Source organism: Eleutherodactylus coqui, chromosome 4 (assembly GCF_035609145.1).
Source record: "Eleutherodactylus coqui strain aEleCoq1 chromosome 4, aEleCoq1.hap1, whole genome shotgun sequence".
In the NCBI taxonomy this organism is placed as follows: Eukaryota; Metazoa; Chordata; class Amphibia; order Anura; family Eleutherodactylidae; genus Eleutherodactylus; species Eleutherodactylus coqui.
In genome coordinates, this window is record NC_089840.1 from 110,279,040 (window position 1) to 110,555,329 (window position 276,290).

Consider the following 276,290-nt stretch of genomic DNA (forward strand, 5'->3'; position numbering starts at 1 on the left):
GGTTTCTGTGGGTTGGCTCTTTAACCCCTTCCCGCTATAGGACGTACAGTTACATCCTGCAGCGTTGGGGTATGTATGAAGAGAGATTGCGGGGCAACCTCTCTTCATACAGCGCAGGCTTCAGCTGTTTATTACAACTGACATCCGTGGGCAATAGCTGTAATCAGCCGTGCGGCTGATTGGCACTATTAACACCTCAAATGCCGCTGTCAATTTTGATAGTGGCATTTAAATCCCCCAAACATTGAGATCGGGGAAGCCGCGCAGGTGTCATGGCAACTAGAGAGGCCCCAGGGCGGTTTTAGCAGACTGCCTATCAAACCATTCCTGTGGGGTGGCTTGATAGACTGCCTGCCCGATGGCAGTGTGATGCAATACTATGGCATTACATCATACTGCAGGAGCGATCAAAGCATCACAAGTTGTGGTCCTCTAGGAAGACTAAAAAAGAAAGTATATGTGTGTGTGTGTATGTATATATATACACTACCGTTCAAAAGTTTGGGGTCACCCAAACAATTTTGTGTTTTCCATGAAAAGTCACACTTATTCACCACCATGCGTTGTGAAATGAATAGAAAATAGAGTCAAGACATTGACAAGGTTAGAAATAATGATTTGTATTTGAAATAACATTGTTTTTACATCAAACTTTGCTTTCGTCAAAGAATCCTCCTTTTGCAGCAATTACAGCATTGCACACCTTTGACATTCTAGCTGTTAATTTGTTGAGGTAAGCTTGAGAAATTGCACCCCACGCTTCTAGAAGCATCTCCCACAAGTTGGATTGGTTGGATGGGCACTTCTGGCGTACCATACGGTCAAGCTGCTCCCACAACAGCTCAATGGGGTTCAGATCTGGTGACTGCGCTGGCCACTCCATTACCGATAGAATACCAGCTGCCTGCTTCTGCTGTAAATAGTTCTAGCACAATTTGGAGGTGTGTTTAGGGTCATTGTCCTGTTGTAGGATGAAATTGGTTCCAATCAAGCGCTGTCCACTGGGTATGGCATGGCGTTGCAAAATGGAGTGATAGCCTTCCTTATTCAGAATCCCTTTTACCCTGTACAAATCTCCCACCTTACCAGCACCAAAGCAACCCCAGACCATCACATTACCTCCACCATGCTTAACAGATGGCGTCAGGCATTCTTCCAGCATCTTTTCATTTGTTCTGCGTCTCACAAACGTTCTTCTTTGTGATCCAAACACCTCAAACTTGGATTCATCCGTCCACAACACTTTTTTCCAGTCTTCCTCTGTCCAATGTCTGTGTTCTTTTGCCCATCTTAATCTTTTTCTTTTATTGGCCAGTCTCAGATATGGCTTTTTCTTTGCCACTCTGCCCTGAACCCCAAAATCCCGCAGCCGCCTCTTCACTGTAGATGTTGACACTGGTGTTTTGCGGGTACTATTTAATGAAGATGCCAGTTGGGTACCTGTGAGGCGTCTGTTTCTCAAACTAGAGACTCTAATGTGCTTATCTTCTTGCTTAGTTGTGCAACGCGGCCTCCCACTTCTTTTTCTACTCTGGTTAGAGCCTGTTTGTGCTGTCCTCTGAAGGGAGTAGTACACACCGTTGTAGGAAATCTTCAATTTCTTAGCAATTTCTCGCATGGAATAGCCTTCATTTCTAAGAACAAGAATAGACTGTCGAGTTTCAGATGAAAGTTCTCTTTTTCTGGCCATTTTGAGCGTTTAATTGACCCCACAAATGTGATGCTCCAGAAACTCAATCTGCTCACAGGAAGGTCAGTTTTGTAGCTTCTGTAACGAGCTAGACTGTTTTCAGATGTGTGAACATGATTGCACAAGGGTTTTCTAATCATCAATTAGCCTTCTGAGCCAATGAGCAAACACATTGTACCATTAGAACACTGGAGTGATAGTTGCTGGAAATGGGCCTCTATACACCTTAATAGATATTGCACAAAAAACCAGACATTTGCAGCTAGAATAGTCATTTACCACATTAGCAATGTATAGAGTGCATTTGTTTAAAGTTAGGACTAGTTTAAAGTTATCTTCATTGAAAAGTACAGTGCTTTTCCTTCAAAAATAAGGACATTTCAATGTGACCCCAAACTTTTGAACGGTAGTGTGTATATATATATATATATATATATATATATATATATATATATATATATATATATATATAAGAATCTAAATCATAAAAGAAAAATACACATTTGGCATCGCCGCTTACGTAAAAGTCTGATCTATCAAAGTAACGCATTATTTACGCTGCACGGTGAACATCATCCCAAAAAAAAAAACCATCAGAAATGCACTTTTTCAGTCACTCTGTCTCCTAGAAAAAATGCAATAAAAAGCGATCAAAAAGTCATATATATTCAAAAATGGTACCAACGTAAACTGCAGGGTGTACCGCGAAAAATGAGCCCTCTTATAACTACCGGTTTTCCCCAAAAGTAAGACCTTCACCAAAAGTAAACTCTACCCCGGGTTTAGGGGAAGGCTTGAAATATAAGCCCTCCCCCAAAAATTAGCCCTAGCTAAAGTACATGGGGAAAAAAAACCTCACCTTGCCTGCGGCATCTGAGTTCCTCGCGATGGCCCCCGACTCTGCGGCAAGCTGCTGTGTCCTCCGCACAGAGATATCCTCTTCTTTCTGCTGATGAAGCTTTGAATACTCCGCCTCCAGCAAAGCAAGTGCTGTGCTTGGATTGAGCACCAGCCAATCAGACCGTGCACTCAATCATTCACATCCATTCAGTGAATTACATCACTGACTGGCTGTGATTGGTTCATTGAGCGCTGGCACTGATTAGCTGGTGCTCGTCCCAATCACAGCACTCACTTTGCTGGAGCCGGGGTACTCAAAGCCCCGTCACCAGAAAGAAGAGGATATCTCAGCGTGGAGGACACTGCAGACTGCTGCACCTCCGCCATAGACTGGCAGCGCGAGGCACGGGATGCCGCGGGCCAGGTATAAGCTTACCCCGAAAATAAGACCCTGTGCCTCTTTTGGGGCAAAAATTAATATAAGGCAGTGTCTTATTTTTGAGGAAACACGGTATGTCGATGGAAAAATAAAAACGTTATTGCGCGCAGAAGATGGTGGCAGAAAATAATTTAAAAAATTAAATGTCTTTGAAAAAAACTAAAAGTAGTACAGTGAAAAAAATAAACTACTGTATTTTCCGGCATATAAGACGACTTTTTAACCCAGGAAAATCTTCTCCAAAGTCTGCAGTCGTCTTATACACCGGGAATACGCTGTAGAAAAAAAAAATCAATACCCACCTCCCGTGGCGCTGCTGCAGGCTATCGCTCCCTCCTCCACGCCAACAGAGCATTGCTTTCTGGAGGCGGGGCTTGACTGCCCCGCCTCCAGAAAGCTAATGCTCTGATTGGCTAAGTCAGTGTGGCATCAGTGTATTCCCAGTGTATAAGTCGACAGTTGGGGGTTGTCTTATACGACAGAAAATACAGTATTGTAGTAAACCCATAGAATATAGTTATCATGTCATTTTTGTTGCAGTATGTGCGCCGTAGAAACAAGACGCACCGAAAGATGGCGGAATGTTGTTTATTTTTTCATTTTACTCCACTTTGAATTTTTTAAAAGTTTTTCAGTACCTTATATGGTACATTAACTCGTACCATTGAAAACTACAAATCGTCACGCAAAAAATAAGCCCTCATACAGCTACAGCGATGGATAAATAATAGAGATGAGCGAACGCGTTCGTCCGAGCTTGATATTCGTGCGAATATTAGGGTGTTCGGGATGTTCGTTATTCGTAACGAACACCATGCGGTGTTCTGGTTACTTTCACTTCCTTCCCTGAGACGTTAGCGCGCTTTTCTGGCCAATTGAAAGACAGGGAAGGCATTACAACTTCCCCCTGCAACATTTAAGCCCTATACCACCCCCCTGCTGTGAGTGGCTGGCGAGATCAGGTGTTCGCCTAATATAAAAGTCGGCCCCTCCCGCGGCTCGCCTCAGATGCGGTGTGAGTTAGATGAGGGACAGTGCTGTTTATACCGGAGCTGCTGTAGGGAAAGAATTGGTAGTTAGTGTAGGCTTCAAGACCCCCCAAAGGTCCTTATTAGGGCCACTGATAGCTGTGTGTTGGCTGCTGTTAGTAGTGGCATTTTTTTTTTCTCAAAATCGGCTCTGCAGAGCGTTGCACCTGGCATTAGGACAGAAGTGCTGCATAGGCAGGGAGAGTGTTAGGAGTGACTGTAGCCTTCAAGAACCTCAACGGTCCTTTCTAGGGCCATATTTATCCGTGTGCTGTACTGTCCAGGCTGCTGTTAGCTGTGCTGCATTTTTTTTGGGCTTCTCAAAATCGCCTCTGCAGAGCATTCCACCCTCCATTGATACTGCAGGGAAAGAATTGTATAGGCAGGGCCACAACACAGTTATTATTCATAGAATATACGCAGTGCTGCCTTTTGGTGGAAAAACAAGTGAAAACAAATCTATTTGTCCAGCCTCTGTCCGTCCTTACGGGCGGTGGACACATGTGAGCTGCGTGAAAAACATTGCTAAATCATACGCACCCAGCTACGCTTTACTGCTGGCTTCGCCATTTGCTTTCCTTAATTGGGAAAAAAAATACCTGCTCTGCCAGAGTTATAATAACTCTGCTACCCTCACGTTCTGTGACACATTAGCAGGGACACAGCACAGTTATTAAACTTCTCATGTTCATTGAATATACGCAGTGCTGCCTTTTGGTGGAAAAACAAGTGAAAACAAATCTATTTGTCCAGCCTCTGTCCGTCCTTACGGGCGGTGGACACGTGTGAGCTGCGTGAAAAACATTGCTAAATCATACGCACCCAGCTACGCTTTACTGCTGGCTTCGCCATTTGCTTTCCTTAATTGGGAAAAAAAATACCTGCTCTGCCAGAGTTATAATAACTCTGCTACCCTCACGTTCTGTGACACATTAGCAGGGACACAGCACAGTTATTAAACTTAGATTATTCATTCACTAGAGGCAGTGGGGCCTTTCGTTTTCCAAAAAGGGAAAAAATTATATTTGGCCTGCAGTCTTGCGCCAATTTATTTCCTGCCTGTGAAATCAAATCACTGGTAATACAGCATGCTGAGGGGTAGGGGTAGGCCTAGAGGACGTGGACGCGGCCGAGGACGCGGAGGGCCAAGTCAGGGTGTGGGCACAGGCCGAGCTCCTGATCCCGGTGTGTCGCAGCCGACTGCTGCGCGCGATTAGGAGAGAGGCACGTTTCTGGCGTCCCCACATTCATCGCCCAATTAATGGGTCCACGCGGGAGACGGTTATTAGAAAATGAGCAGTGTGAGCAGGTCCTGTCCTGGATGGCAGAAAGTGCTTCGAGCAACCTATCGTCAACACGCAGTTCTGCGCCGTCCACTGCTGCAAATCCGAATCCTCTGTCTGCTGCTCCTCCTTCCTCCCAGCCTCCTCACTCCACTACAATGACACCTGCTCAGGAGCGGGAACACTCCCAGGAACTGTTCTCGGGCCCCTGCTTAGATTGGGCAGCAGCGGTTCCTCTCCCACCAGAGGAGTTTATCGTCACTGATGCCCAACCATTCGAAAGTTCCCGGGGTCCGAGGGAAGAGGCTGGGGACTTCCGCCAACTGTCTCAACAACTTTCTGTGGGTGAGGAGGACGATGACGATCAGACACAGTTGTCTTGCAGTGAGGTAGTAGTAAGGGCAGTAAGTCCAAGGGAGCAGCGCACAGAGGATTCGGAGGAAGAGCAGCAGGACGATGAGGTGACTGACCCCACCTGGTGTGCAACGCTTACTCAGGAGGACAGGTCTTCAGAGGGGGAGTCAAGGGCATCAGCAGGGCAGGTTGCAAGAGGCAGTGCGGTGGCCAGGGCCAGGGGTAGAGGCAGGGCCAGACCGAATAATCCACCAAGTGTTCCCCAAAGCGCCCCCTCGCGCCATGCCACCCTGCAGAGGCCGAGGTGCTCTAAGGTCTGGCAGTTTTTCACAGAGACGCCTGACGACCGACGAACAGTGGTGTGCAACCTTTGTTGCGCAAAGCTCAGCCGGGGAGCCAACACCAACAGCCTCACCACCACCACCATGCGCAGACATATGATGGCCAAGCACCCCACAAGGTGGGACGAAGGCCGTTCACCGCCTCCGGTTTGCACCCCTGCCTCTCCCCCTGTGCCCCAACCTGCCACTGAGATGCAACCCCCCTCTCAGGACACAGGCACTACCGCCTCATGGCCTGCACCCACACCCTCATCTCCGCTGTCCTCGGCCCCATCCAGCAGTGTAGTTCAGCGCACCGTTCAGCCGTCGCTTGCGCAAGTGTTCGAGCGCAAGCGCAAGTACGCCGCCACGCACCCGCACGCTCAAACGTTAACCGTCCGCATAGCAAAATTCATCAGCCTTCAGATGCTGCCGTATAGGGTTGTGGAAACTGAGTCCTTCAAAAGTATCATGGAGGCGGCGGCCCCGCGCTACTCAGTTCCCAGTCACCACTACTTTTCCCGATGTGCCGTCCCAGCCCTGCACGACCACGTCTCCCGCAACATTGTGCGCACCCTCACCAACGCGGTTACTGCCACGGTCCACTTAACTACGGACACGTGGACAAGCACAGGCGGGCAGGGCCACTACATCTCCCTGACGGCACATTGGGTGAATTTAGTGGAGGCTGGGACAGAGTCAGAGCCCGGGACCGCTCACGTCCTACCCACCCCCAGAATTGCGGGCCCCAGCTCGGTGGTGGTATCTGCGGAGGTGTATGCTTCCTCCACTAAAGCACCCTCCTCCTCCTCCTCCTCTGTTTCGCAATCAAGATGTGTTAGCAGCAGCATGTCGCCAGCAGTCGGTGTCGCGCGGTGTGGCAGCACAGCGGTGGGCAAGCGTCAGCAGGCCGTGCTGAAACTACTCAGCTTAGGCGATAAGAGGCACACGGCCCACGAACTGCTGCAGGGTCTGACACAGCAGACCGACCGCTGGCTTGCGCCGCTGAGCCTCCAACCGGGCATGGTCGTGTGTGACAACGGCCGTAACCTGGTGGCGGCTCTGCAGCTCGGCAGCCTCACGCACATGCCATGCCTGGCCCACGTCTTTAATTTGGTGGTTCAGCGCTTTCTGAAAAGCTACCCACGCTTGTCAGACCTGCTCGTAAAGGCGCGCCGGCTCTGCGCACATTTCCGCAAGTCCCACACGGACGCTGCCACCCTGCGCACCCTGCAACATCACTTTAAGCTGCCAGTGCACCGACTGCTGTGCGACGTGCCCACACGGTGGAACTCTACGCTCCACATGTTGGCCAGGCTCTATGAACAACGTAGAGCTATAGTCGAATACCAACTCCAACATGGGCGGCGCAGTGGGAGTCAGCCTCCTCAATTCCTTTCAGAAGAGTGGGCCTGGTTGGCAGACTTCTGCCATGTCCTTGGTAATTTTGAGGAGTCTACCCAGGTGGTGAGCGGCGATGCTACAATCATTAGCGTCACCATTCCTCTGCTATGCATCTTGAGAAATTCCCTGCAAACCATAAAGGCAGCTGCTTTGCGCTTGGAAACGGGGGCGGGGGAAGACAGTATGCCGCTGGATAGTCAGGGCACCCTCCTGTCTATTTCTCAGCGCGTACAGGAGGAGGAGGAGGAGCATGAGGAGGATGAGGAGGAGGGGGAAGAGACAGCTTGGGCCGCTGCTGACGGTACACCGACTGATTGCCTGTCATCCTTTCAGCGTGTATGGCCTGAGGAGGAGGAGGAGGAGGAGGAGGATCCTGAAAGTGATCTTCCTAGTGAAGACAGCCATGTGTTGCGTACAGGTACCCTGGCACACATGGCTGACTTCATGTTAGGATGCCTTTCTCGTGACCCTCGCGTTGCACGCATTCTGGCCACGACGGATTACTGGGTGTACACACTGCTCGATCCACGGTATAAGGAGAACCTGCCCACTCTGATTCCCGAAGAGGAAAGGGGTTCGAGAGTGTTGCTATACCACAGGACCCTTGCGGACAAGCTGATGGTAAAATTCCCAGCCGACAGCGCTAGTGGCAGAAGGCGCAGTACCGAGGGCAAGGTAGCAGGGGATGTGCGTAGATCGAGCAGCATGTACATCCCAGGCAGTGCAACAGTCTTTAAGGGCCTGGCCAGCTTTATGGCTCCCCACCAAGACTGTGTCACCGCTCCCCAGTCACGGCTGAGTCGGCGGGAGCACTGTAAAAGGATGGTGAGGGAGTACGTAGCGGATCGCACGACCATCCTTGGTGACGCCTCTGCCCCCTACAACTACTGGGTGTCGAAGCTGGACATGTGGCCTGAACTAGCGCTGTATGCCCTGGAGGTGCTTGCTTGTCCTGCGGCTAGCGTGTTGTCGGAGAGGGTGTTTAGTGCGGCTGGGGGAATCATCACAGATAAGCGTAGCCGCTTGTCAACCGACAGTGCCGACAGGCTAACACTCATCAAGATGAACAAAGGCTGGATTTCCCCAGACTTCTGTTCTCCACCAGCGGACAGCAGCGATACGTAAGCAATACGTAGGCTGCACCCGCGGATGGAAGCTACGTTCTCTCTCACCATCCAAAACGGGGACATTTCTGCTTCATCAATCTGTGTCTAATATTCCTCCTCCTCCTCCTCCTGCTCCTCCTCCTGAAACCTCACGTAATCACGCTGAACGGGCAATTTTTCTTAGGGCCACAAGGCTCACTCAAATAATTTTTCAGAACAATTTTTATAAGTTTCAATGCGCTTAAAAGCATTGGAACTTTAACTTGAACCAATTTTTCGTTACACTGGGCTGCCTCCAGGCCTAGTTACCACTTAAGCCACATTAACCAAAGCGATTAATGGGTTTCACCTGCCCTCTTGGCTGGCCATGGCCAATTTTTGGGATGTACATTAGTACTGTTGATACAGCAATTTTTGTGGGCCCTCGCCTACAGTGTAATCAAATTAATTTTTAGGCCACCTGCATTACAGCTGACGTTACCTCAGCTGTGTTGGGCAATGCAATGGGATATTTTTGTGTACCGCCGGTGGGTTCCAGGGAGCCACCCATGCTGTAGGTGCACACTGAGTTTTTAATACATCTGTACACTTCTAAAGAACCCGTCTGACTGGGGCATGCAGTGTGGGCCGAAGCCCACCTGTATTACGCACGACATTACTACCTCAGCTGTGTTGGGCAATGCAATGGGATATTTTTGTGTACCGCCGGTGGGTTCCAGGGAGCCACCCATGCTGTAGGTGCACACTGAGTTTTTAATACATCTGTACACTTCTAAAGAACCCGTCTGACTGGGGCATGCAGTGTGGGCTGAAGCCCACCTGTATTACGCACGACATTACTACCTCAGCTGTGTTGGGCAATGCAATGGGATATTTCTATGTACCGCCGGTGGCTTCCTGGCACCCACCCAGGCAGTGGGTCCACAGGGAGTTTAACCTACATGTGTCCACTTGTAAAGAACCCCAGTCTGACTGGGGCATGCAGTGTGGGCCGAAACCCACCTGCATTAACCCTTTCCAGTCCACTGTGTGACCTGTGAAGACATTAGGGTTTAAGGCTGTACAGCTCCATTGTTGGTAGACGTCCGTCGGGGTTCTCTTACTGTATATTGCCAGCCTCTCTGCTGTCGGAGCCTATCCTACGTGTCAGCTCATGCAGTACTGGCTTTAGCCAGCATATAGCGCCGTTGTATAACAGCAGAAAAAGAGTAAGCCCCCTAGGAAAACCATATACAAATTGGATTGGAAAGGGTTAAGCACAACATTACTACCTCAGCTGTGTTGGGCAATGCAATGGGATATTTCTATGTACCGCCGGTGGCTTCCTGGCACCCACCCATGCTGTAGGTGCACACGGAGTTTTTACTACATCTGTACACTTATAAAGAACCCCAGTCAGACTGGGGCATGCAGTGTGGGCCGAAGCCCACCTGCATTAAGCACGACATTACTACCTCAGCTGTGTTGGGCAATGCAATGGGATATTTCTGTGTACCGCCGGTGGGTTCCAGGGAGCCACCCATGCTGTGGGTCGACAGGGACTTCACAATAGGGAGTTGTACCTGCCTGTGTCTATGAATTAAAAAGCCCGGTCTGACTGGGGCATGCAGACACCTTGACAGAATGAATAGTGTGTGGCACATAGGTTCCCCATTGCTATGCCCACGTGTGCAGCTCCTGATGGCGGTGGCACAGGATTCTATTTCTCATTGCTTCTGTACAGCATTGTGGGCTATCGCTCCGCCACTTTTAAAGAGGGTCGCTGCCTAGCCGTGCCAACCTCTGCAGTGTGTGCCTGCGGTCCCTCGTCATGGCAGACGCAATTCTAAATAGACATGAGCGTGGTGTGGCATGAGGGCAGCTGAAGGCTGCCCAGGGACACTTTGGTGTGCGCTGTGGGGGGGGGGAGGGGGGGCGGTTGGGCAGCATGTAACCCAGGAGAAGTGTCAGTGGAGTGTCATGCAGGCAGTGATTGTGCTTTGTTGGAGGTAGTGTGGTGCTTAGCAAAGGTATGCCATGCTAATGAGGGCTTTTCAGAAGTAAAAGTTGTTGGGAGGGGGGGGGGCCCACTCTTGCCGGTATTGTGGCTTAATAGTGGGACCTGTGAACTTGAGATGCAGCCCAACACGTAGCCCCTCGCCTGCCCTATCCGTCACTGTGTCATTCCCATCACTTTCCTGAATTGCCCAGATTTTCACACATGAAAACCTTAGCGAGCATCGGCGAAATACAAAAATGTTCTGGTCGCCCATTGACTTCAATGGGGTTCGTTGTTCGAAACGAACCCTCGAGCATCACGGGAAGTTCGTTCCGAATAACGAACACCCGAACGTTTTGGTGTTCGCTCATCTCTAATAAATAAAGGAGTTACGATTTTTTTAAAACAGGGGAGGAAAAAATAAAAATGGGGGAAAAAAAGGGCCGCGTTTTTAAGGGGTAATGACATCATTTGGGACACCTTTTTTAATGTGCATGAAAACCAAATGGAAATCGATTGTGAAAATCACAAAACATGATTGCATGAAATATCTGATTTTTTCACGGATCGCAATTGCCTGTGTGCATACAGCTTTATGCCAAAGGCACATAGCTATATTTTGAAGGCTGCTGCTGTCTGTGTATTCCATGGCGCTATTATAGCCTCTGCAGCTATACCAGCATGATTTTCTTCATTCCCAATGGCCTATTTAAAAAAGAGTGTGGCAAGTTCTATTTTTGTCTGTTTTCACAGATGAGAACAGGACAAACCATGCCTGTGAACATTAGACAGGGTAAGTATCACCCAGTCTGTTTCGGTTTGTGCTCTGCCCATCTGTCACAAGGTTCCGAAAGCAATGTTCAAATGAGACCACAACCAAACAATTGACTTTAATGAGGCAAACAGAGACCTAGGGCACAGTGTAGTTGACGTGACCCCTCAGTGACCAAGCCTGTTTGCGCCTTAATGACCAGGCCAAATTTTGGAAATCTGTCATGTGTCACTTTAACATGGAATAACTCTGTAAAGGTTTTGCATATCCAAGTGATTCTGACAATGTTTTTTCGCCACATATTGTACTTCATTTAGGTGGTAAAAATAGTCCGATATAATTTGTGTATATTTATTAAAAGCACCAAAATTTGTAACATTTTGAAAAATGTATTACTTTAACATTTTCAACTGCAATATCTCAAATATGTGCAAACATACTGTATACATTTTGATTAGATATATATCTCTTACTTTAATCTGGAAACATGTTGGAAGCACTTCAGTTTTTTTAATCATTTAGGAGATGTACAAATTTAACATTGATTATACATATTGAGGAACATTTTGTTTTCCTGCACCAAGCCAAGATTGCAAAGGCTCATAGGTGTCAGAATAATAGATACCCCAACAAATGACCCCATTTAAAAAAAATACATATTTTAATATATTCACTGAGGGGTGTCAGGAGTATTTTGACTCCACAGTTTCTTTACAGGAATTAATGCAATTCAGAGGAGAAAAAATACAATTTCATACTTTTGAAAATATGTCATTTTAAAGATAAGATTATTTTCTATAGTGCACATGGAAATGAGGATTTGCACCCCAAAATGGATCCCCGTTTCTCCTGTGTTCAGCAACATATATGTTGTGGCCCTAATCTTATGTTTGTATGCACAACGGGGCCCATAACGAAAGAAGCAGCCAATACCTTTCAGAAAAGATATTTTGCTTGAAGGCGTTTCTGGCCCCATTGCTCACTTGTAGAGCCCTTGAGTGGCCAAAACGATCAGGAAGCCCAACGAATGACCCTATTTTTAAAACTAGACCCCTTAACAAATTCATCTAGGGGTGTACTGCGCATTTTGGCCTCCCATTTTTGACTGAATCTAAGCAAAGCAGAATGAAAAAATTACGCTTTTTATTTTTTGAGCAATTATGTCATTTTAAAAACACTTTTTTGTACAGCACACTAATGAATGAAGACTTTTACCCCAAAATTGATACTGCAGTTTGTCCTGTGTTCAGAAACATACCCATTGTGGCCCTAATCTTATGTCCGTATGCACAACGGGGCCCAAACCGAAAGGAGCATTAAACTTTAACAGTTTTTTAACTTTTACAAGATCATCATTATTCATTGGCTCTCTGCCCCCCCCCCCCCTGATTACGGAGCAGCCTCTTCGCCTGGCTACCAACAATCTTGTGGATATGTAAGTCCCTATATATGTTTGTGTGTTGTTAGTGTTGTGATATGAGCTTGAAAAAGGAACATTTTACCGTAACGCGTTGCTCGCTTATTGTTATATATATTTAATAAAAAAGGACGTGTACGTAGTCCAAAGTAACTCTGATCCTTTGAGCGCGGATTTTTATTTTTCTATCATGCATTATTCATTGGCTAACGGCGATCACATGACCGGGGACCACTCACTGAGGTGCGCTTGCGTCTGCTATTTTACTGACGGGAGCATGTACCGAAGCTGGGGAGAGGTCCGCAGATAAGGATCCCATTGTGGGACATTGCTGGAGGCCTTAGGTAAGTAATTTCACCTCCCCTCACAATTTGGATACGTGACAGAAGGTCAAACTCTATAGCTTTTTTTTACTTTTACGATCATGTGAACAGGCACCGCGGCCCCCCCATGAAATCTCCAGGCTCTCAGCTACATTTGGTAGCCAGGAGCTGTGAGATTTTAAATAACCCCAGCAATTTGAAGCTTTTGCACATGTGCTGCCACTTTGGCGACAGATGTGTGCGCAGAAGCTGGGGTAAGGTCCGCAGATAAATCAGGGGGTGTTATGTATGTAATTTCATCACCCCTTAACAGATATAATCCGTGAGGGGAGATGAAACAAACTTTTTTTTCTACTTTTACACTTTTTGTTTTACATGATCTCTGTTATCCATTGGATAACGGCAATCATGTGACCAGGAACCGTATACAGAGGTTTCTGGTGACATCTCTCTGCTCTTGGCTACTCTCACTAGGCAGGAGTAGAGAAATTTTAAATTTGTGACATTCTCATCACTGCTGCAAAATCATCAAATTTACGTTAGGTATATTGAGTTACTGTTACCATGAAGCGGTTGCTGGTCCTCCTGGGGCAGCGGTGTGCGGGGTCCCGTGGTCTGGGCGCATCCCTCCCCTCCCCTCCTGGCTTGTTGTCTGGCTGGCGTGGTGCGAGTGGCGCATGGCGACGTGCGCCTGTGCACCTGTGAGTGCAGCTGCCGTACACGAGCTCTCTTTTTTTATTATGTTCTGTTGGGAGTTGACTGTCTCCCTCTCTCCGCCCCTGGGCGGATGCTTTTGTATAAAGGTCAGGCAGAGACTTGCAATCACTGCCAGTTTAATGGTTTTCCTTGGTGTGCTAGCTAGTCTGCCTCTGTTGGTCTCCTGCCTCTCTGTCAGCTTGTCAGCTATTCTTTGCTGTTATCAGCCAAGTTTTTCCATCTGCCTCTGCTCTGCTTAGCATTGTTTGTGTTGGTAATTCCATCTGCCTTTCCTGTCAGTATTCTACCCTTCCCATCTAGTTACGCCAGCGTCCCTTTTCCATTCCCTAGTCAGAGTAGGGACCACCGCCCAGTTGCCCGCCTGGGGTTAGCCAGGAGTGGAGGCAAGCAGGCAGGGACAGGGGTTGTGGGTGAGATCTAGGGTCCCTGGGCTGGCGTATCAAGGGTAGTATACCGTAACATAATAACTGGCCCTTAAAATTGCTCTCCAATGGAGGCCATGAGTACCCTCGCAAGTCAGTTGAAGGATTTAGTGGTCGTGATCCAAGACCTGTCCGGTCGTATGGTGGCCCAGGAGCAGCAGGGGTTAGTGCATGTTTCTGCCACCCCTTCTATTCCTGAGCCCAAGTGTCCTCTTCCTGAGTGTTACGGCACTCTGCCCCCCGAGCGCCAGGTGGGGTGCCCTGATCTTCCCGCACCCCACTGTCCCTGCCTACTTGCCTCGGCCCTGGCTAACCCCAGGCGGACAACTGGGCGGCGGTCCCTGCGCTGGCTAGGGACCTGGCGACTACCTAGATGGAACTACTAACAGGGGACAGAGTGCCGACAGAAAAGGCAGGTGGAACAGACCAACAAAACTTACAAGCAGAGTAAGGCTGGAGATGGAGCTCACAGGCAAACTGACAGGATACTGATGAGCAACTAGAGCAGACTGAGACAGACCTGACTAGAGGCTAGCAGAACCAATAACTGGCAGTGAGCTCAGGTCACTGCCAGCCTTTTAACTTAAAGCCTCCGCCCAGGGGCGGAGAGTGGGAGGAGCCGACTCTCCCACTGTTGCATATGGAAGGTGGAGGAGAGCGGGCGGCACCCTACGGGCGGACACGCCCACGCCGCTGCACGCTGGCTGCTCCACGCCGCCGGGAGAGCCCCGACAGCAGAGCTGCGGGACGCCAGAGCCGACATCGGAGCGCCGCGCGCCGGCCACGGGACCCCGCGCCACCCTGCATGGTAACACTGAGGTAATTTCAGAAGCAAGTTTTTTGTTTTTCAGCAGCATGTAGATTGAATTTTCGAACGTGAGCCCACTCATCCGGCTCAGAATCCCAGAAAGTTGGATTGATTATGTCTAGAAATGAGTGAGCGTTCTCGGTCCGGGTGTTTTTGCACTCGAGCACCGCTTTTTCCGAGTAACTGACTACTCGGGCGAAAAGATTCGGGGGGCACCGGGGGTGAGCGGGGGGTTGCAGAGGGGGGGGAAAAGAGCTCCCCCCTGTTCCCCACTGCTACCCCCCGCTCCACCACGCCGCCCCCCGAATCTTTTCGTCCGTGTAGTCAGTTACTCGGAAAAAGCGGTGCTCGAGTGCAAAAACACCCGAACCGAGTACGCTCGCTCATCTCTAATTATGTCCTTACTTTGGGGTACGCCCCAGACATGAGTCTACTCCTTACCCAAGACTTCAGCTTGTCTGCAGTCAGTTGGTTTGTTTTTTCGGGAACTTGGGGGTATTTTTGATGAGCCGGACCGTGCGGGGTTGGCGGTATCTCATGTCCCTACGTCGTGGGTAGAGGACTATTGCAACGGGGGTTCATATGCAGTTGCGTAGTGGGAGGAGTCTGTCAGTATCTGAACCTTACAGGATGGGACAGAAGGTATATTTGTCTTTTAGAAATCTCAAATTGAAGGTCCCGTCTTTGAAACTGGCGCCTTCACTACTCTCTATTTTTTTATACACTTGCAGTATATTCTGCTATAAACGTTAATTGGGATAAGACCCGTCTGTTGGCAGTTGACCCATCTGCAGCCTCTCTACCCTAGCTGCTCACTTTTGTTGAGTAGCTAAGGTGACTTATTTAGAAATAGCTGTAAGCAGATATGCTGATCACCCTATGATGATAACCTTGCTCTGCCTTTGAAATGGGCAAGAGAATTAGTGACTTTCTGGGCTTCTCCCCCATTAACGCTAGTAGGCCATGTAAATTTGATTAAGGTGAAGCTATTCCCCAGATTTCTATATGTAATCCATCATTCTCCCATTGTGGTCTACAAGAGCTTCTTTAACGTTCTCCACAAAAATATTCCTTTGCATACTGTGGAGAGGCTCTACTCCAAGAATTAAATTAGAAATTCTCTGCTTGCACATGAAAAGAGGAGGGTTAGCCCTTCCCCACTTCTACTGTTATTACCTGGCTAACCAGTTATAGGCCATTTACGCGGTATGATTATCGCTCAAAATTCTTTCACAGGTTCTTATCGCTGACTTTCAGTCAGCAATAGAGATGAGCGAACGTACTCGGCCACGCCCCTTTTTCACTCGAGCACCGCGATTTTCGAGTACTTCTCTACTCGGGTGAAAAGATTCGGGGGGCGCCGTGGGTGAGCGGGGGGTTGCAGAGGGTAGTGGGGGGGAGTGTTAGAGAGAGAGAGCTCCCCCTGTTCCCCATTGCTACCCGCTGCTCCACCATGCCATCCCCCGCTCCCCGGCGCCCCCCGAATCTTTGCACCCGAGTAGCCAGGTACTCGAAAATAGCGATGCTCAATCGAGTAATTACTCGAAACGAGTACGTTCGCTCATCTCTAGTCAGCATAAAAACCATTGCTGCATCGCGGGCTTGTCATTCAGTATAAACTCTCCCTACTTTGTACTTCACATAAAAGGTGAAGCGCTGAGCGAGAAGCCTGCAATCCAGTGGTAAAGTCTGTCAGTATAAACACACGGCACGAGTGCTAAAGAACTTAGTGGTGACGTCAGCACTCATGCATTCGTTTACTCAACTTTCATTACTTGTAAAAGGGACATTAGAGTATGGGGCTTGGTGGCTTTCTTCCTCAGATTATAAGCCAGTGGTAGGCCTGTAGCGTAGAGTGGTGGGTTCTGACCAGAGGCTGAGAGACCTGTTGTAGAGGGGCCCTGCTTCCCACGTGGATACTTTGCCCATACCCATGATAGTTACATGGTTAAATATCTGGAATATTGCCATCCTGTGAACACCTGATGAGGCGAATAAATGGTCCCCCTATACTCCATTGTGGTGCAATCCATGTCTTTCGCACCTGCACCTATGCTTTTACCACTTTTTTCAGATATTGTGGAAGGAGGTAACTTCTGTACCTTTTCACAATGGCAGTTGAGCTTTAACCTGCATATTAGCTCAATTTTTTTAGATATTTTCAACTTCATCATGCTATTAGGACCCAATTCAGTGGTTTGGCCATTCCCCTCGCCCTGACTGTTGGAAGGTCTGTCTCGGATGGCCAATCTTCTGAGACCACTCTCTATCTTTTATAGGCATTTGACACAAAGCTTTGCTCTGCTGAGGGAGAGGGCTCTTTGGAAGTGAGAGCTTGATATACCAGACCTGGACTTGAATGATTGGAGAGATCTGTTTGCTTTAATTAATGCAAGTTAAATTTATATATAGGATCTATTATGCTCCTTCTTGACTACATACCATGGGTTTGTCCCCTAGTACAGGTTGCCCGAGATACTTAATGGATGCGAGTATGGTCATGCATAGTTCTGGGAGTGCCATGTTCTGCGGGATTACTGGCGTGATGTCCTCAAGTTCATAGAGTCCCACCTGGAAGTGCCACAAATCTTATATCCTAAGGTATGTCTTTTTTGGTCTTGCAGGTCACAATCTGGTTAGCATAAAAACCTGTGTTCTATATAAGCTGTTGTTCTTTTATGCTAAAAAGGTAATACTGCTTCAATAGAAGCATCCTAAGAAACGTACCAGAGCTGCCTGGATATGTGAAATCAACAATGTTGTACCAATGCACAAATTAACATATATGGTCAAGGTTATCCTGACAAATTTGATAACGTGTGGGGCCATTGAGTTGATTGCCCTAATACTGTAGTAAAGGCCCATTTACGCTGGACGAATGTTGGGCAAACGATGCCCGACACTCGTCCACGCATATACTCACTCCCGTGCTGTCACACAGGAGCGAGTATTGCTGGCTTGATCACAGACCGGCCATCAGGACGTTGGGGCAGCTAGAGGAGATTTCTTTCCTCACTCTCACCACCCCTCTCCGTTCACACTAAGCAGCGGTTGTTTAGTACTGAATGGCTGCTGCTTATACTGAACGATTATTGTTCAGAATTTTAAGCTGCTTGAAATCCTAAATGATGATCGTTCAGTGTAAGCAGCAGCTGTTCAGTACTTAATGACCGCTGCTTACTGTGACTGGAGAGGGGCGGGGGAGAGCGAGGAGCAAACTCTCCTCCAGCCGCTCCGGTCCCCTGCTGGCTGCTCTGTGAGCGAGCCAGCGATACTCGCTCCTATGTAACAGCACAGGAGCGAGTATATGCGGGGACGAGGGTCGGGCATTGTTTGCCCAACATACATCCAGTGTAAATCGGTCGTAAGTACATCTAACTAATTTGTTCTGTTCAGTAATGTAAATGACCTTATCACAGGGATATCAAATGCTAGCTTTTATTGGCAGTCGCGCTACGGGTAAGTTTTGTTGTTACTGTTAGTTGTTTTTTTTTATGGTTTCCCAGTTGGGAATCACTGATCTATTTTTTTGGGGGGAGGGGGTTTGTATTACAGAGAAATATATGCAAGTCTTTATTGTGCTGCTTTGATTTTTTGTAATTGTGTAAATGCTCCTTTAATTTTCTTTCCTGATCCCTGTTCTTTAATTTTGAATGTTATCTTTGTGTTTTTGTACTGTGTAAGAGCTAAAACATGATGTAAAAAGCCTTTAACAAGTTATCAAATTATTTATACTGCATAGTCAACTGCAACTGACTGCATTCATAAATAGTGTTTTGTTGCATTTTTTTGCAGTTTAATGTTATGCAGGCCAAATAATACAAAGGCCAGTGCATCTATGAATGTCAAAGAGATTTGATAAAAAATCAGCAAATTTTACATATTGTGTACGTTTTTGTTAAGTTTGATTCTGGTCTGTAAAAACACAACATTCCCTGTCTGTAACATTCTTCCTCACTGATTTAAAAATGTGAAACTAAAAACATGCAGTTTGTTTTCATGCTAGGCAAATAGCGTAAAGGCCATTGCATCCATAAATGTCATAGAAATATAATAGAATATCATTTACATTCTGCATACTGTATACATTTTTGTTTAGTTTGATGCTGTTTTTTAAAAATGCCCTGTAAGTTTTCCCATCACCTGTGACAGCACCTTTTTTTCTGAGAAGTTAAAGGGGTTGTCCCGCGCCGAAACGGGTTTTTTTTTTTTTCAACCCCCCCCCCCCCGTTCGGAGCGAGACAACCCCGATGCAGGGGTTAAAAAGAACACCGGACAGCGCTTACCTGAATCCCCGCGCTCCGGTGACTTCTTACTTACCTGCTGAAGATGGCCGCCGGCATCTTCTCCCTCGGTGGACCGCAGGGCTTCTGTGCGGTCCATTGCCGATTCCAGCCTCCTGATTGGCTGGAATCGGCACGTGACGGGGCGGAGCTACACGGAGCCCCATTGAGAAGAGGTGAAGACCCGGGCTGCGCAAGCGCGTCTAATTTGGCCATTAGACGGCGAAAATTAGACGGCAACCATGGAGACGAGGACGCCAGCAACGGAACAGGTAAGTGAATAACTTTTGATAACTTCTGTATGGCTCATAATTAATGCACAATGTACATTACAAAGTGCATTAATATGGCCATACAGAAGTGTATAACCCCACTTGCTGCCGCGGGACAACCCCTTTAAGCCAGTGACCCAGCGTACGGCACTAATCCTTTTTACAGATGACTGCGGAAAGTCCATGCAGACGCGGATTAAGGAAACCGCAATTCAAATCCTGTCATGTGAGGCCAGCCATACGGCCCTAGTCTACCGCTTTCTTCCTTTGTGTCTTGACCTACAACTTCTTGCCTCAACCTCTGAGCATTGGCCCACTGCCCCTGCCTCTGAGCATTGGCCCACTGCCCCTGCCTCTGAGCATTGGCCTTCAGTCTATAACATCTAGGCAAGGTTCCACCTACACCCTCTTTCCATTAAGTTAGCAGGGACTCAGTCACTGCTTCTGGTTTGGGCATTAAGATATAAGATGAGCAGGTCTGCCAAAGTCTTGGTAAATCAGCAAGAAATATGCTCTGGCTAACAACCATGTGGGTTTGAAACATGTAAGGTATGTCTGGATTGCACTGTTTTTGTTTTTACCTCCCTGCTTTCAAAAATCATAACTTTTTAAAACATTTTTTGTTAATGTGGCTATATGACACTTGTTTTTGCTTGATAAGTTGTATTTTTCAATTATACCATTTAATGTACCATATAATGAAATGAAAAGCTTTGAAATAATTCACTGTGTATTAAAATGGAAAAAAACACAAATTCTCGTCCGTATTGTTGGGGACACAGCCAAAGACCATGTGTGTAGCTACTGCCACTAGGACATGAACACTAAGCAGAAAAAATGTTAGCTCTTCTTACTAGCTATACAGGCTAGTAGGAAGGCACCAACTAATCCTGCAGACACCAAGCTAATCAGTTGAAGGTTAATGTCTGTAGAAGGCAGACCTATTTCTCGATGGTCTTCAACTACAATTTGATTTAGGGTATACAGCGAGGTAGGCATCTCCCTGTTATCCTGGCGAGGAGGGCAAACAGAACAAAGTTAACCGTCTTGTTGTCTTCTCTAGCCTTAAAAGAAAATGAAGCACTTTCAAGCTTAAACTTCGACGTGACCTGCTAACAAATAGTGTCCTTCCTTTTTCTGGTGCACTCCCTGCCTCCTGAAAGGCAGGTGAGTGCAAGGGGAAACATTGCTGGAGCTGGGGAGCCTTCCTTTTTCTTTCTCAAGAGGTAAGTATATTCTGGAGAGGTAAGCATGTCTACAATTACAACCAGGGATTACTCTGACTGTCATTATGTAGTCAGGAAGGAATTTTCCCTCCAAATGAACAGAATGGCTGCTTGGGTTTTTTTGCCTTCCTCAGGACCAACAAGGGAGAGTGTGTGTGTGGGGGGGAGGGGGGGGGGGTTGAAACAGGCTGAACTAGATGGACATTGCCTTCATTCAGCCTAACATACTATGTTACAATTTCCTTTGGGCGTCCAAAATTATCTCCAAAGATGTTTCCTCCTCATGAGTATTTTGAGGATGTCTTAACCAGGGAATGGAACATTCCTGACAAACACTTTACTAAACCTATGCGTCTAGTCCCGTATCCTTTTCCAAAGGCGTTAGGGAAGTGATGGTTGTCTTCACTAGCAGTTAATCCACCAGTGTCTCGTTTGGCAAAACATACAACTCTTCCTATGGCGGACACCTCGTCTTTCAAGATGTGCATGACAGGAAGATTGAATCTCTAGTAGAGATGAGCGAACGTACTCGTCCGAGCTTGATACTCGTTCGAGTATTAGCGTGTTCGAGATGCTCGTTACTCGTGACGAGTACCACGCGATGTTCGAGTTACTTTCACTTTCATCTCTGAGACGTTAGCGCGCTTTTCTGGCCAATAGAAAGACAGGGAAGGCATTACAACTTCCCCCTGCGACGTTCAAGCCCTATACCACCCCCCTGCAGTGAGTGGCTGGCGAGATCAGGTGTCACCCGAGTATATAAATCGGCCCCTCCCGCAGCTCGCCACAGATGCATTCTGACATAGCTCAGGGAAAGTGCTGTCTTGCTGGAGTTGCTATAGGGAGAGTGTTAGGAGTATTTTAGGCTTCAAGAACCCCAACGGTCCTTCTTAGGGCCACATCTAACCGTGTGCAGTAGTGTGGAGGCTGCTTTTTGCAGTGTTGCACTTTTTTTTTTTTTTTGTATATCGGCCGTGCAGAGCATTGCGCCCTGCAGTAATTATACATACTCCAGGGCCAGTAGTGGTGAGGCAGGGACAGAAGACATATTTATTGAATATAGGCAGTGGGCCTTCCAAAAACATTTGGGAAAAAAAATCTATTTGGGCTGCCTGTGACTGTCCTCAGTGTACTGGTTCTATGCTGGGGGTAGTTGTCCTCCTAATTCATACGCAGCCAGCTAAGTGTTACAGCAGGCTTGCGCAAAATTATTTCCTGGCTCTGTGTTGGCTGTTAACTGTTACATCACCACTGTATTCCAGTCCACAGTGCAACAGTCTGCAGTTATTTTACATACTCCAGGGCCAGTAGTGGTGAGGCAGGGACAGAAGACATATTTATTGAATATAGGCAGTGGGCCTTTCCAAAAACATTTGGGAAAAAAAAAATCTATTTGGGCTGCCTATGACTGTCCTCAGTGTACTGGGTCTATGCTGGGGGTAGTTGTCCTCCTAATTCATACGCAGCCAGCTAAGTGTTACAGCAGGCTTGCGCAAAATTATTTCCTGGCTCTGTGTTGGCTGTTAACTGTTACATCACCACTGTATTCCAGTCCACAGTGCAACAGTCTGCAGTTATTTTACATACTCCAGGGCCAGTAGTGGTGAGGCAGGGACAGAAGACATATATTTTGAATATAGACAGTGGGCCTTTCCAAAAACTTTTGGGAAAAAAAATCTATTTGGGCTGCCTGTGACTGTCCTCAGTGTACTGGGTCTGTGCTGGGGGTAGTTGTCCTCTTAATTCATATGCAGCCAGCTAAGTGTTACAGCAGGCTTGCGCAAAATTATTTCCTGCCTCTGCTGTGCGTTCCGTAAGCAAAGTCAGCCTCCAACCACAGGCCAATAAGCGGCACATTTAATTACAGCGTTCTATTTCTGCACTACTGGTAATACACCATGCTGAGGGGTAGGGGTAGGCCTAGAGGACCAGGACGCGGCCGAGGACGCGGAGGCCCAAGTCAGGGTGTGGGCACAGGCCAAGCTCCTGATCCAGGTGTATCGCAGCCGACTGCTGCGGGATTAGGAGAGAGGCACGTTTCTGGCGTCCCCACATTCATCTCACAATTAATGGGTCCACGCGGTAGACCTTTATTAGAAAATGAGCAGTGTGAGCAGGTCCTGTCGTGGATGGCAGAAAGTGCATCCAGCAATCTATCGAACACCCAGAGTTCTGCGCCGTCCACTGCTGCAACTCTGAATCCTCTGGCTGCTGCTCCTCCTTCCTCCCAGCCTCCTCACTCCATTACAATGACACATTCTGAGGAGCAGGCAGACTCCCAGGAACTGTTCCCAGGCCCCTGCCCAGAATGGCCAGCAAGGGTTCCGAATCCTCTCCCACTGGAGGAGTTTGTCGTGACCGATGCCCAACCTTTTGAAAGTTCCCGGGGTCCGGGGGATGAGGCTGGGGACTTCCGGCAACTGTCTCAAGAGCTTTCAGTGGGTGAGGAGGACGATGACGATGAGACACAGTTGTCTATCACTCAGGTAGTAGTAATTGGAGTAAGTCCGAAGGAGGAGCGCACAGAGGATTCGGAGGAAGAGCAGCAGGACGATGAGGTGACTGACCCCACCTGGTTTGCTACGCCTACTGAGGACAGGTCTTCAGAGGGGGAGGCAAGGGCAGCAGCAGGGCAGGTTGCAAGAGGCAGTGCAGTGTTCCGGGGATAGAGGCAGGGCCAGACCGAATAATCCACCAACTGTTTCCCAAAGCGCCCCCTCGCGCCATGCCACCCTGCAGAGGCCGAGGTGCTCAAAGGTCTGGCAGTTTTTCACTGAGAGTGCAGACGACCGACGAACAGTGGTGTGCAACCTGTGTCGCGCCAAGATCAGCCGGGGAGCCACCAGCATGCGCAGACATATGATGGCCAAGCACCCCACAAGGTGGGACGAAGGCCGTTCACCGCCTCCGGTTTGCACCGCTGCCTCTCCCCCTGTGCTCCAACCTGCCACTGAGATCCAACCCCCCTCTCAGGGCACAGGCACTACCGTCTCCTGGCCTGCACCCACACCCTCACCTCCGCTGTCCTCGGCCCCATCCACCAATGTCTGTCAGCGCACCGTCCAGCCGTCGCTAGCGCAAGTATTGGAGCGCAAGCACAAGTACACTGCCATGCACCCGCACGCTCAAGCGTTAAACGTGCACATAGCCAAATTTATCAGCCTGGAGATGCTGCCGTATAGGATTGTGGAAACGGAGGCTTTCAAAAGTATGATGGCGGCGGCGGCCCCGCGCTACTCAGTTCCCAGTCGCCACTACTTTTCCCGATGTGCCGTCCCAGCCCTGCACGACCACGTCTCCCGCAACATTGTACGCGCCCTCACCAACGCGGTTACTGCCAAGGTCCACTTAACAACAGACACGTGGACAAGCACAGGCGGGCAGGGCCACTATATCTCCCTGATGGCACATTGGGTGAATTTAGTGGAGGCTGGGACAGAGTCAGAGCCTGGGACCGCTCACGTCCTACCCACCCCCAGAATTGCGGGCCCCAGCTCGGTGGTGGTATCTGCGGCGGTGTATGCTTCCTCCACTAAACCACCCTCCTCCTCCGCAACCTCTGTCTCGCAATCAAGATGTGTCAGCAGCAGCACGTCGGCAGCAGTCCGTGTCGCGCGGCGTGGCAGCACAGCGGTGGGCAAGCGTCAGCAGGCCGTGCTGAAACTACTCAGCTTAGGAGATAAGACGCACACGGCCCACGAACTGCTGCAGGGTCTGACAGAGCAGACCGACCGCTGGCTTGCGCCGCTGAGCCTCCAACCGGGCATGGTCGTGTGTGACAACGGCCGTAACCTGGTGGCGGCTCTGCAGCTCGGCAGCCTCACGCACGTGCCATGCCTGGCCCACGTCTTTAATTTGGTGGTTCAGCGCTTTCTGAAAAGCTACCCATGCTTGTCAGACCTGCTCGGAAAGGTGCGCCGGCTCTGCGCACATTTCCGCAAGTCCCACACGGACGCTGCCACCCTGCGCACCCTGCAACATCGGTTTCATCTGCCAGTGCACCGACTGCTGTGCGACGTGCCCACACGGTGGAACTCTACGCTCCACATGTTGGCCAGGCTCTATGAACAGCGTAGAGCTATAGTGGAATACCAACTCCAACATGGGCGGCGCAGTGGGAGTCAGCCTCCTCAATTCTTTACAGAAGAGTGGGCCTGGTTGGCAGACATCTGCCAGGTCCTTGGAAACTTTGAGGAGTCTACCCAGATGGTGAGCGGCGATGCTGCAATCATTAGCGTCACCATCCCTCTGCTATGCCTCTTGAGAAGTTCCCTGCAAAGCATAAAGGCAGGCGCTTTGCACTCGAAAGCAGAGGCGGGGGAAGACAGTATGTCGCTGGATAGTCAGAGCACCCTCCTGTCTATATCTCAGCGCATTGAGGAGGAGGATGAGGAGGGGGAGGGGGAAGAGACAGGTCGGCCCACTGCTGAGGGTACCCATGCTGCTTGCCTGTGTTCCTTTCAGCGTGTATGGCCTGAGGAGGAGGAGGAGGAGGAGGATCCTGAAAGTGATCTTCCTAGTGAGGACAGCCATGTGTTGCGTACAGGTACCCTGGCACACATGGCTGACTTCATGTTAGGATGCCTTTCTCGTGACCCTCGCGCTACACGCATTCTGGCCACTACGGATTACTGGGTGTACACACTGCTCGACCCACGGTATAAGGAGAACCTTTCCACTCTCATACCCGAAGAGGAAAGGGGTTCGAGAGTGATGCTATACCACAGGACCCTGGCGGACAAACTGATGGTAAAATTCCCATCCGACAGCGCTAGTGGCCGAAGGCGCAGTTCCGAGGGCCAGGTAGCAGGGGAGGCACAGAGATCAGGCAGCATGTACAGCACAGGCAGGGGAACACTCTCTAAGGCCTTTGACAGCTTTCTGGCTCCCCAGCAAGACTGTGTTACCGCTCCCCAGTCAAGGCTTAGTCGGCGGGAGCACTGTAAAAGGATGGTGAGGGAGTACGTAGCCGATCGCACGACCGTCCTCGGTGACGCCTCTGCCCCCTACAACTACTGGGTGTCGAAGCTGGACACGTGGCCTGAACTCGCGCTGTATGCCCTGGAGGTGCTTGCTTGTCCTGCGGCTAGCGTCTTGTCAGAGAGGGTGTTTAGTGTGGCTGGAGGAATCATCACAGATAAGCGTACCCGCCTGTCAACCGACAGTGCCGACAGGCTTACACTCATCAAGATGAACAAAGCCTGGATTTCCCCAGACTTCTCTTCTCCACCAGCGGACAGCAGCGATACCTAAACAATACGTAGGCTGCACCCGCGGATGGAAGCATTGTTCTCTATCACCATCAAAAACGTGGACCTTTTAGCTTCATCAATCTGTGTATAATATTCATCCTCCTCCTCCTGCTCCTCCTCCTGAAACCTGACGTAATTACGCCGAACGGGCAATTTTTCTTAGGCCCACAAGGCTCAGTCATATAATTTTTGTAAACAATTTTTATACGTTTCAATGCTCATTAAAGCGTTGAAACTTTCACCTGAACCAATTTTTATTTTAACTGGGCTGCCTCCAGGCCTAGTTACAAATTAAGCCACATTAACCAAAGTGATTAATGGGTTTCACCTGCCCTCTTGGTTGGGCATGGGCAATTTTTCTGACGTACATTAGTACTGTTGGTACACCAATTTTTTGGGGCCCTCGCTTACAGTGTAATCCAATTAATTTTTTGCCCACCTGCATTAAAGCTGACGTTACATCAGCTGTGTTGGGCACTGCAATGGGATATATTTATGTACCGCCGGTGGGTTCCTGGCACCCACCCATGCTGTCGGTCCACAAGGAGTTGTAACTGCATGTGTCCACTTCTAAAGAACCCCAGTCTGACTGGGGCATGCAGTGTGGGCCGAAGACCACCTGCATTTAATCTGACATTAGCTCTGCTGTCCAGGGCACTGCAATGGGATACATTTATGTACAGCGGGTGTGTTCCAGGGAGCCACCCATGCTGTGGGTGCACACGGAATTCCCATTGTGGAGTTGGGGATTCCCAGTTGTACCTGCCTGTGACTATTTATAAAAAAACACGGTCTGACTGGGGCATGCAGACACCTTGACAGAATGAATAGTGTGTGGCACATAGGTTCCCCATTGCTATGCCCACGTGTGCAGCTCCTGATGGCGGTGGCACAGGATTATATTTCTCATTGCTTCTGTACAGCATTGTGGGCTATCGCCCCGCCCCTTTTAAAGAGGGTCGCTGCCTAGCCGTGCCAACCCTCTGCAGTGTGTGCCTGCGGTTCCTCCTCATGGCAGACACACTTATAAATAGACATGAGTGTGGCGTGGCATGAGGGCAGCTGAAGGCTGCGCAGGGACAATTTGGTGTGCGCTGTGGACACTGGGTCATGCAAGGGGGGTTGGGCAGCATGTAACTCAGGAGAAGTGGCAGCGGAGTGTCATGCAGGCAGTGATTGTGCTTTGTTGGAGGTAGTGTGGTGCTTAGCTAAGGTATGCATTGCTAATGAGGGCTTTTCAGAAGTAAAAGTTGTTGGGGGGGGGGGCACTCTTGCCGCTATTGTGGCTTAATAGTGGGACCTGGGAACTTGAGATGCAGCCCAACATGTAGCCCCTCGCCTGCCCTATCCGTTGCTGTGTCGTTCCCATCACTTTCTTGAATTGCCCTGATTTTCACAAATGGAAACCTTAGCGAGCATCGGCGATATACAAAAATGCTCGAGTCGCCCATTGACTTCAATGGGGTTCGTTACTCGAAACGAACCCTCGAGCATCGCGATAATTTCGTCCCGAGTAACGAGCACCCGAGCATTTTGGTGCTCGCTCATCTCTAATCTCTAGCAAAGAGCTCTTTTAAGGCAGTGGGTTCAGCGCTCAGGCCAGCTTTCGCCTCTACCTGGGTCAGCATGACCTCTACCGAATGGGCTAAGCAACTGTGCAAAGGTGCTTTTTCCGGGTCTTCTCCAGAAGATAAGCCAGGCAGAAGTTTATTGTTCAATCTTTTTATTAAGGTTTTTCATGAAACAGGCAAACAATCAATCAGGCCTCGCAGGACCTCAAAAACATAATAAGTAGCATACATAATGGCTAAACCGTTATAACTTCCACATCCTGCTTATCTTATCATCTGTCTTATCTCTCTATTGCATTCAGGTAAACCGATAAAAGTAAGCTATGTCCTTGCAGGTGTGTCTCTTACGCAAACAAAAGATGCATTATTCTCTGCCTTTTCGTTAAAAAGAAAAATTCAGTATGTAAGATAAAAGAACTCAAAGCTCACTGGTTATTACTGAGGGAACATATGAGGAAAAATAATTCAAATATAGTAAGTAAATTAGAAAGTAGTGTAAGGGAAGGAGGGATAAACATTTATGTAGGGATTAGACTAAGGGGTATTAGTGGGAGTGTGGGAAAGGATAAGACACAAGAAGAGAGGGGAACGAAGAGTAGAACTACATCAGAATTTATTCGACAAATGTTCTTAATCCAGACCCAATATCATCACAGGCTCCTTCCTTCCAAAAAATCATACATTAGAAAAACAGGGTCTCAAACTCCGCAGAGGACATAAACTCCACCCATGGCTGCCAAAGATTTACAAATTTATCCGATACCCCGTTGCTTTCAGTACAGAGTTCCTCCATGCGGCACAGCTGCACCATTTCCTGTTGCCACTCCCTCATGGATGGCACCAGCACCGTGCGCCAATGCCTCGGGATCTGCCCATGCCAATTTAAAGCCTGGGTCAGTAGCACTGGATTCTGCTGTCAGTAGGCTATATATCTGAGATATCGCATGTACTGAGGGAGATTGCAAGGAGAACAATTTCTCAAATAATGTTAACGCTCTCCCCAGGGAGCCACCAACCTCCTGAGTGGAAAGGAAGGAGCATAGCTGGTAATACTCTAGCCAGGAGAGATCCAAACCCCCAAATCAGTCCCTCAAATTCTGGAAGGTTGGTAGTGAGGTTCCCTTGAGGATATGGTGAACCCGGATGTCTTCTTGTACCTCCCAACCCAGGAATCTGTCTCTAACCTGGCCCGGTGGGAACGCTGGGTTGTGAAAAAGTGGCATGAGGGGGCTATCTGTCCTTGATAGGTGTCTTCTGCGACTCGTCGCATCCCACATCTCAAGTGTCCCCTTCAGTAGGAGGTTAGGAGAGATAAGCTGGGCCCGGTCGCAGGCTCTGATCCATCATATATAACTTATAGGAATTGAGCAATCTTCCTGCTCCAGCACTACCCATTGTTTGCTAGCAGCATGATAATGCCAGTCTAAAAGATGCATTAGGACTGTTGCTGTGTGGTATTGTTTAAAGTTCGGTAAACCTACCCCTCCCCTTGTTTTGGGAAGTGTGAGATATTGACCTCCTAGTCAAGGCCTTCGTCTGCCCCAAACGCATTTGATCATGGCTGACCTTAGCCTGTTGAAAAATTGTATTGGTGGGGTAATAGGGGTCGCCTGAAAAAGGTATAGGAACCCAGGGAGTACATCCATTTTGAGAGCGTTGATCCGCCTAAACCAAGATAATTCTCGGCTGGCGTAAGAGGGTAAGTCTTTCAATGTACGTTCCAGGAGGGTTAGATAATTCAGTGGGTACAATTTAGAGTGGTCAGCTGGGATAAACACCCCTAAATATTTTATAGCCTCCTTTTTCCGTTTAAATGGTAATTGTTCCTCTATGTATTTTTCTTCTACTAATGGTAAAGAAATGTTTAGGGTCTGAGCCTTGTCTGATTCCGTTTTTAATGTTGATTGGGGGGGACAGTCTACCGTTCATCCTGACCTTTGTTGTGGGACAAGTGTAAAGTGCAAGGATTCTGGCCAGGAATTTAGGGGCTAGCTCAATCTGCTTCAAGGCCTCAGTCAGGAACCCCCAAGGTATCCGGTCGAATGCCTTCTCGGCGTCAACCGAAAGTATGCACATGGGATCTGTTTTATTCCTGGCCTTGGATGTTACTAGAATTGTTTTAATAATATTGTCCCTAGCCTCCCTACCCTTTACAAAGCCGACTTAGTCTGTATGAATTATAGAAGGCACGTGGGGTTTAACCTGTTGGCCAGAATTTTTGAGAATGTTTTTATATCCACGTTCATTAATAACATCGGTCTGTAATTGGTGGAGACCATGGGGTCCTTGCCAGGTTTTGGTATTGCACTAATGTGTGCCTCGAGAGATTGGCGTGGGATTGAGGATTCAAAGGATATTTTGGAAAAGACCTTCGCTAGGAAAGGAGTAAGTTGCTGTCTCATAAGCTTATAAAAGGCAGGCGTAAAGTCGTCTGGCTCTGGGCTCTTCCCTGCTTGCGTAGTTTTGATGACTTCCTCTATCTTGTCCGTGGTGTTATCTGACTCTAGTGTTTCTCTAATGATAGTGTCTATGGGTGGCAGGCAGAAAAGTTTATTGGTGAAGCTTTCCTGGACGTGGCCAGGCTCTCAGCTTGCTTGTGGTTAAAATTCTGGGACACAGATGCCTCCTTAAAAAGATCCTTGACCAGCATTCATTTTGTTAGCTCATGACTGTTCAGCGCAAGACTGGATGAGATCATCTTTGACACCACAGGTTGAAAAAGTTCTCAGCTGCCATGGAACAGATCCAGATGTGCAAGACCTCCACAGAAGAAACTATTTCAATTTTGTTCCTTTCACCTTCCCAGTACTCACAGCTCAGACAATAAGAAGACTTCACAAGAACAAAAACTAGGGCCCTCTTTTAAACCTACCTTGTATCCATAACCACAACCTGCAAAGGGTGAGGGGATGACTTTCCCTATATAGGGTTAGCCTATTTCTCAGATGCCTGGGTTTGGGAGAGCGTTTCAGAGGGCTACACCATGGAATTTGCGGTATGACACCCCCCCCCCCCCAGATCCCTTCTTCAACTCAGAATTCTGAGGTCTCCTTTAAAGGCTAGCACCTTTGCTTGTGCAATACACACTCTATCTTTGCAAGGTGTCATCATCCCAGTTCCTTCTCAATGCTTTATGGGTTTCTATTATAACTTATTTGTGGTACCCATGAAGAATGACACTGTCAGTCCCATTCTGGACCTGTAAAAGTGGAATCCGTATGTGAAGGTTTGTCATTTTGGCATGGAGTCGCTGGGATCAGTCATTGCATGTTATGCCCATCAGCGATTTCTCTGATTCGCCATCCGGTCCAATAACTTGGACCAAACAGGAATCTAGACTGCCGATAAACGTGTTAAAACTTCAGGGCCATTCTCCTATCCCTTCGTACCCCAGCTGACAGTTCATCCAGTTCAGGTACAAACAGATAAGACAACGGACCTTGCATCAAAAGTGGGGCCAATCGGACATCAATGTGATGGCATCCAGAATCAGTCGCAAGCTGCCAATCTTTGTGGACAGGTCTCAGGATCCTCAAGTTTTAATGGTGGATGTACTAGTAATTCCATGGACAGAATTCCAGTTTATGTATGCATTTCCCCCTTTCCACTAATCCCTCGATTTCTCAAGAAGGTCAAGATGGAAGGTCTCCCAGTGACTCATCACACCAGATTGGCCTGCCGGGCGTGGTATGTGGGTTTTGTCGATATACTCATCCACTCAATGGCATCTCTCTCTTCGAGATGATCTTCTCTTACAGGGACCCCTCTTCCATCCAAAATTATCCATGCTTCGTTTAACAGCATGGCGGTTGAAGCCATAGTCTTGAGAGCTTGGAACCTGTCAGTCAAATCATGATGAAGGCTAGAAAGCCATCCTCATCTAGGGTTTGCCATCGCGTTTAGAAAAGTTTCTTACTGTCGTGTGAAGAATGCAACTTTCACCCTATGCGTTTTTCTTTATCACACTCCCTGTCCTTTCTACAGGAGGGTCTGTATATGGGCTTGAGCCTTATTTCCTTAGAAGGACAAGTATCTGCTCTATCCATACTTTTCTAACACCCACTGGTCTCAAAGTCGGCCATAAGTACGTTCCTGCAAGGGGTCGATCACGCTGCTCCTTCATACCATTCTCCTGTGCCACCTTAGGACCTTAGTCTTGTTCTGGATGTGCTACAGTATCATTCATTTGAGCCATTGAGTTTCCAGCTCACTTTTTGACCTGGAAGGTGGCCTTCTTGGTAGCTAGTAGGAGGAGCTAACACTTTTTCCGCTTAGTGTCCACCTTCTAGTGGAGTAACTATAACCACGGTCTTCAGCTGTGTCCCCCAATGAACGAGCCGAGAAAGAGAGATTTTATGATGAGTAGAAACATCTTGCTTTTGCCATTTATGGAAGGTTTATTTTCTACACTGTATGTGGGGTGGTAAAAATGACATATATTAAAGGGTTTTTTTTAGGAAGAATACTAATGATGACCTGCTTCAGCTCCGACCTTTGTGTATTTGCGCCACTGACAGCATGCGCTCTCTCAGCTGATTGGTCGGGGTCACAAGTGATGGACCCCAGCCGATCAACTATTGATGACCTATCCTGAGGTCATCAATAGTATTTTCCATAGAAAACCCCTTTAACTTTATTCTGCAGGTCAGTACAATTACAGCAATACCAAATGTATGTTTTTTCATTGTACTGTTTAAAAAATATATATATTTTAGATTACTTTCTGTTGGAACACATAACCTTTTTGTTTTTTCATTGTTGAAGCTGTAATGGCTGAGCATAAACTAATACCCACACACCTCAATGAATTGAAACAGCATTGTAAAGAAGAGTGGGACAAAATTCCCTCATAACGATGTGAGAGACTGATGGTCATACAGAAAATGATTACTTTAAGTTATTGTTGCTGTTGCTAAACGTACAAGCTATTGATTAATGGCGTGTGCTTAGTTTTTCACACACTTCTTCTGCATTTTGGTCTAATTTTTGTTAAATTACACAGTGTCATTATTTATTTATGTGCTGTTGTCCATCTGAGGTTATAGTTATCTAATTTTAAGACCTGAGGACCGGATGTTGTTTTTTTAATTATGTCCTGATGTGTAAAAACATAATTCAAAGAGGGTGTTCTTTGTTTTTCTCATGACTGTAAATTTAGTAGTGCCACAATCATACCGACCCATGTCAATTTTTTGCTGCACCATGAATGTTGTAAAAGCATGACTTCCCAAAAAATGTCACAATTGTGGTCTCTTTCCTGTTTTTTTCAATACATTACATAGTACATTCAGTGGTACGATTAAAAAACAAACCCTCCTATGACTTTGTCAACGGGAAAACAAAATTTGTAGCCCTTGGAATGCGACGATGAAAAAAGGAGACTTAAAAAAAAAGCTACTGTTCTTTAAGGGGTTAATTATTACAAAAAAATGAAAGAGAGGAGTCCTTAATCAATAAAAAAAAAATTTGATATGGCGCATGCATAAAATTCAGATTTGTTAAAATAATACATTATACGAGTATATCATGCAGGATGAACATCATTTAAAAAACCCAATGCTAGTGATATTAGTCTGAGGAACAACTTGGATTAATTTCTTCTGGTTATCCTCACATCAACTTTGTGGACATTTCCATATTTGCCTAGGAATGTTGCGGTGACTAAACTGAGGGATCACTATTTGGGTGAGCTTTTTGGACTCTTTCACAAGAACAAGGTCATCAATTTGGCCAAATTGGCCATGTGTAACTTTGATCACTTAAAGGGGTTGTCCCGCGAAAGCAAGTGGGGTTATACACTTCTGTATGGCCATATTAATGCACTTTGTAATATACATCGTGCATTAAATATGAGCCATACAGAAGTTATTCACTTACCTGTTCCGTTGCTAGCGTCCTCGTCTCCATGGTGCCGTCTAATTTTCAGCGTCTAATGCGCAGTCCAGTCTTCTCCGTGTTGAATGGGGCTGCTCGTGCTGGAGAGCGCTCCTCGTAGCTCCGCCCCATCACGTGTGCCGATTCCAGACAATCAGGAGGCTGGAATCGGCAATGGACCACACAGAAGACCTGCGGTCCACCGAGGGTGAAGATCCCGGCGGCCATCTTCGCAAGGTAAGTAAGAAGTCACCGGAGCGCGGGGATTCGGGTAAGTACTATCCGTTTTTTTCTTTAAACCCCTGCATCGGGTTTGTCTCGCGCCGAACGGGGGGGCTATTGAAAAAAAAAAAACCGTTTCGGCGCGGGACAACCCCTTTAAGAATCTCTAACAACCTTTACAGTCAGGATTTAATTTTTAATTCTTTGGTTACGCCAACAAAGTTAGTACCTCTTTTAGAACGTATGTATTTAACAGAACCTTGGATGGCAATACACATTCTGAAAGTGTTAATGAAACTGGAAGTGTCTAGAGACTCAATGACCTCTATGTGGACTATCTTGATGGACATGCAAGTAAATATGACTGCCCAACGCTTAATGTTGGCTTGAATGCTTCTAACATGTTGCGTAACAACTGACCAAGGGCCAAAAAAAATCAAGGCCAATGCTGATGAAAGGAGGGTCTGTGCCAAGTCTATCAGCTGGCAGATCTTTTAGATTTGAGTTGAGCCATGAAGCTTGTGACAGGTGAGGCATTTAAAGATGACACTGCTAATGAGCTTCTTTGCGACGATAATCTATAATCCAGCAGTTCTTCGGTAAATAGTCTTCCTTGATGTCTGACTTGATTGTGACATGCTGCACAATTAAAGAAGCAATATGGAAGTTTTCAGGAACTATGAGAGGAAATTTTTCTTTGAACTCCAATTTGGCATGATCTGCAGGATTCTAGTCTGTATGTATATAGTGCCACTGCTTTGGATGGATGGATCTCCTAATTCGTAGCTCTCTGTTGTTAACAGACATAGAATCGGGAAGTCTTCTATTAGTTCTCGCTATTGGAGCCTATTTTGTGAAGTCTAAAGTTTGAGCAGGCCAGCATTTTCTGAGCTCTCATGAGAAGATTGATGGCAGTCTCATTCGAAGGCATGCCTTTCAAGTAGTCATCAATTTAGTAGTCCTTTGCCACAAATTGTTTGACATCTGATCCATATTCTGCTTCGCCCTTTTGAGTCCATAGGGGACTTCCCACAGGGGAATGTCTATTGCCAAAGTTGTATTACCTCATATGATACTCTATGACATCTTTAGAAACATCACTGTCTATGTACCAGGGAACTCTTCCTGTCTTTTTCTCTTTCAAGGAAGCAGTGGAACATTTTTTGGATGTCAGTACTCCCAGCAGTTTGTTAGTAAGGTCTGAACTTGTCAAAAGAACATAATTTAAAAAGAGATCCTCAAATTTAGCACTAGAGTCAAACACCACTCTAATCCGGCCTGTTTTTTTTTTTTTTTGGATAGTATACTTCAACAATGAGTACCAGGACTCCTCGGAGTCCTTGAGGGTAGGAGCTATCTCTACATGATCATTTTCAAACATCTTTTGCATGAAGGAGAAAAAGTGATTTCTCATTTCTGGTTTTCTTTACAAATTGTGTTTCAGAGAAGAGAAACGTTTTAGCACTTCCTCCTTCTGAAGAGAGGAGCTGTGACCTAACTGTTGGTCTCATCTTTATCAAATCATTTGTCCTTTATCTCTAGGAACAGTTGGTTCTCTATAGACATTGCCACCTGCTTGTCTTTTTTTTGTCCTCCTGAAAGACTGCACTCTCTAACTGATCTTTATAATTCTCAGATGCTACGTTGCTGTCTTAAGTAGAATCCATTAAAGGGCTGAGTAGTCGAGTGCTATGTGGCACTCGACTATAGTCAAGTGCTATGTGGCAGTTCTTTGACATTAAAATTTATTATTGCTTGGCTGGAAAAGGGATGAACAACCATCTTCTAGGACAACCATCTTCTGAGGCATACATCTGTTATGATCCATCCTCGGTCTAACATTTGGGTATAGGGAGCATTGTGGGGCTCATTGATGTGATATCTCACTTTGTAAACTCAAAAGACTTCTCTTCCAAGGAGCAGAATTATATGGGCTTGAAAGTCAAGTTCTGGTTTAAGATGTGTCACACACTTTAAGTGAGCATGGCGGATTGCTACATCTGGTGTAGGAATTTTAGATCTGTTGTCAGGAGTTTGGTTACATTCAATTATCGTAGGTACTGACAGGCATGTCTGCCCATCTAAGGGTTCAATTTTCTAACAGTGGCCTTCAAACCATTGTTGTCACAGTACCTGCACATTTTTAAAGAGCAGGTAGTGTTTGGCTTTTGAATAAGGAAGATGTAAAAAAAACATTGATCTGGCTAAGGCCTAATGTCCATGTGCGGATTTCAATTATAAAATCCGCAGCTCCAGAAGCCCATTAGGATGCATTAGCATCCGCAGGGCAAATAAAGCATGCAGATGTGATTTCTCCCCCCCCCCCCCCCGCCCCTGGCATGCGGGTCGCGCGTGCGTGAAGAAATCGTAGCATGCGCCACTTTCCTGCAGATCTCCCATACGAACGGCTTCCGCGGTTTCCAGCTGTCGTGCTGTGCCGCAGATCCGTAGGAGAGCTGGAGGTTTAATAAAAAAGGTGTGCACGGCGCATGCGCGTGGCACGATGCTGGCGTCCCGAGCACACCCGCCGGGCAGAAGAAAGAAGATCCGGCCACGATGGAGGGAGACCCACAGCGTCCGGTCAGGTGAGTATAATGACATTTTTGGCCTAATGGCTGCAGGCATGGGTGGAAACCGCTGCAGGATTCCACTGTGCATGCTGGTGGACATGAGGACTAATGGTCTGTTGCTCTGATATAATCCAAGGTAGCATACTGTTTTTCAGCTTTATTTTTTTGGACTTTTGGATAGACTCTGACAAAACTGATTTTTTAGCAAGACCTGCGGTCCATTGCTTCTTTACATACTTTTGTTCATTGTGAAGTGATCTCTGGTGTAGCTCCAGCAGTGTTCCCTTCCTCCTCGCCATGCTAACTGTCATTTGAAGTGTTTTGTGAACTCAGTGGAGCTGGGCCAGGATGTAAGGCTGGGATGTGATCTGTGGTGTCACATTCTGTGTAATTTACTCTGACCTTGCAGTCCTTGGCAAGATGAGTCGTAGATGAGTAGTACTTGTAGCAGATGCTGTTTTCTCTCAAGAAGCTTTTGCAATCTTCCACAGGTTTCTCTCTGAAGGTTCTACATTTCAGGGAAGGATGGAGTTTCCAATGTGAGGGACACTGTTTGTTGGGATCCTGTATCTTTGTCTCTCCTTTAGGCTTCCTCACACAGACATTTGCAGAAACGCAGAGTTTTTCTGCGGTTACAGCTGCGTTGTCATGTATTTATGACAATGTTTTTCCAAAGATGCTGAAAAAAAAAATCAATACTCACCTAGCTGGCGCTGTCTGGGTCCCTGCCACTGCTCTCTGGAGCTCCATGCAGGCTGACGGGCACTTGTCATGGCCGACAAAGCATCTATTACTAGTGACGGTGTTTAAAATCTCCGCCTTCACCAAGAAATTGCTCTGATTGGCTGTGGCTGCTGAATGTCAGCTGGCTCCTCCAATCACAGCCAGCACTGGATGCACCAATCACAGCCATTCATTGATCACTTGAATGTGTGATCACCTGTACATTATACTACGGTATTTTATTATTGCAGCATATTGTGCTGTACTGGCGACTTATTAAGCCCTGCTAAAGGCCGTGCTTAATAAACTGATATCTGTGATAGACCAGAGGGTAATTTCACAAATCAGATTTGGATTTGGGTATTTCTGCCTCTAAAAACCATGGCACAAATCCGCAGCTAAGATAGGATGCCGGACACCTCCCCTCTGGTCAGCTGCTTAAACTGCATACTAAGCTTTGACTGTGGCATTTAAGACGTTAAACGGCCATGTTCGGAGTTAGGTGGTGGCTGTAAAAAAACAGCCTTAGACCCTTCTCTTGATTTCTCCATCTACAGCCCAGATTCACACTCATACTCCCTTGCCATCTATAAATCCAATCCGATTGGTAGTCATTAAGATCATGCTGCTACTTGTCTCGTTTAGTACATTCAATCTTCTTATGGTGATGACCAGCAGTTTATTGAATCTTCACCTTAACACCTTAACAACCACCAATATGCCTTTTGACAGCCTCATCGACTGGGTGTTCTTCCACGCGGCTGTCAAAAGATGGCCTTACTGTGGACTAAGGCCCTGGGGTCTGTGAGGGTGAGGGTTATACGTCGGGTGCATTTGCGGGAGGCTCAGGAAATTTAAAATCACCCTGCTCCCAGTTAGTATGAGAAGCCAAGAGCAGGGAGATGTCTCTGGATACTGCTGCAGTTTCTGCTCACATGATCGCCATTATCCAACGGATAACGGTGATCATGTTAAAGTAGAAAAAAGTGCTGAAACAAACATTTTTTTTCTTTTTTTTGTATCTCCCCTCATAGATCATATCCATGAGGGGAGATGAAATTACGTACGTAAGGCCCCAGGATTTATCCGCGGAACTTACCCCATCTTCTGCACATACGCCCGTCACCAAAGTGGTGAATGCATGCACAAAAGTCGCGGATTGCCGGGGTAATTTAAAATCTCCCTACTCCTGGCTACGGAACATAGCCTAGAGCCTGCAGAATTCATGGGGAGGCCACAGTACATGGTTCCCAGTCACATGATCGCTGTCTATCCAATGGATAATGGCAATCTTGTAAAAGTAAGAAAAACCTTAATCTCCGTCATAGATCAGATCCATTAGGGGAGGTGAAATTACTTACCCAAGGCCTCTGGCAATATTCCCTGATGGGATCTTTATCCACGGGTGTTTCCCCAGCTTCAGCACATGCGCCTGTCGGCAAAATGGTGGACGTAAGCGCAGAAGCTGGGGAGGGCCCGGGAAATTTAAAATACCTTGCTTCTGGATATTAACCCCTTCCAATCCACTGTCTGACCTCTGAAGACATTATGATTTAAGGCTGTACAGCTCCGATGTTGGAAGACGTCCGTCGGGGTTCTCTTACTGTATATTGCCAGCCTCTCTGCTGTCGAAGCCTATTCAATGTGCCACCTCATGCAGTACTGGCTTTAGCCAGCAGACAGCGCTGTTGTGTAATGGCAGAAAAACAGTAAGCCCCTAGGAAAACCAAGATTCAAATTGGATTGGAAAGGGTTAAAGGTAGCTGAGAGCCTGGAGCAGTGATTGGAGCACTCGTTGAGTGTTCCCCGGTTGATGTGATCAGTGAGAGGAGATGAAACTTCTTACCAGAGGCCTCTGCATTTGAAACCCGATGCAATCCTCCTCTGCGAACCTTCCACAGCTTCTGCACATGCGCCCGTCCACAAAATTGTGGACACATGCACAGGAACCGGGGAGGGAAATTTAAAATCTCGATGCCCTCGGCTAAGGTAGCCGAAAGCCTGGAGCAATGACCGGTGGCCTCGTTCAGCAATCCCCGGTCACGTGATAACAAAGTAGCGATCTACCTTAAGCCAGTCTCACATGACCAGATAGGAATTGCGAATTCTGCATGCATTTAATCCGTAGTAATCCGCAGTTTAATCAAGTGCACTGGATTACACAATTCTGCTTACATTAGTGGGTCGGAATTACGTAATTCACTCACAGAAAACAACGCAGCATGTTCTATTACCATGGATATCCGCAACATAGAGCCCATTGTGCCCATTGGATATAAACAAGAAAGGTGTACTGCGCATGACCGCCTGTGGAAGTACGCAGCTATGCGCAGTACATTACGCGTCCGTACGCACGGCAATGGCCGGGCTCACAGCTGGGATTCGCTGCAGGTCTCCGCAAGCGTATTTCACATATGGCCGTGTAAGACTGACATTATTCAGATTGCTACCTGTAATGCCTACATAATTTACAAGAAGCCTCGGGAACGCTCGGCTTCCTTCATTTCCAAGAGCAGCTTGTTAAAGTCCCTCCATTTGAGACCATTCCTGCTACTAAGGTAAAGAAATACCCCCACAAAAAGTGTTGGGTTTGCAAGAAACATGGTAGGGAGGAGGGATACTCGGTTTTATTGCCCCATGTGCGCATCCAAACTAGGCCTCTGTAATTACCCCTGTTTTCAGACATACCACACAGTTTACATTATTTATTTTATCTAAGATTTAGGGAATGGCAAAAAGGGTGGGAGGGGGAGGATTATTTTTAGGGGGTCAATTTTTTTTTCTGCGCAAGTGAGCAATGGAACCTGGAATTTATTTAGTTGTGCCCTGAAATCCAGTGGGTGTTCCCTCCATTATAGGCCTAGCCATGTGTCCAGTATGCAAATTGGGGCTACAATGGGTATGTTTCTGAACATAGGACAATCAGGGCTATCCATTTTGGGGTGAAAGTCTTCATTCATATGTGTGCTTTACAAAAAAAACAGTGTTTAAAATGACACAATGGCCAAAAAAATGAAAATCATAATTTCTTCCTTCTGCTTTGCTCAGATTAATTCACAAACTGTGGGGTCAAAATACGCAGTACACCCCTAGATGAATTTGTTAAGCGGTCTAGTTTTTTAAATGGGGTCATTTGTGGGGGTTCTCCATCGTTTTGGCCGCTCAAGGGCTCTACAAGTGGGTAATGGGGCCTAAATCACCTTCGAGCAAAATTTCTTCACATATTTGCAAAAATATAAAATTTTATTTTTTCTCCCCTAAATTGCATTGACTCCTGAAAAAAAACTGGGATTAAAATACTCCTGACACACCTCAGTGAATGCATTAAGGGGTGTAGTTTTTAAAATGGGGTCATTTATGGGGGTATCTATCATTCTGACACCTATGAGCCTTTACAATCTCGGCTTGGTGTAGAAAAACAAAGTGTTCCTCAAAATGTTGATATGTTACATTTGTACATCTCCTAAATGGTTAAAAAAAGCTAAAGTTTTTTTAAAATGTGTGTCCAGAATAAAGTAAACATATGGAAATATATATCTTATCAAAAATGTGTACAGTATGTTTGCACATATTTGAGATATTGCAGTTGAAAATGTGAAAAAATAATAATTTCAACATTTTCCCAATTTTGGCACTTTTAACAAATATACACAAATTCTATCTGTTTATGTGTGCCACCTGAATGAAGTACAATATGTGGCAAAAAAAAAACATTGTCAGAATTACTTGGATATGCAAAACCTTTAGGGAGTTATTCTATGTTAAAGTGGCACGTCAGATTTCCAAATTTGACTTGATCATTAAGGCGCAAACAGGCTTCATCACTAAAGGGTTAAATTCTGTAAACGCAGACTCTGACATCAAAAACTTAATTTGAAGTTACATACTGCCCATATTTGTCTTCACAGATTCAAGTTCCTGTAGTAGAAGATCTACATTTAACAAGATTACCTCAAAAGCAAACTTATACAAACAATCTCAAACTTTCCTTGTCTTAGTTGCGCTATTTGTAGTAATCTCATCATAGTTAATTTTTTCCAGCATCCCCATACATGTAAAATATACAAGATTAGATCCCTTTTTACAGATAGATCCAGATTTGTGGTAAGCTTTTGAAGTTGACAGAGGAAGTGCCTGTCCTGGATATGTGCACTAATGCAGATGGAACACTGAGAGTAGACGACTTCTCTATCACAGCAGCCTTTGGGCAACAGATGGACTTTTTGCTATGTGAGGTCTGGTTACTAAATTCTTTGTACCCATTGGTTTATAGACACATTTGTAAAATGTATTGCTTTCAATCTCTGATTGGATGTATATGTTGATGTCATATTGTGGACACCTATTACTTTGCTATTTATGTGCTGGCTTCTGACATTTACATATGCTTGAAAATTAATACACAGTTTGGTGAGGGGTAATACAAAATTACCTGAAAGTGCTGCGGAATAAGTTGGCGCTATACAAATAGCAAGTTTTATTTTAGTTTTGAAAAAGGCACTAGTAAAGGGTCGAAACATTGCTGCTTTTGTGTGGTCAGAATAAATCTGAATTGGGAGATCTAAAGACTATGGATATAAGCAATAGAATATGGTATGTAGTATGGGATTATTACAGTTGTATATTATTACAGAAAGCAATTTATTGACACAGATATGTATGTTTTCGAGGTCTCCGTTCTTCATGCAATTTTCTATGTCCAGACAACATCTGACTTCCTAATGTCATGCATCTCCCTCTGCATGTTTCAACAAATCCAGTTTTACCACCAGGTGGCACATAGTATGGACCAACTTAAACTATAGCTATACTTGCATTACATTGATTTAGAATGTGCTTTTGTGTATATGTATATATATCTGTATATGAATGCAATACTCTGCAAAACTTTATAGCAGGTGTGGAAAAATGCTGCAAATAAAGAAAGCTTTCAAAACTAGAAGTGTTAATAGTTTATTTTTGTCAATTAAAATGCAAAGTAAATGAACAAAAGATAAATGTAGATCAAATCAATATTTGCTGTGACCGCCCTTTGCCTTCAAAACAACATCAGTTCTTCTAGCTACACTTGCACACAGGTTTTGAAGAACTCAGCAGAGAGGTTGTTCTAAACATCTTGGAGAGCTAACAACTAGAGATGAGCGAGCACCAAAATGCTCGGGTGCTCGTTACTCGGGACGAAATTATCGCGATGTTCGAGGGTTCGTTTCGAGTAACGAACCCCATTGAAGTCAATGGGCGACCCGAGCATTTTTGTATTTCGCCGATGCTCGCTAAGGTTTTCATGTGTGAAAATCTGGGCAATTCAAGAAAGTGATGGGAACCACACAGCAACGCATAGGGCAGGCGAGGGGCTACATGTTGGGCTGCATCTCAAGTTCATAGGTCCCACTATTAAGCCACAATACCGGCAAGAGTGGGCCCCCCCCCTCCCAACAACTTTTACTTCTGAAAAGCCCTCATTAGCAATGCATACCTTAGCTAAGCACCACACTACCTCCAACAAAGCACAATCACTGCCTGCATGACACTCCGCTGCCACTTCTCCTGGGTTACATGCTGCCCACCCCCCCCCCCCCCCCCCACAGCGCACACCAAAGTGTCCCTGCGCAGCCTTCAGCTGCCCTCATGCCACACCACCCTCATGTCTATTTATAAGTGCGTCTGCCATGACGAGGAACCGCAGGCACACACTGCAGAGGGTTGGCACGGCTAGGCAGCGACCCTCTTTAAAAGGGGCGGGGCGATAGCCCACAATGCTGTACAGAAGCAATGAGAAATATAATCCTGTGCCACCGCCATCAGGAGCTGCACACGTGGGCATAGCAATGGGGAACCTATGTGCCACACACTATTCATTCTGTCAAGGTGTCTGCATGCCCCAGTCAGACCGCGGTTTTTAATTCATAGACACAGGCAGGTACAACTCCCTATTGTGAAGTCCCTGTGAACCGACAGCATGGGTGGCTTCCTGGAACCCACCGGCGGTACATAGAAATATCCCATTGCATTGCCCAACACAGCTGAGGTAGTTATGTCGTGCTTAATGCAGGTGGGCTTCGGCCCACACTGCATGCCCCAGTCAGACTGGGGTTCTTTAGAAGTGGAAACAGATGCATTTAGAATTCCCTGTGGACCCACAGCATGGGTGGGTGCCAGGAAGCCACCGGCGGTACATAAAAATATCCCATTGCATTGCCCAACACAGCTGAGGTAGTAATGTCATGCTTAATGCAGGTGGGCTTCGGCCCACACTGCATGCCCCAGTCAGACTGGGGTTCTTTAGAAGTGGAAACAGATGCATTTAGAATTCCCTGTGGACCCACAGCATGGGTGGGTGCCAGGAAGCCACCGGCGGTACATAAAAATATCCCATTGCATTGCACAACACAGCTGAGGTAGTAATGTTGTGCTTAATGCAGGTGGGCTTCGGCCCACACTGCATGCCCCAGTCAGACTGGGGTTCTTTAGAAGTGGAAACAGATGCATTTAGAATTCTCTGTGGACCCACAGCATGGGTGGGTGCCAGGAAGCCACCGGCGGTACATAAAAATATCCCATTGCATTGCCCAACACAGCAGATGTAACGTCAGCTGTAATGCAGGTGGGCTAAAAATTAATTTGATTACACTGTAGGCGAGGGCCCGCAAAAATTGCTGTATCAACAGTACTAATGTACATCAGAAAAATTGGCCATGGCCAACCAAGAGGGCAGGTCAAACCCATTAATCGCTTTGGTTAATGTGGCTTAAGTGGTAACTAGGCCTGGAGGCAGCCCAGTTTAACGAAAAATTGGTTCAAGTTAAAGTTTCAACGCTTTTAAGAGCATTGAAACGTATAAAAATTTTTTAGAAAAATTATGTGAGTGAGCCTTGTGGCCCTAAGAAAAATTGCCCGTTCGGCGTCATTACGTGAGGTTTCAGGAGGAGGAGCAGGAGGAGGAGGAGGAGGAATATTATACACAGATTGATGAAGCAGAAATGTCCGCGTTTTGGATGGTGAGAGAGAACGATGCTTCCATCCGCGGGTGCAGCCTACGTATTGCTTAGGTATCGCTGCTGTCTGCTGGTGGAGAAGAGAAGTCTGGGGAAATCCAGGCTTTGTTCATCTTGATGAGTGTAAGCCTGTCGGCACTGTCGGTTGACAGGTGGGTACGCTTATCCGTGATGATTCCCCCAGCCACACTAAACACACTCTCTGACAAGACGCTAGCCGCAGGACAAGCAAGCACCTCCAGGGCATACAGCGCGAGTTCAGGCCACGTGTCCAGCTTCAACACCCAGTAGTTGTAGGGGGCAGAGGCGTCACCGAGGACGGTGCTGCAATCGGCTACGTACTCCCTCACCATCCTTTTACAGTGCTCCCGCCAACTCAGCCTTGACTGGGGACCGGTGACACAGTCTTGCTGGGGAGCCAGAAAGCTGGCAAAGGCCTTGGAGAATGTTCCCCTGCCTGCGCTGTACATGCTGCCTGATCTCTGTGCCTCCCCTGCTACCTGGCCCTCGGAAGTGCGCCTTCTGCCACTAGCGCTGTCGGATGGGAAGTTTACCATCAGTTTGTTCACCAGCGCCCTGTGGTATAGCATCATTCTCGAACCCCTTTCCTCTTCGGGAATGAGAGTGCAAAGGCTCTCCTTATACCGTGGATCGAGCAGTGTGTACACCCAGTAATCCGTAGTGGCCAGAATGCGTGTAACGCGAGGGTCACGAGAAAGGCATCCTAACATGAAGTCAGCCATGTGTGCCAGGGTACCTGTACGCAACACATGGCTGTCTTCACTAGGAAGATCACTTTCAGGATCCTCCTCCTCCTCCTCAGGCCATACACGCTGAAAGGATGACAGGCAAGCAGCATGGGTACCGTCAGCAGTGGGCCAAGCTGTCTCTTCCCCCTCCTCCTCATCCTCCTCATGCTCCTCCTCCTCCTCCTGAACGCGCTGAGATATAGACAGGAGGGTGCTCTGACTATCCAGCGACATACTGGCTTCCCCCAGCTCTGTTTCCGAGCGCAAAGCGTCTGCCTTTATGCTTTGCAGGGAACTTCTCCTGATTGGCTGGAATCGGCACACGTGACGGGGCGGAGCTACGATGACGACGCGGGACCAGCTCTCCGGCACGAGTGGCCCGATTCACCAGGCAGAAGACCGGACTGCGCAAGCGCGTCTAAAAACGCCAGAAGACAGCGAATTTAGACGGATCCATGGCGACGGGGACGCTAGCAACGGAGCAGGTAAGTGAATAACTTCTGTATGGCTCATATTTAATGCACGATGTACATTACAAAGTGCATTAATATGACCATACAGAAGTGTATGACCCCACTTGCTGCCGCGAGACAACCCCTTTAATGATATTGCCTGCATGTTGTTGTCTTGCTGCAGAATACATTTGGAGTCAATCAATGCCTCCCTGATGGTATAGCATGATGGAGAAAGAAGTATCTGCCTGCATTGTTGAGTATTGAGGACACTATTAATCCTGATCAAATACCTAGCTCAATTTGCTGAATCAGAGCCCCAAAATTGCAAGAAACTGCCACCATGCTTCACCATTGCCCGCAGACGCTTATTATTGTACCGCTCTCCAGCCCTACAGCCTCATGTGGCGCAGAGTGTTAGGGCAGCAGAAATGCAGTTCTGTGCTTTCACGCAAGAGCAAACTGAATGAAGACGTAGCACATCTGAGATCGCTTACGGCCACCTGCCTCCAGTAAGGCCGCCTGCAGACGGGCGGAAATTCCGCGGCGGGATTTCCCGCGGGATTTCCACCACTGGAACCGCGGTTTGGCCGCGCAAAATCTCAAACCGTGGCATGCTCTATTTCTGTGCGGGGCTCGCAGAAACGTCACTCACATGAAAAGCCGGGGGCGCGGGTGAGTACGCGCCGCTCTCTGCAGGCACTCGGGTCGGGTACCGCGGCGAGAATTCTCGCCGCCGGATCCGACCCGGCCGTCTGCAGGCGGCCTAAATCTGCCTGTCTACACGTGCTGATTTTTAAAATGTTTTGTGCCTGTATAGACTGGATGATAAGTGAACAAATTATCATCGTTCAGGCAATGGCAATGTTTGCACTGAATCATTATCATTCAGTTTTCAATGATCCAGCAATTAAATGAACAAAAAATCATTCCGTGTTAAAAGGCCCTTAGTAAATTTTCATAGTTAAAAAAATGTAGTTAACACTTGCTGAAATAAAACAAAAGTTAAACTCTTCATTACTACTCCAAGGTATATGTTCAATATAATAACAAAATATGATGACATGTCACATGGTGTGGATGTTGTTTTGCAATGCATACATCCCCTTTAAGAGTATCAACTGTTATAACCTCTACAGTTTAAGTTCTTTTTTAATATACTTTGTTCGCTTTATTCAGTCTTCCATAAATATAAAAGATTGTCCTCATTTGACAAAGCTCCCATGCTTGTAAATAACAAGTACAAAATAAATTACTAATTGAATTGCCCCTAAATCTAACCTCACCTCCCAAGTTGGCGAGTTAGCAGCCCCGCCCACTAATGTATTCTATTAAAATTCCTGTTACGTCCACTTCAGAAAATAATCTACTGAACATTGAAACCATGTTTTCCTCCATTTTGCATTGTTCCCATCTTAAGGGCTTATTTCTATACATTTTAATATCTATTTTTATTTGCACCATTATATACCTGCACGTCATGGATTGCCTTATGTAACGTATAGACACAGAGGATGTGCCAACCTCCCACCCCCTGAATAAACAAACCCCTCTTTCCATTTTTTTGTTCTTTATATTTTCCTTTTTTGTGATTCTGATTGATGTTAGTGTAGGGACTCACAAGAAAATGAGGACCCTTGCCGCGGGCTTGTGAGCTTGTACTAATAGGTCGTATTTATCAGTAACATGCAGTGCTGTATTGAACGCTGAGGGAGCCCAGGGTTCCAGTGCCAGTATGGCTCACCTATGAGATGCAGTGCATCCCACTTGATTTAAATATGGCATCATTAATAGTTTGTAAACTTACATGGTGCACTACATGTACTGTGTGGTCTAACACCTCAAATATGATTTTTTTGTGCAAGAATGGTAAGCAGCTGCCCCCCTTAATATAAGGAGGGTGTGTGAGTGACTGTTCATCAGTACCTTGCACCTGTGCAATTACTCCTCCATTTAGCAGTTTGGCTGTGTGCAGGCTTAGCATGTGGTGTTTATACCTGCCTTCTTGTATCAGTATATCAGTAAGTATTTGGCCACTTTCTGTGATTCTTTTTTTTTCACTTTTTATTAAATAGTATTTTTTTTATTAATAAACTTTATTATACCATAGTGTAACAAAATGATGCCAAGTGCCTACTTACATTGTTTGAAAATTGCAGCATCTGGGTAGACAGTCCAGTGTACTGTGCATGCCCGCGAATCCTACGGACATGCTCAGTGTGACTTCTTTTTTTTTTAAATTCACTGCTCGGAGTGGGGCTGCGTATGAAGACGCCTCCTATACACAATGCACTGCATATGGACAGCATTTCGTATGCTGCCTACACCAATGTATAGGGCTCACGCTGCGTGGTACGCAGAGAAATAGAGCACGCTGCAATCTATTTCTAATGCGTATCGACACGCAGTGTCTACACACACATGTACATAGATCCATGAAAGTCTATTGACATTCATTGACTTCTTTCACGCGATTGTGCAGTGCACATGTAATACGCTGTTAAAAAGCGGCTGTGAACATAAGCCCCGACCCCATACATTTTTATGGAAGCAGTAAAGGTGTGCTTAATTTTTCACACACTGGCTCTGCATTTTGGCTTAGCGATTGTTAAATAAATAATGACACTACAATTTGTCAGGTGTTTTTGTTCATCTAAGGTTGTATTTACCAAATTTCAAGACCTTTTTAGGAGCAGATATTTTTTTATTCTGTGCTGATACACTATTTTCCAAATTTTTTATTTAACTTATATTTACTTTTTTTTAATTCCCCATAGGAATTGTGATTGCCTATAGTACTTTAGTATTGCAGTATATTGCACTTTTACGGGCAGCCCTGCCACAGTGTTTCCCTAGCTATATAATGGTGACATGTATTTCCCTTCTATCTTCCTATGCATATAACTTTACATTTATCAGTGCCACTTTTCTGCCGTAACTTATCCAGATCCATTTGTAAAAGTTCACTGTACTCTTTTGTATTATCTACATTACACAGTTTAGCATCCTTTGTAAATAGTGATATTTTACTGGGCAATACCTATAATAAATACAGGGTGGCCCAAAAATGTATACACACTTCAACAGTGGTTATCTATGCCCTTTGTTATAATCCCAATTGAATTATGGCAGCAATGTATAGTATTATGTAGTCTATAAAGATGTCAGTAGTCACATGATTGCTAAAGTCACCATGTAGCTGTCAGGAGAGTCAAATAAAAGGGCAGCGTTATTCTTGACTTACGAGCGACATGTCACCATTTTGAAGTGACATTTGAAATTTGAGAATTTCTGTTAAGTTCAATAAAAATGACAACATGACTTTGGAATAGAACCACCAATGCGCCTAACAATCAGATGCATTAATGATATGTTTGGAGCTTAAGGCACCATTTGTGATGTGCATAACCAAAGACCTGGGAAGTATCACACAGCAACAAGTTCTGCTTCTTTGGGTATGGTGTTGCAATATTTTTGTAAAGTCTTACTGGCGCTGGATTGGAGCCCAGATATAGTAACCAAGCCGGTCACTGGAGAGTAGTCATGGAAATCAGGAGTCATTATCAGGAATTACCGGAATGCAGTACAATAGGATGAGACGGAAGCGTAGTCAAATGGAAGCCAGAGGTCATCAGCAGTAGGTATCGGTACAATAGGAGATGAGCAGGAGGAAGAGGAGCTTGATCAAGGTGGTGGAGCACAATAATCACACACTGAAGGAATGTCAGGGCTAGACTTATATAGGAAGTGCAATCAGAAACAGGGGCAGGGTCAGGACCAGAAGGTAGAAACTAGGTGACTGGGAAATACAGAACAAGGCTAGGTTTCGGCAAGGGAACTGTCCAAGTCCTGGATAGCCTAGTGGAGAGAGCTGCTGACTGTTACACAAGAGGTTGTGGGTTCAAGCCCTGACAGGTTTACACTCGACACAAAATTCCATCAAGCAATGTGTACATGAGACAGGACAGGGCAGATCGGGCATACAGCACATTCCTAAAAGCTGTTGTACACCTTTTGCATTCTTTTTATTATTTTTTTTAAATAATGTGTTTTGTTTTGTTTTTATATTTAAACTTTCTATCATTGGTTTTCATTAAAAAATTCTGATTGTTTGATTTCCATGCTTGTATTGTTTTCCAAGACAGACTGGAAGACTGAAATCTTGTCAGAGAATTCTGTCAGAGTATACTGATAGATTGTCTCTCAGCTGCTACCTTGTAGTGCAGTCACTGCTTTTCCACTGAGCTATTACAGAGGGCTGTATAACTGTGTTGGGGATGGTGGAGGAGATCAGGAGGACAGAGAGCACTACTGTTACAGAGGTCTGTAGTTCACTCTGGGTGAATCATCTGCTCTTATTAAAAAAAAAAGTAACTATCTCTAGGCAAGTAACGGAATTAGAGATTTCACAGTTTTTTTTCTCATTTCAAAATGCTTTGACCATAATCTCACATCTTTCCTAACAGGAATTTTAGACAAAACCCTTTATTCTGAATGAATGATCATTTATCCATCCATTACAATCAATTGCAAACATTCTTTATATCCAAATCCAAACATCTAGCCCATGGCACACCCATCTTAGGCACTCCTAGAGTGCCCATTTGCCAGAATGATTGAGTATGACCTCCACTGGATCATCTCTTTGTCCTTTGGACATTAACGAGACACAGCTGCAATATTGTTTCCCAAACAATTATTACCAACAAAGACTTCCCTGAAGCATTTTAATTAATTAGTTTGGAATTCCTCTAATTCAGGATCCATGCTGCAAGGCCATTCACTGAATGACTACTTAACAAACACTTCCCTGAAGTCTCTTATTCTGGAGTCCCAGAGTCCAGATGCAGCAGTCAGGTAGCTCTCAGACTAAATTTGAGATGAAGTATTCAACACAATATAGCATCACAGATCAATCTCATCATGTGTTACATTCATTTGTACAGGTTATTCATGTGCACTCCTCTTCAATTACAAACAACTCTAGTTTTCCAACCTGGGAAGTATGCTCTATTTCTTATGAACCAGATTCACCAGACAATAGTGATTTATTTTTATTCTAACAAGCTGTCTACCAGGGCACACAGAGTTATTGAGAAAAGCCACTATATTTCAGCTCAAGTTTAGTTATCTCTGTATGGTAGGTTAGAGAGGGGAACAACATAGTACTTTTAGGTCATGAATTCTTTGTTCTGTCTGTGAATCTTCTAACAGCAGATGGGGTGTTATAAACACATATAAGTCAACAAGAATCACCTATTGTCTCCACTTTAATAGAACCTATACACTCAACAAACAACATAAATGAGACATTTGATTCATACACGAGAGAAATCACTTAAACAGACTGAATCCATGAATTGTGCCATGACAAAAGCAGAAGTAAATAGTTGTAACAAGCTTTGCTTGTTACTTACTGCGGTTTTTTATTTATCCTCCATCCATATTTGGCAATTCACTGGACTTCTTAGTCTGTACACATTCTTCACCAAGAAACTGTTAAAGCACTCCTTTAAATGTAGAATCGGCAACAAGGCTATCTGCTTCTGAGTTCTCTCATGTGTCCAGATAAATTAAAGATGATCACTGGAGAAAGGACAAGAGACATCAACTGTGTAAAATCACCACTGTGCTCTCTCTGAGAAGACCAGTCCAGTATTTGCCTCATTTATAATACGAAGTAAAACAAACAAAGATCTAGTATCCAGTCATGGTAAAAAAAAATGCCTTAGAAAGTAGAAAATCATTACAAAATCTAACAATGATGAATGAATACAACATGTGATGGGTTGCTTACATGACTTAAGGCCCATTTAGACACAATGATTGTCGCTCAAAATTCACTCAAAAGCCTGAAACTTTCCAAACAAGTTAGTGTATCACGAACAATGTGTCTGCGGGTGCTGAAGGCCCTGAACCTAAAACCATACTGAATAATATGTGCGCAGGAACACAAAAGCTCGGTAAAGCTAAATGTGCAAATTAATATATGTGGTTGCTGAATATGATTGCTAGAGGACTTTAGGGCCCATTGCTATACTTTATTACAGACAAAATGGGTCCAAAATGGATCTTTTAACCAGACAACATAGAGTCCCACAGACACCTCCCCATTCTAGATTTTGAGAATCATGTACTTCCAGGCTCCCTCTACCCACCTTTCCCGCAACCTAATGGCTCAGCAGCTTTTGTTTTAGCAGCGAAAAGACCTATATAAGAGAATGTTGTGTCGTCAGTTAGGACTGAAAAGTTCCTATAGTTCGGGGGAATGGTAGAGTTGGAAGGGACCTCTAGGGTCATCTGATCCAACCCCATGCTCAGTGCAGGATTCGATAAAGCATCCCAGACATATTTGTCCAGCCTTTGAAGACTTCCATTGAAGGAGAACTCGCCACCTCCCAGGGTAACCTGTTCCACTCATTGATCACCCTCACTGTCGGAAAGTTTTTTTCTAATATCTAATCTGTGTCTCCTCCCTTTCAGTTTCATCCTATTCCTTCTAGTCTTTCCTTGTGCAAATGAGAATAGGGATGATCCCTCTGCACTGTGACACCCCTTCAAATATTTGTAGACCGTTATTAAGTCTCCTCTCAGCCTTCTTTTTTGCAAGCTAAACATTCCCAGATCCTTTAACCGTTCCTCATAGGACAAGATTTGCAGACTGCTCACCATCTTGATAACTCTTCTCTAAACTTGCTCCAGTTTGTCTATGTCATTTTTAAAGTAGGGTTCCCAGAGCTGGACACAGTATTCCAGATGAGGTCTGACTAAGGAAGAGTTGAGGGGGATAATTACCTCACATGATCTAGACTCTATGCTTCTCTTAATACATCCCATCTCTTAATACATTCATCACATCAGTAATATCATTGTAGACTAACCAAATGTTTTTAAAGGGATCCTGTAATCCTATCCAATCTCTGGACAGAGACGGATTGCTCCAATACTACTTTACTCACAGCATAATACTGCATCCCTATGGTATGTTTCTGTGAGTAGTAGCAGCTTGAACATTCCCGTATCAAGTCCTGAACACCCCACGCCAGACATTCGCATTCAAGGCTGATTTGGGTCATTAGGATACGCTATCTCTGGCAAATCTCAAATTATTGCTTTTGTCAATAAGAGAAATTTGAGTATCGAACTTTCTACCCAGGCTAGACCCGATCCTTTGAGAAACCTGCTGCATGAACAGGCCCTCCAAAAATTAAGATATTCGTTTCTTTATCAATTGGTCTATTGGTGACCTCATGATATCATCTATACTGTCTCTACTCAATCCCGATTTATAATGCTCCTGATGATCCACGAGAATTGAAGTGGTGAAACGCGTCGAGCAATTAAATACGAGAATCAGCATACTAAAAAGGGAAATTCGAATACGCTTGGGTCAAGTATTTACACTACGACCCTTATCTATAGAGGCGAGGCCGTCCTATACTAACCGGGAGACTCTCTCTGGAGGTTGGCATCATACATATCTAGCAACCTCGGGAGATGATCCCTACGGCCAAGGCCAATTCCGACTATCCATTTAGGAATTGGTCAGGTACCTCTACCCTCCTTTGAAAAAAAGGGGGGGGGGGCAAAAAAGAATTGTGAAGAAACGAACGTTCAAATCACTAAAAATTGCATCCATCTACGGTGTGTGGGCTTTATAAATAAAAAAGACCAAAACAACTGGGGATAATCTTACAAACCCCAAGTACCAATATACCCCTGCCTCATACATTACCGGCTTTAAGCAGGACAAAAAAACTTCGTGGTCGCCGGTGACCAGATCACACAAACACCCACACACACAGCACAATTGGATGCCCATCTTTAGTGACGGTGTGGTTGGATGGTATTTACCACGCCCCTTACTTACTTTTTTTGTTTTTGTTGTTTTATGTGTTGTGCCCCTATATGTGCATTTTTAAAAAGTTCAAAATAAAAATTATATTTTTTAATTCAAGTCACCACTGTGAAAGGGCTACTCAAGTTAAATTTGGAGACTTTTTGCTCTGCCTACTCTGTGAAATATTGTTGATCCTGTAATCAGGTTCATGGTGCCTGAACCATGGGAAGCATATATGCAGGACAGGTATGCGTTGTCTTCACGCTTAGGTGTTTTAGAAAACATACTTAAAATCTATGTTTTTTCTGAAATACTGCTACATTTCAGAATAAAACATACACAGGGACAATACATGACCCCAGTTCATGCTGCCTGTTTTTGGCTAGTATTTCAACTGTGTTACCTCTTGCTCATTGGGGCTGAATTTTATTGTCCGGCGTCTACCAAATCAGGAGTTCTAGCAATTACAGTGGGGTCTGGAATGGAGGACCCCATTCTATGCTACCGGGGCATACAGTATGAAAAGGAGTTGTCCTGTTGGGACTTTAATTTTTCCTGTATTGTTTATAGATGGACCATTCAATAGAAACAAATATCAAAGGTAGCAAAAATTATTTTCAAAGGGCGTGGCTTAGGCATGGAGGAGTGAGGTCGCAAGGGAAAGAGCTCCTCTGCCACTGAATACAGAAGAACAAAACCCCGACACTATACAGGTGAATCCAGGGCAAATAAGAGGAGGAAGACGCAGCGGAGACCCCACCACCACCACCACCAACCACAAGCACGCCGCTGAGCAGGTACCTGCAAGGAGCGGGAGCCGCGGAGACCGACCGCAAAACAGGGAACATGGCGCTGGGCAGACACGTGGAGCTACACTCCCCGCGCTCTGCTGAGAAAGCTCTGCCACCGGCGCGGACCGCGCCGCAGACCCAGAGAGGGGACAGTAAAAAAAGCAGAGTGCTGACAGTGGAGGTCCCCTCAGGCATCCCCACACATAAGGGCGCCCAACGAATGGCGGGAGAAGACAGGAGGGAGAGACGGTCACCATCGACAGGGAGAGGAAGCTTCATATCCTCACAGGTACCGGGAGGGTCTCCCAGGGGTAGCCCAACACAGCTACAGGAGGGCATTCAGAGCACCCCTATGAAGGCAGCAGCCCAGCAAGCAGAGGTACTTACCCAAGAGCAGCAGAGACAGGGGCTTAGCTGCAGAGAAGATCCCAGCCAAGAAGCCCCAGAGTGCTCACAGCAAATAACACTCACAGAAGGCAGTGTAAATGGAGCAACTACTACCTCCTCCATCCTCACAGCAGTCCCACACTCAGACGGCCCAGGGGGCACGGGGCACAGCATACCCGCAAGTAATGCACAACCAGCAGCCAGTGCCACCCAAAACCCTCAAGACCCACCGTCCGACGACACTCAGACTTTAAAGGCATTATGGAAAATGATGTGTGAGCTACCCACTAAACTAGACCTAGAAACGCACTTGAGGCGTATTGAAGAGAAACAAGAATCAGCCTTACCAGCGGTGAAGCTCTCAGTACAAGAACTTACGGAACGGGTCAACACCCTAGAACAGATGACGGCCACCCCGTGTATGGACTTTCAACATCTCGCCGAAACAGTGGAAAAGCAGCAGAAACAGATCAGAGATCAACCTTGCACTTAGATGATGTAGAAAACAGAGGACGCCGTAACAATTTAAAACTGAGAGGCATCCCGGAAGACATCCCGCCAGAAGCGCTACACGACTGCGTCACAGCAGTCTTCAACAAACTCCTACACCGACCTGAAGACAGGGCAATAGAGCTCGACCGAGTCCACCGTCTACTTGGAGGGAGAGCACGAAACGTGAATTTTCCCAGAGATGTCATCTGCCGCGTGCATTTTTACCGACAAAAAGAGGAGATGTTACGCCTGGCATGGGAACAAGGCTCGGTCAGATTCAGGGGAAACGAGATCACCATTTTACCAGACGTATCCAGACTAACCTTAAACAGCCGGAGATTGATCCGTCCCCTATTAGATGCAGCTCGCAGAGCAGACGCAACCTACAAATGGGCGCACCCCTTCCACCTGATCCTGCGTAAAAGAGGCCGCTTATACACAGTCAAAACACCATCTGAACTAGAAGGGGCGTTCACATTCCTGGAAGAGCCCCCAGTGCCTATCCCAGACTGGACACTACCTATAGACACCCCTGCGATATCCAATTAAGGAGGTGGCCAATTCTACTACCAGGAAACGAAAAACACAACGTCAAAACCGTCACCAGCTACGACGTCCGAGGACCATCACTGCCCTCAACGCAAAAACTCTAAGAAAAAGAACTTTAACATGGTTAACTCACACCGAAGCGCAGGACCCTGCTCTATCTCTGAACGGGCGCAAAGCAAGAAGTCTCAGCAAAACCCACCCATATAGCCCCTCAAAGGACACAAAACGGTTCCACAGAAGGAATCCCCATCATCTCGAGCCCCCCGCCTGCGAACTAATTGACATTCCATATAAACGGTCGGTTCCCTACAGACATTGACAGACAAGCTGCGGCAGAGCAGCTCACACCCACAACAGAACTAATTATCCACCTTTCGTTAACGTCAGTCCGTGAAAAACCCAACTCTGAGAAACATCACAGAGAATGGATCAGCGGCCTTTTTCTCCGACCAGAGCCTTTATTCGTACCCCCAAGTAGGGCTCTGGAGACCTCGGCTCAGCCTTTCCTACGGCAGGGGTCCAGGCCTCCGGATAAACTTAAAGTATAGAGTGATTAATATTTTATTCTCCCTGTGTTTGTCAAGCCTTTCGTCTACTATCCACCCCTCTTACCCTCCCCCTCTGCCCCTCCCCATACCTACCCAAGTTTCTAACCACAAGCCATTAACAACCGTGTCTGACTTTCAGGGTTCCTAGGCAATTGACCATGTCTACAGATCACGCTAATCTCTCGGTGATTTCTATCAACGCGCAGGGGCTCAACATTCCTGAAAAAAGGTCCTCCATCCTCCATCTTCTCTGGAAGAAAAGGGCAAAGATAGCCTTTATACAAGAAACCCACTTCCGCACAGATGCTGTCCCAAAGTTTGGGAATGCGAGATTCCCGAAAGCATACCACAGCACAAACGCGGAGGTCAAAGCGAAGGGAGTGTCAATCCTAATCTCCAATATCATTCCATGGGAGCATGGGGAGACGCGCAGTGATCCAGGGGGAAGGTTCCTATACGTCAAAGGTAAACTCGCATACACACAAGTCGCACTGGCGTCCTTGTATCTCCCCAACTCCAACCAAGCATCCTTCCTGGAAAGGGCCCTGGAGGACCTGGGTGAATTCAAGGAGAGGGCACCCTGATACTAGGGGGGGACTTCAATATGCCACTAGACCCTCAGGTAGATACATCAAGAGGGAGCAGCTCTCTCCCGACATCCGCACACCGCAGGTTCAAAAGATTTTACACAAACACCAGTTGATTGATGCATGGAGGATCTTACACCCGACCACAAAAGATTATACTCTCTTCTCCCCACCCCATAACGTGTACTCCAGAATCGACTTTGTTCTGGTACACCACTCCTCCGTGGCTCAGCTCATATCGGCTGAAATAGACAGCATCGCATTCTCAGATCATGCTCTAATCACCCTCACATTATCACTCCCCACTATACATAAAAGAGAATGGAATTGGAGACTAAACGAATCTCTGCTCAAAGACCCGACAGCATTAGAGAAGTTAAGTCTAACTCTACAAAATTATTTTGAACAAAACAATACTCCAGAAGTAAACCCCCTGACGGTGTGGGAAGCACATAAGTGCATCATACGGGGGTCCCTCATCAGCTTAGGGGCCTATATCAAAAAACAAAGAGGAGCGCAGCTCCAAGAGCTACTAAAACGCATACAAAACCTAGAATTGGCTCATAAATCATCCTTAGATAGGACACAAGGCGCGGAACTAGCACAATTGAGGGACAAAGTACGTAAAATAAGTCTAGACCAGGCGAAGATGAACCTGTTAAAGTGCAGAAGACACTTCTTTGAATTCGGCAACAAACCTAGCCGGACGCTGGCAGCGGGCACTACGCAACGCCAGAGAGAGAACATACGTCCCACAAATCACAAATTCTAAAGGGAAGACTCTGCACATACCTAAACAGATCTCGGAGGCATTCAGGGAATATTATCAAACACTATACAACTTCTCCCCCCCCCCCCCCCAATCAGAGCCGGACAGAGAATCACGCAAAAAACGGATACGGGAGTTCATCCAACAAGCGAAACTAGGTAAATTCACACAAGGAGCAATAGAAGTAATGGACGCCCCAATAACACAGAACGAATTATCCAAAGTCCTATCAGAAGCTCCCTCTGGGAAAGCACCAGGTCCAGACAGCCTAAAATTACCATATTACAAAAAATTAATGGGAATCCTATCACCCCATTTCTTAAGGGCGTATAACTCACTGACAATGGGGCACGATATGCCCAGAGATTCATTAAGGGCCCACATAACCGTGATCCCAAAGGAAGGGAAAGACCCTGCACAATGTCAGAGCTATAGGCCCATCTCCCTTCTAAATGTAGATTTAAAAATTTTCTCCAAGATACTAGCAAACCGAATATCCCCATACCTATAGCGGCTGATACACAAAGACCAAGTGGGCTTCGTCCCACAGAGAGAAGCCAGAGATAATACCATAAAAGCCATAAACTTGATCCATTACGCGGAAAAACTATCCACCCCAATGTGCATACTGTCAACGGATGCAGAAAAAGCATTTGACAGGGTGGACTGGGACTTCCTATTTGCCACCCTGTCACAACTCGGGACGGGACCCCACATGACACAATGGCTAGCGAGTTTGTACTCTAACCCAACAGCAAAGATCAGAGTAAATGGCCAGCTCTCGTCCCCCTTTCCCATCACAAATGGGACAAGACAGGGCTGTCCACTATCGCCACTGATCTTCGTCATATGCCTTCAACCTCTCCTAAGTCACATCCGGTCCAATCAAGACATAGGAGGGTTAGTCCTAAAAGACACAGAATATAAAATTGCAGCCTACGCGGACAACCTTCTATTCTTTATTACTAAACCGCGGATATCTTTACCCAACCTAATAGCAGAAATCGATAGATACACGAAATTATCAAATTTTAAGATCAATTATCAGAAATCCGCGGTAATGAATATTTCACTCCCACAGACCCTCTCGGAGGAGCTCAAAGACGCATTCTCGTTTCCCTGGAGGAGGGACAAAATCCTCTATCTAGGGATTTACCTTACGCCCAAGGTGACAGAGCTGTTTCTTGCAAACTATCTAATCTAATAAGCAAGATCTGCCTAGATCTAAACTCATGGACAAAGGGACTCTTCTTGTGGTTTGGGGGGGGGGGCATATTCAAGATGAACATCTTACCGAGAGTGCTATACCTATTCCAGGCATTACCGATACACGTACCTGGACAATTCTTCCAGCAATTACTCTCCCTCATGTCTAAATTCATCTGGGCATCTAAACCAACCCGAGTATCCCGTAACATTTTGACTAGAACAAAAAAGGAGGGAGGGATGGGTCTGCCGAACTTCCCCCGGTATTACCAGGCGGTCCATCTCGCACGTATAATAGACTGGCACACACACAGGGTAGCCAAACAGTGGATTTACCTAGAACAAACGGCCACGCCGCTACCTCTGGTAGTACTCCCATGGATTAAAAACCAGGCCACAACAGAACTGACAAATCACACAACTATCGGCCCCACACTGACAAGTTTAACAAGGATCACGGAGGAAGCGGGAGTATCTCCTAGACCCTCCCCCATGTACCTGATACTTGGCAACCCGGATTTCCCACCGGGCAATGAGGGTAAAATATACCAAGAAAGGCTCACGGGAGGGAAATTCAGGGCGAGCCATTTCCTCAGAGAGGGCCAGTGGTGGACGGGTGAGGACCCGAGCAACGAGACGGACCAAGTCAGGCTCACATTCTGGCAAAGTATTCAACTAAGACATTTCCTTCGGTCCCTCCCACACCCCAATCTATGCACACGCCCCAAGACACAATTCGAGATTGCGTGTAGCGAAGAAGGTCCCTCCAGACACACATTGTCAAGGGTGTACAACATTCTAACCACACAAGAGGAGAATCCACCCCCAAGATACATACAGCAGTGGGAGAAGGACCTTAATACAACATTCAGTCCAGAGGAAAGGGAGAGAATATTCACACTGACACATACAACCTCCCTATCAAGCCAGATACAGGAATCAGGATATAAGATCCTAACACGCTGGTACAGGGTGCCCTCCCATCTACATAAGATGTTCCCCTTGGTCTCCCCATTATGCTGGAGATGCAGATCAGAGCAGGGGACGCTTCTACATATCTTCTGGGACTGCCCGGTGTTGGCGAGCTACTGGTCGGAAGTGTGGAGAATCACATCCAAATTCACTACATACACCCTAAACAAAACACCAGCCCTCTTCCTCCTGCTCCACTGCGACGTCCCTATCTCTACTTACAAGAAGTCAGTGGTCCGCCACCTGATTAACACAGCGAGATCCTGCGTCCCCAGACTGTGGAGACAGACAGAACCCCCTACTATAAGGATGTGGTTAAACTCGGTAAACTGGACGATGGAGATGGGGGACCTCACGGCCACACTGAGAGGTACGCAAAACAAATTTAGGAAGACCTGGTATCACTGTATAGAATTCCAGAACACGGTAGAGTTCACTCAACTTTGAGATTATACACAGTCATATATGGTACCCCATCTGTTCCTTCCCAATTTCTCCGCCCCACCTCACTCCCTAATAAATGTAAGTTCTCATTAGGGTTCAACCCTTAGGAGTTATATACATCATAGTTTATTTGAAAACCAACAGTTCTGACAGATACGGTACAGGAAAACCAAGACTTTCAGGAACATCAAACAGAAACATAATCCTGACCGGCTCGAGTAATTACTAGCTGTTACTGTAATATTTGTCAAAGTTATCTAAATATTTTTGTATCCAGAAGGAATCACTTGACAGATTATCTAATGTATGAAAACCAAAATGAAAATGTTAAATAAAGAATTTAAAAAAATAAATAAAAAATAATTATTTTCAATTATCTAAATGCCATTTCTGTGAAGTGAAGAGACTTCCATTCTCCTATGAGATCTTATGATGAATTTTTGCAGAATTGATAATCATTGTCAAATGTTGCATTATACAGTATAATAGAAAACTAGGTTCTTTTTGTCACTGAACTTAGGTTACCAGAATGAGCACATGATTTACTAAGGCCACGTTGAGAAATGTGAATTTGTTGTGGATTTTCTGCCCTAAAAATCTGCAATAGATTACAGTACAATGCATATAAGAGCTCAGCCTGGAGGAACCTGCACTTTAGCAAAATTGGAACCAGCAACCTGGGTTTGGACAAATGATGAATTTCCTTACCAACATGTCCCATCATATATGTTATATAAACGTGATACATCAGATAAAAAGGTACATTTTTCTCACACGCACTGGGCCTGGAAGTCAGGAGCAGATCTAGGTGGACCAGTAGGTATGATGTTCAACTCATTGAGATACACTCACATGATAGAAGCATTAGAAGATGCCTTTGACAATATCACCGATACTCTCTTTGACATACTCAGTGTCCAAAATGAATATACTAAACAATTGATCTTAGTTACTAATCAACATACAGTAGTCTTGGACTATCTCACTGCTTCACAAGGAGGGCTATGTCAAATAATAGGCCCATCCTGTTGTCACTACATAAATCCCTCAGGAACATTGCAGATCACTCATGACCTGGAGCAAGCCAGAAAAGTGAAGGAATTGTACCGCAAGGCTAAATCCGATGATGAGACTAAGTGGCCACAGTGGCTATCCTACTTAAACCCAGTAAATTTGGTTCAAGGGATTTGGTGGTATGATTTCAGGGGTTGTGAATATGTTCTGGCAAGGAGTATTATTGATTTTGGTGATTGTTATAGTCATTAGGATTGTTATTATGATATCCAAGAAAATTATGAGTACTAATTGTAGATGTTTTTCAGGACAATCTTCTAAGGAACTTTTGGACTCACAAAAACCTGAAATATATGTTATGACTGTTTTAACAACTGACAAAGTGCCTTGTACCCTGTGTGGAAAACATACGCTGCAAAAATTTGACAATTGCATGTATTGTGGATATAAGATCGTACCCTAAAGAGTTACATACAATGGACAATTTTATATAAGGGCCTATTATTGGACTCATTTATTAACACATATATACTAAATTCTGGTGAATTGCATTGGAAGTATATAACCCCCCCTCTTGCTACTTGTCTGTAGTTTCCTTATTAGAGAAGATACAGGGATAGTTGAGACCTGAGCCAGCTGGCGGATGGGACAGAGGAGTAGGAGGAAAATCTCCTGACTTTCCTCTAGGCAGGTCTTGCCAGGTAGGGTTAGTAAGCATAGCAAGGATAGCAGATCTACTTTGTTTTAAGTTTACTAGCATAGTATAGCATCCTTGAAAGTCCTTTCTGAGATAAAAAGGAGGGAATTGTGAGTGAAATTTAGATTGGTTCAAAGAAATGGTTCATTTTGATGATCCCTTTAAGACATTCTGATAGGCTGCCATGACCCGTTCATGAACCCTGTAACAATTCTTAATCTTATACTTTCCCGGAATGTTGGAGACACAATTATTTGCCAATTTATCTCAGAAATGGTATCAGGATGCACCTAAAATGCTGAGTGTGGAGGGGTTATCCTTTAATTGTTCTGTTTGCAGGACATCAGCAAATACCAAAGTGCGTACGACAAAAAGGATATTTTAGCTTGGGAATATCATCTTGTAGCCAAAAATGTATTTAATCATATATCCTGCATATGCAACATTTATATAATCCATCCCATATCTATATGATGGTACTACATCCATTGTGATTCCAACACAACACACACAGCTGTACTACATCCATTGTGATTCCCACACAACACACACAGCTGTACTACATTCATGCTGATGGTTAGACATTACACACACAGCTGTACTACATCCATGCTGATTCCCACACATGACACAAATAGCTCTGCTAGATCCATGGTGATTTCCACACATGACACACACAGCTGTACTACATTCATTGTGATTCCCACACATGACACACAAAGCATTACTACATGCATCCTGATTCACACACACAGCTGTGGTACATCTATCCTGATTCCCACTCAGTACACAGACAGATCTGCTACATCCATGCTGATTCACACACACAGCTGTACTACATTCATGCTGATGGCCAGACATTACACACACAGCTGCACTACATCCATGGTGATTCCCACACATGACACAAACCGCTCTGCTACATCTATGGTGATTTCCACACATGACACACACAGCTTTATTACATTCATTGTAATTTATACACATGACACACACAGCTCTACTACATGCACCCTGATTCACACACATCACACACACAGCTGTGGTACATCTATCCTGATTCTTACACATTACACACACAGCTCTACTACATCCATGCTGATTCTCACACATTACACACATAGCACATTACACACACAGCTCTACTACATTCATCCTGACCCCACACATTACACACAGCACATTACACAAACAGCTCTACTGCATCATCCTGATTCCCACACGACACACACAACTATACTACATCCATCCTGATTGACACACATGGCTGTGGTACATCCACATTCATCCTGATTTCCAGACATCACCAGCACAGCAGACTGCTGGATACAGTCAACAGCCCTTGATCATGTGATCTGACTCCGCCCACACAGGTGATCACATGACAGTGACATCATCACAGGAATTGGTAACTGCTGTCAGCTTATCCAGTACTTTTTGCAAAACTCCAGAACAGCTCTTCCCACAGCAGTGACATCACCGCAGGTCCCTCAGCCTGCCAGATCTCTGTGGTGCTGGTAGGTCGGTGTCTCCTGTCAGGACCACTGAATTGTGGCTGAGATAATAACAGCTTAGTTGTATTCTCATTTTGTTATTTTTGTCCTCCCCTTCCAAGAGCCCTAACTGTGTTCTTCTTTTGTTGGTCAGGCTCTCTGTTTTATATATACTGTAAGACCTGCGATGACGCTAAGAAGGGGCGGAGAATAAGAAGCACCCACACACATACATACATACATACATACTCACGGACAAGTGGTCATTAGTAGTTTGTATGTTGTTGCAGCACGTAACTTTTTGTTGTAAATATTGTTCTTTGTATTCATTGTATACAGAAATAGACTCCATCCTGAACCCTGATCTAATATGGATATAATACATTTCAGAATAACCTTTTTTGCTTCAGTATTGATTTACATCTTTCCTTGCATGAGCATAAATACAAAGAAAGCTGCCAGTGTGTGTTAGCAGGGAAACTAGTTTCCTGGGTTACATGGCTTTACACAATTGAAATCCACTATCAATTAGGGTTGTTTCACATATGTGCTCGGGTTTCCACTTTCTTGCTCCATTCAGGGAGCAGGAAAGGGGAATCGCCATGGCCAAACTGCTCTGTCTCAAGACAGAACTCAACAGCGCTGAACTGCCCCAATTGACTATAATGAGGTCCATTTGGTTTCCGCTCAGTTGCCTTGCTTTTAGCCGGAAGAAAAAGTGCTGTATGCAGTACCTTTTCTTTCGGTATTTTAAGCCGGATCTACAGTCCTTGTTTCTATGTTCTTCATGCTCCAAGCATACTCAAAATGCAATGGTGAATATGCCTAATAACAGCCTTACTGTTAGACAGTTTTTGTAAGACCCACTTTCTCCAGAAATACAAACTTCACGCCCCCAGATAAACAATACACCCATGGCGGGAAACAGGACATGAATCAGTGATAAACACTAGAATCCTAAAAATGAGTCCAGTTATACACAAATTCCGAGTCAAAATTAGGGTTACACTTGAAGTTAAATACCCCCTTATTATGGGGGAATGCTAGAAAAAAACAGAATTCTTTTCTGTATGTATTTCAGCAGTTCCCATTGACAATGTGCTAAATTTATTATACAGGTTGCTGTCATGTGATGTATATTTCTGTCTGCTTTAAAAAGCCCATTTTTACATGTACTATTATACCCCATTCAAGCAGCACATTTGTGGCGCGGATTTCACACTGAGTAAGTCCATGGTAACTGATGTAATATTTTTAAGCTATTTGAATTCCTGACATGACACACAGATATTAATTAAAATGAAGATTATGCTACTATATAGAGTAAGTAAGCATTGAAGGGGTTTTCTGGTCAAAGATACTATCATCAGAATAGGTCATCAATAGTTGATCATCTGGGGTCTGCCGCTCGGCATCCCGACCGATCAGCTGTGCAATCACAAGCTGTCAGCGGCGCATGACGAGGTTGGAGCAGAATCGTCCGTGCCGACCTCCCTTGTAGTGTCCGGCGCTGGTAACTGCAGATACAGCTCTCATTGAAATCAATGAAAGACGTGCCTGCAGTTACAAGCGCCGGCCACTACATGCGAGGTTGGCGCAGAGACTTCCGCTCCAAAAACACAGAGGTCGGAGCGGAAGCTCCGGTTGCCAACCTCCTATGTTATGGCCGGTGCTTCTAACTGCAGGCACGGCTCTTATTGATTTCAATAAGAGCTGTGCCTACAGTTACCAGCGCCGGCCACTACATGTGAGGTCGGCGCGGAGACTTCTGCTCCAACCTCTGTGTATGTGTGCCCGCACAGTTGATTGGTCGGGGTCTAGAGTGGCGGATTATGTCCGATCAACTATTGATGACCTATCCTGATGATAGGTCATCCATAGTATCTTTGACTGGAAAACCCCTTTAAATAAATTATGTCCAACGTGTACTTTCACTTGCCTGCTTTTTTTTTTACTTTAATTTCTATTGAATTTTTAATATACCATAATGGGGTACAAAAGAGTCCTGTGCATTAGATACCCAAATTAAAGAGTACACCAAAGGCTAAAAAATAGAACATGGAAAAAGAAAGGTAAGGAGAATGTCCAAGTGCTGGTTAACTAAAAAAGAGTAAAAGATAAAGAGAAATGGTGAACATGTTCAGAATAAGTGAAGTTAATAACCCGGATATGTAGAAGTCACATAAAGATCAGATGACGTCAAATGATCTAAGGTATTGTGAATAGAGGCAGGGAGGTATTCCACTGAGCAATGTTCTTTAATACAAGAGTAAAGGTGAACCCTAGTCAAGGTGTCACCATACTTTTCCAAAATTTCGCTATGAGACGCTTTGCTGCTTTAGGATATGGAGGAGTAGTCTGGCACTTGTTTTGGAAAAACCTCTTGGAGTAACAATTAGTATTTAAAGGAAGGGATCTATAGGAACATCTATAGAAACTTTAGAACGTTATCAACTATTGGGTTTATCTGCCGTCTGGACCCATTCATAAACGAGGGGTCTATCATTACATATTAAGACCGCCCTTCTCAATTAAGTGCCCTTATTTTATTTAGCTTGCACATGGATATAATATGGGAAAATGAAACCTGCAAATCTCACAAGGGTGATAATTTCTAGAGAACAATTACAACTACTTTACCCAACTTGTGCGGGAGCCAACTAGAGAGAGGGCCACTCTGGACTTATTATTAACTAACAAACCGGACAGAATCACGGGGATACAGGTGCAGGGACACTTGGAAAATAGTGACCACAATATAATTGATTTCCAGCTGTCATTCAATAAGAAACCATATCAGGGAGTGACAAAAAAAACTAAAGTATGTAAAAATTGATCAGCTCAAAACTACTATCGGTAACATTAATTGCGACAACATCCTCATAAATAACAGTACAGCAACAAATGTGAGAAATTTAAAAACATCCTAAGGGCTAACTCAGACAAGTGTGTTTATGTGCGTACAATCGTCCGCACAAAGCCGTGCGCCTATTAGAACCATTGGTTTCCTATGATGTGTTCACATGTCCGTTTTTTACAGGAGTGCAAATGCCCGCACCTGCAAAAGATAGGACATGCGTGTATCGCATAGGTCAGTGTTGCATGTAAATATTCGCCGCTGGGAGTCCCCTCATCACTGAGCACTGTGACAGCACTGTAAATAGTCCCCTGCCAGCTGCAGCAGAGGATTGAGATGTTCTCCCATTGCTTTCAATGGGGTCGCCGCTGAAAGCAATGGGATGCCGGTAATCCCTGCGCTGATTTTCGGGGAAGGGCTTTAAATATAAGCTCTTCCCTGAAAAATCATGCGCAGCTTGTGTAAAAAGATAAATAAATACACATGCTAGGGATGATTTTCATGGAAGGGTTTATATTTAAAGCAATTCCCTGAAAATCACTGTAGGGGGTGTCGGCTGCCCATTGCTTTCAATGGGGCCGCCGGCAGCAGCGGTGGCCCCATTGAAAGCAATTGGCATGGAGCTTTGTACACACATTTTTCTGCATATCTGTTCAGCGCTGCATTTTGCACAGCACATATGCATGCAAAACAACTCTCGTATGAACGAGGCCGAATTACCTCATGTGAGCAGTTTACATCCTTTAAAAATGAAAACTACAAGTAGAAGAAAACCAATATGGCTCGTCAAGAGTGTAAGGGGGGCAATAAACAAAAAAAGAAAGCATTTAAACTACTAAAACAAGAAGGCAGCGAAGAAATGCTAAAAACATACAGGGAAAAAAACAAATCATCTAAAGAAAAGATCAAAATTGCTAAGGAGGAGGCCGAAAGACTGATCGCCTAAGAGAGCAAAAATATCCCTAAACTATTCTTCAATTATATAAACAGTCAAAGGATTTGCACTGGAAGTACTGGCCCTTTAACAAGTAATGCAGGAGAAACCATAAAAGACAATGGGGGGAAGCAAATCTATGAAATAGATTTTTTTCAAGTGTATTCACGAATGAAAAAAAAAATGCCACAGGAGAGACAGGGGAATAAAACGAACCCCCACTACATAATGCCTAACACAAGAGGAAGTGCAGAACCGGTTAAAGAAGATTAAAATCGATAAATAGCCGGGCCCAGATGGAATACACCCAAGGTTTCTAAGGGAACTAAGTGACGGGATAACTAGACCACTATTTCTTATATTTATGGACACTATTGAGACTGGGGTTGTACCACTGAATTGGCACATTGCCAATGTGGTTCCAATATACAAAAAGGGGTCTAACAGAGAGCCTGCTAACTACAGGCTGGTAAATCTCACTTCAATAATTGGAAAAATATTTGATAGGTTTCTGAGAGATGCCATCTCTGAATACCTCAAGGAGAACAACGGTATAACTCTTTATCAGCCTGGGTTCACGAGGGGTCGATCATGCCAGACTAATTTGATCGGCTTCTACAATGAAGTAAGTTCTAGGCTGGACCTGGGAGAGTCTATTGGTCTCGTATATCTGGATTTCTCTAAAGCATTTGATACCGTTAAGCATAATAGGCTGATATATAAAATGAGACAGCTGGGACTGGGAAAAATCATGCGTATCTGGGTAAAAAACTGGCTCAGAGATAGAAATCAGAGGGTTATACTCTGATTGGGCCACTGTTGCTAATGGAGTGCCACATGGTTCAGTATTAGGCCCCATTCTGTTCAATATATTTATCAAGGACCTGATAGAGGGACTACACAGTCAAATATAAATATTTACAGATGATACAGAATTATACAAGATAATTAATACAACGGAGGACAATGTACGGCTACAAACGGACCTAGATAAGCTGGGGGCTTGGGTAGAAAAATGGCAAATGAAGTTCAATGTTGATAAATGTAAAGTTATGCATATGAGCAGGAGAAACAGATGTCACCAATATACATTAATCTGGTATTGCTAGGGAAAACTGATATGGAAAAAGACCTGGGGACACTAGTGAATTGTAGACTTAACTAGAGCAATCAATGCCAGTCAGCTGCTGCAAAAGCAAATAAAGTCTTCTGGTGTATTAAAAGAGGTATAGGGGCAAGGGATGAGAACATTATTCTTTCACTATATAAGGCACTTGTCAGGCCCCACATGGAATACTGTGTACAGTTCTGGACACCGGTTCTCGGAAAAGATGTTGCAGTGCTTGAAGGGGTTCAAAGAAGAGCAACTAAACTAATAAACTGAATGAGAGGACTGGAATACCCAGAGAGGCTAACAAAATTGGGATTATTCACCCTGTAAAAAAGATGGTTAAGGGGCGATCAAATAACCATGTAAAAATACATTAGGGGACAACACAAGGATCTTTCACATGATCTGCTCATACCAAGGACTGTGAAGGTATCAAGAGGGCATCATCTACGCCTAGAAGAAAGCAGTTTTTATCACCAACATAGAGGGGGTTCTTTACTATGAGAGCAGTGAGACTGTGGAACTCTCTGCCTGAAGACGTAGTGATGGCAAAGGGGTTGAAGGAGTTTAAGAGGGGACTAGACATCTTATTAGAGCACTATGATATTACAGGATATAGACATTAGGTGACCAGCGGGGTTGTTGATCTGAAATGTTGATCCAGGGATTACTCTGGCTGCCATTATAGAGTCAGGAAGAAATTTGTTTCCTCCAAATGAGCTAAATTGGCTAATTGTTTTCTTTTTTGCCTTCCTCTGGACCAACAGGGGGGGGTTGAAACAGGCTGAACTAGATGGACATTGTCTTTATTCAGCCTAACGTACTATGCAACTTCAGATAAGCGTTGGAATTTTTCTACAACTCATCTTGTTTTCTTTGTTCTAAAATTCCATATTGGTATTTTGGATCTTCTGTGATGCTCTCCTGGCTCTAGATGCCACAGTAGCATAGGAAGTTGAAAATCTGATTGGTTTACGGGGACTACAGTTGTGGCGGCTGACTCTCAATTGGGGTACAACTGTCCACACCAGGTGAGTCCTTCTTTGATTTATTTATTTGTAATTTTCATTTAACTGAAACATTTGCAATTCGGTATCAGTGGAGTGGCACACATGTCTAGACAATTAGCACTATTAAATTCTAACTAGAGATGAGCGAGTGTACTCGCTAAAGCAAACTACTCGAGCAAGTAGTGCCTTATGCGAGTACCTGCCCACTCGTCTCTAAAGATTCGGGTGCCGGCGGGAAAGAGCGGTGAGTTGTGGCGGTGAGCAGGGAGGAGCGGGGGGGAGAGAGTGAGATAGAGATCCCCCCCCCCCCCTCCGTTCCTTCACGCTCTCCCCCTGCCGCTCCCCGCCGGCATCCGAATCTTTAGAGATGAGCGGGCAGGTACTCGCATAAGGCACTACTCGCTCGAGTAGTTTGCCTTAGCAAGTACGCTCGCTCTTCTCAAATTCTAACTAATTATGTCATGACATTCGAGTAAAATATGTGGTAAATCCATGAGTCAACATGAAAACACTATTTGCAGGAATGCTAATGTTTTCTTCTTTTTGATATTATTTTAACAGTAACCTACGTCAGGAACCATGGGTGCTGGAGGGGGGAAAAGGAGAGGAGAAAAGGAGAATTAAGGTAAAGTAGGTAAGCAAGGTAAAATGTTAGGGGTGTACAGGGACAGAAAAAATAAAGTAGGTAGCCAAGAGGACCAACAGTTATATATACATATTAGGCACAATGTAAAGATCTGTATTCGGGGGGAGTTTTGGAATTTGTTCCAATAAAACCATGCTTTCAGAAATTTGTCTTGTGTTCCTTTAAGAGATGCCGTAAGGTCTCTGATTACCTGTATCATATTAAACCCTTCAGTTGCGGGTTTCTTATTACCCGGTCAGACCTACCAGGGCAGGTTTTTTAAATGGGCCAATCATTTAATTTCAACTAATTTTCCAGTTGCGTTACAAAAACCATTATGTTTTCATTTTTCCATTGACAGCCATATGAGTGCTTGATTTTAGCGTGACAAGTTGTGTTTTTTAACGGCATAATTTTTAGGTATATATGAGTGTGTTGCTTAACTTTTGTAAAAACTTGTTTTTTGGATTTCATTTTTACGGTGTTCAGCGTGCAGAATAAATAATGTGATAACATGATTCTGGTGATACCAAGTTTATACAGTTTTTTTATGTTTTGCTATTTTTGTACATTTAAAACATATTTTTTCCTAAAGGTTTGCTTTTGTGTCACCACATTCCAAAAGCTGTATTAATTTTATTTTTCCATTGCCAGAGCTCTAGAAGGCCTTGTTTTTGTAGGATGAACTCTAGTCTTCCTTTATCTAATATTTAGGAACAGTTAAAATTTTGATCACTTTTTATTCCATTTTTTCTAGGGGCAAGATTAACAAAATCTGTAATTCTGGCATTTTTTTGTTCTCCACTGTAAGAGCTGGTGGACAGCTATCATCTGACAGCCGATCACCATCTTTCCCTGCCATGGGGTCCATCGTCCGGCTTCTAACAAGCTGATGGTCTTCGTGGCAACCTGTTAACAGTGCAGGAGTTTAAAAAAAGAAGTGGGAAGTTGCCGTCAGATTAGTTATATCTTCCTGATTCTTTTTTTTAAGTCCTGCACTGGTTCTCTGTGGGACTGTGCAGGCAGAACACAATGCCACAGCTTATGGTATTGTGTTCTGCATGGTCGTATAGTGAAACATAGCCCGGAAATCTTCTGGGCTATATCACTATGGGCAGTGGAGCTAGCCCCAGAAAATTTCCAGGCATGCCACTAATGGGGTTAAACTATACAGAGAGCCGAAGTGGCAATGACTCACACCAAAGCTTTGAGATACATGCCCAAAATGCATTTACCAGATGACTTACCACAGAGCACTTATAGGTGGATATTGTAATGTCACTTAAGTGCAGCAAAAACACCGACAGTGATTTAAGTAGTAGGAAATTTGTAAATTTGGATGTATTACGTCAGACCTCTGACCAGAAGCTGGCAAATACAGGACACACCCAAAAGATATGCATCAGAGTACCTTGCTGTGAATTGTGTATTTTGCATTTCATCTGTTTGCATCGGTACGTTCATTTCTGCACCATCCCACTCCAAGCTGAACTCCTGTTATCTCCCTCTGCTCTGTGCTGCTTGCTTGCTGTGAATTGTGTATTTTGCATTTCATCTGTTTGCATCGGTACGTTCATTTCTGCACCATCCCACTCCAAGCTGAACTCCAACTATCTCCCTCTGCTTAAATCCTCTGTGCTGCTTGCTTGCTGTGAATTGTGTATTTTGCATTTCATCTGTTTGCATCGGTAAATGAAACTTTACTTTTAGTCACCTCTGCCATCCACCTCCCCCAAATGGCATCTTTCACCCATCCTTGCAGAGATGCTTTCCTTATCTAAGGAGAGCAATAAATTTCACTCCCCCCCCCTTTTGGTCATTAGGTTTGCAATGTTAAAGTCAGCTGGCTAGTCAATTGGAACCTGATTAGCCACTCCCAGCTGTTTCCAGTCGTACCTTAAACTTTCACTATAATATCAGTGTAAGCTTGCATGCCACGCGGGTGGCTGCCACGCGCATATGAGCTGTATTAAAGTATGAGCTGAGAAAGTATGATACAGTTCCATCATGGCAGTTCGACAGGGTAGGCGACAGGTAGGCCACAAACTCTGCCTTAATGCTTTACACTTAAAAGCTATCGCTAATGTTGTCACTTCTGTTCTCATTCTTGCTCTCAGTTTCAGAACTTCTTTCAAGTGCCAACCTCTGGGGCACTCTATTCACATTAGCCCCTCTCTCCTGTCCTCACCTATGCACAGCTCGCATGCACTCTTTACCTTCTTGCTTAGCCTCAAACCCCCTAGTGCCACTAACAAAAATAACAGTCTTCCTCATAAATCTCCTAATCATCTGCTAACCCTAACTATTCTGCTGTTACTAGCTGCTGGGGATATCTCTCCCAATCCTGGCCCGCCCTCCACTGCTCCTAGCTATTACCCCCTTCTGGGCTCACTAATAAAATCCCCAAGCCCATGCATACCCTCCCCTGACTCCTTTAAATGTGCACTCTGGAACTGCCAGTCAGCATGTAATAAACTCCCCACTATCCACGACTTTTTTACTGCTAAATCTCTAAACCTGCTAGCTCTCACAGAAACATGGATACAGCAGTCTGACATGGCCTCCCCTGCTGCACTGTCCTACAATGGCCTGCAGTTGTCCCATACCCCGAGACCAGATGACAGGCGTAGCGGAGGAGTAGGTGCTCTTCTCTCCCCGAAATGCACCTACCAGGTCATCCCCCCTGTACCCTCACTCACTTTTCCATCATTTGAGGTACATACGCTACGGCTTTTCCGCCCGCTGTCCATGCGAGTAGCAGTTATCTATTGTCCCCCAGGTGCTGCTCGCCTGTTTTTGGACCACTTTGCCGCCTGGCTCCCCCACTTCCTATCCTGTGAAATTCCAACCCTCATCTTAGGTGATTTTAACATCCCCACTAATGACCCTATCTCCCCATCTGCCTCTAAGCTTCTTTCGCTCACCTCCTCCCTTGGTCTCTCTCAACTCACAGCCTCTCCCATTCACAGGGATGGAAACACCCTGGATCTGGTCTTCCTCCGGCTCTGCTCTGCTGCCAACTTCACTAACTCCCCTCTCCCGCTCTCGGATCATAACCTCCTCTCTTTCTCTGTCACGCTCCCTAACATCTCTCCAGACCCACCTACCTACAGTACCTACAGGAACCTTAAGGCCATTCACACCCAGAACTTTGCTGAATCTCTACAGTCCTCTCTGTCCCCCATCTCTCTCCTCACCTGCCCCAACCTGGCTGCCGCTCACTACAACACCGCTCTCAAACATGCCCTGGATGAAGCGGCGCCCCCCAGGACCCGAGCCATCCGATGTATACCACGGCAACCCTGGCTCACACCTCAAACGCGCTTCATCCGGCGGTGCTCTAGAAGTGCTGAACGGCTGTGGAGGAAATCGCAAACGTCCGCAGACTTCCTCCACTACAAATTCATGCTCAGAACCTACCACCTTGCCCTCCACCATGCCAAACAAGTCTATTTCACCTCTCTAGTCTCCTCACTATCCCACAACCCTAAACGGCTCTTTGATACTTTTCACTCCCTTCTCAGCCCTAAACCACAGCCCCCGGTGACGGATCTCAGTGCCGAAGAGCTGGCTGCTTACTTCAAAAAGAAAATTGATGACATCCGTCAGGAAATAACTTCCCAATCCCAGACTAACCCTGACCCTAGTCTTGTCAGCACTGCATCTAGCTCCTGCTCACTGTCTGTACTCAGACCAGCAACAGAGGAAGAAGTCTCCAAATTGCTCTTCTCTGCTCGCCCCACCACCTGCGCTAGCGACCCCCTCCCCTCACACCTCCTCGGTTCCCTCTCCCCAGTGGTCATCTCCCATCTCACCACTATATTCAACTTCTCTCTGACCTCTGGCATCTTTCCCTCTTCTTTCAAACACGCCATCATATCCCCACTGCTAAAGAAGCCGACTCTGGACGCGACTGATGCTGCCAACTACTGACCCATCTCAAACCTCCCCTTCATCTCCAAACTACTAGAACGGCTGGTTTACTCCCGCCTTGTAAGCTACCTATCAGAGCACTCTCTCCTAGACCCCCTACAGTCTGGCTTTCGACCTCAACACTCGACAGAAACTGCCCTTACAAGGGTATCCAATGACCTACTGACAGCCAAATCGAGGGGCGATTACTCCCTACTGATCCTCCTCTACCTCTCCGCAGCATTTGACACTGTTGACCACAAACTTCTCCTCAGTATGCTACGCTCCATTGGCCTAAAGGACACTGCCCTCTCCTGGTTCTCTTCCTACCTATCTGACCGCTCTTTCAGTGTCTCCTTTGCTGGCTCTACCTCCCCTCCTCTTCCCCTTGCTGTTGGGGTCCCCCAGGGCTCTGTCCTCGGCCCCCTTCTTTTCTCTATCTACACAGCCCCTATTGGACAAACCATCAGGAGATTTGGCCTCCAATACCACTTGTATGCTGATGACACCCAGCTATACACCTCTTCCCGTGACATCTCTGCACCTTTACTCCAAAACATCACTAACTGTCTGTCCGCTGTCTCTAACACCATGTCCTCTCTCTACCTAAAACTAAACCTCTCTAAAACTGACCTGCTGGTATTTCCACCCTCCACTAACCGACCTCCTCCTGACATCTCCTTCTCAGTGTGTGGCACCACCATAATTCCTAGACAACATGCCCGCTGCCTTGGAGTTATATTTGATTCTGATCTCTCTTTTACCCCTTACATCCAATCTCTGGCCCGAACTTGTCAGCTGCACCTCAAGAACATCGCAAGAATCCGCTCTTTTCTCACTGTGGACACGCTAAAAACGCTTACTGTTGCCCTCATCCACTCCCGGCTCGATTATTGCAACTCGTTGCTGATCGGCCTCCCCTGCACCAGACTCTACCCTCTACAATCCATCCTGAATGCGGCAGCCAGGCTCATCTTCCTGTCCAGCCGCTACTCGGATGCCTCTGCCCTGTGCCGGTCACTGCACTGGCTGCCCGTTAAATACAGAATTCAATTTAAACTCGCCACCTTCATCCACAAAGCCCTCCACAGTGCAGCGCCCCCCTACATCGCCTCCCTCATCTCAATCCATCAACCAGCCCGGGCTCTCCACTCTGCTAACGAAACCAGATTGAGCGCCCCTTTAATTCGAACTTCTCATTCCCGCCTCCAAGACTTCTCCAGAGCAGCACCGGTCCTCTGGAATGCACTACCAAAGGCTACCCGAGCAATCCAGGACTCGCAGAACTTCAGGCGTGCTCTAAAAACACACCTCTTCAGGGAGGCATACCGAATTCCCTAAACAAACCCCTTTGTACTCCGCCTGATAACATGCTCCCTGACCTACTGACTGCAATCCCTGCTAGCCATCATAAACCGCTCCTGCAGTCATACTGTTTCTGCCGTCACACGGCTAAATGTCTGACCATTGTCTATCTGTATATCACCCCTCACTCTCCACCTCGCCATACAGTGCACATCTCCAGCCCCTTTACCTTCTGTATCACCCCATTACTTGTAGTATGTAAGCTCGTTGGAGCAGGACCCGCACCCGTATTGTTTCCATCAATTGATTACTATGTAACTGTGGTTCTGTAATGTTTGTACTTTTGTCTTTCTGTATCCCCTGTCTATGTAAGCACTGCGGAATATGTTGGCGCTATACAAATAAAGTTTATTATTATTATTATTACCTCGTTCTCTTCAGCATCTCCAGCAAAGTGGAGATACAGAAGGCATCATGGTGTGGAGGCGGGAGGGCACCCTGTACCAACGAGAGAGAATCTTGAACCCTGATTTTTGAAATCTACTGGATATTGAGGATTTATGCGTGAAGGTGTAAATTGTTCGTTCCTCCGTAAATGACATTGAAAGATCTCTCTCCCATTTCTTTATGTAGATGGGATCTGGTGATTCAGACTGTGAATTTAGTAGAATGTAAGTACATGAGAGGGTATTTCTAACTGGGCCTTGTGCGTTGCACAGTTGTTCAAAGGGCGTCTTAGGACAAGAGAAAAGTCGTGGGGAGGGTAGTGAAATGAGAAAGTGATGGAGTTGAATGACCTGCCATAGAGACAGCGGTACTGAGTCAGAGATATGTGATAACATTTCCGGGGACATCCATGATCCATTTTGGAGGAAATTGTGTGCTTTGTCTTTGTGGTTATCTTGCCAATGTTGAAATATCCCTTTCTCTATGCCTGGGGGAAAGCCCAGATTACCCAGGACAGGGAAAAGGGGGGAAGGTGCCGGAGATACCTCCAATCATGGAAAGGTCTTCAATATCACTTTCAATGTGGATTCTACTGTCATGTGATTTTTAATACTTATGGGAATTTTATCTAGAAGCCATGGTAATGCCGTCAAAGGTACAGGTGTAACACTTTGTACTAGAGATATCCAATGTTTTAGATCATCAAGCCTATGCTAATTTATGACTTATTCTAGATGTGATGCTTGATGGTATGCCATCAAGTTTGACAGCCCAAGACCTCCCTTCGGTTTAGATCTGTTAAGAGTAGCTCTGGTAATACATGGAGATTTATCTGCCCAGATGAATTTGTAGACTAAAGAGTTTAGGTGTTTGAAGAAGAGCCTAAAAATAGAGATGGGTAGTGCCTGAAAAACATAGAGGATACGTAGGAGGGCATTCATTTTGAAAATGGAACATCTGCCCAGTCACGAGAATGGGCCTTTTGTCCAATTGTTCAAGTTCAGTCTAATTTCATTTTCTTTGATTTATTTTTATCTATTTTCTTTTTGTCTTTCAATTAGTTGCAAGGCGCTGTCCTTTACATTTATTTATAAAAGTTTTGAAGGAAGTACAGACAGACAAATATATTCACATGGAGTCAAAGTTGTAGAATGTGCGAAGTTAAAAATTGAATAGTATAAATGACAAATCTGGATATATCCAAAAGTAGCAGAGGTTGTAATGAGCATTTGTTATAGAGCAGAGAGAAGGCTGGGAAGTTAACTAAGCGAGGAGCCACAAGGTTGCTAAATTGAAATAAGTTAGCGGTATTCCATGGCCTCAGCATAATATCAACTGAGCTATCTGGAAGAAAAGACTTTGGAAGGGAATATGGAGATTTTTACACTTCAAGAAAAGCGTATTAACATCATGAATTAAAGGTGGAAAATTACAGGCATAAAGATTGGAGTAGGATGGGGAGTTGTGTACACCGAAGTAATTGAGAGAGGTGGTCTTCCATATATAAGGAAAAGAAGCTTTAAGGGTAGAAAGAAGACAGTGTGGTATATTGATGGGTAGCACTGAGGATTTGGAGGAATTTAATTTACATCCAAACATAAGACTGTAAATGTCTAGCGTAGTGTATAAGTAAGTGAGAGAGAATAAATGGTCAGGGTGAGGAGGATGTCATCTGCAAATAAGGAGATTTTATAAGACCTGTCTTGGACACGGATGTTGTGAATATCTGAGTGGATTCTAATTAGAGCTGCCAGGACCTAAATACTTAATAATAAAGCAAGGGATAAAGTGGACATCCCTGACAAATACTATTATGAATGGGAAAAGAAGGAGCTGTAGCATGGGTGAGACTGACCAATGCTGTGAGAAAGGAGAAAAGGCCCCCAAGTGCCTGCAAAAAAGGGCTTGAGAAGCCAAAGCGCTTTAGAACTCTAAACATATATGGCCAGCTAAGGTGATTTAATGCTTTTTCATCAATCACCCATCTTGTATCGTTCCTGGATTCGTGAAAGGGGACAAAGCCCACCTGGTCTTTTTGAATTAGCTTAGGCAGCCACCCATTTAACCGATTAGCTAAGATGTTGGAGAAAATTTTAAAATTGGTGTTCAGCAGTGCAAAAGGGCGATAGCTGGAGGTGGGGTGTCTTTTTCAGGTTTGAGAATAACAGTAATATGGGAGTGGAGCAGTGGTTGTGGTATAGGTGTCCCTTGAAGGAAAGAGTTGAAGAGGTTAATTATGTGCAGAGCTAAGACATCAAAAAAGGTTTTATGATATAGGTAATTAAGACCATCAGGACCAGGAGATTTACCCCCTTCTCTCTCACCTATCCCCCAGTAAGTCCTTAAGGGTTTCCTCTACCTCTTCAAATATAATGTCATGACTTAAATGGAAGCCACTGTAGCGGTTAGAGGCACTGGGTTGGTTCCCCTAAGTGTGGCAGCTGGAGGTCTGGAGAGAATAGTCAGGCATGCGCCAGGAGGTCTTGTTTGCAATACAAATGGAGGAAGTGGGTAGCGTTGTCAGAAAGGAAGCCAGGGGTTGGTATCAGAAGGTCTCAGTGTTGCGGTACAAATGAAGGAGGAGAGTAGCATTGTCAGAATGGAAGCCAGAGGTCAATATCAGAAGGTCTCAGTAGAATAGCAGAGGAGCAGGCAGAAATGAAGCTTGATTCAGGATGTGTGGAGCACAATAATCACGCAAGGGATTATATAGGAGTCCTAATCAGGAACTGGGTAGAGCCAAGACAGGGAAACAGAGAAGCATGGCTAGGTTTCAGCAGAGGAGCTGTCCCTAGTCCTGGATGACCTAATGGATAGAGCTGCCTACTGGAGTGCAGGAGGTCACTGGTTTGAGCCCTGACAGCCACATTAGGGCAGCTGCTGAAATTGTAGGAGTGGAGTCCCAGTCCGGAAGTTTCAGGGCTGAAATGTGGAGGGCCTCACAGAAGGCATTCAAAGTGTGGCCGAGGCGCCGATGCATCGGCCTATAAGAGTAAATAGAAAGCCCCATTGATAAGGAACAGCAGAAGGAACTCTCAGCAGCTGTAGTAAAGAATTAAGTGCTTGCCGTCGCTTTCGGGTAAACTAGGAAAGGTCCTGTAAGAGCTGAACTTGCACTCCTTGATAATTGATATAGCGAGAGGAATTGGCTTTGGACATAACTTCCTCTTTGCTGGTAAATTCTGTAATGCAGCAAATAAGATCTCTGGGGCGACCTCTCACTGTTTTAGGGCAGAGAGCTCTATGAGCCCTAACCATATTTATAAGGTGTGAAGATGGGTTGCCCAGGACAGAATTACAAATTCTGCTCTGAGTTTGACATTCTGCTCTCCTTGGGCCTCTGGAATACCCCAAACACATATATTGTGGCAACACCCATGGTTTCCCAAGTCCTCAGCATAGTTCTGTAGCTTTTTGTTATAGCACGTGCTGCGTTATGATCCTCCACTATGATATGCAGAGCTAAATGCTTGACATCTTGGTGAATCAAAGAGATTTCAGCTCCACAGGCCTCCTTAACTTCATTGATAAAACAGTGGAAGTCGTCCTTAGTGGGAAGTTGTTGAACATGCTATCACCACTCACTGTGTGGAGTATCTGCATGTGAGGTTGCTTGGGAGTAAGGGGATGAAGATGACCATCATTTAGCTGTGCTGTGTAGTTGGAGAGTGTCAGGGGTCTTATGTGGCATCACATCACCATCAGAAACAGTAGTCTGTAATGGGCATGCAGATTGATGCAGCTGCTGAAATAGACCAGAGGAGAGGCAATCAGAACTGCTGATGGCACATCCCCATTGCATCTCCTGGCACCTGTGAGGATAGGAGCTGTGGTGGTCCAGACACCAGGTGGAGAGGGGAGAGAGCTCTCTGCCATTGTGCTACCATACTCACATGTAGGAGGGGAGCTTATACGTAAACTCGCTGTACTGACCTACCAACAATGGTGGAATGGCCCATGCTGAGAATCCAGCGGCTGTCCAGAGGAGAGGCCTGGTTTGGATAAGGTGGCTGGCAGGCTGCCTGTTACTCCAGGCAGCATCTAGAGCAGCCAAAGAGGTTTGGGGGCAGTCAGAGGCTGCCATCAGTGGCTGATCACAGCAGGGCAGAGGAGAAAGCAGGCTTGTGAGGAAAACTCACTGCAAGCAGAAGGATCTCACACTATAGGTTATCTGATGGTCCACACAGCAGCAGCGTGGAGGCAGCGCCCACAGTGCAGAGCTCCTGAGACACAAAGAAATCCAGGATGAGTGCAGTGGGATGCAGGAAGGAGGCTACAGAGAATTTAGAGCTTCTTTTTTTGGACTTGGTTTGCATACTATGGTAGGTAATAGGCTTTTTTTTAGCTGGGCATCCACGGAGATCCAAGCACACGTGTCCATCCTCATGGACTTCCGGGCACCCCCCCCCCCCACACACACACACACTTGCATGCTTTTATGCACTTGGGGAAAATATATTTTGGTAACTGATGTAACTGGAAAAAAGACAATAATCTTGGTATCTTATGTTGTTGTTAGCTGTTTAGTCGTTCATGACCCTTGGTGACCTAAAATGCGAGTTCCCTCCATGTTTTTTTGTTTTGTACAGCTACTTTCAGTTGTTTGATATCCATGCTAGTATCAGCTTTGACCATATCAAGCCATTGTGTTCTTTGATGCTGATCTGTCCAAGCATTATAGCTTTTTATAGTGACTCTGCTCTCATTTCATGGCCAAAATCTGTAAGTCTGACTCTGGTCATCTTTCCCTCCAGTGATATATCGGGTCTTATACGATTCAGGACTTCTCTGTTTGTTACTCGCGTCATCCAGGGTATAAGCAGCATTTTTCGCCAGTGGCACAGCTCAAATGCATCAATCCTTCTATCATCTTTTTTCGTAGTTCAGCTTTCCCATTCATGCATGCCTATGGGGAATATGATGGTTTGCACTGTCCTGCGTTTAGTTGCTATGCCGATATCCCTACTTTTCCAGATTTTGTCCATGTTTAGCATCGTACTTCACCCCAATGCTGTCCTACGTTATATCTCTGGCATAGATTCTCCATCATGGTCAATTTTTGAACCAAGGAAGATGATGAAGTCTCACAGCATTCTATGGCCTCATTGTCGATTATGATATGAATTTGGCCAATTTTTGCAGTCATTATAATATATTTTCTTTAAATTCAGGTAGAGGCCCATTTTTTTGCTTTCGATTTTAATCTTGCATATGGTATATTATAAGTAAGCTTTATTTCTTGTGAAATTAAGTATCACACTTGAGATTAGATTAAATCGCAGAGCACACAGACATGTCTTCTTTGAAACTTGATCTTTATTGAAAACAGTATTTTCTGTATGTATACTAAAAAATAGAGAATATTATGGTAACTGACAAGAAGAAATGGTAACTGACAGGGGCGTACCTATAGGGGGTGCAGGGGTAGCATCCACCACGACATCTATGGAAGACACTGACCAAATATGCTTCACTATCATTTATCTGAGTAGCAATTCTTGGATGTAACTCTTCCATGTATAAAGTGTGATTGTTCTCAGTAAGAGAAACCAAGTAATCTTGTAGATATGATACCTTTGAATGGCTAACAAAAATACATGTTGTTAATGCAAGCTTCCGGACTTCATCAAGGCAAAAAGAAATGACAAGGTAAAATTGCCTTGATGAAGATCCTGTGAGGTCCGAAAGCTTACATTAACATTGTGTATTTTTGTTAGCCATTAAAATATATTATATCTACAAGATTACTTGGTTTATCTTACTGAGAAAAAAATCGCACTTTGCTCTACAGGTAACTCGGTACCAAACCCCTTTTTTTGTTCCATGTATCTGACAATAACAAACATCTCCGGTGCGATCTCTTCAGAAGTCTGATAGCTGATAACTTGTTCTGCTGATGACTCCTCTGAAACCAGATCAGCATCATCAGAGGGTGAGACTGCAGAATTCGACAGGCATGTCATCAACAAACGGACTAAAGGCACTTGTATCCAGTGCTGTTTTACCACAAGTTTGAGCAAAGTGAAGCTTATGTGTTGAGAATTGCAGGTGGGGGATTTTCTCCGCATCTTTCTTCCAAAGGCTGACGGTCAGCAGACATTTGTGATGATGGTAAGTACAGGATGACTATGTTGGGACATGTCTGAACCATAGTATCAAAGAGCTCTGCGGAACATAGCTATTACAACTTGTCCCTTCAATATTCAATGCCACACTGCACCTTTCATTGTCCCTCCAGTGCCATCAATTGGGCCCTAACCATCTAACTCTAAGAAACTCTAAGAAACTTCAGGATTGTTGAATTCAGCAAACAAGGCAGAGTATATAAAGTGTTATGTCAGTTACCATTTCTGTGTTACAAAAATTACCTGAGGCAGATTGGGAAATCAAAATGCCCTCATGTGGTAGGTAGAGCCAAACTAGAAGCAAGTGGGGCAAGTATAAGTGGGCAGAGGTCAGCAAATCACCTCCCACAGCCATGAAAGTTTTAGAAGGGGAGAAGCCTTTGCGGCATGAATAGCTCACTGCAGCAAATTTACTATAAAGCACAAAACACGTTAGAACTACCACCTTACATGCTCCCATAACCCCCCCCCAAATTACATGCTCCCATTAACCCCCCCCCCCCCCCCAGGCACTGTCGCCGTTCTCGCGCGCTGGCTTTGTTGCTGTCGGCTCTCTGGATGAGACACGCCCCCAGCTTATGATTGGCTGGGGGTGTGTTTCATCCAGAGAGCTGGGGGCGTGTTTCATCCAGAGAGCCGGCGGCAACAGAGCCAGCTTCATCCAGAGAGGCTGCCAGGGGTGCCGCGGCTCCGTGGCTAGTATTCTTGAATTCTGTGTATTATGTCACCATCAGAATATGCGGGTGGCGACATAATATAATGAATCCAAGAATACTAGTCGCAGAGCCGCGGCCCCCCTGTTGGGAACCACTGCATTAAGGCGTCACCTATTTTGAACCCAATAAGCCTCTGTGACGTAAACGAATATCATAAAATGGCTTGTCTTTAGCTGCTGTGACAGACATTTATGTCATGTGGCCTGTGCCTGCATGATCCCTGTGTTGACTGACAGCTGAGCTCTAGCTGTAATTGCCAGGATCAGAAAGACCCTGATCCCTGGCATTTTACTCCCTTGATGCCACAGTCAACAGCGACCATGGTATCTAGGTGATTAGAAAGAGTAAAGGGATTCTCTCTGTCCCCATTGGCCCCCACAAATACAATTGCAGGATGCTGATGGATAACTATGACAGCCAGAGGCCTTGGAAAGACCGCCAGGCATGCCACAGCTGCATGAGTATTTGGATGAGCTTTCAGCACCACCTAATAGATCGCTTTGCAGTTTTAGATGCACATTAAATACTACTTTGCTACACTGAGTATACCAAAGATCATATTGAGACGTCCCTCGTGGGTCTAAAGAAATAAAAGAATGAATGTTAATAGAGTTTATTTTTTTTTTAAATTACACGGTTAAGAAAAACATTTTAGTTTGTAGGAGTGGAGAAAAATAAACCACATCACAAGGCCAGGTGACCCTATAATATGATTATGCCACATGGCTATTCCAGCCATTTAACCCCTTAATGACTGAACTTTTTTGTTTATTTCTATTTTTGTTTTTTTCCTACCTCTTTTTAAAAAATCGTAACTTCTTTATTTATCCATCGACGTAGCTGTATGAAGGCATTTTTTGCAGGACGAGTTGTATTTTTCAATGGTGCTATTTAACCCTTTCCAATCCACTGTCTGACGTCTTCCTACATTCTGACTGAAGCTTGTACAGCTCCAATGTGAGAAGACATCTGACAGGGTATTCTTACCGTCTATTGCCAGCCACTCTGCTGTCGGAGCCCCTCTGGCGCATACACACTGGCTCTAGCCAGCAGATGGCATAGTTGTATAACAGCAAAAAGAGAAAGCCTTTTAGGAAACCCTAAATCCAAAATTGGATTGGAAAGGGTTTATGTACCATATAATGTACTAAAAAACTTTTAAAAAATTCTAAGTAGAGAGAAATGGAAAAAAATGAAGTTCCGCCATCTTTCGGTTCATCTATGGAGCACAAACTGCAACAAAAATGACATAACTTTGTTCTATTGGTCAGTACGATTACTACAATACCAAAGTTATAAAGTTTTTTTTTTTTGCTGTACTACTTGTATTTTTTTTTTTCAAAGATGTTTAATTTTTAAAAAATTATCTGCCGCCATCTTCTGCGCGCATTAGCTTTTTTATTTTTCAATCAACATAGTTGTGTGATGGCTCATTTTTTGCAAGACCTCCTGTAGTTTACGTTGGTGCCATAATGGAATACATACCAGTCTTTGAACTCTTTTTATTGTATTTTGTCTTGGAGACAGGGTGACCAAAAAAGTGCATTTCTGGCGTTCCCTTTTTTTTTCTGACGACGTTCATCATGCGTGATAAATGCATTATTTTAATAGATCAGACTTTTACAGACGTAGCGACACCAAATATGTATTTTTGTTTTAGCATTTAGAATCTTTTAATTTTGCAATTAGTAAAACTTTATTTATCTTGCTTTTGCTTTCTTTTTTTAGTCCCTCAAGAGACCACAACTTGCGATGCTTTCATTGCTACTGCAGTATGATGTAATGCTATAGCATTGCATCATACTGCGATCTGACAGGCAGTCTATCAAGCCACCCCACGGGGACGGCTTGATAGGCATTCTGCCATACAGCTCAGGGGCCTTTCAGAAGGCGCCTGGCTGTCATGACACCCGCATGGCTCCCTGCGATCTCATCAGAATTGACAGTGGCATTGAAAGAGTGAACAGCTCCGATGAGCTGCGCGGCTCATAGCAGCTGTTGCCGCTGTTGTTTCTTACAGCCCACACCTGGGAAGTATTAAGAGAGGTCGCCCCATGATCGCCCTTCATATGCGTCCTGCAACTGCAGGACCTAAAACACTGTAGGGCGGTCACTAATGGGTTAAATATATCACAAGGTCGCATTTATAAAATCAAGAGAACAAAATATCAATAACTAGACACTGAAAGGCAGACATAATACATTGTTACGATCGTGTGGGCTAACTGAGCATGGGGCCCACACGATCGTGACCAAGAGAGGACTGGGAATGCACACAGGTTGCACACAGTATTCACACGGGTTTCAGGCAACTGACCCTGTTCTACATGGGGGATGACAGTGCCCTACCTAAGCGGGGACATTGCCCCAATAAGGGCAGCCCAGCGGTCTTCGGATCTGGGCCCTAGCTGATCCTAGGAGCCACGCACCAGAACAGGACACATTCACATGCCACATGACAGGGACTGAACAACAGGACACACAGGGCCAGAATACACAACATACAGCAGCCACAATGCAAACACTAATAGTAGATGATAAGCTGAATATAAATGCGAGGTGTTAGTTCATACATTGGTCAATGAACTTAAGCTGCAAGCCCCGGCAAGGCCCCTCATATCTTGCAGTCCCTACACTAGCAAGACACATCTACTAGAGGGCCCTAGGGGCCAACCTAGCGCAGACATAGCAAACAAACTCAGCAGAGCAAACTGACACAAAATAAACGTACAAACAGACATGAACCGCAAGGCACAGATCACACAGCAAGCTGCAACAAAACACAGATAGCAGGTCACACAGCAAGCTTACACAAGACTGACAGAATATAAAGGAACAAAGAGACATGAACCAGCAAGACACAGATCACACAGCAAACGTCAACAGACAAGGATTCATGACTGCTCACCCTGAACACCAGACAGAGACTGACCAGGAGCTGGGTTTATATGTGAGCACAGACCCAGGAGATTGGCTAGCAGGAAGTACCACATCCAGCCAGCTCAATCAATTAACCCTGTGAAGGCTGTGCTGCTAGGAAGCTTAGAACTACAGATCCCAGCAGCACACGTAAAATACATCCCCAAAAGTCTATAAACTCTCCCATGATATGTTTATACCCAGGACCACGATGGTGACAAGAGGGCATCCTCTACGTCGAGAAGAAAGCAGGTTCCATCACCAACATAAAAGGGAGTTCTTTACTGTAAGAGCAGTGAGACTGTGGAACTCTCTGCCTGAGGATGTGGTGATGGCAAAATCCATAGAGAAGTTTAAGAGGAGACTAGATGTCTTTCTAGAGCGCTATGATATGACGGGATATAGACATAAGGTGTTACTATGCGGCGGTTACTGGTTCTCCTGGGGCGGCGGATTGCGGGGTCCCGCGGTCGGGGAGCGTCCCCCCAACTTGGTGTTCGGCTGCCGGGGGCGCGGGTGCCTGGCCGGCGCTCCTGTGAGTGCAGCTGCCGTGCACAAGTTCCCTTTTATTTATTTTTTTGTTGGGAGTTGGCTGTCTCCCTCTCTCCGCCCCTGGGTGGAGGCTTTTGTTTAAAGATCAGGCAGAGACTTGCAATTACTGCCAGTTATTGGTTTCCCTCAGTGTGCTAGCTAGTCTGCCTCTGTTGGTCTCCTGCTTCTGTCAGCTTGTCTGCTATACCTTGCTATTATCCACCAGGTTTTTCCCATCTGCCTCAGTTCTTCTTAGTATTGTTCGTGTTGGTTATTTACATCTGCCTTTTCTGTTGGTATTCCACCCTTTCCATCCAGGTACACCAGCGTCCCTTTTTCGGTCCCTAGTTAGAGTAGGGACCGCAGCCCAGTTGTCCGCCTGGGGTTAGCCAGGAGTGGAGGCACGCAGGCAGGGACAGGGGTTGTGGGTGAGATCTAGGGCACCCGGGCTGGCGTATCATGGGTAGTATACTGTAACATAATAACTGGCCCTTAAAATTGCTCTCCAATGGAGGCCATGAATACCCTCACAAGTCAATTGCAGGATTCAGTGGTCATGATCCAAGACCTGCCCGATCGTATGGTGGCACAGGAGCAGCGGGAGTTAGTGCGTGTTTCTACCGCCCCTTCTATTCCTGAGCCCAAGTGTCCTCTTCCTGAGGTATTTTCAGGGGAGAGAAGCAAGTTTCTTGGTTTTCAGCAGGCATGTAGATTGTATTTTCAAATGCGGCCCCGCTCATCCGGCTCGGAATCCCAGAAAGTTGGATTGATTATGTCCCTATTTCGGGGTCTTCCGCAGACATGGGCCTACTCCTTGCCCAAGAGTTCAGCTTGTCTGCCGTCAGTTGATTTGTTTTTTCAGGAACTTGGAGGTATTTTGATGAGCCGGACCATGCGGGGTTGGCGGTATCGCATCTCATGTCTCTACGTCAGGGGCAGCAGTGGGTAGAGGATTATTGCTCTAAATTTAGACAGTATGCAGGTGACACCTCTTGGAACGATAGCGCCATTAAAGATGTGTTTTTGTTGGATCTGTCTGACGCTGTCAAGGATCTACTCATTTCTCATCCGTGACACTCAATGATGCGATGGAATTGGCGGTCAAAGCTGACAGGAGGCTGAGATCTACAAAAAGAGGAGCGTCAGGCCCGTAAGGCTAGGGAATCCAGCAGACCCGCTCCCACTTCTCCCATGCCAACTTCTGGTGCTGAGCCTATGGAATTGGACAAGCTAAGTCCCGAGGAACGGCGATGGTTCTGGATGACTCATCGTCTCTGCCTCTATTGTAGGAAAGCCGGACATCGTGTAGTGACCTGTCCTCAGAAGCATCTACAACATCAGTCTGAACCGGCGGAAAACTTCAGATCTTAGGCGATTTTTGGGAGGATCGCTTAGGATCACAGGTACTCCCTAAGTTGTTAGTGCCTTGTTAGATTGGCTTCTGGAATTTCACTCGGACCGGTCAAGCTTTTATTGATTCGGGTGTTGCCGCCAATTTGATTAGTTTAAGTTTTGTCAGACCTCTGATGACTGAATTCTTGGCATAAAGATTCCCATTCACTTCACTAGTATTGATTCTACCCCTCTGTCGGCAGGCGTTGTACAATGGAGGACTCCCATTTTACAGTTCACTATGGGTGTTCTCCATTCTGAGAATCTGTCATTCTTGGTAATGGAAAGGATGTCCGTTGATGTAGTGCTTGGTATGCCCTGGTTGGCACTGCACAATCCCCGATTTGATTGGTCCCCTTGGGAATTGACACATTGGGGGTTGTCCTGTCATAGTCACTTAGCTACTATATCCGTGTGTTCTACAGATACCATTCTTATTCCTGAGTATTTGTCTGATTTTCATGACGTATTTTCCAAGAAACTGTCTGAGACGTCGCCTCCCCATAGGGAGTGGGACTGTGGTATTGATTTGATCCCCGACAGTCCCATCCCTAAGGGAGCCATTTTCAATTTGTCTGGGCGTGAGCATGAAGCCCTTAAGTCCTATGTTTCAGAGTCTCTGACCAAACAACATATCACGCCATCCAGGTCCTCTGCCGGGGCAGGTCTCTTCTTTGTAGAGAAGAAGGATTGGACATTGAGGCCTCGTGTAGATTATCAGGCTTTGAATAAAATTACAGTGAAGAACCAGTGCTCCTTGCCCCTGATTCCTGATTTATTGAATCAGGTGGTAGGGGGCCACTGGTTTTCCAAATTGGACTTAAGGGGGGCTTACAATTTAATTTGCATCCAAAAGGGAGATGAGTGGAAGACCGTGTTCAACACCTCGTTCAGACATTTTGAATGTCTAGTCATGGCCTTCAAACTTTTTAATGCCCCTGCGGTGTTCCAGGGATTTATGAACGCGGTCTTCCATGACATCCTGGGGCTATTTTTGGTCATATATCTCGATGACATCAAGTGTACTGCCTAGACTGGGATTCACATGTGCGGCACCTGAGGCTGGTTCTGATCCGTTTGCGTGATTACCAACTTTTTGTCAAGTTGGAGAAATGCATTTTTGGTACTAAACAAGTGTCTTTCCTTGGTTATGTGATTTCACCCACGGAGATTCAAATGGACTCTGATAAAGTAGCATCAATCTCCCAATGGATCAGACCAGATAACCTGAAAGCTTTCCTGCGGTTTTTAGGTTTCGCTAATTTTTACCGTAAATTCATTAAGAATTATTCTGTTATTGCTTAACCCCTGACCGATCTTACCAAGAAGGGTGCCGACTTGGTAAGATGGTCGCCAGAGGCCCTAGAGGCTTTTAGTCATCTCAAAAAGTTGTTTACCGTTTACTGCTGCCCCGGTGCTAGTACAGCCTGACACGCAGCGACCATTCTTCATTGAGGTCAATGCGTCTGAGGTGGGGGCGGGGGCTGTATTCTCTCAGGAAGTCAACGGGAGATCTGGGTATAGTCCACGTGCGTTCTTCTCATGGAAGTTCAGTTTGGCGGAACGTAACTACGACCTGGGTAATTGTGAGTTATTGGCGATTAAGTGGTCTCTAGAAGAGTGGTGTCACCATCTTGAGGGGGCAAGGCATCCCATTACCGTGTATACTGATCATAAAAACTTGGTATATCTCACCAATGCTAAGAGACTCACAGCTCGTCAGGCCAGGTGGGAGTTGTTTTTCGCCAGGTTTAACCTTGTCGTTACATATATTCCAGGGGAGAATAACGTGAATTGTTATGCTCTCTCACGGAGTTTCGCTTCGCCGGAAAGTGAGACAGTGGCTCCCGAGAATATCCTGGCACCTGGGGAGGTGGCAGCTGTAGAATCTGATCTCGTTCCTCATCTACAAAATTGTCAGCAGGACGCTCCCTCGGGGGTGTTGGGGAGCAGATGGTTTGTGCCAGAGACCTTGCGTCTTAAAGTCATTGAAGAATCTCATTCATCTGTTTTCGCAGGCCATCCGGGGGTTCAGGGGACTCTGGATCTTTGTACTACACACTACTGGTGGCCAGGCATGTCTCGGGAGATCCACAACTTTGTTAAGGGATGCTCTGTCTGTGCATGCAGTAAAAATCGGTGTCGTCATCCGGAGGGGCCCCTGAGACTGTTACTGGTGCTTTCTCGTCCGTAGTTGCATTTATCGGTAGATTTTATCACCGATCTACCTGAGTCTCAGAAGTTCACCACTATCCTAGTTGTTGTAGACCGTTTCTCAAAAATGGCACATTTCGTGGCGTTAAAGAAGCTACCTTCTGCGATAGAATTTTCTAAGATTTTTGTAAAAGAAATAATTTGTCTACATGGGGTTCTCGAGAACATCGTATCTGATCGCGGTGTTCAGTTTGTAGCGGAATTCCGGCGGGCCTTCTGTAGAAACCTGGGAATGTCGCTTTCCTTCTCGTCAGCATTCCATCCGCAAACTAATGGTCAGACGGAGTGGAAGAACCAGGATTTAGTGCAATATTTACGGTTGTTTGAAGGTTCTGACTTTGAAACTGGTGCCTCGTTTCGTGGGTCCCTTTGTCATCACGCGTGTAGTGAACCCGCTTGCTTATGAACTTGATTTGCCAGCTACATGGATGGTTCATATGGTTTTTCATAAGTCATTATTGAAACCTTTTGTCCCTTCGGCGGATTTCGGGATCCTGTGGTCGGGGCGCGTCCCCCTGGCTTGGTGTTCGGCTGCTGGGGTTGCGGGTGCCTCGCCGGCGTGGGGCTGGCGGCACGCACACCTGTGAGTGCAGCTGCTGTGCATGAGCTCCCTTTTATTATTTTCTGTTGGGAGTTGGCTGTCTCCCTCTCTCCGCCCCTGGGTGGAGGCTTTTGTTTAAAGATCGGGAAGAGACTTGCAATTACTGCCAGTTATTGGTTTCCCTCAGTGTGCTAGCTAGTCTGCCTCTGTTGGTCTCCTGCTTCTGTCAGCTTGTCTGCTATACCTTGCTATTATCCACCAGGTTTTTCCCATCTGCCTCAGTTCTTCTTAGTATTGTTCGTGTTGGTTATTTACATCTGCCTTTTCTGTTGGTATTCCACCCTTTCCATCCAGGTACACCAGCGTCCCTTTTTCGGTCCCTAGTTAGAGTAGGGACCGCAGCCCAGTTGTCCGCCTGGGGTTAGCCAGGAGTGGAGGCACGCAGGCAGGGACAGGGGTTGTGGGTGAGATCTAGGGCACCCGGGCTGGCGTATCATGGGTAGTATACCGTAACATAAGGTGACCAGAGGAATTGTTGATTCGGGTCTTGCAGTCAGGTAGTAACTATCAAACGTTGATCCAGGGATTATTCTGACTTCCATTATGGAGTCGGGATGGAATTTTTCTCCCAAATAGGCTAAGTGGCTTCTGCCTCATTGGTTTTTTTTGCCTTCCTCTGGATCAACAAGTGTGTGCGTATGCGTGTGTGTGTGTGTGGGGGGGGGGGTGTATTTAAGCTTGGTTGTAATGCTGCTTGTCAATGAAGGCCAAATGAAGCACTGAAACGCGTTGCCCACAAGTAAATGAAAAGAAATCTGCACTATTTTAAGCATTCAATTGAATGGTATAGTAATCTACATGTAGACTTTGAACTCTACACCGCATACAAAAAAAATTAAAAAATATTTAAAGAGAATTAACATGTCAATTATTTATGTGGTTTTCTGCACTGGGCTGCGGCACACTTATTTGCAGTATAGAATGACACTTGCCCGACATTTGTCCCGTGTAAATGGGCTTTTAGCTTTAGGTGGGCGTGGCCATTTGTGCCCCCTCACATTTACGCTGCATAAGTTTCTACTGAAATCTACAGTAGCTCTGGTGTAGATTTCATACTTTGCATAAGGGCAGCCTGAAGATGTGCCTCTTAATACATTTGTCACATTTCACGCCAGCACAAAATATAATAATATAGAATGCTGCTCTAAGTAAATCTGCCCCATTGTATCTATTTAGTCTCATTTTTTCCGTTTGTGAAATATTGTTTGGCTCTAAAGAATGCGTAATTCTAGTGTGAGAAAAATAAAATAATTGATGTTGCGTTATCCGTAAACTCTGCTAATCTCTCACAGTCCTTGTGCTTAACCTTATCTAATATACTCAGTGTCAACCTTTCTTGGACAATACGTTACTTTCTCTCAGCACGCACAACTCCAGTTGGCTTTTTTTTCCCTTTCCTAATTTATTGTCAGTTTATCATTGTACTTTAATTTGCTGATGTTTGCAAAATCGCATGTAAATACACAAAGCTGCTTTTTTCTTTCTTTTTTTTAATCTTCTGACGCTCTATTATTTTTAATGTTTTTTCTTCTACCCCTCTAAGGGCCAGTGCTTTGTGGACTTATATAAAGAAAGATGTCCTATTGAAAATCAAAGTTAAAGGACCACTGGAAGTTTGCCCAAGGGAAGTTAGTACTTGGCAAGAGAATCAACAGCTAATCAAAACCGTCTGTGTGTTCCGCACATTTAGAGATTATATTCATGTGAAAGGAGTAAAAAGAAAATGTTTGGCTTGAATAAAACTGTTGCAGCATAATTGTTTTTCCTTTGATTTTTAATTTGCGAGCATTCAAAGCATAGTTAGATTAATTTGCCCATCCCAATGTAGTTCTGCATATTTTGAGCATTTCTAGTCAATCTAATTTGCCTGTATGTGTTTTGCAATAAAACTAGATTAGTATATTCAGATTGAAGGTTGTTCACAACTGCATAGAAAAAAAACCATCTGGTTTCATTTAAAGGCCAAATTAGGTTTTTACTATTAGTACAGTATCCCAAAATAAGCAGTGACCGTGGCCCATTGGTCTGCGGCGTTGGTGTCGTTATACAGATATTTGAATGGCCTAGCAGAAAAGTCAACAATACATTATGACTTGTCATCTTTACACTGATATTGGTATTGTTGATTAGCTGTCAAAGAAAAGGGCTACGTTGACAGGAATGGCTACTGCCAAGGGACCAACACTCATTCCTGTTAAAATAACATTTTGTACTACTAATCTTCCATATAGATCATTGTATTCCAATCTTAGCCTCCTGTGTTGGCTAAATGAGTTCGGAAACTACCCGAGCAGCATATAAACACATGCCATCCACAGAGTGGTGCCTAGAGTTTGGAAACTACCCGAGCAGCACAAATACACATGCCCTCCACAAAGTGGTGCCTAGTTTAACAAAACTCTACGGAGTGAGTCGACAACCTCAGTGGTGTTTGTCTATTGCGTGGTATTAACGTTTTCGGGACTTGCTAATTTAGGGAGCGCCTGCTTTCTTATTTTTATTCAGGCAATAGTACATAGAGCAATGCTATCTTATCCAATCAGGGGGCCTCGTGTGGAGCAGCGTGTTAAGGCAGCAGAATGCAGTCCTAAGCTCTCACTCACGACCCAAAGGTTGTGAGTTCACTCCCTGCATGTAGCTGGCTCAAGGTGGACTCAGCCTTCCATCCTTCTGAGATGATACTAAAATGAGTATAATAAATTACCTAAGAGCACTGCAGAATACGTTGGCGCAATACAAAATAACAAGTCCCTTCCCTCCATTACTCATTTCTTCATAAAAAGGAAAAACAGCAGTACCCATTTCCAGTCAATATCCAATAATACTGAATAGTCATTATAAATGTGAATCCACCCAGGCTGACACTGGCAGCTTAAGTTTTTGCCAACAGAAAGTCATATTGGTGGCGGTACTGGTTAGTTTTGTGTATATTATAAGAACGCATCTTTAGTAGGTGCCACCTACATCCTCTGGTACTGCGCATGTGTGACAGCGCATTCGCCAGCACAAAGCAGCAAAGGAGAAGATGCCGGGACAGGTAACGCCGGGGGTCACTGGCAGGCACCGGGTCGAACACCGCTGCAGGAATCACAACTGTGTGCAGGAGGCCTAAGGCTGGGTTCACACAGGGCGGATTTGGGATTAGCCAGCCATGTGGACGAGATTTCTCAGAAACCTCGTCCACACGGGACGGCCAATCCGCTGCGGTAAATCGGCCGCAGCCGCGGTTCCAGAAGATGCAGCATGTCTATTTACCTTTCCTTTTTTGTTTATTTTCGTCGCGGCCGCGCTCTCCTCTATGGGAGCGCCAGCCGCAACGGAAAAGCAAGCGGCCAGGCCGCTTCAAAGCCGCCGCAGCTTAGACCGCAGCGGTTCTCCCGGCGGAAATATCGCGGTTTTTGCTGCGGCCAAACCGCGAGATTTCCGATGGGAATCCGCCCTGTGTGAACCCAGCCTAATACAAAGACAACAAACACAGATAAACAAAACATATACACTTTATTTGGTACAAATGAGGATAACACAAAATGGCATATAAGGAAACGGAAATACAGGGAATGAAGGGAAATTGGCCTTGACCTCAAAAACAGGGAAAATCCTACTTATAGGTGGAGTGCTCGCCGTGATGAGGGTGACCCTACGTCAGGACCCTGCGGCAACCCTGACTCTATTTAGATGATTACAGTTAACAGCAACAAAGATAATCTACAATATAATACCACAGAGTACAGAAAACATCATATTACAACACTCTAGCATAGAAGTAAAACAACAGACAGACTTATTGTAACAGAGGTGCAGTGCTGAACCAGGTGAGGAGACCCGAAGCAATTTCAGACAGAGTACCTTCAGGAAGGAATCAGACAAGATTCAGGAATCAAACATGACATCTAACTGGGTTCAGACAAGACTCAAGCAAAAACAGGCAGGACACAGACAGAGACATGACCAACATGCATGCTCAAACCAGACAACAGAATAACCAGCGCCCTGTGAGAGGAGGGGCCAGAATAAATGTGCACAGACAAAGTGATTGACTGATCCATCCCTCAGCTTACCAATCATCCTAAACATCTGTAGAGAAATGCCCCTGTTGATAGTTAGCGTTGAGAAGCTAAAGCTTTGTTTTTGTGGAACGATTTTTCCAAACCACCAATGAATGATCAGTGGTTTGAAAAATCATTTCTGAGGATCTGTTTTCCATCCTAACGATCATTATAAACAACATGTAAGAGTTCCCTTAAAGGGGTTGTGCTAAGGTGGGAATCCGTTCTATGATCAAACAAAAAAACAGTCTGTAAGAACGGCTCCTGTGACAAAGCAAGTGTCTTACTGGCCACAGCTTCACCCAACATTACCAGCTGTTTGCCAGGGGTACTAAGAGCGGGACCTTGGGCGATCAGCTGTCTGTCCCAGGCATAACAATCTTAAAGGGGTTGTGCATGTTGGCATAACCCTTTATTGCAATCTGAAAAGAGTCTAACTAATACCCATTTATGACTAATGAAGTTCACGTGAGGGTTCATTATAATTATTTGCATTTCAAATCCCTTTACGAAGGTTTAAGCTGTGGATGTGTCAGGTTGTGCAGCTGGGATCTGTTGTTCTACAGGGTTCCAGGAGCACAGCTTCACAGGTGAGGGATAATTGAGCTGGCTGGGTGTGGAGTTCCTCCTGCCAGCCAATCCACACGGGTCTGCTGCATATATATACACCAGCCCCGATGCAAAAGGAAGCTGGTATCCCTTCACGCTAGGGTTTGTTGGTCCTGCATATGTGTTATGTGTATGAACAGTGTCTTGTCCAGTGTTTGTGCAAGTGGCCAGACATCAGGTGTGGACAGTCCTGTTCTGTGGCTGTTCTGTCTTGTATGCTAGCCGTAGTATGTTAGTGTGTGAACTGTGTCCTGTGCTACTGGATCATGTATCATCTCTAGGCTAGCGTGGCCCTTAGGCTCCAGCACAGGACCACCTTTATCGAGGTGATCGCTCTGCTTGTAGGCAGGGTTCTGGTTCATGTTGTCTTGTTAGAATTCCTACTGCAAGACACGAGGACTCTTGAAGCTGGGCTCACGGCTTAAGTGACTTGGCCAATTCACAAACTAATTCCTCATATTTATTACAGCAATTCCATCGGTTTATGCGTGCGGGGATGTTTGGTGAGTGTGTTGGCCGTTTTTCAGTTCTCTAGAGGAGCAGTTGGTGTGCTGATCCTCTATGCTGGGTGAAGTGCTCCTTATTCAGATAAGTGCTGCTGTATCCTGTCAGCTGTATTTTGGTTACCTTTATTGTCTTGCTTTGTGGTGTCAGTTCATCTCTCCAGGGGTTCCAATTGGGATAGTCAGGGCCCAGGAAGAAGACAGTGGGGCTGTCCTTATCAGGACAATTACTCCACTTTCAGGCAGGGACCCTTCACCTCCCTGTCTGGTTAGGGACATGCTTCTATCTTCCTGGAGTGGTGCTCACTGTCCGGCATAGCATGGAGTACTACTATTACCATTAGTGTATACGTCACTCTGCGGCCATGCTAAGCGTGGTGCTCTTATGCCGCATGGACAAGACATACAGGCTTCCATTTTTCTGGAGTGGTGCTCACTGTCCTGCAGTACGTGGTGCACTACAACTGCAATAAGTGTGAACGTCACTCTGCGTCCGCGCTGAGCGTGGTGCTCTTATGCCGCACGGACAAGACATACAGGCTTTCATCTTCCTGGAGTGGTGCTCACTGTCCTGCAGTATGTGGTGCACTACAACTGTATTAAGTGTGAACGTCACTCTGCGTCCGCGCTGAGCGTGGTGCTCTTATGCCGCACGGACAAGACATACAGGCTTCCATCTTCCTGGAGTGGTGCTCACTGTCCTGCAGTACGTGGTGCACTACAACTGCATTAAGTGTGAACGTCACCGCGCTAAGCATGGTGCTCAGGTGCCGCACGGATGTAACAGGATGCTTTGCTGTAATTCACTGAGGAATTTGGCAAAAAAATAAACACAACTTTGTGGGTTAAAGTATAATTAAAAGTTAGCACCTACAAATATACAATGGTGCCACAAAGGCAGTATAAATCCACTATAAAACTATTGCTTTAAAATGATTTCTTCAGCGTACCTGAAGGTCTGCGCTTGTTTTCTGCTCTATTTATTGCTTGTTTCATAGAACATCAACACATTTCTACGTTATGTTCCTTGATTTACCTACAGCAGTGACCTTGACACATAAATACCTGCTGGTGCAGAGAGATGATAGCACATTGTTTGCTTTGAATTGAAGATGCCTTTAACATTTTATTTCAGTTTATTGTACTGCATTTTATTGTTCGCCATAAAGGCCCCTTGAACTTAGCAACTTTAGATTATTTTCCTATGAGTCTATCTGTTCTTCATTTTGAGCATTGTAAAGAGACTGCCACAAGAATTTGGGTCTAAGAATTATGTGGTTATAGTGAAAATTGTGAATAGAATGGTATGGCGAGGTAGGCATAGCGCGGTAGAAAAATGTACGGTGTTTTTTTCTATTTCAGCACAATGATATAAACATATAAACACCGTGACATGCTGCTGTGCTTTTAGCAGAGTTAGGTAGGCATAGAATTAGAAGGGAGGAAAACAAGGCAGACGCACTAATTCAGAGTAGCCGTTTGTAGGGGGTAGGAGGTATTAAAGGGATTGCGTGGCTTTAAAAACTGATAGCCTGTACTTAGTATATCAATATCTGATCAATGGGAGTCCCCTGCCAAGACCCCGGCCAGTGAGCTGTCGAAAGGGGGCTATGGCGCTCGTGCAACTGCTGCTGCCTCTTCAATGTTCACAAGGGCTTGGAACTACGGCCAAATATCGCCCTTGCCAACCATGTGAAAGCCTCAGAGATACAGGGATCCTCGAGCACGGCTGGCACAGCTGCGGCAGAGGATCGCTGAGTTCTCCCATTGTTTTCAATTGGACCGGCGCTGCTGCCTGTGACGCCATTGAAAACAATAGGGCTGCGATGCAAGAGCTGCAGCCAGATAGAAGGTGCTGCGAGTTGTTTCCTGCATAACGTCACAGTGTCATGTGGGAAAACATCGCTCATGAGATGAACCCGTTCAGGAAAATGGGGTTCATATTTGTGCGAGATTTATGTGTAATTCTTATACTGCTGAGGTAACATGAAAGCTGCGCTGTGATTGGTTGTTATATATTATACTGCTGCGGTAACATGAAAGCTGTGCTGTGATTGGTTGTTATATATTATACTGCTGCGGTAACATGAAAGCTGTGCTGTGATTGGTTGTTATATATTATACTGCTGAGGTAACATGAAAGCTGTGCTGTGATTGGTTGTTATATATTATACTGCTGCGGTAACATGAAAGCTGTGCTGTGATTGGTTGTTATATATTATACTGCTGAGGTAGCATGAAAGCTGCGCTGTGATTGGTGGTTATATATTATACTGCTGAGGCAACATGAAAGCTGTGCTGTGATTGGTTGTTATATATTATACTGCTGAGGAAACATGAAAGCTGTGCTGTGATTGGTTGTTATATATTATACTGCTGAGGTAGCATGAAAGCTGCGCTGTGATTGGTTGTTATATATTATACTGCTGAGGTAACATGAAAGCTGTGCTGTGATTGGTGGTTATATATTATACTGCTGAGGTAACATGAAAGCTGTGCTGTGATTGGTTGTTATATATTATACTGCTGAGGTAGCATGAAAGCTGCGCTGTGATTGGTTGTTATATATTATACTGCTGAGGCAACATGAAAGCTGTGCTGTGATTGGTTGTTATATATTATACTGCTGAGGTAACATGAAAGCTGTGCTGTGATTGGTTGTTATATATTATACTGCTGAGGTAGCATGAAAGCTGCGCTGTGATTGGTTGTTATATATTATACTGCTGAGGTAACATGAAAGCTGTGCTGTGATTGGTTGTTATATATTATACTGCTGAGGTAACATGAAAGCTGCGCTGTGATTGGTTGTTATATATTATACTGCTGAGGCAACATGAAAGCTGTGCTGTGATTGGTTGTTATACATTATACTGCTGAGGTAGCATGAAAGCTGCGCTGTGATTGGTTGTTATATATTATACTGCTGAGGTAACATGAAAGTTGCGCTGTGATTGGTTGCTATTTATTATACTGCTGAGGTAACATGTAAGCTGCGCTGTGATTTGGTTGTTATATAATATACTGCTGAGGTAAAATGAAAGCTGCGCTGTGATTGGTTGTTACCTCAGCAGTATAATAAATAGCAACCAATCACAGCACAACTTTCATGTTACCTCAGCAGTATAATATATAACATGAAAGTTGTGCTGTGATTGGTTGCTATTTATTATACTGCTGAGGTAGCATGAAAGCTGCGCTGTGATTGGTTGTTATATAATATACTGCTGAGGTAAAATGAAAGCTGCGCTGTGATTGGTTGTTATATATTATACTGCTGAGGTAACATGAAAGCTGCGCTGTGATTGGTTGCTATTTCTTATACTGCTGAGGTAAAATACAAGCTGCGCTGTGATTGGTTGTTATATATTATTCTGCTGAGGTAACATGAAAGCTGCGATGTGATTGGGTGTTATATATTATACTGCTGAGGTAACATGAAAGCTGCGCTGTGATTGGTTGCTATTTCTTATACTGCTGAGGTAAAATACAAGCTGCGCTGTGATTGGTTGTTATATATTATACTGCTGAGGTAACATGAAAGCTGCGCTGTGATAGGTTGTTATATATTATTCTGCTGAGGTAACATGAAAGCTGTGCTGTGATTGGTTGTTATATAATATACTGCTGAGGTAAAATACAAGCTGTGCTGTGATTGGTTGTTATATAATATACTGCTGAGGTAAAATGACAGCTGCCCTGTGATTGGTTGTTATTAGAGATGAGCGAACGTACTCGGTAAGGGAGATTTCGCAATCGAGCACCGCGATTTTCGAGTACTTCACTACTCGGGTGAAAAGTACTCGGGTGCGCTGTGGGGCGGGGGGTTCCAGAGGGGAGTGGGGGGTAGCAGCGGGGAACAGGGGGGAGCCCTCTCTCTCTCCCCCCCACTCCCCCACAGCGCACCCGAGTACTTTTCACCCGACTAGTGAAGTAATCGAAAATCGCGGTGCTCGATTGCGAAATCGCCCTTACCGAATACGTTCGCTCATCTCTAGTTGTTATATAATATGCTGCTGAGGTAAAATGAAAGCTGCGCTGTGATTGGTTGTTATATAATATACTGCTGAGATAAAATGAAAGCTGTGCTGTGATTGGTTGCTATGGGCAACACAGATTTTCTTTTGGACAGCTTTCATAACATTGTGGTGCTGGGCTCATTTTTGTGGCCTACTTTCTATATTACAGGACTGCTAGTCATAAAATCGCTGTGAAACCTACCGCATATCACCTAATACATTATATATATATATATATATATATATATATATACACACACATATACATACATACAACGTACGGGTATATCACCTAGTGAGTAATGTTATGACAGAATAAGCAACTTACTTTCTCAAATCTAAAGGGGTGTACCAAGGACATCAGGAAGCTAACAGTCTTTCCAGGCCATTTACACTGGTGGCTAGTGGCAAAGATCTTATGTAGGGTAGCAGACCTCCTAAAGATGACTCTGGGGATATCAAAAGCATACCTGAAAGTGAAGGATCACTCTGTAAGGGTCCTTTTACACAGAACCATTACACTGCACAACACTTTGTTTGTAACAGATGAGCAGTTAGTCGGCCTATAGTAACTTTAGTGCTGAATTCAAATATGATAGCCGTTTTTCCGCCACATAAGGTTTTTCGATTATGGGGAATAATGTAATCCAATTGCTGTTGTATTGTATTTTTTGGCAATCTGCCTATACAATTATTCCAGCAGGCTCGCCATTAACCTTGCCTAATAAAAAGAATAACAAAAGTGATTGTGCAACTATTTCACAAATCACTGTTACACACCGCGTACTGACTGAACACTATAAGGGTAGGTTTATGTAACATAAAGGGTATATTCCCACGTGGCGGAAATGTTGCAGATCATCCATCGGTAACTTATAATTAATTAAAGGGGTTGTCCTGCGCCGAAACGGGTTTTTTTTTTTTTTCAACCCCCCCCCCCCGTTCGGCGCGAGACAACCCCGATGCAGGGGTTAAAAAAGAACACCGGACAGCGCTTACCTGAATCCCCGCGCTCCGGTGACTTCTTACTTACCTGCTGAAGATGGCCGCCGGCATCTTCTCCCTCGGTGGACCGCAGGGCTTCTGTGCGGTCCATTGCCGATTCCAGCCTCCTGATTGGCTGGAATCGGCACGTGACGGGGCGGAGCTACACGGAGCTAGACGGAGCCCCATTGCGAAACAAAGAAGACCCGGACTGCGCAAGCGCGTCTAATTTGGCCATTAGACGGCGAAAATTAGACGGCAACCATGGAGACGAGGACGCCAGCAACGGAACAGGTAAGTGAATAACTTTTGATAATTTCTGTATGGCTCATAATTAATGCACAATGTACATTACAAAGTGCATTAATGTGGCCATACAGAAGTGTATAGACCCACTTGCTGCCGCAGGACAACCCCTTTAACTGTGTTTTTACAGGTCATTGGTCAGACTAAATAAAAGAATCAAAATCATAAAAAAATACATGTTTAGTATCACTGTATCCATAAAAGTCCAATCTATCAAAGTAATGCATTATTTACCCCGCATGGTGAACGTTGTCCAGAAAAAAAAATTAAGACCGCCAGAAATGTGCTTTTTTGGACATTCTGTCTCCACGAACAAAATGCAATCAAAACGTCGTATGTATTCCAAGATGGTACTAACACAAACTACAGAACATCCCGCAAGAAATGAGCCCTCGCACAACTATGTAAACGGAAAAATAAAAAGTTATTGTGCACAGAAGATGGAGGCAGATAATTAAAAAAAATTAAGTGTCTTTAGAAAAAAAAAACTATTACAGCAAAAAAAAAAAACCTACATAAGTATTGTACCATAGTAATCGTACCGACCCTTAGAATAACGTTATCATGTCATTTGTGTTGCAGTTTATGGGCCATAGACACACCGAAAGATGGTTTCGTGTTTTTTTTTTCATTTTTACTCCATTTAGAACTTTTAAAAAGTTTTTCAGTACATTATATGGTACATTAAATAGCACCATAGAAAAATACAACTCGACGAGCAAAAAATAAGCCCTCATACTGCAACGTCAATGGATAAAAAAAGGAGTTATGATTTTTTTTAAATGAAAAAAAAAAAAGCTTGGTCACTAGAGGGTTAAATAACTTGAACATGAGACGTGCTGCTATTATTCAGTTTTACCAGTGCAATCAGCGGGTTTTAATTTTACAGAAACATATCAATTACTTTCGTTTATGAAAATTTTAAGAAGAATTTGCTGTACAGTCTTATTGTTAAAAAAAATTGTTGGATCATGTAAATTTGAACGAGAACGCTGTGCAACAAATTTTTACAAAATTTTCAGAACAGAAAGAAATTGATGTTTTTGTAAAATTCTAGCCTGCTGATTGCACTGGTAACATTAAATACTAGCGACACACCTCACTTTTAAGTTACAAATAGAGATGAGCGAGCATACTCGATAAGGCAAATTACTCGAGCGACCATTGCCTTATGCGAGTACCTGCCCGCTCGTCTCTAAAGATTAGGGTGCCAGCGGGGAGCGGTGAGAGAGAGCGGGGAGAAACGGGGTGGGGGGAGCAGCGGGGAAGAGCAGGGAGGAACGGGGGGGGGGGATCTCGCACTCTCTCCCCCCCGCCTCCCCTGCTCACTCCCGCAACTCACCGCTCACCCCCGCCGGCACCCGAATCTTTTGAGACAAGCGGGCAGGTACTCGCATAAGGCAATACTCGCTCGAGTAATTTGCCTTAGCGAGTATACTCGCTCTTCTCTAGTTACAAACCATTTCCTTTAGTTTAAGATGATAACAGTTTGGACGGGCCGTAATAATATTCATATGTGTTTGGTGGAAAATGACACTTTGATCTTCACTTCCTCCTGTAAGAAACATGACTTTCCTTCTGTAAGAACCAGCAAAAGTTGCCCATCATATTCGGATTGTACTTCCCTTTGTAAGGGTTTTCAATGACTGAGAAGTCTTCTGTGTGTAATACGCAGTGAATAGAACCCATTGATTTCAATTGGTTCTTTCACGTCGTGTGAAAAAATATGCGGCATGTCCTATTTTGGTGTGCAGTAGGCCATTAACTCTTTCCAATCCAATTTGTATCCTGGTTTTCCTAGGGGGCTTACTCTTTTTCTGCCGTTAAACAGCACTATATGCTGACTAAAGCCAGTACTGCATGAGGTGACACGTTGGATAGGCTCCGACAGCAGAGAGGCTGGCAATATAGAGTAAGAGAACCCCAGATGGATGTCTTCCAACATCGGAGCTGTACAGCCTTAAATCATAATGTCTTCAGAGGTCAGACAGTGGATTGGAAAGGGTTAAAGTGAATGGGATGGTGCAAATCCACAGTAAATTCGCAGGAAACCTAGGCTTCCTCCACACCGTCCTCTCTGAGCTCTACAGGCAGTTCTTTCCTCTCATGGTTTGGTTTTGGCTCTGATATGCATTGTGAGCTGTGAGACCTTATATAGACAGAGGTGCGTCTTTTAAAATTGTCCCCAATTGACTGATTTTACCACAAGTGACTCCAATCAAGGTATAAAAACTTCTTGAACATGATGAAAAGAAATGGGAGGCCCCAGAGCTAAATGTGACGTGTGATACCAAAGGGTCTGAGCGTTTATGTCAATGCATGAGCTATTTTTCTGTGTTTCTGCCTCCATGTTGCTGTTCTTTTCTATTCAGCAAATACAGATCAGTATGAAAAATAGAAATAATATGGAGGAAATACTGATGACATGCGGTTGTAAAGTCTATGACATGTCTCTAATATGAATCTGTATGATATGTAGCATATCCGGACAATATGCTAGTCTGAAACCGACTTAAAGGAAAAGAGCGTGGTAGCCAGGCCAATGGCTATCTTACGTGTAAGGGCTCAGTCACACGGGCGCATCGGCATCCATACACCGGCGCCGATGCGCCCGTGTGACTGACACCAGCAGATGGACGTACCTGAAGATGGCCGTCTCTCTGCAGCGCCGGGAGGAAGAACATGTGATCGGCTCCATTGCCGGTCATGTGTTCTATGATCAGTGCTGAAGAGAGATGGCCGTCTTCTAACTGTCAGTCACACGGGCGCATCAGCGCCGGTGTACGGGTGCCGACACGCCCTTGTGACTGAGGCCTAAGGAGAAAGTGTGATGCAGCAGCCAAAAAGGCAAACACAATTCTGAGATGTATTAAGAGAAGCATAGAGTCTAGATGATGTGAAGTAATTATCCCCCTCTACTCTTCCTTAGTCAGACCTCATATGAAATACTGTTCCCAGTTCTGGGCACCCCACTTTAAAAAACACATAAACAAACGGGAGCAAGTTCAAAGAAGAGCTACCAAGATGGTGAGCGGTCTGCAAGTCATGTCCTATGAGGAACAGTAAAAAGGATCTGGGAATGGTTAGCTTGCAAAAAAGAAGGCTGAGAGGAGACTTAATAGCTGTCTACAAATATCTGAAGGGCTGCCACAGTGCAGAGGGATCAGCCCTATTCTCATTTGTACAAGGAAAGGCTAGAAGCAATGGGATGAAACTGAAAGGGAGGAGACACAGATTAGATATTAGACAGTGAGGGTGATCAATGAGTGGAACAGGTTGCAACGGGAGGTGGTGAGTTCTCCTTCAATGGAAGTGTTCAAACAGAGGCTGGACAAATATCTGTCTGGGATGATTTAGTGTATCCTGCATTGAGCAGGGGGTTGGACCCGATGACCCTGGAGGTCCCTTCCAACTGTACCATTCTATGAAATCTAGTGGCTATCAATTGGGAGAATAATGGCGGATTCACAGGGGTGTATGCGTATTTGCAGCACGTTTTTGCAGAATGAGCTTGTGTTCTTGCGTGCGCAACTTCATATTTTAACTGTACTTTTTGCATGGGTAAATCATACACATTTGTGCACAAAAATCAAAGTGCACAGATGCTCTCAGCCATTGAAATGGCTAATTAGTTTCATGGCTTTAAATTGCTGCATATATTTTTGCTTGACCGAAACGCGCACCAAATACGTACATGTGAATATACCCAATGAAATCAATGGGTTCTATTCTCCGCATATTGCATGCCTAAAGTTGGCCTCACACAGGCTTAAACATATTTGCGCAAGCATGAGCGCTGCATGATTGCAGAATGAACAATGCTTATTTGCGAGCGCGTTGTCGTAATTTGCTGCACTTTTTGAGCTTACGGCCCCCTGCACGCGGGGGAAAATTCGGTACCGGGATTTCCCGCAGAATTTCTACCAGTGCCCGCCTGCATAGGATTGCATAGCAAAACGCAATCCTATGCACACAGCCACGATTTGTCTGTGTTAATACACACACGGAAAACAAATCGCGGCATGCTCTATTTCTGTGTGGGTCTCGCAGAAACGTCAGTAGTGACGGGCCGGCTCCGCTCTGTACATGCACATAGCAGAGACGGAAGATTCCGGGAGCGGGTGAGCCACAGGCCTCTGCAGGGGCACGGGTCTGCATCCCGCTGCGAGAATGCTTGCTGTATATATTTTTTTTTTATGTGCGACTGAAATGCGTGCTTAGAATACAGACATCTGAGCCCTTGGAGGGCAATGGGGTCTATTCTCTGCGTACGAATACATCCGTGTGAAGCCGGCCTAAAGTCAGGCTCATACGGGCGGAATCTAATCGCATATTACACTGTGAACGGATCCAATGAAAGTTCGCAGCCTTTTGCAACGGTGTGAGCCGGCATTTCGCTGCAAATGGCAGCGATTTTGTAGTGCGCATGGCAGCGTATCTCACGCATGCTGTCCTGCGCAGTCCTCCTCATGTCATAGAACGGTAGCGCTGGAAGGGACCTCCAGGGTCATCGGGTCCGTCGGCTCAATGCAGGAGTCTTTTTTTTTTTTTTTACATTTCCCGCTGTCGCTTATGGACGGTGCATATAAACAGCACATACCCAACGTAATTGTGTGTATACATTATTTATTACGCACCCATATAAAACAATAGGGCTCTATTGTGTGTCATGTGCGGTAACATACAACACGCTGGTTTTTGTTTTTACGTGCCTATTATACGCAATGTATTTATGAAAATGGGAATAGATCAATGAAAATCTACGCCCCTTCATTGCATCCGTTCATATCATGCAAGTGTAATACGTGATTAGAACGCGTCCGTGTGAGCCTGCCCTATGCGTCCGATGGAAGCCCATAGAAAAAAACAACAACTCTTTCCTCCGTCGCTACTTCATTTTTATAAAGCACATTATTCGCAGCTCCATCTGCTTCCTTTTCCAGCAGCCTGAGGTCCTCCTCCTCTTGGCCTATGAAATGTTTGCCCTGGCCATTGACAGAAGGGAAACCCTCCCACATGCTTCATAGATCACAACCTAGCATGCTGCCTATTTTTCCCCCATTGGCGTGTACAGTGATTGACAGCCGATTCACCCAATAGAAATAGAAAACGTCACGGCCACGCCCAAAGTAAAAAAAACACACAGCAGGGTCCTAATTAGAGCGGAAAAAAAAAATTGCGAAGAAGTTGCCTGAGTCCCGGAGACCTCAGCGGGAGGAAAGGAGGGGATGAGGAGATGACGTAAGTCAACAAAGGTCACGTGCTGCCAACGACCGCACGCCAGTGGTTGCGTGAGGCGGGGCGAGGCGTGTCCTTTTGGCAAGAGGAGAAAGTGGGCGGGGCGAACGAGCGAGCGACGAAACGGGTAGCGGCGACGAGGTGTCGGCGAGTGTTGTGTGCGTGCGCGCGGCTGTGTGAGTGCTGCGGGCTGACACAAGTTTTGGGCTTTAGTGGATCGCTCCTAGGTGGGGGGAAGGCAGGGGGGACTCCGCCGCACTATGTGATAAAACCACCAACTACACAGTGTAAACAAGACACTACTGATGAGCGGTCTCCAGCATGAGGCGCCCCGCGGTCTGCAGTCACGGCTAGCCGGAGGGGGGGAGTGAAGCCCCACAATAAGGCGGTGTGTTTACACGGCCGGGCACACACACACCCGCACGCTGTGAGGAGGAGGAGTGCGGCTGCTCGCCGTGTGACGCTGCGCTTCCATGAAATCGTGCGGAGTGTCGCTCTCCGCCGCAGCTGTGCTCTCTGCTGCCGCTGCTGCCTCCCTCGGTGATGAGGAAAAGAAAATGGCGGCGGGAAAAGCGAGCGAGAGCGAGGAGGACTTCCCTAACCTGACAGCGGACGAGCGAGAAGCCCTGAGCGGCCTCGACAGGTTGGCGCCCTCTTGTCTTCCCCTTCTTCCCGCCATGGCGGCTGCTCTCCGGCCGGGACGGCACTGCAAGTTCTTCTCATTGTTGTTCCTCTCTCCGCAGCCGGCTGTACGGATTCCTGAGGCTTCATGAAGATGGCGCCAGAACGAAGGCCCTGCTGTCTAAGGTGAGAGGGAAGCGGCCTCCTCGCACCCCGCCGCCGCCATTGCTGGGGCCTGTTGTGTTTTGTTCTCCGCGCAGTGTGGGGGGCGCCGAGTTGTCAGGAACTTGTGGCGGCGGCCGAGCCCCGGGCAGCGCTGAAGTTGCGGGCTTCCCCTCCTCCTCATGGGCTCTCTCCTCTCTGTCATTTAGTTTTTAAGTAATGGCTGCTCCTCCCGGCCCAAGATGGCGGGACAGGGAAGAGAGAAGAGGGGAGGGCAGAGAAAGGAGCCCCGACAACCTGACGGGCTGCAGGCCGGGGACCAGGGGGGATGTGACAGGGACTGGGGGACATCAACCTGTAGCTGCACCCACACGTCCCACCCTGTCACTGCAGGTCCTCGCTGCCAGATGTCACCGGACAGCACTTGTGTCATGGCGGGCGGACTGCGCAGCCGCTGGCGTCCCCTCAGTTGTGGGGCGCCATCAGATGGCTTTTTGGGGCAATATATAATGATGCCGTTCAGACGGAGCGCAGAAGAAGCGTTGGCGGTCGTAGTAATCGTGCCCACTTACCGCCGGCGAGTACAGAGCGGTCGTGTGCGCCATTACCGGCACGGGACCGCCCGGCGCTGAGCCCCCAGGATGGCGGTGATCTAGGTTCAACTTGCTAACCCTTTTTTTTGTTTTTGTTTTGGAAAACCCGTTTAAGCCCGTCTGTGGTGCTCTGAGGAAGGGTACGGTTAGCGTCTAGTGGGGACGTGTTGTGCCTCGCGGTACCAGAGCCGTAACCGTAGGGGGGCTGGCCTTCAGGTTCTTGTAGGACAAGCCACTTGTTAATGGGTCCGCTCTGAGGGGTGTAGGACTATTCGGTAACCTTATTATTTTTTAATGCTGCCACAATTTTTTTTGGGGGGGGGGGGGGTCTTTTTTTTTTTTTTTTATGGCGTCCGCCATTCAATAAGAATAACGTGGTGATTTTCTTATTTGATCAGCGCGATTACTGCGATACGAAGTTGTTTGTGTTTCGTTTTTGTTTTTTTTACTAGTTTTGCACAATTGAAACCAAAACAATTGTCTGCATCGCCGCACGCTAAGAGCCATAACAGTTGAGTTTTTGCAGCGATGAAGCTTTGTTGGAGTTTGCGGGTTTTTTTTTTTTGGTTTTTTTTCCCTGGACAACTTGAGGGTTTAATGGTGCTATTTTGGTGTATGTGGGACTTTTGCATTGTTTTTTTTTTTTTTTTAGGAGGGGAATGAAGGAAAAATAGCAATTTTAACATTACTTTCAATGTCCTTTTCTAGCCTTCACCATATGTTGTGTTTTCATTGTCTGGACCATTACAAACGCGGTGTTACCCTTACTCCGCTGCTTTGTACATTTAAAAAAAAAAATATATATATATATTTTATCTATTTAAAATAGTTTTTTCTTTTTCTTTAAAAGGAACCTGTCAGCAGCAGTTTTTAGGGCCGTCCACCAGCAGCGGTGCTACCGATGTGCAGCATCTATCGGGCCATCAATGCTGATAATACCTGAGGAATGGCTATAAAATGCCACCCCCCCCCCCCCCCCCCCCTGTAGCAGGGTACACTAAGCTATGGTGCTGCAGGGAGCCGGCTCAGGTATTTTTTAATACTCTCCCGCTGTGTCCAGCATTGAAATCTAAGTCCTTTCCGATTGTCATGCGTGTGCTCTTCCATAGATTGTATTAGAGGCCGCGTGTACGGAGATCGGAAAAGAGTCAGATTTTCAGAGGGGGATATTGCAGGGTGAGTATTAAGGATCACCCGGCCCCCTACCACTATCCTAACTGCGCCATAACTTAGTTTGTGGCTCTGCAGGGAGGTGACAGGTTCGCTTTAGGGTACGTTTACACGTAGCGGAAAAGCTGCGGAATCTGCATCTAAAACTTAGTCAAATTCCACATTGGTGCGGCTTTTGACTCACAATCGGCTGCTTATCCGTAACCACTTCCGCATCACCTGGCGGGCGGCGCTAACTACAGGGTGCCGGATGGAGGAAGTGTTGACAGCGGAAGACTTTACAAGTGAGGGGAGCGCAGCATTTTCTGAAATCTGCTATGGAAATGCAGATTATTCCTGGCCAAATTCTGCACGGATAGTACAGGCTTTGACTCAGTGTCTTTTGCAGAAAATCCGCACCATTTCCACCACGGGTAAACCTACCCTCTTGTTAAAGCAGCACGAACACCGACTACCCAGAATCTAACTTGGGGATGATGAAGGCTCGTTCCCTGGTCCTGAAAAGGACATACGGACAGTTAGTGCAGCCACGAGAGCACCGCTGCTGCTTCACAACTTGGGGTCTTGATGTGGTTTTCTATGTGTTCTTGCATTGCTGTGGGGGTGCAGCTTCCTGGGACTGCCTCAGGGGGGCCTCATACTCAGCACTTCCTAGGTGATACATTTCATCTCATAAACAGGAATTTGGTGACAAAAAAGGATTTTTTTTTTTATTGTGGTAATTATTTTTTGCAAAAGGTGTAACAGTCGGCCACATATTGGGTGTTTTTGATGAGTTACTACTAACACAGTGCCATTTAGTAACTTGCTGAGAGCAGCTAGTAGTGGCTGCACCTGCTGTTGGGGCTTCAACAATAATGGCTGACACTGGGGAATAGAAAACTGCTAATATCTCTATGCAAAAAATCTAGTATTTACCCATGGCTCCCAGTCTTCAGACGTACCACTATGTGGCTATTTCAAAGCCGTTAATAGATTTATACATGTTCGCGTCCGATGCAGATTTTGACCTGGTTTAGAGGTGGAATTCGGTGTGGGTTATGTGAACATGCCCGTAGTGGGATCATTATAGGTATAATCCCTATATTGTAGGGATGACCCTTCAGAGCTCTTAATCTGATTGTGGACCGCAATCCTTTTTTTTTTTTTCCTTCCACATGTACTGTAAAAGTAATTGGCTACTTGTATGTTAACAGATTGTACTCCTCTTCAGCCAATGATCATTTTGTAGCCTGGCTTACATTCTTCAGCAGGTTAGAGGGGTTGTCAGTTATTTGTTTTTACAGTAAAACCCTGTCACCTGTACTACAACATAACCGGTGTGTATACTCTCCCTGCTCTGCCGCCTCCCTGGGTCTTCCCTCTGATGTCAAGTTTATGGGACGTCACAGGCGCTGCAGCCAATGACAGAGCTAAGCGCTCGATTTCTGAGCTCTGTCATTGGCTGCAGCGCCTGTGACGTCCCATAAACCAGGTGGGGGTGCAGCTTGTAAACAAAGGCATAGAGAACCGATCCGGGAGAGGTGAGTTGTTGTAGCAGGGCTAACAGTTTTACTGAAAAAGTGCAACTTGGACAACCCCTTTAAGCAGGAGACTTAATCATGTGACCTATGCATAGCTGAAGACCTTGGCTATGGACAGCTGTCTGCCGGAAAGTTTTCCATGTGTTGTAATTTTAAGCCTCCACATCAACATGAAAATGTGCTTGAATCTCATTTGCAGCCCTATGTGGAGACACGTTGTCAGCGACTTGGAACCGTCGCCGAACTTCTGCCAGTGTCATTAGATCACTTGTGTTTCATTGCTTTTCTCATAATAAAGCTATGTACATTGAAAGTATCACTACGGACGTTCATGGGTGTCCTTATTCCATACATAGTATAGTATGTGTACATAGATACTGTAATGGTGGAGTAGAGGTATTGCAATCAACCACCGACCTCCTCACTGCTAACACGTTATAATCTGTTGGTTTTCTTGCTCATGAACAATTGAGGCTGGGACTTCAGACTCCTGGCGTTAAGTCAGTGACTATCTCTTAAAAACCGCTTAAAAAGCTTTATTGCTGAGATGCCATAAATGTGGCCATGTGATTGGTCATGGCCTTCGCATCTGAATGTGTGGTGCTTGGTAACATGGAGCCAGAGAGGTTGTCTTGGTCAAGGACGGCCGATCTCTCTTGACACGTCTGCTTTAGTAAAGACTTGTATTCCCCATGAAAATACAATCCTGGATTGTTTTATCTCAGAATTTTGCATTGCGGTGTTCCTTTATTTCTTCTACAAACTTCAGGGTTCAACTCCGAGGAGCAACATCTGCACAGTTTATATGGTCTCGTGTTTACATTTCCTCTGGGGACCTAGGTGTCGTCCAACGCCCCAAAAGCATACTGATAGGAGAAATTGGCTCCATGTGAAATTGACCCATGCATCAATGTGTTTTGAAATGGGAAAGTTTGGTTGTGAGCTGTATAGGGGAGAGGAAGTGATGAACATGTGTATTGCTGCTATATAAGCAAGAAGTAGTAAATAATCTATCAATAGGTTGGGTGTTACAATTTCTCTTATCAATGGGGTGTTGCTCTGCACAGTGTGACACTGTAAGGATGGTACAGGGGCCCCATATTTTAGTACTCAGTTTAGTTGATTCATAAGTTTCCAGGTGGAATAATGTAGGAATGGCACAATCTAGAGGTCGTGAGAGAAGATGCTTTAGAAATTAACTTTATGGTGAATACATTTACTAAAACAGATGTCTGTGCTGATGGATCCCACTTAAAGGCTGTGGACACTATTGGGGCAACCTTTTGTAATTTACAATTTTACAAATTTTACACTTACATGTATTTTTGTTCATTCCTGAATGAACTTTGATTTGGGAATTTTTCGGCTTGGATGTCCCTTCAGGAGAGGAAAGAGGGGCTGGAGACTGGAACAATGCGTTTTTGCCAACGTGGCCCCTTAAATAACCCAAAAAAGTAACAAAGGTGTCAATAATTGTATTTGATACAAGTCCAAGTGTATTTGGGCTTTAGAGTGATGGATGGTACATGAAGTGCTCTGCAGGCTGTGTGAAGGTTTGTTTGCATATTGATACAAGATGCTGCTACAATATGTATATTTCCATTCTTTGAATTGTTTCGACTCTCCCCTCCATAGGGAAAAATTAAGTAGCCATAGAGCCCTTGTCCAGCACGGTCGCCTTGCGCATGTGACATCAGGTTGCCCTAATTAGTCTTTAGAAGCAGCTTTTGTTTACATTTATAAAGTCTGCAGTACTTGAAAAGCCACAACACAAAGGGGTTTTCTTCTGAACATATGTGGCATATCTGATGGGCTGTTTTCTGTATCTCACATTGAGTATAATTGTGTGGGTACCATGCCTGCGCAGCCACCTTTTCCAGTACGATATATCTGACATAAATTTTGGGAAAGCATCAGAAAGTTGCCTGGTGTGACGTGTCCTGAGCGTATTTCATATACAAACGATGGTTAGAAATTATAAATGATGACGCGGCGTTCATATTTCTAATACTTTAAATGGCATTACGTTGCCAAGATTACAGCCAAGTGGAATGTGAGAAAAAACGTGTAACGTTACACTGACCATTTTCTGAAGAGGTATTGATGTGAAAAATACATTGCAGCAATCTATAGTTCATTAATACACACTGCTTGATATAGTCTATAGCATATTGTGCCATTTGGCAGTTAATTGGCACAAATGATTCTTTTAGGGCATAGAGGCTCGTGTGTATGATGGATAGATATAATGCAATATGCCCTTGGTAGATGGTTGTGTATATTACATGGGGAGTGAAAAATGTCAATCTTCATTATGGATCCAACAATTATCCTTACTCGCTGTTGCAGAATAGCGAGGAATAATACGTATCCACGCCTGTATGAATGTTGGTGAAAGTGGTTAATAGGCATCGATAGTTTAAAGAGTAACTGCACTTTTTAAAACTTTTGACATGTTGGAGCTACTTTTCAAAAGTTTGTTTTGATCAGTTGGGTTCCTGGTGCCAAGACCCCCGCTGATTGCTGAAATGCAGGGACTGCGAAGCTGTTCCCCTTTGGCTGTCACTGCCTGTCTGCTCCTCTCCGGCAGTCTAAGGCCTCCCTCCCTCACACAGGTGTTTGCAGAAACGCAGTGTTGTTCAATGCTGCATTTACTGCAGATTCCGTCTGGTTTCAGCAGCACTGGCATGCGTTATGCCAGCAGCCTAGGCTGCTGCTGATAGAAAAAAATCAATACTCACCTAGTTGGTAAAGTCTGTTCCCGGCGCCGCTCTCGGGACCTTGTGAAGCCAGGAGATTTCTCTGATTGGCTGAGCACTGTTGAGTGACAGCCTGCTGAGCTAATCAGAACCAGCACTGGATGCGTCCAATTACAGCCATTCAATGAATAAATGGCTGTGATTGGATGCATCCAGCGCTGGCTGTGATTGGCGGAGTGGGCTGTTGCTCAGCCAGTCAGAGCAATCTCTCGTTGGAGACGGAGTCTTTGAATCCCCGTCACCAGAGAAAAAGTTCCCCTGCCGGCTGACAAGTCCCGAGAGCGCCCCCGGGGACAGTGACATCACTTGTAGGGTGAGTATTGATTTTTTTTTTTGTTAAATCTTTTTATATTTTTGACTCTGGCATGTAGCGCTTTCAAAAGCGCAGTACCAAGTTGTGCCGTGTTTTTGGCATCGCTGAAACTGCTGCCCATTCATTTCAATGGGCGACACAGGGCTAAAAACAGACGAAAATAGAACATGCAACGCTGTCAAAGTGCAGCGTTAAAGATGCTGCGTTTTCAGCCTTGTGTGAGCAGCCCCATGAAATGAAAGATGCTGAAAAAGCAGCACTGAACGCTGTACAAAAACGCCTGTGTGAGGGAGGCCTAAGATGTCTATGTGCTACTCTTTAGCTCTTGAGAGGAATCGACGGGCAGCAAATACAGCTAACTGGGCACCATGCTCAGGTGAGCGCTGCAGTCCTTTCATTTCATCAGTCAGCGTGAATCTCGGGTCGCCGGAACCCCTCTGATCAAAACTTTTGAAGAGTCGCTCTGGTGTCAGAAGTTTTAAGAGAGCGCAGTAACTCTTCAGTAGTGGAACGATGCAGTCTAAATTGTGTGGCTGAATTAAGCAGGTGAGTGTGAAATGTAAATGATGGAAGGGCTTTATTAGGCTGCGTCGCCACATGGCGCTTCTAGCATGTTCCTATGGGGTTTCTACAGCATCTATATGCATGTTAATTGAACATCAAAAACACTGTAAACTGCTTGCATTTTGCTGTGAAAGACTGTTTTGCAATGCAGTTTTCATCGTGAGCGGTTTGAACAGAAAAAGCGCATTCAAACAATGCTTCACCTGTGGTGTCCGTTTGGCTGAAAATAACAGCATTTTATGTTAAAACTGAGTTTTCAGACTATTTTTGATATGCAGTTAGCATGCATATCAACACTGTAGAAACACTATAAGAGTGCTAGAAACCCCATGTTGGGATGCAGTTTTAGGTCGCCTTCACATGGCAGTATATTTGGTCAGTATTTGTAAGCCAAAACCAGGAATGGAAAGATTTGCACCCCTCCGGTGTTTTGTGCCCAACCCCAGTTTTTGCTTACAAAATACTGCTGCACAATACTGACCCAATTACTGTTGTGTAAGAGCCGTTACTTGGAAGGTGGTTAGATTGGGCTGTGTTTGTGTCAGATTTGTGTGATGCGTGTTTTTCAAAGAATCCAATGAAACTGATATTTTGGCCGCAGATGTGCCAGTGTATCCGCAGATGGATTAGCCCCATTGTAGCGGGAACTAATCCGCAGCTATTTTGTGTGGAATCTGCAGCAGTAGTGGAATTGTGTATTTTACAATCTGCAGCGCATTCATTATTCTGCATGGATTTTTCTGCTGGATGTTGGTTGATTTTTATTTTTTTTGGTCAGGGTTTAGGCCTCATGCCCACTTGCACGCAGCTCAATCCAGCCGTGCCCGCAGGCATGGACAGAAAAATACATCATCTTACCTGTCCAGATCCAGCGTGGGTCTCCTCCGTGCCGGACGGACCTTCTTTTTCCAGCACAGTGGATGCGTTCAGACACGCCAGAAGACGTGTCGGACGCATTCACAGTGAATATATATATATATTTGTTTTTCAATCTCCTGCTTTCCCATGGCACATCCACAGTGACAGCTGTGGCTGTGCCACGGATTGGATGGCTTCTGTTGACTTCAATGGAAGCCATCCCTGCAGGATCCGCTGAAAATGGAGCATGCTGCGATCTGCACGCCAGGGGGAAAAAAAAAATCACACCCGCATGCTTTACATTTTTTTGCCGATGCTAATGCATCCAAATCGGCGGCTTGATTTGCGGATTTCCTGCGCAGGTACCACAAATCAAATCCGCCGGTGGACATTGGGCCTTAGACATGGATCCATACCTGAATTCTTAACGTGGGAAGATGGCCTAATGTGCTGAATGTTTACTGCTTATACAAGTTGGTGGGTTGCAATGACTAGCATATTACTGAAGACCCACTCTAAAGCTCCTTCACAGCAGTGTTCAGCCTGAATACTGAAATTTTTGTGTTTTTGTTAAAAAAAATAAATAAAAATTAAAACCTTTAATTCCTTTTAATGTAATCTCTCTGCTCCAAAACAGATGGTAGACCTAGATGCAGGCTGAACACTGGTGTGAATGAGCCCTCATTCTGTATTCATCACCTTATATACATTGCAGTTGTATTGTGTAGATTCTAAAGCAGAAGAAAAAGCAGTATATAGGTTCCAAGAGTGAGGGCTCCTTCACACTGGCGAGGGTGATATCGGGCTGTAAATCACCACCCGATATCGCACTTGCCATCATGTGAAAGCATTGTGAATGCAATGCATTTTCATGTGAAAACTGCTTCGTATCACTGGGAGGATGAAGGGAGTTCCTGTCACTGCAGGAGCAGGAAAGGAGAATCCCTAGGCTGAAAGGCTCCATCTCAGAACCGCAGTGAATGGACCCCATTGACTATAATGGGGTCCGTCTGGTGTCCACTGAGCAGGAAAGGTGCTGCATGCACAGTTTTATTTTCTTTCTTCTGGTATTTTGAGTCGGATCTGCGGCAAAACATTCAGCCAGAAGTTCCAATGCAGATGTAAACCAGCCTTAGGCCTAATGTTCACTTGCATGCATGGATTTTACTGCAGAATCCATTCGTGCCTGCAGCTATGGACCTAAAAAGACAGTTTCTTACCTCACCAGATCCAGCACGGGTCTCCTCCGTGCCGGCCAGATCTTCTTTCTTCAGCACGGCGAATGTGTCTGTGCACGCTGACTGACACGCATGCGCAGTTCCTTTTTTTTTTAAAGTCTTTTTTTCTTTTTTCGAATTTCCTGCTTTCCCACGGATTCACGGCAAGCTCGCAGTGGATCCGGCTGTGGCTGTGCCGTGTACCGGAAGGCTTCCATTGACTTCGATAGAAGCTGTCCCTGTGGGATCTCCAGGAAAATGGAGCATGCTGCGATGTCTTCCCTCGCGTGCGGATCACATCCGTGTGCTTTTAGCTGCTCTGTGGGCGCCCACGTCTTCCTATGCACTGCAGGTGGACATGATTTGGCAGCATGCTGCTGGCTGGACTGTCTTTATCCTCAAATATCAGTCCTGTTTTCTTTTTTTTTCTTCATTGTCTCTTTTGTCTGAAAGAAAACGTTAGCAGACACTTGTGTATGTAGTGCATAGTATGCCAAATATGCCATCCGGATATAGGGTTTTTGCCACTGCTTTAATATAGTAGGCATATTCAGTTTCCCTGCTGGATGCCTGAAGAAAATGATTTGGTTCAAGGTGTAACCTCAGTTGAAAGTGAATTACCAATAGTGGGATTATATAGCAGAGTTTATCTACAGATTATATACGATAACTGCTTTAGCATGCATTCACACGAGTGCAACACTGGCCTTTAAACCCCCCCCCCCCTCCCTTTTTTTTTTCTTTTTCTTTCTTTCGGCTATTTTTTAAATATCTTTTTCACTGACTTTTTCTTAGTTTTTTTTGAGTGTAAGCTTAAAAGATTTTTTTTCTAAACAGTTATTTTTTAAATTGGTTTATTTACGTTAAAAGAAAGTATGGTAACGGGTTTCTCATTTTGTTTCAGACGTTTTGATATATAATATGTATTTTTTACAGGGCACATACGGCTATGGTTTTGGTTGGCGTCAGCTTTGGTTTATTTTCTTTCTTATGTTTATATAGTTGTATTCTATAATTTTAATTTACTGATGTACGTAATTATGTTTATTTTATGCCCCCCATGACGTCCGATAAGACCCCTCTGGAGGACATTCATATGTTTTTTTTTTTGTTTTTTTTTTCACTTTCCAACTTTAGCTGGGGCATCCATAGGAGCCTCAGTTACAGGGAAAAACATCCTCTTTAGTGACATTAGTCACTGGCTGAGCTAATCAGGGTCTTCTGGGACCCTGTAGCTCTACTGTAGCAGGTAATCCCAGCGGTCACGTGACCCCCGGGCTTCAGTAGTGGAAGTTACACTTTCACTTTTCAGTACATAGCCCACATCGAGCGCTGTGTACTCGGGGAAGAAGACAGAAGGGGTTAAAACCCCTCCTGCCTTCTCCTTCGGGTTATCAGCTGTGACTAACAGCTGACAACCAGTCCTGTCTCTGATTGATTGCAGAGCAGCAGGCTTAAATCCCCACTGTAATTTTACATATGGCTGGGCTTCAAGCCCGAGACCAGGCGCCATAAATTTACTGTGCCTGGTCCTACATGGGTTAAACACATCGTATTTATCTACTTGTGATTTTCACATGCGTTAAAAAAATCGGAAGTGCTGCCAATAGCTTCCATGGTAAAAATGAAATCGCACTCGCATGGAAATCGCAGGGTATGTGATTTTAGTTTGTTTTTTTTTTAAAATCCCATAGGGATGGAGGATTCTGTGCGAGGAGTGAACTAAAATAGGACATGCTTCAATTTTCAATTCCACAGCATCGCTCATATTGCTATTGGACTAAACTTGTGTGTGAAAATTGCCCGAGTGAATGCACCCCTCTGAGAGCATCACTCGTCATTCATGGTGTACTGTGGTTAGAATAGTGTTTCCCAAACTCTAGTCCTCAACTCCGACAAGGCTTGATTTGAGGATCTCCTATAGTAAGAACACCTGTGGCAATATCTGACCTGTTGTGGTCGGGAGTATTGAAGTTTTGGAAACACTGGGTTTACAGCATGGTTTTCCCCCTTGTATCACTTACTGGGTTGGTCACTTAAAAATGCGGCCACGTGCAAAAAGCAGAGTAACTCCTCTAGCCGTTTTAGGGTATCTTCACACATCGCTGATTTGTTGTGGATTTTGTTGCAGATTTTGCTGTAGACCTGCAGCAGATTTCATCCCTTCAATTTGAATTCAGTAGTAAATCTCCTGCAAATCCGTACCAAAATCCGCATCCTCAGAGTTTGGGGTTAGGGTATGGTAACATGTATTTTCAGCAGTGGAAAATTTGCACCAAAATCCACATGGAAAACTGTATTAAATACTGCACCATTGGTTTAGGTTTTGGTGCTGATCTGCAATAGAGATCGGGTGAAGTCTAGGGTAAATCTGCAGCATTTTTGCTGTGTGTGAACATATACCCATTGACAGCTTTTCTCATACGCTGCATTTATAGATATAGCCATACAATGCTTAAAGGGGTTGTTTGCCCTCTTTTCCATTGATGACCTATCCTATGGATAGGTCATCAGTAATTGGACGTGGGTCTTTTCAGTTGTCCAGTGGGCAGGATGTTTTCATCAGTGGACAGGGAAGGAAGTCTAGTTGCTGGCTTCATTTGTATTGAAATCTGTTGCAGAGCTGCGCTGCTCCTTTACTTTCTGCTCCTCTCCTGGTCAGGACTGGCTGTGACATCCTGACCAGGAGAGAAGCCGGAAGTAGAGAAGCAGCGCGGCTCTGCTGTTGATTTCAATGGAAGTTAAGTTGGCACCTGCACTTCCTGTGCTTGCCACGGATGGCTCAGGCCAGCTGCACTGACAGTGGGCCGGATGATCTGCTGATGGACAGGGTCCCAAGTGCAGACCCTTGACCAATTACTGTAAACTGCAAATTTTTTTTCAATGTAGTGGCATAAACGGGATTCAGTCAATCCCTTTTTAAAAATTTATTTATTTATTTATTTTTTTTCTTTTTATTCACATTCCCCATGTGCAGAAATAAAACCTCTTCTACTCCCTAGTCTTCCTGCAGTTCTGTCCTCCGCTTCGGGATGTGTAGACGGGCTTCAGTCAGCTTGTGTACAGCAAGTCTCACAGGCAGCTACAGCCAATGACTGACATCAAAGTTTAAAGTTTTTGACAGCCGGCGCCTGCCTGCAACAGCTGCAATCCTAGTTGATTGTGTTGCCTTTCACACTGGCCAGAATATTCAACAGCAGTGTTGTAGAATCTGCCGTCCCTAAATACCGCACCAAAATCCACACTGAGGATTTTGATGTAGAATTGCCGGCAGGATTCTTCTAATTTCAATTCTGCACCAAAATCTGAAAGTTAGCTGTGTGGAATTTGGGGCTGAATATTCTGCGAGAAGGCAGATTATGTATGGTTTTCAGGAAATACTCTGTCCCATCTGAAAGGTCCCTTAAATTCCAGCTGTTGACTCTGACAACGGCCTTTAAATGTTTCAAATGGGCCCCACTGTGATAAGATAATGGCGTAACCCCCAGGGCTACCATGATTTGCCTTTTAAAACATGCCTGTAACATGTCTTTTATAGAAAGCCTGTAATACAGTATGGGGTCATTCCAGGACAAATCACCCAAGGGGTAGCACCCTACCAGCTTTGATTTAAAAAAAAAACAAAACAAAAAAAAAAACTTTACATGTTCGTTACTAAAATGTATTTAAAAATCTCAATTTTCAGACCCATCGTGTCAAGGGGTCAAGAAATACAGGGTGGTCAATTGTCTGAAGGTCACTGAGAACCATTATCTTTAATGATGCATATTCTGGATACTGTTGGGTATAGGAAGATAAGTGTTATTCTCTTCATAATAGATTTATAACCTTTTTTTTAACGCTGTAATTCCAATACAAGTTAAAGGAAATTCGGAACAAAAATTTCAATATTTATTTTTTGGGAACTGAGCTACTCCAGAGTAAAAGTAGAACAATTTGCATATATGCCTTTTACACTGAGGTTTCTTACCACAACATTTCAGGAAAGTATTATTTGTAGTTTTTGATAATAAAAAATCTAGATGACTGACTCTATGGTGACAACTGTTAGTGTTATCACATATGATCAAATACACCTGAATATGCTTCATATCATGAATTGGGTGAGAAATCTGCTTTTGGACATACAATTTGTTCAGCTAAACACTCATTAATTTAACAATTAATGGTATGAATCCCCTTTTAAATTTAGTTAGACCAATGAGCTCACAGAATGCAGATGATTAGTAACGGTTGTCACCTTGTGCAAATTAAAACAGAAATTCCAGTTTTTTTCCACTCAGTACCCCATAATGACAAAGTGACAACAGAATGTAAGAAGTCTTTGTAATGTTTTTTGTTAAATAAACTGACATATTTTGCATTGACATAAGTCTTCACACCCTGTACTCAGCACTTGGTTGAAGCACCTTTGGCAGCGATTACAGCCTCCAGTCGTCTTGGGTATGATGTCACATGTTTTGGATTTTGGATTTTCTGCAGATCCTCTCCAGCTCTGTCAGGTTGGATGGGGGGCCATCTGTGGACAGATATTTTCAGGTCTCTCCAGAGATGTTCGTTTGGGTACAAGTCAGGGTTCTGGCTGGGCCACCCAAGGACATTCACAGAGTTGTCCCTTAGCCACCCTCGTGTTGTCTTGGCTGTATATTTAGGGTCATTATCTTGTTGGAAGGTGAACCTTCTGCCCCATCTGAGGCTCCTTGCGGACCAGATCAGGTTTTTATTAAGAATATCTCTGCACTTTGCTCCATTCAGCTTTCCATCAACCCTGAGCGGTCTGACTGTCCCACAAAGTGAAGCTGCCACCACCATGCTTCACTGTAGGGATGGTATTGGGCAGGTGATGAGCTGTGCCTGGTTTCCTCCAGACATGTTTACAATTGAGACCAAAAAATCTCAATCTTGGTTTCATCATATCAGAGAATTTTGTTTCTCAGTCTTCAGTTCTTTTAGGTCCTTTTTGGTAATCTCCAAGTGGACTTTCATGTGTCTTTTACTGAAAAGTCTTCTTTCTGGCCCCTCTGCCATAAAGCCCACATTGGTGAAGGCTGCAGTGATGGTTGACCTTCTAGAAGTTTCTCCTATCTGCACACATGATCTTTGGAGCTCAGCCAGAGTGACCATTGGTTTCTTCGTCACCACTCTTACCAAGGCCCTCCTCCGGATTGATTACTCTGATGGACGGCCAGCTCTAGGAACAGTCCTCGTTCCAAACCAATTTAAGAATGAGATGTGAGACCTTGTATAGACGGGGGGGTGTGTCATTTAAAATTACGTCCAGTCAGCTGAATTCACCACCGGTGGACTTCAACGTTTAGAAACAAATCAGATGATCAAGAGAAATGGGATGCCCCCAGAGCTAAATTTCATAAGTGTCATACCAAAGGGTCTGAATATTTAGTCAATGCAAAATGTTGGTTTTTCGTTAAAAAAACAAACATACATTTTGGTTTCCCTAACGTCATCATGGGGTACAGAGTGCAGAATGATCATGATTTTTTTTTTTTACATTTGCACAAGGCCACAACATAACAAAGTGAGTGCATGTAACTGTAAATTTCATACATTTCCCATAGCATAATATTTATCACCCACATGCCAGTATCATTAATTATGCATTATTTTGTCAATAAGGGGTTAAATTTTTTTTTTATCCTCAAAACTGAAAATAACACCTTCCTGAAATTTTGCGGTAAGAGGCTTCTGTTTCTGGAGCATATATATACATTTTTTCAACTCTCTGGAGTGGCTCTGTTCCTAAATAAACGTGTTTTTGTTTTTTTTCTTTTGTTTCAATTTTACTTTGACTTGTATTGCAATTACAGAGTTGGAAAAAATGTATAAACGTATAAATCTGCATATTAAGAGAATGACACCTTGCACATTTTCCTAAGCCCAATAGTTTCTGAGATATGAATTTTCAAAAATGATGGTTCCTGGTGAAATTCGGAAAATTGACCATGACCCAGTGGGTGTGAAAATTGAGATTTTCCTATGCATTGAAGTAGGAAACAAATGTGCAGTTTAGTAAAAATGAAGAGATCATCAGGTGTTATCCCTTTAGGTGATTTTGCCTCGGAAGTGTTCAAATTATTGAAAGTACAATGCCCAATGGGGATTAAAAAAATAGACAATTTTTTTTTTAAATAATTAAAAATTTATAAAACCACCCCAGTTGCCTCACCAGAAAATGGGGAAAAAGTTGGTATAGCTGGGTGAGAAAAGGTCCAGTTTATAGAAAAATATCACATTGCTATCAGATAAAAAAGCATTGCCAGAATTACACTTTTTTTTTTTTTTTGGCCACCCCAGCTCCAAATAAAAAAACGGTAGTCATATGAACCCTAAAATGGCACCAAGAAAAACTATTGAAAGAGACACTAATACAGGGCAGGAGAGAAAGCTGAAGGCGGACGCATATTCTGCAAGGAATGTCTGCAGAAATCTGCTTTCCAAATTTGCAGTTACTGTTGCTGATTTCAAGGTCTTCATTCCAGGGATGAGATCTGCAAATTTTCCACACATATGGCTGCTAACATTGACATGCTGTGGATGTAAGTAGTGCAGAGTGTCGATGAGATTTAGAAAACTTCATCCACGTGTCTGCTACTGTACAATTAGCCCTGCATGAATATAATAATTATTTGTAAAGCGCCAACTTATTCCGCAGCGCTTTCAAGCATGGGAGAAATGTAAACAGTACAACAATTACAATGTGTAGGCCGCCTGCACACGAGCGGAAATCCCGCCGCGGGATTTCCCGCGGGATTTCCGCCGCTGAAAGTTTGCATAGGAGTGCATTAAAATACGCACTCCTATGCAGATGGCCGCGCGAAGTCTCGCGCGGCAAACAAACCGCGGCATGTCCTAATTTTCTGCGGGGCACGCACTCACCCGGCCGCCGGCTCCGGTCTGCGCATGCGCCGGCTGCGCGGCAGCCGGCACATGAAAGAGCCGGGGCCGCCAGGCGCGGGTGAGTACGCGCTCGTCCCTGCAGGCGCTCGGGTCGGATCGCGCGGCGAGAATTCTCGCTGCCAGATCCGACCCGCTCGTCTGCAGGCGGCCATACACTTAGTTTGAAACAAATGGGGTGGGGGTGGTACAGGAGGTACAAGGGGGGAGGGGCATGGGGAACACAGGCAGAAGGGGATTTCATGTGGAAATCAGTTGTTAGAAGGCAAACTGGGTCGAGTGGTAAGGGGGTACAGGGATAGAGGTCGTATGTGATAGGCCGGGTGGAAGGTGTGGCGAGCCATAGGGAGGAGCAGGGGACTAGGTTATGGGATTTGGTATGCCTCCCTGAAGAGGTGCATCTGAGGTTTCGTGCATCCGGAATTGTCTGGATGCCTTGGGTAGAGCGTTCCAGAGGATGGGTGCTGCTTTGGTGAAGTCCTGGAGGCGAGCATGTGAGGTTCGTATTAGAGGGGTGCATAGTCTGAGTGTGTTAGCGGATCGGAGTGGGCGGGCTGGGTGGTGTACTGACAGAAAGGATGCGATGTATGGTGGCGTGGCGCTATGCAGAGCTTTGTGGGTTAGGTTGAGGAGTTTAATTCTGCAGTGGATGGGCAGCCAATGCAGCGACTGGCATAGTGCAGTGGCGTCTGAGTAATGGCTGGATAGAAAAATGAGCCTAGCTGCCGCATTCAGGCCTCCCTCACACGGGTGTTTGCAAAAACACTGCGTTTTCAGAAGCATTAGCATGCGTTTTGACAGCGTTTGGCTGAATGAAAACGTAGCCAAGGAAGCTGCAAACCTTTTTTTAGACTTGCTGGCACAGCAACCTGCGTTTAACGCTATAAAACCGCAGTACAACGTTGTGCCGTGTTTTCAGCAGTGCTGAAAGCGCAGCCCATTCATTTCAATGGGAGACACACGGCTGAAAACGGCCAAGAATAGAACATGCAAGGTTTTCAGAACACGGCATTGGAAGCACTGCGTTTACAGCCATGTGGGAGCAGCCCCAGTGAAGTGAATAGGAGCGTTGTACCGCGTTTAGCGCAGCACTAAACGTTGTACAAAAACTCCTGTGTGAGGTAGGCCTTAGTATGGATTGGAATAGAGCGAGCCTGGTGTGGGGGAGGCCGAAGAATAGCGAGTTGCAGTAGTTGCGTCTGGAGTGGATGAGGGCAACTACTAGTGTCTTTAGCGTGTCCGTGGTGAGGTACGGCCGTATTTTTGCGGTATTTTTTGATTATAAGCCTTTAGTCCGAAAAATGTTACGTGACCCATTCATTGATGGGATTGGAATACTTCAAGATAGGACAGCTTAAACATGGAGACAGATTCTGTTTAAACGCTGTCACAAATATATGCACCCACATCATGCTTTTGAGGTATTGCAAAATCCGACCAGCATGTTTAACCCCTTAAGGACATGACCTATTTTGGGCATAAGGATGCAATGATTTTTGGGGAATTTGCATCTCTACTTTTTACATTTTTTTGTTTTTTTTTCTTTTTTCCATTTTTTTCTCTGTCTACATGGCCATATGTAGTCTTTATTGGTGCCATTTTTGGCTACATGGACTATATTGTAAAACATCTATAAAAAAAATTTTTTATTTATGATAGGGAAAGCAAACATCACCTTTTTTTTTTTTTTGTAAGTTAATATGCAGCATAAATTACACAATACCTTTGTTCTGCAGGTCGGTACAATTGCAACAATACAAAAATTGTTTAAAAAGAAAAAAAGGGGGGGAAAAGGCGCTTTTGCAATAAAAAGCCCTTCATTGGAATTTTTTTCCCCCCTCTAAATCGCTGCATTCAAAGTCTAAGGGCTTGTTTTTTGCGTGACTAGCTGTAGTTTTTATGGGTGCCATTTTGGGGTACATACGGCTTTTTTGATCACTTCAATTGCTTTTTTTTTTGGTAGGTAAAATGAAGAGAATAAGCATTTTGCCTGAGTTTTTTTGGGGTATTTTTTACGCTTTTTGCCGTGCAGGATAAAAAGTGTGTTCATTTTGTTGTACAAGTCATTACTGATACAATGATAGCAAATATGTGAGATTTAAATTAAAAACAAACAAATTATACTACTAAAGGAAAAAGCACAAAAGATTTTTTAAAAAAAATTTTTTTACATGTCCCTGTAGGGAACTTGTACCGTAACATCTAAGATCGCTATGATAAAGGATTGCATGACTTCTTTCCTGCAATACCTTTATTGCTTTTAGTCGCGATCATAGGCATTGACAAAGCAGGGCGCCATGGCAACCTGTCGGCCCTCCGCGATTATATTGCAGCGGTCTGATGGCATCACAGATGGAGCGCACTCCCTCTTTAAACCCTTTACATACTACGATCTACGTAATTTGCGGCTTGTAAGGGGTTAGGAGTGAGGATAGCAGCTGGATCTCTATCGGTTACAGCTGTTTACCGCTGCCGGATGGCGCGGGGTCTCTTCTGATTTTGCGCTATCCACAAGGAGTAAGTGTACGTCCTGTTGCGTTAAGTACATGGCGTACACTTAACACCCTGTGGCATTACTGGGTAAAGGGGTTATCAGGGGACATAGTAAAACCTCGATCAGATTGCAGTATTAAAATAGAATACATACCCTGCTGTTCTCCCTCGCCGCTGGCTCTCTGGTCCCTGCTGAACTTCACTACTAGGAAGGGAGTAATGACCACCAAATACTCAGTCGTGTAAGCATCGCAGCTATTCAGCTAAAGGAAGCCACTGATTGGCTGCAGCGGTCACACGGCCCTTTAGTCGAGGGGCGTCATTGCCGGGTCTCTGCACCTGGTAGGGAAGATTGGTGGTGAAAGGGTGAGTGTGTATTTTATTTTAATTATTCCAGCTGATTAAGGTTTTTCAGAATACTATGTCCCCAGACAAACCCTTTAATTCCTGTAGTTGGCGGTTGGTTGACTGCTATTCAATGTTTGACCAGCTTTTAACACAAGTGGGCGTTCAGAAGTCCATGTGTTATGACATAGACACTACTGATTTATTCCCACAGCCATGTGCAAGTTGGTCCTATACAAAACGGGCACAAAAAAAAATGCACACTGACCTCATTCATGTGCTATATGAAGTTTCTGCGCTCCTCATCCATCGAGGGAATAATAGTGATATTTTTCACAGGGGTCAATAGGCTGCCTTTTTTTTTTTACATGAACCAGTAAGTCATCTCAGACAATCATGGGAATTTGTGCTGTCTGTGGTCAAAAAAAGGTCCAAAAATGCAGTCATGTGAATGGGCCCTAACCATAATAAATATGTAATGAAAAGTTCCTTTCCATGCTTCCTGGTAGACACTGCGTGACCTCCACTGCATTCATACTGGCGCTGGGATTGGTGGCAGTCCCAGCAGTTGGACCCCCCCCCCCCCCCCCCACCAGTCATAGTTCCCTATCTTATGCATAGGGGAATAACTTTACAGCTTGGGGAAGTATTATATTGTTTTAAAGAAATCTTAAGAGCTGTTTTAGAAGTGTCAATGTTTGTTTGGTTTTTTTTTTTCTTTTTATCATTTCCAGCACTTTTTTAGCCGTACAATCAGTTGTACACTTTCTCTGTGTGAACATAGGGAAACTCTGAATTATTCTATTGTAAGATGCCACAACATTTTGAATAGGCACAGATGACTGTATTTTTAATACTTTTACTCCATTTATGTTATGTAAATCATAGTTGTTAGAAAAATGTTAATATTAACAAAAGCATTATAATCTAAACAATAACCACTTTTATGTAGCATCTGCAATTCAACTTTTGGATAAATGGAAAATCAGAATTTATGCATCTTGCAGTATGAGATGTGCCCATAGTTGTTTATAATTTGTGCAATATCAAAAGGAGGATGAGAGGTCTTGAATGAAACTCATTAATACAATTTTAAGAAACAAAGTAAATAACTTAGTGAACTCCAGTATGTCTGAGAGATGATGAAATATTCCTTACATCTGAAATACAAGTACATGCTAACTCTGCAATGCTGGTAAGAAATGAGGAGCCTCAAAGATGGTCATCTCAAAGTGGTTAAAAGGCAGAAACTACTGTTCTGTGCTATACATATCTTATTCCAAGATGAGATCTATAGGTGTGTGTGTGTGTGTGTGTGTGTGTGTGTAATAAATAAATATATTCGAGTATAAGCCTAGTTTTTTTAGCACATTTTTTATGCTGAAAAAGCCCCCCATAGCTTATACTTGAGTGAGATAAATAAAAAAAAAAAACAACTCAATACTCGCCTCCCAGCTGACGTCTGTCTCCAACGTGATTGTTTCCCCGACGAAGCAGCAAGCTGCTTGAGAACTCTCCCCACTGTCCTCTTCCTGTTTGGCTTTGAATTCCCCCGCCGTCAGCGCTGTGTAGGTAAGCACTGTGATTGGCTCGAGCACCAGCCAATCCCACCCGCTGCTCGATCATTCACAGCCATTCAGTGGATGACATCACTGAATGGCTGTGATTGGTTTATCGAGTGCCGGCTGTGACAGCGGGGGAATTCAAAGCCGAGCAGGGGGATGACAGTGGGGAGAATTCTCAAGCAGCTTGCCCCTTCACTGGGGAGACCATCGTGCCGGGGACACAGACGCCGGCTGGGGGGGTGAGTATTGCATTTTTTCTTAAGCTAGCATGTACTCGAATATAGCTAGGCTTATACTCAAGTCAATAAGTTATTAAGTTTTACCAGTTGTTTGTGGTAACTTATTGACTCTGCTTATACTCGGGTCGGCTAACACTCGAGTATATACTGTGTATGTGTATATATGTGTGTGTGTATGTATGTATGTATGTGTATGTGTATATATATGTGTATATATATATATATATATATATATATATATATATATATATATATATATATATATATATATATATATATATATATATATATATATATATATATATATATATATATATATATATATATATATATATATATATATATATGTATGTGTGTGTGTGTGTGTATATCTATCTCCTAACTTCTTTTTACTTCCACGTGATTGCTGTTATCCATTGAATAGCGGTGACCAAAGAACATGTACCGCGGCACCCCGTAAAATCTCCAGGCTCTCTGCTATGTTTGGTAGCCAGGAGCAGGGAGATTATAAATTACCAATCTGTGGCTTTTGCACATGCGTCCGCGGCTTTGGCGTACTGCACAGCAGCCGGGGTAAGGTCTGTGGATGAATCCGGGGGCCTTAAAGGGGTTGTCCCGAGGCAAACATCAAAATTTTACATTAGCCCATTCCCCCTGTCACCCCCCCCTGGCATAAAATAGCAATTTAAAGCGGTTTTTAAACCGCTTGCTACTGACCGATCTGACGAAATATGAAGTTATAAAAATCTTCTCCCTAAGATGGCCGCCGATCCTTTCCCAGGGATGCACCGCGGTTTTCTCCCATGGTGCACCGCGGGTCTTCTCCCATGGTGCACCATGGGCTCTGTGCAGTCCATTGCCGATTCCAGCCTCCTGATTGGCTGGAATCGGCACACCTGACGGGGCGGAGCTACGATGACAACGCGGTGTGACCAGCTCTCCGGCACGAGCGGCCCCATTCACCAGGCAGAAGCACGGGACTGCGCAAGCGCGTCTAAAAACGCCAGAAGACATCAGAATTAGACGGAGCCATGGAGACGGGGACGCCAGCGCAGGGAAGGTAAGTGAATAACTTCTGTATGGCTCATATTTAATGCACGATGTATATTACAAAGTGCATTAATATGGCCATACAGAAGTGTATGGTTCAAAAAATATTTTATTCACTGCCACATTAATATCGAAGCATACAGAATGGAAATACAATTATAATAAAGTAGCAATACAATACCCGTTCTGTTTTGCTATTCAGCTAACCACATTTTAGGCAGCAGTTATAATGTAGCTCCTCAGTACAACTTCCTCCGAAGGACATACAGAAGTGTATAACCCCACTTGCTGCTGCGAGATAACCCCTTTAAGTATGTAATTTCATCCTCCCTCATGGATCTAAAGCTTTAACGTTTTAAACTTTTTTTTTTTTTTCTTTTTCTAACTTGATCACAGTAATCATGTGACCGGTAACAGCATACAGCAGTCCCCGATAACATCTCTCTGCTCCCAGCTATCAAGAAGTCGCGTATATCCTAAAATAGTATAAATGAAAGGTGCAACTTTTTCCACAAAAAAACGAAACCTGACATGGCTCAGAAGCTAACAAAACAAAAAAAAACAAAACTGTGAGGGTGTGTGGTGGTACAAATTCAATTTCTATAAAAATATTTTACGTTAAAAAGTAGGGAACGATTTAAAAACGACATAAATTTGGTATTATTTTTTGCTAATTGACCCGCAGAACGGAGGGGAAAGATCATTTTTTCTGCACAGTGTTTGCCGTAAAAAATAAAAATAGATATTCTGAAATTACTATTCTTTTTTTTTTTTGCTATTCCTACCTCCTAAAAAGGGAAAACAAAAGTGAACAAAAAGTCATGTGTAGCCCAAAATATTACCAACACAAACTACTGGTTGTCCCACAAAAAATAAGGCCTTATATAGCTCTTGATGAAAAAATAAAAATGTTCTGGGTCTTGTAATTTGACGACAGAGAAACCTATTTTTTTAAAGCATTTCTAGTGTGCAAAAGTAGCAACATAAAACTATTCTTAATAACTTTGTATCACTATTTTCGTGCTGATACAGAAATTTTGTTATTTTGCTTTTAGCCTTCACTGGGCTGTTAGGAAATTTCACCATTTTTAAAATTCTCTTCCCCCCCCCCCCCCCCTTAACATCTATCCTCTCACACTGTGTCCCCAACCCTCACCTTCAGAAAAAATAAAGTAAAATTACAACACAGTATATGTATCCCAAGGTGGTAGCATAAAAAAAAAAACTTATGCAAAATACAAGCACTCATATGACTATGTACACATAGTTTATACAGCATAAATGATGGAGGGTCCGCTTATCACTCATCATTCAGTGTAAATAGCGGCCGCTCAGTACTGAATGTCCGCTATGTAAAAGCAATGCAGAGGGGCGGGGAAGCAAGAGGAGAGAAATCTCCTGCAGCCTCCCTGCTGTGAGCCAGCGATACTAGCTCCCATGCAGCTGCACCAGAGCGAGTGTGTGCGGGAGCAAGTATTGGGCATCGTTTGTGCGACACTCGTCCTGTCTAAAAGGGCCTTAAGGGGTTAAGACAATGACTCCAAACTACTGTGAAGATCAAGATGCATTTAACAAAGAAGCAATCTGCTGGTGTTCTTAGGACAATAGATTAGCTACACAGAATGCAGACTTCAGCAAAATCACATTTTTGGGATTGGGAGTTAGCCACGCTGTGTTTTTTGTTGTTGTTGTTTTTTAGCTTCGTCCGCTTCACGGACAGAGTTCTGAAGGGTGTCCTGGCCTAACCACAGGTCTCCAGACCAACTCGAAGCATTGTATGTGCGTGTGATGCTCCAAGCTTGGTTCTGGAGACCCGCAGTCAGATCGGGACACCCTTCAGAACTCTATATGTGAAACAGAGCTAAAGACAGTGTTTATTACCTAGATTAATGAGAAGCAGCAAATGCCTAGAATGTAAGCGGGACTTTAAAAACTACTTACAATAACTGTTTGTTCCAAATGCACATTAGTCAAAATCATTAAATACGTAAAAAAGACATTCATCGGCAGTAACTGGAAGTGCTGCTTTTAGACACCTCCTACAATACATATGCTTATTGATTGAACTTGTATCCCAAAGCAGCAGCATATGTAGAATAATCGTACTGCTGGAAAGGTCCAGTTTTTAAATAAAAGTTTCAAAGTACGAAGGAAATATTGTTGCAGACTTTGAAAAACTAAAGACACACTGTCAATAATGGGGAATGTACGTTGGTAATTCATTGGCTCGTGTAAGAGGGGCAAGAAAGAAACTTGTTGACCAGCATAAGAATGGTTTTGAGTCAATAGCTGTGGAGGTGGCTAGCATGTTTTTGCTCTGTAGAATTAGTGTCCATACTCTTTAGATTAAGGGTTGACATAACCAACACACCTTGACACTGGCCGATCGCCTATTGGGTATGATGGAGGTCACTGGAGATGAGGATCAGGCAGTTGGATCTCACCTGCCTGATCCTCTAGTCCTTGTGAGGTAAGCCGTTACTATTGGTGTTTGGCATCAACTTTCTCTCTTCTATATGCAGAACAGATGCACGCTCATTCAAGTGTATGTGGAGGATGGGCAAGATGGCTGTCGCATGAATGAGCATTCATTTGACAAATATCTAAAATGCATGTGCAGCTCTAGATGCTGCTTATGGATGTTAAGAATTGTAGTCAAATGTGGATCATGGAGGTACATAAAACTCAAATATTAGGCTCTTAACATTAAATTAGACTTTTGTGTTTCCCAATCCGTACATCTAATACAAGGGCCTGATGTATACCACTGTGTAGACTTGTCGACTATTGTATAAACTCCTATTGTTTTTACTGGATGCTTATGCTTTGAAAGCAGTTTTTGTCTACACTATTCTAGTTGTCATTAGTAGCTAATGCATGCCTCCTTAGCACATATCAAAAGGACACTCTTGTAGCATACCTAAGGTCGGTGGGCCTCTGTATTCCTGGAGGTTGCAAGTTGTGGCCAAAAGTTTTGAGACTGACACAAATTTTGGTTTTGAAACAATTTGCTGCTTCAGTGTTTTTAGATCTTTTAGTGTGGTTTCACATTTGTGTCGGGCAGGCTGGATATCCACTTCTCCACTGCAGGTTCCCGCATGCGGAATCAGATCAGCCCGTGGACATGAGGCCTAAATCGGTGATACAGCCTGTTCATTTTCCTCAGGGTTGTTGATGGAGTAGTGTGAGTTCCTGACACAGTCCTGAGCTCACTGCCATTGAACACAAATTGGACGCAAGTCCTGTTCCGGCTGGATTGGCAGAAATTCAGACTCTCAAATCCCATTAGGCTGCAGCAAATACTGCCCATAGCATGCTATGGGAAATTGATTCTTCCTCCACACCTACAGAAACCAATTACAGTTTCCGCAAGCGGAGGAAAAATCGCAGCCTGCTCCAATTTTCCACAGATTCCAAGCAGACCGCTTCTATTGAAGTCAGTGGAAGCAGTCTGATCCACGGCCCTTTTGCAATCGCATTGTGGAAAAGTTGCAGATTGTGCGGGAAAATCGGGAGCTGGGGGGGAGAATATAATTCTGTACTGCGCTTGTCTGACAGCTCGTCATGCGGACCATCCACAGAACAGATGAAAACAGAAGACAGAATGTACGCGCGGACGCCGTATGCGGAATTTGGGCCTGCCGTGTGCAGCCGGCAATACTGAAGTCTATGGAAGCCGTGCGTATCTGCGGCACCCCCGCAGCTGAATTTCTGCTCTCCGGCGCCTAAGGCCTCATGTCCACTGGATAAATCTCTTTAGGAAATCCGTGCGGGAGTCCCACACGTGTGATCCGCGCCCCATAGGAATGCATTGGACACCCGCAGGATCACACGTGCGGGAAAACACTCACAGCATGCTCTATTTTAGTGCGGGTCTCCCGCAGGCTTCCATAGAAGGCTATGGAAGCTGTCCGTATCCGTGGTACAGCCGCAGCTGAATTTCTGCTTTCTGGCGCGAGAAAGGAGGAGTTAAAAGAAGGAAAAAAAAAAGTGCATGGCGCATGTGCGCGGCACACTGCCGGCGTGCTGAGCACATCCGCTGGGCAGAAGCAAACGATCCGGTCGCGACGGACGGGAACCCGCAGCGTCCGGACAGGTGAGTTATTTCAATTTTCAGGCCTCATGTCCGCGGGAAAGGAGGGACCCGCTGCGGGATTCTGCATGGAGAATCCGCGCGGGCCCAAATTTCCTAGTGGACATGAGGCCTAACCGTTCCAGCTGTGTGCCGCGGACCATTGTGTGTCCCCCGCAGCCTCACTGACTGGTGTCTGGAGCGTGGGGCTTAAGAGAGCCATGATCATAGATCATATTAAGATCATAGCCATGATCATCTGCTCTAGAGAACCCGTTCAGCCGAGTGCCAGTGCAGCTCTGCTGCATTATGGGGGTCATGTATATTTATTTTCTTATACAATGTCTGATGTATGCCAGAGACAACCACAAGGAGCCCTGACATGTACATCGAGCTGCATCGATGATACATGTGAACAGAGCTGTACATGGATTTCCAGGACATGATGACTGGATGTTCAACACATCCTGCCTTTTTGTAAAAATGTTGCCTTGTCACATATAGCCAGAATATGCCATCAATGCTGGATTGACACAGTTCTGACCTGACAAGTTATTTTTCCTTTTCTCCGCTGATGGTTAAAATGATGAAGTGCCGCTCAAAAAAAAAAAAAAAATGCTGTGGGTTGTTGATTCTTGCTGCTTTTTCACGAAGGACGATGATCTATCTTTTCAAGGAGCTGAATTTAAATGTCTTTTCCAGGGCAGGTGGCAATTTTTAGGGTATATTTACACTCTTCAAATTTGTCTTGTTGCTTTGCCTATCTGAATAGGGCTTGTAACAATCCTCATGTATTCTCTATTCAGATGTATGAAGCAGATCTTCATTCACAGACACTTGCACAACAAATCCACAGTGTAAATATACCCCGTCACAGCTTGTTTGGTTTCAGAAACTCCAGTTCAGATACCCAGTCAGGGAATTTGGTGGCAGTTCGAGGATTCCCTTATTACAGTGTACTTATATGTAGCAGATTTGTTGAGTAAAACGGTTTCAGTAGCAGAAATGTTTTCATCTGAATAGGATAGTTTTGGTGAGAAGTACATGGATTTCTGCAAGCTCTGCTCTCATCGGTCCGTTACAGAAATCGGTAGTGTGATTTTATCCCCTCAGACTGGCTACAAAAAACTCCTCCCCCTGTGGATGAACCCAATATCACTCCTTCACTTTGCGTAAAGCCTGTTGATGTACTTTACAGCATAGTTTTAAGAACGGTGTTGTATCTAGGCATATATGACAGTGGCTGTATTGGAGGGTATCACTTGGTTGTCACAATCTCTCAAATGTTTAAAAACAAAGCATATCTGCTCTTTCCAAAGAAGTCTATTGGAATTCTTGAAATAACCCAGTATATTATATATTTTTTTGCTGTTCTACTTCTCTTAAACAAAATATCTTCTGACCGCCATAACTTTTTTTTTTTTTCTGTTGACATAGTTGTACGCTGCGTTTCTTTTACATGACATCCTGTGGTTTCTATGGATTCTATTTTGGAGCATATACCAATTTTTGATCACTTTTTATTACATTTTTTCTTGGAGATAGGGTGACCAAGAAAGCACTTTGATAGATCAGACTTTTTGTTTTTTTGTTTTTTTTTATTTCTAAAAATGGGAAAAGTGTGTTTTTTTTTTTGTTTTCTTTAACTTTATTTTTTTCTAATAATAAGGTTTTTTTTTTTAAATTTGTTCTTTTGCTTTTTTTTATATCTCCCATAAGACCATCGTAACATTTTAGACAGTCTGAATTAGCATGCATGTTTATAGGGGAATCGGGAGAGAGAACAGTCGGCTATCTTACACATAACCAGCATTACACTCTTATTCTTCTGCCATGTCTGCTACATAAAACTCCGGTTGCATAGGAAGTATATACGTAACCTAATTTTTTTTTTTTTTTTAGTGCTGAGCTGTTGGTTTTGTGTATGGAAGTTAATCTCCCAACACTTTATTTCTTTATTTTAGGCTGTTCGTTGCTATGAAGCTCTAATCCTAAAATCTGAGGGAAAAGTAGAGTCCGATTTCTTCTGTCAGTTAGGCCATTTCAACCTATTGTTGGAAGACTATCCAAAAGGTAAGAGAATAATGTATTTTTTTTGTTTGTGAATTGAACCCATTTGTGAAGGCACCCACCAAAGAGTACAGCTATTAGTCTCCAGTATGTTTTATGAATCATTACATCACCAATATTGTTAACAGACTGAAAACGTGCTTTCTGAAAGATGCTATTGCCATCTTAGTAGCAAGGCTTGTAGATAAGTTTGAGTATTTCCCAAATGTATACCCAAAATTTAGTGTGTCGCTATCTTCCTACAAGCCTTGTGCCTTAAGGGCTCCTTTCCACTTGCGAGGTAATCGCACGTTTTCAATGTGATTCGAGAGTACGAGTTCTCACAGGAAAGTCCCGCACATGTTGTTCTATGACAACCTTTTCACTAGCGATGTGTAAGGGCAAGCTGTGATGCGAGGATTAAAAATCGCAGCAGGAGGATTGTTTCAGCATTTTGCATTTTTCTGTCGCCCATACAGTGTAATGGCAAAACAGATTCTCGCAACGCAAAAGCTTGCGATTTTGCAGCGTTGCAATGCGATTTCAACATTGCGATTTTCTCGCAGCAATATCGCTATCGCCAGTGGAAAGAAAGAACTGTAAGAAAAAAAACGGATTGTTTATAGCACATGTACACTGACTCTAAGATGCTTAGTCTCAATTTTCAAAGATAAATGAAATATTAAGTAAAATCTGCAATTTAATTACAGGATCAATTTTTCCTTCCCGTAATTCACTTTACTGGAAGTTAAACAAACATGCCATACATACTATACATGCCCATACTGGGAGCAAATAAGAATCCCACCTTAAGGTGGTCACTATGAGCTTTAATTATGCAAATATACCTCTTTACAGCGATGCAGGTTTACCCCTGCACAGGTGTCCGGAAGAGCCAGGGCTCGATTTAACTACTGAGAAGCCTCTGATCTTAGCTGTTTTAGCTCTTACATGCCATGATCCATAGCGGTTGTGCATTGAAAGTGAATGACAATGGCTGGCAGGCAGAGTCCCGACCCAATAACACCCCACAATGTGATGTGAGACGAACCAGAGTATCCGCATACTTACAGCTTGTTTCATGGTTATTGCCTCACATCACTGTCATATTGACTTACAGGTTGGCTACCTTTCCAATAGGTGGCACTGTGGAAGATTATTCCATCACTTACTGGCGTGGATTTTTCCCAAGATGCATTGCATGGCCTATATAAGACCCCCTACACCCCAGTAGTGCCTTTTCCTGTGGTCTCTCCATAAGGAGAAACCTCATTACCCAACCCGCTAAACTCGTTTTGATGACCCTTTACCTAGCCAAACCAGAATCCTGCACACTGAGGAGCAAAAACCCCCAAACTGCTGTAAGGTACTTGAATATTCTGGTGTGACTCCCAGCAAGGCCTGTTAGGTTGGATGTTGATTCATAGGGTGGCTACCATTACAGTATGTGGCTTTGTGGCTGATTTTATTCCATCATTTATTTGCATTTCTGCAATGGCAAACTGGTACCTTTTACACAGGACGATAATTGCCCGAATTATTGCTGGAAACGGTGAATTCAGGCAACAGTCGTCCCATGTACAAGCGGCCGCCAACAGGGTACTGAGCAACAAATCGCGCATTTTCCGGGGTTGCTTGATTTTTAGTGCCTCTAAAAACCAGGTGACTGTTGGGCCATGTAAGCAGGAATTGAGCAACTCACTGTTTTACTCAGCATGGTGGTGATGACCATAGCGATCTCCAGCCCACTGCACCTCCATTCACAGAATGACTTTCCTGTAAAAGCACAGGAGCAATAGTCGCTGGGCTGACTGTTGAGCGCTAATGTGCCTGACGGTCCTGTGTAAAGGACCGTCTGGCACAATGGCTACTCTGCTATAGCCTTGTTTCATAAGCATAAAAACTATCCCACCTTTATACTAAATTAATAGTTAGCCATATCCTGCTGGCAGCCCTTTAAAGCATTGCAAATGTATGGAAACTGCGAACCCCTTGTTCTGTTAGGGGTACTATCAGACTTGTAGATATCGCACATCTTGTCATAACTAAATGTGGAACCCTTTTAGAAATTACTATCCCCTTGCCCAAATGTAATGGGTGCATCAAAGATTTTCTTACTGTGGGCCCTCACACACAACCTCATGCCTCTACTAGGCTGCTCCTAGTTGGCATAAGTGCTTTCATTTTTCACAATTGATCTTAAAATGGGGTTAACTTAGAAGCTTGCAGTTTACCCTTAAATGTTCATTTCCCCTCACTACCCCTTATTTGTCAGTTATTTGCTTGATGAATAACCTTTAAAAAAAAATTAAATATTCAGGATATTTTTTACTAATAAAAAAAGAGCTATACAACAAAAAGTGCTCCAGTGTTTCAGCAATCCTTATTGGACTCAATTTCAACTGACTTTCTTCAAAATTTGGTTATTTGTATGGACAACTTTATTTGGTTAAAGGGGTGGTCTCGCGAAACAAAGTGAGGTTATACACTTCCGTATGGCCATATTAATGCACTTTGTAATATACATCGTGCATTAATTATGAGCCATACAGAAGTTATTCCACTTACCTGCTCCGTTGCTAGCGTCCTCGTCTCCATGGTTCCGTCTAAATTCGCCGGCAGCTTGCTTTTTTAGACGCGCTTGCGCAGTCCGGTCTTCTCCTTCCAGCACGAGCCGCTTCAGTGTGCTCCCCGCTACAGCTCTTCTGCGCATGCGCAGACGAGCTGTCACTGCTCGGGAGCGCGCTGGAGCGGCCATTCTGTACCTTCCTCTGTTAGAGGAAGGTGCAGAGCTGCCGAGCTGTCCGGAGAAGCCGCCCAGCTGTCCCGCCGTCCAGCTGTCCTGGTAAGTGATGGGCCGGGGGGGCTGCTGCTGCGATGGGGGGGGCTGCCGCTAGGCCGTGGGGGCTGCCGCTGTGATGGGGGGGGGGCTGCCGCTAGGCCGGGGGGGCTGCCGCTGCGATGGGGGGGGCTGCCGCTAGGCCGGGGGGGCTGCCGCTGCGATGGGGGGGGGCTGCCGCTGCGATGGGGGGGGGCTGCCGCTAGGCCGGGGGGGGGCTGCCGCTGCGATGGGGGGGGGCTGCCGCTGCGATGGGGGGGGGCTGCCGCTGCGATGGGGGGGGGGGCTGCCGCTGCGATGGGGGGGGCTGCCGCTAGGCCGGGGGGGCTGCCGCTAGGCCGGGGGGGCTGTCGCTAGGCCGGGGGGCTGCCGCTGCGATGGGGGAACTGGCGCTGGGCCGGGGGGGGGGGGCTGTCGCTGGGCCGGGGGGGGGCTGTCGCTGGGCCGGGGGGGGGCTGTGATGGGGGGGGGGGACTGCGCCGGTTACCTTGTGCCTGGCGGTGGGTGACAGGTCGGCGGTGTTCACTCCAGGGGTCCGGTCGACGGCTGCGGGGCGTCTGGTTGCCATGGAGACACAGCTGGTAGCGTCTCGGGAGCGCGCACGTCGGGCTACAGCAAGCGATGCGAAAAGAGCTGGCGGCCATCTTGGGAAAAAGTTTTATAAGTTGCTGAAACGCTGGAACGGTAAGTAGAAACCAGCTAGGAAAGTAATTTACAGGGGTAATTAGTAATGTATGTTTAATTAGGGGGACTGGGCAAAAAAAAAATTCACTGCTTCCTCGAGACATCTCCTTTAAGTTTAATTTCTTGCGATTTACTACATTGCCTTGCAAGGCTATCTTGTGGCCCCTGTATCTTGTGTTTTTTTTTTTAATTTTTTTTGTTTGTTTGTTTTTTCTGTTTGCTAATTTTTTTCTTCACACTTTCACTTGAATTAAAAAAAATAAAAAATAAACATGAGGAAGAAACATTTGTTCCCATGCCTCTATTCCATCCTTCGGCAGTTCAGGTGTGACATTAAACTTTATGCTTTGCCATGTATAAAGAACCAGAATGACATTTTTATAGCATTTGTAGTATGATTTATGTGCTTGGTTTGGAGAGTACTGGATACAAGAATATAATTTTTGGTGTTGGCAAATGTTGCAGTGCCATGAATAGCTTGCTTGTGGTTATGTGCAATGTTGCTATATACAGGGTGTGGACAAAAACTTGGAAACACCATACGAATTGCATGGGATTTTAACCATTATCACTGAGCTTCATTTTTGAACCCTGCTTGGCTGAGCGCTTTCCCAACAAATTTGTGTTTACTTCACCTCTTGCCCTGCTCTGGGTGGTTTTGTCATACTACCTCAACTTAATTTGCATGGGTTTACAAATTACATTTCAATAAGACAGGTAGAGACTGATATATTTAAGGCATGCATTCTGTACGGTGTTTCCATATTTTTGTCCACCCTTTTTACATCAGAGGATTTTCAAGGGAAAATTTTGCATTTCTTTGAGTGCGCTGCTTGCTATGCAGTAGCAGGAAATCTGATTTTGACAAGGGTTTAGCAACGACCTGACAAGTTTTTCTTTTTTCCCCTTTCTCTTTATGAATTAGATCGCTTCATGGTCCTCTAAAAGTTATAAAGTGCTCTTTTTAGGAATGAGCAGGGCTCATAAATTTTTCCTAGTATAAGATGGTTCTTTTGCGGCAAAATTGTCACCAATACACCATAGAATTTGCATATGGCAAAAAGAATTTGTAGCCTTGTCACCATTTATGAATAGTCCCACAAATACTTTTCCATGCTGTAACTTTAAAGGGAGTCTGTCAATTGGAACACACTGTCCATACGTACAGCAGGCATGATGTTATAGAGCAGGAGGAGCCGAGCAGATTGATATAGTTTTACGGGGAAAGATTCAGTAGAACTTGTATTTTATATTTATATCTCTGCTCATTCTGAGCTGAACAGTCCAATGGGCGGAGCCATCAGTGACTGACAGCTATCTGTCTATAACTGTACATACAGGGGCAACTGTCACTCACTGATGGGATCCTGGGATTAGGAGCCGCGGGTGCAATTGCCTCGCGGGCAATCCGCCCCATATGAAGCCAACATAAAAGGTATAAAGATTGGTATGAGCTTTCGGTTACTATATAAAGAGTATAGTATAAACAGGAGCGCTATCAGTAATCTTTATATGGCACTAATTTATTCCCCACCACTTTATAAATCAGAGGGTACATGAACAGGCAAAATCAGGCATAAGAGATACAACCTAATCAATAATTCAAACCATAGGAACGAGGGCCCTGCTCTCATGAGATTATAGTCTGAGGAAACGGGAGAGACAAATGTTAAAAAAAGTGCTTGTTTTGTATAACAGTACAGCCGTCTTTTGTACCAAACAGTGACATAAAGTGGCATGAGCCATTTGCCAGCCATTATGTCTGTAGTGCATGGAGGGGGGAGGGGGGGGGGTAGTGTTGGCTGAAGGAATCTGGTACTGAGGAATAATGTAGGAGAGACGTTACATTAAGCCTGATTATCTTTTGAGCGATAATAGTTGTGTGCCTTTACAGCGCAAGGTGATCGCTCAAACATTGAGCCATCACCTTGCAGTCGGAGTGGGGTATGCAGAAGACAAGCGGGGCAGCTTGTCTTTTGCATCCAGCTGTTCTTGGCTCGGAGCACCCGGCTGCAATCTGGAATGTTGAAGATGGATCATTAATAGAAAAAAAAAATTGCCCAAAGTTCCTGGAGACCCCTTTAAAATATACAGATTATCCTGAGTTCTTTCATGCATTTCCGATAATGAATTGCTGTGCATGCCGTTCCCTTATGTAGAAAAGTGTCTTGGTTTTCTTTTGAGTGTTGAGCGAAAATACAAGAAACTTTGGAGAAAAAAAAAAAATCCAGAAAAACTTGGAAATTGAGATTTTAATTTTAGGCCATATTTCCCAGCTCTATTCTCAATGGGGAGCATTGAAATGACCTTGTGTATACTCCTTTTCCTCCCCATGAGATAATAGTATTTTGTAGTTATTGCTTGTTTCCACAAATTGCTGTATTACATCTTGGTTATCTGGACACGAGCTGTGCCATCGCCAGCAGGTAACGGCTGTAATAAAATCCGGCATCTAAACTCCTTAGACTCTGCAGACAACAGCAGCTAGGAACTTGGAGTACCTGTAGTTTCACGCTGGAGTGCTCCTGCTCTATCAGCCGTTTTCAGATCCTCCGGCAGGTGAAGACTTCCCTGTATAGCATTTATATAGTGCTATATGGGGAGGACTTGAGGTGCTGGCTGAGCATGAGCACAGCAGTGTGAAAGTGCAGGTACTCTTTAAGGAGTTTGTCAAAAGGGGCGCTCGTTGTCACCTCATTTGTGATGTGTTTTTTTTGTTTAGTTTTTTTTTTTTTTTCCAATTCCGACGAGGTGATAGCTAGGCACCCAAAGGCCCATTTAGACAATGATTATCACTCAAAAGACCTCTTTTGAGCGATAATCGTTGTGTGCATTTACACGGCAAAAATTCGCTCCAACGGGAGTTTGAGTGACAGTTTTGAGCATTCGTTTTGCATAAGTGTATAAATGAAGGCTCATGCTGTATGCAGAAGACAAGCAGGACCGCTATCTTCTGCATACAGCTGTTGTCTTCTCGGAGTGCTCAGCTGGTAACAGCTGAGCGGGCTAAGCAGAACACAGCTGCAGCGCTGTCTTCATACTCCGGCTATGTTTTTTCTGAGCGGGATACCAGCTGAAACAATAGTCAGTGGTATCTTGCTGAGGACTTGGCAAGCGGCACTGATAAGGCTCATTGTTCTCTTTCAGCACGCTGAAAGACAACGATGAATGACTCGTTAACGAAAAACTGCACAATGTCCGTGCAGTTAGACCCAACGATTCTCACTTAAAAGATGGCTTTGAGTGAGAATCGTTGGGTCTAAATGGGCCTTAACAAAGGCTGCAGACCTGTTATGTGGATGCATCTTGGGATGCCTGTCAGGGCAACACTGACGGGCATAAAATATTGCAAGGGCGTTCCCTAGCGGCGTTTTTTTTTTTTTTTTTTAAAGAACACAAAAGCAAAGTCTGTGGGTGAAAATGGTGAAATAAGTTGTAGTTCCTCACTGGTACAAGTCCTCTGCTCCTGTTCTCCTCGCCTGGTGGTGTTTTACAAGTGCCAGTAGTGACATTCCTTCTACACATCTGACAGCTGCAGCCACTCTCTGTATACCCCGTTGAGGCCGGTGATTTGGCTGCACTGTTCACAGGTCACTGCAGCTTGTAGAGCCCAGTAGGGATCAGGAGTTAGTATGTACAGCTTTTTGTTATTTTTGATCCTTTGCTCTTATATAGAATTTTTTTTAAATTTATCTCATAATCTAAAAATAGTTGTCAGGTCAGTCACTTTTGGATATAATCTGTTGGTACATAAGTACCATTTCCATCTTCAAAATACCAATATTTTATAATGCATTAACATTCTATACATGAGCCATTTATAAAGGAGTAGGATATTTGGCTTACCAGGTCCATAACCCTGCGCAAAACGTAGGCAATAATGTACAAACTGTGTGCTGAACTTAATGAATGTGCCTATATTAGTACAACCAAGAAAAAAGGCCTATAAAATGCAGCAGGATGGAGTACAAAAAGATAATGTAGCAATATTTTAAAAATACAAGAAAAAAGTGACCGTGAGTAAAAAAAAAACAACATATCGATGTAAAGAATACTCACCCAGCAGCAGCGGATGGAGAATGGGAGCAGAAGGCAAAAAGAAGCACGTATGAGCCGCAGCCACTCCGGCCGGTAGCGGCTGCATACGCAGATACTGCGGGCTGAGGGTAACGTCACCTAGCCTCACTATGAAAGCTGGCAAAGCACCAACACCTATCGAAACCTAAACACTGGTCTTTTCCTTAGGGAAAAGTGACGTCACCCCCAGCACGCAGTATGTGTATACAGCCGCTACCGGCCGGAGTGGCTGCGGCTCACACGTGTGCTCTGTGCTCTGCTCAACTTCTGATTATTGCCATCTCCCATTCTCCATCCGCTGCTGCTGGGTGACTGTTCTTTACATCGATATGTTGTTTTTTACTTTCACTGTCACTTTTTTCTTAACATTGCTTCATTGCCTATTTATACGCCATCCTGTTGCATTTTATATGCCTTTTTTCCTGGTTGTGCTAATATATAGGCACATTCATCAAGTTCAGCGCACCGTTTGTACGTTATTGCTTTGGCATTCTATTCTTGTAGGCTGGGGTAGTGGCCTCCTTACGGTTGCAGCTACTTGCTATGTACGTCTTGCGCGGGGTTATACACACATCTCTGCAAAAGTTATAAAGCAAAAACACATTTGGTGTTTCCTTCTGACCACGGAGATCCGTTCTGTAGCATTCCTAATACACAGTTCTTGGGCTGATGTCCATTCCAGGGGCAGTGATGTAAAACAGGATTACATTTTTGTCACGCACTTCAACAATTGGCTGCCCTTCTCTGTGTATGTGTGGTGGGCTACTTCCACGTAACGCTTACAGGTGACTGGGGCAGTCATTGTAAGGGGGCTCTTTAGTTCGCCCTCTTACCAATGTTTATAGAGATTGAATAGTTGTGTGCTTGATTTCTGCACAAATACTGTATACATCGTCTCTGAACTCTTCCTTTGCAATATCTTAAAGGCAACCTGTCACCAGAATTTTGCACCTCAAACTGGTAACACAGCGTTTTATAGTCACATTTAAATCACCCCAGATATATGTTGATATATAATGCCTGTCAGCCTAAAAAATGTAATTCCTAATCTTGCGCCCAGTATGCAAATGCCGTTTCACTGACCTGCCATTGTGTTTGTATGCATAGCTTTAGTAAATGTAGCAAAACGGTTACCTACAACTCCCAGCATGCATAGAGCTTGTTTACCAGCCAGCACTGTAGCTCTGCCCTGAGCTCACAGGGGTATTAGTGTATCTTGACGCCACTGAAAGCTAGGGGTTTGACAGGAGGAAAGCCCCTCTCACACCCCCAGCTCCCGATAGGGTCAAGTGTGGAAAGTCCTAGCAGCACATTGTGCATTGCTTGTAGCCGGCCCTGCTGGCTTAGGGTGATGGTTCCTTTTGCTGTTGGCCTTACATTATTAGCTGTAAATCCTGGCAGTTTACAGGTAATAATGTACGGCTAATAATAAAAGGAACCCTGACTGTAAGCCAGCAGGCCCGGCTGCAAGCAATGGAGACGCTGCTGATGTCACTCACTGCTCAGTCCTGCACTCCTTCTGTGCCCTGGCTCCCGCCACAGCGGAGGATGGGTCCTCAGTCCTGTCTGCCGGAGCTGTATTCGGTCTGGTCTGGCGGCTGCCTGCTCCCTGCAGCTCTGAGGTCCGTGACTGCCGGGCCCCCCGCGCACACTTCCTGCCGAAGTGCGGGCGGCTGTGTGGCACCCCAGGACTGCTGCAGTAGTGTTCTGGCGGCGGGTAAGACTGTTTTGTCTGGCTGCCGCTGATGTCCCCCTGTTGAGGGCGCTGAACAGCACATTTCATGTGTTGGAAGGGGGCCGCGATTCCTCTGCTGCCAACTGCACCCCTGCCGCTGTAGCTTCCCTGCTGAGGCCGGTGAGCTGCAGAGGACATGTGGGGAGGGGGGCATGCTTCCCTCTGCTGTCGGCCCAAATGTTAACATTTAATCAGGGTGGGGGGGGAAGGGGGACTCTGCTGTCAGCCGGCCACCGGGGAAAAGACTTGAAGCCCCGGCTGCGTGCCTGCAGAATGGGCTGATGAATGCTGCTCCTAATGACCCTTTGCTTGGTGGGCTGCCAGGACCTACAGGGCAAGCACATGTGCAGCCAATCACGTTCAGGGGGCGTCACCCACCCCTGTCAATCTTTGCTCAACCAGGACTTCCTAGTGGCTTCAAGATACACTAATATCGCTCATAAGCCCTACAACTTACCAACACCAATCTCCCTCTCACTTAGTGCCATAGAGACTCTGCTGAATCAGGCCAACCTGCCTTCTGACACTCTGAACTGCACATAAGCAATCCAGTGCAGTGCTCCCACTTCTGTCCTCCCATCCTCCCATCATGCACTGCTCACGGGATGTTGCAGGCTATACACAGTGGAGGATGTAGCAAATGCAGACATGTCAGAGGAAGTGGAGGTATTTTTCAGACGGAGGGTCACGTGACCTACATACAATAATGAAGAACGTAGCTAGGCCGGGTACAGTGAACCTATTACAGAATGACTGATGTACATTAGATTTTAAAATGTTAATTTGCCCAGAATACTACTTTAATGATTGCAGCGGACGACCAGCAACATGGAGAAACAGTTCTATTTTACTGCTTTTCTAAGCTTCAGTTATTAGTTTGGTTTCCTTCCAACTGCTTTCCATTTAACCCCTTAAGGACCAAGCTGTTTTGTACCTTAAGGACCAGACACTTTTTAGGGATTTTACCCATGTGGCGGTTTTTACTGCTCCATTTTTTTTCCTTTAGCTACCAAAATAATTTTTGCAGGTTTTTTTTTCCCGTGACATATAGGACTATTTTTTAAATATCTTTTTCACTGACTTTTTTCCCCGTTTTTTTTTAGTTTTATTGGGGGTAAAATGCTAAAACAAATGATTTTTTTAACATTTATAGTTTTTTAAAAATTATTTTTATATTTACACTAAAATAAAGTATGGATATGGGTTCCTCTATTTATTTCGGACGTTTTGATATATAGTATGTACGGTTTTGGTTTACAGGGTGCATACGGCGACGGTTTTTGTTGGCGTCTGCTTTGTGTTATTCTTTCTTATGTATATATTGTTGTTTTATTTTGTTTTGTTTTACTTATGTATGTAATTGTGTTTTTTACTATCTGTGTCCCCCATGACGTCATATAGGACCTCTGGGGGACATTCACTTTTTTTTTAATTACTTTATTTGACACTTTCCCACTATAACAGGGGTGTCCATAGGAGCCCTAATTATAGGGGTAAGCAACCCCTGTGGTGACATTAGTCACCTGCAGAGCTGCCAGGGTCCAAGTCTGACTCTCCAGCTCTGCATAGCAGGGAATCCCAGGAGGTCACATAACCCCCCCCCCCCCCCCCCCCCCCCCCCCCCCCCCCAGGTTCCTGTAGTGAAAATGGAAAGTGCACGGAAGGCAGAAGCAGTGGTGAGCAGCTTATTTTATGACATTCAAAGCAGTTATTTATTTTTGTCAATAATTTAACAATCTCTTTAGCCCCTTAGTGAGGAAGCCTGTTTGCACCCTAGTGATATCCCAGTGATTCTGATATTTTTTCAGCACATATTGTACTTCATCTAGGCAGCCTGCAGACAGCCGGGTCGGATCCCGACCCGAGCCCCTGCAGAGACCAGCGCGGCACTCACCTGCTCCTGTGGCCCCGGATCTTTCATGCGCCGGCTGCCGGCGGATGCGCAGACCGGAGCCGGCGGCCGGGGAGTGACATTTCTGTGCGGGGCTCTGATTGTAATGCAGGCGTGTACGGGCAGAAATTCTGCGGAAATTCCCACAGCGGAATTTCCGCCTGTGTGCAGGGGGCCTTCAGTGGTAAAAATAGACCGATAGAATTTGTGTATATTTATTAAGTAGCAAAATTTGGGAATTTTTTTTCTTCACATTTTCAACTGTCATATCTCAAAGGTGTGCAAATATACTGCACAATTTTTTTTTTTGCTAAGATATGTTTTAATCTGTTTACTTTTGGCGTACATTTGAAAAACTTTTTTTAAATTTAACATTACTTATCAACATTTTGAGGAACACTTTGTTTTCCTACAGCAAGCCAAGATTGCAAAGGGTCATAGGTGTCAGAATGATGCCCCCACAAATGACCCCATTTTAAAAACTACACCCCTTAATATATTCACTGAGGGCTGTCAGGAGTATTTTGACCCCCACAGCTTTTTTTTCAGGAATTAATGCAATTTAGAGAATAAAACATAAAACTTTTATTTTTTTGCAAATGTCATTTCAAAGACACATTTTTTTTTCCTGTAGTGCACATGAAAATGAGAATTTACACCCCAAATGGCTACCCCCGTATGTCATGTGTTTAGAAACCGAGGCCTGAACTGAAAGGAGCAGCTGGTGGCTTTCAGATCAGACATTTTGCTTGAAGGTCATTTGGGCCCCATTGCCCACTTGTAGAGCCCTTGAGTGACCAAAGCAAGAACCACCACAAATGACCCCATTTTGAAAACTAGACCCCTTAACAAATTCATCTAGGTGTGTACTGCGTGTTTTTTCCCCACTGTTTTTGAATGAATCTAAGCAAAGCAGAAGGAAAAAATTACGTTTTTCCTTTTTTTGGCAATTGCATCATTTTAAAAAAGTGTATTTTGTACAGCACACATAAAAATGGAGACTTTCACCCCAAAATAGATACCCTGTTTGTCCCTTGACTCTTGTTCAGAAATATACCCATTGTGACCCTAATCTTCTGTCTGGCTGCACAACGGGGCCAAAGCTGAAAGGAGCGTTGAAGTTCAAACTGTTTTTTACTTTTACTTGATCGCCGTTATCCTTTGGATAATGATGATCACATGACCAGGGATCGCTCACCGCTGCCCTCAGTCACTGCTCCAGGCTCTCGGCTACCTCTAGGAGCAAGGAGACTTTAAATTTCCTGGACACTCACCTGCTTCTGCGCTTGTGATCGTCATTTTGCTGACGTGTGCATGCGCCGTAGTTGGGTTAAAGGTCAACGGATAAAGATTCTGTTGGGGGACATCGCGGGAGGCCTTATGCCTCCTGCACACGGGCAGGTTGGACCCCGCATGCGGGATTCTCGCAGCAGAGTTTGACTCGGTGCCCACAGAGTACCTGTCCTGCGGCTTCTGCACACGCTGCGGATCTTCCAGCTGGCATTTCGTCACTTATGCACAGTAGCCGTCGGCGCTGGGGAGATGACATGGATCCTGCGAAACTTCGCAGTGCTCAGTACGGAAGTGCCGTGGGACGGACGGCTTCCATTGACTTCAATGGAAGCCGGCCATGCATAACCTGCACAAAATCGCAGCATGCTTAGATTTGTTCTCTGCGAGCGGAAAATCGCAATCTATTTCCAGTTGTGGAGATGAAAGTGTTTTGCCATTGAATACTATGGGCTGTATTTGCTGCGGAGTCCGGAGGCGAATTCCCGCCACGGAAATGCACCCGTGTGCAGGAGGCCTTAGGCAAGTAATTTCACCTCCCCACATGGTTCAGATACGTGATAGGAGGTGAAATTTTAACTTTGTTTTACTTCTACGTGATCACCGTTATCCATTGAATCCACGTGACCAGGGAACGCGAACAGCGGCACCCAATGAAATCTCCAGGCTCTTGGCTATGGTAATTTTAATCCTTCCTCACGGATATGATCTGTAAGGGGAGATGAAACATAAGCTTTTTAAACTTTACACTTTTTTTTAAACTTTTTTTTTTTTTACTTTATCAACGTTATCGATTGGATAACAGTGATCACGTCACCAGAAACTGCATACAGGGGTCCCTGGTTACATCTCTCTGCTCCTGGCTACACATGGTAGCCAGGAGCAAAGGAATTTTAAGTTTACCGGGGCGCGAGCCCCTCTGCTCACGCCCGATGTATGATGTCGAGCGTGCATGCGCAGAAGGGGGACTTCATCCCCCAGAAGACCGGGACATCGCGGAGGATCGGGGTGAGTATTGTCACCTCCCCTCATGGATCCGATCCACAAGGGTAGGTAAAACTTTAACTTTTTTTTAAACTTTTCACTATCCATTGGACATCTCCTGGTTCCCGGCTACTTTCAGTAGCCAGGAACCAGGCGATTTTGAATGTCCCGCACCGAGCTCCTATCCTGCGCATGTGCTGCCATTTTTCCTCTGGCACGCATGTGCAGAAAACGGCAGACCGTCTGTTCCGGACCAGATCATCGCTGGACATCATTGGAGGAGGGGAGGTGAGTAGTTTCAGAGCCCCTCATGGATTTTATTTACTTTATTGCGATCGGCGCTATCTATTGGATAGCGCCGATAGCATTTCCAGGGGAAGCTCCCCACAGCCCCTCATGACAGCTACATGCTGTCAGCTACCCCTGGGCACTGACAGCATGGAGCTGTCATGTCCTCAGCCAATGGGGCTTTAATCCAAAAAAGATGCATGTTTTTATGTCCTCTAGGATTAAAGCCCACTTAGGACGTAAAAAGGCAATGGGGCCATCACTTAAGGGGTTAAGCATAGCAGCAAGGAGGGAGAGGAGAAAGTACGTGGTGGATCAAAGTCTAGAAAAGTAAGTGTTCAGGGATGGCAGATTAAACAGCAGTTACCAACCAATGGCTTGCAACCTCCTGTATGGCTCATCATAAAAGACATGCATTATGGCAATATAAATTGGCTGGTATGACATTCACATTAAAAATATTACACACCTCCTATACCCAAGACATTGCCAATTTTGTTCTATACCTTCGTTAAGAAATATCAGTCAGCAAAATTAGAAGGTATGGAGACTGCAGGCTAAAGGGCCATTTATACGCAAAGACAATCTTTCAAATGATTGAAAGAGTGACAGTTTTAAGGCTGGTTTACACTGGCCAATGATTGCTCAAACGACAGTTTGAGTGACAGCTTTGAGCATTCATTTTGCATAAAGTATTAAGTAGCTACTCAGCTACTTAAGTACCAATTAAATGTACAAATGAAGCCTTCCCTGAACGCCTTTAATAGCCTGAGGCTATTATCTGCGCTCAGATCCTTTTGTTCTCCACGGGAAACAATGCTATCAGCACTACCCCATCGAGAACTTTTGAGAAAAGTGAACAATGGTTTTTAGTTTAGCTTGATTTTAACGATCAGCTAACAGTGCCCGAAAAACAGAAGATGGGCGCACATTTACACGCACCAATTATTGCTAAAACGATCACAGATTAGTGATTTTTTTTTTTTTTTTTTAAAAGCGATTATCGGCTGGTGTAAACGGGCCTTTAGCGATCACTTTGCATATCCTGTTAATGCACACTAATGTCCATTAGCAGTTTATTACCTTCATTTGCGTATAAATGAGCCTCCTGCTGCTGTTTGCAAATCCCAGCATGTGGTTTGGACTTTGACCTCAGCTGCATTGTCTTCACATGGGCTGCCAGCTGAGTACAATGTAATCAGCTGCTACCATGCAGAACACAGTGGGTGGTCCCTGCTATCTCTCTCTGGCTGAAAACTCGCCTAAAAATCATTGTTCAGCTGAAGAGTGAAAGATGGAAGCGTTTACACACAACGATGATCGCTCAAAAGCCATTGTTTGAACAAAGTTTGAGCGATAACCGTTGCGTGTAAATGGGGCTTAAAGTTTAGGGGTTATCTAGTTAAAAAGTATCTGGCTTATTCTCAGGATAGATCATCAAGAGTAGATCAATAGTCTTCCATTGCAAAGGTGCCTGTAGCCTTTTAACCCTTTCCTGCTATAGGACGTACAGTTGCGTCCTGCTGGATTGAAGTATGTATGAAGAGAGATTGTTGCGGGGTGACCTCTCTTCATGCAAAGCGGTGCCGACTGTTTATTACAGCTGACTCCCTTGGTCAATAGCTGCAATCGGCTGCTTGGCATGATTAACCCTTTAAATGCCCCCCCCCCCCCCCTGATCCCATAGAATTAAAGTTATTATATCACTTTTGTTGCAGTTTGCGCGCCGTAGGGACAAGACGCATCAAAAGATGGCGGAATGTTTTTATTTATTTATTTAGTTTATTTTTTTTTCATTTTACTCTACGTAGAACTTTTTAAATGTTTTTCAGTACATTATATGGTACATTAACTAGTACCATTGAAAACTACAACTTGTCCTGCAAAAAACAAGCCCGCATACAGCTACAGCGATGGATAAATAAAGGAGTTACAATTTTTTAAAAGGAGGGAGGAAAAAATGTAAATGAAAAGGGAGGGGAGGGGGGGGGGGGGCTGTGTCTTTAAGGGGTTAAACTAATGTATTGAACATAGTACATCTTGTTGTAAAACATGCTTGTCATTTACACTTGTTTTATTTTCCCAGCATTATCTGCATACCAGAGGTACTACAGTTTACAATCAGACTACTGGAAGGTGAGTTGGACTTTATTTATTAATCTTGCATCAAAATCTGTTTTGCAGATGTATTAGAAATACTGCAATGCACTTTTCAACATGTTTTACTATTCCAATGTAACGACCTTGTGTTTCACTGGATGTAGTTGAAGAGCTCTTCATACAATTTTCAATAACCTTGTGATGCTGTTGGATAATTCCATCTGGATGCATTGCAGTACAGAGGGTCTATTGGGTTTTCATAAGAAGCATGCTGCAATTTTCAATGGCTTTCCATTCATTAGGCAGCTGTGTTGGATAAGATACAGTTTATATATTGTGTTAAAGTCTGGCCATTGCTTGGAGTGCTACCTTTATAAAGTTATCCTGGCTGTTATCCATACATATGCACTTAATGCCTATGTATATAGTAGTAAACCGATAAAACTATTGTGGTCTTTTTATCCTTGTAGATCCAGGCAGTGGCACCCTTCTCCATACTCCATAGTGATCAGCTTGTTTACGTGAGCATAAGATGGTTGTCTGTGCATCTTGTGTGAACAAGAGATGTGCAGCCAACCATTGACAGCTCAATGTGTAGTAATGATCATAATAAAGGGATTTTGTCATTTGGCGGAAAAAAAAAATCAATACTTACTAGAGATGAGCGAACGTACTCGGTAAGGGCGATTTCGCAATCGAGCACCGCGATTTTCGAGTACTGAAGTACTCGGGTGAGCGGGGGGGTTGCCGCGGGGAGTGGGGGGGAGTGGGGGGGAGAGAGAGGGCTCCCCCCTGTTCCCTGCTGATACCCCCCCACTCCCCTCTGCAACCCCCGCCCCACAGCGCACCCGAGTACTTTTCACCCGAGTAGTGAAGTACTCGAAAATCGCGGTGCTCGATTGTGAAATCGCCCTTACCGAGTACATTCGGTCATCTCTAATACTTACCTATTCCTCCCCAGGAAGTCGTTTTAACGCATCTTCTCTTCGCCAATCTTCTCCTGGCTCCTCTAGTCCCCCGAGTCACCTCACACCCAGCTGTCCGGATCCTCTTCCTCCTGTTTTGGAGCGTCTATTTTCAGCATTCACTAGTGACGTAGCATTCACTGCCTAGCAGGGGATGCCGGGCTATTGCTAAGACTGTGCATGCTGTCTCGCCATGAGTGTTCAGTCTCTGCAATAGCTTGGCATTCCCTGCGAGATGGTGAACACTACGTCACTAGTGATGTAGCCTACATTGACCTTCAGGAAGGAGAATGCCGGCAATGGACGCTTTGTCACAGGAAAAAGCTGAATCGGACGGCTGAAGGTGAAGTGACCTAGGGAACTGCAGGAGCCAGGAGAATATGCGTTAAGACGACTGATGGGGGAAGAATAGGTAAGTATTAACTTTATTTTTTTTAACGGACAAAACCCCTTTTAATGATCGTCCGTCCTTGGATCTGAATGGGCATACCTAAATGATTGGCAGACGAGCATTGATTATTCCATGTAAAAGGATCGTTCAGATCAAATCTGAATTGGCAGTCTTGTGTGGTCTGATGAACGAAATAACCCCCAACTAAGATTTCACACTGTTGTCTTAAAGGAAGTCTGTCATCTTGAACACACTGTCCAAACTGCAGGCAGTAAGTTATAGAGCAGGAGGAACCGAGCAGACTAATATATAGTTTTATGGGGAAAGGGTCAATAAAACGTGTATTTTATTCATTTAGATCTATGCTCATTCTCAGCTGAACAGTCTAATGGGCGGAGCCATCAGTGAGTGACACTCCTGTATGTACAGTCATGCACAGCTGCCAATCACTGATGGCTCCGCCCATTGGACTGTTCAGCTCAGAATGAGCAACCGCTTAAATGAAAAATCTGAAGTTACACAGAATCTTTCCCCATTAAACCATATATCAGTCTGCTCGGCTCCTCCTGCTCTATAACATCCTGCCTGCTGTTTGGACTGCACGTTTGAGTGGTCGGACTCCCTTTAAATGAGTGTTAATCTTTTAAAAATCCTGTTCCTAGTGTATACAGATAATAAAGAATCCTCTCCTGTCCAGCGCTGCATCCTTGGATCTCTGCTATGACTGTTGGCATCCAGCAGCACTTTGTGTATGGGAGGTGTCAGGCTGCTGCAGCCAGTAACAGTGCTCCCACGCGTCACCTTACACAGGCAGGGCAGCATGGCAGAGGATGCAGTGTGGAAGCCAGGAGAGGACATTATAGTTATACATTTGGAGTGTGGATTTTTTTTTTTGTTGCCCTTTTATTTTAACCCCGATGACCCATTCAAACAAGAAGGCATTCTCTCTTCTTTCACAAATTGAAGTGTTCCTCATTTTGGCATAATGAATGGACCCTGAAAATCCTTACATTTTACCCCTGTAACACTTTTTGTTTACCAGAGTTGCGAGTATAGCAAATAACCTGCCTATATGTACAGTGCCGTGGATGTCTGCATATTCCCGTTATAACAGATGCGTTCTTGCCATGGGTTTTTAAAGTTGTTTGTTTTACAAGCTTACCAGTTTGCAATTAAAGCTTGAATTTCTAAGTGTCCAACAGCTTTAAAATGTCCTTTTTTTGTGGTGTCTGGGTAATACATTGGTCTGCGTTGCTGGTCTCGAGTGGGTTAAAGCAATTAGTTTTAATGATATGCTTTAATGAGTTAAACAGTGCGCTGTTTGTAAATGTACCTAATATCCCAGACATTTACTGATTAGAGTTGAATTCAGTTTGATTTACCATTGTTGACTGGAGTGCGTGCACTTGAAAACATAATGCTAGAAAATCAGATTTTGGAGTCTGTAAAATAGCAGAGCAGTGAATGCCACATGAGCTTTAGCTGAAAAGGCAATCATCTCTCTTGATTACTAGTGTTGATTATTTACAGTGTGAATCACATACCAATTACTTCACTCACACTCCTTTACTGTCACCTTGCTAGCAGATGACACATGTTCCATGGACTAAGTGGTCCACTTTTACTTTTACTTTTTTTTAAATGATGTAAATGTTACATTTAAATGTCAAGTCAACATTTTAAGGCCTATTTAGACATAACGATTATCACTCAAAAGCCATCTTTTTAGCGATAATCGTTGTCTAAACACGCTGCCATCGTGCACTATTCGTTTATCTCTAAATTTTAGCAAGCTAAAAGTCATCGATGACTCTTATCAGCGCCGCACGCTGAGTTCTCAGCTGGATACCACTGATACTGTTCTTTCAACTGATATCTTGCTGGGAGATCTCAGCAATAGCTCAGAGAACAAAGCAGCTGTCAGCTCTCCTGCTGTTCTCGGAGCTATCGGCTCAGATGGATACCAGCTAATAGCTGCGAGAACAAAGCAGTTGTCTTCCTTCTGTCTTCTGCATACAGCGGCCGCCACTTTATGCAAAGTGATCGCTCAAAACTGTCACTCAAACTGCCGTTTGAGCGTTTATCTTTCCGTGTAAATGGGCCCTTACAGTGTGTTCTGTTAGGTTAATCGAAATGTGTGAATTGTTTCCTGTTTCTCCAGTTTACCAGCCCATAGGATATAGTGGGTGAATAGATTGTACCCAGTACATCCTAATGACTAGTGAATTATGAAATTTATTTAAAGAGCACTTTTTGCTCTGACATGTAAAATTTTTGTATAATGTCAAACTTTTTGATTGGTGGGGGGTTCCACTGCTGAGAACCCCGGGGGCTCATTGGTGACCTCTACACATCCATCTTCAGCTACTGAGAGGAGTCGAGAGGCAGCCAAAGCTTCACAGTGCTCGGGGCTCAGCAGCCCCCTACAATCACTGGGAGTCTCGGTAGTGGGACCCCCCACTGTTTAAAACTTTTGACATGTCAAAAGTTTGTAAAGCGCAATCACTCTTTCAAATTATTAAATCTTCTCTGCTGGATTTGGGCTCCTTTTTTACATGGAGCAATAAATCATTTGCATGAGCGAATCATGGCGGTTCGGAATCATGGCGGTTCGGAATCATGGCGGTTCGGAATCATGGCGGTTCGGAATCATGGCGGTTCGGAATCATGACGGTTCGAAATCATGACGGTTCGCTCGTGCAGTCTGTTTATATAGGCAGTTAAATGGTTCACAATTTCCTTTGCATATCAGTCAGTCATTTACATTCACTATACCTGTGAATGACTAAACAAGCTCTGTTCACAAGCAACGATATGCAAACAGTTATTTTTCTGCCCGCATGAGATGAACGACTAATGAGAAGCAAATGAATTGTCATTCGTCGTTCAGTTGTTTGCTGCGTTTACACTGAACGATTATCATTCAAATTCCCATGATCCAACAGTTTTTCTGATCGATGTTCTGTGTAAAAGGGCGCTTAAGGTGAACAATAATTGTTCCTTGTAAACGCGAGCCAACGACGGAGAATCGTTCTTTTCTCGCTCGTCCATTTTCTGCAGACATGAAAATATCGCCGTTTCATTCACCCGTCTATCCGTTTAAACAGCACGTGTTCAGTCTTTCACATTCACTAATGTAGAAGACTGATTTCTTGTTAAACTGATGAATCTTCCTGTCTAAACACGCTGCGTGAGAGCGAACGGGCTAGCGGTACCGTCATCCATTCAGGCGAGTGAGAATTGGCCGGTGGATATAGAGCCTTTGTCTTAGATGTTGATGGAACGTAAACTGCACACATGCAGCACCATTGTAAGACCTGAGATGGGAGGACAGCGATGAGCAGACAGACACCAACTGTGCAGCGTTCACACCTCCAGCAGGCAAGTGATAAGAGGTGTTCATGGTGAAACCTCTTTAGGGCGCCTCCACATGGTCCTCTAGGCTGCTGTACAGAATGGAAAGGGTCACCTGCTTATTAGATTCAAGTCAAAACTGCAAGATATTAGGTCATGTTTAGTTGCACAAAAATAAGAAAAACTTTTTTAATGCGTGCTGTGTTAACTCAAGTGACCTTTTTTTCGAGGGCAGGCAGGCATGTACTAGCTTTCTTGCACATGAATGTAGAGTTTTATGGCCTCTGTCATGAAAACAACTGCAGGTGAAATGAGTGGCACGCTTCAGGTCACTGCTTTCATTTTCTAACCAGTACAAGAAAAAAAATAGTTGCCATCTGTTTGTTTTCTGCTAACAAAAGCTTTGCTTTTTGTCAGCACTATTTTTTAAACCAGTTTTGCATTGTCACTTTTGCTGCTGTAGTGTTTTACTCCAGCTGCCAGATGTGCACTCCACCTTTTTGAGAATTAATTCTTCCCTCAAATCCATAACTTTCCTAAAGCAAGTGGTTTTCTGCTCAGCCATTTCAAGCTATATCAGCGAGGCGTTCAGATCAAAAGGCTGCTTTCACGCCTGCGTTGGGAATTCCACTTTCCTGCTGTATTCAGGGAATAGGAAAGTGTAATCCCTGCAGTCAAAAAAATCTGTGGATGGAACCAAACCGCGCCGGGTGGACCCCATTGACTATAATAGGGGTATGCCTGCTTTCCACCCAGCTGCCCGGATTTTGGGAAGATTAGAAAAAAGCGCTTTTTATTCTGGTATTTCCTGCTGCGTCTGTGACGGAACTTCCGGCAGGAGGACCCAATGCAGATGTAAGACCCCCCCTTATAGAACAAAAGCTTCTTTTCTTTGCTTGTATATCATACTACAGAAAAAAATCCTTGTTCTCCACTTATCAGACTTCTCTCCCTGCACTGATCATTCGCTCTGAATTAGGTCATAAAATCCGTCCATAGAGGAAACCGATATTAAGCTTCCCTCCCTAAAAATAGTTATGGATAAAAGCTGAAACCTGATCCTTTAGTGAAGGGGAGGAGATGGCAAGTAGCCTCCCACCTCTGCCATGTTGTCTTCCATTCACATCATACACAGGAGGAGATCCTGCTCCCATAGCGGTCTGTAGCACACCCTCAGAAGAAGCTATATCATGGAGAACATTATACAGCAAACTGTAGCTGTGATTCCTGCACTGGGTATGATGGAGTGATTGCTACAAACACCAGTGTGCTCCCTCTCTTCCCCATTGACTGGGGCTGCAGCTATAACCCAAATGCTTAGAGAGCTAATAATGGGGCTTCTTTAATAATATCATTGAAAAGTTAGAGGAAATTTTGGACTAGACAGTCTTAAAATTTGACAGATTTAAATTTAGACCACCCATTAGTTGACTTAGTTTACACCAAAATTGCACCAAAGGTTTGGCGCAGTTAACGGTAACTAGGCACACTTTTTCGTGCAGTTTAGTACCTGAAGACTGATTTCATCACTGATGTGAGTGAATGACCAGTACTACAAAGTTTATTTGCTTGTACTAATGATTTATGGAAAGCTATTTCTAATTAAAGGCACACTTTAAGCTGGCGTTTGGTGTCCTAGCTTCTACACCAACACCGCTGTTGTCTTCTCTGGTTCATTCACATGGCCATATGTTTGGTCTGGTAAGTGAACTAGATTCCATTAAAACCGGAAAATTTCCATAAGGCTACCTTCACAGGGGCGAGCATATAATCGGGCCGAGAAACCCGGCCCAATATCACGCTGGTCAGTGTGCATTTTACCCGCAGATGCGAGGTGTTTATTCATGCAAAGACGCCTCCGATCACTTCTGTGAAGCTGCAATACTCCGGCGCTTGCTTCATGCACTCGACTACACATTGCACAGCATACGTTGTTTGACTGGCACATTGAGGACAATGGCCTGTGTGTTCTGGGGAACGCTGAGAAATAGGACATGAAGCAATCTTGGAGTTCATAATCATGCGAGTTTGTGTCTCAAAGGGCACAAATCTCACGCCAGATTCCCTCTCATGTGAATGTAGCCTAAGGCCATACTCACACGGCCGTAAGTGTAAAACACTGCTGGGGTCACGTAGCGTTTTACAGTTGTGGAGCCGGCGGTGACCCGGCATGGTGATACGTATGGCAGCAAAATTGTACCGCGCGTGACCTCATATCTCACACGCTGTTATGCACAGAACACCTTTTTTTGGGTTCATATTTCCCGCTACGGCGCTTATACATGTCGCCCACATGCAATGTAATTGCGTATGTATGCGCCCAAAAAGAATACATTGCAAAATAGAACATGTTGTTTTGCGCTCACATATTACACAATTCCCGCATGCTAATGTGATCGGTACTGTGTAAGGCAATGTAATTACCTGTGAGGTACAACTTGTCACATTGGCGCACGCATAATATGCCTTAATCATACACCCGTCAGAGTCTGGGCTACGAGATTTTCATGCTTTCCTCGGTCATATTTCATTATTTTGCTTCCATAAAGCCTTACAATTTATGAAGCAGTAATGTAATACTGCAGCTGCACTAAAAGTACAGAGAGCTGACTGGATGTATTAAGGCTCATTCACACGACCGTGTGTGAGAAACTCTGCGTGGGTCATATAGGGTTTTTACCGGTTTATAAGGGGCGCTATCCCCATGTATAGCAGAGAGTGCACTACGCATGACGGAGTATCTCACGCATACGGTCATGTGCAGTAAGTATATGTTTAAATTCCCTGCTGTCTCATAGTGGGGTTGTGGATTAATCACCGCCCATCAGCAACGTATTGCGTATTGACAGCGTTGCATATACTACTCATACAAAAATAAAACCGTCTCGCGCTGTGTGATACGCGGTGAGATAGAGCGTACTATGTTCTTTTTCACGTGTGTATCTACACGCAGTGTTTACACGCTAATGTGAACAGATCAATGAATGTCCATGTACTTTTCTTTACTCCATTCACCGCACATGACATGGCCACGCATCGCGTGCGTAATACGCTACGAAATCACAATAGCGTGAACGAGCTATCATCTGCATATACCTGTTTAAATCTTGCAGTAGTACAATTCTTCTTTTTTTATTTTAAAGGAATGTATTGTCAGAAAATTGCCTATTTTTATATTATGTATTTTGTTTTCACACAACAGTCGGTCACCCCTAGTAGTGGTACGTGGCACAATGATAGCTCAGATATGTTCAGGACATCCTGCAGCCACATGTGTTCCTCTCATGGCCGAGCTTCCAAGAGGCATCAGGATAATGCTCGGCCGCACACACAAGGGGGTCACAGGAATGTCCCCACAACAGTGTCACACTTCTGTGGCCTGCCCAGTTGCCAGATTTATCGCCAGTAGAACATGTATGGGACCATCTGGGACGCTAACTTCAACAGCCTATGAGTTTGTATAATCTAGAGGCTCAGATACTGCAAATATTGACCGAAATGCCATAGGATACCATACGGAACCTGTATGCCTCAATGTCCGCCCGTATCACATTTTATATCCAAGCTAGAGGCGGCCCAACAGGGTACTAGAGCCTCCATGCCCCCCGTATCACATCTTGTATCCAAGCTAGAGGTGGTACAACAGGGTACTAGAGCTTCTCTTGTAATTATATCAATGTTACAATCACACAGTCTCTCTTGATTTCTGTAACTCCTTCTAGATGCTTTATTATTTTTCTGTGCATAATGTAATATTTTTGTATAATCATGCTAACCTGTAAAAGAAAATATTCATTTATGCTACATGATTAATGCTGTAAAAAAAGCAAAAAAAAGGGGCAGATTTGAGGTTTATTTTTTTTTATCCCTCCCTACCAAAAATACTTAGCTATATAATGCATTGTATGACTTTTTATAGTATTTTATAATGTACCCAAAAAATGGTCACTGTGCAAACTAAAGCCCATCACATAAAAAAAACAACTCTTATACTGTCATGTCTATGGAAAATAAAAATGTTTGGCTTTTGAAAAGTGGGGTTGACTGTCCCCCCAAAATCTTTGCATCCTTGGGTAAATAGGCCATGTCCTTAAGGGGCTAAAAAGTAATCTTGAAATCTTGCAGTTCTCACTCTAGACAATATTCAGGCATTTCCTGTTGTGTAGAGAGAACTTCCCAGCCATCATTTTTGCCATCCTGGCAGGATGATAGTCTATTATAAAAGGTGTTTAAAGATGAAGGGAGATAACCCAGGATCCCACATTGACAAGAGGATGATCACCCCTCTACTCAGTGGGTGTCTAGAAGATTCTCACATAGAATTAATGAGGGTAATTTATTAGGCCTCATGTCCACGGCAAAATAACATTTTAAATCCGCAGAGTTTCTCCCAGACGCGTGATCTGCGCCCCACGCATTGGACACCCGCATGTAGTTAAATACCTGCGGATGTTATTTTTCCCTGAGGCACGGATTGCGTGTGCGGGAAAACACCCGCAGCATGCTCCATTTTAGTGTGTGTCTCCCGAGGGGACGGCTCCCGCAGGCTTCTATTGGAGCCCATGGAAGCCGTCCGCAGCTGAATTACTGCTCTCTGGCGCCAGAGTGCGGAAGAGCAGGAGTTTTTATAAAAAAAAAAAAGGAAGAGTGCACGGCGCATGTGCATGGACACGGGGCCTTAGTCTTTATGCCACTTTTATGGTGTAGAAAAGATGCAAATTATGACAAACGCCATATTTGTTCTATAAATTTGCAGCTTCCCATCACTTCTTAAAAAGTGGGGAAAAATAAATGGGTGAGGATTATAGAAAGTGGTGGGCCAACAGATATACTGTCACTTATGCCAGAAATTGGCAGAGATTTCAGCACATATGTATGCCTGCTAATGGCGGGCATATATTTACATTTGTGGTATGAGGGCAGCCTAAGATGAGCTAAACTTAACATGTGAAAAGTATAGGTGATAGATTCTGTTTAACATGTTTCTTTAGTTGGTTTCTGGTTGACTGGTTATATGCATTTCAGATTAAAATAAATATTCTTCTTTTTCAGAATGCTGCCTTTCTTTATGGCCTTGGATTGGTCTACTTCCATTACAATGCATTTCACTGGTAGGTATTCTATTTTAAATGCTTACAGCGAACATACCAGATTTATTCTGCCCAAATCACGGGCAGCATGCTAACTTGACAAAGTTATTGAGAAAGTATAGTTTAAAAGGGAGCTTGGAATGGGGCTGCTGGCTTCTTCGTGCCTAGCTTGGCTAGATTGCCAGGTCTTGCACTGTGCGCCCATAGGGAGAGACCTGTTGGGCAGGGAACTGCTTGATTACTCTTCTCCCCATTGCTGCTGCTTTAGCTATATGCTTTCTATGATACATTGCAGCATCTCAGAGTTACACATAGTTCTCTACAATGTGGATGCCTGTCAGGGTTTCATGCTGCCCATCGTTCGGGGAACATAAATTCCCTCATACAGGTACCCTTTAATAATAATGTACCTTGCTGACCTTCTGACCACTAAAATGCTTAAACATACATAGAGGTAATGTATTGTAGTCCATCTGAACTTTAGTATTAGTAGGCAATACCTATGTAAAATGCATGCTGTTTAAAGAATAGATGTATAGATCATGAAAAATAAGACCCTTCCAGTTACATGCTGTAAAAAAAAAAATCATTGAACAGTTTACTTGGTATGGTGTCACAAAAGGTTCAAAGTGTATAGCAATGTGCACGTCCACCATGAGCTGAGTGATGGACTTGGGCACACATGCCAGGGCTCTGTGTAGTGATCCTTTGTTTATTGCAGAGCAGCCAGTAGAAATGGCTTTCTTCCCTGCTTGTCAGGTTAGGGCCAGAGCCTTTGTTGTAACATGGCCATCTCACTGAGAAATCTCCTTCTGCAAGGGAAGTAAGAAGGAACTGTTTTATCTGCTGCCAGAGGGGAGAGGAGACTGGTTATAGCCAGATGCTGCCCCAAGCAGCAGAGATTAGCAGCACCATGGAAGCAAAACTAAAATTTGTTTTGTATTCTTTTTCTTTTTGCCAGAAGCACTACAAATTGAGATTGTCGGCGGTTTTGCTTATGCAAAACTTTTGACTGATCTGCATAGGGGCCAGGAGCAGGGACGCATCATACCTTTATTAAGGCTGCCAGCAGTTGCATCTTTATGCAGTCCAACTTTTAATCCCCAGCATGCCACAAGTACTTAGGGCTTCTTTCTCTGATGTCTTCCCTCTCTGTACACTCAGATGCTCTACAGCAATTAACAGCTGTAGTGTCCAATCAGAAGACCACTAAACCTGCCCATCATTGTTGATTGAACAGACGGAGGGCATCTGAGAAACTCCAGCCTGCAGATGCAGAGGGTGCATGCTGGGAATTAAAAGTTTCATTTTGCAGAGATGCAGCCACTGACAGCTTTAATACATGTCCGATTCCTCCTCCTTTCTGGACCCTCCTTAGAGGGTCTGCAGTTTTGTATGGACAAGAACCTGTTTAAAAATACTATTAACAGCCTTGCAGGACTTTGGGTGGGAAAATGATTTATGGGATAAGGACTTTCAGTGTATTACCTTATGTCTGCATAATAATTTTTTTTATTGCCATAGCAGAAGATAAGGATGCGGTTGCTAAAAAAAAGTGAATCCTTTAGATTTACCTGCCCTTCACAGATTAGACTTGTTAAAAGATCACTATTGATACTCTTTATTAGAACCTACTAAAAACATACACACTAGGGCTAGACAGCTGGGGTGGGGTATCTGGACATTTTACAATACATATTCGATTGATATATAATTCAGTCTGTCAGTCTCATCTAGGCTCCCGTATCTCCTGAAGATCCGCCATATTGGCACTGAAACGCGTAGAGCTAGAGGAGCTGCAACAAGTTGGCAGAGTTAGCAATCGACACTGAGCCAGAGGAGCTGCAACAAGCTGGCAGCATTAGTAATCAAAATTATCCGAACCATTGAGTGGACAGTACTATACTCTGTGTCTCCATAGTAGACACCTTGAGCCTATCGGGGTTCTCACCTCTCTATCTGAGCTGAGAGCTGTCGCTCTCCCCTTTGTGTTTCTGAGTTTTTTGTTTTTTGAGTGTCTTGTCACTGGAGCGTTGCGGTTTCCCTATTACGTCTGGATACCCCACCCCAGCTGTCTAGCCCTAGTGTGTATGTTTTTAGTAGGTTCTAATAGAGTATCAGTAGTGATCTTTTAAGAAGTCTAATCTGTGAAGGGCTATTAATTACTATTTAGACTTTCTGCACTCTGTGAATTTCTCCTTAGATTTACCTGGATTTCTGCACTGATTACTAATAAAATGTCATTATTTACTAACGTAGAAAAGCTGTTTAAACTAATAACACACAGTTGCACAAAGAAAAAGTAAATGAACACTTGAATTTAATAACCTGTAAATACTCTTTAGCAGCAACAAACCTCACCAAACGTTTTCTACAGCTGCAAATAAGACTTGCACAACTCAGAAAAGGCGTTTTTCAACCATTCCTCCTTGCAAATGCTTCAGTTAATCAATATTTCAAGGATGCCTTGCGTTCACAGGCTTCTTCAGGTCATGCCATAACTTCTCTATAGGGTTGACGTCAGGAACCCCACGTGGCCATTCCAAAATACAAGGAGTCTTCAACCCTTCTTTAGTTGATTTATTTGTGTGCTTTGGGTCATTGTCAAGTTGCATCATCCAACGTCTCTTCAGCGTCAGGTCATGGACTGCTGCCCTTACTTTCTCCTATAAAATATTTTGACACCCCTTAGAATTTATCGTTTCCTCAAGGATGGCAAGGTGCCAAGGTCCGAAAGGGAGCAGGAGAGCAGTCCCAAACCATGATTCTTCATGTTGAAAACAAGGTTTTGGTGTTGCTATGCAGTATTCTTTATTGGCCAAACATAGTGTTGTGCATTTGTGCTAAAAAGTTCCAATTTTGTTCAGTCTATCCATACCGTAGAATGGAACATCTGTTAAACCCACACTTAAAATCTCATCTACCTAGTGAAACACCTTGAAGAAGTCACTAATACAGAGGTTCACTTATTCGACCTCTGTGTAGTTGCTGGCACTCGTAATTGCAGGCACGGCTCTCAGTGAAATCAATGGGACTCCAGCCTGCAATTACAATCACAGCTCCCATTGATTTCATTGAGAGCTGCGCCTGCAATTACGAGCTTTGGCCACAACACGGGTCAGAGCAGCTGCTTCTGTGCTGACCCCGGTGTATCCTGGCATTAACAGCTAGCGTTGCCTGGAAAACCCCATTAACTTCTATTACTGATGTCATCTGTTATTGCTATGTGTTATTTTTAATAGAGAATTCTAAATGTTTCATCTTGTTGTTTTAGGGCAATTCGAGCATTTCAGGAAGTGCTTTATGTCGATCCCGGCTTTTGTCGCGCCAAGGAAATCCATTTACGACTTGGACTTATGTTCAAAGTGAATACGGACTATGAGTCAAGTTTAAAGGTAGACACACTAATTTGTGGAGAATGTTCAATAGTGGTTATAACAAATCAGGCTCTACCTGTTTAGAGGTTGGTTGTATTGCTTAGTGGTTTTACCATTTGGTTGACATAATTGCTCACCGCAGGCTATTTGTTGGTACTCAAGTCATGTTTACAATGAATTGAATCTATTTGAAGAGCAATTAATGTGCATTTGGTGGCAAGAGAACCCAGCAGACCACCTATCTAGACAATGCAGGGGGTGCGGGGTAACCTACAGCTGACCTGTCTGTCTGATATTACAAAATCTGCTAATATGTTGGAAATGTCATTTCCCCATAATTTAACAAATCAGATCATCTGTTCATATAACCGCATTGTGCAGTTCCTAATGTTCCAGCCAGAATGTATGGCTAGATTGACAATTGGGTATTACCATTTAAAGGGGCAGCAAGGCATTACAGTTAATGAAAACTACAAAATCCCCATAACTAAAATATAAACTTATTGCTAGTTTACACCAAAATAGTATATAAAATATTAGATCAACATAATGGCTTTGATAGAAAAAAATTGTAGTCCTGTGTTGAGGGCAATCGGCATCATGAAGAACTGTGCGATTTACATATTGACGTCCTTTTTCAGGCTTGCCTCCCTAAGAATTTGCAGAAAAGAGTCTGCTTTTGTCAAATCAAACAAGTTTTGCTCTCCTCACACAGACAAGGCCTTCAGTAAATGACCACAGGACTTGTGTACAAATACTTTTATTTTAGTTTTTAAAGGTGTTATCCCAAAATGTAAACTTCATGATCGGCTTGGGTCTTGCCACTGAGACCCCTAACAATCCTAAGAATAGGGGTTCCCTCTCCCCTTGTGTTCCTGTGGGGTTGCTTCTACCACCGGCAGTGACACCATACTGAAGGGAGCACTGGCCGCTCATGCGAGTTCGCTGTTGCATTTATTCCATTGGGTCTGATGGAAATTGCTGAGCTTTTGTACTCCTCTATCTCTGGCAGTCCTGTGGGCTGCAGTAAGCCCACACTGAGAGGGATTAGTAGGAATCTTAGCTGCGAGACCTCTGCGATCATAAGGTTATCCCTTATCTTGGTCTCTGTAATTTGAGTACTGCGATGTGTCACACTGATAAAATACACCTGGACACTTTATGGGGTATATAAATGGGGGTTTTAACAAAAAAGGTTAAAAAAAACAATTTGCAGACATAGGATGCGGAATGTTTGCAAATTTTATAAGTATTTTGGTGGAGCCGTGTGAACTGATCTTTCAATTTTTTCCCCTCAGTACAATGGCCAAATGTTTGAATGAAGCCTAAGAGCATCTGATACTCTTAGCCTGTCCACGGGTGGGTTTTCATTGTGATACTCTGCTCGCGGGCAGCAATTTGCAGCATGCTGCAAATTTACCGCAATTCTTCACGGTCAGCCTATCTGTCAGATAAACTGCCGGCGGAGATCCGCCTGCCGGCTCCTGCTCCCGGGCGGCGGTATCCGTGGACAGGCAGCCTTATATGAAGGTTTCTTTTTTTTCTGTATATTCATTACAAAATGGTGAGAAATCACAAATTAAAATGTCATTTCGTGATTGGTTTCTTTTTGCCATAATTGGTTGTGTGCGTAAAATATTTCGCAGGAAAATAAGTAAAATTAATTTCGACATTTAATCCTTCGTCTGCAGTAGAGGGCCAGGTTATTAATGTGTAGAAATGGTATCTTGAGTCAGGGCTGAACAGTTGGCAATTGCTGCTGGGATTTGAGTCATCTGCACTACTATTGCCTACATTTGCTGTTGTACATGTTATTAAATAGCAGGTTATTACTGGTATCGAGGAATCATCAGTTTGCTGGGTTTCAAGTACATCCCGGCTGCAATATTGTACTGTTTGCAGTGTGTAAATGTTCTTTATGGACTTTCTAATGGAAACATTTAGTGTGTTTTTTTTGTTGACCGTATTTTTAAGAAATGTATATTAAATTACCATAATACTTCCACAGGATGCTGGTACTTGTTAAAAAAAGAGATCTAGATTGATTACTGGGGAAATTGTGCAACTCTGACTTGTGTAAACCTACAAACGTGTGCACCACTCAGGATTAAACACACATCTCCTTAACAGAGCTAACAGGCATGATGCACTCACTAGAGCAGGGCAAAATCATGTGAAGACAGTCATAGTGTACAAGGCCATCGTAAGTATACGGCGTACTGTGCGTCAATGTTATACATCACACAAGAGAATAAGAGTATATATCCATATCCTACAAACCCAGAAATTGCCAGATTAGTCAAGAGGTATCCTCTCAGATCGGCATGTATGATGTGATTTGAACGATGTTTTCCTCCTGATAACATTGCGGATTTTTAAAACCTTCATGGTATAGCCAAGGAGTTTGTATTTGAATTTTACCGATCTGTATACTCAGACGCTTACTTACCCCTTCCCTTCTGCTGTTCATAATAAGGGTATGTTCACATGTCTTATAGTTGATTTGGATTTTGCGCCTAAACCCTCATCAGATGCTCTAACATTCTGCAATCACTGTATTTGAATGGGGTTTTTGTAATCCCATAAATATCGCCTCCTAAAAATCTTAATGGACTTTTGTTTCTGTTCCAGGGGAAAAAAAACTGCAGCTATAATGAGCATATGCATTATTAACACCACCCCCTACTGATCACTTATTACACGGAGCTCTGTTCATTCTAGAGGAAAAGCACATTACAATTTTGGAAGAACAGCGCTTGTGCCATACATGGTGGTTTAAATAAAAAATAATTGTGCATCCTTACACTAAAGATGCCCCCTTAGTGTCCGCACACAGTAATTTAGTGTCCCCTCTAGTGATGCCTCCATACAGTAAAAGTGGAGAGATCGGAGCAAAGTGGTATGGGGTGAGCAAAAGAGTTGATTATCTTGTCTTTCATTTTAAAGTGGGTTACATGCCAAATTCGGTCTCATGAATAGAAATATGCATGAGGCTGATTTCCAAGCATGAGAAGGGGTTCACATGGGGTGGATTTGGCAATGAATTATCATGCAGACCCTCCGCACGGAAATTCTGCTGCTCTTACAGTAGCAGTAAAGTGGATGAGATTTCAAAAATCATATCCACAAGCTGCGGAAATAACCCGCACAAAGCCTGTGCGGAAATTGACTTGTGGTGCAGAATTCAAATCCACAGCATGTCAATTTTATGGTAGTGTCCGCTGTGGAATTTACCTCTCCAACAAAGGAGGTAATGCCGCACAGAGATTTGCGCTAAAACCCATACAAATGGTGCGAGTACCGAGGCGGGCTTTCCGCGGCTGATCCGCAGCCGAATGCCCGCTGCAGACGTTCTACTGGATATGGACCCTGTCTGGCCCCCCCGCCTAAATTTGCTTGTGCATACATTATTGTGGCCTTTTGAATGATGATCGGATCTGTGACCACCAGATTACCTGTGTCTCGTCAGTGTTCTTTGATACATAGATTGGTAGGAGAGCTTTGGGAGGTAATCGTAGAGGGATCATGGGGAACATCAACCACCTCCCGCTCTGCACTGCGTGTACAGTATATAACGCAGACAGGAATTCGTTAATGCAAATCTCCTTACGTGTGCAGCGCTCGCTTGTCACAGCTGTGACCTAAAGCTAACATTCTTCTACCATGTCTTTTTACAATCAAAAATATTTATTATGGAAGAAGAAAAAAAAAACAATGCAAAATTGCTACTGGTTACATTCGTAAGGGTGCATCTGTTAAATTATCACATTTATCCTGCACAGTTGGAGCAAAAAAAGAAAATGCCAAAATAGCTGTTTTTGTTCATCCCGCCTCCCAATAAAGGAATAAAGCTATCAATAGGTTGTATGTACCCCAAAATGGTACCAAAGAAAAAGCACAGATTGCAAAAATACTAACTCTTAAACTAAATAGACTAAATTAAAATATGCAAATATAGAAAAAAATGTAGGATTTTTTTGAAAGGGGATTTTTGACTATTTTTCTGGTAATAATTGCGTTCTATGGGAAACCAACTATCACCTATGCACAGCAGCAGGCTCGGACTCCACACAGGTGCTGGCTGTGTTACACAGCTGACACCCAATTGCAGTGCCTATATGAAGTGCTGCAACCTGTCGCACTATCATAGCTTCAGTACATACCCAGCACCATTTTCCAGCAGGATAACTGGCTGTTCCCAGCAGCCATGCTTTGCAAGGTGTCCAGGTGATTCCTTAGGCAGCATGATCTCCATATTTCTCTAATTTGAGAACCTGTGTGATGCGTTTGGACTTTAATTGAATGGATTCCCACAGCCTCTTAATGAAGATGAACCGTGAAGTTTGGCAACAGAAACACGTGCTAATACACATTTAGGGCTCCTGTCCACGGGTTATAGTTTATTGCGTTATGTGGGGCGATAATTCAGCCACAGGTAACGCAGTGAACGCTTTACATAGTTTTGCTATGGAAAGCGCAGCCCTGACGTCCATGAGTAGAGAATCATAGCGATTCTCCACTTGCCGGATTCAAATTGCAGACTTAAAAGCTCTCCCCCCTGTTCCCCCATGGTGGAATATCGCTAGTGATTATTCTGTCACGGCCGTGGACAGGTGACCTTAATCGTTCAAACTGTTTATACTAAGGCCTCATGTCCACTCAAAAAATACAAGCCGCGCAGAATCTGCCGCGGATTTCGTGCGGATTTGCTTTAAATGGCATTTTTTTGTATGCAGATATCCGCACACATTTCTATCAATGTGGTAGCAATGTTGCCGATCCGCACGGAATCCGCGGCAAATGGAGCATGCCGCGTTTTTGCTCCCGCGCATGAAAAACGCAATTCTTTTAAAATGCCATCAGCGGGTGCAAAAACCAATTTAATGGACCCGCGGATGGCAATGATTCCCTATGGGCGGAATCCGCAATTCCATTTACCCAGTGGACATGAGGCCTAACTGTATAAAAATAAGTTCTTAGCACACATTTTAATCAAAACATCCAGGCCCATCCGCCACATCCATGCAAACCTTATTGGAAGAGGTTCCGAACTCTTTAAGCAAAAAGCCTCCAAATGGCAAAGCTGAATACGTGGTTTTATACTTGCTAAAGTACCTGGGGCAGGTATCCAGTTTTCCCATTCCTTTAGATGGGCCATCATATTTTGATGAAAATGTGCGCTTAATAACTTTGTGTTTGAGGTTAGTATAAACAGTAATTCAGAGATTAAATGTGTATGAAATCTAAAGCGTATGTTAAGACTCATGCCCATGGCCACATTCGTAGGGCGCTGTGCGCTTACACATTTTGCAGCCATACGCTCTGCCAGCAGAGAGCACATAAGGCACTGCGCTTGTCCACGTATCTCACAGATATCTACAGTGTTTTGTTTTAAATCTTCCTGCTTTGTTCAGAGCGGGAAAATGTAGGAAAACGCTGCCCATACACAATAAATTGCGTAAAGACAGCGTAATATACGCTCCCCATACAAGTGAATAGGGCTCATGCCGCTTACTTATGCAGAGAAATAGAGCATGCTGCGGTTTATTTCTCTTTACTTTCGATATGCACTGTCTGCATGCCGGTGTGCATGGACCAATGAAAGCCTATTGACTCCATTTACCATGTATCATGCGTCCGTTTAACACATGCGTGATACTCTGTGAAACATAGTCGTGGACATGAGCACTTACCTTCACATTTAATTTATTCGTTGGAAGTGCTGACTTTTTTGTTTAACTGTGGACTATGGTTAATGCCACATTGTCAAGACTACCCCATGATAGTATTCGACCATGCCTTAAATCAATACCCCGTTACATTAACGACGGTATTGCCAAGCTTGGTGTCCCCACTACTCACTGATCATTCTGTTTATTGGGCCATAGAAGATGTGTAATTGTTTGGAACTAAAATCAATTGTTCAGACCATAATTTTCTATTTGTATGTTGTTTCATCTCATTTCAAGCACTTCATGGTGTGACATTTTCTCTGTGAAGCAATGTAAAGGCTTTTTACATGAGAAGACGGTCGGGAAAACAATGCCCGACAATCTTACTCGCTCACGTGCTGTTACACAGGAGCGAGTATCGCCGGCTCGCTCAAAGAGCGACCCGAGCAGCTGAATGAGATTTCTCTCCGCCGCCCATCTTCATTCACTGTAAGCAGCAGCCGTTCAGTACTGAACGGCTGCCGTTGACACTGAATGATCATCGTTCAGGATTTTGAGCTGCATAAAATCCTGAATGATCGTTCAGTCTAAACAGCAGCAGTTCAGTACTGAACGACCGCTGCTTACTGTGACTGGAGTGTGTGTGACAAGGAGAAAAACCTCCTCCAGCCGCCCGCTGGCTTCATCGTGAGCGAGCCAGCTGTACTCGTTCTTGTGCAGCAGCACGCGAGCGAGTATATGCTGGGACGAGTGTTTGGCATCATATGCATGACATTCGTCCAGTGTAAATGGGCCTTTAACCGAATGCCAGACAATAGTGTCCAGGCCTGCCATGGCATATGATTGCTATTGTAACGATAAGGCATTGCAGTATATAAGTACTGCAATAAATTATTATAGTGATCATAGCTTCTAGGCCGCCTGCACATGAATGGGTCTGGATCCTGCATGCTGGAGCCCGCAGCGGAATCAGACCCTGTGCTCAGCCAGTGTCCGCAACATTTTGTCTCCTCTTCTGTACTGTTGATAGTCTGCACAGCTCGCCGTCGGACATGCGCAGTACAGATTGTATTTTTTTATTTAAACGCCTAGCGATGACGCGAAATCTGCAAACTTTCAGCAATGTCAATTGCAGGAAGGGCCGCGGATCGGACGGCTTCCATTGATTTAAATGGAAGGTGGGGTTTTTCCGCTCGTGTGAGTGGACATGCGACTGCTCTATTGGTTTAAATTGTTCCAGAATGAGAGGTCTGCGCGGGACGCTACCGTGGGTTCTGCAATTCAAACCCAGCCGTGTGCAGGCGGCCTTATGGTTGAACTTCCCTACTAAGACCATAAAAAATAAGTGGTGTAAAAGAACAAAAAACCTTTTTGCACACTTTCCCATTCTTATCTAAACCTTTTTTTTTTTTTTTTAATCCCATAAATTTGGTATCCTATTTGTAATGACCTGTACAATATATTAAACACACGGTTTATCCTACATGGAAAAAAGTTTGAAAAAAATAAACCCGCAAAAGGTGGCAAAAAGCTTTTTGTTTGTTGCCTTCCAAAAAAAGCCCTGCAGTAATAGTGCTGAAAAAAAATCGCTATGTACCCCAAAATGGTACCAATAAAAAGTACATCTCTTCACACAAAAAATAAGCCCCTACAGAGCTCTGTCCATGGCAAGATAAATGTTATCGGACTTTGAATGTAACGATGTACAAAAAAAAATAATCCAAAAACAGTGTGTTTATTGTGGGAAAACCCTAAAAAGATGTCAATATCGTCGGAATTGTCCATATCCGCAGGAAAAAAGTGTCATTTATGTTGCATAATTGGCATTTTAAAAAAATTTGTTTTTTCTCTCCCTACCCTCTGAAAAAAAATTACAAGCTTTACAATACACTGTGTGCACAACAATGGTACCAATTAAAACTACATTTTGCAACAAAACTAACCCTCATATGACCGTGTTTTGGCTGTTGAAGAAATCGTTGCGTCTTTGGGGCTAAAAGAAGCTTTGTCCTTAGTGTTTTTGATCGTCGCATTCCTAGACCCATAACTATTTTATTTTTCCTTTGACATAGTCGTATGAGGGCTTGGTTTTTGTTGGGCAAGTTGTATGTTTTGAATCACCTCATTTTGGGGCTCATTTGCTGTATTGTAGAACTTTATTATTTTTTTTAGGGCGGTTGGGGGAAAATTCCACCATTTAAAGCCCATTTACACGACCGTGATTTCAGCGCATATTATGCATGCGATGCATGGCCGCGTGATACGTGGTGAACAGAGTTAGTGAAAGTACATGGATTTTCATTTTCACTCACATTAGCGTGTGAACATTGTGTATAGATCCACGCATTAAAAAGATGGTAACACGCAGGAACAGCCCTATTCTTTTCTATGGGTAGCATACACAACGCTGCTATGAGACAGAGCAGGAAATAAAGAAAAAAAAAAACTAAACGAGTCACACTGCATGACTGCGTGCGTCAGATACGTGGTCATGTGCAGCAATAGCTGGCTCATCCACATGGCGGTAAAACATCGAATGAGGCCTTAGTTCTCTGGATTTACTGTTGCTTCAGTAACACATTTTTATAATCCCCCCCCCCCCCCCCCCCCTCAACGTTTTCACACTTTTTTTTTTTGTTCATTGCTGCGTGTAAAGACCCCTAACATCTTTCCTTTATCTTTTTTTTTCTTCTTTTGTCAACAGTGCTGTTTTGAGCATTTTTCTTTTTGCTGGATGAGTGTTTTGTTTTTTTTAATGGCATCATTTTTTTTTTTTTTAATCCATACAGCATGGCAGACCTAGATCATATCGCGAGGGTCTGATGGGTGATAGAGAGCCCCCCTCCATCTGTTAGACCTTAACATGCTGCCGTCACATTGGAGGTCCCTGCTATTTGAGCAAGTGCCAGGGTGTTACTTAATAGTGAGCACCCGCTCCCCTTGGCATGGGAGACCTGTGCCAGGCTTCTAATGCAGAACCGTAAAAAGCCAATTGCATCAGAATAAAGCCTCATAACGGCTGCCATAACTCTTTAACAGGCCATTTATGGGGCTTTATTATGATGCATACGGGCAGTTGCTAAGGAGTTAAACTCCTTACAGGTTAGGACGAGCTCGATTTGTTCAGGAAAAGGACATTACCACTTTGAATTAGAACAAGCTCTGTTCATTCAATGGCCGTAGCTCTGGTGCTGTCCACCTGAGATGTCTGGCTTTAAAATGACGGCAGAAGCTTTTCCATAGCACTGATGGGACTGGTGCTAAAGCCTTTTGAAGTGGGGTTGGGAATACTGCATTTACAGCTGTCATTTTGGTCTGTATGTGCAGAGGGGAGGGGGGGATGAGCCTGGCAGAGGAGAATAGATCTGTGTTTTACAGCCTTTTCTCCTGTCCCAGGGGAGGGGTAACATTCACTCCCCATGCCCAAAAATGTATAAGCGTAATATACTCGCCACGGCGCCGGACTGCCGAAATAGCCATGGGTCTTAACAGGTGACGTCTCGTGGGTATCTAATATAGAAGCCACGGTGTAGGTTTACGGGACACCCTTGCTGGCCTCCCATTGGTTGCAGTGATCATGTTGGTAAGCAGCCAATGTAAATAGAAGACCTGAAACAGCTTGCAGGGGGGGTGGGGCGCGAGTGTTTATTTTATTACATACTCCACCCCTCACTGCCACCAATGTTGGGGTTCTCAGAAAACCCCTCTACGGCTAAAATATATTTATGTCACTAAGAAGAGGTTAAAAGTTGACTTAAGGTCACGAAATTCTAAGCCAAGTATTATTACATGAGACCTAAATGCATAATCTAAGATATGAAAATGCATTTTCGGGAGTGTTTTTCTGATTTCAATGTCCCTGTCAGGGGTTAAAGGGGTTGTACCAAAATCAATATCTTTCAACCTATCCATTGGATGTGTGAGCAGTCTAATCGGTGGGGTCTCACTGCTTGGACTCCCAAAGATTGGGAAAATGGGGGTCCCGTGTCCCCCTTTCTCATTACTGTATGCTTTACTGCACCCCTTGCAGTGAGGACGTCAAATGAAGCTATAGCTGCGCATGCACAGTGCCGCTATACTTTCAATGGAACTAGCGGAGATAGCCGAGTACAAGCACTTGGTTATTTCCATCCACCACACCGTATCTTGTCATGGCTGTGGCGCTCCTGTCACTACTCAGTGCACACTTCTAGTAACACCGGTCAGTCAGAGCTGCATGATGCCCGCTGAGCATTTAGTCTAAGAAACAGCATGGCCATCTAGGATCTACAAAGGGGCCGTAGGAACAGGCAGGTCCGCAGCAATACAACCACACAGGAGAACACCAAGTGATACAGGGTGGGCCACGGAACACTAGCTTGCCTCTGATCCCAGAACCGCCCTCTTTGGAGGAGGGTGAAGCCTCGTTGCCTCATGTGCAGTGTTCCAGATTGTTTCCCCCCTGCTATGTAGTCATCCTGTTCACGTTACATCACAAGGATGCTGCTCTTCCTGCAGCAACAAATGGGGATTGTGGAAGGCTATGTGCGAAGTGGATGAATTAACAGAATGCAAGCGGTACAAAACCTCCTGCTAAATGCATGAAAATAACACTCAGACACCAACTGAGACTGTCCCGGCAAGTTGGTGGACCGCAGTGTGTCGGCGAGTGCTGAAATCTCATAAAATGAAACTACACCCAAGAAACTCAGTGTAAGTCCTCCTGGACGTGGGTACGGACTGATTACTAGAGGACTTGTGGACCATGGCTGTACTTTATGACTGACTAGGCATGGTTACATTTACCAGGCCGTGTGAATTCACAGGATATGAGGTACTGGTCTAATGCACATTCACACCTGACTCGCGAAACATCACCTCCCAACCAGGAAATTAGTGTTTGGTGCGCAGTGTCAGGAACACCAACAGTTGGCTCAATTTAGTTTGTAATGGCTTTGAATACTGCGGTTTACCTGGACATGTTTGAACAGTTTTACAACCAGCTCACACCAGGAGAAAGAATGTACTGCTTTTTTTTTCCAACAAACTGGGCGACATGCCGCTCCTCCTGCAACTTAGTGGCAAGAGTTCATGAACAGTTTGTGGAAGAGCGAACTGTGAGCAAGGGGTTAATATGGCCGCCACGTTCCCTGGTCTTGTCCACATGTGCATTTTTTTTTTTTTTTCTTCTCCCCCTCTGTGCAGAAATTAAAAGTAGACAGTGTACGCCAACAATCGGTGTACGTTTTCCTTCAGGTCATCCAGGGTATACAAACTGCAGCATCGCCATTGAAGAGCCAACATGTTGCGACATGCCCAGAGGTGCATAAAGTAAACTGGGATCGCTTCCAATATCTGTTGTAACACGAGCCGATCCTGTTCCATAAAAAACGGGTGATGGCGGACGCCCGCCTGCAGCGGCTAGCGCCAACGCAGATGAGAGCACGTTAACCCTCTAAATGCACCGCAATGTGATCGTTGGGTATCGTTCAGTTTCCACAGCAGCTGGGGGATTTCCATTAGGGCTGCCATGAATAAATGCTTATAAAGGTGTGCCTTTGGCAAGGCTTCATAGACTGCCTATCAAAATGCAGTATAATTTAATAATGGGGTATTACATAACACTGTAAAGGGCCACTCTCACACATGCACATGACAGCGAGTTCTAGCACACCATTATCTTGATGGGTTATGAGGTGCGCAAAATAGAGCAGACCGCGCTAGAAAGCACTGCGATCGAGCACAGGTTTGCGAGGCCCCATTGAAATCAATGGGAGCGTTACACCATGATTACTGGGGCATTCAAAACTCTGCGGTAAAATTGGTAAAAAGCGCATTTGTGAGAGGGGCCTTAGGCCAATGATGGGCTGCACTAAAACCCAGTGTCAGAGGCAGAAACCTGGCACAACGCCGCAATCTAAACCACATATTTTTTACCGAGCGCATGTGTGAGTGGTCTTTGATCAAATAATTGCAAGTTAAAGCCCTCTATATCGGACTAAAAAAAAATAATTTTTTTTTTTACTTATTTTTATACCTGGAAGAAAAACTTTTTTCCCATAATAAAAATAAGCTTATTTGGTAATAACACACCTGTAAAAGTTTCCCAGCCAATTATGTAGTACGCTAAATGGTACCATCGAAAAATACAACTCGGTCCCGCAAAAGCCAAGTTCTCACGTAGCTATGTAAACGGAAAAATAAAAATACGACTTTTTTGAAAGTGGGGAGGACAAAATGAAAATGGGGGAAAAAAAGGCCATGCCTTAGGCTGGGGTCACAGGGGTGTATGATTACTGCGTATTACGTGTGCCGCTGTACACTAGTCTGATACGCGGTAATTCGCAAAGCAATCCATTACACTTGCCTTATGCTGTTCTGCTCACATTACTATGTAGGAATTGTGTAATACGCATGCGTTTATCCATAGTGCCAACCCAAATGTGATGCTGGGCAATGTGTGGAGGTTTTTAAATTGGGGAAATAATCATTTAGTTTCCCCGTCTAAATACAGGAAGGGACTTGGTTACAAGTGTTACAGCCCAGCTCTGCTGATGGCACTGCATGGAGGAGCAAGTGCCATCGAACCTGGCTTCTGGCTCAGTCGCATCATTCATCTACTAATTTATGCAGGGAGCGTGGTAAGGGCTCGACCACACCAGGCTTACCAGCGCTATTCCAGTTTTAGAGCAGAAAGATAGAATTAAAGTAGAATTAAACGGTTCCAATTTTCTCCCAGTTGATTTAAATGCGTCTTTTAAAATAAGGGAATGAAACCGAAAGCTTTTCATCCTGCTTCCATTTCATTAGGGGGGTTTAAACTGAATGCTGGTGTGAACGGACACTTCATTTACCACATGTGTTGGATACCTCACCCACCCGCAGTAGCCAATGGCCGCACAATCTTGCTGATAGTGTCGCTGGTGGGTGGGCTTCAGAACGCATGCGGTAAGCATAGCCTGGAAACCCAGCCTCTAATTAAATATTGTTAGAGTGTTGTGGAAATGGTTAACCAACTTTGTTCCAGCACAGGATAAAGCGATTTATTGTATCATCTTTTCTTCTGAAGTAGTATATTCCGGAGCCTCGGTGCAGCGCCAATGAGTACTTTGTCTCTCGCCCTGCGGTCACGGCAGCGTTTTGTGTTATAGTTGTTTAATGACTGTAAAAGTGCTAAAAATAGAAAATAGTGTCAAATAAGATTGTGCCATCCCGGAGTCAGCTGATAGCCACGTCCCTTTGTATAATAGCCATATCTATAATTTGTGAAGACGGTGGCTCTTTAAGATTCAGGACAGCGCTTTCTAGGTAAATCCTCTTACTGTGAATTTGAATTTCTATAGACTGCTGTCTGCCTTGAGGTATTGTGTGTCGTCTGTGAACTGCAGTGGCCTCTCCTGCATAATAACCATCTCACACAGCAGTAGCCTGCTTCAGTACCGCAATATTTGTATGAGGTGCAGATGTTTTCTAGCGGCTGCTGCTTGTTGCAGACACCATTCTCAGATTAGCAAGGCTTTTTTTTTCTTATTTTTCGCCATCGGTGAGTGTTTTCCTTATTCTCTCCATTTCATTGTGTTGCAGTTTGTCTCCTCACATCTACCTATCGCTTCATTTTCTCTTTAGCATGGAGATTTGGAGCATATGTCTGCTAATAGACCCGAGACAGATTGCTGCATTTTAATGCTCTTTCTATGCTCTCCGTATAAATCTACACCTCTTCTTGAGAATGTAAAGAACGTCTAATTGTCTCTTTATTGTAACAGATTATTAGTAATGAAATGTATCGGATGGGGTTCCAGCATAATCTTTTATTTTCACTGTAATACACCATTCTGTATGTCTATTTAGGTTACTTGTTTGGAAATAGACTAATCTGAGGCGCGGAGATGACAGAGTGCTCTCACAGCATTCATGTTACCATTGCCGAACCTTTGTAATTGTCACTAGATTGTGTGCTGCTCGGTGCAGAGGGCTGATTTGCATAATGTGCTTCCATTATCGCTCTGCTATTATTTACTTCATATTTAGTCATTTTCGAATTCCCTAAGTAACATTTCCATGGTAACGGCTCCATAGCAGCCCAGTCTAGTCATGTGCATGAATACACAAAGGGTGAATGAATCCTTACAGGTGTGTGCATCGAATCCCTGTGTAAAAATATAATCGTGTATAAAATAATTTTATCATGAATCGCTACAAATGGAAACCTAAAATGTAATAATCCTTCTATGACTAATGTGGCAGCTGCCAAGTTTTATCATACATGAAGGTACAGGCTTCTCCTTCCTGAATCTTATGCTTGTGTCTCTGCAAAATCTCTAAGATCATCAGAATATTGCAGCCACCTTGCATTTTGCAGTATGTAGTTATCATAAAATATTATTTCACTGCCCTGTATTGTTTGGAAGGATTTGCAAATGGTACAACTGTTACTTTCAGATAGTTGGTGCACTATTACTTTAAATCCATTGATTCCTAGATGAATGTGTTCCAATTTATAAATGTTTCTTTTTTTTTTTTTCCTTTACAGCATTTTCAGTTGGCTTTAATTGACTGTAATCCCTGCACTTTGTCCAAAGCTGAAAGTAAGTACAGTGTATGTGTCTGTGACCGTTTCAGTTTTTTAAAATGTCATATTGGTGTTGATACGATTCTGGAAAACAGGATTTGTGATGGGAAGGTGTTTAACTTGCAGCATTGCTTCTCCAAAAAAAGTTATTGGTTAACTGGAATTAGAAAGAGGTCTGCTATTTTACTAGAACAGTGCCACATTTATGCAAAGAGTTGTGTCTGATATTGCAGTCAGACACTTTCACTTAAAAGGGTTGTCCCGCAAAATGAAGTAAAGGTAAACACTTCTGTATGGCCATATAAATGCACTTTGTAATATACATCGTGCATTAAATATTGGCCATACAGAAATTATATACTTACCTCCCTGTGTTGGCATCTCCGTCTCCATGGAGCCGACAGAATTCTTCTCCTGGCTGGATTAGACGCGCTTGCGCAGTCTGCCTCTTCTGTCCTGTTGAAGGAGCCGCTCCAGCGTCTGCATGCGCAGAAGACCTGTGCGGCGCGAGCACGCTGGAGCGGCCCCTTCAACGGGACAGAAGAGGCAGACTGCGCAAGCGCATCTAATCCAGCCAGGAGAAGGATTCGGTCGGCGCCATGGAGACCGAGACGCCAACACGGGGGTAAGTATATAACTTCTGTATGGCCAATATTTAATGCACGATGTATATTACAAAGTGCATTAATATGGCCATACAGAAGTGTATAACCCCACTTGCTTTCGCGAGACAACCCCTTTAAGTGAGGAGTTCAGGCAGAGCTGCAGTATCAGACACCCTTTAAATTATGGAGAACAGTTGAGCAAAATTGCCCTTTCCCCAACTCCAGTTATTCTCACTACAGTCCAATATGTTAACCATAGTCTTCAGATCCAGCTGATTCTGCTTGTCATTGGGAATACAATGTTTATAGGGTCTCGTCAGAACTGGATATGCAGGTTATTGGGAATCAACCTTTTTGTATACATTCAGGGACAGAATACCTGTGTCTGCCATACTTTATTTTTACAGCTCATGCACTTTTCGTGATGTATGATTGTGTGTAACAGCTATGACCATAAGGTCCAGGAAGAGATGGCTTAAAAGGCTTGTGCCAAGTTAAGAAGTTATGCCTTATCCACAGGATAGGGTATAACTTGCTGATCAGTGGGGGTTTCACGGATGAGACCCCTGACTATCTTTAGATCGGAGGTTTCATGTCCCCCATCTTCCTCACTGCAGGGTTACTACAACCCCCGCAATAAGGAGGAGACTGAATGGAGTGCTGGTCACGCAAGTGCACTAGTGCTCCTTTCACTTTCATCTGGACTACAAAGGTAGCCGAACAAATGCCGCTTGGCAATTTCCATCAACTGCATTGAAATGAATAGAGTGCTGCCTTCGCATTTTCAGCCAGTGCACCATTATGTGAGGTCACTGTGGGAGGGAAAGCAACCCCCATAGTGACAGAAGAGCGATGCAGGGGAGTCCTATTTTCAAGATAGCCTGGAGTCTCAGCGATGATGCCCCTACTGATCAGCAAGTTATTCCTTATCCTGTGGATGGGGGATAACGTTTATTCTTTGCACAACACGGTTAAAGCATACCCAACTTTTCACAAGTCGTGAATGTGAATAAGCAGCAGCAGCTCTCCATTAGCTTTAAGCACGTTTTTGTGAGTCTCTCCTTCTGTCCCGTCTCCTCTTCCTCCTCTCTCCCCTCTGCTCACTAGACTTCAATGAGCATGATGACTCATTTACCCCAATCACTTCCTGTTCTGCTATTGTGTTGTCTCTAGTAAAGGCCCCTTTACACGCAACAATTATCGCTTAAAATTCATTCAAAAGTATTCTTTTACAGGAGAGCCATTCTAAACTTCTTGTGTGATGGTGCAAGACTACACAGTGGATTTTTGCTTAGAAATTTGCTCCACATGGAAGGTGTTGGAGATGTGATGCAGTGGGTGGTTCCTATCTGCACATGTGGTGGGATTCCCCGATCATTGTTCCTTTTTGGCAAGATGTTGGAGAGGGTTCTGAGGAGACTCTCCCTAAATTTGACTATCACTGCGGATATGATCTTTCTCTAGAAGCCCTCTACTTTTTCATTCACTTAAACATAGACTGATTGCCTTCCTGCTAGATGCTGCTAATTCTTTGATCTCTCTACGTTGGCTCTACAAACACCCCTCTCTAAGGCGACTTCGATTATTAATATAATTACTGTTGGTTTAGCTGGGTGAGTTGTGGATCGCCCTTCCTATGCACCAGGGTTGTCTTTTCCATGAGAGTTGAAGATGGATCCCCTGGAATGGACATTGATGAATCTAACGGGCCCAGTAGAATAGATGATTTGATATGGAGATACTGACTGCAGCAGGATTTGGGGGGCCGTGGGGTCGGATGCTAACTGGGTCTACTTTTTATCCCTCATGCAGCGGCCATTGTATATTTACTCCTGGCCTTTGCCACGACTCTTCCACTCCTTCCTTTCTCCTACCCCCTTGCAACTTACGTTTACACCTCAAAATCTACCCTTCCCCCTTCCCTTGTCTTTGTATTTGTATTACAACTGTTTAGTTTAAATAGTGGTCCTTTTCTATCCATTGCAGGATGTTCAGTAATGCAACTGACTATGTATGTATGTATGTTTTATCGTGAGTCCCACTGGATGGGATTGTAGTAACACCTGAAACTGCTGTTTCTTTACTATAATGTGGATTGTTATGAAAAATACCAATAAAACTGGGTTTACAAAGAAAAAAAAGTTGTTCAAAAGGCAAAAAGTGATCGATAAGTTATGTGTAAATGCCAGCAGTCGTGCACTATTCGTTCATTTGTCATTAGCCGCAGGTTTTTAGCCGGCATAAAAAACATCGTCAAGCTGCTCAAAATTCATGGAAATCATTCAGTCTTTTGAGTGGCTGCAGGATGTTTTTTGTTTGCCTTGCATACACAATGAGTACATTGTTTACTCATGCCGGGAGAAGACCATGGATTCTGCTGGTCAGATCATCCCTCACATATACACACGCCCACCTGAGCAAACTACTGGTACTGAGGTTACTTTAGCTGATGAGGGAAATGGAGAGCATTAAAAGCCATTATCTGTACGTGTCATTTTATGAAAAAATGGGTTCAGTTCGTTCAGTCGTGCTGCGATCTTAAGGCTACATTCACACCAGCGTTTGTTCGAAAAGGAAAGATTTCTTTTTCACTTCTGTTAAAAGAGAAGTGAAAAAGAAACCATCTGTAAAGCTTTCTACTGACATCTGTTTTTCTGTATTTAAAACATGGTGGTTCTTCAATGAATTTGTCTCAACTGCTGAGCATTGTAGCCTTGCAGTGCTGGCCCCAAATCTCATCTAGGGCAACATTAACTTTGAAAAACTCCAGCCATCACCCTTGGTCAAACTTGAACCTACAACTCCAGCGCTGCAAGAAAGCAGTGCTAATGACTGAGCCACCGTGCATGTTCTTTCATAGAAGAGCAAGAAGAATAAACGAAAAACATATAACGCCAATACAGCCATCGGCCTTGACTGAGCTGGACCAAGAGTGAGGACTTGTATTGGCTTTTTATGTCCTCTTTGTGTTTTGTTCTTCTTGCTCTTTCTCCCAATAGCAGAACATGCATGGTGGCTCAGTCATTAGCACTGCTGCTTTCCAGCGTTGGAGTTGTAGGTTCAAGTCTGACCAAGGGTGATGGCTAGATTGGCTTTTTGTTTTATGCTTTTATGTTTCATGTCTGTTGCCCTTGATAAGATTGGAACCCAGGACTCCAGCATTGCAAGGCAACAGTGCTATAGTCACTGAAGAGCCACCACGGCCATAAAAACATACAAAACGAGATGAAAAGCGGATTGTCTTCAGGTTTCATCTGCCTCCCATTGAGTACAATGCATTAAAAAAGGATCCATTTGTGTTCCATTTCCAAAACTTGAAATAAAAGCGCAGCAGTTTATTGCACTTCTATTGTTTTGGTTTTTTTTTCCTCAATGATTTTTATTGGTAGTTTCAATGATAATTATAATCTTTATATAGCATCAACATATTCCGTTGCACTTACAAGACAGGAAAACAGAAAACCACATAACATACAAGTATATTTGTAGTTGTGGATATCAGTATTAATTACAAAGGATAGACTATACATTCTTGTACAGTAAATCATCAGTGTAAGAAAAAACAGAATGGAGACGGAAAATGTAGAAACCGATTAAAACTGAAGACCTCCCGCTTCAGTGCATTTCTTTTGAGCTTTAAAACTGAAATGTTTGCTTTCCGTTTGCTGTTTCAAGGACAAATTGTCAAAACGCTAGTGTGAAAAGGCCCTAAGAGATGACCTCACTTAACAGAAGGCAGTCAGCTGCAAGTTAGGAGGGAGACCCCTAGTGGTCACCACTTTAGAGGGATTTTTTTTTTTTCAGCACAAAACTGTAACTTTAGGTAAATAAGGTGAATCAAAGTTTTGCTAGTTGTCACACTGGTTATCATAAGTACAAGTTGTTTGAAAGGTTAGTGAATATTTGAGGCCATACGTCAGTGATTTTGATGGTCAAGACAGATTTAGAGAATGTACGATCATTAGTTGTAAAGTTTTTTTAGTGTTTTTTTTTTTAAGCAAATGATCGTGTTCAACACCCGCTCCACCCTGAATTGTCCAGACACTTATTCGATGTGTTTTTTCATTCTTTGTTATAAATTGTTAAAACTGCACAGAAATCTTCTTTGCTTTTTGTGGGGCGACTTAATTGCACGTACATACAGAGCTTCCTACTACATAGACTTCCATAGTATTTGTCACCTATTGACTTTCATTGTAAAAAACCTAGCACACTGTGTGTTTCTTTTCTGCATACCTCTGTAGTTGATTCAATCCATTGTTCTAATTCTTTTTCCTCTTCTAAACAGTTCAGTTTCACATCGCTCACTTGTACGAAACACAGGTAAGAAAGCTTTCTATGGAAATGATTCTATAATTTCAGGCATGAAGCTTTACGTGTTCACAGCTATTATAGTCAACCTTAAAACACTTGGGGGATTTATGAAGTGTGGTGTTTTTTACACGGCTGCAGTAATATGCACCTAATACATAAAGAGGTGGACGCCTCGGGTGCAATTATTATTATTTTTTTTTGCACAAGCAAAGCGGCAAGATTTGTGCCAAAAATTGCCATGTTTTAAAGCCAGTTTTTGTTATGCATTATAGGGGTTATACCAAGATAGACTTCTATCACCTATCCACAGGGATATGGAAGATTCCCATCGGGGCATCATTTGCAAACTTTGTTTTTATAAGCAGACATAGAATTCTTACATTGTACCATATAATCTGCTGAAAAACATATAAAGGGTTTTGTACCAAAAATAATTGATAAAAATGTGATAGGTGGTCTCACCGCTGGAAACCCTACCCAGAACAGGGATCCCGTGTCGTCCGTCCTACTTTCCATAAATCAGTAGTACAAGAGAATATAAGAAACTTGTATGAGTTATCTTATTAGAGAAAAACGTGTCTTCTCCTCCACTTATAAGACTCCCTAAACTTTTCACTCCATCTCCTTAGGAGGATACAGCTTTTTAGCTTCACTGATGGATCAGGTTGCAGTTGCCCGTAGGGAAGGGGCAGGAGGGAGCAGGAGTCTGCATGCAATGTATGGGAGATGTAGCAGAACATTTTGCTTCTCCGTTTCTTTGTAGCCCACTGTCAAAAGCAGCAGCAGCATGGAGGATGTTATACAGCAGTACGGAGTAGGTTAGCTGTGGGTCTAGCACTGGAGAGAGACCTTCAGCAGCGACTGTGTCTCTCTGCTGCCATCCCGCTCTGCACCTGCTTCCTTCTCCTTCCCCTCCATATACTTAGAAACTCCATTCTAATCTAATCTGTCATTGAAGCTGAAATGCTATATTATTTTATTGAGATGAATTTTTTCCTGTGAATTTAGAGTAAACCATTATGTTATGTTTTCATACAATTGAAATAGACTGTGTACCTTCACAGCCACCTTCACTGATTTCAGTTGTTTTATATTTTAGTCGTCTCCTCCCCTATTGCTTCAATGCTATTTCGGAGAGCAAAACTAGTTAAATGTCAGGTGGACAGTATTGACCACCCATCAGTTTACTAGTATCTGGTACAGGAAGATAGAAGAAGAAACAAATGTGCTGGAATTATCAGAGGCTGGCGAAGGGGAGAAAGACACGCTAGAAATATATGTATATAATATTCCCTTGTACTATTTATTAAAGGAAGATTGTAAGCAGAGGTGCACTTTAAGAAAACAGAGTCTTGCAGTATGCAATAAATAACTTTATTCATGGTGTTTATCTTTCAACTTTTGTTTTTATTAACAGAGAAAGTACCACTCTGCAAAAGAAGCATATGAGCAACTTCTGCAGGCTGAAAACCTTCCAATTCAAGTAAAAGCAACTGTTTTGCAGCAGTTAGGTATGGAAACCAATCCTGGCTTTACTCGTTAGTGCCGAAGGTATACTGTGGTACAATTTATAGCACACAGGTGTTGCCAACAAATACAAGCAGTGTTAGTGTTGGCATTTACCTGATGGGCAAGCTTGTAACATTATGGACCGCTCATGAAGGGACTAGATAAGGTTTTGATAAGTGATTATTGTAACTTAGTGTCTATAATATGCCTTCATTTTTAAACATTTGCTTATACAGTACATTAAACAGATCTTAATTGGACAACCCATTTCCATATGCCACATAGGGGCATGTTAATGTCACACCGCTTTGGCTCCCATCTACTAGCCAGAGTAAGTAGCGGTAGCACTGAGCTGCTCTCCTTTTGGCGGACTTAAGGCCGCCTGTCCACGGCCGTGACAAAATATCAGTAGCGATATTCCGCCGTGAGGGGGAGCACTAAAAGGTCTCCACAATGAGTCCATATTAATGATAGGCTCACCGCGGCATGCCGCAATTTTAATCAAGCTAGCGGAAAATCGCTATGATCTTCCGCTCATGTGCAGTAGGCTGCGCTTTCCAAAGTTATCAGATGTAAAGCGTGTCATGCTAACTCCGTGTGCGATTTATCGCCGCAGATCTCACAATGACATCTCGCCCGTGGACAGCCAGCCTAACACGACCATGCATTACATGGATGTTCTTTCACTTAATTGGACACTATGTAAAACTACCCACAGCTGATCAGTGGGATGGCTGTGTCGAGGAAAGTGTATTTCAGGGGGCTGAATATTCGGCGGTAGTGGGCTATGCAGTAAAATACTCCCCACCTCTTTTTATAAGCAGAAACGTGTTTTAAACTTGTTCCATTTCTAAAACTGTACTGAAAAACCCATGGTAACTGAGAATAAAATGTTGTGCTTTTTGCCACTTGATTTTTGACAACAGATGTACAGGCACAATTATTTTGCCCTTCAGCTACAACTGAGGTGGATTTTAAAATTCAAGAAACCTGTTTAAGGTTCAGATTTCAAGACCTCACACCTTAAAGCAACCCTCTAGTTTCAGGGCAAAATTCTTTGCCAGGAACAGAGGTGGGAGGGGAAGATATTACTTGATCTTCTCTACTATTTCTCCGAATTGGGGTCTTGTTTTTGGGCAGCCAAGATGGCCGTCACCATTACCTGAATGGGTAACACACACTGTGCACTGCTCTGTGATTGGCCTGTGCTAATCATGTATGGGGCACTGGCCAATCAGAGTTCAGGTATGTATTATAGGTGACTAGGTAGTCCAAAGATCGTGTCTGCTATTTTGGAAGGCCAAACTAGAGGGACGGCAGGAAAGATCAACTGCAGGCAATACACCACTCCCGGTCTTGGGACAAAATTTTGCCCTGAAAACGGAGGATTGCTTTCAACTTGTGTGTGATATGTGAGAGTAGTTTGCTGGCACTGGGGATGTGGAGGCACTGTAATGTGATTTCTGTGATAATGGATATACATCCAATACCGTTGGGTTATTTACTTTTTGCCATCATGGACACATGTACACTTGTGATGTCATAGATTCTGATAGACCAACATTGCATATGATATTGCAATACAATTTATCATGTACTTCAGCTAATATGCATTAAATCACTGTGTACCCTTTTGTCTATAACCCTAAAATCCATCCAGATAGCGCACACTCGCACTCCTCTTCAGGGCTTCTCGCAAGATTCTCTAAGAGGCTGACCACCTAAATGTATATTTAGATTTGGATGACTGCCAAGCTGCTTTTCCTTTGGTTGCCAGGCCTACATTACCAACTTTCATGTGGGGGATGCCAGACAGCGTGTCCTTGGAAACTTGTTTGCTTTACATCACGCAGAATCTTAGTCTGAAGACCTCATGTCCACGGGTATAATTCATTTAGCAAATCTGTGCGTGTCTCCGGCGCATGAAATCCGCAGATCAATTTTCCTATAGGGCATCATTGACCATCTGCGGTTAATTTAACAGCTGTGGATGTAAGTTATTTCGACTTTTGCGGATTTCATGCTTGGGGAAGAAAGCGCAGCATTCTCTATTTTAACGCGGGTCACGTGTGGATGGGTCCCATTGATCTCTATGGGTGCGGGAGATCTGCAGAATACATTGGGCCTTACATTTTTCTACGACCAAAATACAAGGTGTATCACTTTCAAAATATTTAGAGAATAAGCTTCCTACTCAGTATGCAATTCAACTGAATAGCCTACATTGTAAACTTGCAGTTTTACTGTTAGGCGGTCTGTCCATGGGCGATATGTCGCTGCGTTATCCGCGGCGATAATCCGGCTGCAGGTACCACAGTGAACACTTTTCATAAGCTAACTATGGAAAGCGCAGCCCGACACCCACGAGCGGAGACTGATAGCGAATCTCCGCTCGCGGAATTAAAAATCGCAGCGTGCTGTGATTTGCCACGATTCTCCGCGGTGAGCATGTCAGTGCTCCTCCCCCGCAGCGGTATATCGCGGCCGTGGACAGGCAGCCTTAAAATGTACTTGGAAGCTATTCCAATGACTCATCACAGCCACTGAGTCTGTACAGAGCGATGTCAGGATCTGATTGGTCATCTGCATAAGGAATATAGTTCTGCTAGATATTATAAGATCAGTTGACGGGGTGCAGGATCACGATGCCCAGTCAAGCTCTATATAGTTATAATTGCACATAGTAACCACCCATTATACAGTATATAGTATATGAAATACCACTAGCGGCACTCACCAAAATTCCAATAAGGCAGGACCGGACAGTATGCTCGCCACAGTCAGGGATCCAGATCCAGTTCCCAACAGCATTATATACAGTATATTTTACTTGGAATCCGAAGCATTGATTTTGTTTTAATTACATTTTACTAGGATGGATGCATCATACTGTTGATCAGTTGGGAGATAAAGCCACAAAGGCCAGCTATGCTATTCAGTATCTGCAGAAATCGTTAGAGGCAGATCCCAACTCTGGTCAGTCCTGGTATTTCCTTGGAAGGTAATCATATTTTTTTATCCTTCATCATTGCATGATATTTTATTGCAGAACTCCAGACTAAAGAAAAAACTACCTTAGAGCCATTCGCTTCTAATCTGAAAAATTATATATATACTTGAATTTGACAACTTTGAAATTTTTCAGACTTGTTGGTTACTTTTAATTAGTGCTCCGCATGCGTAAAAATAAAACGTTTAGTCACCCTCTAGGTCCTCGCATATACTCAACACTGAGTCTGTTTACAGGCTGCTGCTGATCTGTGAATCTGTGCAATCGATCACATCCACAGACGTTTCCCCTTCACCCCCGAAAAGTCTAATTGGTCACATCCACAGATGCTAGCATACAGGCAGCTTCTACCATGCTTTTTGATGATGGTTTTTTTTCTGCCTTTGACAGGTGCTACTCCAGTATTGGCAAGGTTCAGGATGCCTTTATATCCTACAGGCAATCTATCGATAAGTCGGAGGCGAGTGCGGACACATGGTGTTCAATAGGGTATGATAGGCTTATGTCTCTTGCTTATAGTTATAATGTGCTTAATAGGCATTATAGGGGGAATTGTTTTTTTATATTTTTAGTTTGTCTTAAACACATTGAAGGGCAACATGTAAAAAAAACAAACTATCCTCGTCTATAGCAACCTTTACAGAACATAAGTGAGAGATTGGGATTTTGCCTGTATTCATTGTCCCAGAATGCATACAAGAGACTGATTTAATGGGAGTATAGTGTCCTTGCAACTCTGCATAAAAACCTTTTCAGCATTCTCCATTATAGAGGTGATGCTATTGTAAGTGATCTTGTCTTTTTCCATATCGGAATATTATTGTAGGAATACATTTATTTGTACTACATTTCCATGCCTTATGAGTTAATGTGGGTGGGTTGCTGGGGCAAGTTCAGATTGGCCATATATTCTTGGCTATATCTCTGTTGTATCAAGCAGTGCAATCTATGCCACCTAATTATGTGGTTGACTTGTCAGTTTTGGATCATATATACGTTTCCCTGTATATATGGTTTTAGTAGATATTCCGACATATTAGATTAGGCATAAACAATTAGAAAAGTGCTACATAGAAAGTGTTTTCTTTTCTCAGTGCTAGATTCACATCTGTACTGCTGTATAATATCCTCCTTGTTGCTGCTACTCTGCAAATGATAAAGAAGCAGGATCATGTCTGTGTGCACTTATATGGAGACAACATGGCAGCTAGTCTTCACCCACCAGTTCAGGGAAAGCTGAGAATTAGAGATACAATCTGCATAGTAGAAACAAGTCATAAAAGGGTCAGAAATCATGTTATTTCCTCAAGTACATACACAAGAGCTTATTCTTGAAAGCCACATGAAAAGCTAGGTAAACTTTACTTTTCTAAGAAAGATTGTGTAATAAAGTTGATGCCTACCTTGTTTTCCAGTGTGCTATATCAGCAGCAGAACCAGCCTATGGATGCACTGCAGGCCTATATTTGTGCTGTCCAGTTGGATCATGGCCATGCTGCAGCTTGGATGGACCTAGGCACATTGTATGAATCATGCAACCAGCCTCAGGATGCCATCAAATGCTACCTAAATGCCACACGGAGCAAAAATTGTAGTAATACCTCTGCGCTTGCAGCACGGATTAAGTATTTACAGGTATACTTTTATTACCCCACCCCTCAGCTGTTTTTGAGACCATGAAGCATGTCCATACACCATAAAACTGTAAATCAGAAGTTAATCTCCTGAGTTATGTGCCATGCCTTCACCCATGTAAGATTTCATTGCATACTCCGTTCCATGGCTTGTACTATCAAACTGTGAAATAAGTCTTCCAAAAGTCACTTCATCCATTCTTTTATTGTATAGTAATGTGCATTATTTTTGTTCTGTGTATATTAAATTGCCATAGACTTGGAAACCACAAGGCAAGTTTTCCTGACTCTTGTGTCCCATTCTTAATTCACATGAGTAGACTTTCAACATATTTTAATTTCTACTCACAAAGGTTATGCTCTGGTTACCCGATTTTATCGATCATATGTGCAAAGCCAAAAACTAGAGTTAACTGTCGGGAAACACTCAGCACTTATTAGGAAGTTGTAGTGGACATGCTCATGATAAATTAGGCCTGTGTTAAATTTCCTTTTTACATAATTTTTCCTAGGCTCAGTTGTGTAACCTTCCACAAGGTAGTCTACAGAGTAAAACTAAATTGCTTCCTAGTATTGAGGAAGCATGGAGCCTACCAATCCCAGCAGAGCTTACCTCCAGGCAGGGTGCCATGAACTCAGCACAGCAGGTGAGAAGTTGGGTTATTTTCTGCAAACGCCCAGCTTGAAAAATTAATTTTGCTACTTTAGCAAGTTTCGTTTACGTGAGAATAAAAGCTGGTTTGTGTACATGTTTTCTTAGGCAAAGGCAAACGCAGAGTAGGTGAGAAGCATCTGTATTTTGGGTACCAACTAAGAACCTTTGTGGATCATCTTTGAACCCATTACACCCGTTACATTAGATTTTTTTTTTTTATCACATCTTGTCATTTTATTTTTTGTCAGTGCTGGTATTCACTTATCAGAACCAGCATCTTGTATGTGAAGCCACATTTTTTTTCTGTTTTCTTTTGTCCAAAGGTGGTTTAAAAGGTAAAAAACAATAAACCCAGATTCCCATTGGGGAAACGAATACGTACTGTACAGAACTATATTTTCTCTTAAATTCTTAGGCCTGTAAACCTCATCATCAGAATGCTGAATCTGTACTAGGCCTCAGTCAAACACCAATTTCACAGCAGTCCTTGCCACTACATATGATTCCTTCTAGCCAGGTAGATGAACTTTCAAGTCCTGCCAAGAGGAAAAGAACTTCTAGTCCTGCAAAGGTATTTCACATAGCAAAAAATGTATGTGGCTCATGCTGTGTTTTTTTTTTTTCTTTTTTAAACCATCGCATTCACATACGGCATAGATGATGTTTGCCTTTAAGATTTTCCATGCTTTTGCAGTGTCCTACATTTTTAACCACTGGTTCAGTAGGGAGTGGTTGGCAGGCCCAATTTTTTTCTTTTGTTTTTCTATACTATTTTCTTGTTTTTCTGTATTTTTCCTTTATAATGCATTTGCTCTCTTTGTGTAAACGTTCAATGTTTTATTAGATTGTGTATTTCCTAAAGCGTGTGTTTTGTTTTTTTCCCCCATTTTTGGCTGTGTTCCTTCCTGCGCAGAACTCTTCTGAAACTTGGAGTGGTGGCCATGTAGTGTCACATACGCCCGCTCAACAGCAACTACATTCGTGGTCTTTGCCTCCACAGAAGTTACAGGTATCAAATCCTTGTTCGAGATGTAACTTAAACTGCATGTTAGGTGAAGTTTGTTATAATAAAATCCCCCTTTTATGCGTTAAGTGACACTCAGTGTAATCAGCACACCGTTGGAGGGCATTTTACATAGGTAGAGGGGATGTCTAAATGGGTAAGCCCCTCTGAAGTATGAGAAGAAAAACAGTTAATAAAGCGATCCTCTGGGGAGAAACAAAGATGGGCGAGCAAATTCTCTGACTATCTGATGCATAGTATGCTGTAGTAGTAGTTAAAGACCCCGCATGCTGCTCAGACTGTTCTGTGCTGCTCACATGAACAGCACTGCTTAATCGGAGAAGCTAGTGCAGCCATCTTTGTTTCTACAGGCCCAGAGGGTCGCTTTAAGGCCCAATATCCATGTGCAGCTTTTAATTATAAAATCCGCGCGGGAGATCCACAGCGCCAGAAGCCCATAGGGATACATTAGCATCCGTAGAGCAAATAAATGCATGCGGATGTGATTTTATAATTTTTTTTACCCCGGCGTGGGGGTTGAAATCGCAGCATGCTCCATTTTCCTATGGAGCTCCTGCAACTTCCATTGAAATCAATGGAAGCCGCCCAGATCTGCGGCACACACGTGGCTGTCATTTTGCTGAATTGCGGGAGAGCAGGACATTAAAAAAAAAAAGTGTGCATGACGTATGCATGCTTGTAGAACGCTGCCTGCATGCCGGGCAGAAGAAAGAAGATCCGCTGCAACTGAGGGGAGACCCGCAGCGTCCGGACAGGTGAGTATTATGATATTTTTGGCCTCAAGGCTGTGGGCACGGTTGGAAACCTATGCGGGATTCCACCATGCGTGCCTGTGGAATTAAGGCCTTACATTGTGCTTCCAGACGAGTCAGAATTGCAAACCCAATTTGTACTTGGGAGGAGAAATCTCTGCAGAAATATGAGCAGGTCATAGATTTTCACCCTTGGCAAACCAGTAACAAATGAGGATGCATCGCAGATTTTTGCTGTTCATTAGTGACAAAATCTACTGGTAATGCAGTGCACACTTTCCCTAGCGTTGCTATGGAAAGCACAGCCAGCCTCCTGTCCACGAGCGGAGAATCATAGCCATTTTCCACTCACGGGACTCAAATCGCAGCATGCCGCGATTTTCCGCAAGTGAGCCTAGCTGTCTGATAGGCTCACTGCAGAGAACTGACAGTTCTCTCCCCTGCTCCTTGGCAGCGGACTATCACTAGCTATATTCCGCCTCGTTCATGGACAGGGGGCCGTATGGCAGCAAAATTGCGCTGCACACGGCAGCGTATCTCATGCACACTGTCATGCGCAGTCTTCCTGTGTTTTTTTTAAATTTCCTGCACTGTCACTTTGCAACGGCGTGTGTATACGCTGCACACATACAATGTAATTGTGTATGGGCGGCGTTAATTTCGTGCCCATAGAGAACAATGGGTTCTCTCTTGCACACGTTATATGTTGAAAAATAGAACCTTCTACGTTTTTTTTTTTGCTGCGTAAGGCAATATATTCAATTGCCTGTAAATTACCGAGTATCACACACGTGTGTACAGTGTATGTGTAATACTCGGTAATCCTACACTTGTGTGAGCCCAGTCTAACACAGTATTGCTGTGCTGGTTTAACTAATAGGAAGGCAAACCTGTCCCCATACTATTCTGCCCTTACATAGGCCGATGTGAACAGGTGAAAGATCTGTTTTAAATATTGTGTTTCACGTTTTGTGATATCCTTTAATATGGTTTGATGTTATAATGCAGTAATCTCTTAACAAATAGTACACTAACAGAAGGGAAATAATCTTCTATAATCCGTTTTTTGCTTTGAAGTTGCTACTATTCTAAAAATTTCTAGTAGTCCCCCAACCTGCTTCAGATTCAAGTAATACTGAATTAGTATACAGTAGTATTTGTATGCTGAACAAAAGTCAGTATTTCTCAAATAAGAACAGCAGATCTCCACAAGAATTACAGCATTGTGCTGAAGTCCAAATATGTACTGCTCTGTAAATAAAATACTTCCTAATAAATGGTTGCCTTGAGAAATAAGAATGTAAGAATGTTACCTTTAAGTTGGCACAGTAACACTGTTGTAAAGGTTACTATAGTGTTAAAACTATACATCCCCATGGCAGTTTCACAAGGCCAGGCTGAGTTTCCACATCTTAAGGCCCCCTGCACACGGGCGGAAATTCTGCGGCGGGATTTCCCGCAGAATATTCCCCCTGGACGCCTGCATAGGATTGCATTGCCAAGCACAATCCTATGCAGACGGCCGCTATTTGTCTGCGTGAAAATACACGCGGAAAACAAATCGCGGCATGTCCTATTTCAGTGTGGGTCTCGCGGAGGCCCACACAGAAATGTCACTCCCGGTGTGCCGGCTCTGCTCTGCGCATGCGCCGGCTGGCCAGCAGCCGGCACATCAAAGAGCCGGAGCTACGGGAGAGGTGAGCGCCACATTGGTCCCTGCAGGGGCTTGGGGTGGGTCCCGCTGCAAGAATTCTCGCAGCGGCATCCGACCCGGCCGTCTGCAGGTGGCCTTATAAGGTAAAAACGCATGAGAATAAGCGTTTGCGTCATACACGCCGTACTATATTGACACATTTTTTTATAGTTTGTCTTTTATATCATGGTTAATTTTGTCTTAATTCTCCCTTCCAAAATAAAAAAAAATTAAGGCCCCTTTCATGGGGGTGTATTTTGCACAGTATTTTCAGCCAAAGCCGAGAGTGGGGCATAAACTTCAGAAAAAGTATCAATTTTTTTTTGTTTTGTTATATATATTTCTTTGAATATTCAGGTATATTTTTTTCAAATAATATACTTTTAATTCTAGCAATTGGAACAGCTACGAGCAAACAGGAATAACCTAAGTCCTGCACAAAAAGTGTTGTTGGATCAGTTGGAGGGTCAGTTTGTCTTAATGCAGCAGCACCAGCAGGTATAAACCTTTCTCATTACAGTTTACAAGAATATAAAGAATATATGCCATTCATAGAATTAAACACGTTTGTGACACTTTTTTTTTTTCTCTCTTAACTAAAGCAGATGAGACAAACAGGAGTTGCACAGGTACGACCTACTGGAATTGCTAATGGGCCAACAGCTGACTCATCACTGCCTACAAACTCTGTCTCTGGTCAGCAACATCAAGTTGCGTTAACCAGGACACTCAACGTCTCTCAGCCTGGAATCCGTCCAGCTTGCCCTGTGCAGCCTGTGGCTAATGGACCCTTTCCGGCAGGACCAGTTTCCTGCAATACCACAGGGGCGATGGGTAGTACAGACACTATGTTAGGCAATAATCACATAACGGGAAGTGGAAGTAATGGAAATGTGCCTTACCCACAGCGAAACGCACTCGCTCTACCTCATAACCGCACAAACCTGACCAGCAGCGCAGAGGAGCCGTGGAAAAACCAACTGTCTAACGCCACTCAGGTATGACATGATGGAATTTTTTCCCAACTTGTATTCTACAGCTGTAATGCCTAGTGATATGATTGCATTAGTTTACATGTGCTTCCGCTAAATCTTTGTGTACTTTGCATGTTTCGAATTTAAGGAGCACACAATAAAGTGGCCCAAGAGGCGCTTTTTTTTTTTTTTTTTTTTTTTTAAAACAAGTTCTGCATTTGCTGCACTGCATGCTTTATGTACAGCTGTATGTTGATGCTTAAGGACCTGCACATTTATTCTTTATACCCCACAAAGCACTTACAGTAAAGACTTTGCTCAGCCCCAGAGTTTTCATCCTGCAAGAGACAAGAGGAGATAATATACATAACTTGGCCAGTAGGAGTTTCTCAATATGCCACTTTCACCTTTTTGCTTTTCACTCTGTACTGGACATTTCTTCTGTTGGAGGCCAGTTTTAATGGAATTTATTGGAATTTCTTAATTTCAATGTGTTATTTTATATACATTTTCATGCCAGAGAGATCAGCTGCATTAAGGCCCATTTACACGGAGCGATGCTCACTCAAAAATCGCTCAAACGACAGTTTGAGTGACAGCTTTGAGCAATCATTTTGCATAAACTATTAAGCTACTCTGCTACTTAGTAGCTTAGTAGTGTGCAAATGAAGCCTTTAGCTGAATGTGTTCTCCGACGGGTTAAATAGCTGAAACAATAGTATCAGCACTACCCGCGGAGAACTCGGCGTGCGGTACTGAGAAGACTGCACAATGATTTTTAGGCTGTCTTGAATTTAATGATCCAACTAGCAGTACACGATGGCCGCGCGTTTAGATGCAATGATTATCACTCAAAAGGTCACTTTTAAGCGATGATCGCTCTGTGTAAATGGGCCTTTAGTTTACAGATTTGTTAGGGATGAGGCTACACTCCTTCACCTGAGGAAAAGATTCAGGCCATATTTACATGGTGAATTTCCTCGTTCGAGTTCAGATATTTGTATTGCTGAAATGCACAGAAGAAAATGACCCATTATTTTCTGTGCGTTTTATACACATGGGCTGTTTTTCTCTCGGACTGAGTCCAAGATAGAAGATCACAGCATATCCTGGTATTTTTGGGCGATATTGCCCAATATTTTCCATGGGAACAAAATAAATATGCTGATGTGTTTTTCATGTGCGTGTGATGTGATTTTTATTTTTCCTATCGAAAAAAGCCGTTTTCATTCATATAAAAAAACATAAAAAATGGATGTGCTGTGATTCAATGCATTTTTCTCACATCGCGGGTGAAATTGCATGTTTGAGTGTGATATCGGTCTGAGTTTCTTGGTCCGATATCACACTCGCCTTATATACATGCAGCCTTCTGCTGCATTTAGACTAAACGATTGTTAAGAAAATCGTTCAAACGAGCGAAACTAAATACTATTCATTCAGTTTAAATGCAGCCAACAACTGAACAACGAATGAGAATCATGCACTTATTGTTCGTCCAGTCTCGGCCGGTATAAAAATCAGCACCGGCTCGGGCACTGATCGTGGGGTTTAAACACTGATCATTCACTGTTCCAAGTAAGAATGTGAAACCGTGAATGACAAGTGCGCGATTGTAATCACTGAAACAATTATGATTGAACACAGCGTTTTGTAGAATGTGTAAAAGTCTAAAGTGTGATTGTTCTTAGTAAGAGAACCAAGTCATCTTGTAGATATGATACCTTTTATATGATGGCTAACAGAAATACATGATATTGCGAGCTTTCGAACCTCTCAGAATTCTTCCTATGGCATAATGAAACAGATCTGTACAAATGTACACATATGAAAAGCCATAGACATAGCAGACTAATTTGCGCTTAAAACAATACCAGACAAGATTAGCAGAGAAATAAATACTTCATTAGTCCACTGATAATGAATGTGACAGTTTTATGATCTCTAATCACATTGTGGTTGAGGTGCGGTTCTTGCTTCAAGACCTTCACATGATAATACTGTATATTGCCTTGATGTTAATGAGCTTCATCTGTGCTAGCTGTGGAGCCTCAGAGGTTTGGGTTAAAAACGCTTGTGGATTTAGCTGAATGGTTCTAAATTGCGAAGCTAGAACTGCATTTCACTCGCACCATGTGAGTGGACTCTAATTCCTCATCACAAATTATAGCAACAAAATTGAGTACAAGTCTAAGACACTTCTTACCTGCCTCAACAGTTGTGAAAATGTGTGCAAAGAGTTGTCCCAGAAAATAACATTATCCCTTATCTATTAAGTAAGGGGTCAACTCTCTTGATTTGTGGGGTCCCAGAGTTCCTGGAATGAATGGGGCGGCTGTTCTGCATGCTCACCTCGGTTCTATTTCTTTCACTGGGGCAGCCAGAGATGGCCAAACTCAAGTGCTGATGTATATGTATTTCATGGGACAACCCCTTTAAGAGGCGTTGTCAGAGGTGCCAAATTTATCAGGACAAAGTATTGGTCTATATTAACACCAAGCATGAGGTGCCATATAATTTCTCTGACTTGTGAATTGAGATATCCTTCATCCAGGACCCCTACAGATAAGCTGTTTTTTGCAGGAAGCACACAGCTGCATTGCAATGAAAAGGAACTTGGCTGCAATACAAAGCCTGGCCACTGCAGTAGGGGATGGAACTGTCTGCTTCCTGCAGAAATCAGCTCTGTGAATGAGTGCATTGGCCAAGAGAACGGCTGATTGGTGGAGATTCCCTGCTGATTTACTATTGAGGGTCTAGCCTGACAGTTTGCCATCAGTTTACAACTGGACAACCCCTTCAATGATGTATATTTCAATAATAAGTGAACCCCAAATATTTATTAACTTCAGGTTTTTTTACCTGAAGAAGTAAGAACTGCATAAGAAAAGGTTTGTTCTATGAATCATTTTTAGGAGTGATGTTGATTAAAGCTTGCCTGCTGGGAAAAGTGGCCATTAGCAGAGACCCACTACCTTTCATCATCAAAATGCTAATGACCACTTGTCCCTCAATCCATGTGTCAGATGTTCGAGTTGCATGCGCTGTCTGACAGCACCTGTGATGTCAGTTACTGGCTCTTAGCACCGCCCGCTGATCACATGATGGTGACGTAATTACAGGTCCTTTATCCTCGTGCACTGAATAAGGGTTTATGGGCAGACTACATCCCTCACAAATACCTGCGACCTCAGTTGCTATGGATATAGCAGTACTCAGTCTGGAAGTTTGTAACTGCTTGTGACATATCTGGACACCTGTGTGAAGACTCCGATAAATGACACCTCACGAATATGCACATAGCTCGTGTGCTGACAGGACCTGTGATGATGTCACCGTCATGTGATCAGTCACATAGTCTCTGAACTGAATGCGGGATTATGGGCGGACTACATTGCCCACAAGCCCCTGTGGCCTCAGTTGCTATGGATACAGCAGTACTCAGTCTGGCAGTTTGTATGTTGAGACAACTGAACACCTGTGTGAAGACTCCAATAAATGACACCTCACAAATGTCCACATACATAACTGACAGTGCATAATAGCCAACTACATTGAAGCATAGTCCTTCCCCACTATCTTCACATTTCCTGAACGTGATATCATGTCATCTCAAGTGCTAGTGCCGCCAACGCCAGTTCAGCTTTCATCTAATCGCCAACCGTTGTCCAGCGTTGTAACGAACCGTCGCTGTCATGCAAACATGTCCCCACAGAGGGTTCAACGCCCCTGAGAAGCTAATGCAGCTTACATGATACAGCGACAAACCACAATGTCTCCTCAGTGAGCTGCTGAAGTTCGTAAATCACGTGCCGCAGATATGCAAAAGCAACATAGCAGAGCTGTGTGTGACGTGCTTGTCACAGAGCTGTGTAGCGCATTGCGCCACCAGAAACACTGATACTATAATTTCCTACTAATTACTAGTATTTTTACTATAGTTATTTTGTTTTTTTTAATACTCCACCTCAGTCTGCTTTCACCATTTCTCCTACTAGTAATGCATACAATTCAAATGGAAAGTTTTCAGACCCTTTTCACTTTTTGTTTTTACAATTTGTTATGGCCTTGTGCAAATTAAAACAAAAATTTAAGTTGTGAACATATCAACTCTTCATTCTACAGGAAAATGAGATTACAGTTTTGGCCAAACAGAGCTCTTACTACATCAAACAGCTGTAGCTCCAGTTCTGTCAATGCTACCGACGTGCTTTTGGTGTCCTTTTAACGCCAAGGTTTTGATAGAACTGAAGTTACAGATTCTCTTACGTCACATGGACTTTTGTTCATGTTTTCCTCTCCACCAATCTTCCCAAATATCTATCAAAGATCATGTTTATTCTGTCACATATAGTGGGGCTCCTCAGAAAAGGAGTGAAAAGATGAGCACTTGCTCATTCACTCCTCCACAGTTTCATCCCACAATGCCTCAATAATTTCTGACCGTGACATCGAAATTTTTGTACGGAAAAAAAAATGTTAAAGCTTTTTATTCCGTTTATACATTACTTTGTTGAAAAATAAAGGGAACAAACACAAATAATTTGGTATTGCCACTTCCATAACAACCTGTACTTACAACCTGAGCACAAACATAGCCCTTGACTTCTAGTAGTTGCAAAATGAAAACCAAGGACTGCTTTTGTGCTCATATTGTATATGATGCTACACTTATCCAGGATGGTAAATTCTGTTAAAAACTGCCAAAATAGTCCCGCTTCCGCAAAACATGTTGTAAAAATAAATCCCAAACAATATTAATGAATTTGCTTTTCTCCACCCCTCACCTTATTAACCCCTTAACACCATTAGACAGGCATACAAGTGTGTGGGGTTTATATGGCGCTGGATTGCGAGCAGATCTCTCTCCATACAAGGCTAGTGCCGGCAGTCAGTGAAAACACACACCTGCCCTCAACAGCTATGAGCAGCGGTTCTTAACCCTCCTAATGCTACTGCACATACCGAAAGCTACAGTTAAATGCGCCAATTGGGCGCCCCAAACAGTCCCCCTGTAATAAGATTTTGGGGTGCCGAGCTCCTATTCTTATTGGCACGGAAGACGTGTGTCAGTATTCTAATGCACTGTGATTAATGAGGCCCATTAGTGAACACTGTAAAAAGGCATATGAGTAGTGACTGTTGCAGAGTTAACAAAGCTTCTTGTTTGAGTATTAACAAATAATAGAATGGTTGCTGCTTGAAAATGTATAGTTCTAGCTCTTCATAGTACGGTTGGGTCATGTAAAAATGGCTACCAGATGATTGCGTGGGATTTTGAGGATTCCTTTCATGTTTTGGAATTTTACAAAATGTAACTTATCTAAATACAGTATAATTTGCTAAATTTAATTTACATTATATAAACTGATCAGCCATAACCGTAAAATGACTTGCCTGGTATTGGATATATCCCCTTTGTAGCACCACATCATCTCTTGTCGAGACGAGGACTCCATAAGGCCCCTGAATGTGTCCTGTGGTATTTTGCACCAAGATATTAGCAGCAGATCCTTTAAGCCCGGTTAGCTGTCAGATGGAGCCTCCATGAATCCGATTTATTTTTTTATTTTTTTATTTTTTCTTCCAGAACATCCCACAGATGCTTGATTGGATCAAGATCTGGGACATTTGTATGCCATGTCAATACCTTAAAGGGGTTTTCCCACTAAGGACATTTATTGTCTATCATACATTGGGAATTGAGGGTCTGATTACTGGGGTCAGGCTACTGGGATCCTTAGCAATTTAGAGGTCATCACACCGAAGTACATCATGTGAATGAAACGGTGGTATGCATGTTCGACCACTACTCATCTTGGAATAGAAGGAGATCTATGCACTTGGCTATCTCTCTGTTCCCTAGAAGTGTTTGGAGCAGCGGTCAAGCATGCGCACCACTGATCTGTTCACATGGGACATTTGAGGTCCACCAATCTCAGGACCACTAGGATCCCATCCGTTTGAACCTCAGCTTTCAGACATTTATCCCCTATCCTGTAGATTAAGAGAATATGTCTTTACAGTGTACCTAACTTTTTAGATGAGCTTTCAGAATAAGTTGCTGTTTGTGTGTACGTGAGGAATAACACTTTCTAGCCATTCTGACTTGTATATGCTCTTTATCGCCAGTTTTCCCCTCTGCAGGCTACATCTCTAGTTTTCAATTCTGAGGTGATGGGGGAGCCTCCTGTTAGGCTGGGTTATATGCACAGTAATAATTGCAGATTCTGCTCTGTTACAAAGTACATCAATATACAGAAGTACTGAGCAGTGTAAATGTGAGTTCAGCAGCTGTAACATAGTAAATCACTCACCATTCACTCCAGGAGCCACGTCTTGTGAGTCTCTGCTTCTGTCCCCCTTCTCAACCCTGCCCTCTTCATAGATTTCAATGAACAGCATGAGTCCTCACCCTTCTACACTTACTGTTAGCAATGTCTTTATCTCTGTTACTAGAGATGTGTATTACCTGACAAAGGGCAGTGAGAAAGCAAATTTGAAGGGAGACCCCTAGTGGTCTGCACTTTAGAGGGACTTTACCTAAAATTACATTTTTTTCTCATGTGCAGTAGGCTGCGCTTTCCATAGTTATCCTACAGAAAGCGTGTCATGGGAGATCCACGTGTGATTTATCGCTGCGGATCTGGATATGACACCTCGCCCGTGGACAGCCAGCCTAAGTTGCAGTGCACTGTGTTCTCACAATTTTGTATTCTAGCCAGAATCGACTTTACCAGTGATTTGTGCTACAGTAGCCGTTCCGTGGGATAAGATCACACCTCATGAGCATCAGTGAGCCTTGGAGTCCCATCACCCTGCCACCTTTTCACCATTTGGCCCTTCCTTTGGCCCTTCCTTTGGTCAATTTTTGGAGATTCTAATCATTGCACATCAAGAACAGCCTACAAGACCTGACATTTTTTTAGATGCTGTAATCGATAACCAGCCGTCACAATTCAGTCCTAGTCGGTGCTGCAATATGTCCAGCAGGAGCTGTCGCCTTACTTTATGGACTGTGCGGGCTCCTGTGCTCTGACATAAAATATGAGCCAAGACGGTCCTCAGTAAGATCAGCTGGAGGTATTGCCGCACTCTAATGTTCTACATGTAACAAGAGTACATGTAGAACAAATGGTCCTGACTTCTGAGAAGTGTTGGAACTGGTAAAGGGAGAAATGCTCTTGTGTAGAGGCTGGGGGCTTAGACACCTGACAGAAGAGGAGGCCCCAGTAAACACTTTACATCTAGAGTAATATACATTATATCTCTGCTTGTACCTCTGTGTGTGTGTATGTGAGATATATATTTTATATATAATTTTCTCAAATGAACATATATACACACTGGTTTAAACTGCTATCATAAGGTATAAAGGCTTGCATTTGTTTAGGGAGATGTGCTTGCAGCCCAGAGGGGAGATGGGGCTGCTGGGAAATGTAGTTTCTCAGCAGTCATGTGATATTTAGAAGCAGGACCTTCAATTCTGCGCTATGAAGGCTGCATACACAGGTGAAAGGGGAGCTAAATACATACACAGGGGGGTAGAACATAGTTAATTTTGGCATTGAGCAGTCTATTTATACACATTACGATAGTACTGGGCTCTTTGTAAAAAAATGGCTGTCTGTTGAAATACCCCTTTAATATATCCCTCCCCTTGGCAGGTGCCATTCTCACAAGATAGTTCATGTTGTCAGTGATTTTAATGCTCTGGCTGATTAGTGTATAGTGCTACTTTTAGTTTTATAGGTTAGGGAGGAAAAATGAATCAGATGAATGTAATAAGAAGCCAATAATTGTGTGAATTCTAGTATTGCCGTATTCATGAGCCTGTGGTGTGGGCCCTGCTGGTTACAGTTAGTGCAACACGAAGTCTGTTTAGATTTATTTTCTGAATAACACTGCAAAACTAAAGCTAGCTTTCTAATGGTGACAACTAGGGTGTTATTTTATTACATTGTATCCCAGATGCCAAACACGTCCTGCTCTGTCTCGGGGTACAACTGCAGCTTATTCAACCACAAGCAGGCTGTAAGTGTATGACTGAGGGATGGGTCATTGAGGTGCTTGGTTTCTGCTAAAACTACATTTGTCTCAGGGATAGAACGGATTCAACATTGAGAAAACAAAATCTATGTGTAGAATACAAGTGTCTGTAGAGAGGAAATACTTTGTATCTAATTGTATCACATTTCCTATATCGTGTTACGTTTGTGTACATCAGTCTGTATATACAGTCCACTACTCCCATTTTTAACTTTTGAAATAACATTAGTTTGTGCACTTCCTGTTTGTAGTCCCTGAATTACATTAATGTGTTTTTATCTTATTTATTTTTTAGGGGCTTCATAAAGGTCAGAATTCACATTTGGCAGGTCCTAATGTTGAACGACCTCTTTCTTCCACTGGGCCTTCCCAGCAACTCCAAGCAGCTGGCACTGGTATTCAAAATCAGGTTGGACATCCTACCATGCCTAGCAATTCAGTAACACAGGGGGCTGCTCTCAATCACCTCTCCTCTCACACTGCTACCTCAGGTGGACAACAAGGCATTATTTTAACCAAAGAGAGCAAGCCTTCAGGAAACGGATCAGTGCCTGAAACAAACAGGCTTTCTGAAGGGACACCTAACAGCACTGCCGGTATAGAGGGACTTCCTAATCATGTCCATCAGGTGACGGCAGATACTGTTCCTAGCCCTAGCCATGGAGATTCTAAGTCACCAGGTTTACTTAGTTCAGACAATCCTCAGCTCTCTGCCTTGTTGATGGGAAAAGCCAATAACAATGTGGGTACTGGAACCTGTGACAAAGTCAACAACATACATCCAGCTGTTCATACAAAAACTGAGAATTCTGTTGCCTCCTCTCCTTCTTCAGCCATTTCCACAGCAACACCTTCTCCAAAATCTACTGAACAGACTATGACCAACAGTGTTATCAGCCTTAACAGCCCCCACAGTGGACTTGATACAGTCAATGGAGAGGGAATTGAGGACTCTCAGAGCCCCACAAAAAAGGACCCTCCTTTAATTACACACAAACCAAGTCCGAAGACCATACCATCCATGTCAGTCTCCATATACCCCAGCTCGACAGAGGTTTTAAAAGCTTGTCGGTAAGTAATGTTATCTATACCTCTGCTGCTTGGATAATATGTATGATGAATTGAGAATTTCTGGCACGCGTATTACAACCTTTTTTTCCCCTTTTTTTTATGCGCCAAGCTACAAGGCAACATGTAGCTCGTGAAGCACACATTTGTCTTTATACAAAGTTCTTTGTGTTTCTAACACTGGCTTAAATGCATGTTCACAAATTAGGGATTATGTTCAGATCTAGACACCTATTCTACACCTAAATCCAGACGAAATCTGTAACAGTTCACCAATACAATAGTTTTTGTGGAATAGTGACTGCACCACAGATTTTATATCACGCAACATGTTCATTGATGCAGATTCTGCATTTAAAGCCATGCATCAGTCAGCTCCTTGGAACTTCAGTGGTCCTGATCCTTAGATCTACATCCATGCTCACTGTGAGATTCTGAGTTTCAACTGCAGATATGGATCCCTTTTGGAGAGTCCATGAAGTTCATAAGCTTTTGTACCTTTTTATATGCTGCTGCTGAAGTTTTTTTTTTGTATGGGATTACATAAAAATCATGGCATGATCTATCAGATTCCATCTTGGAGCTATTCTGCCCTACAACGATTGTTTCTGTTGGAGAATATCTTCCATATAGGCATCTGACCTTATACAGCACTTGGAGTCCCCACAGCTCTGTAATACCAGCTGCAGGAGACTTCACGTGACGTTAAACCTTCTGCACACAGCCCTAATACACATAGATGTGGACATGAGTACATCCCTTAAGTGCAAAACAAGTACAGTTCCCTAATGGGTTCCTTGTTTTTTTTGTTTTTGTTTTAAATTCTCAAAGTACCGTATATACCGGCGTATAAGACGACTTTTGAACCCCGAAAAATCTGCTCTGAAGTCGGGGGTCGTCTTATACGCCGGGGGTCGTCTTATACGCCGGTAATACCAAAAAAAAAGTGTAAAAAAAAAAAATCATTACTCACCTCCCCCGGCGTTCTGTCGCGCTCCGGCAGGATGTAGCTCGCTCCTCGTCCCCAGCGCAGCATTGCTTTCTGAATGCGGGGCTTGGAATCCTCGCCCCCAGAAAGCTAATACACACGCCGTCAGCCAGTTACAGCCATTCAATGACAGCATTGAATGGCTGTGATTGGCTGAAGGCGCACGTGGCTTCAGCCAATCACACTATTCAATGACATCATTGAATGGGTGTGATTGGCTGAAGCCACGTGCGCCTTCAGCCAATCACAGCCATTCAATGCTGTCATTGAATGGCTGTAACTGGCTGACGGCGTGTGTATTAGCTTTCTGGAGGCGGGGATTCCAAGCCCCGCATTCAGAAAGCAATGCTGCGCTGGGGACGAGGAGCGAGCGACATCCTGCCGGAGCGCGACAGAACGCCGGGGGAGGTGAGTAATGATTTTTTTTTTTACACTATATTACCGGCGTATAAGGTGAAAGTTGGGGGGTCGTCTTATACGCCGGTATATACGGTACATGTGGACTGTATATGGGAAGCTTGTATTGTGAACCCACCGCGTATACTGGCCACTGCAAGAAACGCTTCTTTAGAGAGCTCCTGTTTAACTCTGGCCTATGATCCCCTTTCGACTTCTGGAGCTTTCAAAGATAGAAGGGTGTTGGGAGGGCAGAGAGTAATTGTAATGTTTGAGACTGGTTCCCACATAGGCCACACTTTTTCAGTGTGATAGCCATATATTTCAGGAAGAACAAGCCAGGGGTTATGACACTGATGTATAGATACTTCACACTGGTGAGAGGTTGCTGACCGCATGCGTTCGCACAGCTGTTCAGTCAGGGTCCCGAGCAGCGGACCCCAGCCGATCAACTATGGATGACCTATCCTCAGGATAGGTTATCAATAGTATTTTCACAGAAAACCCTTTTAATTACAACAGGAGGGTATCATACCCACACTGGTTTTGTTCTACTTTGTTCAGATTTTGCTGTATGTTTAATGATTTGAAGGCATTTCTTTGATTTATACAAGTCATTGAATTTTTAGTAATTTTAATCTTGGATTACGTTCAGGTAGTGCACTATTGTATCAGCAATGTTTGGGCATCTGATAAGAGGGCTTGCGGTGGTCTGTACAGAATGAAGATGCTAAGTGATATATCTACATATGGTAGATTGGAAATTCATATTCACTGTATTTTACGTAACCATACACTACAATGGATGTATTGAATGACAAAATAGGACATGGTGCATTTTTTTTCACGCGTGTGGAAAAAATGCACATCTAAATGGCCCATTGTAAATCAATAGGGTTTTAGCACTGTATTTTGCAGTTAAAATATACATGCGCAGCATGCAGCCAAATTACGCTTGTGGCAGTGAAGCCGTAAGCTGGCTGCACACGCCCGGATTTGCATTGCGTAATCCAGAGCAAATGCCGTCCATAACATGCTATGGAAAAGTGCTTTTTCCTGCACAGGAGTGGAAATCAATTGCAATTTTTCTGCTCGCGGAGGTAAGATTGCAGCATGCTCTTATTTTGAGCAGATTCTGTGCGGATGGCTTCCGACCCATGGTCCTTCCACAATTGATGCAGGAAAAGCAGGCACTTAAAGAAAAACCCTCTATTGCACATGTCCTACAGCAAGCCGTGCAGACCATATGTAGTACAGAAAAAGAGATGACAGGTACGTGGGATCGCCGGCCAGGCACAGGGTCGGCAACCGGTGCGGGATTCTTCATCCGTAATCCAACCAGGCCGTGTGCAGCCGGTCTTAGGCTGGGCCTTCAGTACCATCTAATTAAAAGCTGCCATAGAAATCTGAGACTCGGGTAATAATTCTATGGAATAAATCCTGGCTATAAAAAGCATTATAAATGTGATAGTCACACTGTAACGTCCCTAGCCTAGTGCCACTAAAGAAAGAAGGGAATGAATGGTAAAGTAAAACCACTTTGTTTTATTTTGTAAATGTGAAAAAAGAACCGCACATCCATCACAGCAATCATCGTGACCCATATTATCACTTCCATACTGTCACTGAACAAAACCCTCTATACTAAGACCCACATGGCCAATAATGCTACTATATAAGGGCCAAATAATACCGCCACACCTTTATGGTGACTGCATAACACCAGCATACAGTTACTGAATATAGACCAGTACAAAGATCAATATTACCAACAAATACTACTATATGGGGACCAAATTATGAGGAGAAATTGTATAAAAAGGAGCAGAAAGAGGCGCCCTATGAGGTTAGACTGCAGGATCAGACTCAACGGTGCAGGTTATTTGTTCATGTTGCATATTTGGACAATACCGAAGAAACTCTAGTGCTGCTACTGTCTGCTTCTTACAGACTTATTTAAGTGGCTGCAATGTTGACATATGTGAAATAATTGTGAACAAGATTTGGTCACATGTAAACATGTCTCCCAACGTTTCCATCATAGCAATGCGATGTAGTCACACAAGCATTCTTTCACATGGACGGACAAGTTAAGGCTTTTTATTATGCAAAAGTAGTTTAAAACATTTTTAAAAATATAAATTTAGTACTGCTGTGATCATACTGACCTGCAAAGTACAGAAGTTGTCATAGCGTTCTCCATGCAGTATATAAATAACAACCCCCCACCCCAACCAAAAATAAAATCTAATTTACAGCATTTATGTATATATCTCAAAATCGTGCCTTTTTATGAAATACAACTTGTCCCTCTAAAAACAGACCCTCATACGACTGCATCGACTGAAGAATAAGAGATGGCTTTCAAAATGTAGAGATGAAAAAAATAAACACTGCGTCTTTAAGCGGTTACAGCATATGTTTGGCTAATCGGAACCTGCGGGTTGCTCGATGCCTGAGCCGGGACTCTGACGTCTCCAGTAAATGTACAACATATATATCGTGAGAACACTGCAGGAGCTGGAAAATATTAGGATTGCTCTCCTCGCCCCTCACACACCTAAGTTTACGCTTTCTTTGTTGGTTTCCAAAACACTTGTGTAATTTAAATGTCTTTTCATCTGCTATATAAAACGTGAGCTGCACAGCGCCACCTGGTGGCCTGGATCTGAAAACAGTTTACACAACCTGGATAGACATCTATAGGATAACATTTGGATTCTAGCATGTTTTGCGGCTGTAAATGTACGTTCCCATTCATGAATCTCCTGAGAACCTTTGTTGATTAGTATCTTAGTCACGCAGAGTAGTTGTTTAGAAGCACGGAACTACGGTGGCTTTTCTTGTTTTGAATTGCGGTTGCGAGGTAAAATAGACATTTAATGAATTAACTACCGGTATATTGCCCTGTGGTGCCTCCGTATTTTTAAGATAACATTAAGATTTGAAAAAGACTGGATGTCCAGATGAAACGTTGTCTAACTAAATGAAGAGGCATCCTCTGAAATATGAGGACGGGAAAAGCTTTTTTTCCACCAGTTTGCCGCTCCTGTGCAACTTTTTGGATTTACTGCATGTTTGGATCCGTGGTCGGGGTCTACATGGAGCGTGCACTGTTGTCTGCTTCCCACTGAGACTGTGGTAAGGATGTGTGCCGCTACAACTTTGGACATTACAATTCACAACGTTTATCCTGATTTCAGGTAATATTTGTACACTGTTGCTTCTTACTTCATTATAGTACTAGCAGCCAAAATTATATAAACGGCTGCTGTGCTAAAAGTGCATGGCACAGTGTATATTGATGTTTTTGAGGGGAGGGGGGGGTTGGGAGGGGTCTGTCACTGACGTCTCCTCCTACAGACTGTATAATTATGGTCTGTGCCTTTTTTATTTAGAGGAATATAGTAGGTAATGATAATTAAACCTTCCTACCCCCAAGCAGACATAGTATACTCTGTCTAATACTGTGCTGATGAGTCATGAGATCGAAAGTGAAAGTAAAACCTCTCATACTCAAGTGGGTGACTGATGAGCATATAACTGGAGGCTGCACTGCATGCAAATTGCGGCAATGCACAGAGAAGACCTCCAGAGTGTGACAGGTAATCAGGCGAGGGGGCTAAGGATGGGAAATGTGTTTTCACCAGTACAACTTTGGTATTGTGTTTATTAGCAACAGAATGTTTTTCTTTAAGGTATTTCTATAATGCACTTATCATTTTTTTTGGTAAAATCTTAAAGGGGAAGTGTCGCTTGTATTTAATTCTAGCTTTGTTAATTAGATTTAAGTATGAATAAGAGAAATGGGGTTGTTTGCCCCTTCCTATTTCTGGACAACTCCTATAAAGAAAAACAGCCCCACATTTGTCCTCGGGTTGTGTGATTTTTGCAGCTCATTGCATTGCAGTGAATGTCAGTGGCGATACCACACAACTTGTGAGCATGTGTGTTGCTGTTCTTTGGAAGAAAAGGTCCGTGGTTTCTAACACACTGCAACTATGGCTTTGCTAGCCTGCCGTCAGTAGATGTTTTTGCCAGATAGCAAGTAACCAAACTAAACAGCCAAGAAAGTGCGGTACTAAAGGGCAATTCGGGTCAATTTTTTCCCCCATTCATGATGTAGCTATCCCCCAGCATATGTAAGTGAGCTAGTGTTACCCTGGTTAGTTATTCTTCTCTACCTGAAGCTTCTGGCCTCTTTCTCCTCAGATGGTCATGAGATCTCATTTCTCACCAGCTCAGATTTATTTAGGTTTATGCTGTCTGAAACTAGTCAATGTCAGTCTGTGTGACGCATGGAAGCAACAACAAACTGCCTGGAGGGGGGACAGACTCTCTTCTCAGTTACTGATGAGGATCTCACAGCTCCTATCACACAATCATAATAGAGGAGATCACCGCTCATTTTCCTGACTGTAGCTTATTTAGGTGAATATAAAAGGTAGTGATTAAACTGTTCCCTTACAGGCAGAAATAGTACAGCTGAGGGGTCATGGAAAAATGTGTTTTTGCCAGAATGGTCCTAGTGACTGCCTATGTTGCACCTTAATGACTGGGCAGAGTTTCGGGGTTGTTTTTTTGGGGGGGTTTGACATTACCATGTTCCAGGAGCCATAGCATCTATTTTTCAATCTGCAGCCATATGATTTTTTTTTTTTGCTTGTACAAGTTTGTGATTACATATAATGTAATAAAAGACAGTTTTGTTTTGTTTTTCCAACTCCTCAAAAAAAATGTAAGCAGACGCCACCGTTGTATTTTTTAATTTTCTCTTAAGAGATTCACCGTATGGTATCAATAACATATTTCCTTTATTCTGCAAGTCACTGAGACTACAGCAGTAACAATTTTTTTATAATTTTTTTTTTGGGGGGGGGGGGGGGGGTTACTATTTTTCTGCGATAAGACACTTAAGAAAAATAGCATTTGCATCCCATCATTCCAAGATCCATAACCTTTTTTATTTTTCTGCCAACTGAGCTATCCAGTATTGATTTTTGCAAAATAGTAATTTCCATTGGTACCATTTTGGGGTTAATACAACTTTATGATCAGTCTTCTATTGCAATTTTTATAAGACGGGTAAATGAAAAACAGCAATTTTGACATTTGGTGTATTACTCTGCAAGAGAAAGTATTTAGTGCCACACTAATGGGTCAAATTACATTGATACACAATTATATATAATTGATAAAGTGCAAAATCATCCTACCAACCCATACATGGAAGTTAACTTGCTGTTAAAATGTTTTTGTTGTTTTTTTGCATTTCCTCCTAATCAAAAAGGATTAAGAAATTTTGTGTTCAACATTTAAAATTACGTTTTAAATTGCTGTCCTTAGGCCCGGTGTCTACGGGTGGATTTGAATTTTAATTTGTGGATTTTTGGATGTGGAAATCAAATCGCAGCATGCCCCATTTCAATGCGGCTCCCGCACGGACGGCTTGCGTTGAAGTTAGTGGAAGCCGTCTAATCCGCGGGAAAGCAGGAGAGTTTTTATTAAAATAAAAACCCTCTTCTGCACATGTGCAGCGGCCGGCGCTTCCACAGTGAACACCCAGACAGGTACGCTCTGAACCCGACTGCGGGCAAGCTGCGGGCTCCCTCATGCGGAATCTGACCCGCTCGTGGACATGAGGCCTTACACTACACAATGGATTTGCCTCTACAGGAACTATAAATCTAATGTAATGCGAGGATTACAAGTTTTAGATCTGCTCTAAGCATGATGTAAATTACAGTTTTATTAGAGAATGCGTCTGTGATCAGTAGTGTTTAAATACGGACTAGATCAGTAGACCTCTGTAAATGGCTGTATCCTTCCAGCCTGTATGTGTGTGAATGCCCTATTTTGTCTGTCGATCGTACGGTTGCTTGGGGTATGTTCACATGTGGCAACAAAACTGGCCATGGAAATCCACTGCATAATGTCCCATTTAGACGGGACAACAAACTTTCTGCTTAGTCGTTGGGGCTAAGCCACTTGGCATTAAACCCTCAATTACGCAGCCCCTCTTTTTTTTTTCTTCCATTTTTGTTTTTTCCTCCCCCTTAAAAAAAAATCGGAACTCCTTTTATTTATCCATTGACGTCGCTGTATGAGGGCTTGTTTTTTTGCGGGACGAGTTGTGCTATTTAATGTACCATATAATGTACTGAAACCAAATTTGTTTCGTTTTTTTGCGGGGGAGGGTGGGGGAAGGGGTTCTTATGCTGTGCCACTTTTTATTTTTTTTCAAAGACACTTAATTTTTTTTTCTGCCACTGCCACTATCTTCTGCGTGCAATAACTTTTTTTTTTTATTTTTCTGTCGACGTAGTTGTGCGAGGGCTCATTTTTTGCAAGACATCCTGTAGTTTACATTAGTACCGTTTCGGAATGCATATTACTTTTTTATTGCATTTGTTATGGGAGACAGGTTGACTGAGTGCATTTCTGGCTTTTTTTTTCTTCCTTCGGACGACGTTCACCATGCGTGGTAATTAATGCGCTAATTTGTTAGATCAGACTTTTACGGACACTGATACCAAATATGTATTTTGGTTTTATGATTTACATTTTTTTATTATAGATATGGCAAAAGGGGGATGATTTAAACTTTATTACTTTTTTTTTACTAACATACTGCAATTTGACAGGCAGTCTATCAAGCCACCCCTCAGAGATGGCTTGATAGGCAGTCTACCGAGACAGCCCTGGGGCCTTTTAGGAGGACCCTGGCTGCCATCATATCTGCACTGCTCCCTGCGATCTCACTGCAGGGGGGCCATACGGGACCCACAAACATCGTTTGGGGCATTTAAAGGGTTAATAGCCGCGATCGGCCACGCAGCTGATTGCAGCTATTGCTCTCGGTTGTCAGCTGTAATAAATAGCTGACGCCCGCGCTGTACGAAGAGAGAACTCGCCCCAAAATCTCTCAATACATACCCTGATGCTGCATGACGTAAATGTACGTGATATAGCGGGAAGGTGTTAAAAGATTACAATTTCTTTTAATTTTTAACTAGTATTTTATTTTATCTTGAATTTTCTTTTTGTTAAAGAGAAATTCCTGGAGATTGTAAAAAAAAAAATTAAATTTTATCTAACGGAAATTGCATGGCTATTCCATTATCAGAGTTGTCCCTTCGCTTGCATTTGTAATGACCCTCAATATTAAAAATGGACAATTCTGATACTAAGGGCCATTTTTGATATTTGCAGTGGATTTTTCTTCCACGTGTGGAACCAGCTTTATTTGTCAATTATAACCACCTAAGTGTGCTGTGTATGATTGGACATTTTGGTGTTTTTATGTCCATGTCCCGTCAGTTCTGTCAATAGGCGTCTTCAGCGTATAGGTTTTACAAAGGGCTTGACGTTAAGACGCCTCTTTTTCTCTTTATAAATAACAATTTTGTATTTGCCAAATCTCAATTGTTAAATGATTTTTATTTGTACTACTTTATATTACTGAACAGGCAGTTATGTGACTGCAGTTATTTTCATTAAGGTAACAGAAAAACTAGAGAGAATTGGATATGTATGTAGCTGTAGAATCCTTACGGGGTTTTGAAATTCTGTTCCAAAGTTGTATATCTGAGATGAGGGGAAAAGAAACACTGGCAGAGGGTTCTTATAAACCCCTTAGGCCGACTACGCACAAACGGATTTTTGCAGCAGAATCTGCAGCCTAGCAACTGTGCGGGAAAAAAAACCTGTACTGCGGATTTCCAACGATGAGCCGCCGGGGCCATCTGCAGTACAGATGAAGAACAGAAATGACAGGTACGCGCAGGCGCCGCTGCTGTCGGGGTCGGATTCTACTGCGGCTCCGTGTGCAGGCGGCCTTGGGAAATGTCTCAACTCTTCCTTGTGCCAAAATCCACTCCTCTTTTTTTTGCTAAGAAAAAAAAAAAGTGACATTTTACACGGGTCAACTGTCAAGCACTTAAAGGGGTTGTCTCGCGACGAAACTGTTTTTTTTTGCATAGGCCCCCCGTTCGGCGCAGGACAAACCCAAGGAATGTGTTAAAATAAAAAAAAAAATTACTTACCCGAATTCCCGCTCTGCGACTTCTTCCTTCTTCCTACTTCTTCCTTCTCCAAGATGGCTGCCGGGATCTTCACCCACGATGCACCGCGGGTCTTCTCCCATTGTGCACCGTGGGCTCTGTGCGGTCCATTGCCGATTCCAGCCTCCTGATTGGCTGGAATCTGCACACGTGACGGGGCGGAGCCACGCGATGACGCGTAGAAGGGGCGGAGCCAGAACTCCGCTCATGCCCGGACCGACCAGAAGAAGACCCTTCTGCGCAAGCGCGTCTAGAAAAACAAGACGACCCCCAAAATTAGATGGAGACGGGGACGCCAGCAATGGAGCAGGTAAGTGAATAACGTCTGTATGGCTCATATTTAATGCACAATGTACATTACAAAGTGCATTAATATGGCCATACAGAAGTGCTGAACCCCACTTGCTTTCGCGAGACAACCCCTTTAATCTTTAGGACGGATGTCAGGTGCTTAATCCTGGCTTTCACACAAGAGCAGTAATCGCTCACTGAATAGAGGTGAAGCCCATTGCTCCATTCATAGTAAACAGGCAGTTGGTCAAAGACGAACAACTGCCTGTTTACACGGGACGATTGTCAGGTTTTTATGCCTGAACAAGAAGCGATAATTTGTTTGCTTATCCTTCGTTGCCCACTTTATGCAATCATTGGCTGTGTTTGCACTAAACAATTATCGTTCAGGTTTGCCCAATCCAGTGACTACATGAATGATAACACCGATAAACAAAGATTTTGCTACTGGTTGAAAGGCCTCATGTCCACGGCACGTGCGGATTCCAAGTACGTAATCCATACACGCCCAAAGCTATGAACATTTTCTTACCTATCTGGTTGCGGTGCGGGTCTTCTCTGTCCCAGCTGGATCTTCTTTCTTCTGCATGGTATATGTGTGCGGGCATGCATGCGCAGTGCATTTTACAAAAAAAAATAAAAAATCTGCTTTCCCGTGGATCCGCGGCATGTCCGCTTTGGATGTGCCGCAGATCGGAAGGCTTCTATTGATTTCAATGGAAGCCGTCCATGTGGGCATCCACAGAAAATAAAGCGTGCTGTGATTTATTATTTTTTTTCTTCCTGCGCGTGCGATATTGAAATTGAAAAAAATGACATCCGCAGGTTTTTAATTACCTGCGGATGCCTAATGATTGTCTACAGGCTGATTGAACTGCGGATCACACGTTTCGGTGACACTCGTGGATTCCACAATTCAATTATGCCCATGGACATGAGGCCTAAGGCCAGGCTCACACAAACTGTCCGATTCCACATGCTGGGCGCCCACAGCGGATTCCAGCTGTGAGCCCGGCTGGTGACCCTACTGTACTGCGGATGACCATGGAGGCTCGCAGGTGACCATGGACAGTACTCTTTTTGTGTGTCCCGCGCCATTGCAAATCGACGACGCAAGTCGGACACCTCCATTTACTTCAATAAAGGCCGTTTGTGCAGATTCCATGGCAAAATAGAGCATGCTGCGATATTCCTTCCGCTTACAGAATATGCAATTCCTATCCGAATGTGAAGGTAAAAATCGAAAATATATGCCTGTTGAATGCCTGCCTTTTACCGCAGATCATCTGTGCGGACAGCGATCGCGGAATACGTAATACAAGTCCGGTTGTGTGAGACCGGCCTAAAAGATGTTGTTTACATGAAATCGAGTGCGTAGAATCTAAAGTCAAAATTCACCCAGGACATCTAGATCTTAAACAATAGGCCAACTACAGTTTGGTGTCAACTGGTAGATTGGCCCATGTGCATTTCAACATAATTGCTGCATTCATTATGCCCTTCAGCGTTCGCTTGTAACATATTTCTGCAGTATTCAGCACATCTGAGTACGTCGGTAAGCTGATGTCAACAGTTGCTAGGCCTATATAATACAAGATAGGCCAAGCACAAGCTTCTAGTTGACAATACTGCTAGCGATATTCTGACGCCCGGGAGCAGGGGAGAGAACTGTTAGTTCTCTGCGGTGAGCCTATCTGACAGATTGACTCACCGCGGAGAATCGCAGCATGCCGCGATTTGAGTCCTGGTAGCAGAGAATCGCTATGATTCTTCACTCATGGACAAGGGGCTGTGCTTCCATAGCAACACTATGGAAAGCGTGCACAGTGTTACTCGCAGCCGGATTATCGCCGCGGGGAACGCAGTGCACTATCATCCGTGGACAGGAGCCCTATAGATGAGTAGGCACAGCTGTGTTAACCATCCAGACAAATTTTGCTACATGTGTTAAATACACCACATGCGTTCAGCGCAAAAACCTGACAGAGTAAATATTGCTTACAAGTATTATTTTTGGTGTAAAATTGGAGATAAAGACAAAAGATGTTCACCTCACATCTGCTGCCCTGTGTGCTACTTTGGCCTCACACAGTGGCTCAATGGCAAGAGGAAGGCAATGCCATTGGCTGCGCCTATGATTTGGCACAAACCGAAAGATCATCACTCGAACGGCTATTTCTGCGTGAGCAATGAGCCAGTGCCGTCTGATGCTGAGGATACAGTGCTAATTTCACCTGAATCTCGTGCTTCTGAAAGTGCCCGCTCTGATGGGGATCATGAGCATGATATTGCTGCTGACACATGTTATGAACCAGAATCTGAATAGGGTAAGCCCCACCTGCTGAGCCAATCTGATTTAGATGATCTAGTGAGAGACCGGTCTTTATCAAATGGGAAGTCTGAATTGTTAGCCTCCAGATTACAAGAATGGAATTTACTACAAGAATGTACAACAACTTCACACTTTTGTGATCATTATGTAAAATTAGTATTATATTACAAGCTGGATAATGACAGCTGGAGCTAGATTAAGACTCTGTACCTGAGCAGTGGAGATTATTTATAGGCTCTGGCTAAACTAGCCTGAAAGCTGTATAGCTGCACAATGGCAATGAAAAGCCTTCTGTTCCCATTGCTCATGCTGTGGGAATGAGTCATGTGAGTCTTTGAACTCCTTTTGAAGCTGATCAACTTTTCAAATCATAACTGGAAAGTTTGCGGTGACCTGAAGGTTGTGGCAGTCCTGTTGGGTCTACAGTTGGGGTAAACAAAACATGTGCCTTCTGTGCTTATGGATCACTCGTGAGGACAGCAATCATTACAAAGTGCCGCAGCGGCCATCCAGAGTTGTTAGCAGATACAATGTGCTACACGCATCACTGGTTGATCCAATGATGGTGCACCTTCCACCACTTCACATGAAGCTGGGCCTGATCAAAAATTGGTCGTGCCTATGCATCATAATGGAAATGGTTCCCAGTATCTGAAGAACAAGTTTGGAAAAAACAGAACGGAAGCAAAACTAAAAGCAGGAATTTTTGTTGGTCCTGAAATCCATGAATTAATGTTTGATGACACATTCAGATCCAAATTGAGCATGCTTGAACTCTCCGCTTGGGATGCATTCGTGGTAGTTGTACAAAACTTTCTTGGCAACCATCTGGCTGACAACCATGCTGAACTTGTAAGTAACACGTTAGCAGCGTATCAGCAACTCTGCTGCCAAATGTCGCTCAAAATTAATTTCTTACATTCTCATCTGGATTTTTTGGGTGACGTGAGTGATGAACATGGGGAAAGATTCCACCAGGATATTGCCATCATGGAAAAAAGAGATCAAGGCCACTTCAACCCCAACATGAGGGGCGACTACTGCTGGTTTCTGCAGCGGTCAACAACAGACACTCACAAGCGCTAAAGCACTTTTGAACAGTGTGTGCATTGTGTAAAGACTCAAGTGAACTTTTTATTTGCAAGTTTTTGTAATCTCTCAGGTTTGAAGTATAATTTAGTTATGTACAGTGAGTGGCTGGATAACCAACATAAAATCAGCTTCTCTTGTCTGTATGAATAGCCAATGACAGTGTATAACCTTAGAACCTGACGTCCTAGGCAAAAGCCGACTACAGAATTGGACTTTACACACTCTGTTTCGACATATGAAATACCCCAAGTAGCAGAGAATTTTTTTCCTTTTCTGTGATCCAGTGTAATCATTCTGTGTACAATGACCTGTAATTGTGTTCCATCATATGATTTTTCACTTGTCGGTTATGTTCATACCCATTTTCTATTGGAGATGTGACCGCATATGCCTATTCCTCCACTGAAAATAAATGGCAGTGTGTCTGGGTTTTACCTCAGTGGGAGCTGCTGGATACTTTATCATTGTGCTCTTAAAGGGAACCTGTCACGTGCTTTATGTAAACCTCTCTGAGGGCAGCTTGAGGTAGTGACAGACATGCTGGTTTTCAGTGGTGTCACTCATGGGGTCATGTGTAATGGTTTATGCCTAAAGGATCTGCTAGCCCGGCCCATCCTCCTGACTGATGGTTTTCTAGCTATCAGGCCAGTCTCATAGTGAATGCAAAACTCTTGAGATTTTTTTTTTCTTCCCCCGCCGTTTTTGGATACAGCTGTTTTTAACGCCTCCATCAATATGAGATGTGATGAGGTACGTTAAACGCAGAAACACGGCAAAATAGAGCAGACGGTGCTCAGAAATCGCAGTGCTAGAAAACACCACATTCAAACACAAGTCTGCGAGGCCCCATTGAAATCAGTAGAGGTGTTATACCACGATTACCGCAGCATTCAAAATGTCACAGTAATCTCAGTAAAAAAGCGCATGTGTGCGTTTGGCCTTACATTACATGCTGAGATCACAGCGGGTGGGTACCACGGGCAGCACCTCAGGAATAAACTGGACTTCCCTCTTTCTGGGAGCTGCAGGAACACATTTAACCTCTTAAAAACCAGTGTGTTGGCCCTAAAGAGCCAGACACTTTTAAGGGATTTTACCCATGTGGTGGTTTTACTGACCTTTTTCCTTCTGTGACATTTCTAGGGCTACTTTTTTTTTTAATATCGTCGTCTTTTTTTTTTTTTTTTTTTTTTTTTTTTCACCACTGGGTTTTTTTTGTTTTATTAGAGTTAAAAAGGGAATACAGTTTTTTTACATTTATAGTTTGTTTTTAAAATAAGTGTATTCTAAAATAAAGTTCAGGAATGGGTTTCTCATCGTGTTTTGGACAATTTGATATATAATTTGTATAGTCTCGGATTACAGGGTGCATATAGCAATGGGTCATTTTATTGTAATATATTTTCTGTAATTTTTTTCTTATTTTTGTTAATATTCATGTCCCTTATGACAACATATATGACCCCGGCGGGTGATTTGCATTGTCTTTGTTTTTATTTTTTTTTTAATTTAATTTCACACTTCTCCACTGTAGCCCCAGTTACAGCGGGAAACATTTCCCTGCAGTGGCTAATATGGGTCTGCTAGGACCCTGCAGCTCTTCTGTGCCCGAGGATCCTGGCGGTCACGTTTTCACCGGGTCGAATAGCGGAAGCAACACTACTGCTTTCTCTCTTCACTACATAGTGCTTATTGAGCTCTATGCTGTATAGCCTGTACCGGAGAAGGTAGAAGCGATTCTTAACCGCTTCAGCTTTCCCCACTGGGTCCTTGGCTGTGACTAACAGCCGAGCACCCGACCTGCTCCTGCTACATTCCGTGTGTGTGTGTGTGTGTGTGTGTGTGTGTGTGTGTGTGTGTGTGTGTGTGTGTTTTTGTTTGTTTCGTTTTTGTTTTACTGTTGGCCGGTATTAAAGCCCAGGACCAAGTTCTGTAAATTTACTGTGCTTGGTCCTTTTAGGGTTAAAAACCAATTCACGTAATCCCATAAGTGATAGATCGTCTTTGTTGGAGGATGGTATTGACAAACATTCTTTATATTAACATAAATCTTATTTATTTCCTTTTCTATTAGGAATCTGGGTAAAAATGGTTTATCAAACAGTAGCATCTTACTGGACAAGTGCCCACCTCCTCGGCCGCCTCCACCACCTTATCCTCCTTTACCAACAGATAAATTAAATCCTCCAACACCAAGCATCTATGTGAGTATGTTTATAACAGACAAGCCCTTCAGGTTTTTTACAACGTATACATTTGCTAAATAGTGTCCAGATTACTCAAACTTCTCTAGTATAACGCACAAGTAGTACATGCGGTTTGTTAAATCCTTTTTCATTTAACAGCTTGAAAATAAGAGAGATGCTTTCTTCCCACCTCTTCATCAATTCTGCACGAATCCAAACAATCCTGTTACTGTTATCCGTGGCCTTGCTGGAGCACTTAAGTTAGGTACTGCACTGTATTATCTATGTAGATCTTAAGTCGCTTTATGTTGCCTGCAGTGTTTAATCCCCCCCCCCCCCAGAAATATACAGGGTTACTATAATAAGAGAAATGGACCCTTTTAATATTGTATGAAACAGCTAAGCAGGTAGATGCACAATATGCATAGTGTTAGAATGAAAGTTTTTGTAACTGCAGCTTTGTGACCTTTTAGTATCGCATGTGCGCCCGTGGGGCAAGAAATTTCAAAACACTGGTTGTTTATGCAAAGGGAAAAGTTCTTGGAGACACTTGTAGCCGAGGTACAAGGGCATTGTGTTGGTGAAAAGGCTCTCCCACAAATCATTTGTTCGGCATTCATACTTTGGTTTCTATAAAACATTGAAAGTGTCTCTTTGTAGTAACCCTGTATAACATGAAACATAACTAGCCCTGCTCCTTTCCAATGCATTCAAAATCCTTCTCCTGGCTTGTTTGCAAAGCTTTGCTTACATGCAGCTGTACCTGTCCTAATATATAGTGACCCAGACATGGCTACACAGTGCACCCTTAGTACTTGTCCTAATATATAGGGGACCCAGACACGGCTACACAGTGCACCCTTAGTACTTGTCCTAATATATAGGGGACCCAGACACGGCTACACAGGGCGCCCTTAGTACTTGTCCTAATATATAGGGGACCCAGACATGACTACACTTTGAACCCTTAGAAATTGTCCTAATATATAGGGGACCCAGACATGGCACACAGTGCACCCTTAGTACTTGTCCTAATATATAGGGGACCCAGACATGGCTACACAGAGCACCCTTAGTACTTGTCCTAATATATAGGCGACCCAGAAATGGCTACACAGTGCGCCCTTAGTACTTGTCCTAATAATATATAGGGGACCCAGACACGGCTACACAGTGCACCCTTAGTACTTGTCCTAATATATAGGGGACCCAGACATGGCTACACAGGGCGCCCTTAGTACTTGTCCTAATATATAGGGGACCCAGACACGGCTACCCTGGGCACCCTTAGAAATTGTCCTAATATATAGGGGTCCAGACATGGCTACACAATGCACCATTAGTACTTGTCCTAATATATAGGGGACCCAGACACGGCTACACAGGGCACCTTTAGTACTTGTCCTAATATATAGGGGACCCAGACATCGCTACCCTGGGCACCCTTAGAAATTGTCCTAATATATAGGGGACCCAGACATGGCTACACAGGGCACTTCTCGTTCAATATTTCACATCAGTGTTTAAACGCAACGAGAAGCAGACTATGTCTATGCCAGCTGAAACTGAACGACGAACGCTAAGCGGACGATTTCCGTTTGTCGTTGGCTCACAGTTGATCTGGACAGTTATAATTCACTTTTGTTCATGTTAAATGATTTTGGAATGATAATCATTCCATCTAAATGCACCTTGACAAAGCTCTTCGCACTGTTTTATTTTTCTGTAGATCTAGGTCTGTTTTCTACTAAAACACTGGTAGAAGCAAATACTGAACACATAGTTGAAGTGCGGACGCAGTTGTTGCAGCCTTCAGATGAGAACTGGGACACAACTGGAACAAAGAAAATCTGGCGTTGTGAGAGCAGTCACTCACATACTACCATTGCAAAATATGCACAGTACCAGGCTGCTTCATTCCAGGAATCGCTAAGGGTTAGTAACTTATGTTATGTCTATCATGTGTGCATACTTTATCTGGCATAGCAAGGCGCTGTACACGGATTGTTCTGTCAGATAAAAGGCTGTAGAAGTTTGGTATGGTCGATGAATTTCTGCTAAATATTGGAATTTCTCAGATGATTGTCATAACATGCGCCTCTACAATTTTATGGTATTTTTGATATTTTTTGCTTTAACATTTTGCTTAGGAGGAAAATGAGAAGAAGAGCCACCACAAGGACCACTCAGATAGTGAATCTACATCTTCAGATAAGTGAGTATTAACATGTTGTAACTTTTTACCCTTTTAGATCCTTTTAAATGTGTTTTCAATGATTTAATAATGCTCAACAATACTGCAAAATAACCTTTTAGGTAGAATGTGATATTTTAGGCAGGCAATAAATGTCTGTTAGAACCCCAGCCGCAGTGAATGCAGTGTTTTTAGCAACCAATTCAATTTTCTGTGTTTTATATAACAATACCACTTTATGTAATTCACCCTTATTGGTGATGGGAAGTAGTAACATTTGTAATGTAGGTAAAAATGTAAACATTTGTTCACTTTTTTCTCTTCTTTCTTTTCCCCCCCTTCATAGTTGTGGCCGGAAAAGGAAAGGACCATTTAAAACAATTAAATTTGGGACCAACATTGACTTATCCGATGAAAAAAAGTAAGATCTTAGTTTTGTTAGGTCACAGCTAGAGATGAGCGAACGTACTCGGTAAGGGCGATTTCGCAATCGAGCACCGCGATTTTCGAGTACTTCACTACTCGGGTGAAAAGTACTCGGGTGCGCTGTGGGGCGGGGGGTAGCAGCGGGGAACAGAGGGGAGCCCTCTCTCTCTCCCTCTCCCCCCCCCCCCACTCCCCGCTGCAACCCCCCGCTCACCCACAGCGCACCCGAGTACTTTTCATCCGAGTAGTGAAGTGCTCGAAAATCGCGGTGCTCGATTGCGAAATCGCCCTTACCGAGTACGTTCGCTCATCTCTAGTCACAGCCTGTAAAATTCTTCCCTGTAGTAAATTACAGCTCTGCTAAGCACAATCTTTCTTTTCAGACTATTATTTGAGTGTAGAGTATAAGCCTAGTTTTTCAGCAGATTTTTTTGTGCTGAAAAAGCCCCCCTCGGCTTATACTCGAGTCAGAGAAAGCTTAAAAAAAAAACCTCCATAGGCCTCCCAGCCGTCGTCTGTGTCTCTGCCGGCGGTGAGGCAGGCTGTTCGAATTTTCTCCGCTGTCATCCCCCCGCCGTCCTCTTTGCTCGGCTTTGTCATCCCCCACCGTCAGCGCTGTGTAAGTAAGAGCTGTGATTGGATCGAGCGCCGGCCAATCACAGCCGGTGCTCGATCATTCACAGCCAATCAAGCTGCTTTAAAATTCTCCCTGCTCGGCTTTCAAATCCCCTATAGTCAGTGCTGTGTAAGTAAGCGCTGTGATTGGATCGAGCTCCAGCTGTGATTGGCTGGCGCTCAATCCAATCACAGCACTTACACAACATTGACAGAGCCAAGTAGAGAGGATGGCGGGGATGACAGCGGGGAGAATTCAAGCAGCTTGTCGCACAGACGCCGGCTGGGAGGTAAGCATAGAGGGTTTTTTTTGTTTTTTTTTTACGTAGTATATGCTCAAGCATAGCTAGGCTTATACTAGAGTCAATACGTTTTCCCAGGTTTTTGTGGTGAAACTTATTGTCTCGGCGTGTACTCGGGTCGGCTAATACTCGAGTGTATACAGTACTTTAAAACTTAAAGGGCTGTATCTATCAAAGGCTCTTATGGCATTTCCACAGGATATGTCGTGAGAGGCTCGCCTCTGGGACTTACACCTATCTGAATTTTGGGCTATTGGCCACCCTGATTATGGTAATTGGAAGGACAAAAATAGTCAAGTGCCCAGTGCTATTTTTTTCCTTACCCCCCATAGAAGTCAATGGCAGCTACCCTTTTTCCGTAACTGGAGAGCTGCGGAAACCGTATAGCTAGCTGTCCTTTGCTGTTTGCATAACTCTTATTGACTTCTATAGAAGTTATGAAATTGGCACGGCTCAGACGAGCTCAACAGTTTTTTTTTGTTTTTTTGTTATCCCAACCACCTCGTAATGAGTGAGATGGGAACAGCCTAATAGTGTGAATTTGTGTAATTAATTCTTTGTACTAGTTCCAAAAATTTTACAGCACATAGCAGACTGCTATATCTTTTATTAATTCAGCTTTTAGTTCTGCTACACTGTAACAGTAGTTCACAATAGTTTCACAATTAATAAAGCTTTAAAGTAATTATCCCTTTATATCGAAACTCCAAATATATATATTTTTTAAATATATAATTCAGCACTGACTAGAGGACGTACTTGAGATGTAGACATCAGAAAATAGGTGAAAAATATCATTAATGAACACCTTAACACTACAGAACATAAGTTATGCCCCTGCCTGGCGGGGCGGGGGGCACGTAACGCAATAGGGTGTAAAGATATGTCCTGTGGATTGTGCGGGATCAGAAGTTGAGCCCGCAGCAGGTGCTTGATGTTACTGATAACCGACCTCCCACAACAGCGGGGATAGATGAGAACAGCTATCCCTGCTGTTTACCTCCTACATGCCGCAATTCCTCTCTGACATCAACCCTCTGTGATACTGGTATCCTGGTTTGCCATTGACTATGATCAGTATTGTAAGTGATAAGGCATTGTAATACAGAAGAACTATAACAGCTTTGATAATGCATTGCAGGACAAGTCCCCTAGAGGGACATACAAAATTTAAGAGAAACAAACACAAACCCCTTTTTTGAAGAAAAAATTCCACATATTTGATATCATGTCCGTACCGACCTGTAAAATAAATTGAACACACTATTGTAAATAAATATAAACAACTTAAAAAAAACCTGAGGAAAAATGCTTCATTTTTCCTACCAAAAAGATTTTTAAAAAGCCGCTTGTACCCTAGAAAGGTACCAATAAACTACATCTCATCACGCAAAACAACCCCGTTTATGGAAAAGTAAAAGTGATATGGGACTTTGAATGCAAATTATGTAGAAAGAAAAACTTAATTTAAAACGGGATTTTATTGTTGAAGAACCTTAAACTAAGTTTGGTAATCATACCGGCCCGCAGAAAAAAAATCATCATGTCATTTATGCTGCATGATTTACTTTGTGTAAAATACAAAAAATGGCCGTATTGATGATTTTTCTCCCTGCTCTACAAAAATGTTTTACAATACCTTATTTGTACCCAAAAATGATAGCAATAAGAACTGCAGCTCCACGCAGAAAACAAGCCCTCATGTGGCCATGTCGGCAACCAAATAAAAAGGTTATGAATTTTGAAAAGTAGAGCTGAAAATCCCCCAGAAATCGTTGTTGTTCTTAAGGGATTAAAATATTCCTTAGTGTTTGCTTCAGGTAAAGACCTAAGATGCACAAAGTGGGAGCTAATCAGATCGTTCATAAAGCTAACTTCTACTACGATGTAGGACCTTTTTAACAAGATTTTTTACTTGCTAAAAAAAGCATTTTATAGCCCCAAAAATATATAAAGAAAGGCATGATGCATAATTTAATAAATGCACTCAATTCTTTCTTCTCTCGTTTTTCTTTTTTCCTTCTCTTTAAAGGTGGAAATTACAGCTTCATGAATTGACCAAACTTCCAGCATTTGCACGTGTTGTGTCAGCTGGAAATCTCCTAAGTCATGTGGGTCATACCATTCTGGGAATGAATACCGTTCAGTTGTACATGAAGGTTCCAGGAAGCAGAACTCCAGGTATCTTGGGGGTCACTTGCACTGTGTTTTCTTTTTCTCCTCTGTAGTGAATGTATCGACTGTTTTTTGGCTGATCAATCCCAGATACTGATACAGATGGGTTTTTCTGATCTGTTTTTATTTTCTAATTTGTAGATTTTTTTTTATATATTTGGTCTTGCCTTTGTGGTTACTTTTTGCTCTATTCATAATTGTCTCTGATTCTAGGTCATCAAGAAAACAATAATTTTTGTTCAGTGAATATAAATATTGGACCTGGAGACTGTGAATGGTTTGTTGTCCCTGAGTCATACTGGTGTGTAATGAATGAGTTTTGTGAAAAGTAAGTGAAAGAAGCAAATGTTAATGTAAAGGCACAGTAAAGTTTTTAGATTTACTGAAATAATTGATCTAGGAGTCCTTAACTTGAAAATGTAGGAGCTAAATGGGCTTGCCAAATTAAGCTTTGCTCTCAATGTTATCAACATTCACTCTCCTAATGGCTTCCATAGAAAGTGGGAGCAGATCTTAGATTGAGGGTCACGGGATAGCATTCAGGATTTTTTTAAATGGATTAGTTCAATCTCTTATAAAGCCAATAGGAAAGGAGCAATAAATTGTAACATACTATATGTATACAAACATTAGATCCAAACTATAGATTAAAGTATTTCAACTGCATTTACCCATTTTGGAAAGATTCTGACAACCTCTTATCTACATGAAGCTTGGGGTGCTTTCAGTTGTGTTGTAAAGTAATATTAAATGGTTTCTTTTTATCCTTTATAGAAATAATATAAATTTCCTGTTGGGATCATGGTGGCCGAATCTGGAGGACTTATATGAAGCAAATGTCCCAGTATACAGGTTCATTCAAAGACCTGGGGACTTGGTTTGGATAAACGCTGGAACAGTCCACTGGGTTCAAGCAATTGGTTGGTGTAACAACATTGCATGGAATGTTGGCCCTCTAGCAGGTATGCTGGGTCTTTATGCAGTTTATTTTTTAGGTAGATGTAGATTTGTTTTTAAGCACCATTAATTCAAGGGCTAGGTGAATGAGAGGGGGACCTTATCTGCAAGGGCTTGCAATCTACAAGAAGACATAAGATGAAGCCCGTTATGATAGTCTAGCGGCAGCAGGGCTATTTTAGGTTGCAGGCCGTTCAAAATGGCTTACCAGATGCTTTTAAAGGTTTTGACGGTGGGGTGAGAGTGGTTTAGTTTAGGTAGAGAGTTTCGGAGTATGAGGGATGCACGGTAGATATCTTGGAGGCAATTCTAAAACAATATAGATCAGAAGCGGCGCTCCAGTGGTATAGTTGAAAAAGAAAAAAAACAGAAGACAGAGAGGAAATAATGCGTATAGGGACTCACCGCAACTGAACCGGTCCTGAGGTTTAGGCACCGGTCAGTTTGTTGGTCCACATGAGCCTCTTGAGTTAGAGAATACGTTTACTACCAGGTCAACGGTCTTTGGAGTCCCTTCTGCTGCTCTCCCCCTGGGATGTCCTAACGTGTGTGTTTTGGGAGGAAAGAGTTAACAGTCAAAATAAAAAATACTTCAGCGCTCCATTGAACTGTGAACAGTTAATATCAGGGTCTTACTTGTTTGGGGGTGCGCGGTCTCCTGGCACCCCTCACCTCCAATGAAGCAGGAAACCCAATAGAGAATGACGTTTTCTTTTTAAGTAAAATTTAATTATTTAAAACATAAGTAATGCCATAGGTAATGCGACGCGTTTCAGCTTATGCTAAGCCTTCCTCAAGCATACAGAACATGTCACAAGCTGCAATTATGTGAGGAGCAGATAAAAGGATGTCAGGAAGATGCTTTCCAGTGCAAATTTATTTTTAGAGGTTTCTTATTCAACTTTTTCAGCTTACCAGTACAAGCTTGCTGTGGAACGGTACGAATGGAACAAACTCCAGTGTGTAAAATCAATAGTACCAATGGTTCATCTCTCCTGGAACATGGCAAGGAACATAAAAGTATCAGATCCAAAACTCTTTGAGATGATAAAGTAAGTTTACTTTCATGTATGCACTAACGTTTATTCCCTTTAATGTCCCCATTGATTTTAAAGGTAACTTTCCTGTGACATTTACAGTCATTACCAGTTAGATTTCTCTACAATTATGTCTTTGCAAATGCAAGAAATCATAAAGCCTAAAATGTGATGAATATGCTTTAATTTCAGTCTGTTCAAGGAAAACCCCTAAGGTCCCTTTTTTACACAGGACAGTTGTTGGGTGCATTAGCGCCCCACAGCCATTCCAAAGACTATTGCTCCTGTGCTTTTAAACAAGAGTGATTGTCATTCTGTGAATGGAGGAGGAGCGCACAAGGGATCGCTCTAGCTACTTGCCTCCATTCACGGTAAACAGGCACTCGTTCAAAGATTGAACTTCTCCTATTTACATGGCCCCGAACTCGCTTGGTTTATATGTGATTTCAACAAATGAGCGATTTGTCGCTGGTGGCTGGCTATGCACAGGGCAGCCCAAATTTGCTGTTTCCGGTGATAATTTGGGCGATAATTGTCCTGTGTAAAAAATACCTTAAGAAAAGTAAGACCTAATGCCAATTTTAATAGATCCTAAGGTAATTTACGATCAAACCCCCATAATCTAATCTTGTGCCCTAATCAGTATCATGTGAGAAACTACATGCCTGGATTTTGCTGGTAGGGTTGACTGAATTCTCACTGCATTAGTGCACATACTTATATTCTGGCATAGAGACAGAACCTTGGACGAAACCAAAAGGCTTTAACCCCTTAGTGACCACCCTATAGTGTTTTTACATCCTGCAGCTGCAGGACGTGTATGGAGGGAGGTAGCGCCACTATTCCCCTCCATACAGCGCGGGCGTCAGCTCTTTATTACAGCTGACACCCGCGGGCAATAGCCGCGCTTGGCCGATCGCGGCTATTAACCCTTTAAATGCCCCCAACGCTGTTTGGGGGTCCCGCACGGCCCCCCCCGCGGTGAGATCGGAGGATCCGTGCAGGTGTCATGGCAGCCGGGGGCCTAATGAATGGCCCCAGGGCTGCCTTAGCAGACTGCCTATGAAGCTATCCACACAGGGTGGCTTGATAGACTGCCTGTAAAAAAGCAGTATGACGTAATGCTATACATTACGTCATACTGCAGGAGCGATCAAAGCATCGCATGTTAAAGTCCCCCAGGGCGACTTCAAAGTAAAGTTAAAAAAAAAAGATCAATAAAGTTTTTTAAATTGTAAAAAAAAAAAAGTTATAAAAGTTTAAATCACCCCCCTTTTGCCATATCAATTACTAAAAAATCTAAATCATAAAATAAAAATATGTATTTGGTATCGCCGCATCCGTAAAAGTCCGATCTATCAAAGTAGCGCATTATTTTTCCTGCACGGTGAACGTCGTCCGAAAAAAAAATAAAGAATGCCAGAAATACACTTTTTTAGTTACCCTGTCTTCTAGAAAAAATGCAATAAAAAGCGATCAAAAAGTTGTATGTATTCCAAATTGATACTATCGGAAACTACAGGACATCCCGCAAAAAATGAGCCCTTGCTCAACTACGTCGACGAAAAAATAAAGTTATTGCGCCCCCAAAATGACCGCAGAAAATAATTGAAAAAAAAATTAAGTATCTTTAAAAAAAATACAAGTACTACAGCAAAAAAAAAAAAAAACTATAGAAGTTTGGTATCGTAGTAATCATACTGACCCATAGAATTTCTAAAAAGTTTTTCAGTACATTATATTGCACAATAAATAGTGCCATTGAAAAATACAACTCGTCCCGCAAAAAACAAGCCCTCATACAGCGACGTCGATGGATAAATAAAGGAGCTACGATTTTTTAAAAGGGAGTAGGAAAAAAACAAAAATGGAAAAAAGCAAAAAAGCCCAGTCACTAAGGGGTTAATGTGTAAACCGCAGATCACTTTGGCCTCCATTTCACAATGCTTTAGTCAATTTCCAGTATTTTTGGAGGTTAGACATAAGTGTGGTGGACCACACTTTTTGTATCCTCCTAAAACGCCATAAACTAACAGAAACCAAAATGGTCTTTCTTTCATACGTTGAGGGCCCATTCACACGTCTGTATATTTAGGTTGTGTGCTGTCAGTGCATTCTACAGACAGCACACAACCCTATAATAGCCGAAGAGTCTAGTCAAATGAACGAAGGACCAATGGCCTGTGTGAAAAACAAATTGCTGTCTATTCTCTATTTTCAAGGATGAGAATAGGGCATGCAAAATATCCATGTAGATCAGACAGCACAGGGGGGTATCCATGTGCTGTCCGATGCAAATTGCACCCAGGTTTCTTTTGGCTACAACATGAATATGGCAGTGTGAATCCAGCCTGAAACCTACTGTTCTGTGTAGGATTCTGGTTCAGCACCAATTTCAGCATTTGAAACTGAAACTCAAGATAACAATTCCTTATAGAGATTTTTATAATCCAGCTTCTCTGGCACATGCTGTGGATTTCTAAGTGATCTTGTTCACAAGAGTAACTAACACTTTTTTTTTTTTTTTTTCTTTTTGTTTCCTTTTCCAGCAATAATTAAAGGGGCTATCGAGGCAGCGCCCATCTGGATACAAGGGGGTCAGGGCAGAAGCGCTGCTCCAACCCCTGTGTGGCGGCTGGTGCTTGTAATTGCAAGCACAGCTCTCATTTAAATCAATGGGAGTTGTGCTTGTAATTCCAGGATGGGGTCCTATTGATTACAAGTGCCTGTCACTACATAGGGGCCGGAGCAGTGCTCCCTCCTCGACCCCAGTGTATCCTGACGGGCGCTGCATGTCAAAGAGAAAACTCTGCAATACTATCCCAACTTTCTAACAACTAATCTTGGGCACTTAGATTATTTTCACAAGTGACAAATTTGTTGCAGAAATGTCTTAGTGTCCATTTCATCTCAGCAGGCTTGCAAACATTCATGCGCCTGCTGCAGAAGCCGCAACATTCAACTTCATGGAATTCATTTTTCAGCCACAAATTTCTGCCACAGTCTGTCGCATGTAAACCTGCATATTTGGTCAAATCTTGTGCTCATACGCTGCTAAGTAAAATTGTAATTTCTTCCCTTATCCTTACAGATATTGCTTACTGAGGACACTGAAGCAATGCCAGGCACTAAGAGAAGCTCTTGTTGCTGCAGGAAAAGAGATTATGTGGCATGGAAGATCAAAAGAAGAGCCTGCTCATTACTGCAGCCTCTGTGAGGTTAGTGAATATTGGAGCAGTTTCTTTTTACTAGGTTTGGGTTTTATTTGCAAAGTTATACCACTGTCTGTCATTCAGTAGTAGTAATTTAATGCAATCTCGGTCTAGTGGGTAATAGTAATATTAACGCGTATTTTAATGTCAATTTTGCCCTTTTAGGTGGAAGTCTTCAATCTGCTTTTTGTTACGAATGAAAGCAATTCTCGGAAGACATACATAGTTCATTGCCATGACTGCGCACGAAAAACTAGTTTAGACCTGGACAACTTTGTGGTGCTAGAACAGTACAAGATGGAAGAGCTAATGCAAATATACGATTTGTTTACATTAGTGAGTATACACATTCGCCTACCTTGATAAAGAATAAAGTAAAGTTATAGATTTTAGGTAGCATACATAAAGCTAAATGTTCGTGCCATGCATAATTACAATAAAAAAATATAAAGGCTAACGCGTTCTACATTGTGAATGAAAATGCATATAAAGCTTGTTCACTATGTAAACATATGTGCTGATCCTTATTGTACAACCTGTTCTCTAGTCTACAGCTGTTTTCACAAAACTGCAAGCTTCAAAATGCACATTTCTCAGTATTCCTTGGCAGCTCAATATCTGCACAGAGCTTCTTCTGGTTATTTGTTGTATTGTTACCTGTACTATGCCTTTATAACCTCTTAAAGCCCTTTTACATGGAACGATTATCAGTCCAAAAATCGTTGAGCATGCAAATGTGAATGCCAATCATTCAGTGTAAACACGGCCAATGATTGAACGATGAATGATAAATTTATTTACTTTAGTCCTTCCTTTAATGCAAGCATAAAAATGGTCATTCACTCATTCGCGACTCATTGCATGTAAACGGCGATCGTTCACATTCAGTGTACCAGTGAATGACCCTGAGCTAATAGAGCTTTGTCTGATAACAGTTGTGAATGCAGCGCTATACTTTGATGCATAACACCATTTGCACGCAACAGTTGTCATTAATGACTTTTTTTGCTTTCAAATGCTGAGCATTGTAACCAAGGTATATGTTTCCTCAGGTGAATGTGTGTGTATATGCGAAGAATCTCTAAGCGGGAGGTTTTTAACCCCTTAGTGACTGCCCTATAGTGTTTTTATGTCCTGCTATTGCAGGACACGTATGGAGGGAGATGGCACCACTATCTCCCTCCATACAGCGTGGGCGTCGGCTATTTATTACAGCGGGCAATAGCCGCAGTCGGCCGTTCGGCTGATCGCGGCTATTAACCCTTTAAATGCCCCAAACTATGTTTGGGGGTCCCGCGGTGAGATCTTTTTTTTTTTTTTAGAAGGCCCCCGTGCTGCCATGCCACCTGCACAGCTCGTGCAGGTGTCATGGCAGCCCGGGGGCCTTCTAAAAAAAAAAAAAAAAAAAAGGCCCCAGGGCTGCCTTAGTAGACTGCCTATCAAGCCATACCCGTGGGGTGGCTTGATAGAATGCCTGTCAAAAAACAGTATGACGTAATGCTATAGCATTATGTCATACTGCAGGAACGATCAAAGCAAGTGTAAAAATAAGATCAATAAAGGTTTAGTAATTATTAAAAAATAAAGTGAAAGTTAAAAAGGGAAAAAAAACCCATTTTGCCATATTTGCAATAACAAAATCAAAACAATAAACTAAAATACGTGTTTGGTATCGCTGTGCCTGTAAAAGTCCGATCTATCAAAGTAATGTATTTACCCAGCACGGTGAACGTTGTCCGAAAAAAAAAATAAAGAACGCCAGAAATGAACTTTTTTAGTCACCCTATCTCCGAGAAAAAATGTATTAAAAAGCGATCAAAAAGTCAATTGTACGTAATAATGGTGCCAACGGAAAGTACAGGACGTACCGCACAAAATTAGCCCTCACTCAACTATGTCGACAGAAAAATAAGTGTTAATGTGTGCAGAAAATGGACACAGAAAATAATTTAAAAAAAAAAAATATCTTAAAAAAAAAATACAAGTAGTACAGCCAAAAAAAAATGTTTGGTATCATAGTAATCGTACTGACCCATAGAATAAAGTTATTGCGTCATTTTTGTTGCAGTTTGTGCGCCGTAGAAACAGGACGGTAGAATGTCCTTTTTTTTTTTTTTTTTCAATTTTTTTCTCTGCTTAGAATTTTTGAAAAGTTCTTCAGTACATTATATGGCACAATAAATAGTACCATTGAAAACTACAACTTGTCCCGCAAAAAACAAGCCCTCATACAGCGACGTCGATGGATAAATAAAGGAGTAACAATTTTTTTTTTTAAAAAGTAGGAAAAAACGAAAATGGAAAAAAGCAAAAAAGCTCCGCCACTCAGGGGTTAATTGGTCAGAAGAAAAGTCATTGACATTGTGTTTAGCTGAGCAAACAATCACCCCTCACCCATCATTTGAAAGACTGAAGGAATGGCGTTTAAACCGAATGACAAGTGAACAAGCTAATGACTATTTTTATGCAGGCTTAAACTCTGCAATAAATGACAAGTGAACAAATAGTGCTTCGCTTTACACGTAACGATCGCTCATTTTGAACAAATTTAAAGTGATCGTTGCGTGTGAATGGGCCTTTAAGATCATTATCAGATAAGTAATGTATGAAATGGATAATCTCATCTTCTAAAGTGCTGGTTTATCAGCTGGATATGCCAATGCTTTGTCTGGTGTAAGCGCAATGTCTGAGATCCACACTAAATTTGCAGACAGTGGCTGCAGCTCCAGCGTAGTGCTTTTATGCTTTGGATTGTTGGGGTCCCAGAGGTCAGATCCCCGCTGCTCAAAAAATGATGGTATATCCTAGAAATATGCCATCTTTCTGTAAGATGGTAATTCCTCTTTTAGTTACTTGGCTGTTCATTGTCAATTAGTTTCCTATTTAAGACTTTGTTCACAGTATTATTGGGCTCTATTCGGCATAGGCCGCCTGCGACCCGTGCCCCGGTATTGACCTTATACTCACCCGCCTGGCGTCCTCTTTCTCTGTACTGCGAGGTGCCAGCTGGCGCACAGCCGAACATGCACATAGCAAAGTTGGCGCGTCAGTGGCTCGCACAGAAAATAGGACATGCCGTGATTTGTTTACCATGTGATATTTCACTTGGTCAAATCGCAGCTGTCTGCCTATTCTATGGCAGCGGGCACGGGTGGAAATTCTGAGGGAAATTCCGCCACGAAATTTCCGCCTGTGTGCAGGAGGCCATATTCTCCCTTTTTTTTTTTTTTTGTTTAAATAACCAAAACTTAGGAAACCCATTGTAAGGCAATTGAATGTGTTGGACTTGTTACACTATGGATCTATCATTTAGCTGGTTATGGAAGCCACTGTGAACTGAACCATAACTTAGTTTATGGTGCTGTTAAGAGTTGATAGAGTTTAATAGTTTGTGATATTTACAAGCTTTGTGGCCAGTACTATTAGATAATCCTGTAATGAGTGATGTTCCTATTAATAAATGTTCCTGTGATAAGTAACTGTATAACTATTTTTCTATCTGTACTTTAGTTCTAAAACTTTACCTTTTCTTTTTTTTTCTTCAGGCTCCCCCGATGCCTTCACCATCTTCTTGATGTTTTTCAATGGACAGTAAATGAGAACATTTCTGATATTCAGGAAGCGACCCAGTTCTGTACCACTGTTTTGTTTTGTTTCCCCCATTCCCCCACCCCCCATTCTTTTTGTTAGGTAGCTGTTCCATAAGGCTGCTGGCTGAAAGCTGCGTCTATGCAACCTTCCAAGTGCGGAGTGTCAACCAACTGGACAAGGAGAAGTGCTCCTACTCCAGGACTTTACTATAAAAATGCTGATCCAGCTGTTCATAAAGAAGAAATTCATGTTTTGTATATATCTGACAAGACTGGCAACATTATACAGACTACTGACTTGAAAATCACTTTAGTTCTTTTGCTTTTTTTTTTTCTTTTTCTTCACCTTATTTTGAGCTGAAAATGTTTCATTCATTTCCATCCCTCATCCCTTTTCAGTTTCATTTTTATTAAGTACTAACTTTAGCTGGTCGTCTTTGTAAGGTAGTTAGATATTTTGTCTTTTTGGGCAATTTTTTTTTTTTTATGTGAAAGGTGAGGTTTTTTTTTTCCTTAATCCGCTTTAAGTTTCTCTCTTTTTGTCTTGTTTTGCAAAAAAAAAAAAAAACCATGACGGTTACAATTTATGTTTCATAAAAAGAAAATGAGTAAAAAAATATATATAAAAAAAATATTAAAAAAAAAAAAAAACTAACAGCCAAGTCACAAAGATAAATGGGTTGCACATAGACTAAGGAATAAACTTCAGATTTGTGATTTTTGTTTCTAATCTTGATGTAAATTTACACTATTTATAAATACATATTTATTGCTTGAAAATATTTGTGAATGGAATGCTGTTATTTTTTTCCAGATTACCTGCCATTGAAATTTAAGGAGTTCTGTCATTTGAAACACTACTCCTGTTACATTTTCTATGTGTAAATAAAACTGCTTAGCATTGTACAGAAACTTTTATTAAAATTGTTTAATGTTTAAAGCGTTTTTGTTTGAATTTTACCAGAATCAATGTACAGTGCTTAGTCTTTTATTCATGTTCAGATCTACTTACATATATATTTATATATACACTTGTGTGTGTATATATGTAAATAAATATCAGTTATTGTGCGGGAGGGAAACTACATTTTATATAAGGTCTATATCACTAGTAGATAAGTTGTCTACTGTAAGTATTGCTTACAAACCTTTTTTTTAAATATATAGTATGTGATCATGATCTGCAGTGTCCTTCAGATTTGTTTTTTTATGTTTAATGGTCAATGATGCAATAAAACAGAAATCATTTGTTAAGCTGTGCTATAATACCGAAATTGTTTTCCATTAAGTTGCAGGCTAGCTTTGTTTCACTTGGCATGAATGGGGGAGATGTGACATTTCTCTACGCACACTTAAACAGTCTTGACATTCCAAAAGACCATTTAAGAGCAGGTAAAGGCCGATGTATGGAGGACAGCTCGTTAAAGTATACCTATTTTTCTAAGCTGCAGTGTATCCCAAAGAAACTATTGTATAATAAATTTCTCACCTGGTACTAGTGTTTTATATTCCTCATTTTAAGGTGGATTTCTGTGTTTCCATGCATCACTTCTAATCCATATTGAACATGACTGTCATTTAATTGTAATATATCGATTCTGTTTTTCCAGTCACTACTTATGACAAACAAATGATTTTATTTTTTCAGCCTGAAACACAACACAAATAAAAGGACTGCATTTTCATTTTGGTTGATTTTGCACGTTTGTGTAGTGTTTTATGTTTTTCACTAACTATATAAAACATTGATAATACATTGATAAATCTAAATAGTGTAAGTTTAAACCTGGATGCAATATATTATTGTGTCGGGGATATACTGTAAGCCACTGATAAACACAGAATTCATAGCTCAGAAGCAATAAGTTGTTTATGGGGGGTTTTCTGTCTCCTTTTCCTTACCGTAATGGTACATGTAACTCATATAGGGTGGTTTTGCATCTTTGTTGCGGATTCTGCTTTACTGCTCGGTTTGGGGAGCAGGAAAGGGGAATCACCGCAGCTTAACCGTTCAGTCTATGGATGGAACCAAACAGCGCTGGGCGGACCTAATTGACTATAAAGAGGTCCGCCCGCTTTCTACCCCTGAAGAAAAAGCACCATATTTTCAGTTAGATTTGTGACGGAACCTACAACGCAAATGTGAAACTGGCCTTAAAGGAATATTTTTAGTTTATAGAAAAAAAGAAAAAAACATTCCGATAGTATTTAGTTGTAATGTGTGATACTTTTTTTTTTTTTTCTAGAGGGCCACTGCGTTGTTTGTTTTTTCGGTGTAGTTTCTTTTTTTTATTTATTATGTAGCTATCCACCACAGTATATATAAGTATGACTGTTACATTGCTTAGTTATTTTTCCCTTTCTGAGACTTTCTCCTTGGATGATCTCAGATCTACTGGACTTTGTGTGACGTTTCTAGGCAAATTCCCAAGCTGTTATGCTGTTGCATGAACCTACCACAGAAACTGCCTAAAATGTGTGTTTGCTGGAGTGGCCCTTTTAAGTCAGGGATGCGTATCTCCAGTCATCAAGGACCCATGTCTTCAGGATATCCTATAGTAAGAAGACATGTAGCAATGTCTGAGGCACTGACAATAATTACATCACCTGTGCAACACTGAGGAAACACAGACTTTGGTATTGTGTTAGCAACAGAATATTTTTCTTTAAGATTTTACAAAAATGTGATCATAATTAAAGTTTATTATAAGAATATGACCTTAAAGGGGGAACGTTGCATGAATTTAATTTTAGCTTGGTTTATTAGATTCAAGTATAAATAAGAGAAATGTGTGTGCTTGCTCCTATTTTCTTAATAGGAGTTGTCCAGAATAAGAACAACATGGCTGCTTTCTTCGAGAAACAGCGCCACATTTGTCCCCAGGTTGTGTGATTTTTGCAGCTCAGTTGCATTGCAGTGAATGTGAGTGCGTGGCAATACCACACAGCTTGTGGCCATGTTTTCTGATCCTGTACAACATTAATGCTGTTTGTATTTTAAAAAATTACTTGAAGGCTGCTAACTACCTTCGTCTATTGTCTGTATAGACGGTGCAGCAGGCTGTGTGTTCTTTAGGAGTCTGTTGACAGAGAAATCTTAGACACTTGGCTATATTTGAATGGTCTGACAGGTGAAGTGCTTAGAATCTCCTCTGGCTCTACGGTGTTGCCATCCTGCCTTAGAGTCCTTTTAGTAGAGCCGATTCTGGTTTGAACGGGCAAGTGATGTCACCGCTAGCTTGTTCGCTTTCATGCAGACAGTTTAGACCGGCAGATACATCGTTAACTCATTCAGAGGAGAATCGTCAGTCTTTCACATTCGCTGTACAAGCTAATGAGAGGGACTTAACCATTGCTGTTTAAGCTGAATGTTAAGTGAACGAGCCAAGAATGGTTTTTATGCCCGCAGAAAATGAATGACAAACCGTAAAGATTCTCATTCAGTCAATGGCTGGCATTTTGACCAAACTGTTATTCACTTTTGCTCGTTTGCAGGATTTTTTCGATCCATCTCAACGCACCCTTACCCAGACCTCCAGCAGTACAAGAGATCTGTCATTGAATTGCTTGCCCTCTGCTGAGCCTTTTCATGCTTGCAGAGCTGAAAAGTGAGCTACAGGAACCAGGAAGTTTCAGAATATTCTGGCTGCTTTTATGGCCAATGTAAAACTGGAATAATTCAAGTTTAGTGTTTATTTTATAATGAATGGTAACAAAACTTTACTACCAAAATAAAATGTATAATAAAAACCTGACTTGAAGAGGACATGTTAGTTTTAGTAATTGCTTACATTCCCTATGAAATAGCATTTCCAACCATCTTCTCTAATAAATGCTGTGATGATCTTCTGTCTCCTGAATGACTACATATTTCCAATATATTTATAATAGATTGTCAAATAGGTGTGTCTCTACACTAGAAGAGCTTGGTTTCATCTTTTAATATAAGTATTAGGACTTGTTCACAAGGTCGTAGGCGCTGTAAAAACACGTGAACAGGCACACAAATCTAACGTTTGTGTGCCTGTTCAGACGGCATGGGCCCAGTGCATAAACGCAGAGCCCACGTTGCTGTTGGGCGGGGGGAGACTGTTCAGCACTACTAAACAGTCTCCCCCTTCTCTCCCCAGCGCTCTGCAAGGGGAGGGGGCGGGAGCTAGTGCGCTCAGCTCCCTCCCCCTCTCCGCGCCATGTCAGCCAGCAATGGAGGAGGCAGGAGCTTAATAACTAGCTCCGCCACCTCCTATTGCAAACAGCTGGCAAGGGGCGAAGAGAAGGGGGAGGGAGTTTAGCAGTCTATGCAGTGGCTGACGTATTCCAGACGGGAAAGATAGTTCCAGGACCATATACTGGCCAGGCGCTTTTACGCCGCAGGAATACGCCTGTGTGATCTGATGCATTGTAATCCTTAGACCGCAGGCATTGCTATCCTATGCTATTAACCCTTTGGGAAATTGCTATTACTCAGAACATAGCTAGACAGTCATGCAGTTTCCCTCCATGTTAAATGCAGGAGGACGGTGTAGCAGGTTCTGACGATCAGATCAGTTAGACTATTTTCATATGGGCTACAGAAATGCATGATTTTCTGGCGATGCGACTGTGTTACAAAAGGCATGTTTGTGAAACCCATGCTTTTCAATGGGTTCCTTCACATTAGCGATGTTTTCACTGATGCTGTTACTAGAGCATGCAGTGATGATTTGCTTTCCCCCTATCTTTCTGTAATGTGCTAATTTTTGTAGCCGATGTTTCCCTATGGAACCTACTTGTGATTTTCATTGCTATGCAATACATTTTTAACATTAGAAACTTCTATTAACTTTTGCGCAATTTTATTATGCAAGTAGTAGAGATGTGATTTTTCAGAAAGAAAAAGCGTCAGACGCTACAAAATCACACATTGAAAGCGGCAATATTGCTGTTGCCTGTGTGAAAGGGGCCTTAGTCAGATGCTATAGACATTGCTCTGGAGGATTCAGTGTACCTCCAGCTAGGAGAATTTATTTATTGTTGGTCTCTATGGGGAACACACACCCCATTTATTATCTTTTGACCATTTGATCATCCGCGGCAGTACTGCTGAATAACACATGCAAATATATCAATGTTATCCCATATTTTGGTAGCTGACAGTCTATGGCTAATGTGGATAGTAATAAACCACAATATAATATACTGTATATATGTCTGCAGCATATACTGAGTTTTCAAATATTTTCCTTTGATGTCCAGTCTTTGTATAATTCAATAACTGTTATATTTTAAAGCAGAGGTCCCCAAACTTTTTTGGAAATATTGGACCGCCTCGACGACTTAATTTTTTTGTTCACTGTACCGTTGCTTACCACGATCATTACTTTTGTTTTCTTGCTGTTGAGGTACAGTCCCATGCGTTCGCGTTCCTTTTGCACTCATTGCCTTTCTTTTTTGCAATTTCGCTTTCCGCAAGCAGGGTTGTGGCATCTGCATATCGGAGGTTGTTGACATTTCTGCCACCAATTTTGACTTCTAATTGGTCCAAATTGCATCGCCTCATGAGGTGTACAGATTGAAAAGGACTGGTGATAGAATGCAGCCTCGCGTACCCCTTTTTCGAATCTGTGTCTCCATAAGCTGTCCTGACTGTTGCTTCTTGGTTGTTGTAAAGCAACCTTATAAGCTGTTCAATACATTCTGGGACGCCCATTTGCTTCAGACACTTCCAAAGCTTGTCATGTTCGACACAATTCGATGCTTTGCTGAAGTCGATGAAACGTGTACACATCCTTTTGATACCCTCGGGTCTTCTCCATGATCCAGCGCAGGTTCACGATTTGGTCTCTGAATTTGGTTGTGAGTCTTTGAGAAATGCAAACAAAATCTTTCGCTTACAGCATCAGCAGACCGGCGTTCAAATGGCTTTGTCCTACCCGCGTCAATGCTCAAGTTATTCAAGTTTCGTCTTTGTACTTCCCCGGTGCCTTCCAGCCCAGTGGGGGCCTGCCTTCAAGCACCATATTTAGACGCATTTGGTTTTGATCCATAAAGTATTGTAGTAGTGGAGTAGTTTGCCATTGCTTTCCCCACCCCTCCCCATTTATCCAGGCTTGGGACCGGCATGCAGCTGTTGTCATTTACTATGCTATTTACAGAGCGCCTAAATGTTGATGACCTGCCTAAATGGGGTCTGCTCACGTGGACCCCCATTTACATCCCATGCTCTCCCAGATTTTTTTTCTTGCTTACATTGACCCCCAGCAAGTCAAAATCAACCCCCTATGGGTCCATATAGACCACTTTGCGAACCTGTTTTAAAGGGATCCTGGTTGATACTTACGGCAAAAGTGGTTTTGATTTTGCCTCTACACTGTGTGACGCTTTCAGTACTGATTGCTCAGTGTCGGACTGTATAGAGAAACACTGGCTGGTAACACCCATATACAAATAAATTCTCAATAATTATGCCTTAATACCTGTATAGTTTCTGAAAATAGAAGCCTGGAACATAGTGAAAAAATGTCTTCATACACTTCTGCATAAATGCATTCAGCTTCATTAAAAAAGTGTGGATAAACTTAAGAATTTAGCACCTAAAAGACAATTGTTTCCATTCTACTGCTGACTGTCAATATGCACATATCTTCACAAAACCATTGAAATTGTAGAGCGAAAGAAAATCTCCCCAACCAAATGCCAATAAACACTTCGAGTAATGGATTCCACAGCGGTATTGATTAGAAGCAGGAGGGTGGTTATATGTGTTATTGTTCATCTCGTCACCACTTAGGCTTGCTGCACATGAGGGTATTTACCTACATTTTTATGGAATGAATGTTGTGCAGCTGCATTTTTTTGCTGTTCTTTGTGTGTGCAAAAATACACACTGATGCGCCTATGTTTTATTGAGGGCCAGATGTGTTCTTTTCCTGTGCAACTGCGCAGGAAATGGCGCATGCTGCATTTTTGTTTTTTTTTATTTGTGATGCAATTACGCAAGCAAAATATACGCTTACGAATGAACCCATTGAAATGAATGGGTTCCATTCAGGTCTTGCACAATAATAGAGCATACAGGTGTGCGGTCTTCCGCACAGCACACAGTGTGTCCTGTGTGCTGCGAGCAGTGCCTGCGAATGTTGCGTACAGCTCACGGTCATCAAGCGTTGTGTATTTGCGGTTGTTTTTTTTTCCATTGCACTATTTGCGCGCTCAAAGAAATATGCAATGAAATTAGTTTTATTACTTCAAAATATTCTTTTTCCCAGCGTCATCGTGACAGCAGTTCATGGAGGTTGCCCTCTGACCTTGTAGGGACAGGAAGCAAGAGGCTTGAAAAAACTCCTCCTCCCTTTCATTCCTCAGTGCTTCCTGGAAGCAAGAGGGCTCCCTCCATGAAGCTGAAAGATCAATGGGAGAAAGGGGAAGCGCGGACCACAGGATTCGCCTCCCCTCTTACTTCATCCGGGGGAACTGCGGGCCACAGACTTTGCCTCCCCTCTATTCCTATCTGCGGCGCTAGGGAAAGAGGCGGGCCAGAGGCTCCTGAGACCCCTCCCACTGGCAGCAGGATTCAGCGCGCGACGCAGGGGCACAGGGCTTGTGATGCATTACGACGCGATTAAGTCACACGCCGGCAGAACCCGGAAGTAGAGCCCCGGGATATTTAGAAAACCGACAGCCTCCACTACAGCAGCAGCTTCATAGAAGAGTGCTTCTCAGGATTCTGGTCGTCGTCTTCACGTTCTTCCAGCATGACCAGCAGAGAGACTGACGTGGAGGCCCTGCAAACTGTAAGTGTACAAAGTTTGGTTTAAGGGAGGGGGGGGGGGGCAATTTTTGGGTGTGTATTTATGCGCCTCTATGCATGTATCATTGCAGGACAGGGAATCTGTTAATGTAAAGCAGGATCCTAAAAAGAGGCATAGGAAGTGTTCCATGTGCCTTAAAAAAATTAGAGGATGCATATAAGAAATCATTATGCCCAGAATGCACAACCAAAATCCTTAAAGAGGAGCAGTCGACATTTATGGAGGACATAAGTTCCCTAGTTAGAGAGGAAGTGCAAGCATCCATCTCCAGCCTTCCATCAGCCCAGCAGGAGAAAAAAATCCACTTAGAGGCCCAGTTATGCGCCACTGACAAGCTTGGACTCAGAGCAGTTGCTAGGTGAGTTCTCAGAGGCTGAATTTTTTGATCATCCTCAAGAGGCTACGGATGAGAGTAAAAAGTATTACTTCGCCTCAGGTAATCTTGACGAGCTTCTGAAAGTGGTGAGAGACACCATGAAAATTGAGGATACCGTTGAACCAAGGTCTGTCCAGGACGACATGTTTGGCGGACTAAGGGCCAGAAACCAGATTGTTTTTCCTGTAAACACCACCCTGAAGAAGATGATTTCTGACTACTGAACCTGTGCTGACAAACACCTGTATCTGCCCCGAGAATATAAAGAGAGACTTAGGTTCTCGGAGGAAGATGTGCGGGAATATAAGAGCGTGCCAAAGGTGGACGCACAGGTGGCCAAGATGGCTAGAAAAACGGCGCTTCCCTTCGAGGACTCCTCCTACCCAAAGGACCCTATGGACAATAGGGTTGATGTTCTCATGAAGCGGGCATGGCAAGCATCGGCCTATGCCCTAGAGTCAACATCACAGCCACGTCCGTGGCAAGGTCTATGTTCCTTTGGTTGGGGGAACTGGACAACCAAGTCAGGCAGAGGGCATCCAGAGAGGAGATTCAGGAATGTATACCCCTGTTAGAGCTAGCAACAGCCTTTCTGGCACACGCCTCCGCTGTGACAATTAGACTGTCGGCCAGGAATGCGGCACTGTCTAATATGGCCAGGCAAGCGATCTGGCTAAAAACCTGGAAAGCGGACGCTGCATCTAAAAATAAACTGTGCAACATCCCTTTCTATGGGCAATATATTTTCGGGGCTGATCCTGAAAAAAGCAGCAGACAAGGCCCAAGGATTTCCAGACCAGGGGAGTACCTCGCAATACTTTAAGCGACAGCCTACCTTCAGGCCTTATCGTGGAAAAGGAAAGACGGGCCGCTGGACTTACCCAAAACGTGGCCATGGTAAGACAGGAAAAATCGCTACCCCAGTAGAGAATTCATAGGTGGGGGGTATATTGTTGAGGTTTTGTCAGGAATGGCAAAGCGTTACAGAAAACCCGTGGGTTCTCCGGTTAGTATCCCCGGGGTACAGAATAGAATTTTTTTGTCCGGCCTCCTAACAGGTTCACGGTGACTCCCACGCAATTCCCGGCCCTCCAAAAAGTCTTTAGAGAAGAGATCGCTAACCTGCTACATATGGGGGCAATAGTGGAGGTCCCTGCGGTAGAACAGGGATTGGGGTACTACTCTTTCCTCTTTCTCATTAAAAAAACGAATGGGTCGTATCGGATGATCTTTAACCTTAAAGGCTCAAACAAATATATTATTGATAGAAAGCTTAAGATGGAGACCATTAGAACAGCATTAACCCTAGTGAACAGGGGGGATTACATGTGTACAATCGAACTAAAGGATGCATACTATCATGTCCCGATTCTTCCTGAACATCATAAATACCTGCGGTTCGCGGTAGAATTCGGGAACTGCCTATATCATTTCCAGTTCCAGTGCTTACTATTTGGCATATCTACAGCGCCAATGGTCTTCTCGAAAATCGTGGTCGAGATGGTAGCGCATCTCCATGCATCAGGCATCAATATCATTCCCTATCTGGACAATTTTTTACTGATAGGCCCCTCGGAAAAGGCCCTGAAGGAAGATACCGCTCGTTCAGTCGCCCTGTTCCAAAAACGCGTGGATCGTGTACTTCCAAAAGTCCAGTCTTCTTCCGGAAACTCGGAAGATATTTTTTGAGGGCCAGATAAATTCCTGAGTCCTGGACTCTATCTTTGCCGCCACCCAGGAAGGAGAGCTTAGGACAGAAAGTCCGTAAATACACAAGAAAAAAACATATCGTTAAGAGAACGAATGAGACTGTTGGGCCATATGACATAATATATCTAGATTATACCATGGGCCCAGGCACATTCAAGAACATTGCAAAGGGCTGTCCTGAATAATTGGGACAGAGCCGCGACCTCATTAGATGGCAAGATGCCCCTGTCATTGTCAGTTGTCCGGTCTCTTCGCTGGTGGCTGTCGGCGCATAATCTGATTGCGGAATCCCAGTGGGTTCACGAACCCTTTGTTAGTGTTATCACGGATGCTAGCCAGCTCGGTTCGGGAGCACAGGTAGGAGAGCATCTGTTACAAGGGAAATGGGTCCCAGAAACTAAAAGCCAGACCTCAAACTTCAGGGAACATATGGCTATCTAGGAAGCGTTGCGCAGGTCACGAGACACCTTGGGCCACCTGCAGACGGGCGGAAATTCCAAGGCCGGATTTCCCCCCTTGGAAGCTGCCATAGGATTGTGTTAGCAAACGCAATCCTATGTAGACGGCCGCGGTTTGTCCGCGCGAAAAACAAACCGCAGCATGTTCTATTTCTGTGCGGGGCTCTGTGAGCCCCGCACAGAATCATCACTCGCCGGCTCCGCTCTGCGCATTCGCCAGCAGCCAGCACATGAAAGAGGCGGTGTGCAGGTTAGTACACGCTGCTCTCTGCAGAGGTTCGGGTCAGGTCCCGCAGCGAGAATTCTTGCAGCAAACATGGCAAACATGTTAAGGTCGTCTCAGATAACATGACTGCAGTCTCCCTTATTCGTCATGAGGGAGGTACCAGGAACTTCCATCTCCTTAAACTTAACAGCCCGAATCTTCCGGTGGGCCAAAGTCATGTTGCGGTCTCTAACGGCAGTCCACCTCAGAGGATCTCAGAACGTGACGGCAGAATGCCTCAGCCGAAAACACCTGGACCCGGGAGAGTGGTCTCTGAACCAAGAAGAATTCTGACGTGTTGTGGGCACTTGGGGCATGCTGCAAGTAGACCTTTTCGCGAGCAGGTCAAACGCAAAATGCCGGAAATACTTCTCCCTCAACCCAAGAGACAAAGCCGGGGGGATGGACGCTGTCTCTCAAACTTGGGACATGGATCTGGCCTACGCCTTCCCCCATTCCCCTTATCCCCAGAGTCCTGCAGAAAATCCGGAGAAGTCACGTGACCGTTATACTAGTCGTTCCGTACGTGCAGAAGCTGAAACTAGCAGCCTGGATGTTGAGAAACAGATGTTACTAAGCCAAGGTTTGTTTGCCAAGGTAGTGTCAACTCTGTGTTAAAGCCGTAAGCTGGTAACCACCGCCATCTATAATAAAATATGGAAGAAGTTTACTTCCTGGAGGAAGTTGGAAGTTTCCGACTTTGACACCACTGTAGCAGAGTTTTTAGACTTCCTTCAGGAAGGCCTGGACAAAAATCTAAGCCCGGGGACCCTTAACCCCTTAAGGACATGGCCTATTTTGGGCTTAAGGACTAGAGATGAGCAAGCACCAAAATGCTCGGGTGCTCGTTACTCGTGACGAAATTTTCGCGATGCTCGAGGGTTCGTTTCGAGTAACGAACCCCATTGAAGTCAATGGGCGACCCGTGCATTTTTGTATATCGCCGTTGCTCACTAAGATTTCCATTTGTGAAAATCTGGGCAATTCAAGAAAGTGATGGGAACGACACAGCAACGGATAGGGCAGGCTACCTGTTGGGCTGCATCTCAAGTTCCCAGGTCCCACTATTAAGCCACAATAGCGGCAAGAGTGGGCCCCCCCCCTCCCAACAATTTTTACATCTGAAAAGCCCTCATTAGAAATGCATACCTTAGCTAAGCACCACACTACCTCCAACAAAGCACAATCACTGCCTGCATGACACTCCACTGCCACTTCTCCTGGGTTACATGCTGCCCAACCCTCCCCCCCCCCCCCCGCACGACCCAGTGTCCACAGCACACACCAAAGTGTCCCTGCGCAGCCTTCAGCTGCCCTCATGCCACACCACCCTCATGTCTATTTATAAGTGCGTCTGCCATGAGGAGGAACCGCAGGCACACACTGCAGAGGGTTAGCACGGCTAGGCAGCGACCCTCTTTAGAATGGGCGGGGCGATAGCCCACAATGCTGTACAGAAGCAATGAGAAATCCAATCCTGTGCCACCTCCATCAGGAGCTGCACACGTGGGCATAGCAATGGGGAACCTATGTGCCACACACTATTCATTCTGTCAAGGTGTCTGCATGCCCCAGTCAGACCGCGTTTTTTAATAAATAGTCACAGGCAGGTACAACTCCGCAATGGGAATTCTGTGTGCACCCACAGCATGGGTGGCTCCCGGGAACCCACCGGCTGTACATAAATGTATCCCATTGCAGTGCCCTGGACAGCAGAGCTAACAGATTAAATGCAGGTGGGCTTCGGCCCACACTGCATGCCCCAACCTGACCGGGGTTTTTAATTCATAGACACAGGCAGGTACAACTCCCTATTGTGAAGTCCCTGTGGACCGACAGCATGGGTGGGTGCCAGGAAGCCACCGGCGGTACATAAATATATCCCATTGCATTGCCCATCACAGCTGAGGTAAAGTCAGGTTTAATGCAGGTGGGCTTCGGCCCACACTGCATGCCCCAGTCAGACTGGGGTTCTTTAGAAGTAGACACATGCAGTTACAACTCCCTGTGGACCCACAGCATGGGTGGCTCCCTGGAAGCCACCGGCGGTACATAAATATATCCCATTGCAGTGCCCAGCACAGCTTATGTAACGTCAGCTTTAATGCAGGTGGGCAAAAAAGTAATTGGATTACACTGTAGGCGAGGGCCCCAAAAAATTGGTGTACCAACAGTACTAATGTACCTCAGAAAAATTGCCCATGCCCAACCAAGAGGGCAGGTGAAACCCATTAATCGCTTTGGTTAATGTGGCTTAATTTGTAACTAGGCCTGGAGGCAGCCCAGATAAAATAAAAATTGGTTGAGGTGCAAGTTTCAACACTTTAATGAGCATTGAAACATATAAAAATTGTTTACAAAAATTATATGACTGAGCCTTGTGGGCCTAAGAAAAATTGCCCGTTCGGCGTGATTACGTGAGGTTTCAGGAGGAGGAGGAGGAGGAGGAGGAGGAGGATGATGAATATAATACACAGATTGATGAAGCTAAAAGGTCCCCGTTTTTGATGGTGATAGAGAATGATGCTTCCATCCGCGGGTGCAGCCTACGTATTGTTTAGGTATCGCTGCTGTCCGCTGGTGGAGAAGAAAAGTCTGGGGAAATCCAGGCTTTGTTCATCTTTATGAGTGTAAGCCTGTCGACACTGTCAGTTGACAGGCGGGTACGCTTATCCGTGATGATTCCCCCAGCCGCACTAAACACCCTCTCTGACAAGACGCTAGCCGCAGGACAAGCAAGCACCTCCAGGGCATAGAGCGCGAGTTCAGGCCACGTGTCCAGCTTCGACACCCAGTAGTTGTAGGGGGCAGAGGCGTCACGGAGGACGGTCGTGCGATCGGCTACGTACTCCCTCACCATCCTTTTACAGTGCTCCCGCCGACTCAGCCTTGACTGGGGAGCGATGACACAGTCTTGCTGGGGAGGCAGAAAGCTGTCAAAGGCCTTAGAGAGTGTTCCCCTGCCTGTGCTGTACATGCTGCCTGATCTCCGCGCTTCCCCTGCTGCCTGGCCCTCGGAACTGCACCTTCTTCCCCTAGCGCTGTCGGATGGGAATTTTACCATCAGCTTGTCCGCCAGAGTCCTGTGGTATAGCATCACTCTCGAACCCCTTTCCTCTTCGGGTATGAGAGTGGAAAGGTTCTCCTTATACCGTGGGTCGAGCAGTGTGTACACCCAGTAAACCGTAGTGGCCAGAATGCGTGTAACGCGAGGGTCACGAGAAAGGCATCCTAACATGAAGTCAGCCATGTGTGCCAGGGTACCTGTATGCAACACATGGCTGTCCTCACTAGGAAGATCACTTTCAGGATCCTCCTCCTCCTCCTCTGGCCATACACGCTGAAAGGATGACAGGCAAGCAGCATGGGTACCCTCAGCAGTGGGCCAAGCTGTCTCTTCCCCCTCCCCCTCCTCCTCCTCCCCTTCCTCCTCCTCCTCAACGCGCTGAGATATAGACAGGAGGGTGCTCTGAATATCCAGCGACATACTGTCTTCCCCCGCCTCTGTTTCCGAGCGCAAAGCGTCTGCCTTTATGCTTTGCAGGGGAATTTCTCAAGAGGCATAGCAGAGGAATGGTGACGCTAATGATTGCAGCATCGCCGCTCACCATCTGGGTAGACTCCTCAAAGTTTCCAAGGACCTGGCAGATGTCTGCCAACCAGGCCCACTCTTCTGTAAAGAATTGAGGAGGCTGACTCCCACTGCGCCGCCCATGTTGGAGTTGGTATTCCACTATAGCTCTACGCTGCTCATAGAGCCTGGCCAACATGTGGAGCGTAGAGTTCCACCGTGTGGGCACAGCAGTCGGTGCACTGGCAGATTAAACCGATGTTGCAGGGTGGCAGCGTCCGTGTGGGACTTGCGGAAATGTGCGCAGAGTCGGCGCACCTTTCCGAGCAGGTCTGACAAGCGTGGGTAGCTTTTCAGAAAGCGCTGAACCACCAAATTAAAGACGTGGGCAAGGCATGGCACGTGCGTGAGGCTGCCGAGCTGCAGAGCCGCCACCAGGTTACGGCCGTTGTCACACACGACCATGCCCGGTTGGAGGCTCAGCGGCGCAAGCCAGCGGCCGGTCTGCTCTGTCAGACCCTGCAGCAGTTCGTGGGCCGTGTGCCTCTTCTCTCCTAAGCTGAGTAGTTTCAGCACGGCCTGCTGACGCTTGCCCACCGCTGTGCTGCCGTGCCGCGCAACACGGACTGCTGGCGACGTGCTGCTGCTGACATATCTTGATTGCGAGACAGAGGTTGCGTAGGAGGAGGAGGGTGGTTTAGTGGAGGAAGCATACACCGCCGCAGATACCACCACCGAGCTGGGGCCCGCAATTCTGGGGGTGGGTAGGACGTGAGCGGTCCCAGGCTCTGACTCTGTCCCAGCCTCCACTAAATTCACCCAATGTGCCGTCAGGGAGATATAATAGCCCTGCCCGCCAGTGCTTGTCCACGTGTCCGTTGTTAAGTGGACCTTGGCAGTAACCGCGTTGGTGAGGGCGCGTACAATGTTGCTGGAGACGTGGTGGTGCAGGGCTGGGACGGCACATCGGGAAAAGTAGTGGCGACTGGGAACCGGGTAGCGCGGGGCCGCGGCCGCCATCATACCTTTGAAAGCCTCTGTTTCCACAATCTTATACGGCAGCATCTCCAGGCTGATAAATTTGGCTATGTGCACATTTAACGCTTGAGCGTGCGGGTGCGTGGCGGCGTACTTGCGCTCCAACACTTGCGCTAGCGACGGCTGGACGGTGCGCTGAGAGACATTGGTGGATAGGGCCAAGGTCAGCGGAGTTGAGGGTGTGTGTGCAGGTCAGGAGACGGTAGTGCCTGGGTCCTGAGAGGGGGGTTGGATCTCAGTGGCAGGTTGGGGCACAGGGGGAGAGGCAGCGGGGCAAACCGGAGGCGGTGAACGGCCTTCGTCCCACCTTGTGGGGTGCTTGGCCATCATATGTCTGCGCATGCTGGTGGTGGTGGCTCCCCAGCTGATCTTGGCGCGACAAAGGTTGCACACCACTGTTCGTCGGTCGTCTGCACTCTCAGTGAAAGCACCTCGGCCTCTGCAGGGTGGCATGGCGCGAGGGGATGCTTTGGGAAACAGTTGGTGGATTATTCGGTCTTGCCCTGCCTCTACCCCTGGCCACCGCACTAGCTCTTCCAACCTGCCCTGCTGCTGCACTTGCCTCCCCCTCTGAAGACCTGTCCTCAGTAGGCGTAGCAAACCAGGTGGGGTCAGTCACCTCATCGTCCTGCTGCTCTTCCTCCGAATCCTCTGTGCGCTCCTCCCTCGGACTTACTACAATTACTACTACCTGAGTGATAGACAACTGTGTCTCATCGTCATCATCCTCCTCACCCACTGAAAGCTCCTGAGACAGTTGCCGGAAGTCCCCAGCCTCATCCCCCGGACCCCGGGAACTTTCCAAAGGTTGGGCATTGGTCACGACAAACTCCTCCGGTGGGAGAGGAACCATTACTGGCCATTCTGGACAGGGGCCCGGGAACAGTTCCTGGGAGTCTGCCTGCTCCTCAGAATGTGTCATTGTAATGGAGTGAGGAGGCTGGGAGGAAGGAGGAGCAGCAGCCAGAGGATTCAGAGTTGCAGCAGTGGACGGTGCATAATTCTGGGTGGTCGATAGATTGCTGGATGCACTTTCTGCCATCCACGACAGGACCTGCTCACACTGCTCATTTTCTAATAAAGGTCTACCGCGTGGACCCACTAATTGTGAGATGAATGTCGGGACGCCAGAAACGTGCCTCTCTCCTAATCCCACAGCAGTCGGCTGCGATACACCTGGATCAGGAGCTCGGCCTGTGCCCACACCCTGACTTGGGCCTCCGCGTCCTCGCCCGCGTCCACATCCTCTAGGCCTACCCCTACCCCTCAGCATGCTGTATTACCAGTAGTGCAGAAACAGAACGCTGTAATTAAATGTGCCACTTATTGGCCTGTGGTTGGAGGCTGACTTCCCTTACGGAGCGCACAGCCGAGCCAGGAAACTATTTTGCGCACGCCTGTAGTGAGACGTAGGTGCGTATGACTGAGCTAGTGGAATTCACAGCGCAGAAGCAGTCAAGTGGCCAAAGGCCAGTAGTAGGCCTTAAGTATTTTACTTCTATTTTTTTAAATGCTGAGCTGATACAGCAGACAGATACTGTAGGCAGCGTATAATATTATGTATACTGTTTCCCTCTGGCGGGATGACGGCGGTGATGTAACAGAGACAGCAGAGCCAGGAAACAATTTTGCGCAAGCCTGCTGTAACGCTTAGCTGCGTATTAATTAGGACTACTACCCCCAGCAGACACGCAGTAAACTGAAGACGGTCACAGGCAGCCCAAAAATAGTATTTTTCTCCAATTTTTTTGAAAAAGCCCACTGCCTATATAGCCTGGATATCTCTTTCCCTGCCTCACCAGTACTGGCCCTATACTCTGTACAATGACTCCAGACTGAGGACGCAATGCTCTGCACGCCCGATATACAAAAAAAATAAATTGTGCAACACTGCTAAAAGCAGCCTCTCAACAGTACTGCACACAGTCAGATGTGGCCGTAAGAAGGACCGTTGGGGTTCTTGAAGCCTAAAATCACTGCTAACGCTCTCCGGCAGCTCCGGCATCAGCAGCACTTTCCCTGATCTCTGTCAGAATGCATCTGTGGCGAGCCGCGGGAGGGGCCGATTTTGTATACTCAGGTGACACCTGATCTCGCCAGCCACTCACTGCAGGGGGTGGTATAGGGCTTGAACGTCGCAGGGGGAAGTTGTAATGCCTTCCCTGTCTTTCTATTGGCCAGAAAAGCGTGCTAACGTCTCAGAGATGAAAATGAAAGTAACTCGAACATCGCGTGGTGCTCGCCTCTAGTAACGAGCATCTCGAACACGCTAATACTCGAACGAGGATCAAGCTCGGACGAGTACGTTCGCTCATCTCTATTAAGGACGCAACAATTTTGGGCGGATTTTCTTCTCCGTTTATCAAAAGCCATAACTTCGACGCAGCCGTATGAGGGCTTGTTTTTTGCGTGGCGAACTGTAATTTTTATCGGTGCCACTTTTGGGTACATAGACTATATTGTAAAACTTTTTTTTTTTTTTTTTTAATGATAGCAGGGAGAGAAAACGCATCACTTCTGCCATAGATTTTTTTTTTACAACGTTAATCATGCAGCATAAATGAGACATTCCATTTTTTCTGCGGTTCGGTACTGTTACGATACCAAAATTCTTACATTTTTTTTTTAGGTTTTCCCACTTTTCTGCAATAAAAACCCTTTTTTTTGGAAATCTTTTTTTTTATTCTAAATCGTTGCATTCAAAGTCCTGTAACTTTTTTATTTTTTGATGTACAGAGCCCTGTGAGGGCTTATTTTTTGTGAGATGAGCTGTACGGCTTTTTTGATCACTTTTATTGCATTTTTAGTGAGACAAAATGCTAAAAATTAGCATTTTGCCTCAGTTTTTGTTTTGCGTTTTTTTCCGTGCACAGTCAAAAGCATGTGCAACTTATTGTACGCGTCGTTACGGACGCGACAATACCAAATATGTGGGGCTTTATTTGTTTTTTACCTTTTTTATGCTAATCTGAGAAAAAGCATTAAAAAAATGTTTTTTTTTTACTCTTTTTACATTTTTTTAATTCACTTTTTTAATCTTTTTTTTTTTTACAACATTTGTGTCCCTCTGAGGGACTTTGACCAGTTATACAGCGATCATAGGCATAGGCAATACAGGACGCCAGTGTCTGGCGTCCTGTTACCATGGTGACAGGCCGGGCTCTCGCGAGAGCCGGCCGGAGACACAGAGGGAGTCCGCTCCCTCTGTGAACTCTTTCCCTGCCGTGATCTACTTAGATCGCGGCAGGGAAGGGGTTAACAGCGGGGGGCGCATCTCCGATGCCCCCCCTCACCCCGCTGTTGCAGCGGGACGCCGGCTGTGTCTGACAGCCGGCTCCCGCTGCGGGATAGTGAGGGATCACATGTGATCCCGCGCTATCTCCAGGACGTAAGTTTACGTCCTGTTGCCGGAAGTACCAGGCTCCCAGGACGTAAACTTACGCCCTGCAGCGGGAAGGGGTTAAAGTCCAGATTTCAGCCCTCTCGTGCTTTCTTGATCAGCCGTTAGCCAAGCACAAGTTAGTCCGCAGGTTCATGAAGGTGTCAGAGAGGATAAGGCCAGTAGTCCGTAGCTCAGTGCCTCCGTGGGATTTAAACCCAGTGCTTAAAAGCCTCTGTAGTACCTCCGTCGAAACCATAGAACAATCGTCGGTTAAACCATTAGCCCTTAAAACCATACTCTTGGTTGCGGTTACAACGGCAAGGCGGGTTAACGAGATCCAGGCCTTTTCACGCATCACACCGTATTTATTAGTTCTGGGCAATAGGATTGTCTTAAAAATGGACCCCTTTTTCCTACCTAAAGTAGCCTCAAAATTTCATAGAGAGCAAGAGGTTATCCTTCCCTCCTTTTGTCAGAACCCCCGAAACGACAAAGAGAATATCACAGCCTGGACATGAAAAGAGCCATTCTGTTTTATTTAGAAAAGCTGACAATCTTTGTTCAATTTCAGGGGCCGGGCAGAGGAAAGGCGGCTTCTAAAAGATCCATTAGCCGCTGGATAAAAACAGCGATCCACCAAGCCTAGCCCTCCAGCAACAGGGCAGTTCCGGATGGACTGGGGGCTCATTCAACGAGAGCTGTATCGTGCTCTTGGGCAGAAAGGGCCATGGCTTCACCAGATCAGATATGCAGGGTGGCCACGTGGTCTAGCCCGCACACGTTCATGAAGCATTACAGGCTAAATACCGATCATTCCGCAGACTTATCATTTGGTAGAAAAATTTTACAGGTGATAGTCCCACCCTAGAAAAGTAATTTGGTATGGCTCCATGTACTGCTGTTATGATGATGCCGGGAAAAAGGATAGAATTTCTTACCGAAAATTCATTTTTTCCGAGTCATCATGACGGCACGTCATTTCCCTCCCTTTTTTAAAAAAAAACAAACAAACAACTTTATATATAATTTTCTATGCGGTATTATGGCATAATACTTCCGTTAATGTTTGGGTAGCTCACCCCTCTTTTTCTTGTATTTCAAAAAAAAAAAAAGATATATGTGCTTAACGTGAACTAACGATGTTTTTTCTTGAGTAAATAAAGGTTTTCCCGATAAACCGAAATATGTCCATGTAAGTAATTTGGAAGACACTGTGGTCCGCTCTTTCCCTTTCCCCCATTGATCTTTCAGCTCCATGGAGGGAGCCTTCTTGCTTGTCCCTGTAGGGACAGGAAGCACTGAGGAATGGAAGGGAGGAGGAGCCTTTTCAAGCCTCTTGCTTCCTGTCCCTACAAGGTCAGAGGGCAACCTCCATGTACTGCCATCATGATGACTCGGAAAAAATGAATTTTTCGTAAGAAATTCTATCCTTTTCCTGCGCAAATGTGCAAGAAAATAGAGCACAGTGTTTTGTTTTTTTTTGTGTATGCCATGGAACTGCAGATGCAAGATATGCGCTTGTTAACTAACCTATTCAAATCAATGGGCTCTATTCATTGTGTATAGTACATGCCAATACACGTGTGTGAATCCGGCCTAGCAAACTGACCAAACTTTTGCAGTTTCCAGCGTCCTCTTCGTAACCCTATCAGAACCACAATGTAAAGCTTTTCACCCTGCACTCTATTTATTACACCACGATCTTATTACCATTTGAAAGCGATGATGAACTTTAATGATACCAGGATGTAAGCTCAGCCCTTGTATTCTAGCTGATGCAGGTATTAAAGTATTACAAACCTCCTCAGTAGTCAAATGTAAAAGTTGTTAGCTTATGTAAGCCCATCTGCCTGACAAGGTGACCTTATTCAGATGGGCCCCTTCACTAACATAGCACCATCACAGTAGACTAGCCCCTCTACTGCTCACCTGGGGGGGGGGGGGGGTACTGCAGTGCTTTGTGGAAAAGAGAATAGCAGGCTGCAGGAAGATGAGGGTATTACTGCAATCACTAATCTAATGTATTACAAAGGTTCGGATAGTCACATCTACTAGTAATAGATGCAAAAACAGTATAGTTATAGGTATGTGTCGTCACCCACAGAGGAGAAAAAATATAGGAATCCTTGTGTAGCCATGTTTTTTATCAGAGTAACTGGACACACTGAACTTTTTGTGAGTCATTGATCAATAATATTGAACAAACCTATGCCTTTTGGGCATTACATTTTAATTCCATAAGTCCTTGTGCAGACAGCACCTTACCATAGTGCGCCATTTTAATTAGGACATCGTATAATAGGCGATGTTCATTATAAGAGCTCTCTAGATTTCAGTAAAGATTTTTATTTAGCTCCACATAAAAAGCTTCTAAATAAGTTATTGAAAATTAAACATAATCCTTTGATCGTCTGGTGGATTCAACTTGTAACTTATTTCATATTTTTTGGGTTAAAACTTTATTAAATCTTTTTTTATATTTAGTGCAAGCATTTGTTTGTTTGTACTATACACTGCAATACTTCACTATTACATTATATACAGAGATGATTTATTTCAACAGCACATTTTTTCGGCAACATGCTACTTCCAATGGTGTGAATGGGCGATTTTAACGCTAATGAGGCTCAGGCCTTGGTCCACTCACACGATTTTCAGGCTTTTTGGTGCAATTTTTTGGCGCAGCAAACTTCTGCGTGATTTTGACGTCCATGTGAGTGAGCCTGTGTACTGTGATGTGGGCGCCCTAAGGAACTGTGAGCAAACACATTGAAATCGATGTGTTTTATTCTCTGCGTATTGCGCGCATATATGCCAATGTGAAGCCACCCTTAGGCTAATTTCACAAAGGCGAGCAAGATATCTGTCCGTGAAACTTTGCACGATATCACGTTTGGGAATATGCGATTTTCCCGCATATGCGGGGCGTTTGTGTCAAAAACACCTCCCGTCACTTCAGGGAAGTAGCGATCCTTTCAGCTGCGCCAAACGATTGGCAAGTGTTTTCCATTGTTTTCAATGCAATAACTCACATCGTGTGCACCTCTTACGCTGTGCAATGTTTTTGCCTGCCCTATTGAAAACAATGGGCGAGTAGTTCCGAGGGATGCTATGCGGGGAAAAATTGCTCATGTATATGACACCATTTAAAAGAATGGGGTTCATATTCATGCGAGATTTGTGCATCTTAGAGCCTGGCCTTAGAGTGTGAACAGTTTGGACAACCATAGACAACGTTGTTTTCTTTTGAATCATTTTTTTTTTCTTGAAACGTCTTCAGACACATCTGTCGTGAAAGTTTTCCACAAACTACGGTCATCATCCCATCCTTTCTCCTTACCACTTCTAAGTTTTATGAAATAGTGTGTTGTCGGGGTAGAACTTTAAAGCAACATATCAAGTGTACTAGAAAATGTAATTTCATGACATTGTGAAGTATAATTACAGTTTCCTAGACATCCTCAGGCAGCACAAAACAAAATAGTTATGTTTCATTTGTTCTCTATTGGACAGAAGATAATAGTTTAATTAGCAGTTTTAATTAGCAATCACACTCCTATAAAACGCCCCTGCAGGCCATAATCACACGTTTCTTTTCCTTTCTTCTGTTAGATGGAAGGTAAAGATGGTCTGACTCGCTCCCTGATCTCGAGTCGTCTTGCTTGATGGTACCCCGCTATGGTGCTTCTGAGAGCGCCTTACTGTTGTAGCGGCCTAATGCAAACAGAGTGGTCAATATCTCTGCATCATGTGTGGAATTGACTGGAACAAGCTCAGCCTGATGCAAACAGTGGTCTTTGCCCCTGCATCACGTGGTGGGTGACTGCAGCAAGTTCTTGAGCTGCATTTTAAACCACCAGTTACTGCGGCAAGTATTGCAATGCACCTTGCGGGCAAACACTCAGTAGTCTTTGATTGCGTCTGTAATAAACCTGCTCTGCACGGGCATTGTACTATTTCACCCTGCTAGCCGGCTTGTATTTGTCATGTGGAACTACATCGTACCGGCACATTCATCCAGGTAGCAGAAGCGTACTTTACAGTCAAAGTAGTGTTCCCTGCAAGTGTGTCTGCTGCAGGTGAACTTTTATCATTTTTTCAATGCTAATATGCATGTTTTTTTACCCTGCTACAATGTATCCGATGTCTAGCCAAGGGGAGAAGAGCAGAAAGGCAGACATAAATTGTCCTAAATGCCAGCAACTTTGCCAGATGATTGTGATGTCTGTGCATCTGCCATAAATGATTCATCGATGCAGTCTGGAGCTAAGCATTTGTTTTAGGGGTTTAAAATATGGTTATCTGAAACATTGCAGGAAGTTTCAGAAACATGGAAAACAAAACACAGAAAGCAACCACCTTGTTCTAAGGCCTCATGTCCACTAGCTAAATGGAATTGCGGAATCCGCAGCAGATTTTGCCCATACGGAATCATTGGCCATCCGCGGTCCATTAAATTGATTTTTGCACCCGCGGATGGCAGTTTAAAAGAATTGCGTTTTTCATGCGTGGGAGAAAAAAACTCGCCATGCTCCATTCTGCCGCGGATTCCGCGCGGATCGGCAACATTGCTATCACATTGATAGCAATGTGTGCGGATATCTGCATGCAAAAAAATGCCATTTAAAGCAAATCTGCTGCGGAAATCCACAGCAGATTCTGCGCGGATTGTATTTTCCAAGTGGACATGAGGCCTAAGTCCTGCTCAGCCTCATCCTCTAATGTACCGTATGTAGCTGAATGAGTCATCTTTAGAGGATTCGCTGCAAAGAGACTGATGATTTGTTCAAGGAAGGAAAAGTTAAACTAAATAAAGCCGTTAAAGACACAGTAGAGTCTAATACACATAGACTAGGTGACTGAGTGGTTAAAGCTATGGATTGCTAATCCATTGTACCCTGCATGCATAGGTTTGAATCCCAGTCTTGTCACAAGGGCAGTGTGATTTGTGGTCAGTTGCAGCGCGGCTGAAAATTGCCTGAGCATGAGGCAATTGCATCTCCTCGTTTGTACGCCCATTCAGACGGCTAGGGTGCGGTGAGTATACGTTGAGCCCGGGAATCAAGACTTCTGCTTGATTCGCAACTTGATTGGTTGTTTGGGTTGGCTGATTCACAGTTATAGGTTGTTTGGGTTGGCTGATTCACAGTCATTGGTTGTTTGGGTTGGCTGATTCACAGTCATTGGTTGTTTGGGTTGGATTGAGCAGAAGTCTTGTGGAATATAAAAATATGCACCCGGGATACCATCCGACAGTGGGAGAGAGCTAAGCTCTGTTAAACTACCTCCCCCTTCCCGCCCCCTCTCCGCCCCTTGCTGGCTGGTTGGCAAAAGGGGCAGGAGCTAGTATGCTAATAATCTCTCACCTTCTCCCTTTGCCAATAGCCGGCAAGAGGCAGAAAGTAGAAGGGAGTTTAGCAGAGCTGCTGCTAAACTTCCCCCCACCCCCCTTTTCCGGCAGCTCTTATAGACTCCTATAGGAGTCTATGGGACTGGCCGGTGTATTCCAGATGAAAAGATAAGTCCAGAACTATCTTTTCCAGATGGTGTAAAAATGGCTGACCAGAATGCGCACCGTATGCGCTATCTTTTCCTTCCGACCATTTTTACACACCCGAAAATCGGTCATCTGAACTAATGCATTGGAATCCAGTGCATCAGATGGTCGCGTATATCATCCGCCCGTGAAAACGTGGCCGATACATGCTTGTGTGAATAAGCCCTTATGCCGACTGAAAACCTGAGGAGAAAGTGGGAACTGATGTGAGATTTAAATCTATTGAAGAAATCCCAGGGTTTATGACCATTGTGAATTACCTGCTGAAGTTAATCTGGTTGTAGCCAAACTGGCCATGACATGTTTTTTTTCCTTGTACAGCCACTTCTAGTGTTTGTAAGACTTCTCTGGCATCTGTGTCTTATAAAAGATCTTTATGTCTGTAAACAACAATGATGGGGCTTCTTTTCCTAAGATCAGAAAACACCGTTTCTGACCACTTCTTTCTTGATTTAAAGATCTCTAAATCTGATAGCAAGTGGAATTTTAATGGGAAGTTTTGATACTTCAAAATCTTCAGATAACAAAATGTCTGCAGATTTTTCAAAAAATACTGACCCCAGGTATTCAACAGTAGGACAAGTCAATACAGTTACTGTCCTCGTGTGTTCAGCAGTGCAGAGGGGTAATGCCCTCCAGTTACATACAGTACTAGTCCTTCCAACAGGTTTTCCTTCAGTGTTCTGTTAATTCCAGTAGTTCCACATCTAGTGCAAGAATTTGATAAAGGGACCTCTGAATCCAGTACCAGTATAGAAAATGTAAGATTCATGATCACTGTAATCACAGAAGCAGATTTTGTAGCTACATAATTCAATCCTTCAATCTCACATAAAATTCCTCCTCTTAGGGTTCTTTCACGTGAGCGCATATTGGCCAGCCGTTTTCACAGCTGGCCGATATACGCTACGTTGAGAGTGAAAAATCTGGTGAACGGGTGCAGAAATCAAACGTTTTTGCGCCCGTTTATATGACCTGGTGAGGCCGGCGCAAATGTGCTGAGCTCACCAGGCCATCACCCATTTCCCCTCCCTCCCCATCACAGGCTTACCTCTTGTTCCTCCCCGCCTGTTCTGTGCAATGGGAGGGTGCGGAGCTAAGCGCTGGTCCGCCCAGCCTCCTCCCATTGATGGCTATGGACAAGGGGCGGGGAGAGGGCCAAGCGCTTAGCTCTGCCCACGTCCCGCCGCTTGTCCATAGCCATCATGAGGAGGAGGCGGAGCGGACTGGTGCTTAGCTCCATCCCGCCCCCTCCCATTGCACAGAACGAGCAGAAAGGAACGAGAGGTGAGCCTGCACAGGGGAGGGGGGGGGGGAGGAGAACAGAGGGAGGGAGTTTAGCAGCCATGCTGCTAAACTCCCTCCCACCTACGGCCGCTGCTCCCTCGCACCTACAGCCGCTATATTGGCTTGGCCGGGTGTTTTTACATCTCAGAAATACACCCATGTGATTTGATGCATTGGAATCTAAGCCTAAGGGCTCTTTCACATGAGCGTATATCGGCCGCCGTTTTCATGACCGGCTGATATATGCTACGATGGGAGGTGTAAAAACTCGTGAATGGGCACACAAATCTAATGATTGTGTGCCTGTTCGGAAGGCATATGCCCCAGCGCATATACCGCGAGGCCACCATGCTGTTGCCCCTTCCCTCCCCTCGCCGGCTCACCTCCTCTCTCCTCCCCTCTGGGTAATTACAATGGAAGGGGGCGGATGGGGGAGCTAAGCTCCCGCCCCTTCCCGCAGCCAGCAATGGGAGGAGGCAGGATGGGGTGTTGCTTAGCTCCACCCCCATCCTGCCTCCTACCATTGCTGGATGTGGGGAGGGGGTGGGAGCTTAGCTCCACCCCAGCCCTCTCCCCTCCCATTGCAATCAGCCAGAGGGGAGGAGAGAAGAGGAAGGGAGTTTAGCAGTCACGCTGCTCAACTCCCTCACACCTCCCTTCTCTGGCCGCTGTCATTGGCTCCCATAGGAGCCCATGCAGTGGCCGGCGTATTCTGGCCCAAAAGATAGTTCCAGGACTATCTTTTGGTCCGACGTAAAAATGCCTGGTGCTATATTGGCCAACCGAGCGCTTTTACGTCATGGGAATACGGGTATGTGATCTGATGCATTGGAATCTAATGCATCAGGTCACAGCGTATATCAACCGACCGTGAAAACAGCGGGCCGATATACGCTCATGTGAAAGAGCCCTTAGGCTTCATTTACATGAGCGTATATTGGCCCTGTTTTCACAGCTTGCCGATGTATGCTACCCATCTGAGACATTGGTTTCCTATGCCTCAGTTCATGGCCATTTTTGCGGTGCGTAAAAACGGCCGGCCGAAAAAAGATAGCGCATATGGTACGCATTCCGGTCAGCTGCTTTTACGTTGGCCAGAAAAGATAGCTCTAGAACTATCTTCTGGCCGGAATATAGCGGCCGGTCCCATAGACTCTTTTGGGTGTTACTGAAAAAGGGAGGTGGAAGGGAGTTTAGCAGAGTCTCTGCTGAACTCCCTTCCCCTCCCCGGCTCTTGATGGCTGTTGGCAAAGGGAGGGGGCGGGAGATTAGCACACTAGCTCCCGCCCCTTCCCATTGCAGACAGCTGGCAAGGGGGGGAGGAAAGGGGCTGGGAGTTTAGCAGAGCTCTCCCCTCGCCTGATGGTATCCTGGACCATCTGCACGGGCGCATAAACAGGAGATTTAGCCATGACATGGTTGCCTCTCGTCCAATGTGATTTTCGATCGCGCTGTGGGTGTGACACAGTCGGCCAAAACTTGCAGTGCCCATGTGAAAGAACCCTGACTGTTCTTCAAGACCATCTCTATACCATTTTCAGTTCTCCTGCATTCCCTTTGGGCTAATTTCAGCTCCAATGGTCTTCACCAAAATTGCAGTACTAAAAGCACCTTTCAGCTGAAGAGATATCTACATTATTCCCTATTTAGATGAGACTAGTCAAGCCCACTCAGCAGCTCTCATGTAATATAAAAATAACCTTATAAACCCTGAGAATGAACAAATTTGCTGGATGGCAAGAGGTCCGTGCTCTGTTATCTTAACAGAGTCTAGGATTTTAGGAAACCAAAAGCCTTCTATAATGTCAGAGATGCAGCATAAAGGGAATAAACCAAATAAGTCTATTTTAGTTAGTTGAACCAGATACAGTATCTCATGAATTTATCATCTAGAAGGCCCAAACTCTTCAATGAAAGTCAAGATGCACTCAATTAGAGCCACCTCTGTCTGCTTCCTTGGTACAGTTTGCAGGTATATTCTTACATCTGATTTGCAGAGCAGGTACCTTCATTAAACACTATCATCCTGATGTTAATTCTGCAATAGGCTCTGCCTTTGGCAAAAAAGTGTGGTTTTTTTGTAAAGAAAAAACTGTACCATTTTCTCACCCTTGGGTATTGCTTATCAAATCCCATTTGTTTTGTGCTGTCTGAGGATGTTCAGGAAACTGATAATTTGCTTACTGAAATTTTTGTTTCCTGTATTCCAAAGGCAGCACAACTTTTTTCCACCTACTCTTACCTCCCCAAATGAATTTACTGTTACGTAAAAACATGTGACCATTGCCTCCAAAGGGGTTTTAATAAATTGCTAATTAAAACTGCTAATTAACCTATTACCTAATGTCTAATAGCGGACAAATGAAACCTATTTGTTTTGTACTGCCTTCAGGCTACAGGAAACTAAAATTTCAGTAATCAAATTTTCATTTTGTTTAGTTAATCCCATTATAAACGATATAGGTAGCCTTGCAATAAAAAGGAAGTGAACCCTTTGGAATTACCTGGATCTGTGCATAGATTACTAATAAAAAGGTGGCTGATTGTTATCTTAAAGCTGCATTTACATGACAGTATATACGCAGCTATTTACCTGAGTATATATGCTGGGCCATGTGAATAAAGGCATTGGATTCAATGCATTCTATCAGATGGCCAGCATATATACGCAGGTAACTATCTGTGTATATACTGTCATGTGAATACAGCCTATGGCTTCTTTCAGATGAGCGCATATCAGCCGGCCGTTTTCACAACTGGCTAATATGCGTTGTGATTGAAATCCAATGCATCAGATCATATGGGCGTATTTCTGAGATGTAAAAACGCCCAGCCAAGCCAATATAGTGCCAGGTGTTTTTACGTCGGGCGCAAAAGATAGTCCTGGAACTATCTTTTCTGTCGGTGTACGTTGGCTGCTGCACGGGCTCCTATGGGCAGCGGCCGTAGGGGGGAGGGAGTTTAGCAGCGTTGCTGCTAAACTCCCTCCGTCTGTTCTCCTCCCAATCGCAGGCTCACCTCTTGTTCCTCCCCGCTCGTTCTGTACAATGGGAATGGGCGGGACAGGTGCGGAGCTAAGCATTGGTCCGCCCCGCCTCCTACCATTGATGGCTATGAGCAAGGGGTGTGGGCAGAGCTAAGCACCTGCCCTCTCCCCGTCCCTTGTCCATAGCCATCAATGGGAGGAGGTGGGGCGGACCGGTGCTTAGCTCCGCACCTGTCCCGCCCACTCCCATTGCACAAAACGAGCAGGGAGAAACGAAAGGTGAGCCTGCGATGTTGAGGAAGGGAAAATGAGCGATGGCTTGGTGAGCTTGGCACATTTGCACCGGCCTCACCAGGCCATATGAACGGGCGCACAAACGTTTAATTTGTGCGCCCGTTCACCAGATTTTTCACTCCCAATGTAGCATATATCGGCCAGCTGTGAAAACGGCCAGCCGATATGCGCTTGTGTGAAAGAAGCCTAAGGCACAATTTTAGACAAAGCCATTCTAACTAAACTAATAAAACACACTTGCACCACTAATGTCTTTGTTTAAGCATGTTGGGTAAACCTCACCATTGCAGGGATAAAAAGTGAACCTTATAATTACTGCAACCCTTCAGTCTTGGGGACCAGAGGGTGATAGCAGTTTTACTTGATGTTATTTCCCTGATTTGGCAGTTACTGGGGTGTCTCGTCAGTGTTTCAAGATGGCCTCTTAGACGAGCGATGCACTACCAGAGCACAGATTGCATTGGGTAGCCAAATACACTACATGTTGCTTTGACAGGTCAGTACTGCACACGTGATCAGTTTTGGCCAATTAGCATGAAGTGCCTCCTGCCAAGACCACAGTGTACCCCTGGTATTGACAGGAGCTGTGTGGCAGTCCTAGAAGACTAAAGGTGAGACTTCAGAATAGCAGGAAAAGTGTACAAAGGGAGCTAGCAGAGCTGGCTCGCACATGGAGCGGCCAGCAGGGGGGCAGGGCAGGAGATTTCTCTCCTCTCGCTCCCCCGCCCCTCTCCATTCACATAACACATTGGCCGTTCCCTATAGAACGGCGGCTGTTTAAACTGCACCATTAGCAATGATCGTCATCGCTCATCTTTTGGGTTGCTAAATGATGAGCGATGACGATCATCGCTCATGGTGCAGTTTAAACAGCTGCCATTCCATAGCGAACGGCCAATGTGTTATGTGAATGGAGAGGGCCGGGGGAGCGAGAGGAGAGAAATCTCCTGCCCTGCCCCCCTGCTGGCCGCTCCGTGTGTAGACCAGCTGTGCTAGCTCCCTTGCAGGAGCTTGGGGATACAGGGACGAGTGTCGGGCATCGTTTGCCTGACACTCGTCCAATGTAAATGGGCCTTTACTCTGGCAGTCACATGACTGCTGTTAAATTCATGCAGGTGGTACTCGGGATCCCTGTTCTTATGATCAGTGGGAGTAACAAAGCTGAAATTCTAAGTTCAAGCTTGCCTGTGAATTGGTGGTAAATTCCTTTGGTGGGACCACCTCTTTATTTGAAATACCCTTGGAAATTAACTGTGGAAGTCATTAAAACCACTTTTTCTCCCTGCACTGTGACTTTTTACTCATTGTGCTAAAAAAGACATAATGATACAGCTGTTTGCAGAGCAAGAATAAGGGTGGCCCCACATGAGGACATTTGCAACCGCAAAATCCGTGCCTGCAACACGCAGCAAATAGTACCCACTGACCTCTATGGATTCCTTCGCATGTGTTTTTTACCTCACAAAACATGCTCTATTTTCCTGCGCACTAAAGAACCCTACCTGCACGGAACTGCGTGATTTCATGGGATTAAACAATACCACCTGGGCCTACTAGATCAGCTGACCCACGTACTCAAACATGGCGCTGCTGGAACTGCACTGAAGTGAGTAATCGCAGCAGAGCAATAAAGTACAGTAAAATGTGCCCTGCATAGCGCATATAAGTCTCACACTCACGCCATATGTGGCCACCCTAATAATTTATTGGGGTCCATTAGTTAATTCTAGCCCTCCACAAATTCCAGACAAAAATAAAGGCATCTCTCATACGTTTTAAGTTGTATGATTGACAATATGGGGCGTAGAACACACTGCATAAGTGATTCTTTTATCTCCCATGTATTTTACAATATGAAAATATCATTGAAGAGCTCTTAGCCCTGACGTGTCTATTTTAGTAAATACTTCTATACTTCATGAAATCATCCTGGAGAATTTTTTATTATGAGTCAAGTCACATGGCTTTATTTTCGGGCAATGTGCTGTATTCCACAAACAGCACGCAGGTCCATTAGAGCCTATGACGGTATTCACGTGCATAGTTTTTCATATGGACATATGGTCTATGTGAAAAAAAAAATGTAATACGTAATGTCCATGTGCTATCTGATGCAAATTGCCCTAAGCTTTCCAGGTGTAACTGGCATATTGTCCTATGAATTCGACCTAACTCTGTCTTGTGCCATTCCTTTTTTATTCCTACAGAAAGTAATGAACACCTTGACAATTTGGTGTTGCAATTCCCCTTGTCAAAGGGCCGTGTTCTTACATACTGACAGTGTCCAATCATCACTGGAAGTATCAGACTGTGTAGGGACACATCCTATTTACAAGCAGAATGGCAACACCCAGTACTCAATAAGGCTAGTTTTACATGGGCGAGTGTCATATGGGGCTGTGAATCACGGGCCAATATCGCCCTCACCATCCATGTGAAAGCCCCAGAGATGCGAGGCATTTTCATGTGAAACAGCCTTGCATCACTTTGGGGATGAAAGGATCGTCCACCGTGGCCATCAAAGCCGCGGCAGATAATCGCAGAGTTCTCCCAATGGGGCCAGCACTGCTGTCATCGGTCCCATTGAAAACAATGTAGCTGCGATACAAGATCATGCAGCCAGATAGAACATGCCGCGAATTGTTTCCCACATTGCATCGCTATGCAGGAAAACATCACCCATGTATATAAACCAATTCAAATGAATGAGGTTGAGATTTGTGCAGCTCGCAACGCACAAATCTCGCACGATTTTCTTGGCCATGTGAAGCCGGCCTTAGGCCTGGCTCCACATAGAGACTTTTTATAGAACTTGTTCTGATTAATTTTAACTATTGAGTGACAGATGCAGTCCCTAAGATTACATGCAGCTAAATGTATAGCTGTGTGCTGTAGCTCCATAATTATTGTTATTATGTATCAAAAAGTTCTAAGTAACGATGCTCCAAAATTATGTACTGGTTAATACAAGGATTAACTATAACAGACTGGTTAGGGAGAAGGGATAGATTCTCTATAAATCTAATGACTCTCAGGGGGCGCCTTCTCTAATTCTCTTTCCTTTTTTTCTGCACATCCGACCCAGACCATCATGGTGACTTCTGACAACTTCAGTTTCCTGTCAAGACCTTTTTGGCTCCTTGCTTTTGTAGCTGTCTCCAGCCTCAGTAGCAACACAAATAAATTCAACCCCAGGGCATTCCCATAAATTATTTTCGACCCTTAAGATTTTGTTGCCTGCATTTGCACATGCACTACATGCTGTTGTTAGGCTCTTTTCACAATACAATTTCCTCTGCACCCCCACTCTTCATCCTTCGTCACAGGGTTCCATGCCATACTTAAAAGAGCATTGAGATGAAATCCTAGATGGAATAATAGGGTTTTTAATGTATGAAACAGAGATCGCCCTTTGGTTTCCATTTCTATCCCTGACTTCTCCGCTTGAAGAGTGTAGCTCACCAAAACATGAAAGGAGAACTTAGGACTCTAATGTAACCACCTAGGGTATTACAAGCTCAATAGCTCTGCAAAACATAGGTTTTCAAATGGTGAAGAGTGAGCTGATGGTTACGAATGGGAGGTGTGTCTATCCTTACTGTGCATGTTGATTAGCGAATCAGTGAGAAAAATGCCATTCTGACATATGGTGGGCTGATTGGCTGACCTGGCACTGATGTCATAGAGTGGGTTGGGTCACCACCTTTATAAGCTTGAAGTCTTTCTGAGCACTCAAGGGTATCATCAATGCCAGAAGCTATGTTGCTGCTAGGACTTTTATAGTCAGGGAAAGATGCCTATATACTAGCAAGATACTGTTTTCTTTAATGGAATGCAATAGCTAGGGACGAAAGCATGTTAATACTGCCTTTGTGTGTTGAACACATTGAGGACTCGGTCACACGACCGTTTTTTGGTCCGATCTGCAGACGCGCTTGCGATCTGCAGATCTATAGACCAAATGCATCCCAATGGGATCGGTCACATGTCCGCTTTTTATGCGGATGTGCGATCAATTATAGGACACAACGATTCGCAGAACGCACCTATCTGTGTTCTGCGCATCGCTGTGTTCTATATATGCGCTCAATGGGGCCGGCGGCGGCAGCGTCGACCCCATTGAGAACATATGCTAAAGATTGTTCTCCTCTGCCACAGCTGTAACAGCTGTGGCAGAGGAGAACGATGTTCGCCCATTGAATTCAATGGAACCGTGTTACCATGCAGGGCGGCGCTGGTTCCCACGGCCGGCGCGCGGCGCTCCGATGTTGGCTCCGGCGTCCCAGAGCTCTGCTGTCGGGGCTCTCCCGGCGGCGTGGAGCAGCCAGCGTGCAGCGGAGTGGAGCAGCCAGCGTGCAGCGGCGTGGAGCAGCCAGCGTGCAGCGGCGTGGGCGTGTCCGCCCGTAGGGTGCCGCCCGCTCTCCTCCACCTTCCTTATGCAACAGTGGGAGAGTCGGCTCCTCCCACTCTCCGCCCCTGGGCGGAGGCTTTTAGTTAAAAGGCTGGCAGTGACCTGAGCTCACTGCCAGTTATTGGTTCTGCTAGCCTCTAGTCAGGTCTGTTCCAGTCTGTGCTAGTTGCTCGTCAGTAGCCTGTCTGTTTACCTGTGAGCTCCATCTCCAGACTTACTCTGCTTGTAAGTTTTGTTGGTTTGTTCCACCTGCCTCTTCTGTCGGCACTCTGTCCCCTGTTAGTAGTTCCATCTAGGTAGTCGCCAGGTCCCTAGCCAGCGCAGGGACCGCCGCCCAGTTGTCCGCCTGGGGTTAGCCAGGGCCGAGGCAAGTAGGCAGGGACAGTGGGGTGCGGGAAGATCAGGGCACCCCACCTGGCGCTCTGGGGGGCAGAGTGCCGTAACATAATAACTGGCCCTTAAAAACCGTTTGTCATGGAGGCGATCAGTTCCCTCACAAACCAGCTGCAGGCCCTGGTGCCTGTGATCCAGGATTTATCCGCCCGCATGGTGGCCCAGGAGCAGCGGGGGGTGTTGCAGGGATCGGACGCCGCAACCAGCCCCGAACCCAAGTGCCCTCTTCCCGAGGCGTTTTCTGGGGAGAGGAACAAGTTTTTTGTTTTCCGACAGGCGTGCCGCCTGTTTTTTCGGATGCGTCCCCGTTCTTCCGGGTCAGAGGCTCAGAGGGTCGGGCTGATAATGTCCCTGCTGCGGGGCTCTGCCCAGACATGGGCCTTTTCCATCCCCGAGGGTTCCTCCTGCCTGCAGTCTGTGGACTCCTTTTTTCAGGAACTCGGGGGTATCTTCGATGAACCGGACCGAGCGGGGTTGGCGGTTTCGCGGTTGTTGGCGCTGCGGCAGGGGTCGGCTTGTGTGGAGGATTATTGCTCCAACTTCAGACGCTATGCAGGGGATACGGCATGGAACAATAGCGCGCTGAAAGACGTTTTTCTGCAGGGCCTCTCGGACGCAGTTAAAGACCTGTTAATTTCCCATCCCGTTCCCGGGTCCTTAAGGGAGGCTATGGAGCTAGCAGTGAAGGCAGACAGGAGGCTCAGGTCTAGGAAGCAGGACAGGCAAACCCGTAGAGTCAGGGAGGTCGGTTGTCCTGGTCCCTCTTCCTCCTTACCAGTCCCTGTGTCCGAGCCGATGGAGGTGGATCCGCTGGACCCCAAAGAGCGACGCCGGATCCGTTTGTTGCACCGTCTCTGCCTCTACTGCGGGAAAGCTGGACACCGGGTGATAACCTGCCCACTGAGGGCTCAACGCTCGCAGCCGGAACCCTACAATATTTGGTGGCCTGGAAGGGGTTTCGACCCGAAGATCACTCCTGGGTGGCCGCACGTGATGTTCACGCTCCCGTGTTGGTACGGCGGTTCCACCGTCGTTTTCCGTATAAGCCTGGTCGAGTTTCCGGGGGCCCGGAGGTCCCCCGTCAGAGGGGGGGTAATGTTACCATGCAGGGCGGCGCTGGTTCCCACGGCCGGCGCGCGGCGCTCCGATGTTGGCTCCGGCGTCCCAGAGCTCTGCTGTCGGGGCTCTCCCGGCGGCGTGGAGCAGCCAGCGTGCAGCGGCGTGGAGCAGCCAGCGTGCAGCGGCGTGGGCGTGTCCGCCCGTAGGGTGCCGCCCGCTCTCCTCCACCTTCCTTATGCAACAGTGGGAGAGTCGGCTCCTCCCACTCTCCGCCCCTGGGTGGAGGCTTTTAGTTAAAAGGCTGGCAGTGACCTGAGCTCACTGCCAGTTATTGGTTCTGCTAGCCTCTAGTCAGGTCTGTTCCAGTCTGTGCTAGTTGCTCGTCAGTAGCCTGTCTGTTTACCTGTGAGCTCCATCTCCAGACTTACTCTGCTTGTAAGTTTTGTTGGTTTGTTCCACCTGCCTCTTCTGTCTACACTCTGTCCCCTGTTAGTAGTTCCATCTAGGTAGTCGCCAGGTCCCTAGCCAGCGCAGGGACCGCTGCCCAGTTGTCCGCCTGGGGTTAGCCAGGGCCGAGGCAAGTAGGCAGGGACAGTGGGGTGCGGGAAGATCAGGGCACCCCACCTGGCGCTCTGGGGGGCAGAGTGCCGTAACAGGAACCGGCAATATAGTCGGCTCCATTGAAAGCAATGGGCTGCCGGCGAGCGCAGGATGAATTTTCGGGAAGGGCTTAAAAATATAAGCCCTTCCCTGAAAATCATCCTAAAATGTGTAAAAAAAATAAATAAATAAATGTATACTCACCTTGTCCCTGCAGCCGGAGTTCAGCCGTGTCCGGCCGGCAGTTCTCCTGAACTGCTCTCTGTAGTATTCAGCAGCCGGGGATTTAAAATCCCCGCTTGCGGAATGAGCTGCCTCTGATTGGTCACAGCCCTCACCAATCAGAGGCAGCTCTCACTCACTCATTCATGAATGGGTGAGTGAGTGCTGCCTCTGATTGGCTGAGCGCAGGGACCAATCAGAGGCAGCTCATTCAGCAGGCTGGGATTTTAAATCCCCGGCTGCTGAATACTTCACAGAGCAGTTCAGGAGAACTGCCTGCCGGACGCGGCTGAACTCAGTCTGCAGGGACAAGGTGAGTATATATTTTTTTTTTATTTTTACACATTTTAGGATGATTTTCAGGGATGGGTTTATATTTTTAAGCCCTTCACGAAAATTCATCCCGCGCTCGCCGGCAGCCCATTGCTTTCAATGGAGCCGGCTGTATTGCCGGCTCCATTGAATTCAAAGGGCGAACATCGTTCTCCTCTGCCACAGCTGTGCCACAGCTGTGTCAGAGGATAGCGGGCAGTGCGGGGCGGTTTCACTGAAAACGCTGCTAGGTGCAGCTTTTTCAGTGAATCGTCGGCCCCGGTCACGCGATTTGCAGATGCGCATCCGTTATGCGATCCGCAAATCGCAGGAAAAAACGCCCGTGTGGCCGAGGCCTGAATGTGGTATTGTGTGTCCCTGGGAGACCATTAAATACCTCTAGCATAACTGCTGCAGACAAAAGCTGTGTAAGAGGCAGACACGATGTTTTATGCCTTTTGGCCCAATGTCCACTTGCATGCACGGATTCCACTGCTTAATCCCGCAGCAGAATCCAGCCGTGCCCACAGACATGGAGAGGAAAAGACAGTTTCTTAGCTCTCCGGATCCAGTACGGGTCTCCTCTGAGCCAGCTGGAACTTCTTTCTTCAGCATGGTGGATGCGTCCTGGAGCACCGTCCGACATGCCTGGCACATGCACAGTGCTTTCTGTTTTGTTTTTGAATCTCCTGCTTTCCTGCGGATCCACGGCACCTCCACAGTGACAGCTGTGCCTGTGCCGCGGATAGGACGGCTTCCATTGACTTCAATAGAAGCTGTCCCTGCTGGATCTGCAGGAAAATGGAGCATGCTGCGATTTCTTCCTGCGCAGGCAATCCACACCCTGGGAAAAAAAAATCACATCCGCATGCTTTTTACTTGCCGTGCAAATGCTAATGCATTCCTATGGGCGGCAAGAGGTGCGGATCTCCCGTGCAGGAGACACACGTAGATTTTATAATTAAAATCCGCCCGTGGACATTGGGCCTTAGTATAGCAGCTTTAAAGAAATAGATGCATAACAGGCAGACGCTATTTTGTACGTCCTCTATGGCTTCACTATAGAAGCTGAAAATAAAAGCTATATATGTGTGGCAGATACCATATTTTAACCTTCAGTATAGCAGCTGCGAACATAAATTATATACTAGACAGACGTATCCTCTATGTTTTCAAAATAGTAGCTGCACACTGGAGTTGCATAAGAGGCAGACAATATCCCCGAGCCTTCAGTTTAAGAGATGCAAACAAAAGCTACATAAGAGGCAGATACTATCTTCTATATTTTTACTATACCAGCTGTAAATAAAAGCTACATTAAAGATGTTATTCTTTGTCTTTACTATAGCACTTGTACACAAAAAGCTGTACAAGAGGCAGAGAAAAAAGGGGTGTCAAAAGGAAGTGTGCCTTTCATATTATATAATTACCTTAAAGGCACAGGAGTATGCCCATCATCCCATAAGCAATGGGGTAGTCTGATAAATACTCTCTGCTTTATACTTGATTGGGCATATATGTATGTCGTTTTCCTTGGCTCATCTTTATTTCATATTCCATATCCTACTTCGGTTTATTAGACCCCTGATGAAATATAACCAATTGAAATATGTAGGGCCTTCGTTGTATACACAGGTATTGTTACACTATTTAGCGCAGTGTTTTTGCAATGCTTAGGTATTGCATCCACTATATAATATCACTATAGCACTTGGTGATTGCATTTATTACATGGTTAGTGCAGTACCTAATAAGAGTTTGGCTTTTGAAATTTTTAATACATGTTCAAATAAACAGTACGTTTTAACCCTGATCCTCTTCTCAGTGATACAATTTATATAGTGTTGAGGGCAACTTAGTCTATTTGTCAGTCAGTGAACAGTTTATTAATGCACCACACATTTTAAATGCACATTTCAATTGTATATCATTTGAATAATTCCTCACAAACTACTCTGTCAGGCATCAAATATTCACGTTCTCCTGTGTGAGGTACTTTTTCACAAATTGACTGGAAAAAAATGTACATGCTGACAGAAACAGAACTTGACAGCAATTCATTTTCTGAATGGTTTAAAAAAGATGCACAAAAAAGGAAAATAATGTATTTTAAAATAAATGTCCAAGATTGAACACAATTTCTATTTTGTGTATAAATGTAAACAATACTTAGCTATCGAAAGTTTGGAAACTCATAGAAGTGGTTTTCTTTATTATTATTCTAAATTATTTTGGGAAAAGAAATAAGAAAAATATGGAAAAATAAAGTATTTGCAACTAAGAAGTATTATAAATAGAACTTTACGGGGCGTGGCCTGGCTATGAAGGAGAGAGGACGCTGAGTCCTTCTGCTCCCGCTGCCTAAGGATAAAATCAGCAACCAAAACTTATTAGGCATCAAAATCTGGAAGAACGGGCCACAAAAGAAGGAAGAGTATATCTCAATCATCATCCCCAGATGAAATGCCTGCTCCCTGCAGTATAAGGAGATACCTGGCGGGCTCCCAGCAAGATCAGAAACAATCTGTGGGCACCATGGCGGCGGCGGCTGCTGCTATTGACCACACAAAGGGGAGAGAACTCCCGAAAGGAAGTACTGTAGATTCCCCCAATTAGGTCCTGCACAGAGTGGGGTATTCACCGTCAGAGAAACAGAGGACAGCACCACAGGGGGAGAGACAGCAACGGTCACCGACAGCAGTAGTGACAGAGGCTGTAAGGGAGAGGAGCGCAGCTCCAACACCACGTGGCATGGCGGCGGCCGCCGTGATCAGCCGTATGGAGAGAGGACATCTGACAGGAGGCACTGGGGACTCCCCCAATGGGAGGCTCTGAAATGTGTCTTATGGAGTTTGTTTATCAAGCATGGAGCATTACTCAAGAGAGAGAGTGCAGCCAATATATCCACTTTACTCCAGTAGATACATGTGTTAGAAACCTTACATAAACAAATGTTATCCCCAACTACACTTGCAGATCTAGTGAAGACCAGAATTGAGCTCAAAGCGAAACTAGACCAAAGATATTTATGCTATAGAGATCAGTGTAGATGGTTTTACTACGAATATTCTAATAAAACGGGTAGATTCTTGTCGCTCTTGCTCCACCCAAGAGTGGTGGGTGCCTATGTCCCCCGCATCAAGAACGCAGTGGTAATGGACACTCACAACCCCACAGAGATCTTGGAGACCTTCCGGAATTATTACTCGCAACTCTATAGCTTATGGGTCAATTTGCAGATATGGAGCAGAGTGCTCTATGAGACCGCATAACAGAATATATAGCAGAGACAGCTTTGACAGTTTTGGATACGGATGATAAAGAAATGATAGAGTCTGATATCTCCACAGGGAAATTGAGGAAGTCATTAAGACTAGAAATGAGCGAGCGTACTTGGTAAGGACAGATACTTGAGCAAGTATCATCCTTACCAAGTACGTGCCAGCTCGCCCGCAAAGATTCGGGTGCCGGCGTGGGTGAGCACTGTGTTGCGGGAGTGAGCAGGAGGGAGCGGGGGGAGAGATCTCCCTCTCGTTTCCCCCCGCCCCCTGCCGGCACCCGGATCTTTGCAGGCGAGCGGGCAGGTACTCTGTAAGGAGGATACTCGCTCGAGTATCTGTCCTTAACGAGTACGCTCGCTCATCTCTAATTAGGACTACTCTGGCAGAAAAGAGCCCGGGGCCAGACAGCTTCACACCTGCTCATGAGACAACAGCTCTCCCACATTTTAGCAAGAGTCTTATCTGCAATCTCTTCTGAATCTCCCTTCCCACGTCAATCTCTGGAGGCGCATATTAGTGTCATACCAAAACCACGCAAGGATCACAGTCTCCACCAATTATAGACCAATATCATTAATACATGTGGATGTGAAATTCTTCTCAAAAATCCTGGCTAACAGACTAACTCCCTACATGCCCTCAATTATCCATATGGATCAAGTGGACTTTGTCAGGGGTAGGGAGGCCAGAGACAATATTATTAAAACCATACTGGTAACATCTAGGGCGAGAAGTAGATCAGATCCCATGTGCCTACTATCCGTTGAAAAATCTGCTGAAAAAGCCTTCGACTGTACATTGGGGTTTCCTGACTGAGACATTGAAACAGATTGTGGTGGGCCCCAAAATTCTGACAAGGGTCTTTGCTCTGTACATTTGTCCCACAGCTAAGATCAAAGTAAATAGTAGACTGTCATCCCCAATTAGTATTAAAAATGGTACCAGACAGGGTTGTCCCCTGTCCCCACTGCTATATGTGCTAGTTATGGAGCATCTGGTGGTGGCGATTAGGAACAACACCACTATTAAGGGAGTACAAATAGGAGGGGCACAATACAAGGTGGCGTTATACACGTACCATCTTTTGTTGTATGTTACTAAGCCACTTATCACTCTGCCATCCCTGTTGCAAGAATTTGAGAAATTTGGGCATCTGTCTAACTTTAAAATTAATTACTCTAAACCAGAAGCCATTAATGTTTCTTTGCCAAGGGTAGAGGAGCAGCATATCACTGAACACTTTCCCTTTAAATGGAAAAAAGAGGCAATACAATATCTGGGAGTGCATATTCCTGCTGACCAAACTAAATTGTTCCCTCTGAATTATATGACGCTCTTAGAGCGAACGATGAAAGACCTGCCCTCCTACGCTACCCGAGATTTATCCTGGTTCGGGTAGATAAATGTCATTAAAATAGACGTACTCCCTAGGTTCCTATACCTCTTTCAGGTGATCCCCATCACCCCTCCAATACAATTTTTCAATAGACTAAAAGCAGCCATGATCAAGTTTGTATGGGGCAGACGTAGACCTCGATTGGGAGTTCAGTACCTATAATTTTCCAAAATTAGGGTGGGGAGGTAGGGTTTCCGAACTTCAGGCAATATCACAGAGCAGCAGTCTTGATGCATCTGTTAGACTAGCAGTACCATGCTATTAGCAAACGGGTGGCCCTGGAGCAAGAGGATTGCTCAATCCCTATAAATCTTTTACTATAGATTAGAGCTGGAGACCGGGTTCAATCCATTTCTCCTTTCTACTGCAGGGGACATTAAGAGTGTGGGATCAGATCATCTGAGAACAAAGTCTGTCTGGGGAGGATGGCCCTCTCACCCCCCTATTTCACAATCCGGCTTTTCCTCCGGGCCATGTTGGAGAAAGATTCATGGGTTGGGAGGCACAGGAAGGCACACGGATGCACGATATTCTCAATGGGGCGTTGTTGCCAACTTTACAGGAACTTAGGGATAAATCTGGGAGACCGGACCTCTCCTGGTTTGAATACTTCCAGTTGCGTTCATTTCTCACAGCATGTGGGGTTGGCAGCTCCTTCCGGAGGGCACTAACACCATTTGAGAAGTTATTCTCTTTGCAATCTCCTCTGGCACATGTAGTATCCCTGATATACAGCCTATTGATGATGGAATCCTGTGATGTGAACCCTGGTTTTAAGCAGGCTTGGGAAGATGACCTGGAGGCTGTGATAACCCCCGGGGATTGGCAAAAGGCATGCCTGTTTACACATAAGCTGTCCATTGCATGCGCCACTCAAGGAAAAAGTTACAAGATACTGTCGAGGTGGTATAGATACCCGGCTCGTTTGCACCACATTTTCCCTTTGGCTTCGGACTGGTGTTGGCGCTGCGGGACTGACAGGGACACAATGATCCACGTATGGTGGAGCTCTGACCGGGTGAAACCCTTCTGGGACAAGGTGTTCTCAATATACAATTTGCTAAGCAGGAAGACAATCCAAAATACCCCACAGATAGTGTTACTCTCAATCCTGCCAGGCTCGATAGGAACTCAGAAAAGGGGACTGCTTAGATTCTGTCTGGCAGCTGCGCGGGTGGTGATCCCACGTCACTGGCGAATGACTCATGTGCCTTCCATGAGTGAATAGCAGCAGGAAATAGCACAACTATGCCACTTGGAAGAACTATGTGCAGAACATAATAGGGAGATGGAGAAATTCCTAATAATTTGGCAGCGTTGGCTGGACTTTGTGTCCTCAGCGGAGTTCGGGACCCTGTTTTCATAAAATTCCATAAACTTGCATAGAAGTTGATAGCTCAAGAAGAGGGAAACAAAGATTGGAATTGTCTACAAAGTGGTAGACACATCGGACTGACCATGGAATGGTTATACCTGACCTCCCCCCCTCCCCCTCAGCATCCCTGTTTTCTTTTTATTTCTTCCTTTTCTTCTCTTGTGTGTGTTTTTTTTTCTCCATTCATCTTGGAGCCTAGAGCAATAAAATCTATCAATAAAGATAAGCCTCTGCTGATATGGTTAATTCTTGGTTTGATGTATTAGAGACAAAGATAAGATAGACAAAGGAAATACGACAAGATAGACAAAGGAAATGTTATTCTCGCACAAAGTCTGGGCTCGGTCAGTTATGTTTTTGTAATTTATTTTTATATAGTTTTCTCGATTTTATGGGGTCATGCAAGACCTGTTTGTATATTGAAACAAAAAAATCTTCATTAAAAATGATTGAACATAAATAGAACTTTACAGCCACCAAAAAAGTACTGCAATTCACAACTATCATATCTTGATTCACCCAGTTGCCACCCAACAGCTGACTGTCTATCTAATCTTATGAGAGGGTGTTAATTTATGATTCTGAAACCAGTTGAGTATACCTGTGTAGTACAGATAAAGGCTGATTTACACACAACGATTATCGCTCAAAATTCGTCCAAAGGATGGCTTTTGAGCGATCATCTTTGTGTGTAAATGTGTGCCCATCCTGCACTGTGCATTCTTCATCCATCACTGAGTTCAGCTCAGCATAATAGCCACCATAAGAGGGACAGCATGCTGAGTTCTCCGCAGGGAGCACTGATAACAGTTATTAGCAATCAGAACAATGGACATGTATTTAAACAAGAGACCACCTGCAGTTCTGTAAATACATCTCCTGGCAGCTGATTAACATGAAATGATGTTAATTAGCTACTAATGGATATTGTATTGGGGTGTTGTGTGAGTGACAGCTGTGGCATGGAATTCTTTACTCCCCACGGGGAGTCCCCTTGTCGTCTTGTATAAGCCTACACTAGGCTTATATTCGAGTCACTACGTTTTCCCAGTTTTTGTGGTAAACTTAGGTGCCTCGGCTTACATTCGGGTCGGCTTATACTCGAGTATATACGGTATAGGGTTTGCGTCACATTTATTATGTGTTTTGGGACACTTTCAGACACTTTCTAACAGAGTGGTGTAGCTTTTTGAAAAAGTGGTGTAAACTAAATCCGCTAAATTTATGCCAAGATTTCAGAACAATTTTTGCCATAAACTAAAACCAACTCATAAGTGGTATAAAATTTGAAATAGACAATAAGCCATTGTACTAACACATGCTAATTTCTTTGCCTTCTAACTTCTAGAGATGGTAGAATCGATTCAGCAGATATTTAGCATATTTGAATGATTTGCATTCTGAAGAATTACATATTTTGAGATTTGCCATCGCCGCTGCCTGATATAAATGGGGATCTGTTGATGCATTTACTTTACAGGAATATGTATTCCTATGCATTTACATGAAACAAAGAAATCAGATACAGTGTCAAAATCTGGCTCTACAGTTGGTAGCATAGAACAACTGGAAGGCAGGACTATTACTAGGGAGCATTGGTGTACTTACTGTAGAGGCAGGACATGTGACTTATGGTGCCCTTAGTGAGAAGAGGCCAAGCACTAAACTGCTTCCCCTACTTGCCATGATACTTTAACCCATTAAGAACCATGGTGTTTTGTCCCATGTGGTGGTTTTACTGCCCTATTTTTTTTCTTCAGCTACCAAAATCATTTTTTTTCGGGAAGTATTGGGCTTTTTATTATATCTTTTTTCACTGACTTTTTTTTACTGTTTTTTTTAGTTTCATGCATGGAGTAAAAAGCTAAAAAAAAAAGATTTTTGTTTAATTTATAGTTGTTTTTTTTTAAAATGAGTATATTTACGCTGAAATATAATTTTGGAAATGCCTAAAGCAAATGGGAATATCAGAGCATCTGGAAGAATTCATAAGATCACTTTATGAGAACCAAGAAGCCACAGTCAAGACTGCCTCTGGCAACTCTGACCGGTTTGAAATCAGAAAAGGCATCTGACAAGGCTGTATTCTATCCCCAGCCCTGTTCAACTTGTATGCCGAAGTGATCATAAGGCAATGCAGTCTGGATGAATCCCAATTGGAGTGCAAATTGGTGGAAGAAACATAAACAATCTTCAATATGCTGACAACACAACTCTACTTGCAGAAAATGAAAAGGATCTTAAATACCTAATTCAAAGAGTCAAAGAAAAAAAGGCAACACATGGGACTGTATCTCAATATTAAGAA

At 44.2% G+C, this 276,290-nt stretch overlaps 1 protein-coding gene across 6 annotated transcripts; it reads left to right on the forward strand.

Annotated features, from left to right (window-relative positions):
* Window positions 1-105,368: 105,368 nt before the first annotated feature.
* On the forward strand, window positions 105,369-233,159 carry KDM6A (lysine demethylase 6A). 6 transcript variants are annotated; one of them, XM_066599985.1, is made up of 30 exons: window positions 105,369-105,926; window positions 106,027-106,090; window positions 133,704-133,812; window positions 149,663-149,712; window positions 159,439-159,497; window positions 162,751-162,871; window positions 177,038-177,092; window positions 181,970-182,004; window positions 183,413-183,506; window positions 186,379-186,505; window positions 186,905-187,003; window positions 187,930-188,149; window positions 188,661-188,795; window positions 189,219-189,374; window positions 189,717-189,812; window positions 192,666-192,770; window positions 192,875-193,270; window positions 201,591-202,366; window positions 217,600-217,729; window positions 217,871-217,976; window positions 219,441-219,646; window positions 219,862-219,926; window positions 220,252-220,326; window positions 223,281-223,429; window positions 223,637-223,751; window positions 224,198-224,385; window positions 225,291-225,432; window positions 228,509-228,635; window positions 228,795-228,965; window positions 232,175-233,159. In XM_066599985.1, exons 1-30 carry the CDS (start codon window positions 105,757-105,759, stop codon window positions 232,202-232,204), a joined length of 4,371 nt encoding a protein of 1,456 aa, XP_066456082.1. In that variant the 5' UTR covers window positions 105,369-105,756; the 3' UTR covers window positions 232,205-233,159. The 6 variants fall into 6 exon arrangements, with proteins under 6 accessions (XP_066456082.1, XP_066456083.1, XP_066456087.1 ...); XM_066599986.1 differs by having other exon boundaries at window positions 192,878-193,270; XM_066599990.1 differs by lacking the exon at window positions 189,219-189,374.
* Window positions 233,160-276,290: the final 43,131 nt, after the last annotated feature.

Coding starts and splice junctions, on each gene's coding strand:
- KDM6A (XM_066599985.1), top strand. CDS start 105,757: ATGAAATCGTGCGGAGTGTCGCTCTCCGCCGCAGCTGTGCTCTCTGCT. Junction 188,150..188,660: donor CACGGATTAAGTATTTACAG/GTATACTTTTAT, acceptor AATTTTTCCTAG/GCTCAGTTGTGTAACCTTCC. Junction 192,771..192,874: donor TAATGCAGCAGCACCAGCAG/GTATAAACCTTT, acceptor TCTTAACTAAAG/CAGATGAGACAAACAGGAGT.